This window comes from Sarcophilus harrisii, chromosome 5 (assembly GCF_902635505.1).
Source record: "Sarcophilus harrisii chromosome 5, mSarHar1.11, whole genome shotgun sequence".
NCBI classification, from domain to species: domain Eukaryota; kingdom Metazoa; phylum Chordata; class Mammalia; order Dasyuromorphia; family Dasyuridae; genus Sarcophilus; species Sarcophilus harrisii.
This window is the reverse complement of record NC_045430.1, coordinates 236,429,235-236,695,694: the sequence shown is the minus strand read 5'-3', so window position 1 is coordinate 236,695,694 and position 266,460 is coordinate 236,429,235. Positions and strand designations below refer to the sequence as shown.

At 34.3% G+C, this 266,460-nt stretch overlaps 3 protein-coding genes across 4 annotated transcripts; all 3 read left to right on the top strand.

The window, feature by feature from the left end:
• The first annotated feature begins 10,256 nt into the window (after positions 1-10,256).
• STAM (signal transducing adaptor molecule) lies at positions 10,257-62,517 on the top strand. Of its 2 annotated transcripts, none has more exons than XM_031939904.1 (14): positions 10,257-10,434; positions 21,574-21,658; positions 35,150-35,225; positions 35,309-35,404; positions 38,970-39,116; positions 42,156-42,246; positions 46,077-46,269; positions 47,312-47,406; positions 50,408-50,496; positions 56,565-56,652; positions 57,240-57,294; positions 58,099-58,252; positions 59,195-59,370; positions 61,239-62,517. In XM_031939904.1, the coding sequence occupies exons 1-14, from the start codon at positions 10,395-10,397 to the stop codon at positions 61,462-61,464; spliced, it is 1,611 nt and encodes a 536-aa protein (XP_031795764.1). In that variant the 5' UTR covers positions 10,257-10,394; the 3' UTR covers positions 61,465-62,517. The 2 variants fall into 2 exon arrangements, with proteins under 2 accessions (XP_031795764.1, XP_031795765.1); XM_031939905.1 differs by lacking the exon at positions 10,257-10,434 and adding an exon at positions 29,791-29,986.
• A 20,903-nt stretch (positions 62,518-83,420) lies between these two features.
• Positions 83,421-129,497, top strand: TMEM236 (transmembrane protein 236). Its single transcript, XM_031939903.1, has 4 exons — positions 83,421-83,930; positions 90,934-91,006; positions 100,192-100,324; positions 126,498-129,497. Exons 1-4 carry the CDS (start codon positions 83,674-83,676, stop codon positions 127,067-127,069), a joined length of 1,035 nt encoding a protein of 344 aa, XP_031795763.1. The 5' UTR covers positions 83,421-83,673; the 3' UTR covers positions 127,070-129,497.
• Positions 129,498-140,272: 10,775 nt separating this feature from the next.
• Positions 140,273-246,485, top strand: MRC1 (mannose receptor C-type 1). The gene is made up of 30 exons (XM_012551262.3): positions 140,273-140,523; positions 155,068-155,469; positions 158,951-159,124; positions 171,169-171,333; positions 181,976-182,089; positions 186,037-186,183; positions 192,845-193,027; positions 197,557-197,714; positions 202,627-202,734; positions 204,254-204,369; positions 206,386-206,534; positions 210,761-210,960; positions 211,903-212,027; positions 212,673-212,760; positions 214,209-214,353; positions 215,178-215,219; positions 215,715-215,878; positions 217,317-217,384; positions 221,053-221,153; positions 221,633-221,775; positions 222,725-222,839; positions 226,700-226,866; positions 226,997-227,099; positions 231,777-232,006; positions 236,907-237,072; positions 237,502-237,651; positions 240,485-240,598; positions 244,035-244,202; positions 245,096-245,134; positions 245,468-246,485. Exons 1-30 carry the CDS (start codon positions 140,463-140,465, stop codon positions 245,713-245,715), a joined length of 4,353 nt encoding a protein of 1,450 aa, XP_012406716.1. The 5' UTR covers positions 140,273-140,462; the 3' UTR covers positions 245,716-246,485.
• Positions 246,486-266,460: the final 19,975 nt, after the last annotated feature.

The window sequence follows — 266,460 nt, the reverse complement described above, 5'->3', positions numbered from 1 at the left end:
TTTGATGTTTATCATTACTTGGTTACCAAATCTGAGGCTCAGCAAAAATGGTGTGAAACTGCTGTGATGTGCATCGTCACTTTTTGCCTATTTTCTTTCCCTCGGTCCTCTGACAGAATTTTTAACCAGATTTATTAAAGTCTGAAGTTGTAGAAGAGAAGGTGGAAAAGAAAGATTGAGAAAAAAGAAACACTGAGAAATTGGTTTCAAAGAGAGAAGGTGACATACAGATCACCCAGTCAAGAGACAGAATGATTAGCATATGGACTGGCAAATCTACAAAATTGCTGTAAATGCTGGGAACAAAAAAGGCTCAAAGTACACTGGAGATTTTGAAGGAGAGATTATTGTTAATAGGATTTCAACTAGATGATCTTTGAGACACAGCCAACGTTGAGATTTTGTGAAGTATTTGAGTAGCAAAGGGCAAATAGCTGTTTTGAGTTAGGATTTAGGAGTGTCTACTGCTGGACATTTCTCCTGCAGTAAGGCTCATTTTGCTTGGACTTCTGCTTTGCAAAATTTCATTTTGTGAAATCATCTGAGAGAGCGGTCACTTAAATTAGTCTCTAATTTAGGCCAGTCCAGTAAGTATTCCTCCATGGGCTGACTCAGCTCTCTCAGTACCACTCACAAATCAGGCAGACAGTGACATTGCAGGGAAACCTGGAGGGAGAGTAAGGTTTCTTCCTACATTTATTTGTTCTTTACAATTAGGAGTGTAAATTGTTGCAAGAGGTCTCCTATGTGCTGGTTTACAATGACATCCCACTGTTCACCAGATACAACCTTTTGATTTCTCTTATAATTCCTATTCCATTTCTGTGCTAGTTTATATCACTTTCATTTCCCTGCACTCTCCTCTCTCCTCACCCTTCCTTCAGTGTTTTCCTATGGCAGTGGCAATTTTATGCATTCTTTGTATCCACTATTGGCACTCAGGGCTAAAGTAGCTTATGCCTGGGTTAGCAAAAGGCCAGTCTAGTCTTCTTTGAGACAATGTTTTACAACATAAGGTCTTTAAAAAGAGTAATGAGTGCAGAAATGATTTTTCCACAGTAGTACAATAATGTAAAACTTTCAGAGCAAACTTTCGAAGACACATAGCATTTTCTAAGTTATTATCTGGCTATTTAGAAAACTATCTTCATCAACTCTTGCCCTACTACAATAACTTTTCTAACTGATCTTAAGTTTTTCCTTACTAAAATCCATCATTCATTCAGTTGCCAATTTGATTTTTCTCATTCATAGGTTTGTCCAAGTCACCTCCCTACTCATTGAGCGTAAAGGCTCCATCTTTAAGATCAAATTTAAACTCTTTGGGATAAACTCTTGATAACTTGACCCTTTCTTAACCTTTCTATCTTTCTTATACTTTATTATCCTCTGTGCATTCATTCTATAATCCAGCTAACAGGGAATATTTAATGTTCCTTGCAACAGGACATCATCTCCTCTATGTTTCTGCACTAGATGCCCCCATGCCTAAAATGTTCTGCCCTTTTGCCTTGGTCTCTTAGTCATCCTGGCTTCCTTCAAGAAAAGCTCACATCTTACCTTCTGTATCTTTCTATTCTTCTCTGCTAGTGACTTCCCCTCTGACTATATGTCTCTTTTTTTCTGTAAAGACATAATTTCTTTTTCATTCATGTCTGACTCTTTGTGACCTTATTGGAGATTTTCTTGGTAAAGATACTAGTGTGGTTTACCACTTCCTTCTCCAGCTCCTTTTACCAATGAGGCAAATGGGATTGTAACTTATTTAGGGTCCCATAGCTTATAAGTGTCTGAGGCCAGATTTTAACTCAGGAAGATGAGTCTTTCTGACTCCAGGCCTGGAAACTCTAACCCAACTGCCACCTAGGCTGCCCCTTATACCTAACTGTTAACATTAGAATGTAAACTTATTGAGAGCAGGACCTTTGTTTTTCCCTTTCCTTATATCCCTAGTGCTTAGCACACACAAGTGTAAGCCTGATTATTACTGCTCCTTTTGCTCCATCAATTATCTTCCACTTCCTTTGTCTTTCCCTAATATCCATACTTTGTATCATATTTTTCTCTTTTGCTTTGCCTATGTCTTTTTTTCCCCAAACACCTTCCTATCCTATTGATTAATTTTCATCAAGTAAGCAAGGTAACTTTTTAGACCAATATTTCAAAAGCTCATTATTTCAATGGCAAGCCCTCCATTAATGCAACTGGTGAGATTTGTATTGTGTTGCAACCCTCGATTCCTGGTGATGATGAGGTTAGCGGCAACAAGAGAGTTGTTAAAATCCCCTTTTGGTCGACCACAGGTTTAAAGTGAAAGAATTCACTTATCCTGAATTATTAATTGCAAAAATGAAAGTTTATTGTTAGATAGAAATCAGTTTGCTAAGAGACTGACTTCTACAGTGTCAAAGTCCTATCAGGGAAATGGATTCTGGCATTGAGAAGAGAATGCCTTCTCAGTGGGCAGAGGGTCTTAGCAACTGAGCAAGCTACTTTAGTCCTTCTGCAAGGAGTGAGTTCAGAAACTGCCCTTTAAAAGGAGTCTTGAGACATCAGAACTCAGGTTCCCAGGTTTAGATGCTTAGCAGTATCTAGCCCAGATCTCCTACTGGAATTAACACTTCAAAGGGGTGCTTTTTGACCAGGATTTCTAATTGAATCAAAGGGTCTGCCATTCCCGAAAGATAACTTATCTGGGGGGGATATGCCTTTGGCAGGAGGGGCTGAGACTCCAAAAGGAATCACAGATCAAAAGGAAATAGTTTCAGAGTGATAATCTTAAAGGAAACAGTTTCAATAAAGGGAACACAGTTTCAGAGTGATAGTCTTAAAGGGAACACAGGTTCAGTAAAGGGAATAATTTCCTCCCACTTCATAACCATGGTCTATTTTAAGTACATACTCAAAACTTTATGGGATATGTTAGAGTTTAGGTTGTATCTAAGTTTATCTTCTTCAAACCCACTCTTCTTCCTAACCCCTTTGTTTTTTAGAGTTCTATCATCTGGTCAATCATCCAGGTTTGAAACCTTAGGCTTTTTTTACTCTTCATTTCTTAACTCAAATTGGCTGCGAAATATCATCCCCTCTAGGGCCTATTCCTTTACACTCATAAGTCGACCACATCACTTAAGACGATCACTTATATTTGCTTGAAATTAGTAGAATAGAATTTAAGCTTTTTGAGGGCAGGGATGGTCTTTTGCATTTGAATTTCCATTATCATAGTAACTACAGAATAGATCCTTAATTCTTATTGGCACTTTAAGTTTTTCACAATCTGATTCCAATTCACCTTTCTTGGATTATTACATATTTTCCTCTTTGAATACTCATAGTTTCAGCAAAAATGACCTGTTTTTCCTATTAACATTACTTCTACTAAACTTTTTAACAGGATCCTGGAATACAATTCTTCTGCTTCTTATCCCTTTCAAGCTCAATTCAAGTATCTCCTCCTTGAAGCATTTTCTAATCCCCTTAGCTACCCATTTACTATTAAAAATACATATACACATATATGTATAAATATATTTTATATTCACATTTGATACATAAGTATAAACATATTTTGTTATCTATGTATACGTACTGCATCATCTGAGAGAATAGACTTCCTTCAAAATGTGAGTTTTATTTTTGCCTTCACAGTCTAGAGTTTAGTACGATGAATGATACAAAATATATATGCACAAAGTACTTATTTGTAGCCAAACTCTTTGAAAACCCACTATAAAATGTGATAAAACAATGGAGTATAATGTTAGTGGAGGAAAAAATGCTATTATTGTAAATCAACACATAAAACAGCCTGAGTTCACTCTGAAGTTTTAGCATTTATTTTTATGATTTTTGTTCATATTGAAATGAGCCATAAGGTACCTTTTAGAAACATATAAAGGTGTAGACATTTATTCAAATGCAACATGATCCATGTTTCATACATTTAATTATTTATTGAGAACTTACTGTATACATAATACTGCATTAAGCACAAAGGGAGTGATATAAATGAGTATAAGTCAAGGCACTTTTTCATTATGAATTTGTATCTAGTGAAGAGTTAAATATTGAAACAAAACAAACATATAATTAAGTGCTGAAATGAAAGGTATGGAGTTAATCAGTGTGATAGTTCAAAAAAGACAGACATCTAGTGTAGTAGGTAAAATACTTTTGAAGGAAATAGAACTTTCATGAGATATTAATAATTAGTAAGCTTTAGATGCTTAGAAGACAGGGCAAGGTATTCTAAGTCAAAAGGAAAAAAAATGAACAAAAGCTTGGAATCAAGATTGAGTATGTGGTATTCAGGGTCAGTAAGGAGTCTTTGCCTGGTTGGGACAGAAGGTGGTATTAAGGAAAAGTGAGATAAAATTGGATGGGTAAATTAGGGTCAGAGCATGGAGAATATTTCATACCAGACTCAGAAAATGAAGCTTTATTTTATCCTATTTTTTGAGCAAGAAAATGATGTGACAAAATCCATATTTTCAGGGAAAAATTAATTGTAGCAGTGTAAAGGATATATATTTGTTCCCTTTTTTAAAAAAATAGGATACATCATAGTATTTTAAATAGTACATTCTCTCAATGCATTTAAAAGTTTCACTCATTTAAAAATGAATTTTTACAAATTTCTAAGAGTACTTCATATAAAATGAGGACTACTTATATTTTGTAACATAAAGAAAACTTGTCACTGTAGTAATTTGCATTTTAAATCCATTTTATATTCATTATGCATTTCACACTTGTAAATTTTCATGCTTCTAATTTACATTTTATATAGCACCTTAATACTTCCAAAGCAATTTCCTCCCAACAATCCTATGAAATAGGAAGAGCAAGAGAATTTCCAGTTCGATCATTCATTGTGTCTTACTCTCTCCTGATCCCATTTGGGTTTTTCTCAGCAACGATGGTAAAGTGGTTGGCCATTTCCTTCTGCAGCTCCTTTTATAGATGAAGAACTGAGGTAAACAGGATGAAGCTGTGTGGGAGAAGGTGAAGAACTTACAAATTCTAAAGTAGATCAAGCCTTATAGGCCTCAGTTTTGGCTTCTCCGGAGTCACATGATTTTAGATAAGGCCTGGACTATGTGGCGGAAGAAGCTGTATATCTCCTTGTCTACTACAATCCACTGACCAACTAGGGGAACAGTAGATTTATGTGGCCAATCACAACATATAGAGGGTGGGATTTTGGAGGTTCTTTGTCTGAAATGTATAAAAGCTGTAAGCATTTTCAAGGCTCTGGCCCTATCCTGCTGTGAAATTTTGCTCTCAGGCCAAGATGGGATCCGCTTCTCAAGATTCTAATAAATAATTCTGCTTTCTATGAGTGATCTCTGAGTAGTCAATTTGGGTAGGTCTTTTTGTCCCAAACAAAACGACTTGACCAGGGTCACTCAATATGTGAGACCACCAGCTTTGAACTCAGGAAGATGAGTCTTTGACTCCAAGCCTGATACTCTATCCATTAAATCACTTAGCTTCACAAATAAACATTTTCCAGATGTGGAAACTAAGAAGTTCAGTGATTTGGATCATTAGCATAATAAGCACCTTTGCTTCATTTCTCCCTTGGAATGTATGGAGTGTTCAGCACCCTTGGTTGGAGGCCTTGTCATCCCTTTTCAGGGTTGCTCATGTACCTTTTGTCCACTTATTACTCAGCTGAGCAGATGGGCTAATCTGTGGACCAGGAATCTACTAGTGAATTAAGAAGGGTGTCTACTCTAAGTTTGAGATGACTTCCCCCAGGAGAATGGGCAGATAAGAACAAGCCTATGAAGGGGTTTGGTGAAGCAGGTGCTGTGGAGCACTCATTGAGAATGTCAGAGTCATAGACCGCATCCTGAGCCACTGCCACTTGCCTTGCCATTGGATTTCAATGATTCTGGAAGAAAGGGTGAAGCTGACTAAGGACTCTGTCAAACTCTGACTCACTTAAATTCAATTCAGGAGCAAGTGATGTTATTGGTCCTCTTCCTAACGATAGCATTTCTCTTCTGAAAGGGCAATTAACATTCTTATCTAAAAGAAATAATGATAAACTAATAAGCTTAAGGTTTTTCTATGTTGATGTTTCTAAATCTTAAAATAACAAAGTATTCTGATACAAATGTATTTATTTGCCTGATTCTGATTTTCTTAAGAGAAGATAACTTTTTTTTTTATTCAGGTACAATATAGTGGTATCACATTTTAAATATACTGTGCTTATAAGCATTTAATATGTATGTATAAGCAAGCATTGAATGAAATAATTTGTATAGTATATCTATTTATAGACATTCTGTGAAGCTATGGATTGGATTCCATAGTTGGAAGGCTCATCCAATCCAATCCTTCATTTTATAGATGAGGAAAATGAACCCAAAGAGGGGATCTGCCCAAAGTTATACTACTGGTTAAGGGACAGTTGAAATATCCAATATTAGAAAGTGGTTTAAACAGTAGGATGAACATTTATGACAGGTTTTATGCATTTTCAGTTTTTGATACCATTACTATTTTAACCAAGAACACCTAGTGCAGTTACTGCTTCCCCCCCACCCTCCACCCCCGTGGTAGGGATTATTTTATTTTGTACTATGTATAAGCAAAATCTCTTAGCTAGTATTTTGAGAATCTGGATTTTCTGGTTCCTACAATCAAGTATATGCCTACTCACATAAATTTGAAATTGATACAATATTCTTATTCCTATATTCACATACTCAGATATTCCATGTAACATTAAAAGTCAACATATTTTGACTATTGAGAGAGTAGTTAATATGTGAATTCAGCTATAAATGCCACATAGATTTTTGTCAAATTACTTTTTAGAAATTTTGGATGACAAGAATGTTATAATTTTTCTGAATTCTCTAGACTTTCATTTAAATAATTCTGAACTTTCTTATGTGTAGTCCAAAATTCTTAATAATACATGGTATATTAACTTTTATAAATAAATGAACTTTCTTGGAAATAGATAATGGTTAACAAAATGAATATTCTTTACTGTTTGATTTACAAAGCTCCCATGTCATACTTAATATATACCCATAATAATCAAGGCTTAAACAATCCCTGTTGGCAACTGAAGAGTTCTATCTCATTATTTTGGTATGAAACAAGACCAGATACTTTTTCCTAAGTGCTTGACTCTTTCATAAGGCCATTTTGATAGTATGCCTCAGGGACTGTCCAGGTGCTAGGCTGGATATATAACTTGAGCAATTAAAAGTAGGTTCCTTAGAAAAGAACTCTAATCAGTTTCAAACCCATCAACTGTAACACTTAAGTAGAATTTTGTGGTTTAGATAACATGTATATAACCATGGGAGGTAGGACAGTCGTGGTAGTAGGAGCCAACCATTTGTGCTGAATAACGTACATTTTTTCAAGCACTGATAATAGCTGGCTGTTTCTTTTGCTAAGTTTTGCAATGTTTGTGAGCAAAATGTAAAACATTAATCTATGTTAAATACTTATGAAGTTGGATAAACAGAATCTGAAATACTTGGGGGAGGATGGAAAGAGGGTTTAATTAAGACAGCTCCAGAATATAAATTTCTTGAGCAGGAATTGTTTCATGTTTAAGACCCCTATTATCCAGCACAATACCTAAGGAGTAGTAAGTACTTAATAAATGTTGGTTGATTAATATTGGTTTCATTTTGGAGAATTTACAGTAAAGGGATTTATTCTTTTACATATCCCTTGTATGCCTTCAAAAGAATGTAAGTTTCATAAGGGCAGACAATTTCACTGTTCATTTTCTATCCCCAAAGCCAGTGCCTTGATTAAGCATTTTTTAATTGAAATAAATTAAATAACCAGATCAATATTACATGTAGTCAAGAATCCTGAATTCGAAATTTCAGTCTCTGACACTAATAAAGCACCGTGATCAATTAATCAATTAGAATGATTTCCTGTATTTTAAATGAGCAAATTTTAAAATAAATTATGGTATATCAATGTCATGATATACCACTGGACTGGAAGGAGCAAAGAGATAGTTTTAAGGAGATTGAGGAAGACTGATATAAACTGATGCAGTAAAATAAGCAGAACCAGAAAAGTTTTCCTATAACATCAACATTTAAAAAACAAAACAAAAAAACCCTCTTTCTGATCAATGCAACAATCAACCATTATTCCAGAGCAATGATGGATATTGATCACTTCACAACAGTGAAATGAATTAACAGGCAAAATGACAAACATTTTAAAACCTGGCCAAGATAGTCACTTGTTTAACTTATCTGATTTCCTCTCCAGGGTGTGAGGGTGAGAACAAAAACATAACTGATTTTATAACTTATTTTAAAAATGATATAAGGTTGGAGTAGATTATTTGAGTTAACTTCCAATTCTAAATCTATGATCTTGTAAATCAATGTTATAAAACGGGTATATGAACTAAGGGGGGGAGGAGATGTTTTTCTTATTGACTGATTTCTAGTATTCTTTTAAAAAGCAAAACCCCTCTAATTTACTTAAGTAAGGAATGGAGCTCTTTCTAGAAATACGGGAAACTGCATTTTTACACTGCTTTTTTCTTTGCTCAAGAACTTCAATGGCTCAATACTAGTTTAATTATATGCTGGTACATTCTTTTGAGGATGACTTTGTTAACTGCCATGGGGTGAAAGCCCATTATCCTAAGAACATTTCAGTGACTTTACTAGCCCTCCAGGTAGGAGCAGTTACTTCTAAAAATAAAGTGGAGGACATATCAAGAAATAAATGACACTGTCATATTAATTTTTCCCTCCTCTGAAAGTCATATCCCTGAGAAGGGTCTTCTCTGTGATGTGGAGGTGAGGTTTTTCAAAAGCATAGCAACAATGAGGTAACATCTCTAATTCATATTTTATTCCAACAGTAATGCCTCCTGGCCGCTTTGATGCGTAGTTCTAATAAAATACTTTTTTTTTTTTTTTTTTTTTGGCTGAGGCAATTGGGATTAAGTGACTTGTCCAGGGTCACCCAGTCAGTGTTAAGTATATGAGGCCAAATTCGAACTTAGGTCCTCCTAACTTCAGGACTGGTGCTCTACCCACTACACCAACCAGCTTCCCATGAGTTTTTATTTTTAAAGTTTCCCCAGAACTCCGTTTCCTTGACTCAGCTATTTTTTTCCTCCTCATTGACTCAACTATTAATTCTCTGTGTGGTGCTTTAGTCTCCTAAATTCTTTTAAGTTTTTAAAAGAATTTAAAAGTTTATTATATTATATGTAAATTTATATATTATATTTAAAGTTTAAAAGTTTATTTTTAAAGTTTCTAAAGTAGAATTCTTACTCTTTTTGTATTCGTAATTGTGTGTGTGTGTGTGTTGGCAGTTCGGTGGAGTCAATGGAACCTTTTCCAGAACGTTTTGAAAGGAATAAAATGCAATGCTCAAGACTGAAAATTCGGCAGATGAAAGTCGGGAAGACTACAAACGGCCCGATTTTTGCCTCAGGGACGCTTTTGAGTCGGTCTGGCTAAATCACTCCATCTCAGCCTCACTTTGCTACAATGGGAATACAAGCGTATAGACCACAGAGTTTGGAGAGGATACACTAAATGTAGTTTTGTAGGCATTAAAGATGCATATAAAGATAATACCTGGATGATAATATGTTAGAGATACTATCACTCATTTAGTTTGCAAACATAAGGGCATTTGACCCTCAAAGCGACGCAGGCGCAGGGAGGAATCCCATTTTTCAGAGAAGGAAACTGAGGCAGAGGGCGGCCGCGTGACTCGCGAGACAGTCACGACCCCGCGTCCAAAGCCGGGTTTGGGTTGTTCTCAGTCGGATACGACTGCTTCTTACATCCGAGCGAGGCGGCGGCCTCCGCGCCGGTCCCAAGGCACCTCAGAGCGCCGTCCGGGCCCGCCCATTGGGCTCGGGATCTCCGGGGGGACAGCGGTCAGGGATTCGACCTCCCGCCTCAGAGGAGGTGAGGGTACGGGACCCGAAGCCCGGACCAGCCCGGTAGCCGCTCCTCCCACACTTCCTCCGCTGGGCCAGCTGCCCGCGACGCGCCTGGAGGACCTCGCTCTCCCGGGAGCCGGCTCGCACGCCAAAGGAGAAAATACAGGTTACGGCCACGGTCAAGGACGGTTGTTTAAAAACAAGCTGAGAGAGTCGCTCACTGGAAATTTTTTTCCGGGCTGAGGTTGGGATCCGGCAGCGCGTGGGCAGCCCCACCTCCCGACATGCCTCGCAGCCGAGGCCCCCCGCCTCCCTCCTCCCCTCGTCGCTCCTCCCCCTCCGCGCCTCCCCTCCGGGCCCTTGCTGCCTCCACCGCGGTCGCCTTCGCCGGGGGAGAGCCCAGGAAGCCGAGGAGGCGCTCACCGTGTCCGGGCGTCTCCGGGGAGGCGCCGGCGCCGCGGAGATGCCTCTCTTTGCCACCAACCCCTTCGACCAGGATGTGGGTAAGAGTCTCCAAGGCCGCCCTCGGACCCGGCGCCGGGCCCTGAGCCCCGAGGCCCCCGCAGCTGTCAGCGGGCCCCGGGCGGGGCGGGGGGGCGGCGGCCTATCCCCAGCGCCCGGGCCTGGCGCGCGCCGGAGCTGCTCCCGGCCTGACGGCCCCGGGGGCTCGAAAGTTCCCGAGGCTTCTAGTCTCCGGGAAGGGCTTTCTTTTATCGATTACCTCTTATTTACCTTCGTGTCCTTCATCTCCTTCTCTCCGGGAGCTCCTGGAGATCCCCCGTCTTTGCTTTCCCCGGACTCCGCCGCCGTGGACAATGACTGGCATGTCCTAGGCGCCTAATCAGTGCTCACCGACCAAACGGGCTGGGCTCCCGGCGTTTTAGGCTGGGAAATCGCGCTGGGGAGGGGGCTTACGGACCCCGACGCTGCCCGTGGAACCGGCAGTCACTCACGTCTTTGTGATTTATTAAGCGCTTACTGTGTGCTGAGTATTGTGCTTAGCGCCGGGTACAGATAGAGGCAAGACAGCCTCGGACTCAGTGCAACGGGAGAGATGGCGTGCAAACAAATACACACGAAACCAGATAAATCTGTCAGTGAGCATTTCTGTAACAGGTGTTCGCTGCTCTTTGTCAGGCTCCTCGTGAATCGACGGGGTGCAAAAAGAGGCAAAAATGGGCCCATGAACATATGCAAAGTTAACTATATGCAGGACAAATGGGAAATAACTAAAAGAGGGAAGGCACTAGAATTTAAGGGAGCTGGGGAAGGCTTCCTGTGAAGGTGAGGTTTTGGGTGGGATTTAATAAAAAGCCTGGGAAGTGAGTGGTCAGCAGAGAAAGGACAGCATTCCAGACCTGAGGGACAGCCCCAGGAAATAAAAAGCGTGAGGAAAAGTCAGTGTAGAGCTAGCAAGGTAGCACTTGCGAGTTAGGAATTAGATTGAAAGCTTCTGGGAGGTAGAGCTAGCAAGGTAGGATTGAGAGTTAGAATTAGATTGAAAGCTTCTGGGAGGTAGGAACTTCTGCCTCTTTGTATACCCAGTGCTTTTAGCACCATGCCTGGCACATAGTTGTTGGTATGTAGATTGCATTCTGTCTCAATCACTTTGTGTTTGACCATGGTTAATTACTTACCTTAGCCTATTTCCTTATCTGTCAAATACGGATACTCTTATTGGGAAAGAATTAACATTAAGGAAAAGCTTCTTGCAGAAAGTGGAATTTTAATTGGAGCTTCAGGGAAGGCAGAAGCCAAAAAAGAGGACTAGAGCATTCATTCCTTGGCATGGGGAGCCAGCCTGTGAAAATGCAGGGTTTCTGGAGATAATATCATGTAGCCTTTATAGGACCTTCTAAAGTGTACAAAACTTATTAAGGACCTTATTTCATTTTGTCTTTGTGACAACCTTAAGCAAGGTAGGGGCTATTACTACCCCCATTCCACAGATGACAAAACTGAGGCGCAGAGACAGGCTTGTCAGTGGTCACATAGCTAAGGAGTGTCTAAAGAAAGATTCAAACTCAGCATTGTTTTAGGAACAGCCAGGAAGCCTGAGTCACTGGATTGTAGAAGATTGAGGTGTAAGAAGATTGGGAAGGTAGGAGGAGCTTGGTTTATGAAGAGCTGTAAAAGCCAATGGGAAGATTTTTATATGCTATCTCTTCTTGGAGGCCGCTGGAATTTTATTGAACATCAGTGACATTGTGAGACCAAGTAAGCTTGAATAAATGCCTTCTAAATGTCAGTTAATTTATTGCTTTTTTTTAACCACTTAGCCCAAATATGATAGAGGGACTTTGGAACAGATGATAGCAGAAATAAGGGCAGATGGGTAGTAGTTTGGGGGTAGAAGCCAGACCTTGGAAGTTTTGTACCTTTGATAGATCAGTGGAGAAGATCTTTATGTTGGGGAGTCTGAAACATGCTCATTTTTGTGTTATTGTGTGCATGATGTTTCATTGTTGCTAACAGTTCTGCTAGTTCTCTGGAAGAGAGTTTATAGTCTGATTTGGGAATGCCTTTGATAACTACACTTTGCACATAATTTCTCTGTGAGGGAACAGAAATGATGCTAATACAATGACAGCAACCCTATAAGATAGAGTTGGATATTGTAATACAAAAAGTTAGATGTAAGGAAGAGGATTGTGATTCTTTGATGAAACTATAAAATACAGTTATTTTATAAAGGACTTTGATGTTATACCTCTGTACCTCTGTAGATTCTAGGTGTTGAATTTTATTAAATTCCTTATAACTTCAAATAAGGAGGGTTCAGTTTTAAATTTTGAACTAATTTTCTACTCATCCTGATTTTAAGCAGCTACTTGATGATGTTTAATATTATCTAGGGGACTCTGAGAACTATAGGTATGAAAAAGTTACATGACTGAAGACCTACATTGTTAGCTACGGGCTTAAATTTTCAGTTATCAGTAGTGACCTTTGGTGAAAAGTGTCTTGCCTTTGAAGAGGTTATCCAGTTTGTCAAATGACATTTATTTTGGTCTTGGCACTGTGCTAAAACTCTGGGGAAATAAAGGAATAAAAACACCAGTCCCTTCTCTCTAACGAGTGAAGACAACACCTAAAAAGAAACTGAAAAGCAAAGAAGTGGGGGGATGGGGTGGGAAATGTCTGTCTCTCCTTATCTCCAAGATTTGGGTGAAGCTCTCCATTGTCCACATCAGAAGGAGAGAAGGGATGTGTGCCAAAAATTCATTGAGTAGTGGAATTGTCACGATCAGGTCTGTTCTTAGGAAAAACCATTATAACAGGTGAATGGAGGATTGCCTTGGAGAGAGACTTTTGGCTGGGAGATCATCTAGTAGGCTGTTGCAGTAGTCAGGTGGGAAGTGATGAAGGCCTACTCCAGAGTAGTAGCAGTATTGGAGGAAAGAAGGAGACCTGTTGGAAAGATCTTTAGAAGGTAAAACAGACAGGCTTTGGCCATGGATTGGATTGGGGGGAGGGGAGGAGGTGTAGATAAGATCTGAAAGACAGTTAAAGAGTCAGGAATGATACCAAGGTCTCTTGTAGACCTAGGAGAATGAAAGGATGTTCCTTTCAGTAATAACAGGGAAGTTAGAAAGAGGGGCTGGTGAGGTTGAAGGAAAAGATAATAGGTTCCGTTTTGGACGTGTTGAATTTAAGATGTCCACTGAACAACCCAGTTGGAAATGTCTAACAGACAGTTGGAAATGTGAGACTGGAGATCAGCAGGGAGATTAGGGCTAGATAAGTAGATTTAAAATCATCAGCATGGAGATAATAATTGAATCCATGGGAGCTGATAAGATCATCAAGTGAAATAGAATAGAGGAAGAAGAGAAGAGGGCCTGTTGAAAATCTGGACTTAGCAGGCAGGATATGAATGAATGAAGATCCAGGAGAGAATGAAGAGGAGTTTTCAGATAGCAGAGGAAAACCAGGAGGGAGTAGTATTACGAAAAACCTAGAGAGAAGAGAGGATCAAAAGGAGAGATTGATCAACAAAAGTTAAGTAATCCAAAAAAGATCCTAGAGGCAGAAAGCCTGTCTAAGTAGAGAATCAGGTTATTTGACTCAGAATTAGTAAATAATTCTATTATACCACAAACTGTGGTCAGTTAGGGAGTATTATTTTAATATTTCTCCTTTGTATAGTACTATTCTAGGCAATATAAGTGTGAGATACAGTTCTGTCTTATATTTTATAATAAAAGTTTGTCAGGTAAGTGCTAGGTCATTACTACAATATAGCCTAGTAGATAATAAAACCTCCTGTTCTTAACTGTCAAGAGTCCACCATCTCTTTATTTCATCTGTGTAGGGATTTAGTGAAATTAAACTCTCTCCAGTGGGACAACGCCTCATGGAGAACTGAGACATTTGGTGACTTGATCTTGGTCACACACATAGCACATATGTGTTAGAGGCATTTGACAGTCTCCCTGACTCCAAGGATTTATATGTTAGAATTGATATCCATAGATTTAAATGCTGGAAGAAATCCTGACATCAGAGATCATGCAGATGGAACCATGGCACTCTGTCAGCACTTAAGATTGGTTTTTTACATGTTTAAATGGGTTTAAAAAAATTAATTTGGCTGTCCTCAGGTTGTTTGCTGACCCCTGCATCCAATCTCTTTGTTCTACCAATATGTACCTGAGATCTAGGGAAGTTAAGAGTCTTTCCAAAATCATACAAATAGAAAGTGGCAAAGTGGGTTTCTGAGCCTTGGTCTTCTTACTCCATATCCAACACTTTTTACTATGATATGCTGTGTATGCTTTGAGATTTTTTCATAAATTGAAAATACTTAAAAAAAAAATTTGGAATGTATTTTGTGAAATTCACTTTCAAGAAGCAATCGTTTTAGCTTTAGCTTTTGAGGAAAAGTAACATTTTCTGAGAAATGCTTTGAAATATATATTGAAATAGGACTTATTTCAAAGAAGAGGCTTATTGTTAATTGAACACTAAATTAAAGCTTTATAGAATATACTTAAAGTTCTTGCTCCCCAAGTTGCTGTTTGCCTCTTCCTTTTGGAAAAAGGACCATAATATCAAGAAGGTGATGTCATGACTTGCAAATACAAAGTCACCAGCCTCATTTTTTTCTCCAGAGTCTTCTGAGTCCAATGACAAGAAAAAGATCAAGATGACTAGAGATGACCTTAGATGCAGTGAGAGACCTGGACCTTTTTCAGCTAAGTCTCAGTTTGACTAAAGCATTATTGCCCAATCAATGATTAAGGCTAGGTAAGAACTGAATCAGAGAATGAATGAAGGTTTATATTCTAAAGCTGCATTGGCATTTTATTATACTTTCCCTAGTATTTATTCACAAAGTATAAGAATAGAAAATAGGGAAGATGATGAGATCATCCCATTATAAAGATGGACTCAAGTGTTATCATATTACAAAATACTCTGGTTTGTAATAAGAGTATTTTAGGGGATTTACCAAGAAATCAGTATTTTGTTTTCTGTTGGTAAAGAAATTAAACCAGCAATAGTATATATTCCAAAGAGTCAGTTTAGAATAATATTTAGAGGACCAATCTATAGGACAGAGAATTGGGTTCAGATACTGCCTCTTGGCATATACTAGCTGAGTGATCAGTAAGTAGCAAGTCACTTGATCATTCTTGTAACCAGGCAACTCATTTAAAACTCTAGATTGTGAAACATTGTCTTTGTTTTTTTAGATAATCTTAGTGGGGATTTTCTGAGAGTTCCCTGTACTGATGAAATCAAGAAAGAATTTTGTTTTTGGTCACAGGACTGTCTGCTTACCCCTTTCTCTTTCAAAAAAGAAAATTGTATTCAATTTAACAAATGTTTATTGAATGCCTACCATGTCAGAGGCACTGGGGATTAAAAAAAAAAATAAACAATCCTTCCCTTTTGGGAGCTTATTGGGGAGAAACAATAGGCATTTGGAAAACTGAAAACATGTGTTTACAACTTTTTTGGGGAGAGGACAATAACAATTGTAGAAATGGTTTTGAACTTATGTAGCGTTTGAACTGAGCTTTGAAGAAGATACAAATTCTCTGAGATTTGAGGAGAAAGCAGAGATGATATGTCATGTGAATGAATAGCAAGCAAACTAGTGTGGCTGTATTTCGGAGTGCATGTAAAACAGAAATGTGGAACCAGGTTAGTTACTATCACGATAGTTAAATACAGTATATGATAGTTTGGGAGTTTGGGGATCAGGCAAGACTTCATGTTGAAGAGGGTGCTTGACCTGTTTCTTAGGAACGAGAGGGACTCACAGGCAGAACTGAGAAGGGAATATATAGGTTTGTGGACAGCCAGATCAAAGATATGGAGAGAGAGTATAGAGTTTGGGGTGTGAGTCCAGTTTGGCTGGATTGCAATTTTAGAGAGGAAATATGGAGGCTAGGAAGATAGTTGGGAAAAGCAAAACAGAGGAGTTTATATTTTATTATATAGAGAATTGAAAAGCTGTTGTTGGTGATTGAATAGGGTAATCACTTAAAGAATCTTTGGCAGCAATACATAGGATGGGTTGAAGTGAAGAGATTTGAGGTCTTTATTCAGTAGGCCTAAATTAAGGTGGTGGCTTTAGGACTAGAGAGGATTTGCATTGGAGAGATGTTATAAAAGTAGAAAAGGAAAGATTTGGCAATTGATTGAATATGTAGAGTGAGGAATAGTTACAAGTTGAAGATAATGCTGAGTTTGCAAACATGGGATATGATGATGCCTTTGAAAGAAATATACACTAGGCAGGGTTTGGGGGAAAGATGAGTTCACCTTTTTATATGATCAGTTTAAGATGTCTTCAGGAAATACAGTTTGAAATGTCTATCCAATTGATGATCTGGAATTGAAGCTTAGAAGAGAGACTGGGACTAAAAAAAAGTGCATTGTTATGTTACTGATAACTATACATCTTTTTTAAAAATCCATATTGAAAATGAGACAGGAGGAGGAAGAGGTGGGAAGGAAGACAGGGAGAGGGAAAAGGGAGGAAAGGAAATAAGTTAGGGAGCAAATTCCTTGCTCAGTGGGGTTGAAAAATAAGAATTTGTAATGTAACTAGTAAATATGATTGTGAGTTGGAGCTGAGGAAGGCACAGGATGGGAATAAACCAGTTCTCTGGGGTTCAGCAAAAGAAGAGGATTATTAGGACTAGAAGGTGAGAGATTTGAGAGCACAGGATAGTAGAGAGTTACATGGCTAATGTTGAGATTGAAGGAGGAACTAAAATGAAGTCAGGTCTTGTGTTCTGGAAAAATGATGGTGATGGAAGGATAGAATGAAGGTATAAGCCATGAGATTTAATACATTTTATTTGGTGTATTATTTATATGTATTTATACACATACACACATTTATATGGAAGTACTTAGGAGTGCTTCTTATAAGCTTTATGATGTACAGGCTAATGTGTTCAAGTGAAAGAAGTTTGCTATAATCTAGTTGAGGAGATAATGCTAACAAGAAAAATTGTTTTATTTATAAGTTGTAAAGTGTTAGTAAAGAAAGACTTAAAGTGCTCATTTGGAACTGTGCTCAAAAAGTTATCAAATTGTGCATATATACCCTTTGATCCAGCAGTGTTACTACTAACATATGTAACATATTTAACTACTAGGGGAGGGAGGAGGAGAAGGAAGGAAAAATTTGTTACAGAAGGATCAATGTTGAAAAATTACCCATGCATGTGTTTTGTAAATAAAAAGCTTTTAATTAAAAAAAAATAATAAAAGACTTAAAGTGCTCTAAGAATTTTGAGAAGGGAGAAGTCATAGGTTGAAATAATGAGAATGCTTTTGACTTATTCTTAAATGATAGGCAGGTTCTATTTAGGGGGAATGGAGTATGAAGAAGGAAGTTCCTACCTAACAATAGGATGTGATTACTCTGAATGTAAATTTATAATATATCATCTTCTAGGAAAAGCTAGGTTAAAGCCTTTCCTGATCCTGCCAACTATTAGTACTTTCTATTTCCTCAGATGATCTGAATTCTCATTTCTTTGGTTCACTGCACATCTTGTATTGTCTCTATCCCTGTATTATTCCTCTAGTAGAATATGAGTTTCATGAAATCAGTGACTATTTCATTTTTGTCTTTGTATCCCCAAGGCCAAGCATGGTGCAGTTACATAGATAATGCTTAATATTTATTAAATTGACTTAAAATGAGGAAGCCAGAAGTGTCAAATACAAGAGAAATCTAAGGAGGATAGGAACTGAAGGCGTTGATTTGACAGTCAAGAAATCATTACTCTTATTCTAGGCATCTTAATAAATTTAAACTTTATTTTTCATTTTCATTGAGCTATTTTGGTATCTCTTTCATATGTGTGTTACCTATCTAGAGAGCTAGCCACCTCAAAAATTTTAATAGCCTTTTCTCAGTCCTCATTAGTGCTTCTATTTTAGACAGTAAAACTAGATTAGAAATGGTTTTGAATTGTACACGTCAGTTTGCTTGGGTAAATTATTTAGTTTCAAAAGAATCTTGACTGTAAAATGAATAATTGTAAAACATTTTAAATTATTTTGAAAAAGTATTTAATATTATTCCAGCCTCATTTTTTTCTTTTGTCTTTTCTATATAAGGCTTGTTTATTAGAACGTTATCTAGCAGTTCATGTTCTAATTTAAAAAAATTGTTAAAATTATTTTTGATGTCTGAAAAAAATCTGTTTTATTGCCACCACCTATTTTATTTTCTTTGATTGATATTGATTTCCTTGATATTATTGACAATAAGGACCTAGTCCTTATTGTACTACAGGTCCTTTTCTCTGGTTTGGAATTCAAGTCTCCTGTATTCCTGTGTGTGTTTTCTGCCTGTATTAGAGAGATAAGACTACCTTGCATCTGTAATGCTTAGCACAAAGAAAGCACTTATAAATACTTCCTTCCCTTTCCCCAATATATTCCTATGTGATTAGACTCAGACAAAAGACATCAAATCATCATCAGGTCTTTTTTTGCTTCTAGCAATCATAGCTTGCATTTCACTGGAAAAGCCTTTGCAAATCTAGATTCATGTCTAATCAGGCATCTGAGTAAGACTTTAGAAGAATAGGATCTTTAGCAGATCCTTTCCTTCCCCCAAAGGTAAAGAATAGAAATTACTCTTTTAAAAAATGAACTAATTACTTCGATAAGCTCAGAAAAGAAGTCTGTTTACAGGTGAATGTATAATGACTTCAGGATGCCAGGACTGATTGTATAGATTTGAGTCATTTGCAAAGAAGTGAAAATTGAGCCAATGGGAGCTGCTGAAGTCCCTAGGAAAGAATAAAGGAAAAGAAGATGAACCAAGAGAAAGTGGGTAGACAGTGTTGTTGGGCATGACTTGGATTATGAGCTAGTAAATGACACTGAGAGAAACGACCAAATGAGTAGGAAAAGAAACAATAAAGCAAGGTCCCAAAAATCTGACGGGAGAAAGTGTTCAGGAAAAAAGGGAAGGTAAGTAACATCAAATACTTCTGAGAGGTCAAGGAGGAGGAGGAGGAGTGAGAAAAAGACCATTAGATTTGGTCGTTTGAAGAGCAGGAATAACTTTAGAGAGAGCAATGCTAGTTTAGTGATGAGATTTGGAAGAGGTTGAGAATTAAGAGGAAAGGAAGTAGAAGCCAATGACTATAGAAATTTGTGAAAGGCATAATCTATCATAATCTATCACAATAATATATCATATATCATAGATATATCATATATATCAATATATATCATTCTATATTTATATATATAATATATATATATATATATATAAATATATATATCCATCCATATATGTTAGAGAGAATATGGTTTTTTAAAATTTTCTAAAATATTTTCTTTTTTTTATTATATAGCTTTTAATTTACAAGGTATATGCATGGGTAATTTTTCAGCATTGACAGTTGCAAAACCTTTTGTTCCAACTTTTCCCCTCCTTCCCCCCAGCCCCTACTCCAGATGGCAGGTTGACAAATACATGTTAAATATGTTAAAGTATAAGTCAAATACAATATATGTATACATGTCCATACAGTTATTTTACTGTATAAAAAGAATCGGACTTTGAAATAGTAGACAATTAGCCTGTGAAGGAAGTCAAAAATGCAGGCAGACAAAAATAGAGGGATTGGGAATTCTATGTAGTGGTTCATAGTCATCTCCCAGAGTTCTTTCTCTGGGTCTAGCTTGTTCAATTCATTACTGCTCTATTGGAACTGATTTGGTTCATCTCATTGTTGAAGAGGGCCACATCCATCAGAATTCATCATCATATAGTATTGTTGAAGTATATAATGATCTCCTGGTCCTGCTCATTTCACTCAGCATCAGTTCGTGTAAGTCTCTCCAGGCCTTTCTGAAATCATCCTCTTGGTCATTTCTTACAGAGCAATAATATTCCATAATATTCATATACCACAATTTATTCAGCCATTCTCCAATTGATGGGCATCCATTCAGTTTCCAGTTTCTGGCCACTACAAACAGGGCTGCCACAAACATTCTTTTTTTTTTTTTTTTTGGCAAAGTACTTTATTTTATTTTAATAGCTTTTTATTTACAAGTTATATGGATGGGTAATTTTACAGCTTTGATAATTGCCAAACCTTTTGTTCCAATTTTACCCCTCCTCTCCCCTTCCCCAGATGGCAGGATGATCAATACATGCTAAATATGTTAAAATATAAATTAAATACAAAATAAGCATACATGTCCAAACTGTTGTTTTGCTGTACAAAAAGAATTGGACTCTGAAATAGCGTACAATTAGCCTGTGAAAGAAATAATTATTGTTTTTGTTATGTCCATCTTGGCATAAGATACTGGGATACTTGCCCATTTTTTTCTCCATTGGTTGATCATGATAACCTGCCCTCAATAAAATCTAGTGACTGTCACTAATTGGATCAAATTTAAAACCTTCAATTTGGTATTCAGTCACCTTCATAACTCCCTCTGCCTTAACTTTCTTATTTCTTATAAGTAATTATGTAATTCTGCAGCTCATGATGCTGGTGTCCCTTCTGTTCCTCCAACAAAACACTTGATCTTCTGATTCTTGGCTTTTATATTACCTGTACTTTTTACTTGGAATGTTCTCATATCCAATTCCTAGCTTCCTTGAAGTCGCAGCGAAAATTCCACTTTTTATAAGAGTCTTTTTTTAGTACATAATACTGCTAAACCCTTCCCTCTGTTGATTTTCTCTAGTTTATTGTCTATGTAGTTTATATAGTTGAATTTATGTTATCTCCTCATAAAATTGTGAGCTCCTTGAGAGGGTAAACTATCTTTAGCCTTTCTGTGTATCCTCACCTCAATCATTTCGCACATAGTAAGAAGTTAATAAATATTTATTGATTTAACTTTTTATTTATTGCTGTTATTAACCATATTTGAAACTTGAAAGGAGTCAAAGAACTATTATTGACCATAAATTGTGAGCTTTACTATTTCAGTAGGTAAGGATTTCTAGTTAGTTCTTAATAATGAAATGTAAGTAAACTAGTGTTGATTATTCCATTTTGGTAGTAATAGATGCTTTATGCATCTAATAAAATATATTGTAACAACTTGATTACAAAACATTAACTAGTAATAGATTTATTCTCTAGTAATAGATTTATTCTATTCTGTTTTTAAACCAACAGAGAAAGCAACCAGTGAGATGAATACTGCTGAAGACTGGGGTCTTATCTTGGATATTTGTGATAAAGTAGGACAGTCTCGTACTGGGTAAGTATAGACTTCTAGGGGATTTCCATTCATTTTCTCTCATATTTAAGGTACTACAGTAACAACAGTGATTAAATACTGTAACGTAGATAGATTACACACTGTAATGTAATTTGATTTCTAAGAAATTAGAACACTGAAGGACTTTGATTTTAGTCTAAATAAAGATAAGAATTATTTTTCACCTTTCTTTACATGGCACTATGGTTTTAGTGAATAATAGTTGTTTAAGATAGTAACACTGGACTGAATGTACAAAGAAACAAGCATTGCGTTCTGGGTTTGCAAAGTAATGTAATCATTAATTCTCCTTTCCCTTCCCCTCTCCAATAATACTGTCATCGTTTACTAACTGAATTTATCTATCACATTTGTCTCAACTAAATTATTTGTTTTGTCTTGATTTTATAGAACCATGAGACAAGAGAAAAAAAATTGTTATATATTGGATTCATAGGGTGACTTTATCTTTTTTGAATTAAAGGACTGTCTTTAGTAGTAATAGAATTTACTATTCTAATCTGTGGTGTGGTTTTTTTTTTTTCTTTCAAATCCCAGATCTGTTCATCATAATCAACAAATAATTTTTATATACCTTTTTAATGTATTGTTCATCATTTTACTCTGGTAGGCCTGAAGACTGCACAAAGATAAAATTTAATAGTGTTAATAGTTTGAAGAAGCTTTTATTCTGACTGTTAGGACAGATCATAGGTCACAGAAATTAGTGAAATTGTGTTTTTATTTTGGATGTATATGTGATTGTATCTTTCAACAACACATTGCAGTTTAGTTCAATTTGAAAAATACTTTTTCAATACTTGTGAAGTGTCAGGTACTATCACTGGGGATACTTTTAAAAGTGAATCAGTCCCTGTGATCCAGGACCTTTTTATAGTGGAAAACCACAGAAGCTCATATAAGAAACATGAGCACTAATAACTTGGAGGAATTGAGATGAGTTTCTTGGTGGTAGTGTTTGAGCTTAGACTTAAAGGTAAAAGCAGAAGTGAATGAGGAAAAGCCCTTTCAGGAGAGATGAGTGATCATAAAGTAGGCCAGTTTGACCTAGAGTGTGCTTGAGGGAAGTAAGATAAAAATCAGCCTTAAAAGATAGATTTGAGTCAGATAGTAGGGATTTTAATTGTCAAACAGGGAGATTTATATATTTTTTCAAAGCCAATGTCACAGAATCACTGTGGTGGAGTAGTTACTAAATATTCTTTGCTGGAAAGGTGAGAGTATCAGATTTTTCTTTAAGAATATTTATTTTGCCATCTTTGTGAAGGATAGATTGGAGAGGGAAGAAAATTGAGTCAGGTTATATCAAGTAGGAGGCCAGAATATTAATATAAATGAGAAGTGATGAGGACCTAAACTAGTCTGGATAAGTGAATGGAGAGAAGAGGATGGATGAAAGAGAATTTATGGAAGTAGAATTGACAACGCTTGCCCTGTTAGGTGGAAATGTGAAGGTCTTATCCTCAAGGACATTTGGTCTATGTCTTTTCCTAAGTAAGTTTTCTATAGAAAGTCCAACTAGTATTGTGAGAGACTTTCTCTAGAATCAAAATTTTAGCTTTTTTTTTTTTTTCCTATCATAGACTTCTTTAGCAGTCTAGATAAAGGCTATGAATTCCTTCCCAGAAGAGTGTTTTTAATCTTGAAGGAAATGCCAGATTTCACTTAGAGATTAGTGAAAATAAAGGTATAATTTTTTTTCCCATCAAACTTCATATATATACTGAAATCTATCCATGGCATCTTAAGGATCCTATTCCATGTTAGTAACCTTGGCGGTATCTTTTTATGCCTTATAAGAATATCAATGGAGAAAACAGGGATGTCTGTTAATTATCTTCCCTCATACTATCTGACCAGTCCACATCTATTTCCATTCATACAGCTCTCTGATAAATCTCACTTGTACCTCTCCATTGCCCTTTTGGTGACCTTTGAGTTTTAGTTCTTGGGAGACTGTTACTAGTAGAATATTAGCAAGATAATATTAACATTTTAAAAAACATGGGCTTTTGTCTGAAAGTAAATCTTGGGATCCTTAAAAGTACCATACAGGTCTTCAAATGAAAATAAGTCCCCCTTGCCTTTTTCTGTCCTCCCTACTTTATTCATTATCCATACAAAGTGGATATCTAGTTCCCTGGACTGGACAAGTGTATTTGTCCAGATTTCAGGTTTCTAGATTGTCCTTTCCACTGTATGTTATAATCAGGAAAACAGGCATTCTTCATTTCTTTGGTGTGACTTGTATGAACTTATTTGTCAGATTCTGGCTCTTATTTAGAAGATCTGCAAGGTTTTGCAACTTGATGCAATTAACACAGTGTTATCCACAAATAGCACAAATATGTCACCTTGTATATGGAGTCCCTCTTTCTTTTGGACTCTATACTTGGGCATACTCCACTCCAGCAGTGAACACTTTGTGATAAGCATATGTCTTTCTGCTTAATTTGATGTAAATAATCTGAGTATTGTGGAACAGCATGCTCTCTGATGGAATATCATTTGAAAAATGATGGAAATGAAGATACCTTTTTGTTTGTTTTTCAACTTTTTAGTAGTATTTTATTTTTTCCACTTACATGTAAATGTAGTTTTCAGCATTCATTTTTATATCGTCCTTTGGGGCTTCCTCTGGAGATGATCTACTTTTAGTGACCTCAAGGTTTGAAATCTCTTCTCTTTCACCATAAAAGCTATCTATGGTCGCTGTTCTTTTTGCTTTTTTGCTCTTTTCTTTCTTTCTTTTTTAAGTTTGAGGTCTGCTTTTAGGGAAAGGGATTGTCTAAGTTTCCTCTACAAGCTGCAGTGGCTGTGCGAGGTTAGTACTGACTGACTTCCCATGTTGGGTAGGCATGGTCAGATCCTGTGAAATTCTGGCATTTAGAGGCTCACAATTTGCCTTTTGTGTTCATATACCAACTGATGGGCATTCTTTTAATTTCCAGTTCCCTGCCACCACACAAAAGCTGCTACAAATATTTTTGTGCATATGGGTCCTTTTCCTTTTATGATCTCTTTAGAATATAGTGTTATTGCTAGATTAAAGGAATTTGCACATGTGTAATTTATCTTAATTTAACTTTTAAAACTTTTAATAATTTAACTTTTAAAACTTTTAATATTTGAAGCAACTAGGTTTTAGATGATTGTTGTTGGGTTTTTCCCCCTGGGAGGGGAGGCTTAAAATACTTGTGTGATTTTTTTTCATGTGTAATTACAACATATGATAAAAGTTCTCAAAACTGCAGGCAGCTAAGTCACATGATAGTTTAAAAATTATAATTTGTTAAATTGAATTGTAGAACTCAAGAATACTTTAAAGTGACAATAACTAACTTAATGTGTGCTAATATGCTTTAATGATTGAATGAAGCTATGATTTCATTGATACAGATATCATCCTACCAGGACAGGTAAGCTAGTTTAGTTAGTGTCATGGTACTCTGAGGGAGCCAGTCACCTCTCAGTAGAGACCATACAGTGAAGAACCTTGGGAATAGCAATGCCCTCTGAATTACCAAAATAGCTTCTGGACTGGGCTCTCTCATTATGGGGGGCTGGGGGGAATAGTTACTTTGGAGAAGAGGTGCGTCATCTTCTTTCTTACCACAAATCTCAATTACTGACCATTTGCATAGGCAGGTAAACCTGAGTCCTAGAAGCAACAGCATCTCCAGATTACTATTTCCAATACAGGCCTTGTAATCATCTAAGGTACCAAATCTGTGGAAATGTTTTCTGGAAACTGTTTTTGCAGATGCTACAACTAATGGCTATTGACTATTCAAAAAAGAAAGTTCTTGACATAAAAGCCCGTGGTGTTTTCAAATATTTTTGTATCAGAAGGTGCTATGATTTTATCATTGAAAATGACATTAAACAAGATGCATTTCTTACTTTTGTTTTGCCTCTGTGCCATAAGGAACAAGGAACTTTTCATTTGACTTACAATCCAACTCTCCTATGTATATATATATATATTTTTTTTTTTTTTTGGTATATTTTTTGTTTTACAAACTCTATATCTTGTGTAGTCCTTCCCTTCCCTGTGCTGCAGCTACTTTATCTCCTTACAGATTAGGAAACTGCCACTTAAAGAAGTTAAATGATTTGCACGAAATAGCAAATGGTCTAAGATGGAATACCAAATGGTTCTTTCTTATTTTAAGTCCAGAAACTTGCCACTATACCAAATTGCTTTTAAAAAAAACCTAGAATTCCTAAGTGTTCTTTTCTATATATACCAATCTACCTTCTAAAACTAGTTTGTTTGAACAATGATTGAAAATTTGACATAAAGCTGAGATTTCTGTCTCCCATTGTCAGGGTTTATGGTGCTTTCTCTAAAATATACGTTCATACTTCTGTGGTCCAGGAACTTAAATTTAAGGATCCAGGGGCCATTATTAGATATCTTGTCTATTAAATACTCAAATTTTTTTTCTTTTTTTTTTTAGCTAAGAAATTTTGTTAATCCCTTCTTCCAATGAATTCTCTCAGGATCATGAACTTGTTCTCTATATTTTGCTCTGTGTTTGCCTAAATTTATTCATAGTTTATAGATTTCTTGAGTATAAAAGTTCAACATTAAATAGTACAATAGCATTGAACTTCATTGAAAGCAACTTAAAATATTTCATGTCTTTTTATTTCAGACATTGAATATAGCATATGGCATATGTTCAGTTACATTTGCATTTAGAACATTGGTGTAAATCAAGATTTCATTACAGAATTTCTTTCCTGTATTTCATTGTTGCTGCTTGAAGCTCCAGTCAATGAATGGACCTGAATTTGAGAGTCATTTATAATTTACTTAAAATACTTCAAATACTTTGTTCTCAGTATTCTTGAAGCATTTATATCAACAATCAGTTTTTAAAAGTTCTGTTATTCTCTCCTGCCCCCCTCCATTTTAAAGCCCATGTTAATTATTAATTTGAAACATACATCTTTAAAATATATATTTTTAGAATAGTATTTGAATATAATTTCGAGAATACATAAGTCCTTTTTGTTTTTAGCACCTTGCAGCACAGTTTGGCAAGTTATTGTTTGTGAAATACTACATTGCATGCCTTTTAGACTGTTTCATTTCAACTTCATATCTAAAGTTGACTTATTCAGGAATACTTTATTTCCTGTTATATATATTCATTTTTCCCAAAATACAATGATTTATTTATGTTTTTATGAACTGAGATTAATTGCTAACTGTTATAATTTTCAACCTATTACTAAGAGGAAAGAAAGAAATAGTTGTCCTCATTTTGGAGAGGTTTTTTTGCTGAAGTAATAGATACAAATAGTAGTAGAGTTGGAATTGGATTGGAATGCTTTAACATGGAATTTACAGTTTATATTCCAAAAGAAGTACTCCTGTGAAATTTAAGAATAAAATTAAAAGCAGTCCTTTTTGTAAGATGATGTCTGAGTCAAGAAGAGACTTTTAATAGCTTCATAAAATTTATGATGTTGTTATTACAGCTGGGCCCTGATTAATATTGTTAGGTTTTCTAAAGTGGTCACATGAATTCAATTTTGCTTTACTTGAAGTTACACTTATATGAAATATTGGTAGGTAATTGATTCTAGCCCAGTGGAAGTATGCCATGCAAATGTGAATAATTTTAGGGGATCCATTATTCCTAATAATTTGAACCTTGCTCTATATCTGGCCTTTTAATACAAAGTTTTCTTCTTTGATACTTTCAGTAATAATATCCTTCTTATTGGCTCATAGATCTTGAATCCTAAACAGAAAAGTGTTGCACATGGTAATGTGAAGTTTCCTCTGTTTTGTAGATAAGTATTTCTTCATTAACAAGAAGATAAACTGGCCATTTTGTAGAATCAAGTTTAGTACCAGTGAAATAAGTTTAAAGTTTTTAGAAGTTTGAGTCAATCAAGAACTATTAATTAAGTTCCTCCTATGTGCCAGCACTATGCTAAGTGATGAGGATATACAGATACAAATGAAATTCCCTTCTCCAAAGAAGCATACATTCTTTTCAGAAGGGAATAAGCACTTATCAGAACTTGATAAAAAATCACAAGAATCAGAACAGTAAAACCTTTGGAAAGTCCTCATGAGGTATGTAGTATTTGGGAACTTCTTTTTGAAAATGTTGATAAAATGAGATCTTTGTGAAGTTTTGTAAAGATTAAAGCACTATATGATACTAGCTCTTATTTTGTTCCTTAAGGAATTCTTTGACAAACTGACAGCTCATGACACATTGGGCAGCACGCTGGGTCTGCAGTCATGGGCCGTTTGAGTTCTTATCTGGGCTCAGATACTCCTGGGCAAGTCATTACAGCTCTGCTGTCTTAGTTTCTTCAGCTATAAAATGGTGATAATAATGGTATTCAGAGGATAGTTCAATAAGATAGTAATTGTAAAATATTTTGAAACTTTAAAAATTGCTGTGTGTGGGCCACAGAATTCCAGTCTGTAACAAGTAGCTTAGATCTCTGAATATATTCAGTTTATTAGGGATACCCTACTTAATTGCATCTAAGAACTTCCTCATTTTGAGGGACCCCTGCACTTGAATGCTAGCAACTTTTGTACATTTGGGAGAACCTTTTATTTTTAGTATAAAAGGAGGCATTATATAGTTCACTGATTGGTTGATTAGAAGTGGGGATATCTTATGGTCTTCTAAGGGAAATGTCCATCAGTTATAACCACTTTGTCAACAGGTCTTTCACAAGTCATGACACCTTGCACCCATCATCAATTCCAAGTCATCTCAGCAAAGAATTTTCAAAGGTCAAAGGATCCTTTCAACAAAATCTTAAGGCCTTTCACAAGTCCTAAGATCTTGGTGTTTGATAAATAATGTCCAAAAATCCAAGGAAGTTGTGGGTTTAAAGCATAAGGAGTAGTAGACGGTAGTGATTCATCAGGGCGAGGGCTATTGTACCAACAAATGAACCTTATTATAGCATATTACTGGGAGTTGACTAATATAAATCTAGCTGATAAATCACACATGGTGGATTAATCATTCATACCTTTTAGAACATTAGCTAACATATAATTAACCAAAGATTAATTTTCTTCTGCTTAATTCATTTATACAATTACTGATACACCCATCAAATGATAATCAATATTTATGATTAATATACATAGATAGGGATATCAATTATCATCTATATAAATGATATAACTGTTATCATATGCAAAATGCTGAGAAAGCTAACATTAATATCTAAATGCAATTTGACTGAGATTTGTGCTATTTTGTTTTTAGTAAATGCTTACCACAAATAACTGTAATTACTCATGAGTATAAGTAAAATTCTTAAGTTTCTTGGAGTTGCTGCTAGGTAAAATGAAAGCTCAATATTTTCTAAATAATAATAGAAACAATTCAACTTTTATTCAGCTAAGGTTTGCAGAGTATTTTTCATTTTTATCTTCAAAATTTTTGAGGAAGATGCTGTTATTTATCACCCTTCTTGGGAGGCAACTGCTATTTCCAACTCCTCACCAAGATCAGAGCCTGCAGGAGCTAAGTCAGAATTAGAACCCAGGGTTCTCTGATTTCAAATTCCAGTACTTTACTTGAATATACATATAGAGCAAATCTAATTACAGATGCAAAAGTATTAATTTGAAAATTTTAACATATTGGTATTACTGTATTTTTAAAAAATATCAATACATGATATAAACCGTCATGATTGTTTTAAAAATTGCTGTTAATTTTTTTTTTTAGCAGCACTATAATTTGTAGAAAATATTAAGTGCCCTACATTGCTTAGACTTCGAGTTGTGCTATTGTTATACATGTTTATTTATACTAGCAATATGGAGTTTATACTGGCAGAAATTTTGACTGGTTGATTTTCATATCTAACACTCCATTTATGTACTTCTTTCTGGATGCTATTGAGAAGCAACTTAGTGAACAATTGATTTTCTCAATAAACTGTGATCTTTCAAGGGAAAGCTGCCGTTAATCCTACCAAATGTTGTTTCCCCTCTACTGTAGAATTGCTCTGCTGCTTTCCTTTTTTTTTTTTTTAAATGGTGTCAACTTGTTAGGGCTAGAAAATTAGTGATATGTTTCTATTTTTGCTTTTTATCCCAGGATCAAAGGTGACTAAAGGCAAATTTTCACTACCTTTCAAGTAAGAATTAGAAGAGAGATTTAACTCATCACCACCATGGTTTGAAAGATAGGATTGAGGGAAGAGGGTTGGACCAGGATAGAGGACTAGGAAGAGAAGAGGCCTTCTTTAAAGCTGTGCATCTTTGAAGCTGATGGCACACACTATAGGAGTAAGGTAAGGTAAAGAGATTAGTTAGTAGCTGAGGAAATTGAGCTGAAGTTAATTCTAATTCAGGATACAGTCATAGTTGATTTATGAAATCAGTACTAAAAATTTTTGAAAATTGTGTCCACTGATTATTCTTTTTAAGACTATCAAAGTTAAAAGTAGTCTCTGAACAACTTAATGTTCATTAAATAGAATTTGATAAATTGAAAACATAGATTAAATGTAGGAGGTATGAGAAATGGATAATGCTTCCCTTAATTTATTCCTTTATGTATGAATATTGACTTAAATAATTCTTTAAGATTTACAAAATACTTTCCTCACAAATAATAATCCTGTGAGATTAGTAAAGCATCTCAGATTTAGAATTGATAGGGAATTTAAAGAGGCCATCTTGTTTATGCATTCATTTTGCAGATGAAGATTCTCAGGGCCATGGAGGTAAATTATTGCTCAATGTCTCAAGGTAGTAAGACATTTTAAGTGAAGTTCTCTGATTCCAGAGCCAGTATTCTTTCCTGTGCATCAAACTGATAAATAGTAAAGTTTTATTCTCATTTTTTACAAATGAGGTGACTCAACAATAGAGAGGTTAAGTGGTTTTCCCTGGAAGCTAGTGAGTGCTAGGGTGAAGAGGTTAATTAGATTTTCTTAATCTTGGAGCCAACATTCTCTCCATTATGACATGATCATCGGTGCAGCAGTTTTGAATATAACAAGTTCTTAGATATTCTTGAATCATTACAGATAATATTACTAAGTCCAATTCATTAAGTACCTACAAATTTAATTTTAATCAAGTCAGACTTATGAGATCCAATGGGGTGTTGTGGAAAAATAACTGATTTGGCATCAAAAGACCTGGGAACTGGGTTCAAATACCAAATGTATTGCTTACTATTAGAGTGATTCAGAGCAAATTGCTTAACCTGTGAATTTTTCAGTTTCTTCATCTGTTAAATGAAAGGTTTGGACTTTCTGTTGGAGAGGGAGCCCCTATCAATGAGATATCTATTGAAGTATAATCAAACTAATTTTTTTCTCATTTGTAATATTGACCCCCCCCCCCCCCCCCCCCATATAACTAGATGTTTTCCCCAAATCAACTTATGAGGTTAGATTGACTTTACCCAACTTCAGGTTCAATTATTCTTCTAAACTGTTCACTTTCTTGTAAAGAATAAATAAAAAAAAACCATGGAACAGCAAAAATACATGTCTGAGAGAAGAAATAGGATAAGTTTCTGGGATAAATCAGATAATCCATTTCTGCATAATTGAGAATTGGTGTTTTGGCAAATAAAAATACCGGTAGTTTTTATACAACTATTTAAAAAGAATATTTAAACTGTGTGAGTCTATGTATATACACACATATATGTACACATACATACATAAACCTTAAAAATTAAATTTAGATTTTTCAGTATTCCATGATGAGAAATAGAATGTTTCCATTCTTACATTTTTGGAGCATTCTAATTTGATAGGTACCTGTGACTATTAGGAAGAAAATGGTTCCAATCCAATGTCAAAGGCAAATTTATTTTTGTGCAATCACTTTGATAAACCAAAGTTAAATCATTGACTAATAAATTGACTAAGACATAAATTAACAAGTAGTAACCACAAGGTACAAGTTTTTAAGAAATTTTTCTGTTGAGTTTGGTCAATTCAAATTTATTCTTTTTTCTTGATTCATATTTTAATATCTTAATTCTGTATAAATCTTATCTTTGAAATGAACATTTTAAAATTTTATAATTTGTAAGTATACAATTAATTTTGTTAATAACTTTTTACTTAATTCATTTCCTAATATTTCCCCTAAAGAAAATAATAAATTTTACTGAGAGCTGTAATCTGAAAGGGTATGCAACATTTCAAATGCAGAGGCTTTTTTTATTTCTTTATAGAGAGGAAGGAGAGTTTTATTTTCTTTTCTCCTGAAGCAAGATAATAAAAAGGATCTTAACAGTTATGGAAATTTGGATGGGACCACAAATTCTGCATCTTAAAAACATTTTTTTCTGTGTGTGGAAAACAGATAACTTATATGAAAAATAAAAAAAATCACAGTGGTTGTTACCAAGTTACTTATTCAAGTTTTTAATAATTATAGACTTCAGTCACATCTCTATTGCAACATAAGTGTGATGTACACAGTAAAATACTTTTTACATACTAATTTTAAACCAGGTTAGTCTTGCAGATAGTTTCAAAATTGACTTTCTAAATTTTCAGTAAGGTCATTGACTTTTTTAAGGAGATGGAAACAATATTTGTTTTTTTGTTTCCTCTTCTACCTCCTTCAATCAGATTTGCTTATGCAGTGTTATGATATTTTACCAGGCTCTCTGGATTGAAAGTAGTTATATAATAATTGTAAGGGACTTGCCCAAAGTCGCACAGCTAGATAATGTCTGAGACCAGATTTGAACTCAGGTCCTCCTAACTCCAGAGTCAAAGTTCTATCCCCTATGCCTCCTACTTGTCCCATTCTTTTAATTCTTAACACTTATTCCTTCTTCCCCCTCCTTTTTTTTTTTCCCATATTTTTCCAAGTTTTTCTTTTCTAGGACCAATGCAACCAATACATTTTTCTGTTGATTATCTCATTTGATTCACACAGTAGCCATTTGAGAGTTTTATTCAAGTCATTAAGGTTTTAAAATTTTGTTTTAGGCTCATGGATTTAGAACTGAAAGAGACTTTGGAGATCATCCATTCCAATTTTTTTATTGGTATCTTTAAAACTATATATATATTGATATGATAGATACCTCCTAATAAATAACTAAACTGCACCCTCAACATAAAAAGTATATTCCCTAAAACATTATTGTGATTTATGATATGTGATTCTTAATGGAAGGGAGAGGAATGTATTCTATAGTTTTAATAATTGGGTACCAGTATTTTCTATTGTATTTGATAAATTGCTGAGTTTTACAAAATGTCAAACATTTTAATGAGACTGACTCTAATATAGGGATTCCTAAACTTTTTTTGTTTATTATGGGTCATGTTGACAGTTTTATGAAGATGATTTCCAGAATGATTATAAATGTAGTTATCAAAATGCTGTTTAAAAACAAATTCACAATTACCTCTTTAAGAATACCTGTCTCAGTGGAACCTCACATTATTTATCAATAGCTAGAGTGATATAAAGTGAAGTGTTGACAGAGAGACTAGTGATGCTGTTTCAATAATCTTGATGAAAAGTGATGAAGAAATGAAATAAAGGTAGTAGCTGTGTAAACAGAAAGAAGAGGTTGAATGCAAGAGAAATTTTCAAAGTAGAGATGGCAAGATTTAACAAACTGATTTACATATATACTGTGAGAGAAGAGTTGAAGATATTGCAGAGATTCTAAATTTGAAGCCCCCCAAAGAATTGTTGGTTGCTTTTAAGAGAAAGGGAAGTTTAGAAGAGAGGAGGGTTCAGGGGGAAAATACTTGAGGTCATTTTTAGATATGGTGAATTTGAGATATCTCCACGACTTGAAGTGTCCACTAGGCTGTTAGTGATTTTAAAATGAAATTCATAGCAACTGAAAATACAGATCTGGAAGTCATCTATTTTTAAATGCATAGAAACTGAGGAGAAAGCAAAGAAAGAGACAGAAGAAGAAACAGGGGTGGAAAGAAAAAGAAGAGAAAGGTTAATTAGATAGTTAGGGGGTTAGCAGAAGAAGTTAAGAGTCATAAAAACCCAGAGGGGAAAGGGTACCCTGGAGGAGAAAATATTGTCAGCAGTGTCAAATGGAGCAGTATGGGTCAAGAAGAATTAATGCTAAGAAAAGATCTTTTTTTTTTTTTTTTTTTTTGGCCATTTGCCATTTGCCATTAAAAGATTATTTCTAACTTTAGAAAACAGGAGTTACGGGTTGAAAAATAAATTTCTCCTCAGAAAGAGAGGAGATACTGAATGAAGGCTATTTTGAGGAGATAGTAGAGATGTAGTAAATTTTTTTTTTTTTTTTAAGGATGAGAGGTACTTGGATATGCTTGAAAGGCAGTTGGAAAGAACCAGTTTGTTCAGGAGAGGTTGAAGATTTGCGGGGAGAAGATTGAGGAAACAATCTGCTGAAGAAAACAGATTATTGCTCACCTTAAGATTCAGAGGAGAATTAAATTTGACTTTAGGATCTTATTTGGATTTAGGTTTTCTCCTAAGAAGACAAGGTGCTGGTAATGGCATACAAAGGATTACTAATGGGCAATTCATGTTTTACATCGATAGCCTCAAAATGGCAAAATAAATTTGAGAAAGGCTTCTAGAATATTGCATGGACTCCCTTCATTGAACTTCCTGGACAGATATGAGTGGTTGGTTTACAGTCAGCAGAATTAGAAGGGAGTGCTTACTTCAATGATGTCCATTGGCATTTTGGAGATTGTGATATATACTATGTTTTTAAGCCATGGGTTTTTTGTTTTGTTTGTTTCTGTTTTGTTTTGGCAAGGCAATTGGGGTAATATGATTTGCCCAGGATCACACACCTAGTAAATGTTGTGTCTGAGGCCAAATTTGAACTCAGGTTCTCTTGGCTTGTGTTCTATCCACTGTGCCATCTACCTGTCCCCATATAGTAATACTGAAAGAATAAATTAGTTTTTTAAAAAAAGGGGGAGGGGGGGAGGCAGTGAGGTTTGATCTAAGAATTGCATAATTTGTAAACATTTTATAAATGTGAAATCTTTGTCAAGTGAACAGTGTGTACTAATGCACTGCTGGAGAGAACATGAATCTTGTATATATTGGCATTCTTACTTTAAATGAAACCAGATGAAACCCAAGCAGTAACTAAATGGTAGAATAGTGCATAGTTTCTCTTCAAAATAATAGGGTATACTCTACAAAATTCAAAACTGAATTGATTGCTTGATTAATTATGTCACATCTTAAGGTGATATCTGTTAAGTAATAATTTACCATAAAGCCTGAAAATATTCAACTTATCTCTCTTGTTAGTTAAGTGATCCTGATGGTTTTGTTAAAATATTTTAAAGGGAATTTTTAGAAAAGAAGTTTAAAATTAAATATCTCAGTTATATCAAATACTAGCTTTTTGTATGACAAGTTATTGTGTCTTTCTGTACTTTAAGTAAGAAAGAAAAAGCAAAGGAGGGTGACTGACTGCCCCTTTTCTCAATTTTTAGGCCTAAAGACTGTCTTCGATCTATTATGAAGAGAGTGAATCATAAAGATCCTCATGTAGCAATGCAAGCACTGACTGTAAGTATTTTCTTTCAAAGCTATTACAGATTTGCTTACTAAAACTAAGCCTTTTTAAGCTTATTAATTTTTTTCTGAATTAGCTTCTAGGAGCATGTGTATCGAATTGTGGCAAAATTTTTCATTTAGAAGTATGTTCAAGAGATTTCGCTAGTGAAGTCAGCAACGTATTAAATAAGGTAAGTACTTTTTTCAGTAAAGAAAGTTCTTTTCTGTCCTTATTTTTCACGTGTGTATTTTATTTATGCTGAGTTAAAAAAAAAATTACAGCATTTTTAGAAATAACTACTTTTTTTGTTGATAAGTAATCTAAAAGTGCTGTAATTTTTTTTTAATCATCAAAAAAGTAGTTATTCCATTTTGTTGAAGAAGTAGAGTATTATAAATCTTAGCTCCGAACTTGTTGTTTTTCTAACTATGTTAGTATGGTCTTTCTAACTAACTCTTTTGTTTCCATTATTCTTCCAACTTACTGCGAAAGCATGAAGAATTCCTTTTTTTTTTTTTTTTTTTTTTTGTATAATCAAATAATATTAACTGTATACAATCCTCATATCTTAACAAAGAAATTTTTATCTTAAACAATATCTATCCATATTCCAAGTAGCTAGCAGATGTTTACCTTATTATATATATTATAGATTATGAATCTGGCAGTTGACCTTTTGGTCAACACAGTTTCTTTGTGAAAGAATTTATAAACCTGAAGAGTTTTAGATGGCAAAAATGGAAGTTTATTGTTGGATAGGAAGTCAGTTTTGCTAAGAGACTGACTTCTTTGGTGGCAAAGTTCTGTTAGGGAAATGGAGGCTGGCTCTGAGAAGAGAATGTCTTCTCAGTGGGCAGGGTCCTACTTTGGACATTCTGCAAAGAAATGAGTAAAAAGAAACCTAATTTATGAGCAGCTCTTGGCAGGGGGCTGGGGCAGCCTGAGCTGATCAGATCAGGATCTCTCAATTGAATGTGAAGTCTTTTCTGACACTGTGACATCTGGAAAGATCAATAGGAGTTTGATTTGCCCTTGAATGGTATTGCTTATCTCTTTCTTGAGAGGATATGAAACTATTTGGAGTCTGGGTTTTTGCAGATTAAAGGGGACATGGTTTTTGTGATTTCACAAGATTTTTACAGAGTTCACTCACGTCACATTCTCACAGTACAGAGCACATTATTTTTTCTAATGTAGTAACTGTAAGTAAAAAAGCTGAGTAATATTTATCATCTCACTACATGAAACTTTGGATGATAGGGGTTTTGTGCATTAGTTTTTAAAGGGATCCTTGAATTGACATTGTGGATAGGAGTAGTGAATGATAATATGGTGGTGATATGGGGAATACTGAAACTATCTCTCTCTCTCTCTCTCTCTGACTTTGGGGGGAACGCTTGAGAAAACTCCTTGAACCCTCAGAGAAGCTCTCCTCTGAGAGACCCATCTCAGGGAATCAAGATAAAGTGGTTTCATTCTGTTATCTGGGAGGGACTAGTTGAGTCCAGGACCACTCCTACTTAGCCTGAGCTGGAGATCTAGATTTTTATATACCTCTATTAGAGATTAGTCCAGGGATACTCATTCAAATGGAAAATTTCTATTCAATTCGAAGATTTAGGTCTGATTTCAACTCAAACAGCACTAGGCCTCTAGCTAAAGTTTCAAATTATAAAAAGGGGCAATTTACGGCTCATTCCTTGCAGAGAGCCAAAAGCAGGACTTGCCATGCCAAGGAACCTCTCTCTCTCTCCTTGGTATAGCTGTCTTCAGGACTCTCTGCCCACTGAGAGGATATTTTCTTTTCAGCTTTAATCCCTCTTTATCTCTCCCCTAGCAATATCTTTTTATCTCTTCCTAACATTAAATTTCTTTTGCCAGTCTAACTTTGCTGGTTTGCAAATTCTTTTACAAAGTAACCTGCAGGCTGACCAGAGAGGGTTCCCACAACTCTCTGCCCTGCGCCAAACCTCATCAATGGGACTATCAGTAGGTTCTGTAAGATGGAGTTTGTTAGAAATTATAAATGTAATATTTTACCTTTATTGACAAGAACAACATAAATAAAGAGTTGAGATACATATAATAAAAGTTAAGGATACTAGGCTGCTGCTGATGGTGTGTGGGGAGGGGGAGTGAAAAAAAGAGAGATAGATAGACTGACTAACATACACAGCCAGAGGCAGACAGAGGGAAAGGGAGAGAGAATTGGGAGACTCTTGTTGGAGAATCATGAGGGAAAATTGGAACTAATTTATAGATAGTCTTAAAGAAAAGAGTGAAGAATTTGGGTATAATGTAATAAACAATAGGAAGTAGGTGAGTGCAGTTCTGGCCCTGGAGTCAGGAAAAAACATCTTCCCACTTTCTAATCTGGCTTCAGACACTTCCTAGGTATGTGATCCTGGGCAAGTCAATTCACCCTATTTGCCTCAGTTTTCTCATCTGCAAAATGAAATGGCAAAGCACATCTTTGCCAAGAAAATGGGGTCTCAAAGAGGAGAACATAACTGAAATTCCCGAACAACAATGACAACAATACAGTATAATCTTAGAAGTTCTTAAATAGTGTAGAGTTTTGAAAATTGCATTTTAAGAAGAATGATGAAGCAGGATATCTTAAATTGCAGAGCTTATAAAGGCAGAGACACTACCCAATGGGCTGTTAAAGTAATTTAGTTCAGAGATAGTGAAAGATTGTCTATGGAAACTATGGAAACAAGATAAAAGTTGTTTAAAAAATTGCTGGGGAGAATCTACAGGAAAAAAAAAAAGATGTAGAAAGAAAGGAAAGTATCAGCACCAAAATTTATACCTATTTGCCTCAGTTGATAGCCAAGAGACGATTCAAAAGGATACTATTTTTGGGGGATGGGGTAAGGAAGGAAACTTCAAAAATTTTATTTAAATTGAGTTTTAAGTGATGGGATATCTTTGTGTACCTATTCTTTAAGTTACTAGAGGTGCAAATTTGGTAATTATCATCATAGAAGACTTTATTGAGAAGTAGTTTCTTTTATACATAATACCCCACACTCTTGCTCTGAAGATCTAGAAAAAAACTTTTTCTTTTTCTTTCTTTTTTTTTTTCTTTCTTTTTTTTTTTTAAATTTTGGTACTTATTAAGAAGAATGACAAAGGAAGACTAGCCTAGAGCCCCAGAGAGAAGAATCATCAAAGGAGACCCCTAGAGGTCCCGGAGGTAAAGTGGTAGAATAAAGTCTGAGGGGCTGAGAGGTAGTTTAGAGGGAAGGTGGAGGAATGTTAGTAATGGCTGTTTCGATAGGAAGACTGGAGATTAAATCTGAGTTGAAGAGTTTTCTTCAATTATAGTTTTAAAGTTTAAATCCATTTCATTATAGAAACTACTAAAAATGTTTGGTTGCAATTCCAGTTTTTTTTTCTTCATATATGTCATCTCTTGTTTCCTTAATAGACATAATAAATAATAATAATAGCAGCTAACATTTATATTTTTTTTTTTTAGCTTTTACAAAGAGCTTTACAGATATTATTTCATTTTCATAATCCTGGGAGTTAGATACTCTTTTCTCTCTGTTTTACTGATGAGGAAACTTGGGTAAACAAGTGTTAAATGACTTGCCTAGGGTCACACTGCTATTAACTAAGACTAGATTTGAATTTTGGTTTTGATGCCCAGTCTGCTTTGTTGGTCAAAAGATGCTATAGCTTTCTTTATTGCCTTTATGATGAAAAGCATTTGTTTTTTCATTAAAATGTCTTCTCTTTCTTAGGGTCATCCAAAAGTTTGTGAAAAGTTAAAAGCTCTTATGGTAGAATGGACAGATGAATTCAAGAATGATCCACAACTTAGTCTAATATCTGCAATGATAAAAAACCTTAAGGAGCAAGGAGTTACATTTCCAGCTATTGGCTCACAGGTATATGAAAAAGCATTAGTTCATGTACTATTCTTTGAATATAATTAATAACCTTTATTTGGAAGCTTCTTTTTAATTATGTAGTTAAAACAAAAGCACAATTTACAGTAATGTTAACAACTTAATATGTGAAAGCAAGTTGAAAGGTAATTTACCTGAGAATATCAACCTACAGCAATCCCTATTTCCCATCATTTGCCTCCTTCAAAAAATAAGTGTCACTCGACATCTATTCAGAGCTAAATAAATTTCAAAATCCTGAAAAGTTTTAGTTTTGTTATTGTAATTTCTATATATTAATCCATATAGCATTTAAAAACATACTATAGTTTTAATTGAAATAATATACCAGGTATGGGCTTATTACTATACAGCACTGGTTTTCATGATTCATAAATTCCTTGGAGTTCTCAGTAATGCTTTGAGCTAAAAATTCTCTAATGGTGCTTTTGGTAGTAAATAGTGAAGTCTCAATATTCTCATGTTTCATTTCACAACTTCAGTCATTCACATGGTTTTATCAGTAACCTTATTTTCACTTTGACTTTGGCAACCATGTACATTTGCAACTATATGTAGCAGAGAAAGAAATGGTAAAGTGGGATGTGTGCAGGTTTGTGCAGTGGCTGTCCTACCCCTGCATGCTTCCCTGGTCTTGTTTACTATTGTAATGTCAGAGGCGGCATTACCAGTCTTAATGTCTTCCAACAACAGTAACTAAAATCTTAACAAACCTTGGTTTTCTTTGGTGGCCACAGTAGAGAAATTTCCTACCAGTATAATATTGTCTGAAATATTTATTTTTAATTGAGATATTAGCACAAAAGGACCCAGAATTCTAGAGAATTACTAATAAGTATTGCCTTTTGCCAATTTTATTTTGTGTACTGTATTTTTTTCAGTTATTTCATGGTAACTGTATTAGGGAAAATGTATATTATTAGAATTCAATATTCTAAAGAGTTGTCTGCAGAAAAGGGTATTTTCAGCAATCTCTAGCAAATGCTTAAGCTTTTGGTAGTTGTGGGAACCTAACTCCCTATTTCCCAAAGGTGCAAAATATCAACATTTGTATTTTTAACTTTTACTCTGTATTTTAGAAACTTTACTCTTATGAAAGTTGAATATTGACAGCAACTACAAAATTTTATGAGTAATATGATAATTTATCACTAGTGTTTCACAACACAATTTTTTGTTGTTGTTGTAAGGTATTTGTGGAATAAAAACTTTGGAAACCATCATTTATAAAGTAAAAGGGGGGGTTGGGAATCTTTTTGAGCTCTTCATTTTATCTCATAATGGCTTTCTAGGTTTTCTAGAACCTTTATTAGATGCCTATGCCTCCCATTTACTGAGCTTGCAGCTTTCTGATGTGAACTTATTTGTTCTTTGATCTTTATAAAACTCTCCTTATTGATACTCTTTATCTTTAATTAGAAAAATTTTTTTGTACAGACTTGATCATTTCTGTATATATAGCAGAATACAAAGAGAAGATTGCATATGAGTTTTCATTTCATTTCTCACATTTCATTTTGCATATTTTCCTGTATCACTATTGCTAAGTCTTCCTTTCCTCCTTCAAAACATTAAAAACAAGGGGGGAGGGGAATCCTTGTGATAGAAAAAATAAAGAAAAAACTGGTTAAGTAAAATGTGTGCATGGTACCATGTCCAAAAAGGTATGTCTTTCAATTCTGAGATACCACTACATACCTCTCAGATTGGCTAAGATGACAGGAAAAGATAATGATGAATGTTGGAGAGGAGGTGGGAAAGAAAACTGGGACACTAATACATTGTTGGTGGAGTTATGAACAAATCCAACCATTCTGGAGAGCAATTTGGAACTGTGCTCAAAAAATTATCAAACTGCATACCCTTTGATCCAGCAGTGTTTCTACTGGACTTATATCCCAAAGAGATCTTAAAGGAGGGAAAGGGACCCACATGTGCAAAAATATTTGTGGCAGCCCTTTTTGTAATGGCAAGGATCTGGAAATTGAATGGATGCCCATCAGTTGGAGAATGACTGAATAAGTTATGGTGTATGAATGTTATGGAATACTACTCTTCTGTAAGAAATGACCAGCAGGATGATTTCAGAGAGGCCTGGAGAGACTTACATGAACTAAGGCTGAGTGAAGTGAGCAGGACCAGGAGATCATTGTACATGGCAACAAGATTATATAATGAGCAATTCTGATGGTTGTAGCCATCTTCAACAATGAATTGATTCAGACCAGTTTCAATGATCTGAGGAAGAGAGCCATCCACACCCAAAGAAAGGACTGTGGGAACTTAGTGTGGACCACAACATAGCATTTTCACTCTTTTTGTTGTTGCTTGCTTGCATTTTATTTTCTTTCTCTTTTTTTCCTGTTTGATTTGATTTTTCTTGTGCAGCAAGATAATTATATAAATAAGTATGCATATATTGGATTTAAAAAATAAGAAAATAAAAATTGTACAATAATATTATATTCCCATGCCATAGTTTGTTCGACCATTCTGTAGTTGATGGTGGCTCACTTTGTTTATAGTTCTTTGTTATGACAAAAAGTACGAATTTATTTATTTGTGTGCTTATGGGGCTTTTCCTTCTTTGATCTCTTTAGGGGCTAGGTCTATGATTTTTATGTATTGAGTGTATCAGAATGACTTTAGATTTGTAAGGCCCCCCAAAATTCTTTTAGATCTAAAATTTCTTTCAGTTTTGTAATATGTGAAAAGTAAGCTACAAAGCTGTTTTCCATCTGAAATGTTCAAAAGCCAATTTTAGTTGGCTCTTTAGTTCAAAGTTTTCTCATTTGTGAAGTGTTAAAGAGGTTTCTTCCAATTTGGAGAGTTGTTTCTAGTTTGTTGCCTCCAACTTTGATCTCCATTTTCTTGCAATGTGGATATCAATTATCCTTGGTTTGCTTTATTTTGGGTTGCATTTTGTTAGCTAAATAGGAAAATCCTGTCAGAGCAGTTGGTATATAAAATAATGTTTTAGGACAATTATGAAACATTTTGTTTGTTTCTTTGGATTAGGCTGCAGAACAAGCAAAAGCAAGCCCAGCTCTTGTTGCCAAGGATCCTGGTACTGTGGCTACCAAAAAGGAAGAAGAAGATCTAGCAAAAGGTGAGTGCACTAAGTGACTGCTAATGGAGAGAATGTCATTTTTCAAATGAGATCTAGAATGTCTTTGTTTATAATTAATTCATGTGAAACTTCAGAATCAGTGGTTACAGCTTAATTTTAAAATCAAAAAGGTGGTTGTGTGTGTGTGTGTGTGTGTGTGTGTGTGTGTGTAAAAAATGAATACATTTTTCTTTTTTCTTTTTTTTTTTTTTTTATTTTATTTTATTTTATTTTTTTGGCTGAGGCAATTGGGATTAAGTGACTTGCCCAGGGTCACAAAACTAGGCTGTGGTAAGTGTCTGAGGCCAGATTGGGACTCAGGTCCTCCTGACTACAGGGCTGGTGCTCTATCCACTGCACCACCTAATGGCCCAAAATGCATTTTTCTTAAAAATAAACACCAGTGCCTCAAATATTATTAGTCATAGAAATACAGTGTAATTGCATTACAAGTACATTTATATTTTATGACTTCTATCATATGTGCTATTTAGAGAGCAGAAAGAGAAAAAACAGATAAAGTAAACATCAACTCAAGAAACATAGACTGTTCTCAACCTTTCCACTTGATGTTGGAGTGAACTCAAAATGTGATAGGTAAATCTACTTTTCTGTCAATTTGCCTTAATCACATGCTTCTTGATGTTTGAAGATCTCACTTAAATGAGTGGGATTCTTGAATCTCTCATTTATCCAGAGTCTGTTTATTGACTCTAAGCTGGGTAGAGCTAATGACAGCTTTAGTTGACCTTTCTAGCATTCTTGGTCATCTAGAAGACCCCTTACATGTTCCCTCTAATTTCTTTTGTCTGTCTTATGGCAAAGCTAGAGGAAGAAACAATTATGTGTGATCTACTATGATCAGGGTAAAATGTGACGCACTTTTAAGACCATATTTTTACCTGATCTTCAGTTTACTTTTTTTTTTTCCTTTCTGCCTGAGTAGAAATCTTCTTATAATCAATAGCTTAACTGGGTATTGCCCAAAATAAAAAAGATTTGCAAGCATTCCTTTCCATGGCAACAGTCCCAGATCATCTTCTTTTGACTAATAGCTGCTTTTTTAAAAAAGAAACCCTTTGAGTATACCTCTGTTTAGAAATAATTTTATCATAGTTGTTTTAAAGAATTTTAAAGTATGATTAAAGCAATACTAATTTTACTTTTATTAGGTTCGCTTTAGAACCTAACCCCTGTTAGCTTCAATCCAGCATGATTTGGGAGATGGAGTTGGGGACAGAGAGAGAGAGAGAGAGAGAGAGAGAGAGAGAGAGTGTGAGTGTGTGTGTGTGTGTACACACCATACATACATGCATATATATGTAATTCTTCGATCTTTATGTTATAATGTTATATAGTTAAGCTCAGTGCTGTGATGCTGATTATATGCAGTGGCCTCAGTGCATGAATATGATGTTAGAATTCTAAGTTGTTCCCAACTGTTCTTTGTTTCTTGATTTGGCATGCATAGGAAATTACTGAATAATATTTCCTCTTATGAAATTGTAGAGATTTAGAAACTTATCTTTTTGATTACTGCTTGACCATCTACTTTCTACAAGGTCAGGGGAGGAGGAAATGTATTCTTGACTTACTGAATTAGAAATCATAATATATTTTCCCTATAAAAATAGCATTTCAGTTAGTTGTTAAAAGTAGCTAAACAACATTGTTAACTGTGCTTTAGGTACATTATGGATTAAATAGGAGGCAGTGGCTGACCTGAGAAGTTACCACTGAAATGTGTTTCCAGGGTCTGCAAGAACTTACTTAGGATCACTTATGTCATGGTGACTTACCTGTATAGTCTAAAATTTGGGAGTGTGTATCTATAGTTTTATTTCTCTGAAGACTATTGCAGAGGACTATTAGGGAAATGACTTTCCATCTTTCTTCATTTTAATTTCCAATTGTAAGATACCATTTATTTTAATATAATGTACAAGTAAGAACTTTGATTAACTAACTAATAAGAGAAGAGCTTACTACCCCATCCATCAGGAAATGGGCCAAATCATTCCTCTGGTACTTCATGAAGGTTACTTAACCTTTTCACCTTTCCTTATCTTTGAAATGAGTATTATAATACTTTTGAAAGTTGTTAAAAATTCTATTGTATAAATTTAAAAAACATATTGTAGAAATCAAATTGTAGAAAATTTGTTTCTACAATTTGATTGCCTTTCTGCCTTGAGGTTTAAGGCACTGGATTAATTTCAGAAATGAGGATACTGTTTATCATATTAGCAAAAACCCCAAATTTCTTTTCTTTTTCTATTTAAACTTTTGTCTACGATAAATGTGTAAGTCACCAGTGAGCTTCAAAGACATGATGTACAGGTTTCAGTGAAGGAGCAACTCCTGCCCCAGACGTGTGGAGAGCAGCTCAGATTCTTGCCAGATGCTCCTTTTTTTTTTTTCCTGCTTGGCTGCTCTTCATCTTAGAGGCCAGAAATGCTTCTGAGAAGGTCTCCCTGGATTACTGATGGTGACTGTCTTTGTTTTTGAGAATCTTATGAGAATTATCATAAAATCAGGATCAGCCCCAAGCCAAAAGTGGCAAAGGAAAGGATTTCTTGTCCTCTCTCTGGACAGACAGACAGAAAAAGTTCATTCTCTTTCCATCTTTACTTCTATACTTCATACTCTTCACAGGCTTCCTCCATTTAGTGCCACTATGCACAGTTGAGGAATATATAGTTCACATAGGAACTATGATTGATCACATTTTATGGAAAAATTCAATAATTGCTAATAGTTTAAAGAATTAAAGAAAACCATGTAAGGAATTAACTGCATTTACAGGTATAAGAAAGAGGAAAGGTTCAGCCTTTTTTGACTCGTAAAGCTGAGTTCATCATAGGTAATTTTTAATATTTCTCTCTGCTAACTATCTTGCTAATACAACCCCAAAACAAGGCAGCATGGTATAGATAATAGAATGCTAGACTTCATCTCATTAAATGAATTGATTTCACATCCCATCTTGGATACTTGCTAGGTGAATATGGGCAGACACATAATTTCTTACATTCTTTCAGTTTAGTCATTTCTAAGTTGGAGGATCATAATTTTACTGTCATAAGGAAAGTGTTTTCTAATCTTTTGTGTAGTCAGAATTACTCTTCAGGATGCCTTAAATTGACGGCTTTGAATTCCTTTTCAGCTGAAGGCTGTTCCTTTTCATTGAAAGGTTATATTTGATTGCAAAAGCTAAGCAGTTTTTCTTGCAAAGGTTATAGTTCATGTCTTCCTGCCAAATTGTGGCAAAACAATTCAACTCTACTGTAAATGTGAATGTTATAGCAAGGGTTGATTAATTCTTCATTATCTGTCTAGAAAAAATATAAGAAAGAGAATGTTTTAAAATTAAACACTGAGATCAAAAAGGTTTGATATGGGAGCCTTATTTTTGATTTTTATTAATTTATACTTTTTGTAAACATATGCCTTTGTGGATGGTGGTGTTTTTTTTTTTTTTTAATTACAGTAAAATGATGTAATATTGCAAGGACTAATCATGAGATAATTTAAGCATTGTAATTGGCTAAGCTATTTGCTTTTCTGAAAGGGTATAATCACATATTGCAAAATTTCTTATTTTGCATTGAATTGTCCTTTTTCTCTTGCTTGTCATCTGTGTGACCTTGAGCAAGTCAGTTAACTCTTCTGTATCTTAATTTACTCTTTGAATGGAGAAGATTGGAATATAGTGATTTACAAGAGTCCTTCAAACTCAGAATCCCATGTTGCTATCAAATTCAAATGACCTCCTGATATGTTTAGGAGTATATAAGCCAAATATTTAAAAAAATTTAATTGTTTTTCAGCCATTGAGTTGTCATTGAAAGAACAAAGGCAACAGCCAACCACACTTTCCAATTTGTATCCAAGTACATCAAGTCTCTTAACTAACCACCAACATGAGGGTAGGAAAGTTCGTGCTATCTATGATTTTGAAGCTGCTGAAGATAATGAACTAACATTTAAAGCTGGAGAAATCATTACAGTTCTCGATGACAGGTAACTCAGTTAAGTTTTTATATATAAATTAGAGTGTTTGAGACTTAAATGTTATGTCTTTATATTGAGAGGCATAGTGGCGTGTTAAAGAACAGGCAAAAGAGTCAAGAAGATGTGGCTCCAAGTCCTGCCTCTGACACATATTGGCTGTGTCTTAGGACATTTTAATTCCCTTAATCTCTTAATGTCCCCTGGCAACTCTCCAAGTCTATAAATTCTTCTCTCTTGTTTTCTTAGTTTACTCCTTTTTCCATGTTGGAGCTATTCAGAATCCATCCATTGATGTAGCCTACTTGAATGCTCACATGGCTCAGATGGAAATCACCAATTTACGCATGAAATGGAGGATTCTCAAGCACATCTACCATGTTTCTTTCATTCAAGCTTCTTCAGATCTTAACATTTGTCCTATCTCTCTATGATCTGCATTATTCCTCTTTCCCTGTACTGTCATTTAAATACTATTAAAACCTAAGGACTTGCTTCTTGCACCCTTGAAATTTAACTAGATTTCCTAAACACCCTGCAACTGAATTTCCTTCTAATTATTGTCTATCCCAATTAGAATGTGAACTTCTTGAGAATAGGGACTGCATAGTATTTTCTATTTCATCACTAATGCTTGGCACTTAATAAGTATTTTTTTATTTGTGTTCATTCATTGATTTATAATTTTTAGAGTGAAATCATAGGTCTTGACAGATATACCTCTGTGTACATTTTGTGTGTGTGTGTGTGTGTGTGTGTGTTTCATTCTGCATAATCTGATTGAATGTAATTGTCAAATATTACATTTAACAATTTTCATTATTAACTAAATCATTTGACTACAAGTTTTGTCTTAACAGAATCTCACACATCTTTGTTTCTGCTTCTGCTAATGGCACATGTTAACCTTTATAGAAAATCTTTATTTTCTGTTTCTTTATATTTGTAATTTCTTTATTTCAAGCACATTTATTTCACACAAAACTGCCAATTATTTTGTCACAATGTTTAATGTTTTTATAAGTGCTTAAAAGGATCTTTTTTTAAATTTTAGTGATCCTAACTGGTGGAAAGGTGAAACTCATCAAGGTATTGGATTGTTTCCCTCTAATTTTGTGACAGCAGACCTTAGTGCTGAACCAGAAATGAGTGAGTATTACATAAAATACATATTAAGGATACTGTTGTGCATAGAATAATCTTGTATATAATAAGGAACTTGTCAGTTATTTCTTTAAATATTAGAACTTTTCTCTTTAAAGAAAATTCTAAGTATCTAGTAACCAATCAGAAGTAGATATATACTGTTTGAATTTACAGGGGTAGAAACTTGTGCTAGGTCAGCTATTGCCAGTTATTTTTTCCCCTGCCACAGTCACATAACTTTTTTGTTTAGTTTTTCTTATTTGTAAAACAAGGAAAACAAAACGTGCAGTTCTGGACATACAGTAGGTGATTCTTTCTTTTAGGCAAACATCCAGTGCATTGCTTTCCAATTATATGCTTATTAATATCCCATAAATACTTTCTAATACTTTTTTCAGGAAATATTTCCTTTAAAATTTCTTTGTATTTTAAAATTTTCATTAGCCAGGTGTTTTAGTGATACTGGGATCACATAGTCATTACAAACAAATCTAGGCTAGAACAACTACATATTTTTCCAATATCCAGGTTAATTAATATATTTTTTCTTAGGGGGTGGTGGGGTGGATTCATCATTGTTTTTTCTAGAAATTTTTGATAAGTTTTATTTTAATCTCACTATCTTATATGAATGTATTCTTCCTCCCCAAATCATAGTTATATTGCTTGCAACAAAACATAACAAAATAAGGAGTTCACCAAAACTAACAACATATCAATTGAGTTTGACAGTATATGTAGATTTTGAATTCTCATAATCTTCCACCTTTGCCAGGAAGAGAGCTTCATTCTCTTGCTTTCTTTTTTGGGTTAAGTTTGGTTATTATAATTATAAAACATACTGTGAATTTTTCTTTCCAGTTACATTGTTTATACACAGAGATTGTACTGGATATTACATCCCTGAGCTGATAAATAGGTTATTCTGTGGTCAAGAACTCCAGGAAGTGTTTCTCACTTTCCATTTGCTTAATAATATAAGCAGAGAGCCACATATTCTTGACATGTCTGTTTTTCATTTTAGTGGAAGAACGTCCCTGTGGCTGCCTAAAATTCAGCTTATGTTTTAAAAAGAGCCAACTGGGATATATAATAGAGGATATAGAATTTTACTTTGTAATCAACATAGCTTGAGAGGGGGGATAGGAGTGGGGTAGGGAAGAAGAAACAAGCATTTATTAAACACACACTGTATGCCCAGAACTGCATGTTTTGTTTTCCTTGTTTTACAAATAAGAAAAACTAAACAAAAAAGTTATGTGACTGTGGCAGGGGAAAAAATAACTGGCAAAAGTTCTCGTGATAATTTTCTTGTAGAAATTATCTACTTTATAGCACTTTAGTAAAGTGAATAAAAATTCTGTTGGTCAAGACTTTGTTGATTCCTTAGTCTGTGTAAAATAGTGGGAGAAGGGGAGGTGGGCAGCAGGGAATGTCTAAGCCTCCTGGCAGTTGTCAATTATCGAGGAGACCACAAGAGGTAGTGAGCTGAAAGCTAGGTGCAGCAACCTGCCACTGCTTGGCTTCTATGTGTTGGTAATTTTGTATGGCCCAAAAATGATGCTATAGATCCAAAGAGCCCTTGGAAGAATAAAGTTTTCCCATCTCGGTGTAAGGCATTGGGGTCCTAGGGAATAACTCCAGGAATTATCCCTTCTAGGGGATAGCTGTGGCACATGCGCATACACACACACAGATGTGATTACAAATGTATGTGTGGTTGGGTACTTATGTATGCATATGTATGTGTGTGTGTGTGTGTGTGTGTATAATACACACGGGAAGAGAGAGACAGAGACAGAGAGAACAAACAGAAAAGAATAGCTTCACTGAGGAGAAAGCAAGTGATGGGATTCTTGAGACCAGTTTAGGGAGCTTTTACACTAATCCTAGTAAGGACATATGTTCTGATAACTGCATTTTCAGTACTATATGTACCATATAAGGGAAGTAACCTAATATGTGTCATTTACCAGTGAATGTAATAGTTGTTTTAGACAGAAGATTAGAGTGGTAGGAAAGAGCAAGATGAACTTTTTGCTTCCAGCAAGTACCAAATGGCTTTTAGGTAATTTAACTGAGTTGCTAAAATGTGGTTTGACAAATATCAGCAGATAGATTAGCACACTGTTACCATATCCTACCAAAAGAATTCATTCTTTACATGGAATTTTCATGTACTCTTCATCCATTTTGGTGGCTACATAGGGGTTTTACTTGGTTATTTTTCTTCCTGGCAGGGCTCATGCATTTACTTAGTACCCTATGTTGTAAGAGTATATTAAAAAAAAATTTCAGTTCCTTAAATAACATTTTTTCATTTAACTGTTAATGGTATATTTCCATTAACTAATGAGCATATAAAAGATCATTATGATTTGAAATTGCTTTTCCTTAATATCTTATAAATTGTTTAGTTTCAAGATTAAAAAAACAAAACAAAACATGGGAAAACAGACATTTACAAAATAAAATGAAAAAAGTTAGACAAAGTCATCATTTAGTATGAATTTATCATTTTACCTGGCTACTTGATACAAATTAGAAATTTATGATGCCTCTTCAAGGACTATAAGGAAAATTGTAGCTATTTTTTAAGTTAAATGCTTCTGAAAATGGAATTTTAAGATTAGTAAGAAATAGTGAATTGTCATAATTGCTCTTATTATACTCTAAAAAGCAGGAGTCCTCAAACTAAGGCCTGTGGGCCAGATGCGGCAGCTGAAGACAATTATCCCCTCACCCAGGGTTATGAAGTTTCTTTATTTAAAGGCCCACAAAACAAAGTTTTTATTTTTACTATAATCCGGCCCTCCAACAGTCTGAGGGACAGTGAACTGGCCCCCTATTTAAAAAGTTTGAGGACCCTTGCTCTAAAGAATTAGAGGCTCTCCTCAGCCTCGTTGCCTTTTGTGGTAGATTTCCAATTTGAACAGCTAATACTTTTGTTATAACTGAAAATATTTTCTAATTCATATGTTTAAAAAATGTTTATATATTACAGTTAAAACAGAGAAGAAAACGGTACAATTCAGTGATGATGTTCAGGTGGAAACAATAGAGCCTGAACCTGAACCAGTGTATATTGATGAAGTAAGTCATGTCTCTTCATAACTTTGTTCCTTTTAAAATGAAATTAATCAATAAGGTGATTATATATAACTAAAACTTGTTTTTAAAAAATAACATCTATTTGCTGAATATCATTGAAGAGAATCTATTTTTGCCTTAGGAGCTTAACAACATCTACCAATAGATTATTATAAAAATAAAAAAAAATTAATAAAAATTAATACATTTAAAAAAAGACAACTTTAAAAAATTAATAAAAGTGGAGAATTTATGGAGAAAATATTTTGTTATCTCACACACACACACACACACAGACACACACACACACACACAATTTTATTCTCCAAATGATAAAATATGTTTTTCTTGAAAATACTGTAATTTGTGACATCCCCCAACATTTATATAAACATACACGCATGCACCCGTGCATGTGCGCGCACCCACGCACATCCCCCTCCCCCACCCCTTGTGTGTGTTTTGTACACAAAAAGCAATGCATACTTTGAAATGCCATTTGAAAGCATGTCTGTTATAATGGGAATTCAAAATTTAATTAGCTAGAATTAGAAGCTTAGTTTTTCTATACTTCAGGCATTCTTGAAATGCATTTTAATAATTTCTTGTTATAATTTTAAAAATTAGCATTGTAATAGTTTTATCATATAATATTTTCCCAGTGATTTGTCCTTCGTAACTACAAGGAAAATAAATTTTTTTTTTTTTATTTTCAAAATAAGTGCAGTATGCATCTACCTTGGATTTAGGGAATTCAGAGACATAGGGATTTTGTGGACTAAACCAAAGTCAATATGGGAATAGTAATAGATGACATTATTTATTTACAAAATAATTTACGTATGTTATCTCATTTGATTGTCATAACCTTCTGAATAAGTGTCATTTTGATAATCCCTTATCTTATAAATAATAAAATTAGTGTTTAGAGAAATTAAACAATTTGTCCCTCATCATGTAACTGGTGTCATAGGAAGGAGTCATACTTAAGTTTCTGCTCACTCTTAATTCCAACACACTTTCTTTCAATGCACTTTCCACTATGTCATATTGTCCCCAGAAGATCAATCTGGGCTGATGTGGGGACATGTATGTGTGTATACATACATGTATAAACACAGACAAAAACATATACATACATATACATTTATGATCATACACTTATTTACCTATATGCTTTCATCTGAATCTTTGTAATACCATGCCATGCTTGTTTGTCCTCTGTTTCTCTGAGATGGAATCATGTCATCCTTCGGTCCAGGTCTTTCATTGTTTTTCTGATTCCACAATTCATCATTTGCTAAATACTATCTAGATATTTTAAATAGTCTAAAACAATAATATGGTTAATATACAGCATAGTTTTCCTATTTTTCTCTTGATTGAATTTATTTTAGCTTTTAACTTTGCCTGAGAGTATTAGCCCTGCTTTTTTAACTTAATAAGTTCTTATTATATTATATTAATAACTATATATTTTATTTTCTTTCCCTCCTGATTCCTCTGCTTTATTATGTTACCCTCCTATTACTTAACTTATCTGTTCTGTCTTCCCAATCCCTTCCTTATCTTCTCCTCTCATTCTTTCACTTTGCCCTCTTGGTTTTATCTCAATTTAGAACACTTTTATAGCCTTTCAAATATATATGTTGCTTCCTCTTTATCCTATTCCCATTAATCTACATACCCTTCTGTACCACTGTACCACCCCCATTCTATATCCTTAACCCTGTTTATTTCTTTATAAATTTAGAAGATTTTTATTCCTTTCTGAATGTATATGTTTTCTCTTTAATCCAGATCTGATGTGAGGAGGGTTCCCACCCTTATCCTCTCCCCTGTTCCCATTCTCTTCATCTTTTATTTCTTTCAGAATTTAGAAAACTTTTATTCCTTTCTAGATGAATATGTATTCTTTTCTCTTTAACCCATTCCCAAAGGCAATAGGGTTCCAGAACTACTTGCTTCCTTCTTTTCCCATATAATTCTTTGTCAAGATAATTACTTTTTTTTACCTTTTCTACATGGATTTTGTTTTTTAGAATAACATCATACTCAGCTCTATTCCATTCTTTCTTTTGAACCTCCCAATTACTTATGACAATCTTACATACATGGTTACATTTCCATGTATTAAAAGTGAAGTTTGTCCCTATTGGGTCCCCTGTAATTAGTCTTTGATATTTACTTTATATTCTCTTGGATCTTGTATGTCAAATTTTCTATTACGTTCAGGTTTTTTTTTTTTTTTTTAAATAAAAAAATCTTGGAAATCTGGCAATTTATTGAATGCTTCCATTAACCCCCCCCCCCCCCTTTTTTCATTCTGGATTTTGCTTAACTTTGCTGGATATGATATTTTCCGCCACAATCCCAATTCTCTTGCTCTTTTGTACAGTATTCCAAGACCTATGGTTTTTAATGTAGCCACTGCCAAGTCTTGTTTGGTTTTAATTGTGGTTCCACCATATTTGAATTGCTTTCTTCTTGTTGATCATAGTATTTTGTCCTTGATCTAGGGATTCTTGTATATTTTCTTCATACGTTTTCTTTCAGGTGGTGATTGGTGTTTTTGTGTTTTTGTTATTGTTTGTTTTCCTTCTCACTTTCCTCTCTTCTAACACTCTGGGACAATTTTTAAAAAATGATTTCTTGTATTATTGCATTAAGATTCTCTTTTATCATAGTTTTCAGGTAGTTCTATTATTCTTACGTTTTTTTCTTTTTGATCTGTTCTCCAGATCAGGTGTTTTTCTTAAGAGATATTTTACATTCTCTTTTATTTTTTCCCTCTTTATATATTTTATTATTTCTTGGTCCCATAACTTCTCTGGCTTTCCCTTGTCCAATTCTAGTTTTCAAGGAGTCATTTTCTTCCTTAAAATTTTAGATCTCTTTATCCAGTTGATTGACTTTAATCTTCTTGTTTTCTATGCATTGTTTTTAATTTTTAAAAAATAAATTTTCTCCTCAATCTCATTTGAATGTCTTTGTTGAGTTCTGTGAATTCTTTTTGGACAGGTGATCATTTGACATTACTCCTTGAGGTAGGAAAGGCTTTTTTTGGGGGGGGAGAGGGGGGTTTCAGTATCCTCCTTAAGGTGAATCCTGATCTTTATTCCCATAGTAACTTTCTGTGGTTGAATTCTTCCTCTTTTGCCTGCTCATTTAAAAAAATTACAGCACCTTGTTATTGTAATCACCTTTAGTTCCAAGGTATAGGGGATGGTGCCTCTGATCTCAGATTTTTCATTTTCCCCTCTGACCTAGAACCCAAATCTAACAACTCCTCTTAAGTATCTACCACTAGCAGAGTCCCTGCCCCAGTGCTTCTGCATTCACCAGGTATGTGCTGGTTCTTTTTTGGCCAGAGTATAGTTGGGCCTGGCTTCTTTTATTAGCATAGGTCCCTTAAATCTTCCCCACCTAAGAGGCCTGATTCCCCATACTTTCTGGCTGAAGCCTGGGCTACTTCCCAACCCAGCTATCCCCAGGGCTTGCTATTTCAGCAAAACTAGCCTGGAAGGTGTTTACATTTTAACCATCTCCTCTCTTCCCGGCCCTTCCTCCCCCGCAAAAAACCTGTCAACCCCTCCAATCTGGTATCTTTTTTTGGGATCTTATTTGATTGTTTCAGGAGGACTACTATTCTTCCCCAGCTCCTGTTTATTTTAAATTCTCTACATTCATCCTGAGGCACTATTTTGTCTTGTTTGTGGCAGAAATCTGGAGAGTTTGGATTATTCTGACCTACTGCCCCATCTTCCCAGAATCCTCTTAATTCTTTTGACTTTCTAAGAATGTAGGTAGACATAATGAGAGGTCACTAAAATTTGAGGATGCGTGTGCACTGTCCCTAAGAACTAGCTGGATATTCTTAAACTTCTTTGTTACTTAATTTCTTTGGATTGATTTTGTCTTTCACAGAAGAAATGGGTTGGATTAGATGATCTCTTAAGATTTCTTTTGCTATAACATTCTGTGGTCTTTTTATAAGAAATTTTTATTTTCATTTTATTGGAGGCAATTGTGGTTAAGTGACTTGCTCAGGGTCAAACAACTGGTACCTATATCTGCCCAGATTTGAACTCAGGTACTCCTGACTCTATCCATCAACCCATCTAACTGCCCTTTTAAATAATTTTTTGCTTAGATTTTGATGACTTATTTAAGGCTTTTTATGGTGCAAAAAGATTCAGGAATCCTTTCAAAACTGCACAGGGGAAAAACAGTATTCTATTTATAAAATAAAGTATTTTTCATAGGAAGGCAGTCTTTCTAGCAACTTTTAAAATATAGGATAGTGTGTCAGAGGTAGTTTTGATGATAGACAGTGATTCTATGATCACCCATTTGAACCTGCTGAGTTTAAAACCTTTAAAACTAGGCTGAGACACATAGGGAAGATATTCAAAATCATCAAAGACATTTAAAATAAGAAAATGGCTGAAAATATATGGGCCTGTACTTGCTGAAGCAGTTGCCAAAACTCCCTTACTCCTAGGCACAGTGGAAAATGAACTGATGATCAAGACATTGGTCAACAGAATTGCTGTCTTTAGTTAGAAATGTGCTTATTTGTGTTAGCAGGTCAGCTGTTCTCACACTAAGAAGCTGCACAAAATCTCACTATTTTTATAGGGAATATAGACATTATACATCTGCATTTATTTATACTTACAAGAAATTGCATTTTTAGTGTTAAAAATAAGTGAAAATTTTAAATGACTTGGTAATCACATGATAATACATTGGGTGATTCTTGGGCATTATAAAGTTAGAGTGAAAATATTACTTACACTGGCAAGAAACTGGAAACTGAGTGGATGCCCATCAGCTGAATAAGTTATGAACACAAGGTTTTACAAGAGTTAATGTTGAAAAATTGTCCATGCATATGTTTTTAAAATAAAAAGCTTTAATAAAAAAATAAAAATTTAAGTATATGAATGTTATGGAATATTATTGTTTTGTAAGAAATGATCAGCAGGATGATTTCAGAGAGGCCTGGAGAGACTTACGTGAACTGATGCTAAGTGAAATGAGCAGAACTAGGAGATAATGGTATATGGCAACAGCAAGATTATGTAATGAATCAATTCTTATGGACATGGCTCTATTCAACAATAAGATGATTAAGACTAGTTCCAATGATCTTGTGATGAAGAGAGCTATCTACACCCAGACAGAGGACTATGGGAATTGAGTGTGGACCACAACATAGCATTTTCACTTTTTGTTGTTGATTTTTTGCATTTTATTTTCTCTCTTTTGATTTGATTTTTCTTGTGCAGCAAGATAATTGTATAAGTATGTATGTGTATATTGGATTTAATATGTATTTTTACCATGTTTAACATATATTGGATTACTTGCTTACCATCTAGGGAAAAGGGTGGGGGAAGAGAAAGGGAATTGAACACAAGGTTTTGCAAGGATTAATGTTGAAAAACTATCCTTGGATATGTTTTTGTTATTTATTTGTTTGTTTGTTTGTTTTTATTGTAGCTTTTTATTTACAAGATATATGCATGAGTATTTTTCAGCATTGACAGTTGCAAAAGCTTTTGTTCCAACTTTTTCTCTCCTTCCCCCTACCCCCTCCCCCAGATGGCAGGTTGACCAATACATGTTAAATATGTTAAAATATAAGTTAAATACAATATATGTATACATGTCCAAACAGTTATTTTGCTGTACAAAAAGAATTGGACTTTGAAATAGTGTACAATTAGTCTGTGAAGGAAATCAAAAATGCAGGTGGACAAAATAGAGGGATTGGGAATTCTACGTAGTGGTTCATAGTCATTTCCTAGCTGGCTCAATTCATTGCTGCTCTATTGGAATTGATATGGTTCATCTCATTGTTGAAGAGGGCCATATCTATCAGAATTGATCAGTGGATATATTTTGAATATAAAAAGCTTGGGTTTAATGTTAAAAAATTATCCATGCATATATTTTGAAAATAAAAAGCTTTAATAAAAAAAAAAGAAAGAAAAAGAAAATATTACTTACCTCAGATAAAGAGAACTCATTGTTACTATGTTCTAATTAATTTGTTACTAAAGGATAAAATGGACCAGCTTCTGCAGATGTTACAAAGTGCAGATCCAAATGATGACCAGCCAGATTTACCTGAATTGCTTCATTTGGAAGGTAAATATTATTTTTTCATTAGAGCAATTGTTTCTCATGAATGGAATTTGGGGGATCATTATGATTGGTCAGTATTGTCCTGCTACACTATATCACATATTAAAATAAAATGGAAGGTAATGAATAAAAAAAAAAAAGATCAAAGTGTTTGGTTAGAGACATTTTGTCTTTATCTGAGAGTATCTTGTCAGTCTTTTTATGGTGTAATTTGGCTCATTATATTTTTTGTTCCTTTTTTTTTTTTATTTAAGGAAAGTGTATTATTCTAGGTCTTAAGCTATTTCATACACAAATCAAAGAATCATGATTGTTTTTTGTTTCTCCACTTTCTAGGTCTCACTTGACTTCTATGATTAAGATCTCATCCAAACTACTTTTAGTCTATCAGACAATTTTAGTTAAAATTTTGGGGATTAATTATTCAACAAGCATTTATTAAGCACATTCTATGTGCCGCCCAATGTGTGAGACACTGGGAATAGGTGAAAGGATGAAAAATAAGTTGGTCTTTGGGAGGGGAAAAGGAATGTGATAAAATGTGGCTATGTGATGTGTGATCATATCTTTAATGAATCTCTTATTCTCAGCAATCTGTCACCAAATGGGACCACTCATTGATGAAAAACTGGAAGATATTGACAGGTAAAGAACAAATACTTTTGTGTTGGTACTATGTTTTTTCCTTTTTATGCTCTACCAAAATTGGGTAGTATCATATCTGTTTACGTTGCAAAATATGAAATAATCATATTCTTTACCAGTATCTACCAAATCTTTACAAAAGGTAGTGAAGTAGGCTCAAAAAAATAATAGTTGATGTCATATAGGATTTTTAAGATTTGGAAGGAATGTTCCTCACAGTTAAATTCTGTAGGAATTATCCCTATCTTTCAGATGAGAAAATTGTGACTCAGAAATATTAAATGACTTAACCTATTTTCATATTCCTGTTATGTTATATAATAAGAATTTGAATCTGTTCCTCTGCTGATTCCAAGTCTCACACTGCCATATTGCTTAATCCACTTGGGACTTAAGAAAGAAAATTCTCCAACCCCTTTTTCTTATTGCAGTGAGAATTTAGTTGATTTTCTTCTTAGCTCTTCAGAAATCACTTAAGAATACTGTTCTTGTTAATAAAAGACTATTTCACTCTGGTCATTTGTTTCGGTAGTAATTAGGGAAGCCCTCAGTTGTGGTTGCATAAGCCCATAAACAACAAGAAACTCCCAATTAGGCTTCTGTAGCTTTGAATTTAACTTGTCATAGTGTCGGACTATGACTAGAAATGAGAACAGAGATTCTCTGCTACTTTATAAGAGCCACAGGCTAACTTTTACAATACAGTTCCCTATTGTATTTTATTGTTTATTTATAAAGGTTATCATTTAAACAGTTTAGTTTCTAAGTAACACCTTGGTTTATAATTTATGTGTGATATTGCAGGAAACATTCAGAACTTTCAGAACTTAATGTTAAAGTGATGGAGGCTCTTTCATTATATAACAAATTGATGAATGAAGACCCAATGTATTCCATGTATGCAAAATTACAGAACCAGCAGTATTATATGCAGTCACCTGGTGTTTCTGGTTCTCAGGTATGGTTCGATTTTTTAAATAGCTTGCTGGTTTTTGCATGATTTAAAAATTGATTAATGAAATTACTAAAGAGTTGTTTTCATCTCTTTTGTTACTTTTTTTATTAGATTCTCACCTTTTAATGCCTGTAACGTAAAAAAATTAGATATAGGTTAACATTGTTAGGATAAATTTTGAGTATTATAGTAGAAAATGTCATATTAAAAAACAGGCATTTTGATTGCCTGGAATAATCTTGGTCTGTGGTCTTGGTCTACATTCTGTGGCCTTGTAATTCTTGGTTTGAGATGAGTCAGTAGGTAACTAACTGCATTATTTTGAATTTACTTAGTTCCTGTGAATTTAAAATAAAAATATTGCTGTTGAATTTGCAATATAAGTAAAATTTTTGTAAAATTAAACACTTCCTGTGCTATTATAGATTTGACTACAACTGTCCTTACTAGTGCAAATAATAAAACAGACTGGGAATCATAGCTGTAGAACTAGAAATGGTGTCCCCTCAGATATTCCCTGGGCCTACTGCTTTTATAGATGATCAAACTCAGTTGCAGAAAGGCTAGGCTACGTGCCTGAGCTCATGCTGGTTACTCTAACTATACCGGCCTTGGGCTTCACTCAAAATCTAGTGTCCTTCTCCCTGGTTCCCTGCAGTCAGAGTAGGAGTAGAAGAGAGAGAGGTCTGTGTCTCCTTGTCACATAGTTAATTGTGAATGTAAGAGACCTCGGGCTTTGGCAGTTAGAAGTCCATCTCACTGCCATGTGTTAGCTCTTTGCCAGGTGGAACTCGGATTCATTCATGTCATAGACATTTTTGAAACACTTTATCTTTTGAAAATATTTTTAGTTGTTCCTAATATTTTAAAGATAGTGATGATTAAGTTATGGTTAAAATGGACCTTTTGCATGTCTAATATTTTTATTATGTATATTTTCTCTAGGTATATCCAGGGCAGCCTCAAAGTGGTGCTTATTTGGTGGCAGGGGGTGCTCCAATGGGCCATCTTCAGAGCTACAGTCTTCCCCCAGAGCAAATATCTTCTCTCAGCCAGGGAGCAGTTCCTCCTTCAGCAAACCCAGCACTTCCTAGTCAACAAGCTCAGACTTCTTACCCTAAGTAATTAGAATTTTTTGTTTTGAATGAATTCTAGGAAGAATTTTACTTAAATTTTCTGTTTGCCATCCAGATAGGTACATTTAAATTGTTAGATTAGATTTAGCTTTTTGGATCAAAATTTCTCTGTTGAAAAGTAATTAGTTGCTCCCTTTGAAAACATACCTGAAAAATGTCGTTCTGAAATTTAAATCTACTAGTATTTATGGTTTAAATTACATCGTTCACTTAAAACTTCAAGTTGACTAGAATTTTTTTTTTTTAAAAACATAAGAGTTAAGGTACATGAACTGTACATCAAGAAGCATGGTCAGAAATCAAAGTGGATGAATTATTTTCTTTTTCTTGGAAATCATGTCATTATAACAGGGAGATTAAGTAAGTACCTCTGGGTGAAAGTGGGAAATGAGTTCCATTCAACAAATTCTATTGACATAGATGATGAAACTGGTGTAGCTTTTTACCTAGATGATAGTGCTAATACCTTGATAGCATCCTGGACACCAGACAGGTTAAGTAAACGTTTTTACCTAGCTACTTTTCAAGATCTTATGAGAATTAAAAAAGCCATTCAATTCAGTATGCATTAATCATACACTTTCTATGTATGGGACACTGCGTCTTGTACAAAGACATAGCAAGCCTCTTTATTTCTGGAGCTTACACTTTACTAAAGTTTACACCATGTGAATAAGTAAATAAAAGATAAAAAATAAATGGAGGGAGAAGATACTGATCACCTGGGGCTGATCAGGAGAGAATTCCCTTAGAAGTAAGCTTGAACTGAGCTTTGAAGGAGAATAAGGATTCTGAGGAGCTTGAGTAAAGAGGGAATTTATCTCAGGCCTTTCTGTACAGTCAATTAGGAGGGCATTGGAGGGCTACCAGAAGTCCTTTCATTGGTGGTGTATATTACATCTGGACACACATACCATGTGAAAACATTCTTGTTGCATTTGCTCTGGGATAGCCACACATGCTCTCTTCTACTAAGGTCATAGAGAACTTAGTCATTGAGATATTGAGTAATGGCCAGCTGGTTTCTCTACAAATTATTTTGAAATGACTTTTTTGTGTTCCCAATATTTAAAACTTCAGAGGGTTACTGTAACAGCTGGGATATAAAGCACTGTATCAGACAGGTGGGAAGGCATTTCATTGTAAGCTAACTTAAGCTAACTTTAGCACACATTAAAGTGAACTATAAAACTGGTCCTACAATCCACAACACACAAACATGCTTTCAAACTTACTTTAATCTAAATTTTTATCACCTTAGGTCAACGGGTCTCAGTCCTTGATAAGAGTACTGAGAAAATGAGCATGGATTGAGATTTTATTTTATTTTCTGACCTTTGACCTTAGAGAATGAATTTGTTCTTCCATTATCAAATAGAAATCAAACATTGAGACCCAAATGATGAGGTGCCCCTTAAAATATGCTTAATTGCCATAATAATTTAAAACTCTGTAATTTAGGTAAATGCCTGAAAATATACTTTGTGGGTTTTTTTGCTTTTTTCCCCCTCTCTTTTACATGATTTTTACTTACATATTTTCTTTGAAAAAAGGTTTTATTTAAAGCCAGTTGATATATACTATAATGGTTTCCCAGCCCTACAATTAACATACATTAACAACTTTGTATTTTTTCTGAAATGGATCTAATACAGAATACTAATGGAAAATTTAATCAAATTTGTTGATCAAGTTGATATCAAGGTAAAAACTTGGCCCTATTTTTAATAATAATTATCTTGGAAAAGGTCCTGTAATTTTGTTTATGTATAGCATTTTAGCATTTAGCATTTATCACCTCTATCTAAATGATATATAAATTAATATTTGTCTTAATTTTTTTTCTTTTTCAGCACAATGGTCAGTTCTGTACAAGCAAATACATATCCCAACCAGGCTTCAGTATATAGTCCTCCTCCTGCTGCTGCTACTGCTGATGTCACAGTATACCAGAATGCTGGAACTAGTCTGTCCCAGGTGCCAAACTATAACTTAGCATCCTCTACACTGCCTCAGCCACCCGGTAATCAACAACCACCTCAACCACAACAAACATATACCCAGAAGGCTCTTCTATAGGACCCGAAGTTGAGATTCCTAATTGTGGCTAACCTCTGCTAAGTCCAGCTGACAACATTAAGAGTTTCTTCTTTTAAAATCTTAAGATTTGTTTATCCTCCACTAATAGGAATCTATCTTGAGAAACAAATGCAGTGCTTGAAGAAGGTAGAACTATGTTCAAATTGCACTGACTTTTTAGGGAATTTTCATTTTTTGCAGAGGAATGAAACTATTTAGAACATTTAATTACTTTCAAAATGCCTCAAAATTGGTACAAGATTATTTATATCTGGTAAAATTGGCTGGTCTGTGAGAAACTCAATCTTGCAAAACTTGTGGCATATAGGTTATGTACATAGTATTGTGTGTGACTTCATTAGTGACCATTTTGAATTGTAATGGTGATCATGTGAATATATTTAACACTTAAATTAATTTTACTTCACTATTTTATTTTAGTCATAAGCAAACTACCATGTTTCATAGAGTTTTATGTGGACTTACTGAGATTGCAATATCTTTTTAAAAGGCAAGAGAATGAAATGTTGTAACAATAATTTGAGAGCTTTATGTTGTCTGTATTTTGTTTCACACTAATTGAACCTATGTTTTGCTAATTGTAAACAGAACATAAATGTATCATGGCTTCCTACAGCCTTTGATTACTGTTAACTGTCATATCAAGATGAATTAGCCAAATTTTCAATGAGGTTGTAGAAAATGATAACCCTCTTTTTAACAAGTTATTAAATTTAATTTTGATATTTTGAAAATACTCACCATATCATGGGACCATGAGATAAGTTAAGTAGAATCTCATACCTTACATCTTATTGTTTAAAATATATGTTGTGGGATTTTTTTCTTAGTGAAAATATGTAATTAGATTTCTGAATTGTTTTCTGTGTTTATTGGTGGCAATGACACCAAAGACGAAGGGGAATGAATGGAAATTTTTAAACTGGAAAGAAAACATAAAATACACTACATTTTCCATGTGTCGCGTAATTATTTAGAGATTCTTTAAACTCTTGGAAGTTGAGAAATTATAAACGCTTTTGGAAATTAAGATTTGATGCTTCTCTATTATCCTTTTTGACTATTTAAAAATCTATTTCTTTGACAGTGTGTGTTCTTTAATTCATTGAAGAGAGAAGAAAATATAATTCAATTCATAATTTCCTTAGTATCTTATGTATTTACAACTATAACCTTTGGACTTAATTTTTTTTTTAGTTCTTTGTCTGGATTCTTTTTGATTCTGTTTTGCTTCTTCATTGAAAATAATGCCGTTTTATTTATTTCATAATTTTGTGATTTTGAATATTAGATTGAAAAACTTTGGCATTAATAACATCCCAGCTCTTCTTATATATTTGTGGTTACTCTGGTTGTATTACATTATATTGCTAGGCACTAATACATCACTGGTAATATTCAAACTCATAGATTTTTCACATCTATGTGAATATTATTATATTTGATTTCTATTCTTCATAGCATATTTCCACTCCTTGACATGGCTTACTAAAATTTCAACAGATTTACTTTATCATTCTTGGAATGCTGGAAATCTTGATGGTCTTAAATTTCAATATTTTGTTGCAGCGATATGCTTTTGCTACAAATGATATTTTCTTGGTCTCATGACAAATCTATTTTTAAATTTATTCACTGTTTATTCTTGACATATGTTATCATTGTCTTTCTTGATAAACCTTGATACCTAAGAGATGGTTTTTTCTTTCCCACTTGAATAGTTTAACTCTATTGACAAACCATGCCCTAAGTTAGAAATTCTTATTTTACCTAGTATGTATCTGGTAAATTCCAGTTAGCTCTCTGTGAATATTGACTTCCTTACTGAGTTTGTCTTTCACGTTTTTGGTAGCCAGCCTTTATATCTTGTAATCCTCAATCTCTTTGTGGTAATATTCATATTTGTTATAGACTCATGCAGATCACATGCCTCATGAGAGTATTAGGTTCATAAATTCAGCAATGATTGTATATCATAGGACAGAAACATTTTAAATGGGAAGTACTTAAAGCTAAAAATATTAATCTTTCTCTTGTTTATTACATTTATTAAGAATCTAAGTATGAAATCTATTTAATAAGCAAAATTTAGCTTTTCCTTCTTAAGTTTAGTGTTTCATGACTTCTCTTCGATTTTCCTCTTGCTATCAAGATTTCAAATATCAATTTCCAAAAAATTTGAATAGATTGTTCATGTAACTTAGTTTTTCAATTATCTTCATACTTATTGCTGCTGTTGCTTTTCCTTCAGAAACGTGTGTGTATCGAACTTGGCTATAAAACTATTTAGAAATCCTTAATTTAGGATATCCCCTATATGATAGATTAGTTTCTTTAAAAAAGTGTGAATTGAATTGTCAAGCAAATTTCTTTAAAACAAATTCCATATTTCTAAATTTATAAGATTTGAGAGAGATTCCTGAGAAAATATCCTCTTCTTCTATTAAAATCTTTGGAGGAAGATTACTAGACATAGCTTGCTATGCTAATTCAATAGTACTATTTTCTTATAGGAGCATCTATGTAGTAGCCAGTAGACATCTTTGCATGAGTTTCTAGTCCCTTTCACTGTTCTAATCCTGTTTATCCTGGCAAAAATATTTTTATCATGTCTATATAAGAACTATAGACTTTTCCACATAGCAACTTGCAAATTTTTATTTTCTTCATTAGTGTTTAAAATACTGATAGTGCTTGGTTATGATAACTTGACATAAGTAGCAGGTGCCATGTTTTATATCTGGCCTCTTTCAGCCTGAAAATAATTCTTTAAGTTTTAGGTTTTGTCTTCCATAATATTTAGGTAAATCCAAAACTTTAAAAATCAAGTTTACTTAAAAAACTGGGTCATTTATGGAAATTTTAATCTTTGGTTTGTATCAGTGGTAATCAAATAGGTGGAATCGTCTGTTTTTTTTTTTTTTTTTCTTATTAATTTACTTAAAAATCCCACCTAACATATAAATACACATACACACACACACACACACACGTATATATGTATACATATATATAAATTTCTGATTATATTACTCTTTATTTTCGATAAAAAGTAACCATTTTTGCAAAATTTTCATTATTGAGGCCTCTTTTTTTTGTAATCCTTTTCTTCATTGAACTAATGTCTTATAATCTTTAGTTTGAAGATTCTTTTACTTTAGAACAAAACTTCGTTTAAGTATCCCCTGAAAGTAAGTAAAGTCACTAAGATATTCCATTTTAGTATTGTAATCCACTTGATTATAAGTTGTTTTTTAATTGGCATTTTTCTTCCATATATTATATAAGTGAAATATTATGTCTCAGATTTAGATGCCTTATTTTTTCTTGAACATATTCATCTTGTAAAATAATGACAGGCTTCAGCAATGTTCCACTTAACTCTTAATCTCATTTTCCAGACTTCCTTTTCTCCCCCTGGATAGCTACCTTGCCACCCTGGGGAATGCTGTTCACTTGATTGCAGACTGCTTTCTTAGTTCCTAGTTCATTGCCTGGCACATATTAAATGTTGTATCTATTTTCTCTACATATTCCCATGATACATAAATAGTAAATAGAGATAGCCTCTTGTTCATTCTAAACATAATACTTTATTAGTAATAGATATATTAATATCTTACCTTAGATGAGGTATTGAAATCACTTGAACTGCATCATTAAATTCTGTAATTTGTGAATTTGTAAATAATTGAAATGTGTTCTGTTTTTGCTTTAGCCAATTTTGATAAGTTTTCTAAGTTATATTTTATTCTTCCTTAGAGGGTTCTGTTCATAATTTAATCTAATTTTTTCTTGATGATTTCTAGTGATCAATATAAACAGTCATTCTTTTTACCTTTGCATAAAAGTAGCATAATTGATCTATTTTTGAAATTTTGTCTTTTTTCTTTTTATTCAGTGTTGTAGCTTTCTGTTGATTTTGTTGCTTTTGTTATGCAATCTGTTGAGAAACTAGATAATTGAGCTTGTGAATTTTCAGGTGAAAGCCTTTTCCTGAGTGAGAACTTGAGAATGGTAATGGCTACTTAGGGGCTTAGAAAACCTTTTTTTTCCACTGCTAAGAGTTATATCTGGAAGGATTCTGGCTTTGAGTCTGACCCAGTTATTGTTTATTAGACATTTTTTTACATATTAGGTTTTGTGACAAAAATCTAAAATAGTTTTTAAATAAATTCTTCAGATTTAATTAGCTATCATTCTACATAAGCAGCATGCAATGAATAGAGTCAAGGCCTGGAAATCAGAAAGGATCAAGTTCTGTCTCTGATTAGACACCTAATCCCTCAGGGCCATTGGCACCCCTGCAGATCAAGTTCCAGGGGAAGTATTGATCTGCTTTCCCCTATCTTGATAAAAATGTCAAACTTCCATAAATATTTGGATAACTTCTCTTTACCATCATCTTTAAGTCCATAGTATTCTTCTTTAAGATAAATAGGATCTTGGATTTGGAGCTGAAAGAAAACTTAGAAACCATCAAGTCCAACACTTTCATTTAATATGTGAGGAAACTGAGGCACAGTGAAGTGAATTGCCCTGAGTCCAGTTCCACATATTCCATGCCAGGGTTTATTAAACTTTGTCCACTCATGACTGTCTCGAACCTGAACCAAGTTGTTTCTGGCAGCATTCGGATGTGTGCAGTACGGAATGAATCTATGTGTTCAGAACCAGGGCTGTAGTGAAGTCATGTGATATAGGCAAGTACTGCCAGAAATAGTTAGAATTCATTATGCATTTATTCTAATTTTTGGCATTTTGTTCAGAAACCTTTTATGATCCCACATTCATCTGGGGTTAAGACCTACAGGACAAGAAGCTTTGCTGGGACCATACTGCCCCACTGCATTTAAATGCTTCTTTTGGTTTGTTAATACTTATGTTGTAAAGGTAAAGATCCTGGATATGTTTAGTTTAGATGAGTTTACTCCCATGGATAGTAGCAACATTTCTAGCATTTTTAAAATTTATTTTTTATTTTGAATAGATATATGCATATTTTTAAGTTATAATTTGTTTTGCTACTTTTCATTTATCAAGCTTATTTCCTAATCTCTCGGTGACTGTATCTTAATTGCCCCAGGCCTTTACAGTTATTCCTTTGAGATCCTTGGGCTGCTATATTCTATAAGGCCTTGTAATAGCTTTAACAGTTTTGTGTTCTTTGTCCTGTGTAATACAATGACCTTTATTAATAGGCTTTGCTGACCTTTTTCCCCATGTTTATTCCCTAATACAAGCTTATTGTAATTTATTGTCCTAGAAGTGATTTGACTTCCTCTTCAAGATACTGTTGTAAATATCCTCATTTGTCCTGAATGGATTGAGAATCAGCAATTTATATAAGTTATGACTAAAGTAATGTGACTGAATTTTAAATTTTCCCTTATATGCCACAGAATTTAGGAGTTAGAAGGGTCCTCAGAAACTATACAGAGCAGACCTTACATAATATGTAAATGTATCTTGTATCCTTTAAAATAACCAGCCTATGGAGTCTAATACACCTCTCAGTTATGTCTGACTTTTGACAATTTCAAGAAACCCACTGGCCATTTCCATTGTGAAGGATGTTAGCAGAATATTCCTGAAGGCATTGTCAAAAGCAGTTTTTTAAAAATGTTTTGAACAGTGACAGTTTAGTTTGGGGTAAGTATACAAACTGTTTACTTTGAAGGGAGAAAACACATTTGTATATATGTTCTGTGTTTAAAATAATTTTTGTTTCTTTATAACTACACGTTATATTCCTATCATCTTGAAATAAGTCTGAGAAAGGGAAAAGAATGAAAATACTGTCCTTTACTTGTTAGTAACTTTGAATGTGTATGAATTAAAACATAGAATCATCATACTTGATAAGTATCATTAGCACAGACATTGCCAAGTCATTGGTTATCGGTGAAGTTTATTTAGTTACTACATTATTTTTTTTTTTGACATCTTGAAAAGTTTATAATTCTGTGCTGTTACAGCAGAAAATTAATAGATTTTCCATATGAGTGTCTAATAGCTAGTTTGTTAGTTAAAATAAAATGTATTTGAAGTGTTGAGTCTATAGCTCTTAAATATTAAACCAGACCTATTTAAAATATTTCTAGACAAACTAATGCTTTTTCTCTTTCTAGAGAGGAGATTACATAGGTAAACTTTATCCAAATAATCTAAAATATGTTGTATTATTCTGATTCATCTCTAATACCAAGTATAGTGATGAAGGAAAACTGCATTTATTAGGAATTTTTCATATTTTTTGTCAATTTATGTCAGTTATGTAAGTTATAATCTCTTACATAAAAGAATATCTCACTTCTTGGCCTCTACCAGACATTAACAATATTATGGAGGTCTGCTTATTTTGATATATTTTGACATTAGTGTCAAACTTGAATGAAAATAGTCATTTATTAATAGTCTATTATCTTTTTACAATTCTGCAAGGATAGGATAAGACAAACCAATTTCTATTTTACTCTTTTAAAACAATAAAAATTGTATTACATTATTTTTTAACATCAACTAATGATCTTCTGTATGCCTGCTCATTACCTCTCAGAGAGCTATCCTTTGTAGCAAAAATTTTTTGTTTTGTTTTATTTAATTTTGGATGTCTTTGTTATTCTGGAAAACTTGTACTACTTCAAACAAAAGAATGAACTTTGTAATGAACTGTCTCTGAAAAACCTAGAAAGTTCTTCAGTTTTGGCTTCCTTTACTTTCTTCATAAGACCCTTTCATAATTTTCTTTTTATCCTGAAAAGAGCATACTGACTCATAAAAAATTGAAAATCTAGATGCATTTATTTTGCTACTTTCATTACTGGGAGAAAGAAATTTGCCTTTTTTCACTTAAAAGATCCTCAGTCCTGCTGGTTGAATATTAAAGTGAAAGAGTACAAAAAAGCCTCAGTATCTAATGCTACTGGAAGAAGGCATTCTGTATAACAATTGTTTTCATGTAGTAATCACTTTATTAATTTGTTACATATAATATGCATGCATGTATTTTTTAGATCTTTTTTCCATCTATAATAAGATAATCTAATTATCTTGTTTGTGTTTTAAAGGAATGGGAAGGGGTTGTGATGATAGTGGAAAGAGCTAACAACGAATTTTTACCAGATAATATTGTACCTTAAGGACCTGATCTGTTATCATAGCTTAGTCAGTGTTAAGCACAGTGCTTGAAAAAAATCAAAAGTCTGATTGATATGTAGCAATCATTTTTAACTGGAATATGGAAGAAAAGAATAAAGATCATAATCAGGATGTGAGGGAGCCAGCTCTCAGAGACATTGTTAAATTTTATTGTAAAAGTCTGGGAATGTGATTCTTGGCAAAATTGTACTTTTGGAGACACTTTTTCTTCAATAAGCTCTCGTCTCAGTCCTTTAGTTTTTGTTTCAATAACCTTGGTATCCTGGTAACCTAAAGTATCCTGGGAAAGGATACTTTAACATCTGTAAGGCTTAATATCTCACACTATTGGTGCTGATTTTTTAAACTATATTTTTACATGGGTGCTTTTGTTCATTGTTGTGCATGTGGCTTTAAAGAAAAGGTTATAAGTTTTCACCAAATGTGATTAACTTCACCAGAGTTAAGATATATTCTGGGCAACATAACACCTTAATCTTCCTATTTATTCTGAGCTTTTTACATTTCTGAGGCAATAACTTCCTATTAATCATTAAGTGACCAAAATGCCTCTGACACTAGAGTACTTTGGATTCTAATTATTATTTTTTTCCTTAGTTACTAGTTGGTAGAATGAACTTAACATTTTTATATCAATGAAATCCTAAAACTTAACCAAAAAAATTAAATGAGTACTAATTAAGTGTGAAAACACTAGGAAAATATATTTTACTCACAGTATGTGCTCCCAGAATTGCATCTAGATTATATTTTTAATCCCTTTTTTCCCCCAGTAAAACTTGTGAATTCAGTTTGGAGACTTCTAGGAGCTAGATGGAGGGTAATTTTAGGATACTAGTCAGGTAATAATTTTCTCATTTCTCTGTCGAAGGAATTGAAGAAAAATAAGTTGCAATCGGATTTTTCTTGAGATTTACAGCATAAATTGTAGTGAAGTTTTTAAATTTCATATTTTATACATACTTCATTACAGTATTTTAAAAAAAGAAGTCACTTTTATTTGATCAAAGATTTATTTGTAAAAACAAATCTTAGCTTTCTCTTTGAATGCAACAATATTAAAAATGAATAAGCATTTGGTCTGTGCTATTTATGATACATTTCTTAAACCAAATGTTCATGTGAGCAATTTGAATAGTGTTTCTAAATTTATATCAAGGATGGTCAATGATATTTAGAGCTAAAGGAATGTAGTAATCTCTGCTTTTGCATGGAATATAAGTACACAAAAAATCATCATCAGGCATGAACTTTGAAAATAATATGCTCTACTTTTATGTAATTGTTGTCCATGTTAAAATTAAGATTGAATGTCAAGTATTCTGTGTTGGTACAGTAAAAATCTCTTGTGAATTATGTTTACTTCTTGTAAGAAATGCTAATTGCTCCCTAAGGGATGAAAGTAAAATGAACATGAAATATTTCTGTACATTCTGTTCATTCATAAAAAAAAAAAATGGATAATTGTATATCACATGTAATTTGGGGATTTATACTTAGTTCAACAAAATCTATTTTTATGAACAATATTTAAATTTTACTTATGAGTTTTCAGGGGGTGGCATGCCTATGTTTCACAGAGTAGATGAAAATCTGCTTTTACATATGTATATATATTTGTCATTTGAATGAATGCAATTCAGAGCGGTAAACCTAAGGTCTTTTATTAGAAATGAATTAGCCTTTAATTTATAACTTGATAAAGAGTTATATTACAGAAATAATGTATGCATCTGTTACTTATAGGATTAATGACAGCAGTTAATAATGTTGAATTTTACACATGTTCCCTTTCTCATGCCAATCCATCACAATTTGATATTAAGGAATCTAGATTTCTCAGATAATCCAATTTTTGCTTCATACTCTTTGCTTAAGACACTGCCTAAAAAAAAAAAAAGAAATCAATTATATTTTATTTTATTAGTTCTTATAATTTATTTCCCTAGAACGTTGAGATTCACTCCATTCATTCAAAGATGAGACCCAGAGAAGTGATTTTGGCCCAGCTGTCTACCATCTGCATAGATATTTAGTTATCTATCAGAATAGATAGATAGATAGATAGATAGAATCTGATAGAAGCTATCAGATCGGGCTAGCCCAGAACACCTTAATGTTATCTGCATAGGCTATCCCCCACTCCATTAACAGACAGACAAGTGAATGTGTGACCAGGGAGTGATCGTTTTTTAGACTGGGGGTTTCTTTTTTCCTTGTTCTTACTACACAACTGAAATAAAAGACTTTTTCATTTTTTTTTCTAAAGGATCTTGGCATACATACATGCTAGGAAAAACATAAATGCTGTCATAAGTAAGTTAATGTACATTGAAGTATAACATTCCTTTCAGATTTAGAAGATAAAAGTTGTTGAAGGTGAACAATAAGTGGACATAGTGAGTGGTACATTATAGTGACTAAATTGTAATTATATGCCTATAATTTAAAATTAATGACAGACTTTTACAAATCATCAGCCAGATATGTAGTAAGCATTTACTATGTGTCAGGTACTAGGTATATTAAGTCTAGAAGGGACTTAACAGGTAATTTGATTTAACTTTATTTGCTATATAAGGAAACAGGTTCAAAGATTTAATGCCAACATTTGAACCTAATTCTTTTTACTCCAAATCCTGTATTATATTCCTTGCATTATATTAAATGCAAATTTCTGCGGTCTTGTTCATTTGATTTGCAGATGAAATAGTCCCAGCTCAATAAAACCTGCACATACCAACTCAGCAGAAACTTGCTCAATTCTGAAATTAAGACAAGTACTTCAGATGATGGAAATGTAGCAAGATGTAATAGAATCTCCAAGATTCAAAGTAAAAATATTAGTAAGAAATACTATCTCTGGTCTCAGACACTTAATACTTCCTAGCTGTGTGACCCTGGGCAAATCACTTAACCCCAATTGCCTCAGCAAAAAAAAAAAAAAAAGGTATATCTCCTTGACTATCATTCTTTTCTCCTTTGGCACTGCTGGGGAAAATTCTACCATATACTAATACTGGAGCAAGGTAAGAATCAGGATGCAACTTGGAATGTGTCTTCCTTCAATATAAACTAAGATGAAAAATCCAAATTCCAGCAGCTGAGAAATCTTGAAGAAGGTTGCCTATAGCTGAGGCAGTTTTGTAACATGATGGTTATTCAGTGACTACCTATATTAATGATTATGCGTCTTTCTCAAACTTCATTTTCTTCTCAGATTCTCTATTTATGTGCTCCTATCATCTACCTCTTGTGGAATATCAGTCATTAGTGCATGTCTAGAAAAGTTCATGTTAAACTTGATTATAATGATTTGTTTCTCTTAAATGTTGTCATTGCCAACTCTGACTTGCATATGAAAAGTGATGTTAGAAATCAAGGATGAACAGCATTTGACAACAGATGGACAACCTAAATGTTGCACCAGGCCTCCAAAATATTAAATGAGCAAAAAAAAAAATATATATATATATACCAACTCACTGAGTGGATCTGCTATGAAGAATTAACTGGAAAAATACTAACGGGAGTTACCTAGAATTGAAGAAAAGTAAACAAGGTTACTTGTCTGCACAAATGGTGGAAAAACAGGAGATCTGATTTGTAGAAATATATATTTAGGGGAAATAAAACAGAGAAAGTCTGATTTGAAAACTGAATATACCTTTGAGGTTTTAAAGTTTTATATAGTTAACATTTCACAATTAATGCTGTTACTCTTATAGAATTATTAATTATAAAAGGTATCCCAAAAGTCACTTCCTTACTATTGAAATGTCCTGTATTTGAGCTTCAGTAGCCAGAGCAGAGCAATGAAAATATCTTGAGTTCTTTCATTTGCAGAAATGGGAACCTTTTATTCTTATTCTTTGACCAATCACTTGATAAGTTTGGAAGCTGAAATTAAGTATAAAATGTAATTATTGGAAGCATGAGAATTTTGGTAATTGTCTTTTAAACTGCAAGATTTTGAAAGAATTAATTTCTAGTTTGTTTGGTGACCTTCATTCCTCATTACTTTGCCTGTGGCATTTTTGCTTCAGAAGATAGGTGCTGGTTTTGAAAGCATACTCATTTTCTTCATTCTATTATATTAGCATCTACTCTATTAGGTGGGTCCTTGTGGGCATATTTATATGCACACACACTTGATGTAAAAGCTTGTCTGCTGAGAAATCAGATCTATGGATGAAAGGAACTTTGGAGACTTTCAATTCCAAACTCATGCCAGTGAGTAAAAATTGGGACATGGGAAAAGTGGAAATCCAACTGCATAAGGGAGGAATTTGTTGTGCCTCAGTTCCTTTGACTCCTGGGCATCTGCTCTCTCTGCCTGTTTCCCTTTCTCCACTGCTCTTCCTGGACAGGTGAGACTTAAAGAGAGGAGGAGACTGGCTCAAAACAACTTAATGGTCCTATGTGAAGGGAGTTAGGGGAGGGATCTTTTGGAAGCAAGACAAAAGGTAGAAGGGAGTGTTGTAGGGATGATGCCATGACTGTAAAATCAGACAAACCTGCCATTGATGGTATTGGGGTGGGGAGGATCAAAGTATAGACAAATATGGGAAGATCTACAGGTTGCTCAATGGAAAAATCAGAATTAGTTCTAGATAAAGGCTACAAAAGTAGGATTGAATTGTCATGGGAAATCTGGAGATTATTATATTACCTGCTCCACTCTAAGCAAGTGATATCATAATATTAGAGAGGTCTGGCTTCCTAGCTAGGAAAAATAAAAATTCTACATATCACAATAGCTGTGTGGTCATAAACAAATCCTTTAATTCATAACATGTTGCAACTTTCCCCTTCTGTGTGGTTTTCCATTGATCTTTTGAGTGACCTGTAACATAAATTCTTTGGAGACTCTAATATGTCATGATTGCAACCATGTAACATCACTGGAAAAATATTGATGTTAAAAAGAGGGACTTTTATTTCAGGAAGAAATCTAGGATCACTAAAGTATTAGACCTGAGGGAAAACAATGATATTCGTAATTAAATATTTCCTTTGTTTCTGTGGTAAGTACTACAATTTTTTTTTCAGGGCTCTATTGAAACGTGGTACATCTTCCATCTAGAGTGGTATCCATGATTGGTAAAGTATTGAAGCTTTAGGAAGTTTAAATTGTATCCATTTTCATAAATCAATAATAAATGGTTTCAGTTGTGTCCCATGTGGGAACGATGTATGTATGTGTATGTATGAAAGGGAAGGAGGGAGATTTAAGTAAAGCTGTCAGATTAATGAACTAAGAAATGAGTTCCATTCTCATTAAAGTTTTCTATGAACAATATTGTTGGCCAATGCTGCCTGAATAATTTATCCCTTAGAGAGGTTTAAAATGTTTTAGGATTGCATAGTAATAGTTTTCAAAAGTAATTTTAAACACCCTATCTCATTTGATTTAACAAATCTTGGGAAATAAAATCAGCTTTTTAGAATTGGAAATGATAAAGGAGATTAACCTGTCCTGGGATTGGTATTATACTCATTTTATAGTCAAAGAAATTTTAGGTGTGGAAAGGAGAGAGTGGAATCAAACAGATAGTTTAAGCCATGAATGGAGCCTGAGTCCTATTGGCTTCTTATCTACTGTTTTTCCTTATCGTATTGTTTATCTTGGAGGGAGGGGGCATAAATTATATCCTTCCAGAGATGTATGATTAGAAAGGGAGTTAAGCTGGTTGTATTGTGAGAGTACTGTTGTAGTCAACAGGCTGAATTTCTTACCCAGTATTTTGGTGGACTCTCCTAAGAATTATTTAGAAAAAGAAAAAATCATACAGGATTAGGATTTGTAACTAGGATGTGGTCTGCACTGTTGCCTTGGAGGGGAGGATATACTTATCAATGAGTATAACCCTATTGAACTATCACAGTCTATATTTTTTTATGCATAAAAAACAGGCTCCTGACCTGACCTTTGAATTGTGTTGCTAGTAATGGCAATAACTTTGCCTTAACAACTCTACATACTCACCTTGTGATCAGTGATACTCATTTATACCAATGATGTCATGTGACCTACCCCATCCTCATGCCTCCTGAAATATTCTGGTGACAGTTTCCTTATCTAAAATGCTGTCCATCTCTAATCCCTCCATGATTCTGAATAGTCACTTCTAAGTTTTATAGCATTTCCAAAATAACCTCCGATAACGAAATCCTACATGTTTTTCATAGAAAATACATCATGATACAAGTGGATGATAGAGTTGCTTAATGACTGTCAGATCGGTCTCACCCATTGAGCAGACAATCAAATAGAAGAGGCACTGTAGGGGGTAGTGTCAACACTTTTAATCCCTAACGAAAATACCCCCTCCTACCACTGACCCTTATCTTTATTGGCTGAGGATCTTACATTCTAAATTCGGGAACTACCCAAGAAATTGAACTTGACCAATAAGTACATAGTTGCCCATATCTGACCCAAACAGAAAGACACTGATGTCATAGCAGGATAACAAGGGGACTTAAGTATGCCCTTCACTCAATGCTTAAAGTCCTTCAGGCCTACTCAAACTTTCACAACTGTCTTGAAAGATCTCACCTCATCTCGTTCAATGGGATCTTGAAAAGACTAAACTGGAAATATAATTGAACGCCATTTATTAATCAGTCTGCTTGAGAGATGGCTTGTTTTCAAAATAGTTCCAAATCAGTGCCTTCCTAGGCAACCTACATATTATAAGCTTTTTAGGATTTTGATTTAAGATTTTAAATATGCAGAATATCAGCCTGGAATATTGGGGGGGGGGGGAGGAGAAAGCCCTGGATTAGCTATCATAAGACATGCATTCTGATCTAATCTCTGTTACTCTATTATCTGGAACAAGTCATTTTAGCCTATTTGTGCCTCAGTTTTCCCATTTGAAAATTGAGAGTATTAGACTCACTGGCATCTAAGATCCCTTCTAGATTTAAATCAGTGATCACTCTGTTTAGGACGTAAAATCTTGTTTAGATTCATGCTGACAGACTGTTTTGAAAGCTGATCTCTAAATGGTTATGTGGCAAACTGCTGCTAAAGAAGGAATATCAATATCACCAAAGCCATATGGATGGTACATTCTCAACCTTCTGAGGAAGGAAAGCACAAAGAACTGCACATCAACCTTTGTCACCTTCCAGGTAGCCTTCAGCACTTAAGGGACTGTAGATCATCCTCATTGGAATGGGCAATTATAATAAAGGAGAAAATGGACTATATCTAATATTTTTAAAAAGAGAACATACATAAAAACTATGGATTAATTACCCAATATCCAGATTTCCCTATTTAATTCCCAGCTTACTTATATATTTATAAATATGTTAATATATAATGTATTTTAATGTTAATATACAATAGTAAATATTAATATATAATAAAATTAAATCTTTTTTTAACAATAAACATTTGGCACCTATTATATAATTCGAAGAAAGATGGGGAGGAGATGAGATCAGAGAAATAAAATCATACTTCAGTTTAGGAAAAGCATTTTGGCAGCTAAGTGGAGGATGTCTTAAGGTAGAGTCCAAGCAGATGGCATTTGCAGAAGTCCAGGTGAGAACTAATGAAATTCTGTAAAAAAGAGGTAGTGACTATAAGTGGAGAGAGAGATTATTTATGAGATGAAGCAAAAGAAGAAAGGACAAGAATTGACAATAGATTGCATATATGTGTGTGTAAAGAATTGAGCTTGACTTTGAGTTCATGAGCCTGGTCTATTAGACTGTGAGGTCCTTGAGGATTCATTATCTTTTGCCTTTCTTTGGCAAAGAAAGCGCTTAAAATTGCTCTAAGACATTTGGGGTAGGGACAGCTAGGTGACACAGTGAATAGAGCACCATCCCTGAAGTCAGGAGGACCCGAGTTCAAATGTGACCTCAGATACTTAGCACTCTCTAGCTGTGTGACCCTGGGCAAGTCACTTAACCACAATTGCCTCAGTAAAAAAACAAAACTTTTGGGATACACTATAAATGTGAGTTGTTTCTATTGTACCTAATGCTTGGGGGCGGGGGGGGAATGATATGGAGTATTTAATTAGAAATTTTTTTCATTGTTCCCAATTATCCTAGAATCAGCCTCACATTCTCAATTTTGGGAGTTCAAATTTGGATTCCAAATTCAAATTCAAAGCTTGGAATTCAAGGCTTTTTGGAGTCTGATACCATTTTACCCATTCAACTTTGTCTAATGTTACTGTCTAATGTTAATGCTTCAAGATGAATCTTCCCTTCCCCCTTTAAAAATCATTGGGTCCCCTGTACATAGTTTCAAATCTCTCAATATTCAGAGATTGGATTTGAGTCAGATGAGTTTGAGATTGAATGCTAGCTCTGTCATCTATTTATTTTTTCCTTGGTGCAGATCACTTCATTTTCCTGGACTTCAGTTTTCTAATCAGGAAAATATAAGACGATTGGACGAGATCATTACTGAGACTCCTTTCCCCTTGAGTGCCTTATGTCCTTCCTGCCTTTGGTCCAAGTTCTGACACTTAGTTAACTTGGAGCAAGGCTCAGCTGCTTAGAACATCAGTTTTCTCCACCACAAAATGGCAATAGTTGTACTTTACAGATAAGGGAAATATTGCTTTCTCTGAAGGAGGGAACACCTACTAGTCATTCTACTGGATGAAGATTTAGTCATGTTTTGTGAATTTAACATTTCATATTAGCTATTTAACAAGTATGTACACACTAAATTGCTAATGTGCTAATTAGCTTATTATATATGTGTGTATATATGCATATATATGTATATTTAAAGCTATTGTTACTAATAGCATAGCAGTTGAAAGTTCAAAATAAAGATGGAAAAATAATCTCTGGATTTCAGAGTATAGAGGACAGAGAAACTCCAAATATTCCAAAATATAATATGCTACAATAATCTCTTCAATAAGAGATAGGAAGATAGATAGATCTATCTATATGAGAATTTCCCCTCCCCCAAACAATATTGTAAGCATCTACATGTAGTACAAGGATGCTGTCATATTTTTATGATATTTTTGTATCCCGAAAGTGCCAGATTTAGCGTTGATTTGGTGCTGTTTAATAGATGTTAATTTAATTGATTTTTAAAAATATGCCTTTGGAACTTGTGCTGTTTCACGGTTCAAACTGAGTTTGCGGGCTTTGGATGACCCGCATGGTCTGTATGAGCAGACTGTAATACCTCTCATATAAGAGATTATGAAGAAGAAACTAAAGCATCTCATTGATGAAACTCAGAACCCAAAGAAAATAGTTTGATCATGTAATGGGAATGAGGGTAAGTGATCATCAGCTCATGACCTCTGTTGACAGCCATATGATGTCAGGGGAACTCAACAACAGCTCCAGACTATTGAGTGGATTTCCTGTGATGAACTTAAAAGACTTTGGAAAGGCAATATAGAAAACAGGGCAGACATGGAGAGATTGTCATCTGTAACACTAGAGAATGTCCACGGAGCCCAGGTGAATTTTGCCTTTATTTTGTTGTTTTTGAAAAGATCAAGGGGTCCATGGAGGATTCATCTGAGATTCAGAAACCCTTGTAGCAACAATCATGTTGCAGTGAGCAGAATGAGGCTAAAGAGGACACTCTGCTTTGCAGTCTCTTTTCTATTAGAGTTAAGGAGTACTGAGCTTTGAAATACAGAGGTAAGAAACTTGGGGGATTCAGATGTCATCTTTACCCTAAGTCCACTGAGTTACTCCAAGGTGCAATAATCACACTGGAAAATCTAAGGGCTTGTGTCTGTCTATCTATCTGTCTTTGTACTTTTCTTCTCCCTTTCTTTTTCCCTCTCTATACTGTGTATCTAAATTTATAGGTGCCAAGCAAAGAGAATCAAAAAATTGAACTTTTTCAAAGAAGACGGCCAGGAAGCAACATTTCATTTCCTAGAATAGGATGCAGGAACAAGGGGAAGAATGGTACTTAGTGAGAGCCATGGTGGTAACTGGGAAAATAGCCCAGTTTTTCTTGGGCCGTGAAGATAATCTAGGCTTCCAGTTCCCTCTAGGAGCCACAGGGGATATTGCAGCCTGTTAACAAGTGAGAACCCACAAGTGAGGAATAGCTGGAGTGCATCACCTCCTGGTGGCTTACTCAGAATTGCACTGAGTTAATCCAAGCATGACTGAATTTTTGTCTAAGTGACCACTGAAATGAGGCTTCTGCACCCCAGTTGAATTCCACAGGGAGATGAGTTAGGTAGGTATGGTTAGAATGTGAGACCTGGAATCAAGAAGACCTGAAATACTAACTACAGGATTCTGGCAAGTCAATGTCTTTCGGCCTTTCTTCCCTGTTTGTAACACAAATATAATAATGACATATACTTCCAAAGAGTTGTTGAGAGAATCTGTTGAAACATAAAAGTTCTTTGGAAACCTGAAAGCATTTTATAGCTGCTGGTTATTATCATAGTTCTATTTGAAAATGAGTCCTTCAATTGCTACTAACAAAGCGCTTTAATTCTGCATAATGTAGAAAATAATATATGTTTCAAACTAATCTTTAAATTGTGGCCACATCTCTGAGGATATGATAGGTCTTATTCTTTTAAAGCTGTTGTGACTCATAACATACCAGTTGAAAGTTCAAAATAAGAAGGGAAAAATAACCTCAGGGACTCTTTCAGAATATAAAGTACAGAGAATCTCCAAATATTCCAAAATGTGATATGCCACAGTCATCTCCAATAAAAGACGTAGGAAGACAGATTAGTAGCCATCGAAGATTGTCACTACCTTCTGTCCTCTTCAATTGGTTACTCGAGCCACGATAGATATGATATTTAAAATGTTAGACATAAAGCATACACAGACAGTGGTGAGAAGTGAATTGAAAACCAGCTTTGAAGCTAGAAGAGGCAGATTCAAATCATATTACTGATAGATAAAAGTTTTTTAGCCACAAGCATGTTAATATTTCAATGCTTATGACTAAAAGTCATACATAAATGGGTTGATTGTCTATACCTTCCGAGGGAAGTTTATGATAAGATCATAATTTTAGAGCTGGGAAAGATTTTAAAGACCATCAATCCAACTCCTTTATTTTAAAGTTGATGCCCCCTGGGGTTCTTCAGCTTGGTAAATGCATGTGACAGAATTTGAATTCAGGTCTTCTTGATTCCAACTCCAGCTCTATTTCCACTGTGCTACCCAATTACCTCTAATTCTTACAGTGGAATCAAGGTTCCTTTCTCTTCCCCACCCCCTAAATAAACCATAGAAAAAGCCTTCTTAGTATGTCTGTTAGTATATCAACAGTAAGCTTGGATTATATTAGCTACTACATTTGTAATTCCCCCAATGTTTCTCTGAATCCAGAAGTTTCAATATGGCGGTTCAATATTCAACATTCATCCATTAATTGATAGCACCAAATGATCTCATTTTTAGTCACTGAAGAGTGAAACAAGATAGAAACAGGTTGTATTATAGAGATGTACTTAGCAGAAACCTAGCATTCACACACTGCCTTTGTCTACACATTAAAATCATGTCAAATAATTATAGACTGTCAGTTATTAAGCACTTTGAGTACACTAAGATCTGTTAGAATTAACTAGTAAATTAGCAATTAAAGTGGCAGTATCGATATGGTATCGATAGAATCATATATGATCGATAGGTCATAGAATCTTCATTGCAGAAAAACATATAAAGTATCTAAGGTGAGTCAATGATCAAGAGTTAAAAATAGAAACAGTATCTTCCTGTTATCCCTTCACGTGATACTCTAACCAGCAGACTTTGTTCTGTTCAGGTTTATTGGTGTGATTGCCCTGTGTGCTTCTGATTAGTCTGCTTAGGTTTGTGTGACTTAGAAGAACTATGGTACATTTTAACTAAGATCTCAAAGTTAGCAGAAAGCATATTAATATCAGATTTCTTTAATATAAACAATATGATGTTGCATGGGCGTGACACTTTCCAAGAATTAGTTCCTATTTCTTTTCACTTTGTCAATTTGGCTTTACTGCAATTAGAAAATGCTCTCCCTCTTAAAAATGGCATTTTTTTCTTGTTTTAGTGGTTTCTGTTCTGAAACTTTCTTTACTCCCCAAGTGTGTGTGTGTGTGTGTGTGTGTGTGTGTGTGTGTGTGTATGTAGTGGAGCTGGTCAGATGTGATCAAAGTCTGTGGTAAATGTTTAACAATCAGCTTTCCAAAAACTTCAAACCATATACAGGAAACACTTTTAAGTTCAATCCACATTATTATTTTCTTCACATTAAGTCCAAACAATCAACAAAACAGATGAAGCCTGATTTTATAGTGTTTATAGATTTCTAAGTTATGAATGCTTACAATGACAATCAGTTCTAGGTGAACTTGAAGGGTGCTGGTGATAGCATATAGTGGACTAGGATTCTGGGTTGTTTTTTGTTTTTTTTTTAAACTCACTAGAATCTTATTTTTCCAACTACAGGTGAAAATAGTTTTCAACATTCAGTTTTGTAAGATTTTGAGCTCTAGATTTTCTTTCTCCCTCCTTTAACCTTCCCCTCACTAAGATAGCAAGCAATACAATTCTATTTTTAAAGCAAAATAGAAGCAATAATAGAAGAATTTGTTTTAAAGGAGATGAAATGTTTACTAAAGTGCCTGTTATATAGAAAGCACTATAGAATTAATACATAATTGATACTGAAGGAGAATACAAAAATGAGCAAGGCTTCTCTCTTGGGGAAATAATTAAATTATATGTAAGAAATGATAATTCAGACTGAGCCTTCATTATTCTTGTTCTTCAGTTACATTTCACAAAGGAATCATACAATGAACAGGAAACAAAGATATTTTCCATATGGATATTGAATTGGATTCGGTGGGGTTATTTGGCATTATGTAGCCACAAATGTGAGAAAACTGGCACTGGAAGATGATAAAATAGGCCTTTGCATAAATCTACCCTCCTAAATTCTCCATTCAGTTTTGCAGAGATTTTAGCTGTGATTCTTTGGCCCATCAACAATTATCACAGGAAATAAAGTACAGATGTACCAGGACATTCCTGGCTGTTTATACATTTTGTTTCAAAGGACTTGCTGAAAACAATGAACAAATTTAGGAACATAGATGATTTGACTAATCATATAAGAGACTTTCAATTTCCTAGCTCCTACATGCAGGAAGGAAATAAAAGTTGGAAATGTGAAAAAACAGGCATCTCCCTTGCATTATACAAAAATTGGGGGAAATGATGATTGCATGAACAGATTCTGATCAGATCTGTCAGATTTTTTTCACCACAAATTAAATCTCCAAGAATAGAACCCTATGATTAAACTTGGAGTTTGTGGAGTCTCATAGAACCCATTTTCCCACTTTTTTTCTGGAAATATGTTGCAAAAATTTGAAAGGGATTCTTTTATCTCTTCAGAGACAGTATGGCAGTGTGCTGGAGTTGACATCAGGAAGAACTCAGTTAAATCCTGCCTCAATGCCATTATCAAGCGTCATTTAGCATCATGAATAGTCATTACATGGATCATAGTCCTTAGAGCTTTTAAAAGTGTTTGTTTTAACAGTGTTACTGTATAAATTGTTTTCTCCTCTTCATTTCATTCTCTATCATTTTATAAAAGTCCCCAAAATTGCTTGTTTTTATAATATTGATAACAACTGATAAATTGTTCTTCTGGTTCGGCTTATTTCATTCTGCATCAATTCCTATGAGTTGTTTTATATTTTTTTGGTAATAATCTATTTGCTTATTTCTTATGCCACAACATCACCTTCAGATACCACAACTTATTCAGCCCTTCCTCAGTTCATGGACATTCCCTTTCCAGTAAGAGATTATTGGAGAATGTATAAACTATTTAGGTGCTTACTCTCCAAGATGCACCAAAGAAATGTATAAATGATATTACAAACAATTGTTTGTGGAAATGAAGACAAAGTAATATAAAAAAAAGATTACTTAAATTAAAAAACTCATTTAATGTCATACCAATCAAAGTACAATATGATTATTTTATAAAACTAGAAAAGTGGCTACAAAGTGGTACAGTAGATAGAGCAGCAGCCATAGAGTCAGGAAGACCTGAGTTCTTCCTCACACTCCCCAACTGTGTAGCCCTAGACAAGTCACTTATTCCTAATTGCCTCACAAAAGAAAAAAAAAAAGGATATTGAAAAAGAACTAGAAAATGAATTTATATGGAGGAGAGAAAAGGTCAAAAATCTAAAGGGAAATAATGAGAAGAAATGAAAATGAAGAGGGCCTAGCAGTGCCACAGCTTAAATGGTACTACAAATGCAATAATTATTAAAAACAATTTGATACTCATTAAAAAGTATTGAGATCAATCAATGCAAGAGATAGGTCCAGAAAATTCAGAAGAAATTGTATCTAATAGCAGTATAACCCCCCCAGATATTACAAAAAGGACTCACTATTTGACAGGAACTACTGGGAAAATTAGATAGCAGTAAGGGAGAAGTTAGGTTTAGACCAACATCTCACAACTTAGAGATTTTGGGCCACTTTAAAATACTGAGATTTGTTTATTTTTTTGTCCTAGACAAGGTGTGGTTATTCCATTAAAGTTGACTGTTGAACCATTGTTAAAATATGTCTATATCCCAGTTTCTTGTTAGGTAAAATGGGAATAACAGAATTTATTTGTGTCAAGAGGAATTTGTGTGTGAGATAGCTGTATTGCCCTAAAAACTTGTAAGTATAAGGTGGTATGTAAATATTAATTGATATCACAGAGTTTAATAATAATAATAAATATTTTTGACCAGTACAAAGAAATGAGGTGTAAGACTCATGACTCATGATCCATATGCAGCTAATCTAGGAAATCACTTTCCCAGATATGTTGTGGTTATTAGGTAGTGAGGTTTGAACCCTATAAGAGTCCATAAAAGAATAAAAAAATCAGTGGTTAATGTGTGCATGTGTGTGTGCTCCTACAAAGAGCTTGAACATAGTTCAGAACGATATCTTTATATTACTGATTATTGAGAGGGAAAGCTTTTTCTCCTAAGAGGTGGTTGTTTCAAAATGATCTCCAGAAAATTAATCAAATTCCTGGTTTATGAGATCCTAGAATTTGCTGCTTTTTTTATCCCAACGCTTGTGGTGGCAGAACAGTTTGCCTCAGCATACAGAGAGACGAAGAACAGCTCTGAGAAGACATCTTATTGGCTTATTGTGTCCGTTTCCATTGCTTATGTGGCCTTGGTGGCGTTGATAGTTTGGGTTCCTGTAAAAGTTCTCTTATACAAAAAGCATCATCTCTGCTCCAAAATAAAACAATGGTAAGTGAATCCTGCAGGGTAAGACATCTATCTAGCTAGAGAACTGGAGGTTGGGTAAAAAAACTTCTATGATGCTTCTCTAAGTTGTGAACTGAGACTCGTTATGTATAGTGTTTCTCTGGTTCTTTTTCCTTTCATCCTTTGGGCTTACCTCAATGCTTGGTATGTAGTAAGTGCTGAAAATAAATACATTCTACTGAAATTTTAGAAAAGGTTTTCTATGTTGGAAAAATAGCAAGTCGTTTCTATTACTTTTTAATATTAAACATCAACAAATATGGACATTTTGATGTAAAAAGAACATGCAAAAAAAGATTGTATGTGAAACTGAACTTTTCTTAGGTATATTTTTAAGGTATGTATTAAAGTTAAAATAATAGCAGTAACACTTTCTATCAGTCTCTTATAAACTTCCTTTTGTTCTTTCTGTGAGTTTTTAAATGTTTCAGTGATGCTCTTTTCTTTTTAAATTTTGCATCATTCACATTACTCAGATATATTGATAACTAAGAAATGGTATGCAGTATGAGAGTATAATTTTCCTGAGAAAGTACACATTACAAATTGTTGTTTTTGCAATTGTGTCTGACTCTCCATGACCTCATTTAGGGTTGTCTTGGTAAAGATACTACAGTGATTTGCTGTTTCCTTCTCCAGTTAATTTTACACATGAGGAAACTGAGGCAAACAGTGTTAAGTGATTTGCTGAGATCACATAACTAGTATGTGTCTGAGGCCAGATTTGATCTCATGATGAGTCTTCTTGATATGAATAAAATTAACATGAATTCACAATTGTTCTTGGACTTGAGAACTGAGTAGATTACACTAACCAATAGTATTTAAATGATGAGAGGCAGTCCAGTACAATGGATAGAAGGGAGATTTTGGATTCAGGAAGATCCCTCTTCAAGTACTTCCTCTCACATATTTTGGCCCTAAAACATAGACAAACTGCTTTACTTCAGTAGCCCAATTAACTCTCTGACCCTAGAGGTACCAATATAAATTGGGTAAGGAGCTTATTCACCAGGTTTTCTCTAAACCAAAGACACTACAGGTCTTAGATGATAACAAAATTTAATTGCTTTAATAAGAGAGTTAAACATTAGACCTACTTCTTTTGCCTACAAAATCTTAGATACAAGAAACTAGAAGTTGAATTTTATTCTTATACAACAGTAAAGCTAACTTTGTTATGTGACTTTGTGTTTTCAAATTCTATCTTGAATTTTGACAGTCTATCTGTATGTGATTTTTAATTGCCCAGTTCTCATAAATTCTTTGATATATTGATAAAGTCTGTATCACTTGAAATTGATTGCTTTATTATAGGTACACCCTGGATAATACTTTAACTCCTTTGTTAAATTTTATAATTTTCAATAAATAAACTTTTTTTCTTTCCATCCCATCCCCTTCCCCCTTCCCCAGTCTTTATACCAGAAAAAAAAGCAAACCAGCATAATCAAGCAAAACATTCCTATCCTGATAGACTGACCATGTCCAAAAATGTGCTTCATTTTGAATCTTTAGTTGGATAACATTTTAAAATAAAATGGCAAGATTTGATGTAATTAAAGACAAGTTACAGTTAGTTATACTTGTAGAGAGGTCACATTTAAATATCTATAAGCACATCTGAGGGAGGGGAGAAAGCATATAGGAACAAGTTTCCTTATTTTAAATATAGTTACATACTTAAATGAATGATCTGATCTTTTCTAATGCATTATTTATTTCCTCTGGGAAAAATGAATATTTTCCATTGTGATTGTCATTTTAATTTTGAAATTGAACTATATTGAATGTTTAAGAGATTATATATATATTCAGAAATTTAATATATACATGGATTTGAATATAAAATAAAAATGATTAAAAATAGGGAAGGAAAAGCTCTTCCTACTGGAGGGAGGGAGGAAAAGAGAGAGGGAGGAAGAGAGGGAGAGAGGGAGGGAAGGAGGGAGGGAGGAAGAGAGAGAGAGAGAGAGGAGAGAAAGAGAGAGAGAGATGCAAGGATTAAAGTAAAAGATGAAGTGCTCTCCAAATATCAGTAGATAATGAATGTAATTTCACTACTCATACTTAGCTCCCAATATATTGTTATTGCTCAGTATTTTTCAGAAGCAAACCCCACAAATCTTGGAGTTATCATGTCACTAGACATTTAGACTTTTGGGAAGTTTGACTTATACCCATAAATTCCCAAGAATATCTATTGATTATTTGGGGACTCACATTTTCATTATCCTAAGAATTTTCTGAGCAGAAGAGGACACAGATAAACAAGGTCAGTTTGTTACTGCCATATTACATTTATTGTAAATTTTAAAAAGTATATGTGATAAGAGTTCAAAGTTTCACATGCAATCCTCTCTTTGTTAAAGTCATGAAAAAAAAAAAGAAAATTTTTTTCTTTGAACTATGTAGGTAGTCCGCCCAAATCCAGAGAGGTTGTATTTAAATAAGGAAGTTTTGAGGTCCCAGATACAGAAATATTACATTTAATGTAATTTTAAAAAGTATATGTGATAAGAGTTCACAGTTTTACATGCAATCCTCTCTTTGTTAAATTCATGAAAAAAAAAAGAAAAATTTTTCTCTGAATTATGTAGGTAGTCCCCCCAAATCCAGAGAAGCTATATTTAAATAAGGAAGTTTTGAGGTCCCAGTATACAGAAATGGTTACCAATTTAAAAGTTCTCTTGGCTTAGGAACTATCTGGTAGGGAAACTCCTAGGATTTAACCTTAGCTTGACTCAAATTCTTGGAAAAAACTCAGAATCACAGTAGTTTTTTAGGCCATCATTCCCTTTTAGCAGAGAATCAGGAAGCAACAAGTTAGATGCTAGGTTCCTGTATCTTACGCTTTTTTTTTTTTTTTTTCATTTCTGATCAAAGGGCCTCTTTTGGATGTTATATGAGCCAACATTATAAATAAAGCCTTTATTTCCCCAAGCCATTCCAGGAAGTGCACTTGTAACTTTCAAGTTTCAAATTGCTCTTGCTAGGTATGAGTGTTTGGACACTTTCTACCTGGAAAGAAAGTTTCATATTTATAAGCTCAGTAAAGCACCAAAGCTAGTTTCTTTTGACTTTTGACCATCACTGCCATTCTATAACCTCCTGGACTCTCACCTTCTATGACCAGAAAAGCCAGATATATATCAAGAAAAGGATTGCTCTTGCACAATGGTTAAAATTGCCTTGAATCGTTTGAGTACTTTTATATATTATCATGAACTTGGAGCAATAAACAGGAAGCCAGATGTCTGAAAATTGACGCCCTGTAGTATAAATGAGAGTGATATAGAAATAACAGCTGCCAAGGGAGATGAGCCATGTTGAAAGTAAAAATTACTTTCATAATGTTTTAACTATCCTCATCCCATTGAGGATTTTGACTCCCATTTGTAGACTGAAAGTGCTAATTCACAGGTAGGTAATGCCTATATTTGAGCCCTACATTGAGCCCTACATTTGTGAGTCAGGAAAACTCATTCAGTCTTACCTCAGACACTTATTATTTGTGTGACTTTAGGCAAGTCGCTTATTTCTCTTGGTCAGAGTTTCCTTGATTGTAAAATGGGGTTAATAATAGCTTCTATCTTCCATAGTGGTTGCGAAGATCAAATGAGAAACTAAATGTAAAGAACTTTGCAAGAAAAAAAAAAGTACTATGAAATATTATTATATTTAATTTAAGAAGTATTTATACAACATCCACTATAAGCAAGGTTTATATCCTGTAGACAAGTGAAATAAAGCATTTATACAGATAAGTAAGAATGAAATAATTTGATGAAACACTAACAATTAAGGATATGGAGAAAGAAGGTGATTCCTGTATTGAATTTTGTAGGAAGTGAGGAATTCTTGATGTAGGAATGAAGAGGGAATGCATTCCAGATATATAGAATAGCTTGTGCAAACTTGAAGAGGTCAGAGATAAGACTGCCAAATTTTGGGAACTGAAAATCATGATCAAATCAAACACTTTGGTTTCCATTGTAAAGGGGAAGACTGACAAAACTAGAGAACCCAATACTTCAATAGTTAATAAATTAATAATTGTTTTTATGCCCTATTTAAGCAAATGTTCTTGTCTAAAATTTAAACAAGGCTTTGTTGCAAAAACAAGCAAGAACATTAATGAGAACTCATATTTGCAGTGTTTTATAGGTTGAAGATTTGAGAGCAAGCCTAGTTGGAAATATAAAGGGCTATTGATTTAGAATCAGAGGAAGAAGTTTCCAATTCTACACTGCTTTGGACCTTTAGTCTTTACTGTCTATAGGCTGCTTCCATACTGACCACATTTCCTCCCATCCTGAAAACACTCACATGATCGTCTGTGCCCTCTAGTTGTCCTCCACACCACTTTTTCCTTTTGTGGCTAAACTTCTTGGGAAAGCACATGCAATAAGTGCCTCTATTTCTTCTTCTTCAGTAATAGTGAAATTCAGAAAGGGTAAAGGTTGGGGAAGGAAGTTTGGAGGGGTGAAAATAGTGATCTCCTTTGCTTTGTAATCTCATAAGCTCTCATAGGTTCAATTATCTTTTCTATGTAGCCCCTAACCTCTCTGGACCTCCATTCTCACATTTTCAACTGTCTGTTGGACATTTCAAATTGGATTTCTTGTAGAGATATTAAACTTGACATGTCTAAAACTGAACTCATTATTTTTTCCACCCCTAGTCCCAGCCTTTGTCCTTTCTGAATTTTCCTATTATTGTAGGGGCTATGAACATCCTCCCAGTCATTAGGCTGGAAAGATAGATGTCATCCTTGCCTCCTTACTTTCTTTCACCTCCACATATCTATTGCCAAATCTATCAACTTTACCTTCATAACATCTCTTACATGTGCCCTTCTCTCCTGTGACAATCTTTCATCCAAAGCCCTGGTACAGGGCTTCATCTCTATGCTTTGCAATAGAGTGCTGATTGATCTCCCTAACACAAATCTCTCCCCATTCCAGTCTATCCTCCATCCATTTATCAAAGCGATCTTCAGAAAGTGACCTATGTCATCCTCTTCCCCCTACTCAGTAAGTTCCAGTGGCTCTCTATCCCTTCCAGGATCAAACTTAAATACTTTGTCATTCAAATTCATTCATAATTTGTTCCCCATTTCCCCCTACACTATCAGATTTCTTACATCTTACACTCCTCCACAAAGTATTTTGTGATTGAGTAACACTGGTCTTCTTGTTCCTTGAATAAGGTAGTCCATCTTTAGGTAAGGCATTTTTTTTTTCTGGTTGTCTCCCATATTTGGAATTCTGTTTTCTCCTTTCAGCCTCTTGGATTCCTTCAAGTCTCACCTAAAACTCCACTTTCTACAAGAAGCTTTTTCCTATTTCCCCTTAATTCTGTTGTTTTCCCTCTATTGATTATCTTCAGTTTATCCCATATATAGCTTATTTTATCTATTTTAAAACTTATTTTATTTATATTATTTGTTTTATCTTTTACTTATGCTGTATATAACTTGTTTACACAAAGTTTATTGCATAATGTCTTCCCTATAAGATTGTGAGCTCCTTGAGAATAGGAACTTTTTTTTAACCTTTATTTGTATTCTTACAGTGCCTGGCACATAGTAGGTGCTTAATAAATGATAATAGTTGACCTGACTTGTTGACTGTATAGTACTAGAATGATCTTGGTAAAACCATTTCCTTTCTCTGGGTTTCTTTAATGTTTGATTTATAAAACACAGAGTGTTGGACTAGATGATCTTTCTAACTGTAAATCTAATAGTATATATTCATCTTCATAAATTCAGGATCTAGCACAGTGCCTGATACAAGGCAGGTTCTTTAATAGATATTTGTTCATTGATTGATTAACAGAGGTTTGTTGAGTTATACATTCCAAACTTTTTCCCCTCACGACAACCCTATGAAATAAGCAGTGTAATTATCATTAAGTTCATTTTCCAGATGAAGGATCTAGGATTAGAGGAATAGATGATTTTTTTCAAGGTAATCTACTAAAGGAAACAAATCCAGGTTTGGTACTGGAACCCACATCTGCTGATCGCAAATCTAATGTGTTTTTTTTTTCTCCACATCATTTAAAAAAATAGTTCCTAAACTGCCAGGGGTTAGGTTAGCCAATTATCAGGTGGCCCAATGAAGACAAGGGTCAGACCTCATCTTCTTCACTTCAGATCTGGCCTTAGACACTAACCAGCTGTGTCACTCTGGGCAAGTTACTTAACCTTGATTGCCTAAGTTTCCTCATCTTTAAGATGGGCTGGAGGTGGAAATGGCAAACCACTCTAGTATCTTTGTTAAGAAAATCCCAAATGGGGGCAGGCAGGTGGCGCAGTACATAAAGCACTAGTGCTGAAGTCAGGAGGACCTGAGTTCAGATATGACCTCAGACACTTAACACTTCCTAGCTGTGTGACTCTGGGCAAGCCACTTAACCCCAACTGCCTCAGGGGAAAAAAAAATCCCAAATGGAGTCCCAAAGACTTAGACATAATTGAAAAAAAAAAAACAAAAACAACAACTGAACAATGGCAGAAGTCTACTGTTTTATTATTGACACACATTTTCTCCAAAGATTAGTTTTTGAGCCAGATGTAAATCTTGTGAGCTTACCAGAGTCATTTTTATTTGCACTGGTCTCAGATCCTGAAGTCTTGCCCAAGATTCTTGTCAATTAAACATGACAGCAGCAAAATGTCACTCTACATTCTACTGTAAGTTAAAAGTTCCAATGGTTAATATGCATATATTTTCTTTTGTACATTATTTCAAAATCTCTTGCTCTTTTAGGTGAATAATTTGAGGTGTGTGTATGTTTATACACATGCATGCATGTGTGTTCCCACTTTGTTCCCACTTTGAATCATTTCGGAAACAGAAATAGGGAAGGAGGAACTTCTTAGAAAAAACTGTCCTTGAATTTGCAAAATATAACAGGAAGTGGTAATCCTGTACATTATTGCTTTTGTTTACTTGCTTATTTTTTTCTTTGCTAGGAGACCTTCTTTGATGATATGTATGATATTCACAACACTTCCATCCTTTGGGTTTTCTATAGCAGTCGCAGAGGTAAGTAAGAATGATTTTCTAGACTAGATTAACTATGAGAATCCTGGGGGATGCTCCAAGGCTCTGACTGCCCCCTAACATCTTTGTCACTTATTATCTTTTCTTATCTGACCTCAAATCCATTGAATTATATTTAAAACTAGATCTTAGAGGTCATTTAATCCAATGGTGTCAAACTCAGAAACAAAAGGATCAGATATTGATCTAGAAATTCTCATTATCTTCTTGTAGTTTTATTTATTTTGTTAAAATTTCCCAAATACATTTTAATCGTATTTGCCCTGCATTGGGGAGTTTTGTAGAGCTGTTTCCTGCATCCAACCCAACTGGTTCTTTACAGAAGAAAAAACTCAGGATGGAGATTGGGTGATTTGCCAGGATTTGCCAACCCATGAAGTTGAACCCAGATTCTTCAACTCCAAATTCAATGATCTTTCTCACTGTGCCACGTTACTTCTTTTTTTCCTGATTTTATTGATTGTGCTAGTAGATAATTAGTATAAGGGGTCAGTGGCACTCTTGAATGGCAACCCACTCAGTACTTATTTGTCCTTAGAAGAGTGGGTGTTCCTGAGCTTGGCAATCAACTCTGATTGGTTAACGATGATAAGGATAACTATTATAATGTAAGTTGGATCCTTTTTTTTTTTATAGTTTTCAACATTCATTTTTGCAAAACTTTGTGTTCTCAAATTTTTCTCCCTTTTCTCCTTAGCTTCTCCCTCCTTCAGATAGCAAGTAGTCTGGTGTAGGTTAAATATGTGTCTCTTTACTTCGAAATTCCTTTCAAAATTCCTACCAATAGAGTAAAATAGATGGTTTGGTGGGTAGAGCACTAATCCTGGAGTCAGGATGACTTGAGTTCAAATGTGGATTCAGACACTCACTAACTGTGTGACCCTGGGCAAGTCACTTAACTTCTATTGCCTCCAAAGTAATAATAATAATAATCCTACCTATAGGATTATTCTTATGGGACAAGATGACAGGATCATAGAATCTGGATTTGGAAATGACATCAGACATCATCTTGTCCAGGAGCTCTTAACTTTTTTTTTTTTAATTTTAATAGCTTTTTATTTACAAGTTATATGCATGGGTAATTTTAAAGCATTGACAATTGCCAAACCTTTTGTTCCAATTTTTCCCCTCCTTCCCCGCACCCCCACCCCTAGATGGCAGGATGACCAATACATCTTAAATATATTAAAGTATAAATTAAATACAAAATAAGTATACATGACCAAACCCTTATTTTACTGTACAAAGAGAATCAGACTCTGAAATATTGTACAATTAATTAGCCTGTGAAGGAAATCAAAAATGCCAGCGGGCAAAAATATAAGGATTGGGAATTCTATGTAATGGTTCTTAGTCATCTCCCAGAGTTCTTTCGCTGGGCGTAGCTAGTTCAGTTCATTACTGCTCCATTGGAACTGATTTGGTTGATCTCATTGCTGAAGATGACCAAGTCCATCAGATTTGATCATCATATAGTATTGTTTTATATGGTAAAATGAATGAAAAACAAGAGTTACATTCTTTCTCTCTGCCTCTCTCTCTGTCTCTCTCTCTCTCTCTCTTTCTCTCTCTCACACACACAACACACACACACACACACATATATGTATATAATTTTAAAGTTGATGAATCCCAGATTATGAATCTTCATTTTTTTTGATGAATGTTAGGGGGATCAATTGTTATACTTAAAGCTGCACAGTAGAAAATAGAGCCAATGCTCAAGAGCAGATCCTGATTTTGAATCCAGATTTCTTCATGCTGCAAGATTACCAGCACAGAGTCAGAGTTATGTTACTGAGGAAAGGAAGGAAGAGCTTCGGGGACTGTCTAATCTGCATACTGTCCTTGTTGACAGTAAATGTCAGACGCTGAGATGACAAAATAAAGACTACTCTTTCTCCTTTTACACTAAAGTTGGAGATAGGGGATGAGAACATGAAAATACTAAGTTCTGATTAGCATAGGAGTTGAGGGGGAGGTTGGGTACATTGATGGGAAAGGGGAGGGCTTCTATGTGGGACTCAGAGAAACAGGTAATTAAAGAAGATACTGTGAAGTACTGCTTGAAGAGTAACACCAAAAAGAAGGAAGAGAGAAACCAGAAAGGAAAAAGATTCTTCATCAAATTTTGTCTTCTTGAATAATTTTCTAAAGACCAAACTTCCCAATTGGAGTTGCAATAATTCACTGCATAACTATTAATTCTGTGTTGGAAGTATATGCTATATGAAGGTATATAAAATGTTTACTCATTAGCATTTATTTCTAAAAACCTTTAATATTTAAGGTAATTCAGGATGAAAAAGAAACATTCTAAAGCAGAGACCACAACATTTCTTTGTCATGAAACCCTTTGAAAGTCTTTTGAGGATCCTTTTTAAAATAATGTTTTGAAATACTTGAAATACAATACATAAAATTACAAAGAAAATCAAGTATCAAAATTCTTTCCAAGTTTATGTACCCCTTTCCCGAGAGTTTTGTTGATACATTTTGGGGAGTCTGTGAACTTGTTTGGAAAAAAAGACATCTTTATTTGCATTGATGTGTAACTGTCTACTAAGTCTGCTAAGTCATATGCTAAGTCATATGAGTTGCTATCTGCACTGATGGGAGTTTTTTGCATTGATGAAGTAACAGAATCCTAGTATTCTTGTCTATTTGGACACTTTTGAACAAAGATATAAGTAAGTTAGCAGCAAATGATAGGAAAGATTGTTTCCCTTTCCAAAAGAGTAGACCAGGCAAATTCACAAGATTACTGGATAGATGTTCTCTGGAAAACTTAAAGAGTACTTTCTCTGAACCATGCATAAAAATCAATTTTAATTTATTGAATGTTTACTATGGGGAGGTCTTATGGTTATCAGAAATAATCAACACTGAAACTGAAAAACGTATGTGGACAATCATTAAGTAGTGTGAGAATTGTCAGAATTGTCAAAAAATGTCATTCAACATATGCTTATTAAGCACCTGCTGAGCATTGAAGATATAAAGATGAATAAAACTGCTGCGATCCTTTGAAGAACTTAAAATCTAATAGTGATGAAAAGCTGTGGAGTTGACATAGGATAGAACTAATGAAGTATCACCACAGTAGGAAAGGGGAGACAAAGGGATTGCTTTTGGTTATGAAAGGAGGTAAACCACTGAAAGCTTCTTGGGAAAGTTGGCATCTGATTTAGGCCTGGAAGGAAGAAAAGTATTTCAATGGGTAGTCATATGGGAGGAGCATGTTAAAGACATGGGTAATGGACTCATGTCCATACTTTCTTTATATTTTCATTGCTACCATATAGAAACAGAGGATTGGAGAGGGAGTTTATAGCAAGGCTGATGGAAATTGTTCCCTGTAATTAGGGAGCCACTGGTCTAAAGCTGGAAGGGAATTATTATAGGAAATTCTCTAGTTGAATTCTTAATTTTTTTTTAGTTGAGGAAATTGAAGTCACAGGAAGTTAAGGGATGTGCTAAAAACCATACAGGAAGTTAAGTGTTAGGAATGAAATTTGAAATTGATTTTTTTTTCAGCCTTTTAAGTTTATTTACTTTTAGAGTAATAGCCTTTTATATTACAAGTCTATTGGAATTGGCTTGAATCACCTTACTGCTGAAAAGAGCCAAGACCATCAGAGTTGATCATCATATAATCTTGTTGTTGCTGAGTGTAATGTTCTACTTACTTCATTTAACTTCATACATTTGCATTTTCTGACTCAGAATTACTCTTAGTTCCATTGTACCACACAACCATCACCTCCATCACCATCATCATGGCTAGCATTTATAAAGCATCTATTTTATGTGTTAGACTTTGTACTAACCAGTTTACAAATATTTATCTCATTTGGTCCTTACAGTAATCCTGGAAGGAAGGTGTTATTATCCCTGTTTTACAGAGGAGGAGATTGAAGCAGGAAATAGAGGCTAACTGATTTGCCCAATGTCAAACAACTAGATAATATCTGAGGCCAATTTTGAACTTGGCTCTCCCTGACTCACACCTAGTGTTTTATCCACTGTACCATGTAGCTGCCCTTAAAAACATTTCTTTATATTGAACTTGTTCTAGATATTAAATACTTTGACAGAATTTAGAACTTTTAGATATGCTTTAGGATGTTTGTCATTTGCCTTAAATAGAAATACTTTTTTTTTTTTTTTTGATGACATTAAGTGGAGAGGGAGTCTTTAGTTTCTCCTTATATTTATTTTTTCATTGTTTCCTTTTGCCTTAACACTTTTTTTTGAAAAAGCTCTTGATGCCTTTTGTCTTTAAACCTACAGTTAATTCTAACCTTCCTATTGAAGCATCCTTTGTAACAAAGAGATAAACAACCTCTTATTAAGTATCTTTTATGTGACGACAGTTTGATGGCACCATAATATACAGACCACTATTCTTTACCAAGGAAAAGGATCTTTGGACTAGGAAGATTTCCTGAGTTCAAATCTGTCCCCAAACACTTATGAACTGTGTGATCCTGGTCAAGTCACTTAATCTTATTTGCCTCAGTTTCCCCATCTTAAAATGATCTGTAAAGAAAAAGGCAAGTCATTCCAATATCTCTGCCAAGAAAACCCCAAACTCATGAGGAGTTAGACATGACTGAGAATTGACTGAATAACAGCAAAATTGTATGAAACACTTTGATATATACTTTACTGATATATTATTTGATCCTCCCTACGGTCCCATGAAGAAGGTGCTATTACTATCCTCATTTTGTAGTTGAGGAAACTGAGGCAGAAATCAAGTGACTTGCCAAGGATCATAGTCAGTAGGTCTAAGGCCAGATTACTCTTTTTCCAGGTATTACTATTTCTCCTGTCATGACTTCTCTTTTTTCTATTCTTCCTTTTTCCTTTCTTCTCCTTCTTTTCCTCTTCCTTGTCCTGTTCTTCATCCTAGAATTGCTACTTCTTCTCATCTTATTCATAACCGCTGAGCCTCCCCTCTTGTCTTGTACATTAATAGTCGATTAGTAGATGAAATCTTCCCTTAGCAGAGCTCATTTACTAAAAGGACATTATAAGAATAACAGTAGGTACAAAACACTTCCTCTTAGAAAACTGTGGTATACCTAGAACTTGTGAGAAGAGCTGATAAAAAACTTAGTGTATTCTGTATGAGTCATAGCATAGGAACCCTGTATAGCCAAAGTAACTTGTATATCTGATCTTCTCTTTCTCTGTTTTGTGCAAGTAAGCATCTAGAGATATAAAACTTCCCCTAAGCTTTGGCTGCATCCCATAAATTTTGGTATGTTGTCTTTTTATTGTCATTATCTTGGATGAAATGATTGATTGTATCTATGATTTGTTGTTTCATGGATTCATTCTTTAGGATTAAATTATTTCATTTCTAATTACTTTGTGTATATTTACCCCTAATCTTTTAATACGTGTAATGTTTTTGTATCATAATCTGAAAAAGATGCATTTACTATTTCTGCCTTTCTGCGTTTGATTTTTAGGTTTTTAGGTCCTAATATATGGTCAATTTTTGTGTAGGTTCCATGTACTGCTGAAAAAAAAGTATATTCCTTTCTGTCTCCATTTAATTTTCTCCAAAAGTCTATCATACCTAACTTTTCTAAAATTTTATTTACCTCCTTAATTTCTTTCTTATTTATTTTGTGGTTTCATTTATCTAGTTCTAATAGAACAAGGTTGAGAACCCTCACTAGTTTATTTTGGTGTCAATTGTTCTTGTAGTAGGGATACTATACCACTTGGTACATATATGTGTAGTATTGATATTATTTCATTATCTATGGTACCCTTTAGTAAAATGTAGTTTCTTTCCTTATTTCTTTTAATTATATCTGTTTTTGCTTTTGCATGATCTGAGATCAGGACTCCTCTTTTTTTATTTCAATTGAAACATAATAGATTCTGCTCCAGTCTTTTATCTTTACTTTTTATGTATCATTCTGCTTTAAATGTATTTCTTGTAAACATCCTATTGTAGGATTCTGGCTTTTAATTCAGTCTGTTATTCTCTTCTATTTTATGGTAGAATTTATCCCATTCACGTTTACAGTTAAAATTACTAACTCTGTATTTCCCACTGTCTTATTTTCTCTAAGTTATACTTTTCTCTTTCCTTTCCCCCTTTCCCTCCTCTCCAGTGTTTTGCTTCTGACCACCATTTCCCTCAAACAGCCCTCTCCTTTTACATCCCCTTCCCTTTTCCTATTCCTTTCCCTTTCTACTTCTCTTCTCTTTTCTATTAGCCTCCCCCTTTTCTTTCCTCTTTCCTCTCCTACTTCCCCATAGGGTGAGACAAGTTTCTCTTTGAAGTTAAATATGTCTGATATTCTCTCTTTGAGCCAAATCCAATGAGATTAAGGTTCACACAATGCTCATTCCTCTCCCTTATTTCCCTCAACTATAATAGGTCTTTTTTTTGCCTCTTCATGTGATGTGATTTATATTCCCTTTCCTCTTCTTCCAGTAACAATCCCTTTTTCATCGCTATTCTTTATATCATCATGATAAAGTCAAATTATACCCATATCCTCTAACTATATCTTTAACAGAGATACAGTTCTCAAGAGTTAAACATATCATTTTCCCATATAGAAACAAAAACTTTTTAATTTTTAAAAGAAACAAAGTTTTTACCCCATTTTTACCTTTTTTTGCTTCTTAAGTTTTGTTTTTGAAAATAAAGTTTTCTATTCAGCTCTAGTCTTTTCATAGAAAATAAGTGAAAATTCCTATTTTATTGAATACTCATCTTTTCCTTCAAAGATAAAGCTTAATTTTTCTGGATAGCTGATTCTTGGCTGCAATCCAAGCTTCTTTGTCCTTCAGAATGTCATCTTCCAGTCCCTTGGATCCTTTTAAGTAGAAGCTGCTAAGTCTTGGGTAATCCTGATTGTGGCTCCTCTATATTTGAATTATTTCTTTCTGGATTCTTGCAATATTTTCTCCTTAATCTGATAATTCTGAAATTTAGCTACATATTCCTTGGGGTTTTTATTTGGGGGTCTTTTTCAGGAGGTAATCAGTAAATTCTTTCAATGGCTATTTTAGGATATTAGGGCAGTTTTCCTTAATGTTGTCTTAAAGATGTTTTCTAGACTTTTTTTTTAAATCATAGTTTCAGGTAGTCCAATAATTCTTAGATTATATCTCCTGGATCTATTTTCCAGGTCAGTTATTTTTCTAATGAGGTATTTTACATTTTCTTCAATTTTTTCTTTTCTTTCTTTCTTTTTCTTTTTTGGTTTTGTTTGACTGATGCTTGATGTCTCATTGCCATTCATTTCCATTTGTTCAATTCTAATTTTCATTAAATTATTTTCTTAAGTTCGTTGTTTTATCTTCTTTTATATTGGTCAATTGAACTTTTAAAGGCAATATTTTGTTCATCGGATTTTTTTTTTCCATTTCACAAATTCTGTTTTTCAAGAATTGTTTTCTTTTCCCATGTTGTCAAATCTATTTTGTAAGGAGTTATATGCTTTTTTCCATTTCTCTACATTTACTTTTAAAATAATTTTCTTCAGATGATTTCTGTATTTCCTTTTTCAAACTCTCCTGCAAAGTTCTCATTTCCTTTCCCCATTTTTCTTCAAACTCTCTTTTAAGATCCATTTTGAATTCTTCCAAGAGAACCTTTGGGACTTCATCTGGAGACGTTTGGATTTTAGTGTCCTTAGGGTTTGAGGTCTATTCTTCCCTGCCTCCATAAAAACTATCTATGGTTAGAGCTTTCTGCTTTTTTGCTCATTTTTAAAGATTGAGGTTTGCTTTTAGGACAAAGGGTAGATTGTCTGAAGCTATCTTTACAGGCAACACTGGCTTCACACTGCTCTGGGACTGGTGCTGCTGCTTTCCTTCCTATACTGGGTGAGTGTGGCCAAGTCCTATGTTATTCTGGGGTTCAGGCACTCACTATTTGTCTTCTGTAGCTGAGTTGGAGATATGATAGCTAGTCTGCTGATCCAGCGCCTTCTGAACTAGGACAGAGTCACCAATGCTGCTTTATTTTGGCGAAGAACCTCCCAAAAGATTCTCACAATGTGGAAGTCACTTTGCCCTAGATTGTCAGCACTCAGCCACCACCCCCTGCCCAATTAAAATAAACCTTTTTAAAGTTCTTCCAAAATATCTTCTGCTGCAAATTTGTTATAATCCATATATTTGTGGGTTCTGTTACTCCAAAACTCATTCAGAGGCTTAATCTGGCATTGATTCTGAGGGAACCTAGGGAGAGCTCAAAGACCTTTCTCTCTGCCATCTTGGCTCTACCAATTTGTATATCTGAAACTGTAATGCTTCAAGGACTTTCTACTTCTCATGATGTCCTCATGCTGCTGCCATGGCCATGATAGTTCTTAGCTTTCCTGTTAGAATTGCCTTTTAATGGAATAAAATAAGCCATTAAGGATTATGTGTGTGACCATCTTCCATCAGCTAATAGGATTACCTGTGATGTTCTCTTCTTTTGTGTAATATGATTGTTCTCTGGGAGCAGGTTTCTTGGGAAGGTTTCTGGAGGCAGCCTTCATTTCAGTTCAGATCAATAATCACCTCAAATGCAGCCAGCTGACAAAAGTTCAAATCTTTTATTGTCTCTTCCAAAATAGCCTAGTTAGCTTTCTTTGGTTCTGAGAGCTCTCGTTGCCAGTCCTTTGTCTTTAGATCAACTCCAACTCCTGGCTTCTCAATCTCCCAATTGACCCCGCTGAGACTGAGAGCTTCTTATATATGATCTCTTAAAGGTGTGAACCCAAAGGTTGACTCCTCCTCTGGAGAGTGGGATTGTGGGAGGTGTAAACTTGGATATCTTCTCACTTGTGAACTCCAATGTGTGAGCCAATGTGTGAACTCTCAAAGGTGTAAACAAGCATTGTTTCTAGATTCCATTGAGTTAACACCTTGTTTCAAGTTCTGGCTCATAACAATTACCCACTTCCACTTCACTTAGAAAAAGGTCTTTAGACTTTATAAAAGGATCACAGGATATAAGACTCTTGTTAATCAATTGGTAATTCATCTGGGATTAATTGAGCTGGGGGGAAGGGGAATGAAATTCCTTTTTATGTCAGGAAAGTTATTTAGATACACAGTTCCACAGTGGCAAAAGGTATTTCAATGAAAGACAATTATATAAATGTTTCTCATTGGTTTTCTTAAAACAGGTCAAAATGAATGTCTCCAGCACTGCATGTGAAACCTTACCTGACTTTTCAGTATCATTGGTTCTGGGTTCCTTAATTATTGTTGATATAATTGAAAAATTGCGAAAATATCCTCTCAGAGGAAGACTAATAAGTAAGTAATACTTAAAAACATAAATTATTTTTTAATCTGTAATACATGATACCATCATCCCATTTCAACTTTTCAAAGGTTTGATGATGTATTTTTTTTTAAATAGCAGGCTTTACAATTATATTTCTGAGAGAAATTAACTAAGTACTTTTTAATTATAGTTATGAGAAAGAATGGGATAAGTGGTGCATTAGTAGTTCCTTCTAGGTTGCTATAGACAGATCATTTAAATTTACTTTATGTCATGGGATTTCTCACATAGTCAAGATTTCGTAGAAATTTCTTCATTTTCTGCCCTGGGGTTCTTATTACCAGTCACAGTGATTCTCTTTTATCTGTAATAGGAGGGGTTTTGGTTAAGTGAATATTATATATTATTCAATTGTTTCCTAGATTTCCCACTAGCCCCAAAATAAAACATATCCAGGAATGAGCTTATAATCTTTCCTCTAAAACATATTCCTCCTGATTTCACAATTACACTGTTTCTCTGTAAAACTTTGATTCATACAGCATCTTGTGTTTGCAGCATTGTGCTATACAGTGTCTGGCACATAGTAGATGCTTAAGAAATATTAGTGACTGATTATCTTTAACATATCTTGCATCCTGTCATTTTAACTTTGCCAGATCTCTCATGTTCGTTTCCTGTGTCTATTTCCATCGCCATAATCTTAATAAAACTTTCATTACCACCCCCCTTTTGCAACACACTCCCTTTTTCTTACTTAAAAAAAAAAGAGCTCTGAATTCTCTTCCTTGCACTTCCTCCTCATCACCTAATTGAAAAAGCAAGAAAAACAAAAACAAAACCAATAAAAATAGGTATAGTCAAGCAAAACAAATTACCCACATTAACCATGTACCTCCTCAAATAAACTCTTCAGTCTACACTAGGAGCCCATCATCTCTCTATTAGGAAATGAGTAACATGTTTTATCCTGAGTTCTCTGGAATTATGACTAGTCATTTCTTGATTAGAGTTCCTGTCTTTCAAAGTTATTCATCTTTATAATACTGCTACAGATCCATAACAGATCATTCTATTCCCATACTCCTCCCTACTTGACTCTGTCCTTCACATTCTAATAGACTTATTTTCTTTTTGGAATGCTCTAACCCATTTAATAACTCTCCATTTTCTATTAAATAAAATTCATATTACTTAACAAGGCATTAAAGGCGCCTTACCAAGTGTCTTATTAATATTACTCCTCATTGTAAATTAGAAAAAACTATTTACAAATTTGAAAGTTCATTGAGAATACCCCATGATATAGCCTAAATTGTGACTAAAATGAGTTACTTGCTAATTCCCTGTAGGTATACTTTTCTATCTTCATTTCTTTGATGACACTGTTCACTATGTCTAGAATGCCTTCCCCTTGCTACCCAAGCTTTGTGTTTTTTTGCATTTTTATCATATTTTTGTATTATATTTATCTATTTATGTGTCGTCTTCATATTAAATTAATGGGTTTTTGAATGAAGAAACCATCAAATCTAAAATTTATAAATCTCCCAGTGTCTAGTACAGTGTTCTGAACATATAATAGATACTTAAATGTTTGCTAAATGGAAGTGAACAGAGTTCTATACAATATCATGCACCTATTTTCGTTATTTTTATTGACTTTTTTTTATTTTAAAGCCACATTCCTTTCCTTCCTGCTATCCAGAAAGCCATTCCTCATAATAGATTTAAAAAGAAACAGAAAAAAGAAGTTTTTACAAAAATAACCAAATTATTGCTGTATCTACTAGTATATGCTTTATATTATACCCACATTCCCCCATCTTTCACCCAACGAAAGGAGAGATACATTTTCTTAATTCTTTTATTCAGAGCCAAACTTGATCATTGTGGTTATAACACACTTTGTTTTGTCTCATTATCTTTCTGTTTTTCTGTTCGCATTTTAAAAATCATTGTTTATACTGTTTTCCTGATTTAATTGTGTATTCGTTCTTATGAGTCCACACTTTTTTGAATCTTCCATATTTTTCATTTCTTATGGTTCAGTAGTACTCCATTAATTCTTATACTAATTTGTTGGCTATTACTGAATTGAAGTCATACATAGCCTTCCACACCTATTCTTTAAGGGTTTCACTTTAGGAAAGAGAGAGGTTTGATATGGGAAGATCTTTTCAGAGGGAGAATCAATAAAACTTGGCAACTGATTGAGTATGTGGGATATGACAGAGTATGAATGATCCTCTAACTTCTCAGCTGTAAGCCATTTAATAGCTCCCCATTTTCTACTGTGTAAAATTTCATATTGTTTAGCTAGGTATTGAAGGCTGTTTACCATTATTTCATATTACTCTCTGTGATATAGCCTAAAATGTGACTAAAAGGAGTTACTTGCTAATCTTTGCAGATCCTAGGGTAGAGTGGAGTAACTTCAAGGTTTTGATCTTTGATGATGAGGCATTTTTAATTTTGTATATTGCCTAGAGCCTTCTACAGTGTACCTACTTAATGGAGGATGATCCCTTCCTGGATAACTATCTGCTCTGCCTTCCAGTGCTTGGCCACTCAGATCTATGGTACAATTTGTCTGTAGACACATTAGGGTCCTCTGGTCCCAGGCTCCAGGAATTGCTATACTTTGGTGTTTATTTTAATATCACTTTGACAGAATTAGACATTATTTTAGGTGACCCAGCAAAAAGATAGTCTAGAATTTTTTCTGACTTTCATAATCTTTCAAAATTTCCAAGTAAGAGTTAGACACAAAAGGTCAAGTAATTGTAGCTGTCTTCACAGATACCAAGGAGTTTTAGGAGGTAACAACCTTATAGTATAGAAAGCTGTCAGCTAATTCTTATTGTCATCACTCCCTCCTTCAATGATAAAGATGATCTGGCAGGGCACATAGGCTTGGGAATCCACTCAACAGTTTTCTTTTTGCTGTTGTAATCTCCGTGACTATTTTCTGACCCTGCCTTCACCCCACCATCCTGTGACAGTAAGCAGCAGAATTCACATCTGCTTGTCCCTTCTCTCACAACTCCCCCCAACTCTATGAAGGAGAAGATATTAGAAAGCAGAAGTGTGTTCTATCTATGGCATCAATATCTTGCTGTAGCAGAAGCAGACAGAAAACTAGGACAAACTTGGTATGTGTATGGGGCTGCTCCAGGCTTGAGGGAAAGGGGATTAGTCTTCTACCTTTCTAGAAGTCACTTAGATCAGGGACTGTATGAAAGGAAGCTGACATCTTTGAATTATAATCTCCAAGAGACTTGCTATCAAAGAAGAAAGAGAAAATTAGTGATAAGGGATTATAAGGACGTGTAAGGTCCTTATAACATCATGGAAGCTCTTTCAAAAGCAAAGACTATTTATTTATATCCCCAGTACCTGAAACATATTAGGAACTTAATAAATATTTATTAATTGATTGCTTGATTACTTTTTTATATCTTTTAAATTTTAATAAATATGGCTTTATGCGATGTTGCTGCACTTATAATTAACAAAGAAAATTTGTTGTGACCAGTCATTTGATTTTTGAATGATTTATGTTTTGATATTTATACTAAAACATCATTTCTGAATTATCTAACAATTTCATTTTTGATTATCCACATATATTCTATTGTTAGTAATCACCTACTAATGCATAGCATATGTCACAAAGATTGTTCAAAATATCTTGAATTTTAAAGGTGACCCATAGGGCCATTTTTCATCAGGCAAAACAGTTTTATTGAAATTATCATCTCCAACCCTAACTAAGTAAATATAAGGAATGTTAGAGGATATAAAGAATTTTGAAAATAGATTTTACATTTCTCTAAGTTTACACAGTATTGTGGTAGGTTCTAAGGTATATATACAAATTGAATTATAATTAATTTATAATTTCTCTTTCCTTTCTCTTTAAGAAAAAATTTGTTGAACAAATGAAGTGAGTATGCATTATGTGGGTATGAATTGTAGTTGATATAGAGTTCCTCTTTCCTTTATCTTTAAGAAAGAGCTTGTTGAACAATTGAAATGAGCATGCAATCTGTCATTTTTGACTTAGATCTTATGCAACATGTCCAAAAGTTCAGAGTTGCTTGGAGAACACCATGTTCAGTAAGTAACACATTAAGGAGGATGCTTCCTTTCATATCCTCCCCTTTTGAGAAGAAGGAAGTTTGGAGGGGAAAGCTCATCACTTCTAGGATTATTGTCCCAGCCTCTGCCCATTCCCACTCTGCATCCCCAGAAATATGCAGTGATTTGTAGTAAGTTTAGATTGCCTTCCTCATAGAGGTTTTAGTCATTGCTTCTTATGAATTACTCCGTGTCAGGATGTGAACAGCTAACTTTGACTAGATTATTTTTGACCAAATTAGATGTTTAATGAATAAGTTACTTTTCAAATAGATCCCAAAGTCAAAAATTTGCCAAATCTCAGAGTAAGAAGGAAACATCGAGGCATCTAGTCTAAAACACGTCTGGAAAATAATCTGTACAAATAATCTAGCAAATGATGATGAAGTCTGTTTGAAGATGTCCAGTGATGAGCCAGGAATTGCCCATTCCATTTCTGGATATCTCTCACTGTTGGAAAGTTTTCCTAACATCAACATTTACTTTTTTCATTTATAATTTCTAATTGCTGCTTTTGGGAATGATTCTGCCTTTGAAATATAGAAAACAAACCTAATTCTTGTAATATACAACAGCCTTTCACATATTCACTATGATGTTCATTTCTCTCCCTATTCTTCCTCAGTCTTTCTTTCTCCAAGATTAATTTACATTTCACTTTCCTCTACTTTCTCTAGGATCTTAGATATCTTGTTCCTTCAATGTGATATTCCACCTCTGGACTCTGTAACTGTTCCCTAACCACTCCCCCCCCCCCCATTCCTGGAATATTCTTCCTCATCTCTGCCTTCTGGCTCTCTTAGCTTCTTTTAGGACTCAATTCAAATCCCACCTATAATAACAGGGCTTTCTTGTCAGCCTTCAATGCTAATCCCTTCTCTCTAAGATTATTTCCCATTTTCACTATATGTATTTTGCACATACTTATTGTTTGCATGTTACCTCCTCCATTAGGCACATAGCACAGTGACTAGAACAAAGACCACTGATGAATGCCTGTGGATGGTGCTAATAATGGTGGCGATGGAATTGGTGGGCTTTGATGTCATGAACAATGAATTATGTCATCTACTCCAACTAGTTCATATTTTAAAACAACTCAAGTTTAGAAAAGCTAAGTGCCATGCCCAAAGTCAAGGAGGTAACACATAACAGAAAGGATATTTGAACTAACTTTCTCAAATCTAACACTTTTTTGCATTGTACCAGCATGCTTTTCTGTCTCATGATCTTTGATTTTTCATTTCTCAAATCCTTCTAAATTTCCTTCTGATTCCAGTCTTATTTCTTTGTCTTTTTTTTTCCTTTTCTTTTTTGAGGCAATTGGGATTAAGTGACTACTTCAGGATCACAGAGCTAATATAAATGTCTGAGGTCAGAATTGAACTCAGGTGTTCTTGACTCCAGAAGCAGTGCTCTATTCACTGTATCATATAGCTGCCCCCTTCCTTTTCTTTTCACTGGAAAAATTGGATATGTTGTTATAATCTCGTGTTATTAGATTTTTTCAAATCGCTTTTGTCTTCTGTGTGTATGATGTTCTTTAAAATGAGCTATATTTTATTAGAAGCTTATTTATAGTACTGATTCTGTTCATTAACAATCTCTCAGCTGAATTTCTGAGACCTTATCCCACTTTTAAAGGATCAAGAGCCCTCCTGAAGGCAAGAGTATTTGGAGCAACTACACACTTAGTGATGTTTAAAATCTCATTCCCTTGCCATTTGAAAATTATTCCTTTTCTGTCATCCTTAAACTTTTACTTTTCTGAAGGTGACATAACCTATTTTATTCTTTTTCCTTATTTTTGTTAATAGCATATATCCCAGATCACTTACTCAACTTTTCAAATAATAGCAAAAATTTAACTTCTTGATTCTTAAAGAGATAAAGTTATAGGTAAGGGTCAAGTCCTTGGTTCTATATAACATTGGCTTTACTCTTCCATTATCAACTTTTAACATTAAGGCAAAATTAATATTGGTTGTTATTTTCTCCTAGAATCTGCATATGTTTAATTTAGATCTGATTGTTTTCCAAATTTGTTCTCTAAAAGCCCATCTGTAGAGTGAATAACAATGGATAGGAATGCAAATGAATTGCAAGCATAAATATTTTATCATTTATTTTAAACTAAATTAATCCTATAACTTTATCTTTCCAAGAATCAAGAAATCAAAGCCCCTCCATCATATTTTCTTGTTTAAAAAGGTCTTCAAAGGCAAAAGTTCTTGGCCTGGCCATTAGGAAAACCTGAATTCCAATACTATATTCTTTTGGACAAAATTCTTCTCCTTTGTTATTGTTAAATTGAGGGTATTGGACTGGATGGTATCAGTGGTACAGTGGAAAGAGTGAGTTTAAAGTTGGTTGAACTTGGTTCAAATACTGCCTTCAAGATCTCAAGTAAATCATTGAATATTCTGGTCCTTTATTTTTTCATCTGTAAAATAGGTGGTTTGATTTAATGCCACATGATTCTTTCATTTCTAAGATTTTATAATCTAGTAATTATTCTGATATGTATTGTGAGAGAAGGACATGAAATTGAATTTAGAGCCTGTAGAATGAATGTTAACACCAACTCTGTAATCTACTTTTAGAGTGCACATACTTGCATTTTTTCCAGTAATAGTGACAGGTTTTGTTGAATCATCTACCCTCTATTCCTTTTTTGTGAAAAATAGTATTTTTTTTAACATAAGATGTTAGATTGAGAATTGAGGTCTATATTGAATGGGATTTTTATTTGCATGACATGAGTTGGAAAGTATAGGAATTAGACCCATATTTTTTTAAAAAAACAATACTGTAATCTAACCTAGAGATTCTTAACCTTTTTGATGTTCTGGACCACGTTGGCAGTCCTGTAAAATCTATGCCTCTTTTCTCACGATTTTTAAATGCATAAAAAAATATGTTGCATTATGAAAGAAGTTAAATATATTTAAATAAAGATGTAGTTTTTCCCTCACCCAAGTTCATGTATCTCCTGAAATCTATCCATGGATCCCAGGTTAGGAACTTCTGATCTAACCTGTAGCATCACAAATATGCTCTTACTATAGGCATTGACAGGATTTCCATTTTTACTTGGAAATGGATTTTGATTTGTTATTTTTATTTTTTGAATCTTGTGAATATAGGCATTCTTCTCTGGATTGTAAATTTCATTTGAATGGGATTAATAAGGTACTAATGGTAACTTCTGTCAATTATTCTAGACTTCCTCTCCCTTATTAAAAAAAATCTCACCAATATCACTATTTTTCAAAATATCTTTAAACTCTATTTACTTACACATAAGTAAAATGTTCTACAAACCTTGTAATATCTAATAAATTGAATAAATGCTCACCAGTTGTTGCAAACTTGAATCTTATCTAGGTACTATGAAAATTAAAATTTTAAAATTATGTGTTTGAATTTTATAATCCAGTGATTCTGCACCAGAGATATACATACCAATGGGACCATAAATCTATTGGCAACAGATACCAGATGTGAGAAACCACCCAAAATGACTATTTTTGTATTTTACTCACCAGTGTAAATTCTTAAGAAATTAAATTATTGGCCTTTTTGCTTATTTCCTTTTTAGGCCTTCTACAAATAATTATATATTACAGATTTAAATAATTCCAGTTCTGAGAGATCTCAGAAGTTAAAGTGAAGTTCTTTCCAAAACAAATCTTCTCTCCACTTCCTAAAAAGATTTAGATAGTTGAAATTATAGGTAGAGAAAAAAATAAAAATTTCCAGAGCAGGAAGCAAAACTAAGAATATGGAAGCTTACTCTTCTCAGAAAAGGAATTAGAATTCTTTTTTTGTTCTATCTTTAAATTTATGGCACTTCTATTTGGGCTAAAGGCACTGTGGCTTACCTCTGCTACACCATAGTCCTTCAGAAGAAGTCAAAAGTCATAGAATTATGGATTCTTAGAGATGGAAAATTTTTGTTTCTCCAACACATAATTGTTATTTGATTGATCAGAACATGGTACCCTCTTCAATAGCATCCACAGATCTTCTGATTCACTGATGTGTTGTGATCTAGTTTCTATAGTTCCAGAGAATTTGTTGTATCATGAAGCAGAAAGTCCTAAGTGCTAAGTTCTTCCTTACACTATATTCAGTGGTTGCCACCCATTGATCCTGGCTCAGCCTCCCAGAAGCACAGAGAATAAAACAAATCATTCTCTGTCATGCAAACCCTTCAGCCATCTGAAAGTAGCTAGTCCTTCTCTACTAAGAATTCTATTCTCCAGAATATTTATTCCAAAAACTTTTCTCAATAAGCCATGATTTTGAATCCTCTCTTTATTTTGATGAGTGCTTCTATATATTTAATTTATTATTTAGCCATTCATTGCCATTTATGAAGTCTTACTTTTTTGCAATGCACTATATGATATAAAGAGAGGTAGATTTAAAAATATTCAACTAAATTCGATAGGTGAATTTGAAATTTGAAAAATTTTACAGTTTGCAGAAAATTTGCTAAGAATTAAGAGAGACCTCATATAGAGAGAAGATAGTCTTTACTGTCAAGGATCTTGTTAGGAGTTGTAAAAGTACCTTGTATAGATATCATGTATTACTATGTGTATTATATTTAAGAACGTTAGATATAAAACAAAGTGCTAAGTCTAAGTAGCAGTCTTTTATTTGATCTTCCAACCAGTTACTATCCACCTAATCATACTACTGTAGATCCTGGTCTTGTTTTTGGGGACAGAAGCTTATCAAATACTGTGTTTAAGTATATACATGACATGTTTTTAGTGTTCCTCTAAACTTCTAGGCTAGTCATGTCATTAAGAAAGAAATTAACGTATTAATAAACCTAATAGTAAATGAAGAATTGTTGAAGATTTTGAGGGCTGGGAGAGGAGGGAAAGGCGATAAGATCCAAGATGTGCATTAAGATTATTTTGAAAAAACTATATTAATGGCACAAGATGGTGTTATTTAATTTTAAGTTAAAATATTAATATATTAAAACTGCAAATAATTAATCTTTCAAATATTTCCTTGTAAGTTTATAGCCTTTATACTTCTGAAATTACATAAACTTAAAACTACACTAAGTCTTTTGGGACTGTATATAGGTAGGTATGTATATAGAAAGATAAAAATCTTTGTCACAATATCCATCTAGATCAAGCTCTCTAGATATAGATAAAAAATTATATGTGTGTGTGTGTATATATATATATATATATATATATAGAGAGAGAGAGAGAGAGAGAGAGAGAGAGATTTGATGGATATGATATATGATGACAGACTGATGTCCATATCAGTAGGGAGGGATGGTATATGCAAGAAAAATGAGGAAATGTAATCAGCAAGATCTAGTAAATGAGTGTGAAGTATTTGATCTTGGTAGATTGGGAAATGGTGGTATCATTAACAGAAATAAGGAAGTTGGGAGGAGGGGCCAGTTTAGTAGAAGAAAATCATGGATTTTGCTCTGGATAGGTTGAGTTTGAGGTGCTAGTGGACCAGTGCCAATGTCTAGCAGGCAATTAGAAGGTGGAACTGGAGTTTAAGGGAGAGAACAAGGATTTAACGTTACATTGACATGGCAATCATCTGAGTAAAGTTGATTTTTTTTAAACCAAAGGAGCTATGAGATCACTAAAGGAGAGAATATAAGGAAAAGAGGGTGTCTGGGACCCTCAGTTAGGAACCAAGAAGAGAAAGATGGACTTCTTGGTGAGGTTGAGTGATAGAGCAGAAAGACCATTGGTTCTAAAGTCATTCTGTGATACTTTTTATGTATATAGTCACTTAACCTCCATGGTCTTCTGTTTCCTCTGCAACTGAGTAAGTTGCAATCTGTAAAACAAATAAATAAAACAAAGGACTTGACCTAAATCCCTCCTGAGGCTCTAAATTAATAATTTTGTGATGATTCAGTGGGAGAGTCTGAGAAGAAACACTCAGAGAAGTAGGAGGGAAGCTAGAACATAAGCTCCAAAAGGATTAAAGCAGGGACTCCACAGCTTTTGGGAGGGGAGAAGGAGAATGGTGGATGTGACAGTAAAGAGAAAATGGATTCAATAAACTTTTATTTTGCTTCTGTATTCTTTGCCAAGGAAACTGATCTTTGGACTAGGAAGGCTAGAATGAATATGGCTAACGGGAAATTGAAACTTAAGATAAGTAAGTGATAACAAGACCATAATTATCTTCCCTTTTATGAGTCCAAACCATCAAGATTTTATGAATTATGTGAGAAGGTACTGAAAGACCTGACAGGTATGACCATAAAGCTACTGCTGATCTTTGGAATTATAGAGAATAGGTTTAGTGCTACTGCAGGACTGAAGAATGACAAATATTGTCCCTGTTTCCCAAAACAGAAAAAGGGAGACAGCAATCAATCACTAAGCAAATATTGATTAAGCATGTAGTAACTGCATGCCAGGCACCGGGCTAGACACAAAGGCCACAAACACAAAGAATGAAATATTTCCTATTTGTAATGATCTAGCATTCTAATGGAAGAGATGAGTATATATATATACTCATGAAGTGTGTGAACATGAAGTGAATGAAAACAAATGGCAAATAGTTAAATGTAAGGAAGAATTGGAAAGCGTGTACTAGCAATTGTAGTAGACATAGGAGAGAAGATTAGAAAGGGCTCCATACAAAAGATGAGTCAAGAGGAAGAATAAAGAAAAGCACATCCTAAACATGGAGATGAGAGAGGGAATATTGTATGTGAGAAACAGAGAAAAAGTTGTCGAGAGAGATCACAGACAAAAGGCAAATATATAAATTATATCGCAAGTGAGTTTGACTTTATTTTCTGGCAAAATATGTCAGATTGTTTAAAAAGAAAAGATGGTGAAATTAACCTGGAAGGACATGGTTACATCAAGAACATGCTAGATTTACATTTTTAAATGAGATAATATTTGTAAAATGCTTAGCACAGAACCTGGTATTAGTAGGCACTTAATAAATGCTTGTTCTCTTTCCCTTCCCCATTCCCTTCTGTCAGGAGTGGTAGGCTGGTACCACCCCTAGGCTTCAGCAAAAAAATGGACAATATCACAGGTTCTTCTGTGAGAAAGATGGAGAAATATGGACTAGATGTTAGTGCACTTAGGTGAATCTGGCGATGAATGATTTGGGTTTACCAAAGGAAAAACAGGCTATACCAAATTCATGTCAACTTGGAGAAGACCTAGTACTGGGCTACGCCTGTCTCCATATGTTATTTTATTTTTGTTCAATGACTTATATGATAGCAGAGATCACATGTTTATCAAATTTGTAGATGGCTCCAAGCTGGGAGGGATCACTTAATGGATACCAAAGACAGGATTCGAAAAGATTTTCAGAATCTTAGAAGATGAAGTTAAATAGAAAGAAATGTAAAAAATCAGTTTCATAAATATGAGATGCAAAAACAGCAGATCACATGAAAAAGACCTGAAGGTTTCATTGTGCAAGTTCAATGTGATTCAGCACTGTGACTCAGCTTTCTGAAAGTCGTTGTAGCTGTAGACTTCATTAAGGGACATAGTGTCCAGAGTGATGGAGTTCTCTTCCTACTCATATAGAGTCTGATGTATGGGAGGAACAGCATAGTTGAAGGAAATCATAAACTGCACTGCTGGCTTGTTCCAAATTCATGCTATTGAACTTCTACCAGACACTACTTTTTCTGTTCTATGTTTTCATTTCTCAATAATTCTACCTTATACTTTCCATAGTGAAGGTTGCTAATTTTGACTCTCTAAGCCCGCAACTCCACTCTCAATACCAATGTACAGCAACACACTCACTTAAAAAAATTACATTCTTTTCTTTTTTAATATCTCCTGTCCATTTCCCTCATCCCTCTCCTTCCCCTCATTTTTACTTCTTTCTTCTTTTTTTTTTTCTTAAACAAGTGTAGTCAAGCAAAACAAATCACTCCTTTGGCCATTTCTGTGGTTTCATTTTAAACTTTTTATTCCTATTATGTAACACAATTTCTGGCACACTGCAGGTACTTAAATGCTTGTTAACTGATTCATATCTCTAGTCCATTACCTATATGTTTAGGGGTAGGAGACAGTTTCACTATCAGTTTTCTGAAATTATGCATTTATCAGAGTTTCAAAGTTTTTCAAGCTTCAGATCTTCTTGTGTCAAGAGGTTGAACTGGACTTCTCTTCCCAGCCAAGGCTAAGCCCTCTCTAATATTACACTATCCTCTGTCTTCTAAAACCTTGCTCTATCAATCCTTTCCTCCTCCTTCTCATTTTCAATCTCTCTATTAACTCCCTCCTCTCTGCCTACAAATTTGCTTAGATCTTATTAAAAATATCCATTTTGCATCCTGTTATCCCTTTAAACTATTTATTTGTGTTATACATTATCTCTTTTTCCTTTCATTATTAAATTTTAAGAAATTCTAGTCTATACTTCTACACAATAATTCTTTACCATCCACTTAATTCTCTATCTTCCTGTACTGTGGCTTTTAGCTGCTAATTTACAGAAACAATATTTCTCCAGGTTAAAAGGCATTTTAGATTTCCAAATTGAGCAAAGTTTTCTAAATTTTCTAAATTCTTCTTCCTTCAGCTTCTGGTATGATTAACTAGTTTTTTTTTTTTCCCCCTTCAAACTCTTTCCTATCTTGGTTTATATTTTCAGCCATGTGAGTTGGATGGCTCCCATGCCTGGAATGTACTTTTTCCCTGATGATCTCTTGAATTCTCATCTTCCTTTAAGACCTACCCAACTAAAAGTGGCTTCTATGTGAAAACTTTCTTGGTTCCCTCAAGTTATCTTGGTACTACTAGACCCTGGGGATAAGAAGAAAATGAAATAGTAAGAAGTAGCCAATGGAGTGATTTATTTTTCTTGACTCTACTTATTAAAAGGGAAGGATTTATGGGGAGGAGGGAAAGGAGACTATAGAAATATATATATGAAAACATCAAGAATTTGTTTTTAAAGAGGATGTATTGAAGAAGATACGTTGGAATTGAGAATGGAGTGAGTGGTTCAGAGAGACTACAAATTGTCAACATCTGTTATAGAGAGTATGATACAAAATCACTGAGAAATGAATTCAAGGATTTGTATGTATTTTGTGTACATTTGTATATGTATGTGTATATGTGTGTGTGTGTGTGTATATATATATATACATATATATGTACATATTTATATAAAGACAAGAGTCTTTTCTCATTAAATTGCAAACTCTTTTAGGGTAGAGACTGAATTTTGTCTTTGTGTTCCAGCACTTAATACATCCTCATTGATTGATTGATTGATTTATGTGGCACTGCATTACAGAATCTCAACATTGGAAGGAAACCCAGAGGCAATCTAGTTCTTCCCAAACCAGAACACTTCCTGAGGCCCCATATTCAACTTTCAAAAAAAGCTCCAAATAGGACCAAGTTTTTACTTATGTGAATTATAAATATGCTTCTCTGAAATTTAGTCTCATTTCTTTTACTTTTGAAACTAGGGTCCAGGAGATAAAAAAATCTAACCTTTCTTCCACAGGAAAACCCTCCAAATGCTTAATGATAGCTATCATGTGCTCCTTAAAGACTTCCCTTTTCCAGTGCCTATCCCTGCTTCAGTAAGTCAACAAGCATTTATTTATGTGTGCCAGGCCCTTTGCTAAAGGCTAGGGATATGAAGAAAGGCAAATTTTCATGAAATTCTCATGTCTTTGAGGCATTTCTTTTGGGGCAGAGGCCTTTTGATTAAAAGGTAGAGAAGGAGAGCTGAAAGAACAGCAGCAGCTTCAGGAGTTCTCAGCTCAGTGACAATAAGGGAGTCACAGACAACTGGTCAGAAAGAGATTACAGGGGATCCGTTGCTGACACTCAGTGCAGCTCGTGCTGATTGCCAGATCCATTGCTCATAAGTAATTCTGGCTTATAGTTCTGGATGTCAGTTTCAGGAAGGAGAAGAGTGCTTGTGGTTGGTCACAAGAAAATTAATGGTTTGGTCAAAGAGGCAAAAAATTTTTTAAAAAATTGCAACTTAAAAACAAACACTCTTAAAATTGGCTCAAAATTTTGGATTATCAGCCAAAAAATTTATTTACTGTGAGGAATGTAGTCTGTGGAGAAGCTCCTCTAGAAGGAAAAAAAAGGATATAATTAAATTTTTTCTTCCATAGGTTTGTTTAAATAGACATATAGGTTTGTATTTATTGAATCTATATCAAGTTAAATAAATACATATGTGTTTGTGTGTACATATATATATATATGTATGTACGTGTGTATAAAATATGCAATAATCCACTTTTGTCTTATTTCAGTTTTTATATTGAATTTTTGAAACATCAAAAAAGATAGTCTTCATTTCCAGAAGAAAATTACATGTGAAAATATAATTTTTAATTATAAACAACTTGCCTTTTAAAAGGTATATAATGAACTCAATAGGTTACTTTTTAAGATTGTCCTTCAAGGTGGCATTTCCTTCTGAACTTCTTTGTTCTCTTCTGTACAATGAGAAATTTTCATGATTTTCTTTTCTTTCTTTGTTATTACATAAAATTGAAAAGTTCTTTCATAAACAAAATCCCTGTAGTTAAAATCAGAAGGGAAACAACTTAACTGGGAGAACATATTTATAAAAAGCTTCCCTGATAAAGGTCTGCTAGCAAATACATATATTAGGAACTCATTCAATTATACAAGAATGGAAATCACTCTCCAAAATTGGAACATATGAATAAGCAGTTATCAAAGAAAGAAATCTAAGCCATCAATAACTATATTTAATGCTTCAAATCACTAATGATTATAGAAATGCAAATTAAAGCAGCTCTGAGGTTCTATCTTATATCTGTTATCTTGGCAAAAAAGACATCTAGGCCTATCCCCTAATTAGATCAAAGAAAGAGGAAATGGATCCATTTGTGCAAAATGTATATTTATAGCAACTCTTTTTACTTTTGTTGCAAAGAACAAGGAACAAAGAGGTTTGTCATTAGTTGTGGGGAGATAACCCTATTGCTAGTTCATCTCTTCCCACTAAATCCCATTCCACAAATAAAAAAGAAAAGAAAAAACACAATCCTTGTAACAAAATGTCAGTCATGTCAAAAAATTCAGCATCTTGAATTCATTATCTATCTGTTAAGGGCTAGTGTAGAGGGCCACAGACAGTGGAGGAACTCTTCATGAGGTATAAGACCCTTTAGTCCAGAGGGAACCTGCTGACTATGTCTGGTTCGGCTCCCATCTCCCCTTGGGGGTGTCTCAGCCTTTTTGAGAAGTCAGGGGGTGTGACAACCTGTATTCCATTTGAAGTAGAGATACTTGCAGTAAAGGGGAATTTACATAATAATAGCAAGATACTTATAGTTTGCACATGTTCAGTGTGCTGTTGTGATATAATTTGACTATCCACATGGGTCCCTGCCTCATCCCTCTTCTTTTAAGACCAAGGACTGGGACTGGTACAAAGATCCTCCAGAGAGCTAGTCCGGACAGTACAGGCTAGATAGTGCTTCTTTATTAGTCCTCTTGAATTGTATCTGCTCATTGAATTGATCAGAGTCAATAGCCATGAGTCTTTTAAACTTTTTTTTTACAGTCTTGTTCCATTAATTGTCCTTGGCACCTTAACCCCCAAATTAAATTGTTTCCTTTTTCATTTTAACTGTATTGCTTTTATTTGTGAAAGAATTTTTTGATTTTGTGTAATAAAAATTGCCCACTTTCTCTTCTATGATCTTCTCTGTCTATACACTCTTCCTTAATCTCCTCTTTTGCCAATACATTTGCCAATGTAAGTTATATTTATCAATATAACTTTTTTAAAAAATCAAATGTATAAAGAAAAAAATTAAGGGAATGTGTAATCTAGGGATTCTCAACCTAAATTCTTCTCTGTAGGTGGATTTCAGGGATTTATGCTAATTTCTAATTGGAATTTGGCATTTCCTTCAATTTTCATCAATGTGAATTAAAAAAAACAAAACAAAACAAACATTACTCCTGAGTCCAGAGCCTCCATTTAATTGCCAAAAGGGTTAGCCAGTTTATCTGTCTCTCTGTTTCTATATCTGTCCTCTGTCTAACTCCATTTCTGTGTCTCTCTCTCTGTCTCTGTCTGTCTGTCTCTCTCTCTCACACACACACACCAGAAAAGTTAAAAAAGAAAAAAAAATGGTTAAATGTATTTCTCAAACTAAATTTGTTAATCATTAATCATGGAAGCAGACCACTTACAAATAATAGTATTTGAAATTGTTGAGTAAGTCACTGCAGAATTGTGATGGCTAATGATGCAATCTCACTGTGTCTTATCACTTAAATACAGCAGTTTGGAATGTACCCTGATCAATTATTTCTTATCAACAGTATTGATGAAACTGAATGCTTACCTGGATATATATTTGAAAACTAAAGTATTTTTTTTATTTGCATAATCCTCTGCCTCCACCAGTTCTTTATGAGAGGATAAGTATTTAGAAATATTCTTCCCTTTTCCTTCCCCTAAACACATGTCATGGCACAATAGGCTACACTGAGACCAACTCTCCAAATATTCTCCCATGATCTCTTAGAGCATCTGTCTGTTCTGAAACAGAATTTTTCTCTGCTTGACCCTAATAAATACAGAAGGAACAAACTTGTATTTCTGACCTTCTTTAAAAACCATGCTCTAAAAATTGAACTAATTAACTCAAAGGAAAATTCCCTTCCAGCTATCTAGCAGGTTCTCAGGGCACACAAGGCGTAGCCAGCATAAGAATCTTGCCATCTGCACCTCTCCTCTTGCTCCTTCCTCTCCCCTTCCAACTCACTCAGAGAACAATTCTCAAATCACTAACCATTTTTACAGGGTGTGACTATCTACTGTCCCCCGGGGGGCCATCCACAGTCCCTCTGACTGCTTAGACAAACTTACTCCTCTGATTTATCTTAGTAAGATATAAGATTCTTAAGCACAGAAACTTTTTCACTTTTTTCTCCATATTTTCAGTATGAAGCCCAGCATTTGGCAAAGACAGGAACTGGGTCTTTGATTTCCCTGGTGTAGAAAACTCTCAGATAAGAAAATGTGAATGCTGTAAATGAGGATCTTCTCAGGGAGCGGGAGTCAGATAATGCTCTTTCTGGTCTCAAAGTCTTCTCTCACAGCAAGAAGTTTCTCTTGAATATGTTCTGGGGAAAAGGACACACAAAGGGTACCTGTGGATAAGAAAAGCATTGTAGTTATTTCTTGCTATGATAGGAAGAGAGCCCAGTTGGGTCCCAAAGAAAATCTTTATAAACCAAGTGGGACTCCCTACAAATTTCAGCCATTAGATGTTGAAGAAGGAAGTGAATATTGGTGGGCATTATGGCAATTTACAAACTGTTACTAAAGTGCAAGGTAACAAGGAGAGATAAACAGAGTATGCAATTATCAGATATAGTTTTGCAATAATTTATTGCCCACTCAAGTCACCATGAAAAAAAGGATGCTAGTGATAAGTCATGTTATCAAATTCTTAGTTCTGTGGTTTGGATTGTGGAGGTGGAGATTGGATCAGTATATATTTCATTCAAATTATTTTATTATGATGCTAACTTTGAGCCTTTGTCAGCAGAGTAGGTGATGAGGTGGTAAATCCTAATATGAGGAAGTGATGTGATCTACTTAATGTAAACTATGTTATATACTATACTATACTATACTATATTGAGGCTGGTTCTAAAATGGAGCTATTTCTGTTGAGAAGAAAAATACAGGGCCCCTTGCCCTTTGATCACATAATTAATAGAGAAAGAACAACTTTGGAGTCTTTTTCCTCAAGGTGTTCTTAGTACTAACACATGTATATGGTTGCCAAATTCATCTTAATTTCATATTCAAATATTTATAAATTATAGGATGTGGTAGAGAGCCCTGGTATGGGAGTCAGGCAAAGGGGATCTCTTAGAGACTAGATGATTCTGCTCTCTTAGTTTTAGTTTTCTTATCTATAAAATTAAAAAAAAAACTGGTCCAAATGATTCCTACATGAGAACTATTACCTCATTCTGTGGACCATATTACTGTTAAGGACTGGTCCTTACCTGGATATATGTTTGAAAATACATACTTAGATACCTAGAGTTCAAATCCATACTAGCAACAGTTTTCAAAAGACTTTATTTGGACTTCATTCCATTCAGTTCACTGAGAATTTATTAATTTGATATATGCAAGGTGCTGGAAGCACAAAGAAAAATGAAAATACTGTCTGGCTTGAAGCAGCTTACATTTTTTTCCTAATTTTTCACCTCTCTCACATCTCAGTTACCTCAGATGAAGGAATTTTCTCAACTTAAAATTCCAGCACCAAATCTATGATCTAGTCATGGGATCTGTGTACTTTCAGCCCTTCCTCCTGGATAGACTTTTCTTTCTTGATCTCAGTTAACAACTCTCACGAATGATTGATTGAATGAATGAATAAATGAAAGAAATATGTATAAAATGCTGATTTGGTGATCTTACTGACTCCTAAATGACATGGAATTTCTGATCCCTCTTTCTAGCACTAATTCCATTAGCATAAAAGTATGCACTCATACCCTTGACTCATCGGTAGTGGTGAGTAACGTAGGATACTCCTTGTTCCTCATTCCTATGTTCAAACTCTCCTTCCTTCTCCATCATTCAGGAACTTTTTTTTTGAGGGGGGATTCATTCAATCCATATTTATTACCGAATCAAAATTCTTGTAGCTACTATCTGTAGACTATCAGGACATTCTCCAAGGAAACTTGAATTTAGTATTTGGTTTATGGTTTTTCTCTACTTCCCAACTTGTGCTCTTATCACAAGGATCTTCAACATATAAATTGGAATATTCCTTCAAATGTCCTAACATCCCAGTTTTTCAATATTTTCCTATTATCTACTCCTTTTTCCCATTCCAGTTACATACATGTTATGGGCCAGAATTCTGAACTTGAAACAAAGGATTCTTACAAGGTACTAAGTCAGTGGAATTGATAGAGACAATAGTTATCTAATTTAGCATGGTTCAGTATGATTGATAATCCTACAAGGAGATGCCAGAACTTGAAACAAGGTATTAAGTGGAATTGAGGAGACAATGGTTAAATCTAGTTTAGCATTGATTTAATCCTACAACAAATAATGGTTTCCTAGTGATATAATGATTGGTTTGTACTCAGTGTACAGCATATAAGAAAGAAGTTCTCAGGGCCAGAAGGACAAACACACTAGAGTCTCTTGGAGCCTCAGTCAGGGAGATTCAGAAGCCAGAGAAGGCAGGTGGGAGCTTAAGCTCTTGGAACCAAGGAGAGAGATAAGCCTCTAAGAAAGCTAACTGGGCCCCAAGAAAGGAGACTTGGAAAGAGAAAATAAAGGAGTTGGACTTTAACTCCTGGCTGTACTCGTATGGTGATTACTGAATTGAAACTAAGGCTGCCTCCAGAGACCCCAAGAAAACCTCAACAGAGAATATTACATTTTAGAGAAGAATATTACATTGGGGCAGACACGATCCTGATTTCAGTGGAAAAGTCTCCTCCACCCAGAAATTAGGGTGAATACAAAAATAGACAAGGAAACTTTGTTAAGGGTTAAAGTAGTATTTCAGCTAAAATGGGACAGATGTTTAGAAAACAGCCTTCTTTTCCAATTCAAGGGAAGTGTGCAGAGAGCATTGTCAGACTTATGAAAAGCCTAGGTTTGATTATAATTTGGGAGCAGATCACTGAACTTTTAGAAACTGTACAGTACACATCTCTTTGGTTCTCTAAAGAAAAAGAATTGGATCTAGAGGAATGGAAATTATTAGTAAGAGAGCAACTATGTCAATTCTACAATAAAAATGGACCTGACTTAATTTCAAAGATATACTTTATACATACAATTTAATACAACTGGCTTTAGGAAAAAGAAGAAAGAGCAAGAGAGGGAGGATCCAAATAAACTAGGTGAAAAGGATGAAGAATCAAATAAGGAAGGAGTTAAGTACAATTTTAAGTGTGACGCTTCACACAGGAAGCATTAATGCATTCCCCATCTCATGACCTACTCCCCTCAATTAACCCTTCATGGATGGAGGAAGAAGGAGGACGGGGAGAGGCAGTGACACAATAAGCATCACCTATGAAGCAGCCTATGACAAGATTTCAAAAGGCATTGGTTAAAGCAAAAAATGAAGGAAAGGATGTATTTGATTTAATAAATGCATACCCTGTGATTGAAGAGCTTAACTCTTCAGGTCAACAAAGGAGAAGATCTGTTTGATCCTTTTGATCTGGAAAAAATTAAGGATTTGAAAAAGGGTTGCACTCTTTATGGGGCTACATCATCTTATGTTAAGATGTTACTGGAGAATTTGGCTTTTGAAATCTTAACCCCTTGTGATTGGAAATCCATAGTAAGGACATGTTTAGAACCTGGACAAAATTTGTTGTGGCTTTTGGAGTATTATGAATTATGTAGGATCCAAACCTAGTGCAATAAGCAAACAGGAGTTAATATACAAATCACCTTTGACCAACTAGCAGGTAAGGTTAGTATGCAGAAATTCATCACAGATTAATTATCCTATAATAGTGTATGAGCAAATTGCTACTGCTACTATAAAAGCTTGGGGCTCCCTCCCAGGGAAAAATCGAGGGGAAGCCTTCACAAAAATAGAGCAAGGTCCCAATGAACCCTTTGCAGATTTTGTGGGATGTTTGCAGACAGCTGTCATAAGAACCATTGGAGAAAATGTAGCTACAGAAATAATGGCCAGACATCTAGCTAAGGAAAATGCCAGTGAGGTGTGCAAAAGAATTATATGGGGACTATACAAAGATGCTCCTTTAGAGGAGATCATAAGGCGCTGTGCCACAGTGGGCACAAATGCCTTTTATGCCCAGGCTATGATGAACATGGGAAGACAGGGTTCCTCTTGGCAAGGGACTTTGAGAGAAACTCGTTGATATTTTCAGTGGAAAAATTGGACATTGAGAACCCAGTGTAGGCAAAGAGATAAAGTGAGAGGACAGGGTGAAAGAAGACCTAAAACCCCATGTCCAAAATGCATTCGAGGCTTTCACTGGCCTCTGAATGCAGATTGACCCAGGTAAATGAGAGGTAGAGCCCAGCTCCAAGATATCATACAAAAGACAGATGGGGTATGATGCCAGCTGAGTTTACACCGTTAGAAGTTCAGGGCTCTGATGTGATTAATCAGGAAAATACCAATCAGATGGCAGAAAGGGATTATATTTGGAGAGAATATAGGTTTTATTAATCCGACAGAAGGGCAGTGTCCAGTGCAAGCAGCTCCAATGTAATTGCCAGATGATGAGAGATTTAGAAAGTGGTAAATAGAAGGGAATTAGATAAGTTAACTTCCTGGGAGAGAGGGTTTGCTTGTACTCCTACAGATGGAGAAGGAAACAGATGGGTGGCAATGAGCACCTGGAGAGAGACAGAAAAAGAGAAAAACCTTGAAACAAAGGAGAGGATCCAAGAAACATCTGACACTGAAAGAGCATGGCTGATAAAGACTGTTGCAGCAGTTGAAAACCAGCAGGAATAATTGGATTCCCTAATACAAGATGAGACTATTGCAGAACTTCAAAACTTACAGGAATTATTGGATTCCTGGCACATGAAATAGTGGACAATAGATTCCTTTTGAACTATTTCTAGGACTTATGGACATGTATAAATTCTCATGTTGATTCATGTTGTTTCTTACCTCATTCCTAGCCTGTGTTATATTGCTATGTGCTTATATAATTTATGTAATTATGTGTAATACCTCCCATATTGATGGATTTCTGTATACCTGTTTCAAGTGAGCCCCTTCAGAAACTCGCTAATCTAATTTGATTTCCCATTTCCTTTGGTGTTCTCATCTCCCTTCCTTGAGACATCAGGGAAGGAGTGATCACCTCTTTATTGGGGTTTTCACCTCCTTGAGAAAAACAAAAAGAGATGTTATGGACCAGAACTCTGAACCTGAAACAAAGGATTCTTCAAGGTGCTAAGTCAGTGGAATTGATAGAGACAATGGTTGTTTAGCAGGGTGCTTAACAGTTCTCTATTTCAGTACATATACTTAGTATTTATTATAGTTCTACAAGATTCACACCTTTGATAAGAGACCATATAAGCTCACACAAACTCAGTCAGAATCAGAACTGGAAGACGGAGACCATGACGTATTCTCCTCCTTTGATAAACCAATTCAACTCCATGCTATCAAGTCTCTTATTTTTTTATCCTATTATCCTTTTTCTGCCTAGCCCCAATTCTGGTTTGCTATTATCATTTTATGTCTTTATTCCTATTCACATGCTGTTGAATGAAGTCAGAGAAAATCATGAAATTAAGTCAATTGGGTCTATCATAAATTTATGTACAAATCTTCCCTAAATTCCCACTGTGATAAGGGAATTCTTTTATGCTCCCTCAGTAGAGTCACTATTTCATTCACCTTAGTGGTTCTTCCAAATCTTTTTATCTCTCCTCAAACCTTCCAAGGTTGCCCTTCCTCATTATCCATTCAGCTGAAAATCTTGCTTCACATTTTACTGAAAAAATCAAGACCATTTACTAAGAACTTCCTCTTCTCTCTTCCTCCTTATTTCACATTAACTCAGATGCCTTCCCCCTATTTACTGTTCCTTTGCCCCATATATCACATGAAGAACTGGCCCATCTGCTTGCCCTTCACATACATAAATGATCCCATTCCATCTTGTCTTTCCTAGTTGTTTATCCCTTTCTGTCAACACTATTTCTCACTAATTTTCATTCTCTCTCTAAAGACCTGCCCACAAAAATATCTCTATCTTCTCTATCTTCAAAACCCCCTCAAGAGCCATCTTCCTATATCTCTCCTCCCTTTCACGGCTAATCTTGAAAAGGCTATCTTGAATGGGATGCTTCCATTTTTTTGCTCCTTCCTAGTCTTTAAACTCCATGTAGTCTGTCTTTCAACCTCATCATTCAACTGAAGCTATTTTCTCCAAAGTTACCAACCATTCTTAATTGCAGAATTTAATGACTTTTTTCTCTATTTTCATCTTTCTTGACCTCTCTGCAGTTTTTGATACTGCCAATAACCCTCTTCTCTTTTATTTTTCTTACTCTAGATTTTTAAGACATTGTTCTCTCCTGGTCCACCTTGGACATGCCTGAATACTCCTCAAATAAGTTATATAGCCTGTCTTCACGTTCTGAAATAAATCAATTATTTACTCCTTCTCAGTTTTCTTTGCTGAATCTTAATCCAGGTTATGGTCACTGACAAAAAGATGTTCCCTAGGACTCTGCATAAGCCTTCACTCAAATGTGAGTTCCTTAATCACAGGAACAATGCTTTTTGGTTCAGCTAGAGTCACTAGCTGAGGTATTATCTCTCCCCCATAAAAGGGATAATGTACTGTTCTATCCTTCTTTCAACTTAGGTCCCAAAGAGACTTAAACTTCAGTTCTTATAGGGGAAGGATGCCTTCAAAATATCACTATCTGGATAAGGAAAAGCTCTTAACTACTTTTTTCTCCTCCTGTTGAGAATTTGTCAGTTTTCAGAACTTTGACTATTATAAACTTTTCATCTTCAAAAGAAGAATATTGTCTCCAAGGAATTAGCTATTTTTAAACACAGAATAGGCAGCTAGCTAAGTAATACCTATAGATCTTAAGCCTGTCTTTTTTTTTTTTATTTAATAGCCTTTTATTTACAGGATATATGCATGGGTAACTTTACAGCATTAACAATTGCCAAATCTCTTGTTCCAATTTTTCACCTTTTACCCCCCCCACCCCCTCCCCTAGATGGCAGGATGACCAGTAGATGTTAAATATATTAAAATATAAATTAGATATACAATAAGTATACATGACCAAAACGTTATTTTGCTGTACAAAAAGAATCAGACTCTGAAATATTGTACAATTAGCTTGTGAAGGAAATCAAAAATGCAGGTGTGCATAAATATAGGGATTGGGAATTCAATGTAATGGTTTTTAGTCATCTCCCAGAGTTCTTTTTCTGGGCATAGCTGGTTCAGTTCATTACTGCTCCATTGGAAATGATTTGGTTGATCTCGTTGCTGAGGATGGCCTGGTCCATCAGAACTGGTCATCATATAGTATTGTTGTTGAAGTATATAATGATCTCCTGGTCCTGCTCATTTCACTCAGCATCAGTTCGTGTAAGTCTCTCCAGGCCTTTCTGAAATCATCCTGTTGGTCATTTCTTACAGAACAGTAATATTCCATAATATTCATATACCACAATTTATTCAGCCATTCTCCAACTGATGGACATCCATTCAGTTTCCAGTTTCTAGCCACTACAAAAAGGGCTGCCACAAACATTCGTGCACATACAGGTCCCTTTCCCTTCTTTATAATCTCTTTGGGATATAATCCCAGTAGTAACACTGCTGGATCAAAGGGTATGCACAGTTTGATAACTTTTTGAGCATAGTTCCAAACTACTCTCCAAAATGGTTGGATTCGTTCACAACTCCACCAACGATGCATCAATGTCCCAGTTTTCCCGCATCCCCTCCAACAATCATCATTATTTTTTCCTGTCATCTTAGCCAATCTGACAGGTGTGTAGTGGTATCTTAGAGTTGTCTTAATTTGCATTTCTCTGATTAATAATGACTTGGAGCATCTTTTCATATGACTAGAAATAGTTTCAATTTCTTCATCTGAGAATTGTCTGTTCATATCCTTTGACCATTTTTCAATTGGGGAATAAGCCTGTCTTTTTAATCTCTTCTTGATGATTTAGAACAAAATCTATGGCCTAAGCCTTTTTCTGAATCCAGGTTACAAATTCCTTCTAACTCTTGTGTAATTTCCAATTTCCAAACTATACCTCTTTGGAATTATTTTTAGGGCCTTCCTTTTCAGTTACTTGCCAAAGACTCTGAGTCTGAAGTACTCTTCCCCTTTTTTTTAATTAGTCCTAGATTCTTCTTGTTTTCCTGTGCAAATGAATAGAAAAGGAAAACTATTTGGAGGCCCTCATTCTATTTCAGTCCTCTGTCTTTCAATCCATTCCATAATTAAATAAATTCCAGATATGTTCTGGCAACAAACTTTGTCATTCCATACTTCTGTATAGATACAATAAATACTCTTTTTCTATTCAATAAATTTCAATAGTACCTTCTTGTTTCTTGAGTAAAACTCAAAACTTTTTTGCCTGCCCTCAAAGCTTTTTTCTAATCTATCTCTAGCTAGACTTATTGCTCCCTTTCATGCACAATGAACATTAAGCTAACTATGTTCTTTTTGTTAATTTATTTTTCCTACTTTTCTGTCTTTACTCATAGTACTTCCTGGAATATTTTTTCTCCAGCTCTTTGCCTTTGGGATTCCTATTCCTTCTTTGTATCTCAATTTAAATGCTCTCTCTTTCATAAGGCTTTTTTTTCATTCCTTCCCTTTACCCTTATAATAGCAACCCTTCTTCTTGGTCTCTCCCCTGCCCATGATATCTCAATAATGCATTTATTATATAATCTTGTCCATCAGTGGTACCAAACTGAAATAAAAATGGTGGCACTAACTTATACATAAGGATATTTGCAGGCTTCATTTTGATTTAGAAAACCATATATTAGCATTATCTATATTTTGTTGTATTTTTATTTATTTTGGGAAATATTTCCCAATTTCACTTTAAACTGATTTGGGTAGCTTTCAGGGGTATTATGGGCCTCTTTTTTCTCATGATCTTCATGTTTGCACCTTTGTGGTACATTATAGTTATTCTTAAACTATAAGTTTAAGTTTTGAGTTTTATCTGCTTGTTGAACTGTCTGCAGCATTCCTGTTTTAGTAACCTGAGATTCAAAGTCTATGTCTTATGTAACTTTTTCATTTCCCCAAGTGCTCTGTACAAACTAGATCCTTGAGAAATGTTTGATTATTTTGATACATTGAAATCATGCCATTGGTAAGTTAATAATCATTTCTAGCTCTATGTCTTTCTAGGTCTATAAAAATATGTTAAAATTCTCCTTAAAGTAGTATAACTTTTTAATTGACTCAATTAAATATTTATTTCAGAAAATGAAGTTTCACATACCCATACAACTAATTTGCAGCAAGTGAGAACGGTGACTGAGTCAAGTGAGGAAAACAGGCCAGCCCCCCAACCAGCAAATGATACTCCTGTGCCCAAGCCAAGGACATTCACCCAGAAACATCAACCTGTACCCACCGTAGCTGATGAGTCACCCTTCAGCTCCGGAATCTTGAGGACCATGTCCCGGCAAGACAAACGTGCAGAGATTTTTCTGAATAGCTTCATCATGTGGTCGGACACCATTGAGATGCTGAGAGTTTCTGGGCACCATTCAGTGTTTAAGTCAAGGTGGTTATATCCTGTTTATATATTCAGCTATATCTCTCTGCTTCGAATCATAGTCGTACCACACAAAAGTCTTGTGAGTTCCTTAGGAGTCTTTTTACAGGATTTCCCCTTTATGTTTGTTCGAATTAGTTTGATTGCTGCTTTGGGGACAATCACTCCTGTCCTAGGTCTTATAAAAAATGTTCTAGTGACCTTTTCTTATTTTTATTTCAACTACTTTACTATATGGAGGTTTTTCACCACCAATGAAACATCTTTCTTTTAAACAGAAAATGTTCCTTATCTTTTAATAATAGTGCAGTAAATCCTCATTCTAATTATTCCCATTCCTATTCCCTACTAAGCCTGGGTAAAAAAAAATGAAATAAGGATTTGCTAGCACCATTAATAGTAAACAAGGATTTAGATGAAATATTTAACCTTCTTAGGGAAACATTTTTTAAACATGTAAACCTTTCAGTTATTTGCTATCTAGTGGATACTGTTTATAAATGGAGCTTTATTTATTCTTTAAAACAATTACTCATAGGACCAATCAAAAAGTCTTATGACCAATTTAGGATTAGAAAAAGAGAGCTTTATTATTTTTAAGTATCTACTCATTATGTTACAGATGTACTATGAGATTATTCATTAATATGGACTTATCTTCCCAACAGCAAGTCCTATAATGAAGTTTTTATTATAAGTTGTTGTTTTATTGTATTTAACAAAATCATTGACAATCAATTAGAAATTATCTTTTGTAGAAAATTGCCTTGGTACCTTGAGTGTAAGTAACTTGTCCAGGGTCACATGATTCAGTATGTGTGAGAGGTAAGGCTTGAACTTTAGGTCTTCACGACTTCTAGTTCAAGCCCTTATCCATGAAACCAACTGTCTCTCTGCTTTGAACATAATAGACACTTAATAAATGTCTTTTGAATGTTGAATAAGTAATGATGTAGTGATATGAAGAATATGCCTTTTTATCATGAAGGCAAGGCAAGATTCAATAGTAAAATGTTGAATAAATTTTTATAACATAGAATTCTGAAAAGCCATGTGGTGTAAGTGGAAAGAATGTTAGATTTGGACTTGGAGTAGAGACTCAGTGGTCCAACTTTGCTACTTATATACATATATATGCAATATGTGTATTGTACATATAATATGTATGTGTCTATACAAACACACACACATATACATTTTTATTGTTATTGTTGTTTTTCCAAAATCTATTTTCTCAAATCATTTCTGACCATATTCCTGCACTCATTCTTATTTCATTTAATCCCACCTACATTAACTAAGTGCCTTCTGTGGACCAAAGCATTGTGGTAGAGCATAGTGATATAAAGACAAAAAGCAGAGTCCTTTACACTCTCAATACAAAGAGATACACAAATGCATAAGATAATATAGATTAAGATACTCTAATCATGGGCATAGTCAACTGGTTATAGATACAAAAGAACGTGAGTACTCAGACACACACAACTATATGTAATACTAAGCAGAAGAAAGCAGATAAAAACACAATGATAATGGGACTACCTTAAAACCTAGACATGTAGATGCAGATCCATACATGATAGAGTTTCTTTAGAATTTATTTTGTTTTATTGTTTCAGCAAAGATGGGTCCAACCTTGAAATGTCATCTTAAGTGATGATAGCCCATGGGGCCAGTATTCACATTCTTTCCGTCTTCTACTCTCATTCACCAAATTTATAAAGGAGTTAATGTTTTTTAACCATTTGTAATTCCAGTATCTTGAATATAGAAAAAATTTAATAAATTTACATTGATTTGGAATCAATTTCTAACTAAATTCTGTTCTATATGAAGTCAACTCTGCCCATCTGATTTAAAAAAGAGTGGTTGTTCAGATACACAAGTATTTTTTTTTCTACAGTATTGAATTAATGTAAGAAAATATATTAGTGAAATATTGGGATTTAAACTCGAGATTAGATGAAAAGCTATATTATTCAGTTTATATTGCACTTATAGCTTCTGTGTAAACTTTTGCTCCAGTTATCAAAGCAAAGCTAATTTGATAAGAGTGAATGTAATAATGAAAAAGCATGAACACAATTATTATATATTGACTAGTGGCTATGATGTACTTGGTATGTTTTGGTCCCATCTAAATGTCTTGATTAAAGGTCAAACAGCCAATGTTAACTGTAAGATAGATCAATTTGCAAATTCATCATCAATTAGGGTTCTGCTTATATTTCAAAGGTCAATTTTAACTAATTGGTTAATTGAAATAACCTTGATCATCTTCCTTAGACATAGTAGTGATTGTCAATTAAGAATATGAGCCTGAATTTCAATAACATTTTTTTGTCAGTAACAATCCAAACCATTCAGTCTTTTCGTGGAGTCAAAATTCCCAAGGTCGAAGTTAGTTGCTGTGTAAAAAAATAGAATTTTTTTTTTATAGCAGAACTAGAAATAGGATCCTACTTCATGAATGTGCCAACTGTTTTTTCTTGTTTGAAGACTTCTTTTCCCTATCATGTACTATATTTATGTATGACTATAAAATCTAGAAGTGCTACTTCAGTGAGAAATTATTAAGGAAAAATGCACATATTAAAGTTGTATCTTAAAATATTTTAATTATATTTGGATTTTTAAGCAAACATTTTGCACTGTGTCTGTTTCATGTTTCACTTATTTCATTTTGGATCAATACATTTATTATGTTTTCTCTATCGGATCATTTTTGTGTCAATCATGTAGGAGTTCTAAAGAGAATGGAAGGCCACAGAGTTAGCTGTAATAAGAAAATAGGAAAAGAACAGATACAAAGAGAGGGGTAAGGATCATACCTATACTCATATATACATATAGATATATACATATACATACACATACAGACACCTGAGCTGTGGGCCATTAGGTGATATAGAGAGTGCTGGGCTTGGGGTCAGGAGGACCTGAATTAAATCTAGCCTCAGACACATACTAGCCACTGGACTTTGAATACTTTGGAAGAGATGATTTTGTGCAAGTCTGCCTCCCTCATGTGCAAGTAATATCCTCGATCTTCTTCAAAAATGAACGATGAACAACAATGCCTAAATAAGAGCTCTGCAGCGAAAGGTACATTTTCTGATTCTTTTAACTTAAAAATGGTGTGATTTTTAGTATTCATGTTATCTATCCATTTTGAATTATTATGGTTTATACTGTAAAATGTTGATCAAAACTGGGTTTCTGCGAAACTACTTTCCTAGTTTTCCAGCAATTGTCAAGTAGAGAATTCTTTGACAAGTAGTTAAAGTCTCAAATCAATCAGTAAATGTTTATTAAGCGCCTATTATGTGCCAGACACTGTGATAAGTGCATTGAGTTTGCTTATCTCTGCCTGCTCCCCTTTTCTACTTTTTTCCTCGTAGTTTTCTTTTTGATAGGTTTTGTTTTGCTTTTTTGGATTGGTTTTGACCATTGGAGGGAGATTCTCAGGAGCAGTTTTTCCTATTAATCCAGACTGGTACCTGCTCCCCACTCTGCAATTTTAGGGAGTTGTCTGGGTCACTGAGAGGTTGGGTCACTTCCTCAGGATTTCACAGCCAAAATGTGTCAGAGGTGGGACATGCTAGTTTAAAAAATAATTTCCAAATGATTTTTATGATTACTTTTTTATCATATAATCTGAAGTTTCATTTCTAATTTTTTTTTAATTTGAATCCTTTCTCAGACACTAACTGGTTGTGTGCTCTTAGGCAAATCACTTAGCCACTCTCTGCTTCAGTTTCCTTATCTGTAAAATGAGGATAATAATAACACCTAATTTACAAGGATAAAAGAAAAAACATAAGTCAAATGATTTGGAAGTCTAAAAATGCTTTTTCTCTCTCTTTTTTTCTTTCTATCTATTTTTATTCCCAGTGTTATCACTTACTACCTGGCCCATAGTAGGTACTTAATAAATGTTTATTGATTATTATTATAAATGTCTGTTAAGAATAATTTGTTTTCACAAGCTACCCATTATATTTAAGAAGCTATCAACAAAATTGCCCTGTTTGTGTCTTCTTTGAACAGAGTATTTTATATTATTATTTTTGTTGCCAGTCAGTTAAGCATTTATTACATGACTACTGTGTGTCAGTAACTGTACAAAACACTGGGAATACAAAAAAAGGCAAAAAGGAAACAAAAGGAAAGAAAAATCCCACAGTCCCTCCTTGAGGAGCTGGGTACAATGGAAGAGATAACATGAAAACAATTATACATGAATAAGTTTTATATGCAGCAAAAGTTAGGGGAGATCTCAGAGGGAAGTGATTAAGATTAGAGAGAATTAGGAGAGGCTCCACACAGAAGGTTGGACTTCATCTGAGACTTGAGGGAAGTCAGGACATCCAAGAGGGAGCGACGAGGAGGGAGAGCATTTCAAAGGATGGGGAACAGCCATTAAAAAATGCCCAGAGTTGGACTTTTGGTGCAAAGATGGCAAAGGGAGAAAGGAATCCTCTGAAGCCCTCCCAAAATTCCCCTACAAACAACTAAAAACACTACCTCAGAATTGGTCTAGGAGCAGAGAAGCAGTTTATCAGTTAGATAGGACTGTCTCCCCGGGGCGGAGGGGAGCTAAGTACAGGAGCCAGTCTCACAGCATGGGGCCTGCAGCAAGGCTCCAAGCCTGGGACAGGCCACTACTGACCCTTCTGCCCTCCTGCAATCCAGCAGCCTTCTAAGTGAGTGAGCAATTTGTGTCCCGCCCTAGAGACCCTACCCCAGCACAAGCCATCGGGAGACCTTGCTCCCAGTGCTGGCTGGCCATGAAACCCTGACTCGGGCTGGCCACCAGGGCCTACCACCAGAGACATCCGGTTTCCACAGCAACCCATCAGCAAGACCCCAACCCTGGCCCAGGCCAACAACTAACCCTCACACTGGAAGAGACCAACAGGGGTGCCAGAAGGAATGTCTGCCCTCCAAAGAAAATAAGCAGCTAAGCCCTAAAGCCCAGTGAAACCCCAACACAAAAAGCTTGGGACAGTGAAGGACCATCAAGGCAGGAAAGAAGGCAGAAAAAATGAGCAGAAAACGAAAATGAGCTTGCTATCGAAAGTTACTATAGTGATGGGAAGCATCAAGGTATAAACTTAGAGGAAGACAATAGTGTCAAAATGTGAAGCCCCAAAGCAAATTGTAATTTGGTCTCAGACCTAAAAAGAATTCCAGAAAGATCTTAAAGAGGATTTTAAAAAGCAAATTAGGATAAATAGAGGAAAAAAGAAATCAGAATAATGCAGTCAAGAAGCAGTCAAGAGCATGGAAAAACATACAAAAATTTACTGAGAAAAATAACTTCCTAAAAATAGAATTGGTCAAGTGGAAAAGAAAGTACAAAACAAGGTGAAGAAAATAATTCCTTAAAAATTAGAATTAAGCAAATCAAAGTGTAATGACTCTATGAGGCATTAAGATATGATAAAACAAAACCAAAAAAAAAGCAAAAAAGAAGAAAATGTGAATTTTTCATTGAAAAAATAACTGTCCTAGAAAATAGGTCTAGGAAAGAGATAATAGAAGATTTACTGGACTGTTTTGTAGAGGGCAGAACTTTGGAGAAGTATACTTGAAAAGGTGTTAATTTAATGGAATTGATGAGCTAATGGTTGTCTAGTTTACATAAATAGTGAGCATAGGATTGTCAGCTGTAATAGCTACAATCCAAAATATTCCTGAATTCTGTTGTTGGGAGTCAAAACTTTCAGGAATCATTGGATTCCCTAACACATGAAGTAAGGGACAATAGATTAGGCCTGAAGAAAGAGTTTCTTCAGCCAAAATAATTTCCAATGATGATGGATTGTCACTCATCAAGGTCATCTTTCTCTGAGTTGAATTAATTTTTATCCACTTCTTGGTCAGTGAAGAGAAGCCATGATAAAAAAATCCCCCCAAACCAAAATTACAATAGTCTGGACAATCTCTTTCAAAAGTTTATCAAAAAAATTTGCCCTGATATAGTAGAACCAGAGGGCAAAATAGAAATGGAATGAATCCACCAATTACTACCTGAAAGAGATCCCCAAATGAAAACTTCTAGTAACATAATAGTCAAATTTCAGAGTTCACAGATTAAGGTGAAAATACTGCAAGCAGCCAGAAAGAAAACAATTTAAATATCATAGAGCCACAGCCAGGATCACACAGGACTTGGCAGCTTCTACATTAAAGAACTGGAAGACTTGGAATATAATATACCAGAAAGCAAAGAAGTTAGGACTACAATCAAGAATCACCTATCCAGCACAATTGAATATAATCTTTCAGGGGGAAAAATAGATATTTAATGAAATAAAAAAGTTTCAATTCCTAATTAAAAGGCCAGCGCTCAAAAGAAAAAAAATTGACCTCCACATACAAGACTTGAGGGAAACATAAAAACGTTAAAACAACAACAACAACAACAACAAAATAAAAAAGAAATCATAAGAAACTCAATAAGGTTAAACGGTTTGTATTTCTGTGTGACAAGATAATATTTGCAAATCTAAACAACTTTATTACTATAAGAGCAGTTAGAAAGAGTATATATAAACAGAAGGTGACTTTGATGGCATGATCATAAAAAAGCAAACTAGAGCAGTGAGAAAGAAAATTATGCCAGAAGAAAAAGGGGACAGAGATTGAAAGGGATAAATTATCTCACATAAAAGAGGCATGAAAGAGATACTATAGTGGAATAGATGATAGGTGGTGGTGATAGAGACAAATCTTAAACTTACTCTCAAAATTGATTCAAAGAGGGAATAAGATGCTTATTCTGATAAGGAAATCTATCTTCTATAAGAAAGTAAAAAGGGGAAGGAATAATAGAAGAAGAAGAGGGAATTGATAAAAGGGAGGGTAGAGTGATCAGAAATAAAACACTTGTGAGTAGAAAAGGTGGGGGGTAAGAGAGTGGGAGGCATAAATGAAGGGGAAAACAGCATGGAGGGAAATTCACAGTTATCACAACTATAAATGTGAATGGGATAAATTCACTTATAAAATGGAAATGTTCTCTACAGGAAACACTTTTGAAACAGAGAGATATACAAAGATAAAGAGCCGGAGCAGAATTGTTATGATTCAACTGAAGCAAAAAAGCAAGGTTAAGAATTATGATCTCAGACAAAGCTAAAGCAAAAATAGGTCTAACTAGAAGAGATAAGAAAAGAAACTATATCTTGCTGAAAGATACCATAGACAATGAAGTCATATCAATACTAAATGTACTTGAGGAATTGTATATCTCTAATTGTTTGCATCAATAAAATAGAGAAAAACAGTGAATTGGGAATGCAACCAAAAAAGCTAAAAAAAGAACAAATCCCTAATTAAAATACTAATTAAGAAATCCTGAAAATCAAAAGAGAGATTAGTAAATTTGAAAATAAGAAAACTATTGAACTAATAAAGAAACTGGTTTTATGAAAAACAAAAAACAAAACAAAACAAAACAAAAGATAAACCACTGGTTAATTTGATTTTAAAAAAGGAAGGAATAAAACCAAAATACTAGTATAAAAAATGAAAGGGATGATTTTGACACCAATGAAGAAGATATTAAGACAATTGTTAGGAATTATTTTGCCCAATTATATGTTAATGAATTTGACAATCTAAATGAAATGGATGAATATCTACTTAAGTAACCCAATCTTAGAAAAAAAGAATTGAACAAGGCATTAATGAACTTCCTAAGAAAAAATCTCCAGGACTGAATAGATTCATAAGCAAAATTTATAAAATTTTATAAAGACATTTAAAGAACAATACCAATATTATGTAAAATATTTGAAAAAAAATTTGGATTCCTACTAAATTTCTTTATATTGTGTTGATACCTATTCAAGAAAAGCCAAAACAGAGAAAGAAAATTACAGATGAATTTAATTAATATTGATACAAAATTTTAAATAAAATAAAATACTAGCAAAGAGATTATTACCCCAATATATCACAAGGATCATATCAGGTGCTATTTATACCAGGAATTCAGGGCTAGTTCAATATTAGGAAAACTATCAATATAATTGACCATAGCAATAACAAAACTAATGGAAATTATATAACTATCTCAAAAGAAGCAGAAAAAGCTTTGAATAAAAGACAGCATATATTCCTATATACCATATATATATATATATATACTATATATATATAACACTAGGGAGATAAGAATAAATGGAGCTTTTCTTAAAATGATAAGTAAATATTTATCTAAAACTATCCGCAAGAATTATTGGTAATGAGGATAAACTAAACCTTCCCAATACAATCAGGGGTGAAGCAAAAATGCACATTGTCACTCTGTTATTTAATATCGAACAAAAAATGTTAGCTATAACATTAAAAGAAGAAACAGAAATTAAAGGGATTAGAATAGGCAATGAGGAAACAAAACTATATGAACACAACTATTAAAAAACCTTTTCACATAAATAAAGTCAGATCTAAACAAATGGAAAAATATTAATTGCTTGTGGCTATGCTGAGCCAATTCTACTTTATTTATTCAATGCCATACCAAACTATCAAAAATTATTTTATTGAGCTAGAAAAAATAATAAAATTCATCTGTAAGAACAAAAGCTCAAGGATATTAAGGGAATCAATGAAAAAAACGGAAAGAAAGTGATCTAGCTAAACCAGATCTCAAACTGTATTATAATGAACAAATTAACAAAATAATCTTATTGGCTAAGAAATAGACCACAGCATCAGTGGAATGGATTAGGTACAAATCACGTTATAGTAAATGATCATAGAAATCTAATTACAAAGCTTCTTAAATTGTAGGTTGAGATTCTATATGGGTTGCATGACTGAATGGGGGTGGTCATGAAATTATGATTTACTATCAGTAAATGGTTGATTTGTATACCTATTTTATATACCTGTATACCCAAGGTCACATAAAAATTTCTCAGGTGAAAAAGTTAAGAAGCCCTGATCTATTATAAAATAAACCCTCAAATCCCAGATTTTGGAACAAAAATTCATTATTTGGTAAAAAGTGCTTGGAAAACTGGAAAACAATATAGCAGAAACTAAGTATAGACCAAAATTTCTCAGTGTATATGAAGATAAGGTCAACATGAGGATGCTATTAACACCTAAAGGGTGATACCATAAGCAAATTGAGAGAACATGGAATAGTTTATCCATCAGATTTTAGCACCAAAGAAGATATGGATAACATAACAAAAGGTAAAGTAGATAATTGTGATTACATAAAATTAAAAAGGTTTTGCACAAACAAAATTATAAAGAAAACCAAAAACTGGGGGAGGGGGAAGGAAATTGCAACAAGTCTCTCTTCATTTCTCATATCTGTAGTGAACCAAGTCATATTTATAAAAATATAAGTCATTCCCCAATATGTGGTCAAAGGATATGAGCAATAGCTTTTAGACAAAGAAATCAAAGCTAGCGATAGTCATATGAAAAAATACTCTAAATCACTGTTGTTTAGAGAAATGCAAATTAGAACAATTCTGAGGTAACACTTTATACCTATCAGATTGGCTAATAGGACAAAAAAGGAAAATGTTGGATGATGGAAAACTGGGACACTATTGAATTCTTGGTAAAGTTGTGAATGGATTGCAATCATTTTGGAGAACTATTTGGAACTGTGCCAAAGGTCAATCAAACTGTGCATGGTCTTTGATCCAGTAGTATCACTGCTAGATTTATATCCCAAAGACATCTAAAAAGGGAAGAGGAACCTATTTGTACAAAAACATTTATAGCAGTTCTTTTTGTGGTGGCTAAGAATTGGAAATAGGCATGTCTATCAATTGGAGAAAGGCTAAATAAGCTGTGGTATACGCTTGTAATGGATTATTATTTGGCTACAAGAAATGATAAGCAAGATGATTTCAGAAAAATCTAGATAATCTGATGCAAAATGAAATGAACAGAAGCAATAGAATTTTGTACCCATAATAGTATATTATACAATGAAAAAATGTGAATGATTAGCTATTCTCAGCAATATAAAGATCCAAGACAATCCCAAAGGACATTATGTACCTCTAGAGAAAGAAATGATATTTTTTGAATACAGACTGCTTCTTTCTTTCTTTCTTTCTTTTTCTTTCTTTCTTCCTTTCTTTCTTTCTTTCTTTCTTTCTTTCTTTCTTTCTTTCTTTCTTTCTTTCTTTCTTTCTTCCCTTTCCTTTCTTTTTTCTCTTTTATTTGAGTCTTCTTATACAAAATAACTAATATACAAAAGTTTTACATAATTGCACGTATATAACTTACATCTGATTGCTTAATTTCTCACTAAGGGAGAAGAGAAAAGGGAACTGGGAACTCAAAACTTTAAATAAAAATGTAAAAAATATTTAAATGGGAGAACACTTTTTAAATTTCCCAGAGTTGAGAGATGGAGGATTTTGCAAGTCATGGAGAGGAGTAAGATGTAAAAAAACTGACAACCAGGGGGCCAAATTATATGAAACTTTTTTTGGGGGGAAGATCCTTTGTTATGAGCATAGTCACGGCAGGATATAGCAGTGGATTCTGCCTGCCTTCAGTGTAGGATTCTTCCTCATCCTCAGAGCTAGTGATTGGTGGACAGTTGCTGCTACATTACCAACAGTTCAGGTTTGCATCTTCTAGGAAGGTGGTAGGAGAAAAGGGCCAACCCAGCATGAGAACTTTTTTGCTTAGTTTTGCCTTTCAATAACTTCCTGGAACAGAGCTAGATTCCCTCTGGTGAAAGACCTCATCCTAATTTATGGTGACTTGTCTTGTATATTTTCCAAATCTTTATCTCTTCAAATTAGGCTATAAATAGGCAATGACAATTTGTTTAATAATCACTAATTAGCTCTAAAGTTCAAGGTTGCTCACTATTTTAAAGTTTTTGTTGTAAATGCAAATGTAAATGGGGGAAACTTTACAGAGGCAAACATTAGAAGTAAATTCTTACTGCTTCTGCCATTTGCCTGTTCAGTTGCTTTCTTGGTCTTGACATATTCAAAGGAACTACTCAGATTAAGATAGAGATAAAATAGCTCATCATTCAAGGTCAACATATATTTTTTAAGAGAATAATTTTGCTAATATGCCTGAAAAACTTTACAATTAAAACTTGACAGGCAAGAATGGGGTCATTTTTGTTCTGCCCAAGTTCATCTCAGTCTTTTTTCTTCAGTCAAGCACTGGCTCTCAAAGAAAGAAACATATCCATTCTATCTTGTCTTTTAAACCATTTCTTTCTTGGCTGTCAGTAAAAACTTAATTTTGTAATATTCAAAAATCTGAAAGACCAACAAATTAATTTATTGAAGAAACTTTCATTTTTTGTGAAGCAGGAAAGTTTTATAATATTACTGCAAAGATAAGTGTGTACTTAATAACACATGCACAAAAGCTAAAATATTTTTCATTATTCTTCTTGGCTATATTTCTAACATTTGTAGTGTTAACCATTTTCATTATCTGCTTTGGGAAAAAAACAAAAAAAATTAGATAATCCATTTTTTACTTTTATTTTAAAAAATAGCACAACAAAGTTTCGGGATTCGCATTGTATTTTATGATAGAACTTTTTTAAACACAAAAATTTGCTGACCTTTCTTCAGTGGAAGCAGGATGAAATGAATACATGTCGTTATCTGAGAGATCCCCTGCCCCTCCCCAACACAAGGGAGAGCACCTACTTATTTTAAATGTGAAAGGCATTCTGAGGTCCTTCTTGAATCATCTTTGGTTTTTCACCTCAGCATGTTTTCTTGTACTTACTTATACTTCCTCTTCTTCCTTTTACCCCTAAAACCCAATTTTATTCAAATTTGCTTATTTTCTGCCAGAGAAAAGCATAAACTTTTATCAGAGTCCTTCCAATAGAAAAAGAAAGAGACAGCAAGAGAAGACAGGGAAGGAGGAGAGGAAAAAGAAGGCAGCATGGATACTTCGTTTCATAAACTTAGAAAATTGTGAGACAAACACGGAACCTGCAAAACATCTGGAATACTTTGGGGTTGACTCCTAATGTATTTCGTGGTCAGAGTTCCTCTTTGCCCACCTCTCCATCCCCTCTCTAGTGCATGTTACTCCTAACACTTCTAATACAGCGGAAGTACTTGACATTTTTTGGTTTGACCCTAGATTCGCTCTAGAACACACCTGAGTTTGACACCTCAAGGAACTGCCTCCTCCCCTGCTATACAAGAGTGGGGGTTTTGATACCCCAATACCTCTATCTGCCCATCTGTCTCCCTTGGTTGTTCCCCTTTTTCATTTTAGTTTCACCCCTGCCTTCTTGACTTCTTCCCAATTTTTTCATCTTTTATTCATGTTTCCCTTACATTCTTTCCTTTTCACTTTTCCAATCACTTTTCTCTCTTGAAATTGTTACATTAGCTTCTCCATGTGTCTGTGTGTGTGTCTGTGTCTTTGTCTGTTTATTTATTTTTCTCTCTGTGTCTCTCTTATTTCCCTCTCTGTCTGTCTCTGTCTCTGCTTTCTGTTTTTTTTGTCTCTCTGTCTCTGTGTCTCTCTTTCTCTCTCTCCCTCTCTCTCTCCCTCTGCCTTTCTGTCTCTTCTCCCATTCCCCGTTTTGGTCTCGGTCTCTTATCTGTCTGTCTGTCTCTGTAGCTCTCCCTCTCTGTGTCTTTCTCTGTGTATGTCTGTTTTTTTCTGTCTCTGTCTCTGCTTTTCTGTCTCCCTCTTTGTCTCTGTCTTTTTCCTCTCTCCCTCTCTCTGTCTTTTCTCTCCCCCTTCTCTCTGTCTCTCTCTCTCTCTGTCTGTCTCTGTTTCTCTCTCTGTTTGTCTGACTGTCTCTCTGTTTCTCTCTCTCTCTGTTTCTCTCTCTCTCTCTCTCTCTCTCTCTCTCTCTCTCTCTCTCCTTTCTTTCCCTCTTTCCCCTTCTCTTTCTGTCTGTCTTGGTCTTGGTCTTTCTCTGTCTTTCTGTCTCCGTCTCTCTCTCCCTCTTTCTGTATCTCTCTTTCTATATATCTATACATCTGTCTGTCTTTCTCTGTGTATATCTGTTTTCTCTATCTCTGTCTCTCTTTGCCTCTGCCTTTTGCTGGTCACATATTTCCCCTTCTCCTGTCCTCTCCTCTTTTTCTCTTTTCCCTCATATTTTGGTCTTTAATTCTTTCATTCTCCCCTCTTTTCCTTCTCTTTTCCTCTTTCACCTCTACCTCTCTTTTCTCTCTACATCTCTATTTCCTCACCTCTCTTCTCATCTTCTTTCCTTTCCCCTTATTCTCTTTTCTCCCTATAACTCTCCCAAACCTTCAGCCCTCCTCCCACCTCTCTCTTCATTTCTCCACCTTATCTTTCTCCTCCTGCATCTGTCTTTCTCTCAGTTTTCTCCTTCTATTCCTCTGTATCTATGCTTCTCAGAAGTTAGCTTACAAAGCAAAGTTGTAACTGAATTCCTGTTTTTCCAAACATCCTCATGTGACAGGATATCTCCTTATTGGAGGTTTCCCCTCAATTCACTAGCTCTTTAAAAGTCAGAGCAAACCCCGCAATTTTTTCTCTGACAGGCTGTTCTGAGAAGGGAAGGAGCTGGGAGGAAGTGGTTGTCACCATCTATCCCATTAAGGTGACTTTGGTTTCAGACTTTAGGCATCTTTTTTACTTTCTTTTACCCTGCTTCCTCAGAAGAAAAGAATGAACTATTGACCATGAAGGTCTCGTTGTTCTTGGTCTTCCTCTCTCTCACTTGTGGTGCTTCTCAGCTGCTAGGTAAGTCTTACATGGCTTGGGTAAGGGAAGGGGGTCACTGGAGTGAGCGTGTCCCAGGGATATCTGCTCTTTGAACATGTTGGAGGGATGAGTTCACAGACTTCCACATTGTTATAGCTGCAAAGAGTTCATTGCTGACTGGCAGCCAGATGTAGCGGGAAAACTCCCATTAGTAGAGAAGGACTGGATTTCGGTCTAGACTCTGACACTGGCTGGGGATCCCAAAGCAAATCATTCAACCTCAGTTTCCTCATCTATAAAATGTGATGGGTGAGCTAGCTGAATTTTAAGACCTGTTACATTTCAAAGCCCAGACATTCATACTGTTTTAAAACTTGTTGTAAGTATATTGTTTATAACCTTTGTGGGGCTATACGGAAGTTATTATTTAGTTGTTTATTATTATAATTATAAGACTTCAAAATAAGGAAAACTAGGATAAGTAATAAATAAGGAAATTGATACACAAAGAAGTGAATTAAGTCTCCAAAATCTGCTACTTTTGAGTAACAGAGCCTAGATTCCACATCCTCTGTTTTTCATGTTTTACATATAGGGAAACTGAAACCCAAAGAGATTGTGACTTACCCAAGGTTATAAAGCTCTCTCCCATCATCTGACTACCTCTTTTGATTAGAATAAAATAAATGTCCATGGAAATTTATTTGCTATTGTTCCTAGGAAAGGGCTTTAGTTTAGATAGGTAAAAGACTGGTCATAAGAAAGTGGGGAGGGGATGGGGAAACAGAACTTCAGAAGGTTCAATGAGCTTGCTTTTCTTGGTGGAGGTGAGAACTGAATGGGAGAGAAGAAGGATGGGTGATGGAAGGAGTAAACAGAGCCTGTGCTCTGTTCCACATGGATGTTGCATCTGGAGTAAAGCTTCCCAAATCAGCCTGGCAGATGAAGGGCATGAACTTACCAGTGATCCTTGGCTAAGAGGAAGCTCCAGGTGATAGGGTGGATTGGGCACTGAGTCAGGAAGTTGATGGGAAAAGAAGGGATTCTGGGCCAAAATTAAAAGAAATAAAGGGAGAATAGGAGTCATCTGAGCTCTAGCCCAATCCTCTTTTTTTTTTTAATTTTTATTTAATAGCCTTTTATTTACAGGTTATATGCATGGGTAACTTTACAGCATTAACAATTGCCAAACCTCTTGTTCCAATTTTTCACCTCTTACCCCCCGCCCCCTCCCCCAGATGGCAGGATAACCAGTAGATGTTAAATATATTAAAATATTATTAAATTATATATAAATTAAAATATAAATATAAATTGTGTATCTACACAATAAGTATACATGACCAAACCGTTTTTTTGCTGTACAAAAAGAATCAGACTCTGACATATTGTACAATTAGCTTGTGAAGGAAATAGAAAATGCAGGTGGGCATAAATATAGGGATTGGGAATTCAATGTAATGGTTTTTAGTCATCTCCCAGAGTTCTTTCTCTGTAGCCCCATCTTCTTAATATAAAGTAGTGACTCCAGTGATAATGGACAACAAGTAAACAGTTAGATACATGCAAGATATATACAGTTCAATACAGTACACAAGGGATATAAATTGAAAGGTTCTAGCAGGGGAGTATGGTGAAAGTCTCTAAGGAAATGGGTTTTGAGCTATCTTGAGAAGGTAGGGGTAAAGAGGAAGCACATAGCAGGTATGAGCTACAATCAGTGCAACGGAAAGGAAGATGAAGAGAGGAACAACAAAGATAGTGTTAGATTATAGAGTATGGAAAAGGCATGAAGCTGTAAGAGCACAGAAAAGAGCAGGTGGAGGACTTTAAAAACCAAAGAGGATTTTCCTATTTAATTCTGGAGGAAATAGGCAGTCAAGGGAGCTTATTAAAGAAAAAGGGTAGTGAGAGGGATGGTCAGACTTGTCTTGGAAAATGATCACTGAGTGAAGGATGGACTGGAATGGGGAGATTCCATATTCAGTGTTCTTTAGCCATATTGGGATCGGATACTTTTTTAAAAAAAAAAGTATAGTAAAGACCAACTGAATAACCTTCTAAAATCAAGTTAAATAGCTCTTACAAGAAGAATGCTGACCAACTGTTTTTCATTTCCCAGAAGGACATAGAGGAAATGAACTCAAATTTCATAAGAGAAGTTTGTGTTTCGTAGAAACAACTTCTGAATAAAAGGAGTAATTTGAAATACAAGGCTAGTAATTCAGTATTATTAATCACTAGAGAAGTAACAGCCATCTTGTTCTTTCCTGAAGACAATTGCAAGGAGTTGATTTTGGGAAGGGCAGGGAGAACTTAGAGTTGTGAGATTGAGTTGTTCTGGATCAGTTCCTTGTTCTCCAAAATTCGCAAAGATGTGGTCCTTCAAATAGCAGCTGTTTTCAAGAGAAGAATGAGGGAAGGCTGACTTTCTTTTCTGCCAAAATATGGGATGGTTGCATTTTGACCAAAATATGGTCCTCGTTAGCAATCACAACTTTGGCAAGCTATCTACAAACTCTCTGAGCATATTCTGGCCTTTAATTATCTGAGTTGTCTATTGCAATATTAAGTACCTAAAAAAGATAAATGTCTATGAGGCTTTATTTGCTATTGTTCCTGGGAGGGATTTTCTAGTAAAGAGCTTGAGTTTGGGTGGGTAAATGATTGGTTATAAGAGAAAATTTAATCTAGCATTTGTGTCTAAATGTAGTTTGTAGGCAATTCAATGCAGTATTATCATTCTATGATCCAAGTTTCCTTGTGTAAAGACTGCCTGTCAGATTGGGATTCAAGGGACTCATTTCCCACTTTGGCTGTTCATAGTATGGTACCATTGAAAGGAGTGCTGGGCTTGGAGTGAAAGGATCTAAGTTCAAATTCTGATTTTGCTCCTTAATAGCTACTTGAATAATTGGCAGTTTGCAACCTCTCTGGGTTTCAGTTCTTCATCTGCAAAGGGAAGAAGTTGCCCTTCATAGCTCATAAAATACCTTTAAGCCCCAAATCTCTGATCTTCTGATCATACTTCGTGATCTTGATAAGTCACTTAAGTGACATGGAGTCACTTAAAAAAAGTATTAATTTGTGATAAGGAAGGGCACAGTGAATAGTGTTTTGGACCAGGAGAAAGACGTGAAATCAAATCATATCTAAGATACTTGCTAGCTATGTGATTATAGCCAAGTTACTTAACATCTGCCTGCCTCAGTTTCAGCTGTAAAATGAGGATAATAATAGCACTTGTCTCCCAGGATTATTGTGAAGATCACATGAGATATTTATAAAATGCTTCACAAATCTTAAAGTGCTTTTATAAATGCTTTTACTACTCCTATCACCTCCATCACCACTATGACCACTACTATTCCTACTCCTACTACACTGCTACCCCTACCAATACTGCTTCTTCTTCTATTACTACTACTACTACTACTACTAATACTACTGCTACCACCACTACTACTACTGCTACCACCACTACCACTACTACTTCAACTATTACTACTACTACTACTACTACTACCACTACCACTACTACTACTATAACTACTACTACCACTACTACTACCACTACCACCACCACCATCACCACCATCACTCCTCCTCCTCCTCCTCCTCCTACTACTACTACTCCTACTCCTACTACTATAACTACTACTACTACTATGCTGCTATCACTACTATACTACTACTACTACTACTAGAACTAACAATACTATGTCTACTATTACTATACTAATACCACTACTACACTACAACTACCACCACCTTATCACTACCAATAGTACTTCTATTATTATTACTATTACTACTACTACTACTAACTACACTACTACTACTACTACAAATTAGGGGGAAAATCTGTCATTTACATATATATTGATTGACTTAATGGTGCTTAGTGTGAATGAACTTTAGGTAACATGTTAATTACTTCATCTAGGCTTCGGTATCTTCAGTCTTTTCTGTCTTCCCTGTCTAATTTGGTTTCTTCTACTGTTAATCATTTCCGTTGCTCTAAGACTTCCCAGATACCCTTTTCTCTCTTTTTTTTTGCTTTAAATTTATTTTAGCTAGTAGTTAATTATACTTATATTCTGTAGCCTTTACCTTTTGAATATTCTAAGACAGAATATCTCAACCATTTTTCCTCTGGACCCCTTTATATACTTAAAATCACTGAGAAACACCCTTCTCCAAATTTGTTTAGATGGGTTATGTATAGAAATATTTACAGTACTATATTAGTAATTAAAATATTTTAGCATTATGATAAAAATAGTTTTTCTGTCATGGACTTTTTGAAAGGAACTTGTGGACCTCTAGGAAGTTCTAGAAAACCTCTGTTTTAAAACATATTTCTTGTACCTACTACATTATTTCTGTCTCTGACAGGTAACTCAAAGTTTGAATTTGAATGGAGCATGTACAGGAATAGAAGTATTGAAGTTTATATATATCTATATCTATATCTATATCTATATCTATATAAAACTTAGAGAATGTATTGTAAATGACACAAGTCTCTACCTCATAAGCATTCCATGGCTCCCCATTACTTAGTAAAAACCAAATTACCTGGCTTAGCAGTGAAAACTTTTAAAAATCTGATCCTTATCTATGTTTCTAAGAACCTCTCACTATTCCTTTACATCCTAAAGGACTGATCCATCCCTCATCTTATCTCATAGATTTTATACTTTGGTATAATAGGGGCACTGTGTAATGTGTGGTATAATGAAAGGAACACTGGACTTGGAATTCGTTGGTTTGAATCCCACCTTCAATGCTCCCATTCTGCCGTTTCTTCAATGGCAAAATGAAATCAGCAATACTTTAACATAGTTTTCTCTTCATTCATCTTCATCCCTATAAAGCTTTCCTTACCACAAATTCCTCCCAAAATTCTGTTATAAAAACATTCCTTTCCACTGCACTCCCTTTCTTGAACAATTGACTCTTGCAAGGATCTCTGGCCCCTATTTAGCCTGTCACCCCATTCCAGCACTTTTGTGTCTTTCTAATTAGGTGCCACAAATGAGTCATCTTTTTTGGAAACTTCCTCTAATTTTGTTTTTTCTCTTAAGTGGCAGACCATTTTGCACATAGTAAATTGCAAGAAAGGACTCATGATTAAAAAGCAGAGAATGACTGGCTGTTGCATTTCATAATATTGTCATATTCTACAAAGAGTACTGAAATGCCCCAGCAGGATCTGAACACTTAGAGAAGTCCCACTAGATCCTGTGTGTAGAGTTTTATCCCATAGACGAGGTTTGAAAATTGCCCCTTTTCTTAGGTTACTAGACATAGGAAGTCTTGAACTCATAGTGATACAAATACATCTAGAATGTGGAGAGCAGAATTTTCTGGTATTCATAGAATTACTGTATGTTAAGATTAGATCATAGATTTAGATCTAGAAATGTCTTTAGAGGGAGTCTTGTCCAACTTGCTCATTTAACAGATGAGAAAACTAAGGCCTAAGAAGGGAAAATGCACACTTCTCCATCTATCTATCTATCTATACATCCATCTACTTATCTACCTATCTATTCATCCATCTATCTGTCCTATCTGTCCATAAGTCTATCTATCTGTCTGTCTGTCTCTATCTATCTATCTCTCTATCTATCTATGTAATAGCAATATAATCAGAGGGAACTTTGCTGGGATCTCCACATCTCCATCCTCTCAACTATTATATCTATCTAATCTATTTTTTTTTTTGTTCGTTTGTTTTTGCTGAGGCAATTGGGATTAAGCAACTTGCCCAGGGTCACACAGTAGTAAGTGTTAAGTGTCCGAGGTCACATTTGAACTCAGGTCTTCCCAACTTCAGGGCTGGTGCTCTATCCACTGCGTCACCTAGCTGCTCTTATCTTATCTTATCTTATCTTATCTTATCTTATCTTATCTACCCACCTATCTGTTTATCTTTCCATCCATCCATCTGCTCACCCACCCATCCATCCATCCATCCATCTACCTACCTACCTATCTTGGAATCTCCGATCCTTACACAAATGTGGACTATTATTTCAAAAAGCAATTAGATTAAGCCCCATGTTCATTAATAGTTATAATATTGTCTATTTTTATACCCAAGAATTTTAAATCCATTTTTCAGAAAAAAAGGAACATGCTAAATTGTCAGCATTACTTATTGAAATTTACAGAAGTAGAGCTGCTTTGATTGATGGTAGAAGTATGTGAATTTCTCACCATTTGTGATAACTGCACATTTCTTTGCACGTCCAGGAATTTAATGGGCTGACAAAAGATTACAAATCACGTCTTCCATAAATAGGAGATTTATCCTGTTAAGTTAGGTGAATGAATGATATAAATATAGAGGAGATAAGTGTAGAACCATATTTGCATTTAAAGTAATCATTTTCAGATCCTCCTTTTGTTAGGATACAGACTGCTCCTGTTATTACCTTGGTTTGGGGAAACTTCCAGGTTGGGCAATCTTTTCCACCAATGCAGGTTATCACCTCTCTGCAACCTATTGTTATTCTATATGTTTTAAATTTTAAAAGTTTGTAAAGTGCTATATCTGTTATGATTAAATTATACTAATATCTGTGTGATCTTAAGGTAGTTCTTTGGGTTTCAACTTGCTCATGAAAAAGGTAAGGGGATTATATAATTTTTAAGGTCCCTCCTGCCTGGCACATAATAGCACTTAATAAATATTTATTTAATTGAATTTATTACTATGCTTTAGATATTTGAATAAATAGTTACTTATTAAAGATCATTAACATCTAGTCAAATATTGACATGGTCAAAAGGAGTAACTGTGCAGATTAATCCTAGATCTGTGATTTCATTGATGTAACAACTCTGGAATAAGGAATTTTCCTCTGCCCATTCAGGTCTGCACCCTCTCTACCTGGATAAAACTGAGAAGTGAACTACTTTGAGGTCATTCAGTCAGTATGTGTCAGCAATGGAATTTGAACCCAGTTCTTCCTAATTTTGAAATCTCTCTGTCTCTCTCTATCCCTGTCCCTGTCTCTGTCTCCCTCTTTCTCTCTCTCTCTCCTACTCTATTTGCTGTTCTATAAGATATCCCCAGAATCTTGCTTCAATCTTAAGCCTAAAACAAACAAAAAAAGACTTTTGGTTCATCCTGGATTTAGAACTGAAGTTCAATAATAATGGTTTACATTTTAAAAACACTAACAGCTCCTTTCTATGCCTTTCCTTTTCCCTAGTCAAGAGGCAGCAAGATACATCACCTAATTCAAATCTGGCTTCAGAGATTGACTAACTGAGCAGTTCTGGACAAATCACTTTGTCTCTTTGAGCCTCAGTTTCCTTATGTGTAAAATGGGAATATGAATAGTTTCAATCCTTTCCTGGGTTATTGTGAGTTCAAATAAAGCAATATATGCAAAGTCCTTTGAAAACCTCATAACTAGAGGCACTGTGGCTAAGAGAGCTGGACTTGGAATTGGAAGACCTAAGTTCAAATTCTGCCTCCAATAATTACTAGCGGTATGATGCTAGGCAAGTCACTTAATCTCTGTTTGCCTCAGTTTCCTCAATTGCAAAATGGGGTTAATAATAGCATTTACCTTGTAGAATTCTTGTGATGAGATATTTGCAAAGCACTTTATAATCCTTAAAGTGCTATATGAATATTAGTTATTTTATTGTTGTTATTATTGTTATTGTTGTTATTATAGTATTTCAAAATGTCAGGTCTTATCGTTATTTGTACAATTGGTACAATTTGGGACTCAAGTCCCAAACTTTAATTCCTTGTGAATTTCTTTTTGTCTGTTCCTCCTCATGATTTCAGCTTACTAATATAGTTTGGGATCTTCTTGATTACATTATACTGTAATGTAGTTATCCTTCCAGGCTTAGTACTATCTACAAAAACAGCAAGGATACTCTCTTATGTTTTCTCCCCCTGAGGCAATTAGGGTTAAGTGACTTGCCCAGGGTCCCACAGTTAGGAAGTATTAAGTGTCTGAGACTAGATTTGAACTCAGGTCCTCCTGACTTCAGGGATGGTGCTCTATCCACTGCACCACCTAGTTGCCCCTACTCTCTTATGTTTTTAAACAAGGGACTGATTTTAATATAAACCAAGAACAGTATCTGGGAGTGACTTCTATTGCACAGGATTGGAAACATTCCTCTCCCTTTGTTCTTAACTCCTATCTACGCCATATTGGAAGTTTTATAGAATAAATTCTTGTCTTGAATTCACCTGAAAAACCATTCTTGTTATCTTTGGCCCTTCACATAAGGATCAATTGAATCTCCACTTTAGCCTTCCTGATTATTTTAATATAGGTCCACATCGCCATTTGGTTTTGTAGATAGTTTTATGACTGCCTCCATCACTCATATTTGACCTTCTCCAATTTAATTTCCTCGTTTGTCTCATTGGATTTTTAAGGTGTTTCCCCCTTTTTTCCTTATTGACACCATTCACATTTGTGTTGTATTTTATAAAGCCTCTCCTCTTTTGAGTTGTCTTTATTTTAGAGCTTTTTGGTCTTTTCTTTGAATAGGTAGAATTTTGTTTTTCTATATTTTCAGGCACTTGCCCAAGAGTGCCTGGTGTTAACAAACACTGTTTTGTTTTTGTATTTTTCTGTCTAGTCCAGGGAAAATGTGTCTTACTTTTATGTATTCTTGGTAGATTCCCTGGGACTACCCTTTTAGATTCCTTTTTATGAGCCTGACGAGATATAGGCGCAAGTCCTGAGCTGGTCAGCTTACTGGAGGAGTTAATAGCCACTCCTGAGAGTTAACTTTGGGTTCCCATGCCATGAGGCAGACAAGTGGCATAGAACCTTGGACTTGGAGTCGGATTCAAATCTGGTCTTGGACACTTATTAGCTGTGTGACTCTGTCTGCCCCACTTTCCATATCTGTAAAACAGGAATATTAGTAACACCTATCTCCCCAGGTTGTTGTAAGGATAAAATGAAATTATATTTTTGAGGTTCGTTACAAACCTTAAACAATATAAATAATAGATGTATTTTATTTTAGAGTGTGATTTTGAAGCCTTACAATTGCCTAGAAATAAAATTCAAATCTAGATTATAGTCAGCAAACTTATACACACTTTCAGATTAGCCATGTCTGTTCTGTTCTATCCCTCAGCTGGAAATCACTTATAATCACAATGATCATTTCATTCCAAGGGTCAAAAACATGTTCCCCTCTCTGATAGTGATGCTTATGAAATTGCTGTATTCTTCAATAAAAACCTACTTCCTCTTTATCATACCTTGATAAGTCAAGTATGACCCAAATTGCCTTTTATTTAATTTTTTGTATTTATTTTCTTTATATTGATTGTGTATACAAATATACATCCTTGTCTTCCTCATTAGGATATAAACATCTGGAGAGAGCATTATCATCAGCATTAGTACAATCCCTGTTGGATTCTTCTCTTGCTTTTACACCGTATGATGACAAAAAAAAAATTTCTATACATTATCTCATTTGAATTTCACAACAATGGGACATCAAATCTAGAAAAATGCTTGTTTGTCATTCTTGAAAGAAAGAACCTTATGTTATACTTGCTGAATAACTCAAATGGTTCTGCGTTCTTTCCTTGTTCCATCTCTCCTATCGAATAAATTCTTCTCTTTGCCAGCCTCTTAAGCCAGATTTTAATTCCCTTTTCTAAGACACTTTTATTTCCTTTCTTTTCTGAATTCATTTCTCCCTTCCTACATAAGTGCTTTCCATCTCCCCTAATGAACACAGAGACATGCCCCCGAAGACTACTCACCCAGCTTGTATTCAACCCAAACATGGTGGATAATTTCTTCAAGAAACAATAAAAATGGCATTCTCCCTTCTGGTCACTGTGGACAACTCCTTTTTCCTTAACAACAATACCACTTTAAGAGGTGAAAAGGAATTTACATACATTATCCTGTTTGAGCCTCCCAACAATTCTGAGAAGTAGGTAAAACTGGTATCCATGTTTGTGCAGTTAGCAAGTGTTAGATTTGAATTCATGTCTTCCCAGCTTAGGTCCAACTCTATCCATGCTCCCTTTGCTTTTACCCCTGGTAAAATTCCTAGAGCTATCACCTGATAATTCTTGCTGCTAGTTCTTTGGTTTTTACTGTTATTATAAAGGACCTCTGTCCATTCCCTTTACACATGATCTGGTTTTACTACATGATGAGTTCTTCAGGTGTAAACAAATAAGAATCCATGGCTCTTGGTCCAGGTTCCCACCAAATCTCATTTTCTTAAGTAAACTGCAGACAGGTGCAAGCACAAGTTGAGCAAGCTCATGCTATTCTCTGGGCTGGCTCTAATCAAAACTGTGAAGTAGACAGAGTATATCCCTAACTTCCTCTTTTTTCCTCTCTTTCTGCCCTTCCTGAGGAGCTCCCTCCTTCCATTTTAAGCACTAGCTAATCCTTCCTGTCTCTTTCCACCTGTTCGCCTGTTGAGCTGGCTTTAGGGGCTGAGTCAGGTAAGGTGTAAGAGAAGGCAAGGAAGTCCAGAAATCAATTCAGAAAAGCCAGGGAGGGGCAGGAAGTGACTGTGGGTCTAAGCTGGTAAAAAGTCCGGAATTCAGCAAGAGTGGTAAGTAGGAAAAGCAGTACAAGACTGAGGATCAGGGATCCTCACTAACAAGTTGGGCAAGAAGTTTGTGAAAGAGCACAGGGCACCAGTACAAGCAAGATGGAAGTTGAAATGGAAAAAAAAATGTCCTTCCATGACCAAAGCTCTTTATGTGTTTTCTGTCTACAGCCAGAGCTGCTTTCAGAATGTGTAAAGCAGATGTGTCTAGTTGGATAAAGGGAGTAAAGGATGAACAGCTGAGTCTCTCACAATTTTTCCTTTAAAATGTTTTGCCCTTCCTAGTGTGATTTTTATATATCAATGGATCAACACTTTTTTCTCCCATTAGATGGAATTTCCAGTTTTGGAAGAAAAAAGGTAGAAAATAGAATTTCATAGCAGAATTTATAGTGTGGCTAACTTAGCTACAAGTTTTCTATTCTGCTAAAATAAGGAATACCTATTTCTGTGTAATTATTTCTTCCATAAATGAGTTAGCTTACAAGTATTCACTTTTATCTTCTTTTATTTATCAAATTGTCCAAGGTCATTTGGAGTTAAATCCTACCTCAGTTTCCCCATTTGTAAAGTGGGACTAATAATATCACCTACCTTTTAGAGTAGTTGTGATGATAAAATGAGATGATATTTTTGAAGTGTTTTGTAAACCTCAAGGCAGTATTTGAAATAACTATTTATGTTTCTAAGCACTTATCCTGATTCCCACAGCTGCTAGTGCTCTCCATCCCAAATTACTTTGGATTTGTTTTGTATTGATTTTTAATGTTTGTCTACAGAAGCAGCAGGTAATGAATAGAACATTAGACTTAGTTAGGAAGATCAGAATTAAAATTTATTTGACAGATTCTCTCAGCCGTCATTTCCTCATCTGTAAAATGGATATAGCATCTACCATACAAGTTGGAGATAATAAGTAATATCTGAAAGGACCTCATCCTTTACAATGTACAAATTCAGTCCAAATAGGATACACTATTTTTTATATGTATATATATTATATCCATTGTTTCTGATACTTTTTCTTTACATCTGGAAAAGTTGACCAAGTATGAAAGGAGCATATCCTAAAGATGGAGAACACTTTGGTGTGTGAATTATTATTATTATTATTGCTAAAAAGTGGTACTATTACTACTACTACTACTATGACTACCATCACCACCACCACTACTTCTTCTACCACTATAGCTGTTACTACTACTATCATCATCACTTCCAGCAATAATAATAATTATTAAATAATTAATATTTAATATAATAAATACTTTATTACATATTATTGACATAATATAAATGACTATATTAATTATTAATCTAGTGAATAAATAATATTAAGATAATAATAGCAATTATACAATGATTATATCATAATATAATTGATTTCTCCTCTTTCTCTTTTCCCTTCTCCTTTTCCTTCTACTCCTTTTCCTCCTCTCCTTTTCCTTTTCCTTTTCCTTCTCCTTCTTCTCTTCCTTCTCCTCCTTCTCTTTTTCCTCCTCCTTTTCCTTCTCCTCCTCCTCTTCATCTTTCTTTCTTGGTAGGGGTAGTTCTGGGGGCAGTGGTGGTGGTACTTGTTGTATTCTTTTGTCTCCCTAATAGAATATAAGTTCTTAGAGAATGGAAACGTTTTTGTCTTTATATCTTTAGCATTTAGCACAGTATATGGCACATAGGAGATGCTTGAATAAATTCTTGTCCCAATAACTCCCAATTACTCTATTGTATATGTATATTATATATATATATACATAAATAGATGACATTATTTATTGATTTTTTACAAATATTAGTTCACTTTATCCTCACAAACCCTGGGTAGTAGGTGCTATTGTTACCCCCATTTTACAAATGAGGAAACAACCAGATAATGACTTTGTGAAGATCCCCCAGTTAGTGTCTTGAACTTAAATTTTCATGACTCCAGACCCAAGGCTCAGTACCCCATGGTATTACTTATCTGCTGTGAATTGATTGATTAATTGATTATCTCTACTGAAACCCTACTTTACTGCCCCATAGATAGGACTGTGGTCTAGACCAGTAGCTCTGGCTTTTTTCCTACTAAGCTGGGAAGTGTCTATCTTAATATGACTAGTTTTGCTAGGTTAGAGGGGATTCATGTCCAGGCAGACTTCTGAGTGATGAATTGTGGCGCCCTAACTCCATATTTTAAAGACCTTCTCCTAAGTCATAGAGAACTTCAATGGGGAGAGTTGTCATTCCAGTTAAATAGCATTTTATAGGAATGTGAGAGTAAGGGTTGAAATCATTACCTGACTGAGATTTGAGTCTGGGAGAGAGGAAAAGCAGAAAGGGGTTGAGAAGCTTAAAATTAAATTCTGCTAGTCCACAAGAATTTATTATATATCAGACACTATACTAAGCACTAGGGAATACAAAGAAAGACAAAATATAGTCCCTGTTAGGTGGCAAAATAATGTGTGAAGTCTTAAAAAATCAGGAGTCTTAAAAAAACCAAATTAAGATTTATGATCACATGAATCAAAATGAAAATATAGATATTTCAATCCACAGCTTTTCCAGGACTTCTGAACAGGGTTAGGCTTTTTTTCAAAGTTCTCTCAAGTCCTCTGAATGAAGGAAAGGCAACAGCTTAATAAATGATAAATATCTTCAATTACAGAGATACTTTAATTACATTCTTTTTGATAAAAGATGAAAAAAAAAGAGCTTCCTTATAGTTCTCTTGAACTTTGGTTTAAAAAAAGCTATAATTTGCTATTCTCCTAGCATTTAGGTGACTAATATTTGCAAGATCCTTTACTCAGTGGCAAAGCATTTTATTACATCTATTATTTCATTTGAGCTACCCAACAACACTGAGGGCTAAGTATTATAGGGAAAACTAGCTCAAATTTGCAGATGAGGAAATCAGGGCTCAGAGAAAATAACTGATGTTTTCAGAATCATACAGCTTGAAGAATCCCATCAAATCTAGTGTTTTACCCATTAATAGGAATAGTACTTAACATTTAAATGGCACATTAAAGTTTGCAAAGCACTTTTCCAAATATAACTCTGGGAAGTAGATTTTGTTATTATTATGTCCATATTACAGATGAGGAGATTCAGGCAGAAATAAAATGATTTACCTGGAGTTATGCAGCTGGTAAGAGACTGAGACAGGATTTGAATTCAGGTTTTTCTAACTGTAGATCCAACATTCTATCCACTGTGACATCTAACTTCATATACTATACTGTTTCTTATTGTGTCTTAATGACATTAAAAGGATACAACTACCCAATAGACCTGACTGACTCTTGCAGAATCCTTTATTTCCCAGTGATCTAGTTCAAACAATAGCAATTTGGTTCTTAAGGATTTCAGAAATACTCAGCTGTCCCAGCAGCAAATAGAAGAACTTTGGCCATCTAGGAGGGCTTGACTAATTCTGAAAGAGAATGTCTGATAATTATCTGTGATCACTCAGCTTTGAGAAGTATTTTCTTCTGAGAACTTGTCCAACTTTGGGAGAATTTTGTATTTTTCCTATAAGATTACACAGCTGGATGGTATGATGGATAGAGTGCTAGACCCAAGTTCAAATCTTGATGCAGATACTTTATATCTGTGTGACTTGGGGCAAATCACTGTTTGTTTCAATTGCTTCATCTGCAAAGTGGATATAATAAGAGCACTTTCTTTCTGGGGTTGTTGTGGGGATAAAATAACATAATATTTGGAAAGTGCTTTGCTATCATCATCATTATCATCTCCTGTCCAATTCTAAATTTGCTGAGGGGAGGTCAGCAGATAAACTGCTTTTCCTATTCCACTCAATAATTCATTCTCAACTCATCAGTACCTTCCTTCCTTTCTTCTTCCTTAGTGATGATAAGACTTCCAGAAAATCTAGAGATTACTTCTTCTAGAAAGCATTTAAAATCTCTGGCTTAACATATTTTCCTTGTCAACTTTATCAAACTAAGTGCATATGTTGATTGTTTTGCTTTACAGACACCAAGCAGTTTTTAATCTACAATGATGATCACAAACGCTGTGTTAATGTAATAAGTTCGAGTGCTGTTCAAACAGCCGTATGCAATCCAGAGAGTGAATCACAAAAATTCCGATGGGTGTCCAATACTCAGTTGATGAGCATCTCCCTTAAATTATGTTTGGGAGTGTCCTCCAAGACCGACTGGGTTCAGGTAACTCTTTTCCCCTGTGATTCAAAAAGTGATTTACAGAAATGGGAATGTAAAAATGACACCCTTTTTGGAATCCTTGGAGAAGATTTATATTTTAATTATGGAAACAAACAAGAAAAGAATATTATGCTTTACAAAGGATCAGGTCTATGGAGCAGATGGAAGATTCATGGAACCAGTGATGACTTGTGCTCTCGAGGCTATGAAGGTAATTTATTTTATTTTGTTTATTTTTACCTGTGTATTTACTTATGCAGGCAGTGTTGTAGAATGGAATAAAATGCTGTCCCTAGAGTCACAAATTTGGGGCTGCAGCTCATTGAAGACTTCCAAAACTTGTTAAGGTAAAACAATTTTATAAACAACTTATGTTCTCAAAAACAGAACAAGTTTTCTTTAAAAAAAAAACAGTAAGGCGAATTCCAAATTAAATAACTGAGACTTTCAATTCAGTTATCAAGGAGTCTCACTAATTCCATCATTGTTGGGATGAGGAAGTATAGATTATTCTATAAAAATCTATAGTTTAGATTATTAGGATCTAATAATCTAGTTCCTAGATTATTAGGAATCTAGGATTCCTAATCCTAGGAATTAGGATTAGATATTATCTAATATCTAATATTAGGATTAAGATATTAATAAGAATATTATTAATATTAGAATATTAGAATTCTAATTCTAGATTAGAATATTAGGAAGATCACTTAGCTGCATGGGCTGATGCCCTATCTATAAGATAAGGGGTTCTATTAGAAGGTCCATGACAGTTCTAGAGCTGTATGTATGAACCTTTGATTTTTAAAAATTTGCTCAAAAACTAGTTTCTCATTACTAACTGAAATAAAAAAAGCTTTGGCTAGCTTGGAGGATGTGATCTTTCTTTTTAAATACATTATAAGATCATCATGATCTACACTCAGGGTCAGGAAGACTTTGATTTGAGTCCTATCTCTCATAAATGTTGAGTGTGGGACCTGGGCAAATCTGTCAATGCTCTTCCTAGTAATTCTCAAAATGCATAAGTTGCAAAACAGTTGTCCATTGTCACTGGTAGAGTGAATTTACACATTAGGAATTCCCTATATAAATAAATCACTGATTTAAACTAAAAAAATATAGAAAAAATTATTAAGGTTTCTACAAGCTCATTACTACTATTGAAAGTAACACTAATGAGGGGATGGCTCATTCCTTCTACACTACAGGGAAGAGAAGAATACTTTGAATATTAGTCATATTTGAGATTTGAGAATCTATACTTCCTCCTCCCAACAATGATGGAATTAGTGAGACTCCTTGATAACTGAATTGAAAGTCTCATTTATTTAATTTGGAATTCCCCTTACTGTTTTTTTTTAAAAGAAAACTTGTTCTGTTTTTGAGAACATAAGTTGTTTATAAAATTGTTTTACCTTAACAAGTTTTGGAAGTCTTCAAGCTCACTTCTCTTTACATCATTGTCTTGGTATCTTTGTTAGATTTTATTTGATTGGCTTGAAGCAAAAATAAAATTTGGTTCTTGCATAAAAGGAGACTGTAATCTAGTGGAGGAGATGAGGGAACTTAACTAACACAAGGAAGGTTAAACTTAAGTGTTATAGGAATTCAGGAGAGAGGGGAAAGGAAGATGGGGAAAAGAGATATAAGTGGAGAGGGAGAGAGACAGGGAGATAATCTTTTTTTTGTTAAGGAAGATAAAGGAAGTTTTCACATGAAGTTTCTGAAGGAAATAGGGTTTTTGATAGTGGGAGATAGAGTAAATTAATTAGTGAGGTAATTTCATTGATTGAGATAACTCTCAAATAAGAAAATTCTCTGTATCAATGCAAATCAGCACCTTTAGACTTAGGAAATTGCCTAGATTCCTAAGAAGTTAAGTGACTTGCTTAGGGTCATATGTATAGTATATAGCACAGGTAACACCAGTTCTTCCTGGGTTCTTGAACAGTCTTGGCAGCTGCTGCTGCTACTACTACTACTACTACTGCTGCTGCTGCTGCTGCTGCTGCTGCTGCTGCTGCTGCTGCTGCTGCTGCTGCTGCTACTACTACTACCACTGCTACTATTACTACTACTATTACTACAACTACGACTACTACTACTACTGCTGCTACTACTACTACTACTTACTCTTCCTCCTCCTCCTCCTCTTCTTACTCTTCCTCCTCCTCTTCCTGTTGCTGCTACTTTTACCATTATTATTTTCTACTATTGCTGTTGCTGCTACTTCTACTACTTTCCACTACTATTGTTGCTACTACCAGTATGATAATGATAACTAACATTTAAATAAAAATTTAAGGTTTGCAAAGCACTGGACATGAGTTACCTCATTTGACCCTCATAATAAGCCTGCAAGATACATGAGGGAACTGAGACTGACAGAATGACTTATCCAGGACCACCAAGCTATTAAGAACTTAGTCCAAAAGTAAGCTTCAAATTCAGTTCTTCTTGATTCCAAGTTTACTGGGTTATTCTCCTTTATTCCCCTTTACCATGTAGGTGCTTCATTATAACCACAGGAAATTATGTAAACAAAGGAATTGAGATAGGAAAATGGTTCATTCAGGTATATTTAAAAATTATTGGACAGTCCAGTTTGACTAGCACATAGAGGGAATGAAGAAAAAGAGTGAGAAATAAGACAAGAAAGAATGAATGAGAGGAATGTGTTCTTATTCTATCAACCAAATAGATTAGCTTTGTGTTCACTTTTGCCAGAGTTACTTTGTTGAGGGACTGGATAAAAAAGGCAGGGACTGAAATTATAAATGTGGAAAAGTTAATGTTCTACCATTTGTGTTTTCTAGGCAGATGATATTAAATTCTTGCAGGAAAGTTAGGAGAGCAGGATCTTTGTTTCCTTATCCCATTATACATTTTAACATAGGATATTTATCCATTGTGGGAGAGAAAAATAATGAATTCTGATTTAGACATATTGAATTTAAGATGTCTCCACCATAATCCAGTTAGAGATTTCTAAAAGACAACTGGAAGCGTGAATCTGGTGATCTACAGAGAGGTTAGGACTGGATAAATACATTTGAGAATCATTTAGCATAAAAGTACTAATTGAATTCATGGGAGCTGAGGAGTTCACTAAGAAAAATTAGTATCAAGCCCTTGTTATGCAATGAGAAAAATGAGAATTTTCCTTGACCTTAAGGAGCTTATCTCCAGGGGAATACAACTTGTGTCTCTTTTTCTTTCATGGTAACCAAAATAGGGAAAGCTGAACAGAAAAAGAATACATTTAAAACTCTGCTTGATGAAGAAAAATTACACAACTCTATTCAGTTATAAGGGTTTTGCTTTATTGATATTACACACAAGTATATTATACATCTATATTTAAAATATGCTCACACACATGCATGTATATTTACATAAATATTATTTTTTGGAGGAGATAAAATGTTTGTAAAAAAGGATTGTCCCTTGGGATGGCTTTTAGTACTGTGTTATTAATCCTGGTCAAAAGTCATTAAGAGAAAGGACACACATTTTGGAGGGGTTGGAAGAGGAAAGGGAGATTCATCAGAATTGTGAACAAATTTTCTAAAAGCTTTCCTCAGTGAGAATTAGGAAGGTATATGTGTTTGTCACATGAATGTTTTAAAGTTCTCAATTCTCAGCATAAGGACTATATTTATATTTATATTCTTAATCTGTTTCCTCAGAAATATATACATTACTGGGGAATTCCAATGGAGCACCATGTGTGTTTCCTTTTAAGTTTGAGAACAAGTGGTATGCCGACTGTACTTCTGCTGGCAGATCTGATGGCTGGCTCTGGTGTGGGACTACAACGGATTATGAAGTGACCAGACTGTTTGGGTTCTGTCCACGGAAATGTGAGTAACTGGGCGTGATTGTTGGGTCATGAGATTTTGAGCTCATCCTATGTGTTGAAAACAATAATGCTTCATATCTGTCTGGTTCTTTCATCCTTTCTGAAGAGCACAAATAGTTGTTGTTTTCCCTTACTCCCATAACAATCTTGTGTAGTCATCATTGTTCCCTTTATACAGATGGGAAAACCAAGACAGCCAGAGGTTAAATGTTTTGCCCAAAGCTATACAATTTATATGGAGAAGGAAATGATAAATCTCTCCAGTGTCTTTGACAAGGAAATCCCAAATGGGGTCACAGTTGAACAACATGTGAGTTAGGGGCTGAGCTAATGGAAGCTAATTTTTCTGACTTCTAGTTTAGTCTTCCTTCTGGGAGATCATTATCGCTAATTCCCCCCCTAAGATTAGGACTTCCCATTTCCCCAGGTTAGAATTGTAAGGGCTCTTCAGGGTCCTCATCCCACTAAAAATCACCAGGAGAACTTTAACCTGCTTCATTTCTGATCTGAGCCAATCCATTTCTCCTTAGGTAGGCCTCTGATCATGGGGATTCATCATGTTGATGCTAAATATAATGTGGACATCCAATTAGCATAGCCTTCTGCAGCTCAGAACCAACAAATTCAAGACACCTGTCATCCTTAGCCTCCCTGGTAGTTAAGGTTACAAAGGTGTGGTACCAACCGGGCACTAAATTTTGGACTTTTTTTTAAAGGGCTTCCATACCCAATTCCTACTTTCACTCCCAAATGTTGTCAATTTTTTTTCTAAGGCATTGATACAAATGACATCATGGAAGTTACCCTGTATGACCAATTCCCTTACATTTAATTTTAGGAGGAGGAATTCAGTTTGTTTCTTTAGTGTCACATTGGAATACAAGTCAACTACTATTTAATTATGTTTTTAATATTATATATAGCCTGATAAATGGGAGAAATGGAGATGAGACTTTCCTAAATTATGCTTTTTGTACCTCATGGTATGAAATGAATCCAAGTGGGAAAATACAAAGAACATCAGAACTGTTCTGATAACAGTAAAAAAAAAGTAATGATGATAATGATGATGATGATGAGGAGGAGGAAGATGACGATGATGATGCAAAGTATTTTGAGCCAATCATGAACAAAATAGCATGTTAAACTGGATCAATTTTAAAAGTTGTTTCTACCTAGCCAAACAAGTCAAACATTGACCACTTCAGTTAAAGTTGAACATTGGCATTATACTTAGCCTTTAAAAAGGGGGCAAGTTTATTTTGGCCTTCATTGGTTTTAGCAGAGGAAATGAATTATTTTACTAATGTATAGAGTTTATTAACTGAAATTTACTTGATATTATTTAATATTTTTATATCAGTGAGCTGAGTGGTGAAATTAGAAGTCTATTCCAATATATCAGTGAACTGGGAGACTAGAATATCTCCATCACTCTGGCCCTTCTCTTCATCCACACCAAAAGGACACTGGTTTAGACCTATTTCATCCTTAGTTAAGATAATTAAAATTTCTTCCTTATTGGCCTTCTTGTATTCATCCTCTCCAACATCCTCCATCCAGGTGCCAAATTGATATGTCTAAAGGGCAAGACTGACTTACGTTAACTCCCCTTCTCAGGAAGTTTCAGTGGCTCTCTAACCTCTGTGAAAAGAATATAACTTGTCTGTTTGGGATTTAAAAACTGGAGTTCTGGCCCCAGCCTATCTTTTCAGGATGATTACATTACTATGTTTCAGCCAAACTGACCTAATTGCTATTCCTTATGTGCATTTCATTTCATATCTCTATGCTTTTGGCTATCTCAAATGTCTGGAATGTTTTCTCTCCCAATTTCCACTTCATTAAGGCGCTAGGGCAATCTGCAGCTTGCCACCTGAGCAGTACCCTTCAGGGGGCTTTCCAACCCCCCTTCAAAGCTTACCTCATGATGTATATGTATGTATGTGTATCTGTATATGTGTATATGTAAAAAAATATATATGTATGTACATACACACACACATATATATATATATATATACGTATATTTTTGAATCTCCCATTAATCAGAGCCCCTTCTTTAAATAACATTTTCTCCATATTTTGCATTTATTTATTTTTATGTAAGTTGTATCCTATTAATGGAAAATAAGTTTCTTGAGGGTGAGAACCCTCTCCCTCCCCCTTTTTTGTCTTTAGATTTTCAGAGGCTAGCATAGTATCTTGTACATAATAGGCACTTAATAAATTCTTATTAAGTGGTTGAGATTTTTCGATATGAGGAATGACTTGGTCAGATATTGTGCCTCAGTCTGTCTATGTGCAACATCTACATGTGGCTCCTACACATTTCTGCCTTCTGGGGCCAAGTAGAACAATTTTGATTCAATGATGGCTCTTCAAATATCTTAAGACTGTACAATGTTTCTCCTCTCCTTTCCTCTCCTCTTCTCTCCTCTCCTCTCAGGTAAACACCATGATTTTCTTCAACCGATTTCCTTACAGCACAATCTTTAGTTCTCTCACTTCTCCGTTACCTTCTGGGCATACTCCACTTTGTCTATTTCTTTTATAAAATATGTGCCTAGAACTAAATACCATATTTCAGATATAGCTTAAGTATCCCAGGATATGGTGATATTATAGGTTTTTAACAATTAGCAAAGAGGGCTCTAGCTCTTACATGAAACAAAACACCTCACTTTGGTGTATCTCTCAGCCTACAATTTAGCTCATTCTGATTTATTTTTATTCTCAAGAGCTTTGGAAGTGTCAAACACCTGTTATAACTGTGGAATTGAGCTAGAGCCAGAATAACACACAATTGGGAAATGCTTAACAAAATAAATAAAACACAATAAATGTTAATATGTGGTTTTAGAAGTCAATATGCAACCTGCAAAATTTAACACTATTGTTCTTGAAATATCCACCCTTATGTTTGGATAACTTAGATCTCATTAATAAACTTGCAATCATTTCTTTGTTAATTATCTTGAGCTATCATTCTAGTTCATCAAATATTAGTATTTTAATAAACTGGAGAAAGTTCCTTTCATTCAGTAATTATTCTTGTTCTTCTATAATTAAATCGATATTAAAATAGCTAAATATAGAATTTGTTCTCAAATGAAATCAATAATAAGAACGCATATATAATTATCTGCAAATTTTAATCATGCTCAAGTTTACAGCCAGACTTATCTCAAACTCTCAATATAAACAGTGGGGAAATTCTTTTTCATTTGACTACAAACAATCTTACACCATTCAATTCATTTCAGATACTGATTAAAGTGCCTCAAAGATCTTATTCATATTTCTCCTCTATATAAAAGTCAAATTCAATCTCTTTGGAAATTAGCCAGATTCATCTTTTCTCTTTGTTCATCTTTCATCTTTTTCTCTCTTCAGAAATCACAGGAAAGCTTCTTTCCAAACTACATTGTACTTGCTAATTGCCCACAAACTCTTCATATATTATTCAAATTCTCTTTATAAGTTTTCTTTATAATAATATATTATTTATGAGTGTTCTGATGAAGAAGACATTTCACATCACCTTCTTCCTGCCTTCCTCTCTTCCCACCCCTCCCCTCCCCTCTCTGGGGCCTCTCTTCCCACCTTCCTCTCTTAGTCTGGAGTCTGCATTAGCTTTTGTGACCACACTGACATGTTGCATCTTCATTCATATAAATGCATAACTCTTTTTCACAAGAATTGTCATACTATTTCTTCTCCAGCTTTTACTCGTGAAGGTGATATTTTGAACCCAAGAATATAACTTTATATCCATCCCTGTTGAATCTAATCTTCTTCAATTCAGTACACGTCCCTCTTTTAAAAAAATTAAACATCAATCTTTTAAAATTCTGACTCAGTTATTTATCATATTAATTATACTCCATAGTTTATGCCATCTGCAATAAGTCAAGCTTGGCTTCTATGGCTTTCCAAGTCATTGGGCTTGATAGCCTCAGAGTCCTTTCCAATTCTTCATCTATGATCCAGTATGATCCAGAATGGGACAAATCTTCAACACAACAAGGTCAAGGTCAAGATACCTTAGAAAATCTACAAGAGATTTTTCTCCAATTTGATATCATCAAGCATTACCATTAACTTTTCCAGATCATGAATAATATAAGTCTATTAATAAGTTGTAGAAAGGATTCAGGCAATAGTAAGACCTAAGTGGAGCAAAACAATGGTTCCCCTTTTGTTCTCTCCTTGTTCTCTATGTCATCCTTCTTTTTAAAAAATAATTTATAGTATTTTATTTTTCAAATATAAGATAGTTTTCAACATTCACATTTGCAAAACTTTGGGTTCCAAATTTTTCTCATTCCCTTCCTCACCACTCCTTCTCCCCAAGACAGCAATAGAGGTTAAATATGTGTACTTTTTTAAAACATATTTCCATATTCATCGTATTGCACACAAAAAATCAGAGCAAAAGAAAAAACCATGAGAAAGAAAAAAACCCCAAGCAAACAACAACAAAAAGGTGAAAATACTATGCCTTGATCAACAATCATTCTCCATAGTTCTCTCTCTAGATGTGAATCCATCTTTGCATCCCAAGTGTAGTAGAATTGCCTTGAATCACCTCCTTGTTGAAAAGAGTCAAGTCTATCACAGTTGATCATTACATAATCTTGTTTCTGTGTACAATATTTTCTTGGTCCTGCTCACTTCACTCAGCATCAGTTCATGCAAGTCTTTCCAGACTTTTCTGAAATCATCCTGCTCATCATTTCTTATAGAACAATAATATTCAATTACATTCATATACCATAACTTATTCAGCTATTCCCCAACTAATAGGCATCCACTGAATTTTCAGTTCCTTGCCACTATAAAAAGTAAGCCATTCTTCTTTTCTTCTTTTGCCATCAATTGTCCTCTTTCTCTTCTGGCATTTTAAGTTCTTCTCTCACTTCTTTCTATCCTGTTGCTTGTTTTTTTTTATGAATGGGACATGTGGTTTTTCACTTTTTGTCCACCTTGACCAGCTTAACCACTTAATTAATTTTCATTTCCCATTTTTTATATTTCAATTTCCAATTTGGTAAAACCATTCCTCCATGTTCCCCTCCATCTCAAACACTAAATCATTTGCTTGTATGACTAAACATTAATTTAAAAAAAAAGTTCTCCCATGCCTGAAATTCACATTTCTTATTTCTGACCATAAAGAACTTTGTTCTTCTAGGCTAAGCTTGGAAGTATATTTCCAGAAAAGTCTTTGCTGATCCCACTCTGTTCTCACCCTCAACTTGTCCCCAACCTTAATATTTCTAAAAAAAAAAAGACCTTTCTCTGAATTTCTGCTTTGCTTCCATCACATTGTAGCTCAAATTTTATTTTTTTTCCTCTTTTTTTCCTACCTATGCATTGCTTAGAGATCAATTGATCCAGTTCAGAAAGTGAGAATAAGGAGTCAAATCAAGAAATATTTATTAAGTGCCTAGGATATACCCAGTCATAGTAATGGGAACAGACGTTTCTAATGCAGAAATATTAGGGCCAAAGATTAAGCTTGCAACTGGATACATTTGTAGATACTTAATGTGGTGACTTTTACTTAGATAATTTGTATTACTGTATGTGTATAAAGAAGAGTAAATATGAGAAGTACTCTTATATCAGCTAGTTGTTAGACGTGTAGAATTGTTGTATAGGATGGTAGAAAAAAAGGAATTGATATGGAGTTAGAGAGCTTAGATTTGAATCCTGGTTTTGAACCTTGTTGTGTCATTGGAGAAATCCATTCTCTTAACCTTTCACTAGACTTCATTTTCAAAATCAAGGGATTGGATTTTATTTATGACTCTTTGTACCTGTTACTTGCTTCTGACTGACAAATTCCTAGAAAGCAGGAACTATGTAATTTTTCTCTTTGTCTCATGGGTGCCTTACCCATAGTAGGCACTTAATCACTGTTTGTTGATCCTATTGATTAAATCACATCAAAGGTCTGTTGCTCTTGGCCTTTTTTTTTCTGACTGCCTCCCAAATCTTCATCTCAATTTTCTCTTATTTATTTAAATTCCAATTAAAATCCCATACTTGATAGGGAGCCTTTTTCAACCTCTCAATTAATGTCTTCTCTTGCTTAATTATTTCTATTTATCCAACATCTAATTTGTTTGTATACATTTGCTTATTTATTGTCTTTCCGATTTGATTCTGAGCTCCTTGTAAGTAGGAACTATTATTTTATCTTTATTTGTTTCCAGCTCTGCAGCTTTGATGGTTTTTCGATGTGTAGAACTCTTTTTTTACTGTGCCTTTTGGTCAGACCAACTATCTGTGCATACATATGTCAGTGATCCCCAGAGATGACTTATAACGGTTCTGATGTCAGGAGTATATGGATAGTCATGTAATCTGTTCTTTCATTCATTCATTTAGCAGACAATTATATAGCTCCTTCTACAAGTTAGGAACTATGCTAGGTTCTGGAATTACAAATACAGAAGTGAGTCAGGTCTTATCCTTAAAAAGCTTGCATTCTAAAGAAGAATTTAGAAAATGCATTTTACCAACTGATACAAATTTTCATCATGTGCAGCTACACTATATTTGCAGATGCTTTCCCTCTATTATTTCCTATTATCCTGTATATGGGTTGCTTTGTATGTCTGTTGCATGTTGTCTCCCCCATTAAGATATTTAACTCTTTGAGGACAGTGTCTGTCTTTTACCTTTTTTAAACTCCAGCATTTGGCGCTGTGCTTAGGACACTTAAAAATGTTTATTGATTGACTAATTATGGATATATTTTTAATATTCAGCATAGCCACCATCTTGTGCTATATGTCACTTTGATGGATTTTTGAATTTTGTAAAAATTTAATCAGTTCAGTGACTGAAAGAATTGCATTTATTATTTTATCTTTAAAGTCATCCAATGAATGAGGTTTTGATGCATGGGAGACAATTTTTATGTGATCCAACAAGAAGTCTAATAGAGACAGATCAGGTGGCCAAGCAAGAGCTCTTCCACTGCTAGAAGAGATTGCCATCTAGAAAATTAAATTAAAATTAAAAATATGTTATCCAAAATTTACAAAATTGAGTTTAAAAGACATTTAAATAATTAATCTTTTAAGTGACTTTTTTAGGGTAAGTTTATATGGATTTTCTATTTCTGAAGTTATTAATGCTTAAAACTACACTGTGATTTTTGGATAAGCATGTATATAAACAAACATATGTAAATACATTCATACCCACACATCCTCCATTCCCTACACAATGTGTGTATCTTTCTCATTAATGCAAATCTCCAGAAAACCTTGCTCTGAAAGTTTATTTCAATCTAATTTCTAAATGCACACAAATCCTTTTATTCAAAGGAATCAGACTCTTTCCCTTTTCTACAGAATAAAAGAATCTTCATTTATATGTTAAATCCCAGCATGCAGAGAAGTCCTACATAAGCGATGTATTGGTTTTGACTAGTAAGATCTTGAGTATATTTGGCATAAGATTAATTTTGTTGCCTCTAAATCATGCATCTTCAACAAATCACATATTTCTCTCTCTCTATGACATTTAACTGTGACAGCTAACTGAAGGGAAAATAAAAATATTAATTACTTTTATCATGCACCAAGGTCTTGAAATGCATTTTACCAATGGATATCTGCTACTCTTATTTTTTTTTTTTTAAAGACCTTGCTGTTTTAAAATTCTATGAAATGGGAATCAAGAGACCGTATTATTTTACCTTAAACCAGAAACTATTAGCCAGGTCCAATACAGGAAAAAGAGGAACTGGTAATTGACCTGATGACATCTAATGTATATGTTTCTTTGTTTTCCGCATTGTTTACTGTAATCTTTTCCGCCTATTTAAACAATTATTTGTCTCCCTAACTATATCATGAGAACAGGAAAAGGAAAAGACCCCCTTTTCCTAAATTCTCTTTAGTTTGCAACTTCTGGGCATCTGGTTTAGAGAAGGCTGAATTGCACATCTGTGGGGCACTTTCCCTTTTGCTCTAGTCAGCAAATGCATGAGTTTGCTCTTTTCTTTATTTAATTCCTCTCTCTAGAATGCAAAGTCAGGATTCCCACTTTTTAAATTAAATCAGGAGAAGGGACATACTCTCAATTGTTATTTTAGACACCTCAGATGACTATAGTGGGGTTTTTGGATTGCTGAGCTTTCCTTGTCTAACTTCAGAAGGAACAAGGAGCAATTATAGGCGAAATTATGTACAGTACCATATAGTGACTTCCTTTTTAGTCTCTCAAACCCTTTTTGTGGTCTTTTTCTTTATAATCAAGTCAAAGATGTTATACTCTCTCCCACTTGAATGACACCACTTTAATGGCCAATGGAATCCTTTTAGATTATTCACTAAGTCTGGCACATCCCATAGTTTATCATATTTCAGAATATGCTCTGTATATATATCCTACGTATAGTTAACAAGGAATAAATTCCTGAGAATCCTTAATCACTTGAACTCTTTCCTTCCTGTAAGTATCTTGTGTTTATTTGTATGTTTACATTTTGGTAGAAGCAGCTAGATATCTGTGCTGTGATAGAACATTGGACCTGGAAGCAGGAGAATTGAGTTCAAAGCCAGCCTCAGATACTTACAAGCTGTGTGAACCTAGACAAGTCACTTACCCATGTTTACCTTATTTCCTCATTTATTAAATGAGCTGGAGAAAGAAATGTCAAACCACTTCATCATATTGCCAAAAAAGCCAAAAATGGGGTCACAAAGAGTCTGAAACAGTTTAGCAACAATCCTTTTACCAATTCTACCATTCTCCCCATCATTCCCTTTACCTTAATCCCCAACAAAGTACTTTGAAAGAAGAAATGATTTTTATTTTCTATTTTTATATTCTCCAACACCTAGCAAAGTACTTAGGACATAATGGATACTTAAGAAATGCTTGCTGGATCTAACTAAACAACTTTTTTTAAGAGTAATGCTTTGTTATTTCAAGTATCTTGCAGACATATTATCTTCTGTCTAGCACTATTCTTAGCGTCATATTTTCTACTAATTCTATCAATAAAAGCCTTTTGAATTAACTTTTAAATATAGTCCTTGTTTGGCATTCACACTGCATTTATTTTCCTCTTTGTTGTGTCATGGGACTTTCCTCTAATTTTCATGTCACTGAATGTGGTCTGTGCATTTGACAGAGAGATCCATGGTTACTTCCTTTTTAGAAGTACACAATTACATTTAAGGGCAGAATGTAGGTCAGGTCAGGAAGACTTGTGTGATCAAGAGAGATTGGCTAATTTCTAATTTAATGTGAATCAGTATCTGGAAAGACATGCAAAATGAAATGTTTTCAGAGTGAATATTATATATACTGACAAAGAGTTAATACTTTTTTTAAAATAAAGAACTAAAAATGGATGACAACAATAATTTGAGAATTCAAAATAAAAACTGAATGAGAAGGCTTAGCTTTAAGTACATAAAATATATTTCATAAGTGGATTTATCATCATTAAGAAATGATTAAAATAACTTTTTACATCCAAAGAACAAAGACCTTTAGATATACTTAATATGTTCACAGAGTTTAAAATCATTTAAGGAGCTATGTGGAAATGTACGTGGTGAATCATACAATAAGAAGTGGAATTTTATTTAAATTGTGGGAAAAAAATGACCCTAATTATACTGTGACAATTGTGGGAAATGCTTCCTGGTTGAGGAAAGAATAGTTTATATTATCATTTTTATCATCATATATTACATATATATTAGTAATATATGTTATACTTTCCTTCTTTATATACGGCTCTCTGGAACATATAGACATGTACATATTTTTTAAGTCTATACTACAGTAATTTATTTTGGCTAATCAATTGGAATTAAGTGACTGACCCAGAGACACACAAGTCAGGGTTAAGTGTCTGAGGCCAGGTTTGATCTCAGATCCTCTTGATTCCAAGACTGCTGCTCTATCCACTGCAGCATCTAACTGTCATTATACTACAATAATTTGATAAATATTTATATATCCATTTTTTGAGAAAAGAAATAGAGTAACAAACAATTATATGTAATTCATATTCAGATGATATTTCCATAAGGTGCTATTTGATATTTGAAGGGCAATGCTGGTAGGATATGACTGAACAACAATATCTTAAACACTGTGCCCTCAAGGAGTTTACAATCAAATGGAAGCTGAAAAACTGAATGAAGTTGTTCTTCACATACAACTACTCTTACCATGTATACTACCAAGAGTCACTATTGAGTGACCATACATATATCCTGCCACTTAGTAAGTGGCTATTCCCCTATCTTAAATAATTATTTATTCCTTGTTCACCTCAAAAGAATTCTTTCACTTTCAGAAATACCTCATAAACAATTGGTAAATCATTTCTGCATTGACTTGAGCTTAAATAGGTAAAATTTATATTTGACTTATTCCCCATCAAGTTTACAAATTGAAATCTAGAAAATAGATATTTATTTAAGTGATGCACAAGAGCACTAAATAGAATTGTTAATCAAGCTTCTGGTGCAGGTAGGTGGCTCAGTGAATAGAATACCATGCCACGAAGTCAAGAAGATTCATATACATGAAATCAAATCTCTCTTTCAACACTTAGTGATCAACACATATGATTCTTGGCAAGTAGCTGTGTTTGCCTCAGTTTCCTCATCTGTAAAATGAGCTGGGGAAAGAAATGGCAAAACGATTAGTATCTCTGCCAAGAAAACTCCAAATAGGATCATGAAGAGTTGGACATGACCAAAAAGCACAAAAACCAACATCAAGATTCTAGGATGAATGTAGTTTTGGCATCTGCTTAAAATCTTGGGGATTTTTACTCCAAGTATATAACTATTCATTTGAATTCACTTGAGCCACTTTTCCAAAACTAATGCTTTTATATTTAAATATTAAGCACTGAAACCAACTCCAGAGATTCCCTTAGAGTTGGTTTTAGTTTTGTGATTGCTCATTAATAGCACTTTTTTGTTGTTGTAGGTATACAAATGTGTAAGTTTTGGTGTTGGGGATGGAGTGGTGGATAATTAAATGTAAGAGATTGTATGGGATTAGTAAAGACCGACTTTTTTCCATTCCCCTGCTGCTGTTTGATCTGTTTATACTCTCTTTCCTTTCTAACCCACATGATCACAGGTGTTCAGTAGATAAAGGAGAGAACATGGATTACTTTCTTGTTCATTCCTGATGGGTCTCAGGGACAGTTGAGTGGTGAATGATCCTCTTTGTATTTTTGATATTAAATTCAATTTAATTAATTGATCATTTGTTAGCACCTACTATGTGCCCAGGAACTGTGAAATTGGTCCCTCCCATCAAGAAGCTCACATTGTATAGAAAAAAAAAATCCAAGACTGTCCATTTTTATTGATTATCTCATGCCTGGAGCTTCCTGCTTTCTCTGGGTGTTTTCAAGTCTCAGCTTTTCTATATCCTACTTAATCTTAGCGTCTTCTGTCTGAGATTATCTCAAATATATCTTGTATGTTTCTTATTTGTATATATTTTTTATGTTTTCTCGCTCATTAAATCTTAAACCCCTTCAGAGCACAGTCTGTTAATTTTGCATTTCTCTCCACCTCCCCACCCCCCCACTGATTAGCACAGTTACTGGTACCTAATAAGTATTTAATAAGAGTTTGTTGACTTGACTCTTAGAGTTTGCATATCGCCTTCTTCACAAAAAACCTATGAGATTGGTATTACAAGTTTTATTATCACTATCATTTTACTCATGAGGACACTGAGACTATGTAATTTGCCCATGATGACCTGGGTAATAAGTATATGAGGTAAATTCAAACCTAGGTTTCCTTACCACAAGTCCAGAACTGTCTTAAAGGAGAAATTGTGTTAAATACTTTAAAAATAACAAGAAAAACCTGCTAATCTTCCTCAGGCAACATTTTTTGGTAAATGATTATGTCTTTCTGTGTTAAATTTAAATTTTAAAATCTAAATGTTATTTTTAAAGTTTCTTTACAAGTTGGTACATTCTTATTATAATTCACAATTTTATATGTTTTCTTTTTGTAGTTGCTGGCAGTGAAAGTTTATGGACCAAAGATCCATTGACTGGGATCTCCTACCAGATAAATTCTAAATCAGCTTTGACTTGGCATCAAGCAAGAAAGAGCTGTCAACAGCAGCAATCAGAGCTATTGAGCATCACAGAGGTATCTGAGCAAACATACCTGACAGGTAAAGTAATAAAAAGTCAGTGATGAATAGAATCAGCTTATTTGATTTTATTTTTTTAAGCGTATAGAGTAAACCATAAGAGAGATTATTACAAAGTCAGCCTCAAGCCATGGACTAGAGAAGATCATGCAATCATGTCCAATGTGTCCTGGGAAGATTTTTTATGAAAGTACTAATTTTGATTAACAATATAGAGCTGAGAGCTATCAAAATGAAAAGGTAGAAGTAGTTCCCAGAAACACTAATATACAAAAGAAAATCAACTTAGGGAGTTAGCATACTCTTTAAGCAACTATGATAGACAGTATGGCTCTGGATTGAATTAATCTTTGGGCTAACTTAAAAATCATTTCAAGGTTTTTTTTTAAGTTTATGAGACATGTCACTGGTGTTGATTTGCGGAATATCTTTATCAGCATTATCAATTAACCTTGTTTGATATTAATTGATAAGGCAAAGTGATCAAAAATGAATTCGTAGCATAGAGCTTCTGAATCAACAGTGAATTGGTGCTCCCCACAAATGGACCTGATAAATCACAATCATCATCAATAAACAATAATTCATGTTTTTGAGAATCTGCAGAAAACATTGCTCTTAAATAGTTGAGATAGTTATAGGGACTGGACCTGGGATTTCAGTGGGGATTTCCAGATTCAAAAATTCTATCAATAGAGGTTTTTACCTTCTATGCAACTTATAGTCTTAGAGAATTATTACTCTAAGTGTGTACTTAGAGATTAAATGAATTGTAGTAGGCCACATAACCAGTATTTGGAAAAGATGGGACTCAAATACAAATCTTCCTAGTTTTGAGGAAACTGACTAACTACTATGCTTCTCTAGCTAAATAATGGATATTATATCTAAATAATGTATAATATCTAATATATATCTTATATATAATAATTTAAATAATTATCTAAATAAATAAAAGCTCATGACAAACTTCATGCTCCTGGGGGTTTCACAGACTAGTTGTAGACATAAGACATAATTTTGAGATGATATAGAGCAATGCAAGGGAATTGTACTCCAAAGGGGTGATGTGGTCAGTAAATGGAACAAGCTTTTGGTTGGAGCAGCATCCAGATCAGCCAGGGAATGCTTCCTAAATAAATTGGACCTTATGCTATTCTTGAGAGGAGCTGGGAGGGTAGTTGAGTCAGAGGAGATGCAATGAGTAAATAAATGTATTTCAGTAGAAATGCCCAACGTACAGCTAGGTAGCAGAGTGGATAGAGTGCTGGGCTTAGAGTCAAGAGGACCTAAGTTCAAAGTCAGGCTCAGACTCTTACTAGCTGGGTAACCCTGGCAAGTCACTTAACCCTGTTGCCTTGGTTTCCTCATCTATAAAATGAACTAGAGAAAGAAATGGCAAACCACTCCAGTATCTGTGCCAAGAAAACCCCAAAATAGAGTCATGAAGAAAAAGAAATGATTGGATAACAACAAGAAATACTCACTCAAGCAATAGCAAATAGATATCTATGATTATATGATTATTTATCATAGTAAATTTGAAAAGAAAGTTAATAATGATAATTAATATTTATATAGTACTTTATGATTTGCAAAGTGCTTATGATCTCCTTTTTAGTACACATGAAAATATTTTTAAAAACACTTTCTTCTAAAGCGCTTTCCAGACTTCTGGGAGTCTCACCTTTTGGAAAGGTGAGTGAGAGTTCAAAGACAAAATTGTCTTTCTTGGGTAAACAAATTAATGCTGGTTAATTACTTTTTAAGAAAGAGTAATTTTTGTCTTGTTTACACATCTCTGCTTTCCCCACTCTGAAGAGATTGACTCATCGATAGCAGTTGACTATGATTCAGCCTTCTTCATTAAGAAAGGAAGAAAAGAGCTCTCTTCTCTTAACTGTAACTGAGATGAAGTAGTCTTCTGGGGAATGTGACTTGATTACTCAAGTATTTTGAAATATTTATCCCAAACTATATTTTAAAATATCTTTTTCTTGTTCAAGATTCTAATAAATATTATCTCAAACTTCCTTGGATAGAGTAGAGAGTCAAATCCAAGAGGCTGAAATTGCTTAGATATTAAATTAATATTAGTATAGATAAGAAAAATTTCTGGTAGATTTGTGCCTGAAACACAGAGTAAAGTATTAACATTTTTTTTCTTGAACAAGTGTATTTCCTCATTTGATACTCATCACAGATACACACACACACACAACACATAAGTTATGTGTTAGCTCCATTTCATAGATGAGAAAATTGAGACTGAGATGTTAAGTGATTTGCTCAAACAGCTAGGAAATGTCTGACAAAAGATTCAAATTTAGGTCTCTCTGATTCCAAGTGTTTCCATTGTGTCACTTAGCTGCCTAGTCAGGGATCTGATTCTGAAGGGATCAGGATATGGTTTGATGGCAATGGTGGGGTAAAAATATATTTTGGAAAGCCCTGAAGTAAAGCAACCTACTATCAAACATATTGAAGCAATATCAGTGGCTAGAGCCAGTGTTGAAAAATCAGAAATAGAGCATAGCTTAGAATAAAGGTTTCAAGGAAAGGAAGCAAAAATATGGGTATCAACTGTATACTTGGAATACTTCCATAGAAGGTCTATGAATGACTGAATGAAAGTAGTGTTTTTAAGCACTTAGTATATACTAAAAATTGGGCTAGGCACTAGGAATGCAAAAACTAAAAGTAGGCTATTCTTGCCCTTAAGGAGTTTATATTCTACCAAAGGAAAGACATTCTTTTGAGGAACTGATGCAGATTGCAGCATTGCCATGTCATAGTAGGAAGTTTCCAACCTGTTGGTTTGGCTAAAAATATTCACCAATGATGGCCAACCTTTTGTTGACAAAAACTTGATCCTATCCTCTGACAATAGACCCCAACTTGAATTATTTCCAAACTATGAGAGGCCACTTTAGTAACTCAAGGTCATCTCTACCCAGCAAGGTCAAAAAGCAGAATTGTAGTGGAGGGCAAATAGTTGCTGTCTCTGAAAATGAAAGTTATTCTTGTAAATCAAAGTTTGTTTTTCATATTTGTACTTTGGAAAAAAACATAGTTCCCTTTAGACTTATTCATTTATATAAATAACACCATCTGTAGCATGTTTTTCAAATAAGAAATGATTTTGATGGAACATTATTAAAGAAAGTTAGTGTTATATAGGGGATGGAGGGATGATTTCCCTCCATCAGATCAGAGTTTCAATTCTGCCTCTGATTTATACCAGGAAAATCTGAACTTCTCAAGGCCTGCTAGGTAACTTTTATACTAGATGTCTCAGAGCACATCCCTGTCTGTATTACTCAAAGGAATTTATTTTCTGAGAATTCCCTTCAGTATAAAATTCCATTTGTTGGCCAAAGCCAGCTCATATCAATAGTTTGTCTTAAGATTTGCAAGACATTTTTCTCATAACCATTATTGAGGTAGCCATTAGTTGGAGGCTAATTATCATTTAAGTCTTTAAGAGCAGGTTAGAAGTTTAGAAATTCAGGGGAAAAGTAGATTCAGAATTTTTATTTTGTTAATAATAAATTTTACTTGCAAGAGAGAAAATAATAAATCTAGAAAATTGCTTTCCCAGTGAATATGAAATGCAAAAAGTTACAACCTCAGATTCAAAGTGAATCATCAATGTCTTTTATATGACTCTATTAGTTGAAAAGTGAGGGGTAAGGAGACTGTGTCCTACTTTAGAATGCATGACCCATCATTATAATTGGGTTGAAATGGAGGTTTTTTCTTTTGCCTTCAGACAGAAACGTGAGCAAATGCTGGATATTTATGCCTTCTCTCCAAAAAGTTAAAAGTGGAGACAGTATTTGAACATCTACACTTGAGAATGGTTTTTGTCAGTGTGCCAATTTTGAATAATTTGGGGTCATAGAATCAGAGATGTAGAAAGGGAAATGAGTTCTGACATTGTCTAGTGCATCCCTTTATTTTACAGATGAGGAAACTGAATTTCAGAGAAGTTAAGTGACTTCTCTCAGATTACATTCATAGAGAATAAATTGCCCAACCACAATTCAACTGTAGCCCTCTTTGCTTTGGGTCTGGTACTCTGTCCACTCTACAGCACCACTCTGCCTTTTCTACATAAACTATCTTTTTGCTTTTATTTGAATTCCCAGCACTTAGCACACTGCATGGTGTATATAGTAAGTTCTTCATAAATGCTTGTAGATGTCCTATCAACCTCAAATAATAACCCACTTCACAGTGCAATTTGTTGCCTATTTTCTGGTGGTATCAAGTCCCTATATTAATGGAACACTGACAACACATTCAAGAGGAACTGGGATGGAGCCCAATGTTGCAGGTTTCCTTTAAAGTGAAATGAACCTTGAGTAATTTTTATATACCACAATAAAACTTAGATAATGTTTATTTTGTACAGTAATTTTTTTCTGTCATTTGCAGGTACTTGACATTGCTCTTACATGTATCAAGGATAAGGCTCTTTCAGAACAAATAAAAGGAAGAGGAAAACTGGAAAGTACAGAGAATAGCCATAAATCACACACAGAGAGACAGGAGAATAGGGAAACTGGTTTGACACTCCCAGTGCTAGGGTTATTTAGAGGTAGGTTAAGTAAGACATAGATAGATTTGTGTGGATGTGTGAATATACATATATTTTTTGTTGTTTTCAGTTATTTCAGTCATGTTCAACTTTTTGTAACTCCATTCAGGATTTTCTTGGCAAAGATACTGGAGTGGTTTGCCATTTTCTTCTTCATCTTATTTGACAGATGAGGAAACTGAGGCAAAGTGGGATAAGTGACTTGCCCAGGGTCTAATAGCTAGTAAGTGTCAGAGGCCAGATTTGAATTCAGACCTTCCTGATTCTGGGGCTGAGCTCTGTGCAGAGTCATCTGGCTGCCCATATACCTAATACACACACACATGATACCCATCCATTACCTATGTATATATAATGCTACATTCTTTCTCTCTCCAGAGAATGTGTGTCTGATTGAAATATATACAAAGTTGGAATTGATTTCTTGGCATTTGTGCAACAGGCTGTTTACTGAACTGACTTATCTTTCCTATTCTTTTTTTCCTTTTCTTCGTGCTTTTTGGAAGAAAAAGAGCAATGGACTAGAGATTACTTTTCCTCTTTTCCTAGGGTATATGGGAGAAGAAACAAAAACTTCAAGGAGCGTGAATTGTTCCCACACTAAGAACATTTCCTCCATCATTTGCTAGGCTACCTTGGATATCAGTTGAACTAGCAGGAAATGCTTCCTCAATCAGGCAAAAAAAAAAAAAGGGAATTTTGCCAGCAGCAAGAAGCTAACAAGGCATAATAGTTTGCAATTGAGTTCACCTCAGATGCTTCTTTGAATCTTATCCAAGTCTTCCAGAATTTGAGTCTGCAAAATTTAACTGGAATTTAAACAAGCAGAGATTCTTTTGCAGAACTTAATGGTACTTCCTGCTGCAGGTCAGGCCAAATATAGCATGTCAGTTATCTTTCTTTCACGTATTTTCAAAAACTTTTGGTATTAACAGGAATATGAAAGTTATATGGGAGAAGTTGGAGTAGAGAGAAATCTTGCAGGATCTTAGAGTCATTATCTTTTAAAAAATATTTTTATGGTCATTTCTGGAAATATCCTCTTCTCTGATTCTTACTCCTTCTACCTTAAAACTCAGTCTTTTCTTGATTCTTTTAGTGAATGTAAAAAATAAACAGTGTTCAGGAGAACACTCAGTTGTTAAGTTTGGAATAAAAATCCATATTTTTTGCTTATTGTCTCCTCAGAGAGTCCTCTTTTAATGCTTCATTGTGAGTTTTGGGGGGCCAGGCCAATGGAACATAAGCCTAGGCAAGTTTTACCAGGTTAATATTTAACTTTAGCCTGTCTCAATTGGAAGAGACCCATCTCCAGAAGATTGATCACCAAAGGCAAAAACAAATAAATGCTTTTGCCAACAAACACCTCATGAAATCATTTGCTGCGGCAAGGAGAGGTTGTAAGTCTCTATTAGTTAAAGGAGTGCTCTTATTATGCTTTTGAGATAGGTACCATCAAAATAGATATTCAGAACTTAGGACAAGGATACCATTAAAGTAGTTTACATTTTGTTTGGATTTGAGAAGGGGGGAAATATCAGGGAAGTTGATTTGATGGTTCTTGACTACAAATTAGAAATTTTCCTCTAACTTCACAAGCTCTCTTATGTTATTAGGATCCACAAAACAGAATGGCAAGGTAGGACTGGACTTTAGTAGTAGGAGGGACCTTAGACAATATTGAATCCAACTTCTCATTTTTACAAATGAAAAATCTATAGATGACAGATGACAGAGGTTCTATAATTTGCCTAATAGCAGAGCTGTGTGGTTTGTATTCTGGCCTTTGAGCTCCAAATGATAGACTCCTAATCTAGGAGAAAGTGTACCAACCTACTGGAAATGCTTAGCTGATCCAGGGGATGAAGTGTCAAATTTGGAGTCAGGAAGAATTTGAGATTAAAAACTTGTCTCCAACTCTTTTTAGCTTAGTGACTCTTCTGGGCAAGTCATTTAACTTCTGTCATCTATAGATTCTTCATTTGTGAATTCTAATAACATATGAGAGCTTGTGAAGTTCATTAAGGTCTGTTCTGTCAACCTATTACGAATCATCTCTGATTTTAGGGAGGAGGTGGGGGTTGACTTTAAAATGAATCTTCAGTTCCTGAGTCAGATTCATCATTAGAGAGTCCTGTGGCATAAAATGATGCAAGATTGGAATTGCAGAACTGAAATTCAATATGGGAAGTGAAATTTGGTGTATCCCCTGACTGGTTTTTGCTAGTTCCTTTAGAATTTTTTTTGATAAAGGAAAAAACCAAAGAGAACTCAATACAGAAAAAATGCCAATGTAATATTACCCCTAAATTATTATATATAAACAGAACTATTGTTCATATTTCACATTCATAATATAATATTTTAAAAGATAATTATTTTTTATTTAAAGGGAAGGGTATTTCATTTTTGAAAAACAAATAAAAGCAATTCTTAAACTTTCTATACCCAAACTAAATAGAATAATTTACTTGTGTAAAACCTAGCCACAGCAAATATGTTGTGGAAGGATTTAGTTGAAATTCTTCATCTGTTTCAGCTGGTCCAATAGGAGGAGTGGGTCTGATCACTGATGGTGTCCACTGACAGCCATCATAGATGTAGGGATCACTATCAATCACACTTGAAAAAGAGTTAACAGCTGTCGCAGCATATGAAGAATACTAAGACTCCCTCACCCTTTTCATGAACTGTCCTTCCCTACAGTGTTGAACTAACTGCATCTTGTTTGGGACAGATTGAATCTAAGGAAGTATTTTAGGACAGTCATTTGAACCTTCCATATCCATTTTTTTTTCAGCTTTCTCTAAGTAGCATAATGGACTGTATTGAATCTAAATCGGGACAGATCTCATTTTTTTTTTTTTTTTTTTTGGTGGGAGGAGGAAGGTGAGGTAGGCAATTGGTATTAAGTGACTTGTGGAGGGTTACTTCTGTCAGATCTAAATTCAAATCCAGTGGAGCTAGGTGTGCAGTGGGTATAGCACTGGGCTTGGAATCAGGAACACTTATCTTCTCTAGTTCAAATCTGGCCTCAGACAATAACTAACTATGTGGCCCTGCGTAATCAGTTTATCCTGTTTGCCTCTGTTTCCTCATCTTTAAAATGAGCTGGAGAAGGAAAAGGCAAACCATCTTTCTGCCAAGAAAACCCCAAATGGAGTTAGGAAGGATTGGACATGATTGAACAACAACAATGTAGTTTATACTGTGCCAATTACTGTGATGAAACTGCTTTATCAAAAGGTGAACAGTGAACAACTATGGACAAATACAATGACCTTTTTGGTCTCATTTTCTTTGATTTCAAGTAACATATAATAGTGTCAGTCAACTATTGCCCTAAATCTCTATTGATTGCTGTCATGTTTTATTTTTTCTTCTTTCTCACCAATTATTTTTTAGTCTTTTTTATTCATCCAGTCTTGATTTCTCATTTTCTTATCGCTTGGTCATCTTTTGTTTCTTCTTCTTCTTCTTCTATTCTTCTTCTTCTTCTTCTATTCTTCTTCTTCTTCTTCCATTCTTCTTCTTCTTCCTCTTCTTCTTCTTCTTCCTTCTTCTTCCTCTTCTTCTTCTTCCTCTCTTCTTCTCTTCTTCTTCTTCCTTCTTCTTCTCTTCTTCTTCTTCTTCTCTTCTTCTTCTTTCTTCTTCTTCTTTCTTCTTCTTTTTTCTTCTTTCTTCTTCTTTCTTCTTCTTTCTTCTTCTCCTTCTCCTCTGTAGAAAACTTTTGAAGCTTTAACTCACATTTCTCTTGATTGTGTTTTCCTCAACTTTAGGAAAATTTTTCCAATTGTCAGTGCCCAGTTTCCAACTTCTTGTTAAATTAGTAATATCACTGGCACCACAAAATAAAAACAGATGAGGGAAACTGAGCCTTATGATTCACACAGTTCTAGAAAATCTTTGATTTCTAGAATAGCAAGAGATATTCTGGACTGTGACAATCAGTCAGTTAGAAAACTAAGTGCCAGGCACTGTGCTAAACACTGAGGATATAAAAAAGGTAAAATAGTCTCTGTTCTTAAAAGGAACTCATATTCTAATGGTTAAGTCAGGTAAATGGTTTAATCAAAGTATAATAGAAACATATAGACTCTATATAGGCATCAAAATAGGAAAATGTCCTTTATAGGTATAAATATTGATAAATATCAGCAGTGAATAATTAATGATTCACATACATGGGAAGGTAAAGGAAGAAAAGGGAAAATGCATTTATATAGCATCTACTACATACTGAGCATTGTACTACATTTTAAAAAATAAATGTTTCATTTGATTCTCATAATCCTATGAGATAGGTAACTATTTTACAGTTAATCCTCATTTTACAGATGAGGAAACTGAGGCAAATAAGGTTAAGTGACTTTACCATGTCATACAACTTGTAAGTGCCTGAGGCTGGATCTGAAGTTCTTTCTTCCTGATTCCAGACTCAGGATTCTATATACTAAGCCACCAGCTGCCTCATGAAGTTTGAGCTGTTTCCCCAGTTATCACCTTTTGCCTATTTTAAAACAATTCACAAAAAACAATGTTTACTTGAAAGCAATGGAATAGTCCTCTAGAGTTTTATAAACAAGGGGAAAATTTTACATAACTTTAGTCTTCTGAAGGGATCAATTTTGATTAATTTATTAGACTATATAAAATCAAAACTGGAAGTCACACTTGATGATGTTTATTCTAAACACATAAAACTAAGAAAAAGCATAGCTAGAGAATGTAAAGATTTCCCTTTTCTAATGTTATTTCCTTGCCATAACTGTAAAATAAGCATTTTTATTTTAGTCATTTCTGAGCTTGGTAGAAACCAGATGCTGAGCCTTCCGAACTCAGGGGGAAAAATTCTAGGCCTATGGAGGATTTGGGAAAGCACTTTTTTAAAACTTGAAGTTCATTTTTCTTCACTCTAGAAAATCTGTCCCATCTGCTCACATTGTTGCTTTATAATGTTATAGCAGGAATCTACAGGGCAAAATGAATTCAAGAAAAAATCAAATACATCTTGGTTGAGGCATCTAGGTGATAGGTATATATAGGTGCCGCTAGCTAACTAAAACAAAACAAAAAAATTAAAAAAAAAATTAGATTGTGCTCCCTCCCAGGTGTGTCTGTAGTTATCCTATCTCCTTGCTTTCTTTAAAAATATATACTAGTTGGTATAAAAACATGTCCAGATGAATTTTGGGTCTTGGGTTAAGTTTCTGCTGTTTGAAGAAGTGTTTCTCAACCTCTTTGAAACTGAGACTTTGTTACTGTGTTTTTGGTTTTATGGTATCATTTGACTACTCCCCAAAAAGTTTTGTTGTAGAGAAGGGCTAGATTTGTGGTTTCAGTGGTGTAGGAAATTCTCAGGGAAAGAAGTTCTCTAACTATGTATTCTTAGAGTCTCTTAGGACTCTGAGAATTTAATTTAAAAAATTAAGTATAATTAATGACAGCTAACATTTTATAGAGTGCTTACTATGTGCCAACCAATGTGCTAATTACTTTATAATTTTTATCTCATTTAATCCTCCAAATAACTTTTGAAAGTAGGTACTACTATTATTTCCATTTTACAAGTGAGAAAACAGATGGCAAACAGAAGTCGTGACTTGTTTAAATGCAAATGAGGAAACTAAATCTCAGAGATGAAATGGCTTCCTCAAGGTTCCCCATGTGAACAAGACAAGATTTGAACTCGGGTTCTTTAATTCTAGATTTTTTTGTTTTGTGAGGAAACCGGGTTAAGTGACTTTCCCAGAATCACAGCCAGTCTCAAGTGTCTGAAGTTGGATTTGAACTCAAACCTTCCTGATTCCTGGGCTGGTGCTCTATCCAATGCACTACATAATTGTCCCTAAAGCCAGTACTTTGTCTACTGTATCATAACAGACGCTAAGATGATGTAAAAAGAAATAACATTTTAATAAATCAAAATAAAATATTTCTAGTCTCATATAAAAAAATACCAAGAAAATAATCCCCATTAGGTATGTAATTCAAGAGATTAACTTTGATTGTGGGTACGTTGGTTTCCTCTTCTGAATGTCAATTATTTTCGTTTTCTAGGTTTGACTAATTCACTTACTACAGGACTCTGGATTGGACTTAATAGTTTGAGTTTCAACAGTGGATGGCAATGGGCTGGCTACAGTCCTTTCAGATACCTGAACTGGCTTCCAGGTAGGAGACATTCCTTTTGTGATTGATAGTGTTAAAAATTTTCAATTCTAAAACCCAAATGATTAAGGTCTTTTAGATACATTTAACTGACCTATATCTTAGGGAAAATGAACAAAAATGAAAAAAAAACCATCTTTCTCAAGGAGTAAGAATGCTGGTCTAAGTTTATAATATAGTAGGAACTTTAACTTGGTTCAGTTCCATGGGAGCCAATAAATAAAGACTATTGTAACGGACCTGATTGAATAGATTTTCAGGCAAATTGCTCCATAGGTGAATATTTCCTTTCCTATTTAGTATGCAAACTTTTAGAGGACATAGATTTTTGCTTTTTTAACATCTGTGTGATGTGATTTGTCCAGTAATGTCTCATGTAAAAAGCACCTTTAAATAATAGTTCTTGTTACCATTAGCATTGTACTCTATACACACCACTTGCCAACAACTGCACCAGTCATACTCAAAGCATTTTATCCAATGATAACAATCCAATGTCTTGTATGAAGTAGATTTAGTAGATAGGATTAAGGGATCTTAGAGTTAGAAGGGATTTTAGAGATGTTGTCTAGCCCAACCCTCTCATTTTACCAACAAGAAAACTGAGTCTCAGTGACATTAAATATCTTTTCTCTATTTTGTTGTCCTAAGTAACATTATTAATGCATGCTAGCACTGGGGTCAGTGTTCTGTACTTCCAAATTGAGGTTCCTATACCTTTCTGTCTCGTATGGAATCTCAAGACTAAAATGTTTTGTAGTTTCAACTGTTTGTCATTGTTGGAGTTTGTGATAATTTGCCATAGGAAAATGCTTTATGACATAGATATATACAGATAATCTATGAGAAGAGCTAAACATCAATCAACAAACATTTACGAAGCTATTTTTCAGGCACTTGACTAGGTAGTGAGACCCCAAATAAACTAAATGAAAAAAAAACCCAGTGGCAAAGAATTTAGTTGTCTAATAATTTATTTTAGTAAATTTGGGAGTGGGATAATTGTTTCATATGTACATATTTTTTAATGTTTTATTTCCTCCCCCAATTATGTTAAAGCAATTTTTAAACTTTTTAAAAATTTTAAGTTCCAAATTCTGCCCCTTCTTCTTTTCCCTCCTCTTTCTCTGAGATAGCAAGCATTTGGATATAGATTATATATGTACAATCATGTAAAACATTTCCATATTAATCATTTTGTATAAGAAGACAAATAAAGGATAGACGGAAGGAAAGAAGAAAGGAAAGAAAGAATGAGAGGAAGAAAGAAAAAATAAGAGAGGGAGGGAGAGAGGAAGACAGAGAGAGAGAGAGAGAGAAAGAGAGAGAGAGAGAAGGAGAAAGAAATAAACACACAAAAAACCCCCCAAAGCTCATGTGTTTCAAGTCTGTATTTAGAAAAGATCAGTTCTTTCTCTGGAGACAGATAACATGTTTCATCTTGAGTCTTTTGGGATTATTGTATTGGATCATTGCTGAGAATAGTTAGTCATTCACAGTTCTTTATCGGACAATATTTCTATAACTGTCTGTAACTTTCTCCTGGTTCTGCTTATTTCAGAGATTGCTTTTTGAAGTCAGAGGATCCTCTGGACTATCTGTCTTTATAAGTTCAAAAACTGCTCACCTTCCTGATTTCTTTTTACTCTTGCATGGCTTTAAAAAAAAAGAAAAAAAGATAAACACCATAAAGAAATCCTATACTTCCTTTCTTTAGGAAGAAGTACTTAGAGAGTGGGAGAAGAGATGTGATAGAATATTCTTTCCAAATGTATTTTGCTAAATGTTATTACATTTTATTAAGAAATTCCATTTTCTGTTTTTCAATCTTATATTTCAATTGGTTTTCTTTTGTATGATATGTCATTTTTTCTTGTTTTCACAAGGTACAAATGTAGTGCCTCTGTTACTAATTTCCTTATGATTGTTTCTCTAATCTGTAATCCATTTTAAATTTATATACAGAGAAATTAGTAGCTACATATCTGTGAAGATAGATAGGTAATTAATATGCTACAGGCAAATATTAATATTGACTATGGGAAGGAAACAACCTTAATTCAAAAGGACATCAGTTTTCATTTTAACCAATGTTATTTATTTAAGATTTTCAGTACCGTTTTTGATGCCTATAAATTTACTTCATAATATGCTGGGCCTCCTTGCAAAAGCAGAAGACTATCTGGAATAAAATTAGCTCTCTGGCACTATTATTTTTAGTTATTGAAATTTGAAAATTAATATCAGTTTAGTAACAATAGTCAGGAGTAGAAACAAACAGAAGAAAACAAAAGGTTTGGAGAGTACATAAGATATCTTTATAGATGGAAGGGCTGTTCTATCCTCATCATATTTAAGTGATGCTTATCTTCATCAAATTACATTTGATTACATTTTAAAAAATTAGCTATCAGAGTTTTGCATCTAAGGACAATTTTTTTGTTTGTTGTTAAATCACAGTTTCTAGAATCTAATCTGTTACGTTTGGTGCTAATCTCACATAAAGTAACTAATTACTTTGTCTGTATCTCAATTTTATTGTAAATGATAGAATAAATCTGCTTGCTTCTTCAAGAGTTTATTGAAAAAAAGTGAGTTTTAAACATCTTCAGTGAAACAATGACAAGAAATTCTTAATATTTTAAAAAGAAATTATGACCTCTATTGGACCAAGTTCTTTAGGGATATGGAAAACTAATTTAATTTATATTTGGGAAGTAATCATTGTTGCAAGTTATAATTGGGTAACCTCATTTTGAGAGTTTTCCTTCACAGAATTCTTTATTATATATATTGTTAAATTGGGGTTTCCATAATTTCATTTGCCTGCAGCATAATTCAATCCAGCAAGCATTTACTAAGTGTCTGTTACGTGCAAGGTATTGTGTCAGGCACTGTGGATGCAAAAAATGTTCTGCCTTCAAGATGCTTTCATTCTATTAGGTTTACCTTATACAAATTACAACTCTAAGTATTCAAATACTATTATGACAATGGTAAGCATTTAAAAAGAGCACTAAATACTAATTCCCCAGAGGTTGTAAATAATGTATTGATAATTAAGTTTATAGAATGATTTATTACTTTTCTAGTGTATAATTAATAAACAACGACAATAGGATATTATATTATGTCAGTAATTCTTGAAAATTTTTTACCATTTCTTTCAAATTATCTTTTAGTCCAGATATCCTGTTATTGTTTAACCACACAACTCAAGGGTCACAAAATTTTAAATATCCTTATACTTATCTTTAAGTAGTTCTGTGAACTTTATATGTATTAATCAAATAGTCTTCACAAATATCTGGAAATTTTTTAGATACCAAGCATTTTTGTAATACTAGAAGGGAAAGAGAGCTCTAGCCACAACATCATTGTTTTTAAGTATTAGTGACACAAAAATATAAGAATTTATTGCTTTATAGAATGGATGCATTCCAACAGAGTTGATTGTAAAGTCAATCCTGTTTTCCCACTAAAATTTATGATGAAATAGAAGACATGTTCTAATAGGGAACAGGGGGATCTACAGCTAATGAGTGTGTTGGGAAATTTGGGGTCAGGAAATGACAATATTCAAAAAAGACTTTGTAGCACTTTAAAAAAAATCACATTCCTGACTGCTATGTAGCTTCAATCATCATTTCTATCTTGTGTCTCCTTTTCCCTTTCTTTCTTCCACAGACTTTGAGACAAAGAAACTTTTTCTCCTACTTGAAGACATCATCTAATTTCATTCATCCTCACAACTGCTCTTGATGTTAGGATAACTAAAATGCAGCTCAATAGTTTTTCCCTTCCATGTACTTTTCCTCACTGTTTCCTCTGGATATCAATATTTTCTCTTGGACTTCTTATACATTTCATTATGGAACTCTGGTTGGTTTGAAATTGTCACCAATATTTCTCATATCTAAATTTCTCTTTTTTATCTCCTTTTCTCAAAGGAAGTCCAGCACTTGAACCTGGAAAAAGTTGTGTGCTCTTGAATCCTGCAAAAAATGCCAAATGGGAAAATGTAGAATGCTCTCAGAAACTTGGATATATATGTAAAAAGGGAAACAGTTCACTAAATCAATTCATTATTCCCTCAGGTATGTAAATTATTTAACTCAAAAGTGACTGGAAAGTCTAGATTTCATTTGTGAGTAAAATTAAGACTTAATGTAAATTTAGTGTAATAACTTTGAAAGATAGACCTAAAAAGTTTGTAACTTACCTAACAGTATTTTGCTATCACCCATATGTTTTCTACTTTTATGTTCATGAACTCCAGAATTCCTTCATCTGAGCAATTTTTCATGTCATTTTTCACTATGTCTCAGTCCCTAACCTTAGTTTTCATTTTTACTAGGCTCTCCTTCCCTACACCCTTTAGTTCTTTCTCAGGTTATTATCTGTGTGCTATTTATACTCTCCTAAAGTTACTATTTCCACCCAATGGCGAACCAAATTCAGCTCTATACTATGTCATATTCTTTAATCCCTGAACCCTTGCGAAATCTCATTTTGCTAACCACATCTTGCTAAATCTCAACCTTTTTTATTATTGTTGTTCAATTGTGTCCTACTCTTCATGACCCCATAGATTTTCAATCCTTTACTATCAAATTATGTTCAAGTTCATGTTCCTTCTTTCCATGTTTGCCACCTCCCCCCTTTTAAAATAGTATTTTATTTTTCCAAATACATGCAAAGATAGTTTTCAACATTCATCTTTTCAAAATCTTTTATTCCAAATTTTTTCTCTACTTCTCTTTTCCCCTTTCTCTAGACAGCAAGCAATCTGACATAGGTTAAACATATGCATTTCTTCTAAACATATTTCCATATTTGTAATGCTGCACAAGAAAAATCATTATCAAAAAGGGAAAAGATGAGAAAAACAAACAGACAAGTAAAACAACAATAACAACAACAAAAAAGTGAAAATACTCTGCTTTGGTCTATATTTAGTCTCTATAGTTCTCTCTCTGGATGCAAATATCTCTTTCCATCACAAATGTATTGAAATTGCCTTGAATTGCTTCATTGTTGAGAAGAGTCAAGTCCATCAGAGTTGATCATTTCATAATCACATTGTTATTGTGTACAATGTTCTCTTGGGTCTTCTCTAGGCTTTTCTGAAATCAGCCTGTTCATCATTTCCCATAGAACAATAATATTCCATTGCATTCATATGCCATAACTTATTCAGCCATTCTCCAACTAATGCATTCTCTTTTTCTTCTGCTTTCAATTTTTTCCTACTTCAGTGTCTTTTCTAATGAGTCTGACATTTTTATTATGTTGCTAAAGTATTTGAGCTTTAGCTTTAATTTGACCTTCCTGTAAATAGTCTGACTTAATTTTTAAAAATATTTATGATTTGATCTCTTTATTTTCAAAGAGACTCTTGAAAATCTTCTCCAGGACCATGATTTGAAAGTACTGATTCTCACTCTTGGATTACTTCTATTCCTTGCTTCCAAAATGCCAATTCACATGCTGCTTGAATAGAGCTGGAGGAAATTATAAAACTGTGCTAAATGAGTTCATTACAAATGTGTATTATTTAAACTCAGTTGGGACTTTGATGTAGTAAGGCAATGATTCTATTCCTCTGCAATCAATTTGCTCCCCATGTCTTCACAGTAACTTTTTCAAATTTCTCATTTCCTTTGATATTTTCTTCTTCATATTTCAACTGATGACTTCATTGCATAATTCACTGAAAAAAAAAACCTGAAGCCATTCAATGAGAGATCCATCATCTCTTTCTTTTCATCTTGTATCACTTAGACATATCCACCTACCACCTCCATCATTACAGTCTCAGATGAAGAGGTTGTCCTGCACTTCTGATCTAATCCCCCTTTTTCTCATGCATATTGATCATTATCATTCCTAATCTCTCACTAATTTGAAATCTTTAGCTCTCTATTGGTTGTTTCCCTGATATTTACAAACCTTCCCCTCTTCCCATCCCAAAAAAGCTCTCACTTGATCTAGCCTTCTCAAACATCTCGACCTCTCTCTCTCTTTTCTTTCTTGGCTAAATTCCTTGAGAAGTTCTTTTTAATTGCTGCTTCTAGTTTTTCTCTTCTTCTAAGCATTCTGCAGTTTGGCTTCTTATCTCATTCAACTGAAACTTTTCTCTTTAAAATTACTTCTGATCTCTTAATTGCCAGTCAGAAGGCCTTTTCTCAGGATCATCTCTTTCAACCTCTAATATAGTTAGTGTTATTGGTAGCCCTCTTCTTAGGACTCTCTCTTCTGTAGGTTTTCATGATACTGATCTTCATGTGTTCACATCTGTTCACTTCTGCAGCAGTGTGACTGCTTCTCACTCTCCTTTGCTGGATCTTCATTCAGGTTTCTTACCTGTAAGACTTCTCAAGGTTTTCTTCTGGACCCTCTTTTCCTGATCATTACTATCTAGTGTGATTAAATTATCAGCTCTACTGGATTTAACTATCATTTCCATGCAGATAAATTTCAAATCTGTTTATCTAGTACTACTTTCTTTTCTTCTCTCTGCTCTCACATCTCTGTCTATTGGACATCTCAAAGTGGATATTCTTTCCAAACTTTTATATTACTATCGAAGGGACCACCATTGTCCATTACCTAGGCTCACAACCTAGATGTCTTCCTCAACTTTCACATAGCCCACACATCTATTCTATTTCCAAATTCTGTTGATTTTACTCTCATAGTCTCTCTCATGGGGTTCCCTTCTTTTTCTGACAAGGATACTATCCTATTTTAGTTCTTAACCTCATCATGCATGGGTTATTGCAAAAGCCATCCATTTGGCTTTTCTGCCTCCAGTTTCTCCCCACTTCATTCTAACTTTCACTCATTTTCTAAAGTGATTTTCCTAAAGCACAGGTATGACCATGTTACCTCCATACACAGTAACCCCCACTTGCTCTTTGCTTAGGGTTGTGTATAAAAGTCTCCAACTGGGTTTGAAGTACTAATTTGAAATATCTAAGAAGCAGTTGATGTTGACCATACTGTGCCCAGGAGAAATATTAGAATTAGATCCGGGAATCATCTGCATAATGATGATAATTATTGATTTTTATGATAATTGTTGATTATTGATAAGATAGAACCTAGGATTGAGCTTTTAGGGATACCCATCGTCAATAGTCATGACATAGATGAAGATCCAGAAAAGGAGACTGAGACTGAAAACAGATCTTCTTTATCCATAAGTTTTCTTTTCTCTAAGACAGACAATTCCAGCTTCTTTAATAGTTCACATGTGATATTACCTGAGAACTTTTAGCCTCCTGATCTCTCACCTTTGGGTTTCTAACTCAGAATGTGCCAAATATATGGCTCATGCATAAATGCATTCCACAGTATTCTCATGTGCAGACTGAACCAAATTAGAATTTAATAGGGGAAATACTTAACAAAATAAATTAAAAGATATATTAAAACATAAATAGTAAAAAACAAAAAAATCACTTAAAATAGAATTTTAGTTAAAAACACAATTAGATATCATTGCTTGTCAGATAATATCACTTAAAAATATGGCTGAAAAACTAAAGTCAATAAGTAGCCCACAGAGACCCTGGAATAGGGTTTAATGGTGCCCCATTTCTATTAGAATTTGACACCACATCTTTAACTTATCAATTGTTTTTCCTAAAACATGCCAACCAGAACTGAATATAACACTTCAGACTGGATCTGATCAGGGCAGAATACAATAGGATCTACCTATCCTTAATACAGGACTCTATGTTTTTATTAATTTGACCTAAGTTTGCAAAAACTTTTTGGTCATCTCTTGGTGCCTCATGGTAAACTATCCTTCCACAATGTTTTTGTTTTTCCATAAAAAATGCTGTCTAGGCATGTCTCCCTTGTCATATGCTTATGATTTTTATTCCAAGTATGTTTTTACTTTATCATCATTAAATAGACTTCTTAGAGTCAATCAAATAAAATACTCCATCACCCAACGTCTTCATTAGCTCTCCTCCCTTTATAGCATCTTTAAATTTTTTTATTTTTATAGCATCTTTTTGATTTACATGCCATTTATAATTTTAGTCAAGTCATTGATATAAATGTTAAATAGCATGGGATCAATTCAAATCCTCAACTCAATTCATGCATTTCTTCTTCCTTAAAATAACAAAATTTAAATTATTTCTAACTATAAGGAAAAATATACACACACATATATGTATCTCTCTCTCTCTCTCTCTCTCTGTATACATATATATATGTATATATATATATATATATATATATATATATACAAATATGTATATATGCAATTACCCCTTCTACATCAAGGGTAGGAATACTGCATCCCTGCAATCTGGAAAATTTGGGTGAAATTTTTGTCATTCCCTTAGTATCAGAGAAGAAGTCTGAATTTCCCTTTTCTTTTATGGGCTGTTTACAGTACTTTATTGTAAAATTTGGGTTAACATTTGATCATAGACTCTATGTTGTCTGCTGACCTTTGTATGTTGTCTGCATTCCAATTTAATTTCTTATGCCAACTGATTTTATATTGAAACCAGGATGGGGGGAAAGTTGCTATTTGGAAGGGATTACTGGATATATATCCTCCTCAGTATTTGTGATCCTGTATTCTTTACATAAACTTTGGAATGACCATCCTCTACCTCTATCATATCTGTTATATACCTCTGGAAATGTAAAGTTTTACTTATTTTTTTTGCTCTGTCATTTTCTGTCATTTGCTAATATCTTGACACTAGCTTTGATGACTCATCTGTTCCTGAGGATATTTTTCTTTGGGAATTTCTTCCTCTTTCTTTTCTTTCATCTTGCTTAGGTGGCAAATTAGTGAGGCACTGAACTTAAGACAGGAAGGTCTGAGTTTAACTCTTGAGTCAGACACATACTAGGTTTCTGACCAAGACATCTCAGTTTACTCATCTATAAAATGAGTTATTTATTCTTAGCCTCCAAGATGCCTTTGAAATTTATATCTATGATCCAGGAATGATTCTATAGTGTGCTCTGTGGCAAAATGAGTGAACAGCTTGCTTGGACTTGGAATCAGGAAGATCTGAATTTGGATCCTGCTTTAAGCCATTGTTAATTGTATGAATGAGCAAGCCTCTTAAACTTTATGATTTTTCCCATTTGCAAAAGAGATATCATAATTTTAGAATTGTGGTGAGGATGAAATAAAGTGATATGTAATGTATAATAATCTGGACATAGAGAGGTAGGTATTCCAATACAAGGATTCCCAAAGAGACTCTGGGCTGCATTTGCAGGATACAGAATTTGTGACCAGTTAAGTCAGGAAGAGAAATACAGCATATAATCATACCGTAACTGCAAACATCCCATGATGATAAAATGAACTTAGTAAACTTTGACCCCCTCTAAAAAGTCTTGATGGTATAAAATTAGGGGTTTCTTTTTGTCTTTTTTTCATCCTGAATGTGTGAATTTCTTTTCCTTCTCAATGAACACTTTTAAGAATTTCTGACAAATAGACATGTTCTTTACATTTGAGTTTTTTAAAACTTTTGAGCAACAAAATTAACTTTTTCCACAAGAGGGCTCCAAAGTTTCATTAAATTCCTTTTGAATATACATCATTTTGAGAGTGTTTGATATGTAGTGACTGATATGTTACATATTGCATCATAATCAATATCAAACATTTAATCAAGACACTGTAAGTAGAATACTTTGCTAGGTATTGGGAATGTAGAGAATCAAAAGGCAAGCTCTCTGGGCTGGATATTCTGGTAAGGAGAGACAGAGTATATAAATTAAAAGATGAACAACAAAATGGAGTAGGATTTTCATTCATCCATTTCTTAGCTTAATTAGTAAAGTGTCACTCATCAATTCTACCAACATTTGTCTACTAGAGACTGATCTACTAGAGACTGATGGAGATACAACATTTAGTAAAATTTGGTCTTTTCTTAGCTGCCCTCCCCTATCTCTTTCTCCTGCTTTTCTTCCTCCTTCCCACATTTCTCCCTTTCTCTCTTTTCTCTAACTTTTATCCATGTCTTAGCTCAAATTCCATTTAAAGTTAGCTTAATCCCTCTGTTAAACCGAATTCCTCTAACATTTATTTGTGTTCTTCAAGTATTTAATACTAAGTATAAGATACATTGTACTGTTATTTATTCTTTTTTATATTCTGGATTTTCTTCTAAATGATAATCTCCTTGAGAACAAATGAAATGTCTCCTGTTTCTAGTGGGTTGCTCTGAAAATGTTTGTTTTTGACTATTTAGCAAAAGGACAACTAGATGGCACAGTAGGTAGAGTGCTGGGTCTGGAGTTAAAAAGGCTCCTCTTTCTGAATTGAAATCCAGCCTCAGATATTAGCTCTCTGACTTCAGGCAAGTCATTTTACTCTGCTCTTTCAGTTTCCTCATCTGTAAAATGAGTTAAAGAAGAAAATGGTAAACCACTCCACTATCTTTGTCAAGAAAATCCCAAATTGATCATCCAGAGTCAGATTCAACAGCAACAACATAGTTTAGTAAACATGATTTCTATGGAATTCAAATGAAACTTTGTTGACTATAAAGGATAGACTTAGTTTTTTTTTTTAAACTCCAAAAAACCTGTTCATGTGAGCCACAAAATCAAGAGATTTGGATTTCTGGTGCTCAGCTTTATTTGCTTTCACAAAGTTCTGTACAAATGTACAATGTCTGAAAATATTGTGATTGTTCACTTAAATCTTTCTTTTGTTTAATCTGAAATCTATTTTTAAAAATTTTCTAGAAAGTGATGTTCCCATTTCCTGCCCAAGCCAGTGGTGGCCATATGCAGGTCACTGTTACAAAATTAGTAGAGAACCCAAAATACAAAAAGATGCCAAAACAACCTGCAGAAAGGAAGGAGGAGATCTGGCAAGTATCCATAGTATAGAGGAGTTTGACTTCATCTTTTCTCAGTTGGGATATGGTAAGAATTCATACAAGTACAATTTATTCTCTTCTATTTCCTATTCCCTGAATTTTCTATTATAGATATTGCTCTATAATTTATGAAATACTAAGATTTTTAGTATAACTAAAGGCAGTGTGCATAATAGAATGTTGAGGTTAGAATCAGGAAGAAAAGGATGTTCAAGAAAATTTTGGAGGATCATAATGAAGTGGGAATTCCTTATAAAGTGTGAATTGGAATAAATAATCTCCAACTCCAGAGTCCTATGATCCTGAATATAAATGAGTCCAAAAATTTACCAAGTATCTATGATAACGAGTTGTAGCTCTCAAGCTGGGAACAAAGAGTCTTCTGAGTCAGTAGTTGTGTATGTAGATCATCTGTTTCCATCAAGCAAAAAAAGAAGAAATGGGTCATGATTATGGTAGAAGTCAGTCCCTTTCTGATGTATAACTATGGAACAAGTTAGGAGATAAGAAAAAAATCATAGGAATTAAGAAGAAAGCAGTTATAATGGAGACAGAGAAAACCGTAAGAGGAGGAAAATGAGAAACTGGAGGTATAATTCTCAATTATTTTAAAATCCAATTTAAGAAATAGCTAATCTTCTCTAGAAGATATCACAACTTTTAACTTATTAATGGGCATTTATTTAAAATGATGAATTAGGATTTGAAGAGATAAATGAAGGAAATAGTTATAGCAGATAAAAACATATGTCTTTTACATTTCAAATACTTAGAATTTTTTAGATTGTTGATATAAATGTTTCTGTATTAACCATAGAATATAATATGCATTTAAAGTATATCATTGGAGAGGGAAAATGGTAATGGTAATGATGCTGTAATTATATATATATATTCAATGTCTATTTTTGATAAAATTAGAAAAGGTCAATAAATATCAGTGGTAGAGGGAAAGGACATTATTATGACAACATTTTACAGGAAAGTTGGTAATTCTCCAGTTTTTTCTGAGCCACTAAGCTCAAGATATTTTAAAAACTTTGTATGCTATTTCTTTTTCACCTGTAAGATAAGTATTGCTACTCATCCCCACTTAACAATGAAGAAGTTCAGGCTAAGAAAAGTAATTTGCCAGTATCACCCAGTTAGTAAGTAACTGAAGCAGGATTTGAACTTAGATATTTCTGACCCCCAATCCAGGATTCTATACAATACACAAACCTGGTTGTCAATGGCAACATCTACTGGAAAAAGAACCTGCACCCAAAGTGCTTAGTAGTGGGTTCGAAGCCTGCTAGTTTACAATTTTTTCCAGATGGGTTAAGGAAAGAACTGTATACCCCTCTTGCAAATGCATTCTGTCATTTATGATTCAGAGTGCTGGAAACACCTGCTGTTATTGGACTTAAGCCAACAATGGACTTCTCCAAAAATGAAATTCAGTGACATTTAACGGAAGGACTAAAACCACTGAAGGAAATCCTGAAATAGAGAAGTCTTTCAACATTTTCAGGATCTAACCATTTTTCTTCACTCTCCATAACAATATCTTTGCAATCTACTGTCAAGAAGTTTTATTGCCAAGATTAAAATAATCAAATTAAACTTAAACATGGGTAGTTTGACATAAGCATAGCTCATGATAGACTCTCTAGAAAATTAAATATACTTTTCAGGGTCTATCATTATTTTCTTTTTAGGAAATGCCTGAATTGAATGTATGTTAGATGATATTGTCTTAGAACCTAGAGGGACCTAGATCCCTACAAACACATCAGAAAAACTTTAAAAATATATCTGAAGAAAAATTGATAAAGAAATCTAGAGAAAACTGGCCATGACCGCTTTCATCTCATCCAAGACTATTTAAATTATTTAAACTTTGAATAATTCATTCTTAAGGGTTTTAAAAATTGACATCTTTTGTTTTTACATTACCTTTGTTTCCAAGTAATATGGAAATTTCCCTTCCATAAATATAAATATATATGTGTATATATATGTGTGTGTATGTATATACATATATACATACACATGCATTCTAGTTTTGTTTCTACTCTTTTCATTACTTCATATATGTCTTCCCAAGCTTCACTCTATTCTTTGAATTTATAATTTTTCAAGATGTAGTAATATTTCATTATATCCATATATTATAATATGTTTAGCTACTCCTCCATCAGTGAGATGCTTTTTATGTTTTTAGTTCCTTATACAAAAAGTACAAGAAGGAAGTACTGCTGTAAATCTTTTGGACCTTTCTATCTTGGACCTCCTCAGGGTATATGTTTAGTGGTAGGAGTACTGAGTCAAAGGGATGGTTATTTTAGTTATGTCCTTAGCATAATTCCACATTGTTTTCCAAAGTTTTTGGACAAATTCATAGCTTCATCTTGTTAATTTAAAGGAAATTATTTTATTTTCCTAAAATAATGTATTATTTTTATGATCTAAAATAAAATTCTACCAAATTCCCTGCAGATCTATAGATAAGAAATCAGTAATCAAACTTAGTATTGATTTTGTTGAGTAATAATTCAATATATTGTCTCACATATCAATCAATTTTATAACAAAGATTAAAGTCCCTTGAATATAGCACTATCAATGAAATAATAGAATTTTTAGATAATTTAAACTCCTAGCACCACTGACATATGTCATAAAGACTTCTATTCTCGAGGAAAAGGTGAAGAGATATGGGCAAAGTAATATTATAGTTAGATGGGTATAAAACAGGTTGACTGTCTAGACCAAAAGGATTATCATTAATGGCTCAATGTCATGTTGGCAGGAAGTGTCCATGGTGTGCCTCAGGGAATCTGCTTGGTCCTGAGCTGTTAAACATTTTGATCAAGGACTTGGAATAGCATGTGATTGACATGCTTATCAAATATGCATGAGTCAAAGTTGGGAGGGATATTTAATGAATTGGATGATAGATTTTGAATTCTGAACGATTTTGATAAGCAGAATATTGGGTCAAATGTAATTTGATACTCCATGGAGATGAGCATAAAGTCTTTCATCTGTGAAATCCATCTCACAAATAGATGATGAGGAAGAGATCTGGGTGATTTTAGTGAAATGCCGGCAGAAAATGAGTAACATAGGGATTGTGATTGTTCAGTCATTTAGCTGTGTCTGATTCTTTGCGACCTGATGGACCAGAAGGTGCCAGATTCTTCTATCCTCCAATATCTCCCAAAGGAGAATTTGGGTAGAGTTAGGGATGTGGCAACCAAAAAAATCTAATGGATTCATACTGGATTGGGGATCCATGACCGAGGAGATGATGGTGCTTCTGTACTCTACAATGACACAAACACATCCAGCATGTCTTTTATATTTAAAAAGTGTTTTATATAAAGTTTATTATTTGAATCATGAATCCATTTTAGGAAACATATTGGTAAACCATAAGGAAAGAATATTGATTGACAAGTTGCCTAGAAGAAGGCAACCAAGGTGGCAAAAGATCTCAAGTTTCTGCCATATTAGGATCAGTTGAAGGAAATGGAAATGTGTAGCCCAAAGAAAGAGACATGGAGGGGGGAAGGGGTTGGACATAGGATTTCGTGAACTCAAGTTTTTGCATGGTTATTTTATGGAAGAGGAACTGATCTTCTGCCTGTCCCCAGAGGGTGATAACTAGGAGCAAAGGGACAAATGATTATAGATATCCGAAAATGGAATGAACTTTCTCATGAAGTAATAAGAATATTATAAACATTATTCCATATCACATATAACATATATATGTTTATACATAAATACATGTGTCTATACACATATGCATATGAGTGTATGTATTTATACATACATATAGACATGCATATATACGTGTGTCTGTATGTGTGTGTGTAAACCAGAAACTGGAAAAAAATATGAGACCTTGATTTGAGATCTCCAAACAAAGGTTGGATGACCATTTTGGGGTACTTTCTTCAGGAAATCTTTTAGGTATTGGATGGACTAGATAGTCTCTGAGGATCCTTTGAAGTCTGAGATTTGGGGAAGTTGTAATTTTATGTTTTTTTTAATACATTAGAAGATTTATAAATGGCTGATCATATTATTGTCTATACAAATAAGGTGTAACTACTTAGTGTGTGTGTGTGTGTGTGTGTGTGTGTGTGTGTGTGTGTGTGTAACTAAACCTGATGTTTTATGAATAGAAAAGTTTCTATCAATTATGTGTGTGAGTACATATAAATGAGTTAATTTAACTCATTTATTTCGTTATTGCTATCCATATAAAATAGGATTTGTAATTGCTTAACTTAACCTGACTCCTAATTCTCACCTTCATAATTCACTGTAGACTGATAGTCTGGAATGTAGAGGAAGTTCAAGCCCTTCCTGTAGTATCTATGCTAGATTAACTCTGACACTGAAGTCAGCGAGCCTCTATGACAGCAGTAGGGTCCATAGAAAGAATAGCCTTGATGCTGACATAGGAGAAAATCACAATTGCCCAACTTGCTTCTTTCCTTCTAGGAAGCAATTTTTTTCCCCTCTTGCTTATACTTGTCTAAAAATGTGTCTGTGTTATTTTTCTCTCTCTCTGTTTAGAGGACACAGATACACTGTGGATTGGGTTAAATGATCTTAAGCATCAAATGTTTTTTGAATGGAGTGATGACACCCCTGTGACCTTCACCAAATGGTTACCTGGAGAGCCAAGCCATGCAAATAACAGGCAGGAAGATTGTGTCGTGATGAAGGGAAAAGTAAGAAGATACGTACTAACCACTGTCTTGTACTAGCCAGAGCTTGCTTCAAACCAAGCCACGGCAAATGTTCCCTCTTCTTTCTTATCAGCCCCTTATGAATGGTAATGTAGGTTGGGTGGGCAAACTTACCTTATAACTCAAAAGTTGATCTTCCATTGGGTCGGCCTCCTCGAGCTACCTCTTAAAGAGGAATTCCCAGCAGGTTCTAAAAGAGAAATGAGTTGTTTATATAAAAAAGTGAATTAAAACTGACCAGTCACGTTGGCTTCCTCTGCCTGGATCCTATCTATGAGGACTTTGCACACAAGAAGAACTTGAACTTCATTCTAGCTAGTCTTCCATGTAGCAGACACACAGCCTTTCATGCTCTGATCAGTCCCCTAAGAATATCCACATTATATTTTTTGAGACTTCTTGGAGTGTCTGCCCCTTAGCAAATTAAATATATGATTTAAAAATCTAATAGTAGATAGTAAAGAAACAATTTCAATATTTTAAGGTGCTCATATTCATGTTAGATGCATTCAGCTTGTAAGAATTCTGGGTCCCTCTGGGGCTATAAATTATCACTTGGTCATGAGGCAGTGTGATAAGGTGAAAAAAGTGATGGATTCAGTGTTACCAGAATTCACATCAGTGGTGGGCTGGCAAAGGTTTAGCAGCTGACTCTCCAGAAAAAGAAATATCAACAATACAGTTTTAATTCTAATCTGTATTAACTCTTTCTCCAACATTTTCTTAAGGCTTGATAATCAACAAAACAAATAAAAACCCAAGCCCTGATTGGTAGTATTGGCTGATTTTTGAAGTGCAAATGCTCACCCTGAAATTTTAACAATGGACTTTGGGAGTTGGTATGAGTTGACTCCAGCATACTCTTGGTTCACATCCTATTTCTGCTATTTAATCATCTTGGACAAGTCACCTAACCTGTCTGTGACCCTAGAATACTTGTAAAGTAGAGCAATTGTGATAGATTACTTCTGAGATCTCTTCCAGAAATAAATTGATAAACCTATGAATCTATGACTTGATTTTAAGTCCTTACATTTTGGTGTATAATTTGGAGGGAATCTCTTCAGCTCCCAGAATCTCTGTTTCCTCACCTGTAAAGGAGGATAAATATTTGTGCTGCCTTCTTCATGGGATAATGATACTCTTGCTATAAATTTAGAGTGTCCCCAAAGTCTCTGATTGATTTTAAAGCAGCTTAATACCAGACAAAGGTCTTGGTATGTAATATGTAGGAGCACTATTTATTCCTAAACTTGCATAAGTCTTACTAAAAGTTAGCCTCCTAATTGTTTTCTAGACTTCATAATAACTAACAATAATATCAGACATTTAATATAGCACTTTAATTTTATATTTAAAAAGTATTTTACACAAATTTTAATTTTCAAATCATGAATCAGCCCTGACAGAGAAGTATTATAAGCATTATTTATTTTGTTTTATTGATGAAGAAATTGACGCTCAAGTGATTTGTCAGGGGTCACATAGCTAGCTAAGTCAAAAAGATTTATTAAGTACTTACTATGTTCTAGGAACTGTGCTAAGTGTTGGGCAGAAAGTCTCTATCCTCAATGATCTTTTATTCTTTTGGGAGAAGAGAACCCATAAAATGGATTTGATAAACAGGTGGGGTATGTTTGTAGGGGAAAACTATTAATGTTCATTGTGAGGATGTATGGAGGAAAAAAGACCTGGGAATCAAAAGAGCAGCCTAGGGAGCAATGAGGACATGATCGGCCTGGATGCCAGCTTTAAAATATAGGAATCAGTCAATCAGAGGGAAAGGCCAAAAGGATAAAGGGACTTCTAGTGTGTGAAGTCCAGCAATAGAAGGAACTTCAAGCGCAAAGAGATTTCTGTGGCATGGTGAAAAAAGTCCACAGCCAGAAACCGCTTAGAGATAGGATCTGAATCCAGCTTTTTTTATTACCTGAATACATAGCTAGTTCATTTTCACAATTAAAAGGTTTTTTTCCCTTTATTTTAGATTTTTTCCAATTATTTGATTGATTTTATCATGTCTAAAAATTTTAGTTGCTTTTTAAAAAATGTTGAACACAGGGTGTGAATTCAGTATTCCCTTTAAATAAATCTTCTGAATATTAAAAACACATAAAAAGGTCCCTTTGAGTTTCCTCAATCTGTATGTGGTGATTGCCACAAGGTGTGATTCTTGTAACTTTCAGGTACAGGATCTGGGAAGATGATAACAGATAATAGAACCCCTTAAAGTTAAAAGTGCTTCAGTTGTGGTTGCTGGTGAGCTTAGAATGGTCAAACTGACACTGGGAAATGGGCAGGGTCTTTGACTCCAACGTTGACCTGCCAGGCAATGTTTAAATATATTCTTTCCTTTGTAAAAGTTTGCCATCCTTGGTGCAACTTGCAGAAAATACCGAGAAGATTTAAGAGATCACATTGAGGATTATAGATTTAGATACAGAAGATGCCCTTGGAAGATCTAAAGATACCTCATCTAGTCTAACCTTTGCATCTTATAGCTGACGAAACATAACCATGTGTGCCCCAAGGCACTCTGCACTCTGGGGGTTTGAACTATTATCACACCATGTTGGGTATCACACCATGAGTAATTTAATATAAAGACATAAAGGAGTTTCTTTAAGAAATTATCTTCCATCTTTCTAGAAATTTCTCCTTTTCTACTCCCAGATTCCTTTCTCTTCAGTTTTTTTTTATTATTTTAATATTCCTTCATTCCATTAGAGCAGCGGCATTCTTGCAATTATGTTTGATTTGAGCCTGTATAGAACACAGTTATTCATCCTTTCTTTTTCTCCCTCCCTCTTCCTCCCTCCTCCTCCTCCTCTTTCCCTCTCCCTCTTTCCCTCTCTTCTTCACCCCTCCCCGTCTCTTTCTGTCATCTTTTTCTCTGTGTGTGTCTGTCTCTGTTTTGCTCTGTCTCTGTCTCTGTCACTCTGTCTCTCTCAGTCTCTGTCTCTGTGTCTGTCTCTCTATGTCTCAGCCTCTGTCGCTGTCTCTCTTTGTCTCTCTCTCTCTCTTCCCTCCCTCCCCATGTCTTTCTGTGTCTCTGTTTTGCTTTCCGTTTCTGTCTCTGTCTTGGTCTCTGTCACAGTCTCTCTTTGTCTCCCTCTTCCCTCTCTCCCCAAGTCTTTCTGTGTTTCTGTTTTGTTCTCTGTGTCTGTGTCTCTTTTTCTCTCTATCTCTCTTTTTTCTCTTTTTCTTTAGGCAGGCATCTTGCCAACCTCTAGGCTTTTTACATTCACAGGCTTACTGTGCTCCATCACTCCGGATCTCACTTTCTCTGGTCTAGCCAAACTGAACCACTTGCATTTCCTCCTAAATAACACTGTATCTCCTTGCTTCTGTACAGACTGATCCCCAAAACTGGCATACTCCCTCTTTCCATCTCTGTCTCTTAGTCTCTAAGAGCACATGAAATGCTGCTTCTTACTCAAAGCCCATCCCAGTCTTCATACTGGGAAGTGTTCTTCCAAATTACTTTGTATGTGTTTTACATTTTTTTTGCATCCGTTTGTGTGATCCCAGATCACACAGCTAGAAATACAACCTTTTGGCCTCTGTCTACCTTGGTTTCCTGAACTGTAAAATGGGGATAATAACAGGTTGATGTGTGAGGGTTAAATGAGATATTGGTAAAGCAGTTAGCACAGTGCCTGAAGGGCACTGTCAGCACTATGTAAATATGGATTCCTTCCTTTTCCCATCACATGTTTCTATGGAGGAGAATGGTATGCCAGGGTTTAGTTAAGGGAGGTTAGGGTGATGCAGTGAGATGCTTGGGGCAGCCAAGGGCAGTATTAAAGCACCTCCTTGAGTGGGGACACTACCCAGCATGGAAGAAATCATTTTGTTGAATACTCTATTCCTTCTTTCCCCAATGGGATTGTAAGAAGAATGGTCCCAGAGAGACCTCCAGTGGCCTTGTCAAGTATATACCCAAAATCAGTCAACACACAAAAGCAGAGCAAAACGGCAAGCATTTGTTAATGCCAAGGCCTTTACAAACAAATACTGGTCCATTCGATCCTCAGAATAACCTTGCAAGGTAGAGGTTATCATCACCCTTATTTTAAAGTGGAGGAAACGGAGGCAGACAGTAGTTAGTGTTACTTCCTGGGCCCACAGGTCACACAGTTAGTGTCTGAGACCACATTTAAACTCATGTCCTCCGGATTCCAGATCTGGTGCTCTATGCACTATGACCATCTAGCTTCCTCAAGAAAATTCCTTATTTTTTATTTTTATTTTATTTTATTTTATTTTATTTTTAAAGCATATGCATAGATAGTTTTCAATCTTCACCCTTGCAAAACCTTGTGTTCCAAATTTTTCCTCTCCCTTCCCCTCAGCTCATCCTCTAAACAGCAAATAATCCAAAATATGTTAAACATGTGCAGTTCTTCTACACATATTTCCACAATTATGATGCATAAGAAAAATCAGATCAAAAAGGAAAAAAATGAGAAAGAAAATAAAAAAGCAAGCAAATAACAACAACAAAAGTGAGAAGACCATATTGTGATCCACACTCAGTTCCCACACTCCTCTCTCTGGGTACAGATGACTCTCTCCATCACAAAATCATTGGAACCGGTTCAGGCAAATTCTGAAGGAATTAATATTCTACTTAGGGAAGACTACTTAGTAAAAGGGGTTGAAATGTAGGATATGTGTGTAAAATTAGACTCAGAAGATGATGGATGTTTGGCCAACTTCGTCCCACCTCCAAAATGGAAGAATTACCAATCAGTTGCCTACTTTTTGCTAACCCATTGTGTTAGGTCTTTATTCTCAAGGAATCTACCTTGGATTTTGCTTTTCCCTCTCAAAGGCACACTTGCAAAAAGATGGAGGAGTCTGATCAGCTTTTCTTTTTTTTCCCCCACAGAATGGGTACTGGGCCGATCACCCTTGTGAGGGTCATCATGGTTATGTCTGCAAGTCAAAACCACTTTCCACACCACCTGTAGTGGAAGTAGATACAGGCTGTAAGAAGGTGAGTGCCAAGTGTTGCAGCATGAGCCAAGTTCTATGACTCATTGGTTTTCACGATCCATCCAAGTGGTCCATGTTACACAGCAAACTCTGAAATGCTCAGATATGGCTGTCTCTCTCAGGACATTCCATGCTTGCTACAGGGTCAGTAGCTGTGTTAGGAAGGGAACAGTGCCAATGAAAATGAGTAGGGGGGCTAGGGACAGTCAGATCATTAAAGGTGGGAAGCATGTTCAATCAGGTCTAATGTGCTTAAAGAAGAGAACAAATATTTATCAAACATATGATTGTGACAGACGCTGTGCTAAGTGCTTTCTAAATATTATATTACTTAAGGAGCAAGGGCTAATGATTATTTCTTGGGGGCATCTTGGATGATGGTATCTTGAAAGTATTCTGCTCTCAGGATTCAAAGGAGAAGAGAGGTGAGTAGTTGGGATATAGATTGCAAAGGGGAGATTAAGTGCTCAAATGTGCCATTAGGAAGGTATGAATGAGTTCACATTCTAGCTCAGTCACTTTCTAGCTGACTACAGTCAAATTATTTAATATTATTCACCACAGTTTCTTCATTTGTAAGATGAGAAGTCCCACTCCTCAAAAAGTATACAGTTTAATTGAGGTGGGGAGAAAATGGTTCTTTTGAGACTCTTGTGTTCCATGTCTTTCCCATGATACATCACTGTAAAATGTTATTAAAAAGTTGTGCTTTTGTTTCCATGGGAAACTAGGGATCATTGACAGAATTTTGTAATTTCTCAAAGGTCATCGAATCTGCTCTCCTTCCCCTGTTTAACTTAGGGTTCAACTCATTGTCCATTTGTTATGGTCTGATCCACACACACACAAATATATATACATATATACACACATACATACAGACACATATATAAACATATTCTAAGCCATCTAAATATTATTTAGGTTTTGATGGCTTAGTTCTTTGCTAAAATTTATTGAAGATATACTTCTAAGTTTCATCTGCATTGTTAATATTTTCTCTATCACTTTAAGTTTTGACTGGGGGTAGGGAATCTTTTTTTCTTCCAAGGGCTATTTAGATAGTTATAAAATCATTCATGGGTCATACAAAATTATCAAATTATGGAACTCAAGCAGGGGGAGGTTGTACCTGACTTTCAGTTCATCATTGGCTGCAGTTGCCTTAGAAAATGCTTTTGCAGGACTGATATGACCCACAGACTGGACATTCCCCACCTCTGGTTTAGACAGTCAATTGAATATTAAATCAAATCCTGATTTATAGCATTTGTCAGTATATAAATGACCACACTGACAGTTTTACAATCAGCTCTTGCAACTGGGTTCAAATTGGTTCTAAAGCTTCCCTTTATATATTTTCAGTTCTATTTCACATTGTTCATGTTCTTTAAACAGTTTTAGAAAATCCCTCCCCCCATTTCAAAATTTTGGGGTTCAAAGCTTTTTTTTTAAAAAATACATAGCAAATGAATTTGAAAGTCTGATAATATTATACCATTGTATGATTATATTAACAGGGATGGAAAAGACATGGTCCTTACTGTTATATGATTGGGCAGACACTTTCAACATTTGAAGTAGCAAACCATACCTGCATAAACCAGAATGCTTACCTAGTTACTGTGGAAGACAGGTACAAAATGGTTTTTATTTTGTTTTATTTTATTTTATTTTTTTGGCTAAATTTGTGAAGGAACGAAAGGGTGATAGAAAGCTTTCAACTGTAAAGTGTTCTATATATTTCCCCATTAAAAACAAACAAGCATCCTAGAGAGTAAGTTACAAATGATCTAAATTTGGTTCATACATCCAATTCTATTCTTTAATTTGTTAACATAGAGCAATATTCAAAAGTTACCAGATATTTTTTGTTTTGTTTTGTTTTGAACAGACCTTTGATCTCATTCGTCCTTAAACAGCAAAGAATGCTAGAATTAGAATAGGAAAGGATACATCCAAATTGAGCCACAGACTCATTAGGTGTGTGATCCTGTTCAAATCACTTAACCTCTGTATCTCAGTTTCTCATCTATTAAATGAGGATAATAATAGCACTTACCTGCTACAGTAGTTATGACACTAAAATAATAATTTACAAATCTTAAAGATACACACAATAATAATTATTAGTAACAAAAGGAAAAACTCTCAGTGAGATGACTCTTGCTACCAATGCTGATCAGTACCTGCTCTCTAATTAATAATTTTAGGGATCTGCATAGGGCATAAAAATGTTAAGGGACACATAACTAACATGTGTCAGAAGCAAGAGAGTTTTCAATCCCTGATGCTATCCTGCCACTCTTTCTAATAAAATTTTGCATATATTTACTCTGGAACATAACTTCATAAATAGATCAACTCCTCTACTAATTTACATTGTGATTTTGTACCTATCAGTATAGCAATGCAAAAAATAAAAAAAGGAATAATAAGGGAAGCTTTGTCAATTCAAAACCTAAGGAATGGCTGGATTGGGTGATCATGGTCGCACTTTATATAGTACTTTCAGAGTTAAGAAGTGCATTCCTCAAAACAAGTTTGTTAGCTAAGGATCACATGCATGGAAGGAAACTGAAGGTCAGAGAGGTTATCTCCATTGCACTTCCCCATTCATTTTCCAAAAGATTATATTGTTGTTCACTCATTTCTGACTCTTTGTGACCATATTTGGGATTTTCTTGGCAAAAATACTGGAATGGTTTGCCACCTTCTTTTCCAACCCATTTTTATGAAAGAGGAAGCCGAGGAAAACATGATTAAAGTAACTTGCCCAGAGTCACATAGCTAGTAAGTGTCTGAGAACAGATTTGAATTCAGGAAGATAAATCTTCTTGATTGGAACACAATCTACATGGTGCTGGAAATCATTAAGTTTTCATAGTTCTATCTCTGATTTTTCCTGGAGATTACCTTTCAAAGTATCTGCATCACTTACTATTTGGTATCTTTGTCTTACAGATTTAAATGCGGCTAAGGTTGTATGGTTCCAAGTGATTTTTTTTTTTTTTTTTTTTTTTTTTTTTTTTTTTTTTTTTTTTTTTTTAGCATTTTGCTATTGTTCATCCTAGGTTTATAAAATTCTGCTTAGATGGAAAAGCCTTCTGTGTTCTTTATAATTTTTTGAGTTCTCATATTTTGAACTCAGCATATTGGATCAATGAATGTTATTCAATGAAATACATTCTATAGTCTTTTCCCCCAAGATTCATAGACTTTCTTAAAGGATACATTGTATATATAAAAAAATGCACATATAGGATACTATCTACTAGCTGAGTGGTACAGAGATACAGCACTGAAGTCAGGAAGATCTGAGTTCAAATCTGCCTCAGATAGTTATTAGCTCTGTGACCAAGAGCAAGTCACTTAGCCACTGTCTACCTGAGTTTCCTGTCTGTAAAATAAGCATAATAATAGCACTTATTTCCAAGGGGTTTTATGAGGATAAAATGAAATGATATTCTCAAAAAGCTTTGTCAAGCTTACAAGTGCTATATATATATATATATATATGTTATTATTATTATTATTAGCCATTAACCACATAACAAAAATAGTTGATGCATCTTTTCCAATTTGTTTCTTAACATCAATTTGTGAGAAATTCCCATAATAGGATTGTGTGTTTCCTATTTTCTTTTTTTAGATATGAACAAGCCTTTTTGACCAGTCTTGTTGGATTGAGGCCTGAAAAATATTTTTGGATTGGACTTTCAGACGTACAAAACAAAGGGACATTTAAGTGGACCATTGATGAAAATGTCCAGTTTAGTCACTGGAATTCACTTATGCCTGGTAATTGTATTGCTTTGAATTCATGCCTTAATTAAATTCTGTTATCTATGATTTCTCACATAAAATAGCCCAGGAAAAATAAACTCATTCTATTTTCCAATAATGATATTTATCATTTTATTATATAGATTTTTGGGTAGTTAAACAATAAAAAAAGCTTTTATTTGCCAGGAGATACTTCTACATTTGCAAAATGCTTTTTGCATTTTGTGGCAAATGTATGTCTTCAGGAGTTTTCAAAGATAATTGTTTTCTTTTTTACAAAATATTTATTTATTTAAAACTAAATACAAAATAAGAAAAAAATAGAAAAGGAAAGACAGAAAAGGAAAATTAAAAAAAAAAACCTAGCAATGTACCATGTGCCCCGCAGAGCATCAGGGAGGATTCAAAATATGTAACCATAAATTTACATTTCAAGAAAGTGTATATAATAATAGATGAGATTATATTTATTTTTTGTCTATTTTTTCTTTCTCTGGTGTGTACGTTTTATTTTATTCTTTTTTCTCTTTCTCACCCCTCTCACCTACACATTCATACACATTCACACACACACCATATACATACATATATATATATATGCACATACATATATCTATATTCATGCATGTATATATACATATGTACACATTTGCACATATGTAGACATGCATCTTAAACAATATCAATGTGGCTGATATATAAAGTAGATTTCTTGCTTAATTGAATCTTTAAGTTTGACCTTGAGATCAATGATTACTAACCCCATTTTTTCCCTAATAAATTCAAAGATATGTTTTTAAGCTTGAAAACTTTAAAAGTCATATAAGAACTTCTAGGAATTTCAATGTTATATTTTTGGGGAGGGGTTGAGAAAGAAAAATGCACAGTATTAGAAAGAGGAGTCGGGAATAATACCTAGATGAAGATTAATATTTGTATTCTTTATATTTGATTTGAATTATAGATTTAAAATTGTAATGAACCTTTAAGGCCATCAATTTCAAATCTCTTAATTTATAAATGAGTTAACCGGGGGGCATAGAGTTTATATGTCTTACCTGAGGTCATATAGGTAGCAAGTTCAGCATCCTTTCTGCCATACAATTCTTGGCGGTTTCTGAATGAAACGTTCTCAAGAATATGTTGCTTCCTTTCTATACCAATGTTGCAATATGGCTTGAGAGGCATATTAACAAAAATGGGATTTTCTGGAAGATGGATAGATTGTGGAAACATATTCCAGGCTTGGGAGACTACCATTGTAAAGTGAAGGAGAGGAGATGTAGAATAGTGTGTGAAGAAGTCAGTAGACTATGGTGTAATTACATGTAAATAGACTGGAAAAAGAGGAAGGGACCATGTTATGAAGAATTTTAAACAGCAACAAATTTATATTTTATCCCAGTGATTATTGCCAGATTGCTATGTAATATTCCACCAGCAATGGATGACCATTCCTCCTATTCCTTCACAACCTGGCCAGCATTGAGTTTTGCTGATTTTATTATTTTTGACCACTTGATGTGCTATATGGCACTTTGATTTTCACCTCTTTGATTATTAGTGAGCTGAGAACTTTCAAGAGATTATTAACAATTTCTTTATCTCTTTTGAAAACTTTCTTTAGATCCTTTTACTGAGAATAACCACTATGACTTTTAAATGATTTTATATTTGTTCCAGATGCCAAAGTTTTTAAGGGTCATATTTGCTTCAGTGTTTTTCTTTCAGTTTAGTTGGTTTTTATTACATAGAATTTTAAAAAATATGTAATCAAAAATTAGAGATAGATTAACATATTAAGAAGAATACCAACCTTAGAATCAGCACGAATGATCTATTGTGTGACCATGGGCATATTACATAAACTCTTAGCATTCCAGCCAATTTTCTGTCAAACTTACAGTTAAAATAAGATCAGAATCGATGGAGTTTTCACAATGAGAATTCTCACATTGATGAAAAAATAATGTATAGACACATATATTCCATTACACTAACAAAGTAATCAATTACTATCAACATAGTCTATTTAAATATATTCCAGAATACCAACATATTAATCTTTCAATTGTTTGAAATATCATTTTCTAATTCTTTTCCATTACAAATAAAGTAGCTATGATTTTTCGGGGGTCAAAATGATTCTTTTTTCTTCAATTTACTGGAGCAAAAGGTTTAGATCAGAATAATTTTTTTTCCCTGAGGCAATTGGGATTAAGTGACTTGCCTGGGATCACATAGCTAAGAAGTGTTAAGTGTCTGAGATCAGATTTGAACTCAGGTCCTCTTGACTTTAGGGCTGATGCTTTATCCGGTGAGCCATCTAGCTGCCTCCATAAGAATTTTTTAATGAAAAAAATGTAATTTTTTAAAACACTGAGGCAAAATAATGTCTTTGGAGCCTAGCATGATAAATAAAACAGAGACATGATTGCTCGTTAACGTACTAAAATGAAATCTTAATCTCTATTACATTAGAAAATTGATGTTTTATTACTTACTGTGTGTTTTATTTGAGACTTTAAGATGGACTTTGAAATATATTTTACTACTTTGAGCCTTTTGTCTTTCCATGTAAACTTCATTTTGATTTTTCTTGTTATATAAAGAACTATATCAGTGTATTGGTTAAATGGATGTGTTAATATGGATGTCTAAGCTTTCTCCCCATCATTCCCCAACATATATCTTTTTAAAGTGTTCTCATGATTTTCCAAACATGCTGCTTTTTTTTTTTTTAATAGCCTTTTATTTACAGGATATATACATGGGTAACTTTACAGAATTAACAATTGCCAAACCTCTTGTTCCAATTTTTCACCTCTTACCCCCCCCACCCCCTCCCCTAAATGGCAGGATGACCAGTAGATGTTAAATATATTAAAATATAACTTAGATACATAATAAGTATACATGATCAAAACATTATTTTGCTGTACAAAAAGAATCAGACTCTGAATTATTGTACAATTAGCTTGTGAAGGAAATCAAAGATGCAGGTGTGCATAAATATAGGGATTGGGAATTCAATGTAATGGTTTTTAGTCATCTCCCAGAGTTCTTTTTCTGGGTATAGCTAGTTCAGTTCATTACTGCTCCATTAGAAATGATTTGGTTGATCTCGTTGCTGAGGATGGCCTGATCCATCAGAACTGGTCATCATCTAGTATTGTTGTTGAAGTATATAATGATCTCCTGGTCCTGCTCATTTCACTCAGCATCAGTTCGTGTAAGTCTCTCCAGGCCTTTCTGAAATTCCTGTTGGTCATTTCTTACAGAACAGTAATATTCCATAATTTTCATATACCACAATTTATTCAGCCATTCTCCAACTGATGGACATCCATTCAGTTTCCAGTTTCTAGCCACTACAAAAAGGGCTGCCACAAACATCCGTGCACATACAGGTCCCTTTCCCTTCTTTATAATCTCTTTGGGATATAATCCCAGTAGTAACACTGCTGGATCAAAGGGTATGCACAGTTTGATAACTTTTTGAGCATAGTTCCAAACTACTCTCCAAAATGGTTGGATTCGTTCACAACTCCATCAACAATGAATCAATGTCCCAGTTTTCCCACATCCCCTCCAACAATCATCATTATTTTTTCCTGTCATCTTAGCCAATCTGACAGGTGTGTAGTGGTATCTTAGAGTTGTCCATGCTGCTTTTTTTCAAGCTCTGTGCCTCTTTCATATGGTTTCCCTTGCTTGGAATGACTTTCCATTGTTTTTTAAATCCTGTTCTTTTCTCAAGGACTAACTTTACTTCCACCTTCTCCTTGGTTCCTTAAGCCTACAGAATATTCTCTATTGTCTGTAATACTTAGAGTTTGTACTTTACAGTTTAACATTCAATTATGTCCTTTTTCATAGTATAGATAATTAAATGTTCATTTGTTTTGTTTCTTCAACTAAACGATTAGCTCTGCTAGTACAGGGACTATGATGTATACTTCTGTATCCCTCTTCAAGAATTATGTATAATCAGTCAACCAAAGTACAAGTGTTTGCAGGATTCCTGGTACAGATAGCTGAAATAGGAACTGCACAAATTCATGTACCTTGACTTACCGTTTATGCACAATGGAATTTTACGACCAAATAATGAATATATTTAGAAATGTTAAGAAAATCTGATCAATTGTATACTTTTTAGCCCATGTATATGAAAATAATTTTCATCATGATAGAAATCATCGAATAGTTGTAATCACCTTACTCTGTTTTGTGTCTAGGAAGAAAGACAGGGTGTGTTGCCATGAAAACTGGGATTGCAGGTGGATTATGGGATGTTCTGAAATGTGAAGAGAAAGCAAAATTTGTCTGCAAACACTGGGCAGAGGGAGTAACTCCTCCACCAATACCTACAACCACCCCTGCTCCAAAATGTCCAGATGGGTGGATTTCCAGCAGCAAGACAAACTTGTGTTTTAAGGTAAATATCAATCATCAAGCTGAAAAAGTATTTAGAATACTTAAGAATGAAAAATGTTCTAGGAGTTCCTTTCATAGTTCTGTTCATCACCTCTTTCTCCTTTCTCTCTTTTCCTAAATCTTCTTGCCATACCCCTTTACTTGCCCCTTCATTTCTTGTTGGAGAATTTCCCATTCCTTGTTGTGCTCATGTGTTTTCTTCTACCCTATCTGCCTTGTTCAAAGAATCTAACATGTCAAACAGTTAAATGATAAACTAATCTATATTAATGGAATTTTAAGTAAAATCTCCAGAAATAACCTCCCAATTTTTATTGTCTGACTCACTGTTAACTATGATAATAACAAGTTAGTAGGGGAGATAGTTTTGGAAATGGCCCATTAATTCCCTTTAAATTATAACCCATAATAACTAATTATTCTCTCTATATAGAGGAATGAATTTGAATTTGTACCCTGTAGCATCAGAATTGTATTAAACAGATTTTATGGTTGGGATTTAAGCATTCCTTGTGCAAGACAAATTTATACTTTCTGATGAAATAAGCATTTTGGTGGCTACTTATATATTCATGCTATTTATACATTGTGAATATATGTATATGCATATACCTGCCTATTATACACATGTATGTGTATGTGATTATTACACCAACCTACATAGATTACAGAAATGGTGGAAATCTTAAAAAAAATTCTCCTACTCTGCACATAGCACTACAGGTGTGTGCTATGGGCATTTTGGGGGGGGGGGTAGAATCTATTTGTGGTCAAATAGTCATGGATGATCAAGCTAAAAACCCACAATATGGCAATTGCTTATTTAATTATACTTCTTTGCTGTCCTATGTCAAATGAAATCTCATCAAATGAAAGAAATTCGTTTTTTTTAATTCAATGAGGTGTATTGTAAAAATAATATATTGAAAAATTTTACTTCTAGGTTTTTGGCAAAAGCAAATACTCTAAGAAAACTTGGTTTGATGCTCGGGACTTTTGTAGAGCAATAGGTGGGGATCTTGCCAGAATCACAAATAAAGAAGACCAGTCTACAATATGGCAGAACATGTAGGTGTCATTTCTCCACTCAAGTCCTTTTCTTTTAATTGGTTTTTGGCAGTTGCATCAATAATGCTCTTGGGTTATTTATGAAGTTATTGGATAATGCTGATCCTGAAGAATTCCCTATAATCATCCCTAACTGGTATCAACTAGTTATATCTCCTTTTCCCCATATATACACACCCAAGAACAGATTTAAGTGATAGTTTCTTTTTAAATATGCTAAGTAAATAGCAACTGATAAATTCTGAGTATCTTTAAATTTGTTGGAATAATTTCTTATAAACTTTCTGCTATTTGAATATGTCTCTGTATGCTAACACAACTATAATTTATGAAGGCCTGTGCTCAGACCTCATTGTTATGTCAATTTATTTTGTATACTTATTTTTATTTTTTTTGCTGAGGTAATTAGAGTTAAGTGACTTGCCCAGGGTCACACAGGTAGGAAGTGTGAAGTGTTAAGTGTATGAGGTCAGATTTGAATTCAGGTCCTTCTGACTCCAAGGCTGGTGCTCTATCCACTAAGCCACCTAGCTGCCCCTGTATACTTATTTTTAGACACAACTTTTTACTTTTGGTTCCTGTAGATTACCAGACTTATTTCTTATAACATTATGTGTTGTTTTTATCTTTAATATATATTTTTAGAGGTACTTCAAATTACCATGATGTGTTTTGGCTGGGGCTGACAATCGCAAATACCGATGAGGGATTCACCTGGTCTGATGGTTCCCCAGTGAGTAATTCCCTCAGTCATTCTGATGTATGAGGGACTTCTATGATTTTATTATTTATTGTTATGCTAATTATTTGATTTGTACCAGCTTCGAGATGCATCATTTTCATGACTGCTTAAACCAAATTTTCTTCACTACTCTGGGATTTGAGTTATTAGATGCCCAGTTAGTTCTTTTTTTCTCAGATAACTGTAGTAAGCTTTCTGAGTATGGTTGGATAAAAAAGTTAAGGGAGCTTTGGCATTGTCATGAAATTGATCTTGAGAGATAATGATTTTATGCAATTTTTTCTACTTTTTTGTCTTATCCTTGCCATTATGTTTTTCTTTTACATTTTAAAAAATAATTTTATTGGCACCTTTTATTTTTTAAAATACCTTCATTTAACTCTATCTCTCCTCATCTTTAGTAAGCTATTACTTATAATAAAAATGCAAGTAAAAATGAAAAAGCAATTCAGCAAACTGACAAATATATCAAGTGCATTAGCATACCCATAATTTTCACACTCTACAAGGAAGCCATCCATGACTTCTTAGCAATAATTAATAATAATAACTAATATGTATATAGTTTTTAAGGTTTACACTGATCCTCAAAATATAACTCTTTAAGGTAGCTACTTATACTATTCTCATTTTATAGATGAGGAGACTGAGGTTGTGCCTCAGAATTCAAAAGCAAATTTCCTGACTCTGCTACTATTCCATTTAGCTGTCTTTAAGAGAGTTAGAGAAAAAGGTTTTTTTGGAACTCAAGGTTATGAAAATAGGGAGTATTTTGGTACTGTAAGTTTGGCTATATATATTTTTAATCCTCTTATATAGGATTAAAATTCACCTGATTTTACTAAAGGAAGGAAGGACAAATCCTAGAATCAATATTAGCATACTTGATTAAACCGAAAAGTAAATAATATGCTTTGATTTGTACTCAGACTCCATCAATTCTTTCTCTGGAGACAGTAGCATTTTTAATCATAAGTCCTTTAGAATTGTCTTATATTATTGTATTGATGAGAATAGCTAAGTCACTCATAGTTGATCTTTGTACAATATTATTATTACCATACACAATGGTCTTCTGTGAACCAAGGCTATTCTGAGAAAGAATGGATAAGCAAATAATTGAAACTTGCATCCTCTCTTTCTTAGGTGGACAAAGCATATAGGAATGGAACCTTGTAGTGTAGGAAATTCCTGGGTGAGGAAAGTTCCTCTGCTAATACAGACCAGCCCCTTCTCTGAAACATGGTTTTAACAAGTTGATTAGTGACCTGTGACATTATTGACTTTTTCAGTATCATTTGGTCAATATTTGTCAAAGGCAGGATTTGAATCTGAGTCTTTGACTCTCTGAGGCCAGCTTTCTATCAATCATGCCATCCTACCAGAAACTATAGTACAGTTAGTAGTGTAACTAACTAGAGTTGGTGAATTCACTATAGGTGACATATGAAAACTGGTCCTATGGAGAACCGAATAATTATGGCAACATTGAATTTTGTGGTGAGTTGAAGGCTGATCCTAGCATGCGCTGGAATGACATTAACTGTGAGCTTCTCCGCAAGTGGATTTGCCATATCAAAAAAGGTAGGATTATATTCCCTCCTCATAGGAGGTGGGCTTTAGGGCTTTATTCCCCTCCATAGTTTGGAATAGGGCTTCTTAAACTTTTTCCACTTGTGATTCCTTTTTGCCCAAGAAATTTTTATCATACCCTGGGTATAGAAGTATATAAAATAGGTATACCCATCAAACATTTACTAATAATAAATAACAATTTTATCATTCTCCTCATTCAGTCACATAACCCCATATGGAGTTGCAACTCACAGTTTAAGAAGCTTATTCAATTTAAAATTGAATAAGAATAACAAAAAGGATTTGGAATGACAAGGATTCTTTCATTAGATAAGAATGAAGTATCTGAATGAAGATAAGATGAGGCAGATACTATTACTATTTATATTTAAAGATGAGGGAATTGCGGTTCATCAAGGTTAGTGACTTGTCCAGGTTAATACAATTAGAAAATATTTGAGGCAAGACAAGATTTAAAGGCTTGTCACTTTTTAAAATTTTAGTTTATTATGAATGGTTGAGAAAATAACATCCTGCAAAGAATTGTAGCTAATGTTTCATAAAGAAATTAACCATTCCTGTTTTTCAGATTCCTGACTAGGTGTCAGGAAGTAATTATAGATAATTTCACAAGTAATTCTTAATTATCAGAGCTCAATTTATTTATGGCACATGTTGTCTTTACCTCTTTATGGACTCCTGGATGTTTTGTTTAACTCATAAAAATGTAAGGTGTACAAAAAGAAAAAGAAAGATGTTTAATTATTCCTCAATGTTTCTCTAGTTCTTGAAGCTTAAGCTGATTTTCTATTTAAATTTTCTTTGTCTTCCAGGAGATGAGCTGAAACCGGAGCCAACACCTTCCCCTGAAAGCAGTATGTGTTCACTCATTGTTCAAATATTCAGTTCAGTTGTGCTTTTTTTTTTTTCCTTTTAAATTTCTCTTTGCTCTTTAATTTAAAAAAGCACGGAGGTACAGGTATGCTTCCAGCCCCCCTTCCTTTGGTCTTGACTCAGCATGAGTGTCAGCATTGGTCATGCTTTGCAGGGTATGGGCCAGGTTCATTTCAATAGGAAACCACTCAACAGTCCCCTAATATGCTAGTATTAGATTCTTGGCATTGTGGAGAGTAGGGAGAAAGCAAAATTTCTAGAGACATTGAAAAAGTGGATTCTTGCTACTGAATGATCCTGTAACCAAATCTCTCCTTCATCCTTCCCTACAATGTTTTTGCTTTGGGGTCTTGGTATAGAAATGTTGTTATTCCCAGTTGAGTTACGCTGCTCTTTGTGACTTTTTGAGCCACCCAGTGACTGCTCCCTGAGGTCCTCTGAATCACATCCCTGAAATTTGCTGCTTTATCTTTTAGACCCACCAGTCACTGAAGATGGATGGGTGATCTATAAAGATTACCAGTACTATTTCAGCAAAGAGAAAAGTACAATGGAAAATGCACGGGCATTCTGCAAGAAGAATTTTGGAGACATAGTTACCATATCGGGTGAAAGTGAAAAAAAGTTTCTATGGAAATATGTAAGAAAGACATTTATTAATTAGGGGAATTAGGGGATGAGGGGAATGAGGGGAAAAAATAGGCTGAGCAAAGATATGACCTAAATTTCATTCAGAATGCATAGCAACTAGTGACAATTCTTCAAGTACTATGCCAACCTCTAAACATGGTTATATACCTGCCACATCACAAGACACCAGGAGGAGGAAGGCATGGGGCAAGAGTGATGGTGTTTAAAGGAACTTACCGGGTAGTGTTGGCATAGGCTTTACTGGGTACAGGCCCCAGAAGCAAGTACCATATCTGTCTATATAAAGGCATGCTTACTCCGAGCCCATCAGTATGTTTTGTGTTATCTCTGTACTGATCCTTCAGAGCCTTCTTGTCACTACCTACGTGAGCCCCCACTGCCATCTTAGCTCCATGACCATTTTCAGGTTGTAGAATAACAATTAACAGTCCCTCAGTACAGAGCTATATGTAGGACTGAGTCACTGGGCCCTGGAATCTGGGTCAGAGGCAACCATTCTTGGTGTGGTATGCTTTCTCCTTATTGTCTGCTTATTCCAGATCCTCTCTGGCCTCTGCAGATCTTTGCCATATAGTAAAGTCTCTTTTCCTTAGCTAGCACTAGTCCCAGCTTTTTGTCCCCATGATGCCCCTCTTCACATTGTGTCTCTGCAAACTGACTCCAGCTCCTTTCCTTACACTCCATATACATGCCATCTTCTTTGTCCCACTCCCTTCCAGAATGGGAGTCTTCAGTTATGACTCTAGGTACAAGTAGAGTTCTTCTTCATTAAAAACACTCGATCATTTTATTTCCTCTCCAAACATCATCATGGGATGTTTAATATATATATATGCACCTTCTCTGCAAAGAGCCTCCCAAAGTATGACAGATAAAACTGATGTTCTTGTAAAAGATAAGTAACAACAGAACTAATGGAAGGAAACGATTTACTCTCCTAGAAAAAGACTGAATAGTGACATCTAACATCTTATATTTTAATGCCTTTAGCTAGTTTGACTTTTTATTTTCTCCATTTCTATGGAGAATAGACATCAAGAGCAAATTTCTGGGTCCTGTATTTGAGTCCTGATGTTTAATGATAGGAAAATGTTTTTGTTAAAATAATAGCAAAGATGTTTTGTTGACATGGGCACCAGAAAATAGATCATATAGTACATTTAAAAATGGGCTTATTCAATGCTTTGATTGAAAATGAATTAGAAGGGTTACATAGTGCTTCTCCTTCTTCTTAGAATCTTATAAATAAAGCACTAAGATGATTTATCCTTGTTTCTGATTAGATCTTGAAATAGACTATCCTATTGATCACTACTTTATAGTGGTCAATATGATATCTGATTAATTAAAGAGAAGAGAAATGTTTGTTGAATTCACTTGATTCTTATGTAATTAAATGAATCTAAATATTCATTTCTATGCTTTAGATTTCTGCACTTGATTTGGAGGCCACATATTTCATTGGCTTACTCATCAGCCTGGATAAGAAGTTTTCGTAAGTGAAATTAGTGTTAAAGATACTTGCAGTTACATGGTGGCTTATGGTCACAAAGCTCTTTTGTATAATTGTCTTGCTTAGTGTTTGCATTGACTTTGTGAGTCAAGCAAGAAAAATATTATCATTCCTTTTTCTAGATGAGGAACTAGAAGCTTAAGGGTGAAGTAATTTGCAGTGACAAGAGTCAGGATTCCAATTCAGATCTTTCTGATTTTGAGTTCAATGTTCTCTCTATTCTACCACAATGATTTCTTTGATTATTTGAAGATCATTTGCTCTCAGCACAATTAAACTAAATAAGCTTTTTAAAATAAATAATAATTTGTTAAAATTCAGTATGTAATATATCTTAATGACAAATGAATAAAATTAGCATTTTAAAATTTTTTCCCTCTAGCTTGATAAATCTTTCCTAAGTAGGGAAGATTGTTTCTTTCTGTAGCATTACATTTTTTTTCATTTTTGAGTCGTGTCTAACTCTTTATGACCCCATTTGGGATTTTCTTGGCAAATATACTACAGGAATTTGTTATTTGCTTCTCCAGCTCATTTACAGATGAGTAAACTGAGGCAAAAAGATTAAGATTTGAATTCAGGAAGGTGAGTCTTCCAGACTCCAGACCCATTGTTCTATGCACTATGCCCCTTAGATTCTTTGCAACAATAAACAACAAAATTATTTGTTTTCTTCTCCCAACTTGATAAATTATCCATAAACAGGGAAGAATGTTGTTTATCTCTGCAGGTTTACATTTCTTTCTTTGTTCTAAGATGCTAGTGCTTATCTCTGAAGGATGCACTGTAGTAGAAACAATAAATTTATTAGAAATCTCCTATCATTTTTGTTTATATTGTCCTGGGCAAATGAAACAAAACCTCTTTTGTGTTTTCCCCACTAGCTACTGGAGCAGCATAATTTTGAAATTAAATCTCCACAAATGAAATTGCCATCTTTGAGAGACTTATCTGAGATGTTTTCCATTAGGTATCATAGAAGGAATAAATAAATAAATAAATATTTATTTAGTGCCTATTACGTGCCAGGCACTGTGCTAAGCAATTTACAGATATTTTTTCATTTGATTTTTACAACATCTCCAAGAGGTGAAGTTACAGTTGAGGAAAGTGAGGATAACAAAGGTAAAATGAATTGTCCAGCATCATACAGCTAATAATTGTCTGAGGCTGAATTTGAAATCAGGTTCAGCTATATATTACTGTTTTTTCTTTGGTGTGCTGTTTTTATATCTTCTTTGATAATCTGTCGTATATCTCTTATTTCTTAAAGTCTGAGCATCCTTGAGTGCTCTGTTCTGGACCCTTCTTTCTTTATCTTCCTTGATAATTTAATCTACTCCCATAGATCCAATTGTCACTTCTAGACAGAAGATCACAAATCTATTTTTCTAGCCCTAATTTTTCACCTTATGTTCCCATCTCAACAGTTGCTTGCCAGATATCCTCACCTAGCGATCCCATTATGATCTCTTATACTACATGTCTAGAATTTCACTCATCTTTCCTTCCAAACCTGTTTTTTCTCCATTCTTCTCTAGACTTACTAATGACATCACCATCCTTCTATTCACCATGCTTTGATACCCTGGAGTCACCTTGGATTCTTCCTTCCCTTACAGCTTTAGTCAGTTGTCATGTCCCATTGATTCTATTTTCACAATATCTCTTGAATACCACTGCTCTTCACTCATGCTATTACTTTTCCAGGTCAAATCTCCATCACTTTTCCCCTGTGTCATTTTAGGAGTCTTCTATATGATCTTCTATTTCTAGTTTTTCATTTCTCTAATCCATCCTTCATTTAAACGTCAAGATAACTTTCCTACAGCACAGCGAAGACCATGTTACTTATCCTGCCTTCTCAAAAATCTTTAGAGACCCTTAAAATTCAAATTCATTAATTTATCATTTAAGCTCTTCTGAAGCTGACTCCTTTATCTTTTTTTGATAAATTCTATATTTCAGTTACATCTGCTTACTCAACACTCTATCTCCTGTCTCTTTGTCTGCCTTGGAACTCCTCCTTCCTCATCGCTGCCTTCTCAAAATCCTTATAATCTTTCAAGATTCAGGTCAAATACTACCCTTGTTTAAAGCCTTTTCTGATCCCCTTAGTCACTATTGCTTTCTCTGTACTAAAATTACCTTCCATTAATCCTGTCTGTATATGTTATTACCCCTAATCGATTGTAAACTTTCAACAGGAAAAATTATTTTATTTTTATTGTTATATTTTAAGTATCAAGCACAAATTAAGTGATTTAGTACAGATGCTCAATAAATGTTTATTGACTTGTACAAAAGCTACATTTAACAAATGTTTGATGAATTATTGTATATACATAGCTTTAATATAGTGATTTTTAAAACCACTAATGGAAAGTTAATCTTCCTTGATACTTATTACTTTTCTTTTTTTTTAAATGTGTAACCTATATGTGATTAATTACCTGTTTTAACATATATTTGAGGAGAATAAAAGATATTAAAAATACATTTTATTGATGCCTTGCCTTTTAACATCTCAATGATTTTAAACCACTCTTGTAGTTTGAATTCTGTTGGAGCAAAGAAAAACAATGAAGCAAAAAATCTTACACAATGACTATATGACAATATAGTACTATATTCTGCTCTAATATTCCTCTAACTCTTTGCTATAATTCTTATTGTTTTTCAAATGATAAGTGATTGATGTTCCTTTTTTTTTTTTTTTTTTAACCAGCTAAGAATATTGTTAATATTAGTCAGGCTGAGAAGAGATTAGAATTAACTTATGTAGATCATCCCATGATATATTTTGACTTGATTAGTTTTGATTTTGTAAGAAAATATATCGGTGAAAAGTATTTTATTATATTTTTGCAATTTTCTTAATAATCTGTGTCTGTAGAAAGCTGGAGTCCCCACCCCCCTTCTATCTCTCCTCAACCCCTTGCTTCAGTAGAATGTAAGTATCTTAATGAGGGAAGGTGGGTGGTGTAGTGAATGGAGCACTGAACTTGGAACAGGAAGATCCAGCTTCTTGAATTCAATTTTGGCATCAGATACTTACTAGCTTACTTTAACCCTGCTTGCCACAATTTCCTTATCTGTAAAATAAGCTAGAGAAGGAAAAGGTATTCCGATATCTTTTCCAGGAAAACCCCCAATAGGATCACAAAGAGTCAGACACGACTGAAACTAAAAAAAAGAAGTAGCAGCTTTAATGATGGGAACCATTTCTTTTTTTCATCTTTGGATCCCCAGTATCTAAGATAGTGCCCTACACATAACAGTTACTTTATAAAAGCTTATAAAATTGAACTGAAGTAAATTGAATGGATTTGATTGTTATCTCACTGAATGACATTGGTCCTCAAAAAATGTCAAAATTTCCATGCCTTTTAGCAAGACAATATGGTTGGGTAAGGCAGAAGATGCTGAAAAACAGTAAATATGGATAAGATCAAAGCCTGTTTTATAGAATAAATGAAATTATATCGACTCAATTATTTTTATGAAAATTTTCATAGATAACAGAATTTTAAAAATTATCTTTCAATCTTTCTACTATAGTTTTTATAATATTTTTAAAGAGTCCCTTGTACGTATATTTACCATGGAAGCAGGTTTCTAATTATCTCATGGTGTATTTACTTTTGCAGGTGGATGGATGGTTCTAAAGTGGACTATGTGGCTTGGGCTCCAGGTGAACCCAATTTTGCCAATGATGATGAAAACTGTGTAGTCTTATATACCTCTTCTGGTGAGCTAACTCTGAACATTATGAAATTTGTTACTATAATGTGTTCTGGGGTTACTAGTAGGTTCCATAACTTCTCTTTCTTTTATCTTAATTTGCCTCCGGCTGGAGGCAATTTCTATTTCTTATCTGTTTTTATGTCATCTCTCACTTTTTTTTACCTGTCAATAGATTATATTCCTCTTGAGGACCAGGACTACTTTGTTTTTGTCTTTATTCCTCTAGCACCTAATATAAGGCTGGGGACCTAATAAAAGCTATTAATACTACAAGTGTTTTAAAGATGGGAGAACAAAGTGTCTTGAAAACATATTCCCTAGGAACTTACGTAAAATTGAATTTTATTAATAGTCTACTTTTAAATATCCTTTTTTGGATATGAATATCTCCCCCAAACACTCAAAATTATAAAATTTGATGTTTTTCTTTTTTATAAATGTCCATTTAGTAAAACAAATTTACCTTTAAAATATTTTTGACAGGTCTTTGGAATGACATTAACTGTGGTTTTCCGAATGCCTTTATCTGCCAACGACATAACAGTAGCATCAATACCACTGCTTCTCCCACACCACTTCCACCTCTAGGAGGATGTCGGTGGGGTTGGAAGTTATTCCAGAACAAGGTATTATAGCCATTGCCGGTAGTCTTTGTAGCAATCAATGTGGACAGGCTCAATGAAACTTTTTAGTAATAAGAGAATATTTGCAGAACAAATGAATATGGAAAACTCCTTATGGGGTTTGTGTAAAACTGCCTACAAAAAGTGGAAAGTGAGAGATTAACAGGTATGGCAGACAGGCTCCTTATTTTATTAACCTTGGAGACTAAGGCTATTGGATCTATTAGGTCTGTGGGACAATGGGTTATATTACTTGGGTGTCTGTAGTAAGTTTGACATTAATATGGTAGGCCCCCAGAGCAAAAGGCCACAGGGTTGCCCAAGGCGGGGAAATCGATTTAGCTCAAACAGAGAATATGGTCAGCAGTGGAAATGGGGCTGTGGGTAATCCTTGTTTTCATAGTCTGGTGAGATGAGGAGATTTAATGAGTGTTTAAAAACAGAAGAAAGAAAAGGGAAGGAGAAGAAAAAGGAAAAAGGAAAAAAAAGAAAAGAAAGGAAGGAAGGAAGAAAAGGAGGGGAGGAAGGAAAGAAGGAGGGAAGAAGGAAGGAAATATTTAAAGACTATGTGCATTATTTGTCCTAAGAAATAATATAGCCTTGAAGCTTTATGAGAAGTTTATAGCTTTAGCTTTAGGGGTGAAAAGAACCTCAAAAAGCATCTTATCCAGACCTCTTCTTTTAAAAATTATGGAAACTAAGATCTAGTGAAGTTAAATGACCCACAATAAGTCACATGTACTACATAATAGTGGTAGGATTCAAATACAGCACTGTTACTTCCAAACCAGGATTATTTCAAGTGTACTTCTCCCTCTGGAATAGAGTTAACTCTAATTTCTATAATTCAATTCAGTTACAAAGAAACATAACTTTTGTAACATTCATAAAAGTAGAATTTTTTAAATATTAGCTTACCTGAATAAATTTTTTTTCTTCTCTCCCATTTCAGTGCTACAAAATCTTTGGAGCTAAAGAAGAAGAGAGAAAAAATTGGCAAGCTGCACGTAAAGACTGTCAAGGTTATGGAGGAAATCTGGTTTCCATACATAGTAGAAAAGAACAAGGTACAGTCCAAAGGTTGATGACACTTGATAATTAATGATAATAATTCCTTCTAAACAATTGTGGTGCATGTTACAGATGATAAATACTAGATAATAATAATCCATTTCCTATTGATTAATGAGTTCCATCTTGAGGAAATTGATTTTTAGGCTACTAGAGTTTCAAGTAAAGTAATAAATTATATTGCAATAAGCTTATCTGGCAGAATCTAGTCTAATATTTACAAAATCTCTTAGCACAAAGAGTACTTTGTCAGCATATAATTCATAGAAACATTAGAACTATCATAAACTGATACTTATTGATCACATCTGAGTTCAGGAGATTTTCCAAGATTCCATGATAAATATAATCTATCTTGCCTTAGGAGCAGGTAACAGAGTTCCCACTTTAAAATTGCAAGTATTGGGGACTAGAAAGAGTAAACAAATTAGTCAAAATGTCCTAGTTTATCTAAAATATATTTGTAGGTATTTGGGAAATCTTTGAGCTTCCACCAATCAGTAAATTAATATATTTTTTATTAAGCATCAATTACACACCAGACATTGTATTAGATGCTAGGGGTACAAAGACAAAACCAAGCAATTTCTTTCCTCAGGGAGCTTATTTTCTGTCTGGGGTAACAACATGCACACATATATGTATATATTTGAACATATAGTGCATATAGAAAATAAATAAAAATTTTAGGAGGGAGGGCCCTAAGAACTGAGAGAATCACCAAAGTCTTCATGTAGAAGGTGATACTTAAACTTTTTGGAAGGGAAGAAAGAAGGGATTATAAGAACAAGTACATTTCAGGCATGGGGTACAGTTAATGCAAAGGCATGAAGATGGGAAATGGAATGTCATGTATATAGAATAACAAAAAAGATCAATTCGGAGAGGGAACTAATATGTGAGAATTTTAATATAAAGGCCAGTGACCCAGGACCAAAGGATTTTAAAGGCCAAATAGAACAATTTATATTTGGTACATCAAAGAGATAGAGATACTGAGGTATGGATTGTGTGGTTATTAAGTATGGGAATTTCATTAAGAAAAGCCGTTTGGTTACCATGTGGAGGATAAATTGGAGAAAGAAGATGAAAAGGACAAATAGGAGGCTACAGTGGTAGTAATGATGGATAAGGGCCAGAAGTAGAATGGTGCCTGTGTGAATAGAGAGATGTACAGATAGAAATAAAAACATCTTAACAACAGAATGACTATAGAGAGGGAATAGGAGTGAGGAGACCAAGGTAATAATGAGATTATAAAAGTAGCAGACTAGAAGGATGATGGGGCTCATAATAAAAACAAGGAAATTCAGGGTTTTTTTGTGGGGGGGGGAAAGATAATGAATTCTTTTGAGGAGATGCTGCTTTGAGATACCTATGAAATAGTCACTTTGAAATATCCAATGTATCTTTAACAATCATGGTAGACTAGGCTTTAATTATGACAGTGTATCTTCTAAGTAAAACCAACAATATTTTAGAGATTTTTGTTTCTTTGTCTATTTTGTTGCAAGTAATGTAGCTGCTAATGTGAGAAAAACAAGACAAAAAAAATGATCCTGAAACAAATTCATGTAGGGTGGGACTTATCATAGAGGACTGTTCAATTATCAGGGCAGTAAACCTGGAGTAGAGAGGACAACTATCCCTCAGAAAGTTTAATAACTGACTCCATGACATTTAGGAGTATGGTACACTCCAAATCTTTGATCCAATGAGGTTAATTCCTTGGATAAATAAGAACAGGTATCAACCAGCAGCCCTTTCCATAGTTAATACAGTTCCCTGCAGACCTTAAATCAAGAGTTCAAATAACCACAGTATTGTTCAAAAGTCAAGATTCCTAGTTCCAGAGAACATGGCAGGCTTCCTCAAAATGTAGGAAATGTTCAAGGTAGTCAGGACAACAGTATCGTGAACTGAATGACTCAACCCTTTTTTCCTCACACAATTCATACAAAATTTAAATAAAAATCAGGGACTAGTAATGACTCAGTTGAGTTTGTCCATTGAGGCTAGTTCCCATATGGTGAAAGGGTACGCCAAAGTAAACCTTCCCAGGTTGATCTTGCACTGGGGAATCTATACAAGCTGCAAGGGAAGAAAACTCTGGGAAGTTGATTTTTTAGGAAACATAAGCAGAAAATTAATTTTTCAGATGTTATTATATCATTTGGAGGAGGTAAAGAGGAGAGAATTTGATGAAATAGGAGCATATGAATCTGCCACAATGATGGTATTTTGTACAGGTAGGCCTCTCCAACCCATTCATCTTCCAGTAATGCAACTATTGGTTGTCATAACTGTGAAATAGACTAGTAGAATAATTGATTTCTTATCTTGGCTAGAAATAGCAGAACAAAATTTCAATCAAGACAATCGAGATTTTCACAAAAAACTCTTTCAAGATTAAATAATATTTCCTAGCTAGGTAGGCAAAAGGTTTTTAAACACTTATTTGGGCATTCATTGGTAGAAGAAATTTAATGTTGAAATGTTAACAGGTAATTTCAGGTTTCATTTCTATTGCTGGAATAAATTATGTATTTACTTAAAGGAAAAATTCAACACTAACAATTAAAAGACCAAATTGATAAACTTATTCATGAGCAGTGTTTCCTGGAGGAGGAAATAATTTTAAAATTACCATATCCTTTCTGAATTTCTCAATGATAGGAGAGAAGATGAATTTTTTTTGACTGGAAAAAATAACTAAATATAAGCCAATATCTGCTAGCATGAGTAGTTATTTCTGCCAGTAACTCAAAAACACATTTTCCTTTTTCACAGGGAAAAGGAGTCAGAAACTCCTCTAAGATTCAATAGTCACAATCCATGAAAATCTGATCTCAGTTCAGCCCTATTGGTCTAACCATATCTGTACAACATGTGCTGCTTTTGTCCTCTCTCAACTTGGTGACCTTCCCATGAAACAAAGATGTGATAATAATCATGATTCATTTTTATAGATTGTTTTAAGGTTTATGAAGGGATTTCTCTACAACATCTCTAATAGATTGTTTTAAAGTTTACAAAGGAATTTCTCTACAACATCTCTAATGTACATAGTAAAAAATATTGTTGATCTCACTTTAAAAATGAGGAAACTGAATTTAATCTCACTTTCCCACTATCAGCTACAGCTAGGTCATGTACCATGGGGTCCAAGTTTCCTTCCATAATTGCCCCTCACAATGCATTTTATTGCTTGTCCTTGCAACAGAATCCACAGAAGCTTTACTAGCACCTTCCTTTTGAAATTACTTTGTATGATTATTTGCTTAATTGTGTAAATGCCCATATCCCCTCAGTGGAATATAAATTTTTTGAATACAGGGTTTGTTTAATATTTATCATTGCAGTCCCCAGTGCCTAAGCAGATAGTAGGCACTTGATAAATGTTTGTGCTTTGAATTCATGGGAATTGAATTTTGCTCTTTCTGAATTTCTTTCATTCTTAAATTCTCAAGTCCCCTTGTGGTATCTTCCATCTGATTCTAGTGGTTTCTAATGTCTGATTCAGTGATTTCTTCATGATATAACAACTTCTAGAGGCTCGACTTAGTACTGTATTATCATCAAATCCTCCTGTTAAAAATTTATCTATTGTAACTCACTCTGAGAATTTCACCAACAATACCCCAAAAGTGCATTTTGAAAAAGTTTTCTTAAAAGGTTTGAGTTGGTTTATATTATTTTTGTGATAGCATAAATATTTCTAGATGATCCTTGTAGATAACAAATTCTACAAGATAACAAAAACTAAACGTTTTGACCTTTTTTGGAATTATTTTTCATAATGTGGCAATGTCTCTGTCCCTCATGACTAAAATCATCCCATGCAACTTTCTTCCAGCATTCCTTACCACTGAGCTACTGGAGTCTACCTATGATAGCTGGATTGGAATGAATGACATCAATTCAGAAAACAAGTTCCTTTGGACAGATGGTCGAGGAGTCCAGTATACAAATTGGGCAAAAGGTTTTCCTGCTGGACGAAGAAGTTTCCTTTCTTATGAAGATGTAAGTACTCTTTACAGGTTCTCTTGCCTTGTCCTTCCTTGAGTCCTGTCTTTACTCCTTCTCTTCCCATAAATCATTTATGATTTGTATTTATCTTTTTTTTCTCCATCTCCCACCTGCCCACATTTAGGTTGATTGTGTGGTTATTGTTGGAGGTCCATCCTTGGAGGCAGGAAAATGGATTGATGAAATATGTGAAAATGAAAAGGGTTACATATGCCAGACTGATTCTGGTGAGTTAAACCATCACTTCCTTTGCATTTCTGATTTTTCTGTTGATTCCATATACTTTTCTCTGCATAATTCATCATCTCCAACCTAGAGGGAAATGTATACGAATGATAAATGTTTAAGCAAACAAATTTTTAAAGTCTCACCAGCAGAACTAGTTTTCTATAAACAGAAATTGGCAATGAGTTATAACTCCTCATGGAGCAAATTTAATGTTTTCCAGTCTTTGTCACCAAGAAGCTTTATGCTGACTCAACTTGAACTTAAGGACCTTTTCCATTTTAATTGTTTCTATTTAATGCTTTCTTTTTAGAAGATTTTTTATAATGTTAGAGAATTAATTTGTCAGTTTCCAATTTCTATTCCTTTCATTGCTGTTAAATTATTTTCAGTCTTGTCCAACTCTTCATGACCTCATTTGGGAATTTCTTGGCAAAGATACTGCAGTAGTATTTCCTTTTTTCAGCTCAATTTACAGATGAGGGAATTGAGCCAAATAAGATTAAGTGACTTGCTTAGGGTCACACTGCTAATAAGTTTCTGAGGCTAGATTTGAATTCAGAAAATGAATCTTCCTTATTACAAGCCTGCTGTTCTGTCTGCTAGAGCAGTCATCTTCACATATTTTTCTCAAGTTGCAGAGACAGAACACCATAGTGAATAAGGTGCTGGACTTAGAATCAGGAAAAGCTGAGTTCAAGTCCCACAGCTCACTCATATTATATCAACTTGGGCAATTTTTTTAACCTCTCAGTGCCCCAGGTTCCTCTCTAAGAATACAATTTTTTAATAGCCTTTTATTTACAAGTTATATGTATGGGTAATTTTATAGCATTGACAATTCCCAAACCTTTTGTTCCAATTTTTCCCCTCTTCCCCCCATCCCCTCCCCTAGATGGCAGGATGACCAGTAGATGTTAAATATATTAAAGTATAAATTAGATACACAATAAATATACATGATCAAACCATTATTTTGCTGTACAAAAAGAATCAGACTCTGAAATATTGTACAATTAGTCTGTGAAGGAAATCCAAAATGCTGGCAGGCAAAAGTATATAAGAATACAAATTGTAAAGCAAATCGTCAAAGGATGGAATAGTCCCTTAATCCTTCCATATTCTAATGAAATCAGAGATCTGATAAAAAAAAAAGGCAAAACAATGTTCTTAATATTTTTGGATCCCAGTGGATTTCTGACATAATGGACATGACATTACTCTTTACAATAGTTCCTTGCTGTCACAGGAACTATAATGAAGGTCTAAGTAGTTCCCAATCATAGGCATGCCCCATTGTGGGCTAAGCGTGCCCAGGATGTGTCCTCATACCCAACCCACATTTTGGGCATGTCTGTGTTGACAATCCTTAGTTCTCTGTCCTTTAAATGCTTAACACTGTAGCATAAGTATCTATCTGTTCTGGCTAAAGAAAATACTTTCATAACATAAATAGTATTTATGAGAATATAACTAGAGGGTGTAAGTGAAAGACTGGCTATAGCCATGGAGCATGAAATGGGAAATACATGGAAAAAAGCTCTTCCATCTCTCATCTATCTCCAGAACACTTTCTGGGAAACCAGGAAATGTTGAAATTGATATCAAGTGCCAACATTAAGCTCATCAAGGGTCTGGGTGCATCATATCATAAATATATGTGTTTTTTATTTCTTTTATCCTGGGAGGATTCAAACTAGAAACCATTCTGAAGCTATCTCTACATTAGGTCCAAGATTCTTGAAAGCATAAAAAGGCGTACGCTTCTGCAGTTTACCCTTAAATGGATCTCTCTTAATAACCTGCAATGTCTTTTCAGATTTTCTAATTACAAAATTCAAAATAGAGCAGATTAACTGTTTCATTTTATAATAAGAGCCATCTGTGGCACTTTTCTTCTGTTGTTTCTCCACTTATTCACACTGGTAATTTTTGTCTACCCACATTTTGGGGGACGATTTTCCAATTGTATTTGTTATTCAGTCATTCAATCATGCCTGATTATTCATGACCCCATGATTGTATTTTCTCGGTAAAGGGGTTTGCCATTTACTTTGCCAAAGATTACCCTAGAGCTCCCCCAAATGAGAAATCCTTGGAAAACTCTATGCCATATTGACTGCAGTCAACATTATAAACAACAGCAAAAACATTAAAAAAGGAGATAGTGCCTTACTTCTCTCCATGATATTCTATTGACACCAGGTGGCAGTAATAACAGAGAAAAGGGAAGCATGAATTTCAGTTCACTCAAGGACTTTATTTAGTCCCTATCAGTTAACCCTGAATTGTCATCCTTTTATCTTTCATATTCTGTTTTGTAACTTAAAGCTAACAAAACAGGTCTTGATTAGTTTTAAGGTCAGGAAGTACATTTCAGCTAGGCAAAAGGGGAATAAGCAGCTGGTAGCTGTAAAGGAGCACATTTCAGTTAATTAAAGGGAAAATTTCCAACAATTAGAGCAGTCCAGAAATACTGTAAGTTGCCTTGGAATATAGTGGGCTTCTTCTCATTGGAAAGCTTCAAATAAAAGCGCTGTGATTAATTTCTAGGTATATTATAAGAGAGATTTCTGTTCAAAGAGGGAAAGAATTTAATCTTTAAAGTTCATTTCAATGAGAACGAGAATCTGTGATTCTAAACTGGCAATCTGACAGGCTAGAGGCTTTCTGAGATAGAGCCCATGAAAACTGGGAAGTAAGCAGATATATTTGATTTAGAAATAGAGGAGGTCCAGAATTCAGGGGAATTAGGCAAATAAAAATCTCCTTAAACCTAAACCAGGAGAATAGAAAATGGTATTTAGCTTAGAGGCTGGGAAAACCACTCAGCTGTGTCCAAGCTAGTGACCTGCACCATTCCTTTGTCTTTATCAAACCATTGTGTTTTGTCTGCGTTCACTTTTAGGGGAAGCCTGACTTCTCAGTGGTTAGATTCTCACATTCTTGGCTCATCATCCCAAATCCAGAATTCTGGGGAAATTACAATAATAAAATTCAGAACCTAAGGAGTTTCTCAAAAGTGGGAAAAGTTTAAAAGAATTACAATGCACAAATACAAATATGAGTCAGGTATGGGGTAAGTCATTTGATCATCATTACTGGTCTTCAAAAGCAGTCATTTTCAAATGTATTAAACAGCAGCTATGTATTAAGACCACATTTATCTGATAAAGAAAAAGTGATGTTAAGCAAAAAAGAATCATAGTATGTATTACAGAATGATTAGGAATAATTTAGAAACTTATAATTACTGTTGCAATCTGCTAAGGGACTGTTAATTAAGTCTAAACAAGGCATAATACAGTTTTGTGACTCTGCTAAGTAGTTCACATTTCACTTTTATCCTGGACACAGTTCAGTTGAAAAGTCCAACTTGATCTCTTGATAGTGGTCAAAGTACCTGATGAAGTGCTTCCCCCTTCTGTCAATCACTACTGCTCCAAAGGACATTACTACTGCCACATTGTCATTTTGGGACCCCACCAATGTGATCATGGACCAATAGAACTTTGGAGTTATTACAATAATAGCAATAATAATGATAATAATATTTAACATTTACAATAATTATATAATATATATTAAATAAACAAATTTATATTTATATCTAATATGATATATTTATATGTACAATATATATGGTACACTATGTATCAGGTTCACAAGACCCAGTAACAAGGAAAAGAGGATACCAGAGGAAGGGCATCGCATGGCTTATGACAGAATAGGAAATAGGTAGTGTAGATACTGTATAGATATAGATGAAGACATAGCACAGATCTCCATTGGATCCACAGATCCAATTCCAAAGGATGCATTCCATGTATACTGAAGAGGCGTACATGGCCAGGAACCAGTTTTCTAAACTCCTTTGTGGTGAATTATAATGTCAGATGGACATACTCTGGGAGAGTGGAAGCAAGGGAAGGCTCCTGAAACAATAAGATTAGAGAACTAGGTAATAGTTACTGATATGGGCCAAGACAATGGACAACAAGAGGGTAGCCAATGGCATAAGTAACAGATATTGGGAACCAGCAATAAGAATGGACTCTGTTATTGAGCCAAGGTTTCCCTATATGCTTCCTTCCCAGAACCAGAACTTATTCTCTATACATATACTACCTATAGGATGGTTTGAAGGAGTAATGAATCAAGGATCATGCTAATTCGTAACATGGAAACTCAACTAAGATGAGGAAAGAAATTTTAAAGGAAGATGGTTCAAAATTATGATTAGATAGTAATCTCTTTATGAGACAGTAAGATTTCTACTGAGAATAATTTATCCTCTGCCAGTGAATATTTCCTTCTTGATTCTCTAGCTGCTCTTACATTTGCAAGGTCTTTATATTTGTCATTAGGGGAAAATATAATTCTTTATCAGATAAACTTGGACTTAATACATAGTTGTTGTTTAACCAATTTGAAAATGATTGCTTTTGAAGACTAGTAATGAAGACTAAATACCTATTTGTTATAATGGTCATAGAACACATTTAAACATTTCAATGATGCGCAAATATAAGATATGTACTCTTATGTTTCTGTTAGGATGAATCTTTAACTCTAGTAATTCCATTCCATTACAGGATCATGCACTGGATAAGGCTTCAACTCAACAAATTTTATTCAATGAGATAATTAAAACAATGTCTTTTTAAAAAAAATTTCAGACCCTGCTCAGCCTCATCCCTCGACACCAACATCTGGGAACTTCATCAGGTTTGGTGACAGTAGCTATTCAGTTGTGACATCGAAAATGAAATGGAAAGATGCAAAGGAATACTGCGAGGGTAGCTCCTCCCAAATTGCCAGCATCCTAGATCCTTATGTCAATTCATTTGTATGGCTGGAGATGCAGAAGCACAATGAACCTATGTGGATTGGTCTGAACAGCAACTTGGTAAGATATTAGAAAAATATCAGGCTTCTCTTAAATGTGTCTTAAAAACTTGCAAATTTTCTCCAAAGCTTTACTTGACAATTTCTTATATTATCTGCCTATTTGAGAACTTTTCAGATCATATCTTGATTCTAATTAGATTTAATTATTTACCTTTTTTTTCAGGGAGCACCATTACATTTTTCTTCTCTTTATTGTCATATATATTTTATTATTTATTGTTTATTGCTCATTTTCATTTTTAAATAGCCTTAGGAAGATTTTGCTTAAGGTTGGGTTGCTGAGTTTTCTCTAAACTGGTTTTATTGTCCACCCCTCCCTTTTATGAGATAATATAGCCCATAATCTTCTATTATTTTTCACTCAGTTTTATAAACAAATGTTGTCTAAACCATTATTTTTTTGGCTGCCAAATGTCTCTGTTTGGTCAATAATTTCAGTCAAGCACTGAAGTTGGTTTTTAGGGTTTTGTTTGCATGGATATCTCTTTATTAAGGTCAATTGATTCACATCATTGAAATTTATCCATGTAAAATTGATGAAATCTACTTCTTTTTCTTTCCACATACCATTGCTCATCCTCAATAGCTGTTTTTCATAGATCAGATGGAATTATTTTAAATGAATAGCATACCATTTTCTCCTTTTTATTTTTCTAACTTTGTGTGGATTTTGGTCTTTGTTCTTGAGAGTCAGTGGTCTGGCTCTACATAGATGATCTGAATCAATGGTGTCTCCTATATTAAAGATGGGTCTCTTCTCTGTCTACTAAAATAGAAGCAATTATTTTATTTTTGTGATGTTATTTGATACTCTATGTCCAATACTCAGTGATTTCTTTCATCAAGAAAGTATTCATTGGGTATAAGACTTCTGTATGTTCCACAAGTCTTTGACCTTTTATACCCTTTATTTTTTCCCCCTCTTTTTCTTTCTTTCTTTCTTTCTTTTTTTTTCTTTTTCTTTTTCTTTTCTTTTTTTCTTTTCTTTTCTTTTTTTTTTCTTTTTTTTTTTTTTTGCAGAGGCAATTGGGGGTAAGTGACTTGCCCAGGGTCACATAAATAGGAACTATTAAGTGTCCGAGGTCAGATTTGAACTCAGGTCCTCCTGACTACAGGGTTGGTGCTCTATCCACTGCGCCACCTACCTACCCCATACCCTTTATTTCTGATGATGATTTTTCTAATATCTTTTTTTTTCTTCATCCATTTCATCTTTGCATTAAAGTAAATGACTGTCAGAGTTGTTTTGTTTTTAGTACAGAGTGATAATTTTAGGAGGATACAGAACTCTTCATGACATAACTCTGATGCAACCAGCATTTGCTGTGCAACTTATTTTTGTAGAGTTTCCTAGAATGTGAAGAGATTCAATTATTTGCTGTAGATCACATATGCAATATGTTAGGGACAGGACTTGGATGTAGGTCTTTCTCATTTTAAGGCTGGTTCTTCATACTATTCCATGCTGATCCTCAGACTATACATTAATTTAATTTGGGGAGTCACATCAAGTTTTGTTTCTTTTATACAGATTTTCCTTACCTATAGCAGAGAGTGTTATTATGCTGCATTTTTTTCTTAGTAATTCTTTGACAAATGCTTATCAGTAACACTGAAATATATAGAATGACCAAATGTCATATAAAATGATGTTTTTTATTGTTTTTAGTTGCATGATAAAACTAAGTATCAAATCTTTTGTCTTCCTTTTCAAAGAGAAATCGTGAGCCAGTCTTCCATTTAGCTGAAAGTTTCTTCTGGTTTTATTTATCACAAGGTCAAGATTTTCGTGATTCATTTTTTCTAGTGATTGATTCTTACTTTAGTCACTAAACAAGTATTAAAATTTTCAATTTTCTTGTAATATCTCTTTATATCTGGGTCACATATCCATTTTGATCTTATCTTAATAAATGGTGTAAGAGATTGGTCTATGCCCAATTTCTGTAAGACTAGTTTTCCCAATATCTTTTTTTAAAAACCAAATGATGAGTTCTTATCTCCAAAATTTAAGTCTTTACACTTGTCAAATACAAGGCTACTATATTTATTTGCTGCTATATATATATTCTGTTCCTCTGATCTACTCTTTTATTTTTTTTAATCAGTACCAGGTAATTTTGATCTGGTACTACTAACTCTCCTTCCTTTACATTTTTTCATTAATTCCTTTTATATTCTTGACTTTTTGTTCTTCTAAATGAATTTTGTTGCTTTTTTCTAATTCAATAGAATCATTTTTGGTAATTTAATGGGGATGACATAAAATTATTAGTATATTTCTCCAATAATTTCAATATGATTTTATTTGTATAAAAAATTTAAAATATTTTTTCATATACTTCTTGAGTTTATTTATACTTCCAGGTATTTTATGCTGTCTAACGTTATTATAAATCTCTTATCATATCTTCTAGCAGGATTTTGTTTGAATTTATAGTATAGTTGTTGATTTATGAGGATTTACTTTATAAACTACTACTTTGCTAAAAACATTGTTTCAATTAACTTTTTAGTTGAGCCTTTGGGATTTTCCAAATTTATTGTCATAACATCTGTAAAAAGAGATATTTTTCTCACCTCATTCCCTATTCTGATTCCTTCTAATTCTTTTTCTCCTCTTATTGCTATTGGTAGGATTTCCAATACAATATTGAATAATAATGATGACAATGAGCATCCTTGTTTCATATTTGATCTTACTGGGAAAGCTTCTAGCTTGTCCTCATTACAAATAATGTTTGTCAGTGTTTTAGTTAAATACTGATAAAAGTTTAAGGAAAAAAATCCACTTATACCTATACTTTAAAGTGTTTTTTTTAATAGAAATGATTGTTATACTTTATCAAAAGCTTTTTTTCTGAATTTATTAAGATAATTATATGATTTAAAAAAAACTTTTAGTATTGATATACCAATTAATTATTTTCATAGTTTTTCTTATGTTGAACCATCCCAGCATTCCTGATATAAATCTTGGTTAGTTATAATATATATTTCCTGTAATATATTGTAACCTTTTAGCTAGTATTTTATTTGGAATTTTTGGATTCATATTAAATAATGAAATTGGTCTATAATTTTCTTTCTGTTTTTACTCTTCTTGGTTTGTTTATGTTTGGTATGTTTCATAAAAGGTTTTTTACGGATGTTATGACAATAGATTTGGAAAATCCCAAAGGCGCAATTAAAAAGTTAATCGAAACAATGTTTTTAGCAAAGTAATAGTTTATAAAGTAAATCCTCATAAATCAACAACTATACTATAAATCCAAACAAAATCCTGCTAGAAGATATGATAAGAAATTTATAATAACGTTAGACAGCATAAAATACCGTGGTTTGGTTTGGTATGTTTCATAAAAGGAGTTTGGTAGGATCCCTTCTTTACAAATTATGTAATATTGGAATTAGCTAATCTTTAAATGTTTGATAAAATTCTCTTGTAAATAGTAGATGTTTAATAAATATTTCTTGACTAGAAAAGGATCATGTATTTAAAGTACTGATAGTTGGATAAAAGAAAAATGGAATAGATCTGCAAAGATTTTAGCAACAAACTTTTTTCACTATCCAGGACAATATGGACATTATATTTGGATGCTCAGGTACCACATTTAGACCACATAGTCATGAATATGATTATTGAAAAAATAGAAATAGCATTAAAGAGAAAAATGATGGTATTAGACTAAATGTACATAGAGAACTGCTCTAGAGACAACACAGTTGTGTATTGAGGCATTGAGATGTGAGATATATGGAGGAAGTCAGGATTCCAAATGTATGACAAAAATCTTGAAATTTATTGGTCTACCTTTCAAATGCCCCTGGAAGAAGAGCAGGGGTGTTGTTATCTGTTTAGGGAGTCAGTAGAGATTAGTGACCCTGTGAGAAGACAAAAGAACCTTGAGCAAGTGGTTTCTCTGGTAACTAAGGTCATTATTAAGTCTTTCCACTATTATTGCTTAAAAGAAAGTTTGATATTGGGGATGAACCAACTTGTTTTTAAAATTTTTTGTTTTTTTTTAAATGTCAATTTTAAACTAATTGTTGCTATTTAAGCATGAATATTTTGCTTAATAAAAAGTAAAATATCTTATCCTTATTTATCCATAATAAATATAGTATACATTTATTGTATAAGAATATTAATTTGCTTTATCCTACAGCATTATTTTCAACCAAATTAGAATGATCGATAATTATATAATTATATGGAATCAATGAGAAATAAATCATTGACTGACTTAAAGAATAGAATAGCTGTGCCTTTGTTAGCCTATTATTAATGAACATTGCCTGCTACAAATGTACTTTTAACATAAAAAAATAATGAAAAACATGTTATCATTTTTAGGGCATAACTTAGGCTGTCATTATAAATTATATTAATATATAAAATTTATATTATTATATGAATTATACATTTATATTATAAATATAATTTTTATTATTGTAATTTATACTATTATAAAATAATAGTATTTTATTTTATAAGTTATATAATATGTATAGCAATGTTCTGCTTATATATATAATCTGTGAGCCAGCTCTCAATAGAACTCATATTTACCCATTCGGCTAAGTAAATTATAAAATAATAAACTGAATAAAACAATTAAAAAAATTCATGTGTCAGTGCTAGATTAGGAACCAGGAACCTTGATTAGGATTCTTGATCCTATTCTACTTACTAATTGTGTGAATTTGAAATGGTCATTATCTTTGGCTGCCCTTTCTATAAAATTAGAGAGTGTCATATAATATGTCCTCAAAATCAAACTATCTATGGATCTGGGAGGGTGAAATATTTTGACTTGATTAAAATAATTTTTTTTCAGCTGGTTAATTTGAAGGTATATGGAGTAACCTAAAGTCCATGTTTTTCCTTATAGACTCAAGGTGAATATGCATGGATCGATAGATGGAGGATGAGATACACAAACTGGGGCCCTGGAGAGCCTCAAGTGAAATCAGGTTGTGTCTATATGGACCTGGAAGGATTCTGGAAGACAGCACCTTGCAATGAAAGCTACCAATTTCTCTGCAAAAAATCAGATGGTAATTAGATGCTACAATATTATTAGGGGATTTCAATTTTCAAAGCAAGCATTATTCCTGCTCTGGTCATTGTACTGCTAAGAACATTATTGTGTTGCTAGGAGCATTAAATATTGTCTCAGGAACTTGTGAGCAGACCAAAATCTTTCCTTTATCTAACAGAAAGATTTTAAATTAATCATTTTAATACATTTACACATTCTTTTCTCCATCTCCTCTTGATGTCACTGCTATATTTTTGTGGTTATGTAAAATCCGTAGATGTGATAAAATAATAAAAAGACAAATAGTGATAATAATGAATTCAAATGATAAACGATTAAATGATGAACATTCTTACATGTGACCAGTGGTGGATTTTCTTTCCTCTGGAATGGCTTTTGTTTCATAAACTTGAGACTTTTTTTCTTTAATTGTCTTCACTTTCAGTATCACCTGCCACAGAGCCTCCACAATTGCCTGGCAGATGTCCAGATTCAGAACAATCATCTTGGATCCCTTTCAGTGGTCATTGCTACTATATTGAATCTTCCTCTACAAGAAGCTGGGGCCAAGCTTTGCTGGAATGTAGCCGAATGGGTAAGTATGAATTCTATTGAGAGCTGGCTCACAGATTTTATATATATAAATATATGTGTATATATATATATGTATACATATATATAATGCATATATATCATATATATAAACAAAACATTACAAATTCTCTTAAATTCAAAGAATAAACATCAAGTATCTGATTTTCTATTTTTTTCTCTATTTGCTTACTTGTAATGAGTTTCTTTTAGCATAGAAAGTCATATTACCTTCCCCAAAGTATGTCTAGCAAGTTTTTTTTTTTGTTTGTTTGTTTTTTTTGGTTCGAATCCCAGAATTATGAGAAAGTAGTGGGCTTCTCATTGCCACAGAGCCATTTTAAAAATATGATCCCTGCAGTTACAGAGATGAACTCAACAGGTAGACCAGAATCCTTGATCCCTTTTCTCACCTTGTCTGTCTCAAAGTTCCCAACCAGAGCTACTCACAAGATTACTATACTTCAGCCAAATCAATAGATACTTTCTCTTCTCACTGGTCACATATATATATATATATATATATATATATATATATATATATAGCTTTTATAACCTGAGATTATCCTTATTGGTGATTCCTGTTCTTAAGAATTGTTTCACTAATATCAGAAGATTATTTGCATCATATCCTCTTAGTGGGGATAGATTTTGCAGAAGAGAGAGGGCTAAAATCCAAAGAAGCAAAATAGAACTAAATTTCTTCTTAGATACTTTAAAATAAAAGATTGTTTTTATCCTGTCTTCAACTGAGCAGGGAAATCCCACCCTTGTCATTCATTGTAGGCCCTTTTCTTTTAAAAAACAACTCCTCCCTTCTTTTACTCTTCCTTTTCCAGAGAACCTGCCTGGAGAATTATATTAAAATATGAACCACCCTATAGGATTTAATCTCTGAAATATTTTTCATGCAACTATTCACTTAAATCTCATCTCTTTTAAATCACAGTTTTTCTGAGAGGCCTCATTTGTAAAAATGAAACAGTTGGATTAGAAGACTTCTGAAGTCCATTTATATTGTAAATCCATAATCTTATTAATGTAGATTCATCATTTAACACATTGGTTTAATCATGACTTGTCTCAACAACTACTGACCTTTTATTCAGATTTCTGTCCAGATCTGTCATTGGAAAGAAACTTGGAGATAATCAAATCCAAATATTTCATTTCATTTTTAAGATGAGGAAATTGTAGTCCGGAGAGGAAAAAATGATTTGCTAAAAGCCAAGAAATAGATAGCAAATGTCAGAGACAGGATTTAAAAGTTGGCCCCTTTTCTTTAAAATTCTAATTCAGGTAAATTTAACCATATGATTTAGATTTTAGAAAGTAAAATTTTTACTTTTTGCGGCTAAGGCACTCGATCCATTTATTAGTGTTATTCTGTGTGTTGAATTTCAATTAATTTTCTTTGTTTTATTTTGTTTCTGTTTTTAAAAGTGGAATACCTTGTTAATTGAGAGGAAAAACTTTTTCTTTTCAATAATAGTGGCTGTTCATCAGAACAGTAATACATTTTTAGAGTTAGGTCTAATTTTAGGACTAGCAGGCAAAAAGGAGTTAACAGAACATTACCAAAAACTTGTCACTGGGAGAAATGGGAAAAAAAATCTATTTTTATCTAAATAAGTAAAACCAATAAAATCTGACCCATGACCATTTTTATTGTTGAACTGAAGTATTAATAACAAGACATTTTTTCTATTGTAGGTAATATAGGTAATGATTTATTCATTCTTTAATTGTTTAAAGTCTAAATTCAACTTAAGTGACCGACTTATTGTAACTTAAAGTCTTAGAGAGTTGCTTGGGCAACCAGATATTATGTAATTTGCTGGTGATAATTCAGATGGTATGTATTGGAAGTGGAACTTAGATCTTCCTACACCCAAGATCTATCCTTTAGACACTATTACCAGAGGTCTCATTCATCTATTTATGCATTTATTTATCACTTATAAATAAAAATTTAGTACAGGTTAGTTGACAGATTGCTGCACACTGTGTTAGAGAAATTCAGAGGAGGAAGTGCTTGCTGAGGGTTGTTCAAGGTAATGAGGGAAGAAAAGAAGAAAATCTGAGATAGATGTTGGAGGAAGGGTAAAATTTAGCTAAGTGCTAGAGAGGGAGGATGGCTTTTTATGGAAGCCAACAAATTATTTTACCTTTCTACATCTCTATTGTCTTCACTATTAATAGAAAGCATTAACTTATGTATAATTTGGTTCTTAAGAGGAGAAACTGCTTTGTATTTTTATCACAGGACCTAGCATAATGCTTCCCACAATAGACAGTTTATTTTTCTTGTAGCCTTATGATTTATATTTTATGCACATTGAGAAGAGGCTCAGGATGACCAATTTTCATTCCCTTCCTGATTTTGCTTCTGACTTTCTAGATGTTGATATATGCTCCTTAGCTTCTTTTTGTGTATTGCCTTCTATTATTACACTGTTAATTCTTTGAAGAGATTGCCTTTCTTTTTGATTATATCTCCAGAGTTTAGGACATTGTAAATGTTTAAGATAAGCTTGTAGTTTTGCCAAAATAATATATTGAGAAGGGTTCCCTGGGCTTCATTGGCCTGCTAAGAAGGTCTAGGATACAAAAAAGATTAAAAAAAAAAAAAAAAACCCTGATTTAGAGGGTAGTACCCAGTCATTAGGTGTGGTGTCCTTCCTGGAAATAATCAGTCCATTAGTGAAGGCAAGGTCGAGATCCAGGACCACTTTTTAGTCACTTGACCATTAGACCCATGTGCTCAGTTTAAATAGTAAGCCATTCCCATAGTTCCATGAATCTGAATTATATTTGTTTTTTTGTCCATTCTGCAGGTGCCAGTTTGGTTTCCATTGAGTCAGCTGTGGAGTCAACCTTTCTGACATACAAGGTCGAGCCACTTAAAAGCAAAACCAATTTTTGGATAGGAATGTTTAAAAATGTAGAGGGTAAGTGTCATTATGCCTTTTATGGAACATAGTATTTTTGCTACCCTCCCTCCTCATTTCTACTTGTTAAAATCCATCTCTTCTTTCAAGGTCAGTCTCTATTGCTACTTCCTCCATGTAAGTGTCCTGTCATTTTTCCAACTTTCCTTAATATTTTGAATTTCCTCTTTGTCTTTTTCACATCTGACTTTTTTATATGCTCTTATACATATTTGTATATATACTTGTCCCCTTTCACATTCTACTCCTTTATATTCTATCCTATTTATTGGTGTATCTACTATTCTCTCTGTTGCTCCCAGGAGATAATGGAATCCTTCAAGGTAAGAGTTTCCTTACCTTTCTACCTCTAATTCCACATAGTGACTTGATGTCAAAAGCACTTAATGTTATTTGAACTGAAATTGAATTGACTTGAACATCTGGAATCTTCTGTTCCAAGGGAAAACAAAAATTTCAGTGGTATTATGATTATTTCATGGTTTTCTCATCATATTTTTCTTGTAAAAGATGAGAAATGGATAAATTTAGTGTACATCATATTGTGGTTTTTAAAAATTATTATTTTTTTATTCTTTACTTAAATATCAAAGTGAATATTCATATATATACACACATATATATTTATATATGTGTGTATATATATATATATATACCCTCTGCTATTAAGTATCATGCCATATATGTATGAATATCTATTTATGTATGTATATCATATCTGACATTAGGTTTCTTCTTTATCTAATGAGTAGAAAAAGGATTGTGACATGGAACTATTGATTTCCATTATATGCAGATTTACTCTTCATTTTAAATAAATAACAAATTCAAACCTTGGCTTTCAATTCTGTCCTGCTGACAAATGATTTTTTTTTGCTGGCCCTTCTGTTCTCTTTTGTGAATTTCAAAAACATATTTCAATGATCTTTTCTTTTTTCTTTTCTTTCCTTTTTTCTTTTTGGACAACTTTATTTTTTGCCCGCATTTCACTCTGCTCCCTCCCTACCTGATTGGGAAAACAAAAGAAGGAAAAACAAAACTTTTGCAACAAACAGCATATTGTGGTCAATAGGAAGCTTCTAGTTAGATATATATTTTGCTCCATACTTTTTTTTAATATTCTTGAAGGAATATCTTTTTACAATAAAATATTAAAATTGAAAAGGAAAAGAATACAGGGAGGAGCTTTCTCTCCTTTCACTTTTTTGGATGAATAAGATAAGTGCAATGTATGAGTTGTGATTAGTTAAATCACTAATATTTCCACATGCCTTGGAAGCTTTGAATCCCTTTTTATAGTTACTTAGTCAGTCAAATAGCATTTATTAAACTCCTACTATGTGCCAAGCACTACACTAATCACTGGGGTAACAAACAAAGGCAAAAAGACCCCATCCCTCCCCTCAAGGAGCTTACCATATAATTGGAAAGACAAAAGGCAAATAACTATGCACAAATAAATTAAAGACAAGATAATTTGGGGGCAGTATCAGTGGAAAGGCACTGAGTTCAAAAAGAACTGGAAAGGGCATCTTGCTGAAGGTGGGTCTTTAATTAATACTGGAAGAAAGTCAGAGAATCCAGGTGGTAGAGATATGAAGCATTCTCAAGTCCATTAAGATCTCATGGAAGAGCCCAAAAATGAACTAAAAATCATATTAGAAAGGTAGAAGAAAAAGTGGGAAAAGAAATGAGAATGGTGCAAAAGAATTATGAAAAAAAAAAAGAGTTAGCAGCTTGGGGAAAAAAAACAACTCCTTAAAAAATAAAATGAGCCAAATGAAAAAGGAGATTAAAAAATTCACTGAAGAAAACAACTCCTTAAAAAGTACAAATGGCGAAATAGAAAGGAAAGTACAAAAAACTAATTGAGGAAAACAACTCCTTAAAGGTTAGAATTGGGCAAGTGGAAAATAATGACTCTTTTGAAACATTTAGAATCAATCAAACAAAATCAAAAGAATTAAAAAAATAAAAGAAAGTGTAAAATGTCTCATTAAAAAAACAACTGACCTGGAAAATATATCCAGGAGAAAATATCAGAATAATTGGATACCCTGAAAACCATAATCAAAAAGAATACTTGGACAGCATTTTTCAAGAAATTATCAAGCACAACTGCACTGATATCTTGGAATGAGAGGGCAAAATAGGTATTGTAAGAACCCACTGATCATCATAGGAAAGAGATCCCAAAATAAAAACTCCAAGACATATTATAGCCAAATTACAGAACTACCAGGTCAAGGAAAAAAAATACTGCAATTCAAATATTGGAGAACCATAATCAGAATTACATAAGATTTAGCACTTGCTACATTAAAGGTTTGGAAGTCATGAACATTATATTCTGAAGAGCAAAGGGACTAGGACTATAATCCAGAATCACCTACCTGGCAAAATTAAGCATTATACTGCAAGGGAAAAAATGGTCATTCAATGAAACAGAAGAATTTCAAACATCCATAAGAACAATTGTTCCAGAATTGAACCAAAATATTGATTTCCAAACCCAGAAGAAGTCTAAAAAGGTAAAAGAAAACATAAGGGATTCAATGGTATTAAACTGTTTATATGGATAATAACATTTTCCTTCATGAGTCCTTTGTGCTTGTTTTAAATCATTGTGTTACTGAAAAGAACTGAATCATTCATAATTGATTATCTCACAGCGTTGGTGATATGTTTTCCTGGTCTTGCTCATTTCACTTTGCATTAATTAGGCTCCTTAAAAATAGGAACTATCTCACTTTTGGTACTAATCATTTTTTTCCTTTCATTCTACAGTCTGGTTCTGACCTACTCTGCTTACCAAACTTACTCTACTCGAGCTTACCAAACACCCCTCTCCTTCCTTCATTCTATTTCCCAGCCAAATTTTGCTCCTTATGAATTTCTAAGCTTAATTTTTTCCCCCCTATGCTTTTGCTGACATTAGTTTTTATGCATGGAATAATCTCCATGTCTATTCTTCTGTTTTTTCAAAAACTACAACTTCTATGAAGCCTTCCTGGAAGCTGGAAGTAAACTTTCCCTCTTCTGAACTTAAATACTTCCATTATGTAATTATCAAATTTCTTTTATATTATAGCTATCTGTATGGATTTCTTGGTTCCCCTACTTGATTCTAAAATCTGTGATGGATTTCACATCCATTTGTATTTCCCTCAGCACCAATTATGGTGTCTTGTGAGTGGAAGATATTTTTAGAAACTCTTTAAAATTTCTTGTTGGATTAGTTTCTCCTCATGTTTCATAATTAGAAACTGTAGTCCTATTGGTGAAAAATCTTGTATAAAATCTATAGAATCTATTTGAATTTGTTCAAAATTACATGTATATCAGATTAATATACCTGCCTCCTTAGAAGGAAGGGTTGAGGTTCTTCAGAGTGATTATTGCTAAGTGACTTTTGGCTGTCTCATTTAACAATCAGGGAACTGGCTTTGGATAGACAATACTGCCGTATCTTTTGTCAATTGGAAAACGGGAGAGCCCTCAAATGATCGGAATGAAGACTGTGTGGAGCTCTATTCTTCAAGTGGATTTTGGAACAACCTTTATTGCTCTTCCTACAAAGGGTATATTTGTAAAAGAGAAAAAAGTAAGTTTTTTTCCTGTAATATTGAAATCCTCATCATACCATTTCCACTACTCACATAGTTAGACACAAATGAGGTGCTAGGGGAAAAAAGCAAAGAGCAATTGCTCGATATCCAATAGAGTTCTAGCCACATTGGATCTGCATTGGAACATTATAAATGGAGAATGACCTTGAGAGTTTAGGGATAATTTGAACCATACTTAAAGAGTTCTCCCTGTTGCTCTTCTGGAACAAACAAAACCCTTCATTTTAATTTTCATATTATAATTTAGTCTTATTTTATTTTAATGATATATTCTCATATTTAATGATATATATTCTCAAAGTCATAAATGGTTGGGAAAATCCATTCCAAGGATTTTTATAGCTCACCAATACCCCATATACTTAGAATCTGATGCTGATAATATCTTGGAGCATGATTCAGTGGACCAGGAATTGGAAAGCTTTTGTGTCTGATCTTTGTCACTTATTAGCAATGGAATGATTATGGACAAACTTTTAACTTCTCCAAGCCCAAATTTTCTCTTTACAAAATAAGGATAATAATACTTCCAATATCTATCACATGGGGTTCCTTTTAGGAAAATAATTTGGGAATTGTAAAGTACTAGATAAATATGAACAATTATTATCATCATTATAGAAAAGTTCCATTAATAAGAGAATGTTGCATTCAGTGAGTACAATTATAGGATGGGCATAGGGATAAAATAAAGCCATGGAAATAAATAGGTTGGGTAAGTACAGGCAGAACAAATTATAATAAAGCACCATTGAAATATGAAATCATTAGTGCCTATTTAAGAATTAAACAAAATAAATAATACAAGTGCCATTTAATTTTGAGCTCATGTAAATTTTAAATAAATGTGTTTTGTTTTTTTTTAAAGTTATTGATGCTAAAGCTACTGAGGCGATAAAACCAAACGGTAAGGACATCATAGAAATTTCAATACTAAAATGATTAAAAACTGTATAATTTTAAAATTTTATATTTTAAAGTTTTAATCTAATATTCATTTAAAAATGATAATGAAATATCTGTAGGTTGCCTATGGAGCTAAAAAAACCCTACAACTGGATGACATTCTTATGTCATGTAGATTGTTACTTGACTTTCATTTGTTTGACAAATGTGGTGTGAGATAATACCCACAAGTTCCCTTGCTATGTAAAATAACATTGCCCTCCCTTTCCCAAGTAAAATTCTTTGTCATTTTGCTTGTGTCCTTTTTCTTATGGTGGCTCCTGCTTCTTTATAGATGGACCGGAGACTAGGAAAGCCCCCAAATCTCACAATTCGGCTGGGATCATCGTCGTGGTGGTGCTCCTAATTCTGACAGGAGTTGGTGCTGCTGCATATTTCTTTTACAAGAAAAGACAGGTTCAAATACCACAAGAAGGGAACTTTGACAACACTCTCTATTTTAACACAGGATCCATTTCAGGAGTCAGTGACACAAAAGATCTCATGGGCAACATTGAACAGAATGAACACGCTCTCATTTAGTGAAATAACATAAGGACATTTATATATTATTGTGTTTGATAAATTACCCTTTTGGATAAAACTTCCCCAAACCTTGAGCCAAAGTGGTTGTTTCTGTGTGAAATTGTATTATTCAGATGTGTCTGTTTCCCAAACCTTTGTACACTGGAGGAATAGTTGTTCCTTTTTTAAGTCTGGCAAAATCTTTTCTCAAAAGAGTAAGTATCAAATATTTAGCAATTAGGCTTGCTACATTTCCCGTTTAATTGTTATTGCTCTCTACCCAGAATATGATTTTTAAGAAAAACTGTCAGATTCATGTAAATCACATAATTGAATAGGACTAAACAAACAAGCAGTATAGCAGAAACAAAGCTCTTAGCAAAAGTACGCATCTAATTCTGCTGAAATTCTGCAAACAGTTTTCCAGGAGAAAAAGATGATTGGGGTCATATTTCATATCAACATTCCATAATCATAAGTCTGGGAGAATTGCAATTCAGACAATTTCAGGTGATGTAAAAAATTTAGGAATGTTCCTTGTGGGGCAGTTTTCATTATAAAGGCATTTCATTAGTATTGCATAATTGCAAATTATATTTTCATCTAAAAAAATGGTTTTACAATACGAATGTTGCAAATTTTATAACTTTTGTCCCAAGTTATTTAAAAAATATATTTTCCTCAGGTGTCTGTGGGATTGAAGCAAAAACACTTAAAAGTTTGCTTCATCCAATCTCTTTAAGTGATGTGAAATAAAGAGCCCAAATAAGGTCTATTTTTAAAACGTTTGTATTGGTTTAAGGTCTGTGATTGAGATTTTGGGTGTTTCTATGTGTGTGTGTGTATGTATGTGTGTTTTAAACAGTTTTGTTTATCCAAAGTAACACTACTGATAACAGTAGTTCTATTGCCATTAAAAGGTATGTATTGATCTAGAAACTTGTTAAATGAAAATAGATGTGTTCCTTATTTTAAGCGATACATGTATCCCTGAAAAATTGCACACAAGGCAAAAATTTATGCTTTATTTATTTGCTTTTGTCTTCTGTTTTCCCTTAATCAGAGCTGCAGAATTATATAAAAAAAGAGATAAAGTTCACTGGACAATGGATTATCAAAAGATCATAGGATCAAAGATTTAAGAGTTAGGAAAGATATTATAGGTCATCTAGTCTTCATTTGACAGATGAAGAAATTAAAGACTGGAGTGGAACACTGACTTAGCCAAGTTCAGTTAGATTCCAAGGAACATACCTGTGATTTTAGGCTCAAGATCTTCAGACTTAGTATCCAGTGCTACATCTACCTCATCTTAATGCCTTAGAGTTAAAAGGAGTCTTAAAGGTCATTTACTAAAGCCTCCTCATTTTCCACATAAGGAAAACTGAGATGTTAAGTGATGAGGAGGTACTATTAACTGGTGGCGAAGATATGACTGCTTGAATCCGATATTAAGATTTCACCCCTCATATTTTATCATCACAACAAAATGGAGCTAAATGCCTGTACTCTTGTCGACCTGTTTTAAAAAAGAATTGACCAAACTATTTCATAATAGAGTCTATTGTGTATTGCAAATTGACCAACTTTAGAGTTCCAGCCAGGAATTGAGCAAATAGACACTGTTGATTATTTTAGTTTAAATCTAAAAAGGACTTTTATTTAATGCAACCAAATAAGTTACAGTAGAAGAAGTCCACTTGGGTCCAATACACTTCCAACTATCCCATGACAGGGATCCCAAGGGGAAAAAAGTGACCATATTATTGGGTTGGGCCTATTTCAGATGCTAAGGGAAGGGATGTTCAACCTGAAAATAGCAAATACTGCTTCAACTTACTGAACTTTTCTATGAAATTCTTGGATCAGTTTTAGATCTGCTACTAATACTCCTTGTAACAATAAGGAAAATTCTTGACTCCTTTGAGTCTAGTAATCTGCATTTCATCTTAAAAAATTATCAATGTCATAAATTCAAAATATATTAAATCAATTTGGGGGGAGGTAAGGGAAACTATTCTATATTGTGAAATGAAGCCTAAAGATGGTGATGATATTTAATATTTAGGTTGTGGAGTCATTCAAATAAAGCCACTGGGGAGAAATTATTAGGGTCAGCTATTTGGGGGTGAGATTTGGGGGCTCCAAATTTATAATTTCATCAGTGTTGGGAACTTTTTGTGTAAAAATTTCTTTCACTAATGAGAATTAGAAACTCTTTTATAACTTGTAGATTTAAAAGGCTGATGGGAGAATTGAGAAGTTAATTGAATTGAGTAGGGTCAAACAAACAATATGGCAGAGATAGGCTCTGCAACCCCATCTTCCTAAATCGGCCAGCTCTTAATTTGCTTTTGGTGGTCTGCTATTACTTGTCAATATTCTTATTGAGTTTAAAGTGGACTCTGTATTATATTTCATAAGAATAAAAGATTACAAATCCCTACAAAGTAAAATATTTCATTACTACCTATATAATGTACTGATTATCCCATTCCGTTATTTCATTTTTACTTAAAAAAATGATGCCATTTAGTTAAAGCTATAGATCAGGCTCTACCAGTAACATAATCATATCTATTTCTTTCATTGAAATAAATTATATTCTATGTTCTAAAAGAAGACATGGATGTCAGCTATATAACAATAACAATAATGCACTTTTTTATGTTTGAAGATTTTCAAGGCACTTCCTAAAATGGCTTACTTTTATGAGTACTTTAGTAAAGGAGAAGAATTCTAAGAAGAAACAGTTTTAGTGAGCATATTTCTCCTTATTTTATGGGCCCAGCACACTTCTGCTGCACAACTATGCTGCTTATTTCTCCCAAATTTCATTTGATATTAAAATCAGAGGATCATCGAAGACAGTTATTTCTTTTGTAATTGCTTCTATTCTGGATTCTCACATAATATTTTAACAATTTAATTATATTTAACATTTTTATATTTATTATGCCTTTTTATGGCACATTTATTTCCATATATATATACACATATATATATATATACCCCATTTGTTGGGACAAATAGTAAAAAGAAAGGGGAAAAAAGTTTAGCAAAATAAAATAATGAATCTACTTTTTATGTATATTGTATATTATATATATTGCATATAATATGCTAGTATATGTAACGGATACACACACGATTGCCTATCTCTTTGATGAAGAGAGGGAGATCAATTTTCTCAACTCTTTCCCAAGCCTGATCTGAATAATCATACAGTTTTAAGTTTTACTGCATTGTTCTTTCAAGCTATTCATAGCCCTATAAATCTTTTTCTTTCTTCTACTTACTTCATTCTGAATCTTTATATATTTCTCTGAATTCTTCATTTTTTTGTTTTCAGATGGCTCAGTAATATTCCATATATTCATGTTCTACAATTTGTTTAATCACTCACCAATTAATGGGCATCTACTTTGCTTCCAATTCTTTGTTACCACAAAAAAGTGCTGCTATAAATGTCTCGTTATGTATGAGATATTTCTGTTTTTGATCTATTTGAGGTATATTCCTAGTAATGAGATCTGGGTCACTGATCAATGAGCTAAAGTTATAAAAATCTGGGTTACTTTTTTTTTAGCATTCATGTGATTTTAACAAATCATTGTTGAAGGGGGCATTCAAGATTGCATTTTGCTCAAAATGTATTTTATAGACACACAAAAAAGTGAGAACTCGTATTCTTTTTACCTTTCAGTTAATTAGATGGTTAAGGAAATCCCTAGCAGAATGTCATTTGTTAAAAACTTGGCTATTCCTTTCTCTTAGTTTCATCAAATATGAACTCAAGTCAATACAGAAATTATGCTTATGTAATCCTTGTCCCTAAGCTCTTTGGTATAGAACTCTTTTTACTGGTAGAAATAAAGGTCCTCCCCTGCATGAAGAATAGGATAGAATGGTGAGAGGCAAGAAGTCAGGATTTCTCCAGACCTCTGTGAATCTGTTGGGTACTCTTCAAGAAAGAGTCTTTTTTGAGCACAGCATTGCCAGAAAACATGAAAGAGGGCAACTACTTAAGGGTGCTGAAGGAAAAGCTCCTAGGAAGACTCTTTAAGAAGAGGGGTAATCTCCATTATGTCCCTATTCTGAGATTATTACTCTAGAGACTTGAGGAGTTTCCCCGTAAGTGAAAAAAGTAAGAACTTCTCTCTCTTGGTTGAACTGAATTACCTTCCTCCCAATGGGAGAGTTCCTTCAATCTCTGTTGCAAATATATATAGATAGATACACACACACATATACATATACATATATATGTGTGTGTATCTATCTATATCTATATCTATATCTATATCTATATCTATATCTATATCTATATCTATATCTATATATATGTATATATTACCTCTGATGGAAGTGACTCTTTTCAATGAGATGATTCAGGCCAATTCTAATAAACTTATAATAGAGCCATCTATACCCAAAGAGAGGACTGTGGGGACCGAGTGTGGATCACAACAGAGTAATTTCACTTTTTTTCATTGTTTGCTTGAATTTTGTTTTTTCTCATTTTTTTCCTTTTGATCTGATTTTTCTTGTGCAGCATGATAAATGCAGCAATATGAATTGAAGAACTGTACATGTTTAACATATATTGGATTATTTACTATTTAGGGGAGGGCGTGGGAGAAAGGCAGGGAGGAAACATTTAGAACACAAGGTTTTACGAGGATGAATGTTGAAAACTATCTTTGCATATATTTTGAAAATAAAAAAGCTATTATTTAAGAAAAAAGAAATGATGCTTTTATCAGAAACACTGGCTATATATTCTTCTTCCCTTTGAGCCATACAAGGACAGCTCCCTTGCTATAGGTGGAGCCTTACTACACATGAAGAGATCAACTACATTCTCTTTCCTACACATAAATATTTTGTGAAAATAAGGAAATAAGTATATTGGTCAAAAGTTATTTATTTACTCCATTGTATTTTTATATTAGTGATAACCTGATTTGTTCCAGTTTATTTAATATCTTCCCTTCTTTCAGATATCTTGAGAGAACTGATTTCACATGGACCCTTCTTTATGTGGTTGGTGTGTGTTTGTTCCTTTTTCTATCTTTTTCTTTTTTTTACAGTCATTTCAACTTGCTTACAGTTTTAGGGGATATGATGTAACTATAAATGGGGCAGATCTAGTGACATTAATGGAAAAAATAGCTTCAATAGAAGCCTTAACAATTCATTCCCAAGTTTTGTGTCTTAAAATGTTGTCAGGATATATGACTTAGTTGGATCGCATTCAAACTTTCTGCAAAAATAGATATTTTCCTTTTTTTATTTATTGCTATTTTATGATTCAGTTGTTCTAGCCTTGTAGTTTTATAAATGTAGGGAATTCATGATGAGAAAAGTATCTCCATCAGTGTAGACAAGCAGCCTGTTGAGGGACTCATAAAGAATGCTTATTAGCATATATTGCTCATCCTTTTTCATGCTCCTATTCCTCTGGATTTTACAATGGAGATTTTATTCTAAATCAAAGTTGCTCTTGACTGTCATAACTCTTCATTTTGTAAAGAAATCAAACATTTGCTGACAGATGAAGTTTCTGGGCTCTTTTATCTTTTTTATTATGGTTGCTTTACATTGATTAAAGTTTCATGAGATGTCTGTTCCTTTATCCAAAACCAATTTTCTATGACTAGAGATTTCTTAAATAGGTCAAATTAGAGTCCTTTTGATTAAGTACCATGTCTTCTGAAGTTCTTATTATTTCTTCTGAGTTTGGTGTTAATTTTGATCTTTTCTTTAACAAGTTGATTGTTCATTTGGTCCTATTGCATAGGTAGCTGATTCCGAAATGTCTCTCACTAATCAGTCCTTTCCTGTCTAAAAGGCAAAATCAAGTGTCTTTTATTTTTGTTTTTTGTTGTTGGTGGTGTTTGGTGATGTCATTTGTTGACCACATTCATCATAACTCTTTAAACAAACAATGACAATTTTTTAAAAGTTTATTTATTTATTTTTTATTATAGTAACTTTTTATTGACAGAACCCATGCCAGGGTAATTTTTTTTACAACATTATCCCTTGCACTCACTTCTGTTCCGATTTTTCCCTCCTACTCTCCACCCCATCCCCTAGATGGCGAGCAGTCCTATATACGTTGAATATGTCATAGTATATCCTAGATACAATGTATGTGTGCAGACCCAAATAGTTTTCTTGTTGCACAGGGAGAATTGGATTCAGAAGGTAAAAATAACCCGGGAAGAAAAACAAAAATGCAAATATTTACATTCATTTCCCAATGTTCTTTCTTTGGGTGTAGCTGCTTCTGTCCATCATTGATCATTTGAAACTGAATTAGTTCTCTTTGTCTAATAAATCCACTTCCATCAGATTACATCTTCATACAGTATCGTTGTTGACGTATATAATGATCTCTTGGTTCTGCTCATTTCACTCAGCATCAGTTCATGTAATTCTCTCCAATCCTCTCTGTATTCATCCTGCTGGTCATTTCTTACAGAACAATAATATTCCATAACATTCATATACCACAATTTACCCAACCATTCTCCAATTGATGGGCATCCATTCATTTTCCAGTTTCTAGCCACTACAAACAGGGCTGCCACAAACATTTTGGCACATACTGGTCCCTTTCCCTTCTTTAGTATCTCATTGGGGTATAAGCCCAGTAGAAACATTGCTGGATCAAAGGGTATGCACAGTTTGATAATTTTTTGAGCACAGTTCCAAATTGCTCTCCAGAATGGTTGGATTCGTTCACAACTCCACCAACAATGCATCAGTGTCCCAGTTTTCCCACATCCCCTCCAACAATCATCATTATTTTTTCCTGTCATCTTAGCCAATCTGACAGGTGTGTAGTGGTATCTCAGAGTTGTCTTAATTTGCATTTCTCTGATTAATAATGATTTGGAACACTCTTTCATATGAGTGGTAATAATTTCAATTTCATCATCTGAAAATTGTCTGTTCATATTCTTTGACCAACAATGGCAATTTTGATAAAAAAAAAAAAACAACAGCCTTTCTAAACAGACTATAAGCAGAGCTGGAGAGTTCCATCATGTTTTCTGGCTTTGTATGCCTTATTTCCCAGGGTACTAGTCAGCTATAAATAGTGAGTTAGAAAATTTACCAAAATTCACCATTTCTTAGAATCCCTAAACTTATCATTTTGATTTCATTGGTTTTTTAGTTCCAAAATATTTTATTTTTAAGAAGACTTAAAATCAGTTTCATTGCCTGAAGATTAAAAAAAATAACTGCAAATACTGCCTCTGCAGAGGCACATATAGAAGGAAATATGAGACTTTGGGGATCCATGGTACTTTCCTTGGAGATATGGAAAAGAATATTTTTTTTCTTATGGCGCAATCAAATTCTATTTTTGAACTGTGAGTAAAACTGGATTATTGATTTCTAGTAAAGGGAAAATGGTTAGAAATTCAGAAACATTTATTTTTTTCCTAATTTAGGGTATTTAATTTTTTTACATCTTAACGTATGTATTTTTATGCAGATATCTTATTCAAAAATTGAAGAAATGATGAAGTCTGTGGCTTGGAACTATCTCTACCACCCAGTTGGAAAACTAGCTCCCATAACTTGCTAGAGAGAAGTAGATTGATTCATTCCTGCCTAATTGCTAGAGTTTTCTTTAAAAGATGTGATCATTCTCTACAGTGCCCTGAGGGAAGCTCTTAAAACAAAGGGTGACAGTGACATTGGTAATAATCTCTGATTGGGCTAATGTTTCAAGATGTCCCTGAGAGGTTTTCAAGCATCAATTTCATTTTTAACAACTTCCCAGGACTAGATTTTTGTCAAAAGTTCCAATTTTATTCAACTACAACTTACCCTGTGTGATGAGTGAAAACTTTTCTTATTACAGCATTCTCCTTATGGGTTTAATTATAGTATTTGGCCTCATAGTTCCCTAGTAGCATTGAGAAATCTCACATGGCCACAAGGTCCTCTTTTTCCCCTTCTTTATTTTACTTTAGTGCCAAGAGAGGTCCAGAGTTCCCTCCACAATCACAAGCCATGTTTTATAGTCACACTGCACTGAAATGGCATTTTTCCCAACAAAACTCAAGGTCTAACTTGTTTTATATACTGGAAGAAACAATAGCCAAGAACTGACCAAGAAAACAAATATCAGGGCCTCTTTGGTCTTGTGCCCTGCCCCTCCATTCCCTCCTCTCTCCAACAGCAGCCAAAAGCAGATCTGACTATGTCACTCCCACCTCAAGAAGTTTTGGGGGCTCCATATTTTCTCTCAGATAAAATATGAACTCTTCTGTTTGGCTTTAAAAATCCTTCACAAGCTTGCTTCAGATTGCCTTTCCAAATGTATTTTATACTGCTCCCTTTCATTCACTCTAAACTCCAGCCAAGCTGGCTCACTTGCTATGTCCACTGTACAACATTCCATTTCTCATCTCCATGTCTTTGCAGTTCATCCCCCGTGCTGGAATGTTCCCCTTTCACACTTCTGCCTCTTGGAATCCCTTTGTTATTGTTCATTCATGTATGATCCCATTTGGAATTTTCTTGGGAAAAATCCTGGAACGATTTTGCCATTTCCTTCTGCAGTTTATGAACAGATCAGGAAACTGAGGCAAACAGGTTAAATTTCCAAGGATCACGTAGATAGTAAGCATGTGAGGCCATATTTGAGCTAAATCCTTGAAGGGGAAGGATTCTGGAGAGTCATAATGGAAGATGGATAGCCAGACAGCTTCTTCACTAAACTCAAGGTGTCAGGAGAAAGTGAGATTGGCTTCTGACACATTGGGTGGACTCTTTGTAATGAATTGTAGGAAGTCATGTACAAAGATTTCATGGTATTAGTAGCCATGGTTAGCCTATGATCCACTTCATTAGAGAAAAACTTCAAAATCTTTGATGTCATAGATCCATCTCCAGCTTTTTTCCTATTTTTGCACCCCAAGCAGAGCAAGGATCATCTTTCTTTCACATGTTAGTCCTTAAAGACAATTCTTCCCTGCTTTCTGATCTCTATTCCAAAGTAGAGTCTTCCCTTTATTAGTCAAATCTCCTCATTTTCTTCATCAGTTTCCACATGGGTATGAATTCCAGGCTGCTTCTCAACTTGTTGTTCTCCTCTGGAAGTAAAGGAACTTATCAATATTTGTTCTAACATATGGCACTCGCAACTAAGCCCGATATTCTGTATGTGGTCTGACCTACCATTGAGGCGAATGGCTCTGCTCACAGATTCTAAGCCTCTGTTCTCTACTTGGTATTCAAGGTTTATTAAAGCAGGCAGTTATGCTAAATAAGGATTTTGATGGGTTTTTATAAATTTTTTAGAGGATGGCCAAGTATTTCTTATTGCAGTTAAAAAAAGAAAGGAATTTTGTTTTGAAATTCAGAATTAAAAGCTTGATTGTTGTGGACTTTATGTAATCCTCATCAGCCCCAAATTATGATGTCATAAAAGATTAGTTCTTAACTTCAGGATCAAGCAAAATCAGAAGCTAAATTGAGTAGGAAAAAATTCTCAGAATTTCCTAAACTAATAAATTGTCTTTAAGGCAGCACCCCTGTCCCTTAAACATTTGATTAAATAATTTTTATGATGTATGTAGTTACATGTTAAGGGCTAGTTCTAAAATCTTACTATTTCAATTTGATTCAACTCAGCAGGAATCTATTACTATGTTAGGAAGTAGAGTAAAAACTCAATAAAATAGTCTCTATCCTCAAGTATCTTACATTTTATGAAAATATTTCAGGGGCTGGGGAATATGACACATCTCTAATATGAAGGGCATTTTGTTAACAACAGACAAGAGGTTTCAAAGGACACAATAGGTGGGTAGAAAAGAATAGGTTAGGGTGATGAGAGAGACAGTATTGACAAGGTGGATATGTTGGTCAGGAAGGGAAGCTTTTGCCTACTTAGACAATGGCTTAAAAGCAAAGGGAAATCTGACACTTTAGGGAGTTTTTTAGCCCTTTAAAGTAGCAAAGATTAAAATCCAATAATCAATCTCCAGGGCAAAAGTTATTCCACACACAGACTTGTTATAGAGAGTTGAGGCAAATTGGAAGTAATTATTTTCAAATACACAACAGGAATTACTTCCACTTAGAGTAGATACTATTCCCAATTGTGGAAGTAGATATAGGAGTGTCTTTGTTCTTAGGCTTGTGGCCAATCCATGTTGGAAGGGATGATGGAATAAATGGTCAATCTCTAGTCTTTCTTTATGGAGAAGGCAGGTGGTCATGGAGTCTTTGGGTCAGATTGAGAAGTCTTGTCAACAAGCATTTATTAAGCACCTATTTTTGCTAGACACTGCTAAGAATGAGGCACTTACCCTCATCCAAGACAGTGTTTGGCTATATAGCAGAGAGTTGGATTTTAAATTAGTAATTTGAGAGTGAAGTCAGAGCTCAAGATACTGGTTTCCATCAAACATTGATTAAGCACCTTCTTTGTGCCAGACAGTGATTTGGAGTCATGTGTAAAGACTTATGGGACTAGCTGAGTTCCCAAAGAAAACAATAGAGAGATGATAGGATTGAGGATGGAGCTTTAAGGAATAATTATATTTAAGAGTAAGGAACCCTGCAATGCATACTGAATAAATGCTAGGGTCATAAAGACAAGTTCAAATCCTGACTCTGTCATTTGCTAGTTATAATTTTTTCCCTGAGCAAGTCACTTAACCTCGCAGCCTTAGTTTCCACATTTATAAAATGAAAGTCTTGCATTCAATGCCTCCAAAATCTGTTTCAGCTTTAAATCTATGATCTATGATTTCACAAAGAAGAATCAGTAAGCAAAACAAAGGAGTGGTAAAAGAAAGTTAAATACGAAATGAGGACAGAAACTGTTTTGTTTTTATCTTTTTATTCCTCGCAGCTGGCTCAGTGCCTGGAACAGTGGTGGGCACTTCATAAATGCTCCTGAGTTGAATTGAGTTGAATTGAAAAGAAGTGGGAAGAAAACCAGGAAACTACAGTCATACAAGCCAAAGGAAAAGAGAGTTTCAAGTTATATCAAAAGTATCCAAAGCAACAAAGAAATGAAAGAAGCTGAAGACTGCTTAGGAAAGCCAGTCAGTCATCTAGCATTCATTAAATGCCTACTATGTGCTAGGAATTTTGCTAAGTGATAGGAATACAAAGAAATACAAAACCAAACAAACATACAGTTTCTCCTCTCAAAGAGCTACAGACTAATGGGAGAGACCACAAGCAAATTTTATAAAAACAAGTTAAATGCAAGATAAATTGGGAAGTAATCACAGAAGGAAGACATTAAAAATAAAGAAGACTAGAAAAGACTTCTCATAGATAGTGAGACTTCAGATGAAAGTCAAGGCATTCAGGTGGTAGAAATGAGGAGGGGGAGCATTCCAGGTGTGAGGTTGTTTGTGAAAACAGTTGGAGTCAGCAGATGGAATGGTTGTACAAGGAACAGCAAGGAACCTCACGTTACTAGATCTCAGCGTGAGAAGGGGAGGCAGGTGTAACAAGATTGGAAAGATAGGAAAGAGTGAGGTTTTGAAGGATTCTGAACACCAAAGAGAGGATTTTACATTTCATTCTAGAGGAAATAGGGAGCTAATGGAGTTTATTGAATAGGCAACTGATATTATTGCCTATTTTAAAATAATTTCTTAAAATAAAAAAAATTTAAAATAAAAAGGCACTACAATAATAAAGTATTTATAAACCAGTTACCATGTCCTAGGTTTGGGAAAACTAAGTAAAATCTCTCATGTCCAGGACTTTACATTTTACTAAGGGTAAGTAGGATTACTAATCATGAAAACAGATGAGCAAATGCAAAATATTTTAGGAAGGAAAAAGCCCTGACAATGAGCAGATAAAGAAAGGCTTCCCAGTAGAAGAGGTAGCATCTGCACTCAGATTTGAAGGATGTGTTACAATGTGGTAGTCTGGTATATATGTAATCAGTCACCAGTGCCCCATATGCATATATATACATGGCACTTGGATGTCTCTCAGTCTCTGGTCAAGTCTTTAAGATGATGAGTTATGATTTGCATCTATCTGCTAAGTTCCACACACTGATGAAATCATTGGTCTGAAACAGTAATTTGACTAGTAATGGTAAACTGGGTTTGTAAAATACTTATCTTACTCCCTGAAGAGACTTAAATTTCTATATTATACATACAAATAACAGGAGACCAGAGAGTTGGAGATTCTTTTTTTACACTGTAAATAACAAAGATCCATAATTCATTAAGTCTGAGTTGGTTAAACCTAAAGATAAAAATAACCTCTAGAAGGATTTGTTTCAAAAAACAGGTAGTTAACTAATTGAAACCAAACAGGGAAAGTCATCCTTAACTCTCTTAGCCATATGTCCCACTTTTCACCATTTCTTGTCCCAATCTATAAGCCCCAAATGGGTGATTCACTCATCCTTCCTAACTGACTTATTTGTGATACTGTACAGAAAGTGTGCCACTGGCCGCCTTGGTCCTTGCCTAGCTTTCATCTTGTCTTGTTCCCTCCAGATTCAGATCTCTGCTTTCTAATTATAGGCTGCTCACCGGACCATACTGCCTGATGGTCCTCTTTCCTTGTATTTAGTGATTCTTAGCCCAGGATTATGTCCAGTATTTGAGTCTCCTGTCGTGGTTTAGTGGAACCCATTTCCCTAAAGATTCAGCTCATATGCTACTTCTGAAACATGAGGTCTTGATTCCAAGAGCCTAGGATAGCTTAGAATAGGCTCCTAGTGCCTTCCTCATAACATTACTTTATTTTTCTCTAGTGTATGCAGCTAGGTCTCAATTAGTGTAAATAATGAATCCCTTGAAGTGGTCAAATATATTCAGATAGCACTATTTGAAGTTATAAACATATAAAATGCAGTAAATGGTTATAACCCATTGGAAATATGCAACACAAAATTGAATAATGCAATTATTTCAGGGGAATTCATTATTCATATTAATTAAAATCTAGACATTCACATATATGCATATATTCATAATTATGTAATTATATTTAGTATAAACATTAATATATACAGCTATAAATATGAACATATTTCTATAATTTGAAACATGAATATAAATGTATACATTTGTATATAATTATGTGTGATTATATTTATGAATGCATATAAATATATGTATTTATATATATATAATTATAAACACAGATGCACATTTACACCTACAAATGCATATATGTTTTCTTCAATAAAACTAACTCTTTGAGGGAAGGAATTATTTCACTTTTATTGTCTTTATTTTTTAAGTATGTTTTTTATATAATTAGACTTCATCTCCATGTTCTTCCTTCCTTCCCTTCCCTGATCCAGAGGGCTATCTCTATGACAAATGATTTTTTTAATACAAAAATATTTTAAAGACGGAAGAAGAAAAGCCTTCCTTTTTGGATCCTTTGGATCTAATGCAATAACTGACACATAGGAGGCACTTGATAAATATTTAATTGATGAATTAGAAACATTTAGATATGATTTCATGATCCAATTATCTTCTAGCTTTTAAAATGTTTCTTGTTTTGTTTTTGGTAATTATTTTTATTTTATTTTGTAAAATTTTGAGTTCTCAATTTTCTCCCTTCCTCTAGCTACTCTTCCATCCATTGAAAAGGTAAACAAAATTATACATATGAAGTCATTGAAGTCATGTAATCCATATTTCCATATTAACCCTATTGCAAAAGAAAAAAGAAAAACAAAATTTAAAAGCTTCAATCTATACTCAGAATTCATCAGTTCTCTTTCTGAAGGTAGATAGCACTTTTTATCATGATTCATTTGGAATTGTCTTTGACCATTGTGTTCATCCAAATAGTTAAGGCTTTCATAGTTGATCATCTTTATTTTATTGCTTTAATTGTGCATAATGTTCTCTTGCTTCTACTCATTTTACTTTGCATCAGTTTACACAGATCTTCCTAGGCTTTTTCTGAAAGCATCCTGTTCATCATTTCTCATAACACAGTAGTATTTTATCAGAATCATGCAACCATTCCCCAAATGATGAACCTCTCCTCAATTTCCAATTCTTTGATACCACAAAAACTGCTATAAATAATTTTTGTATAAGTAGATCCTTTTCCATTTAAAAATATCTTTGGTATGCATACCCAGTAATGTTATTATAGTTGATTTATTTAATATTTTCCCCCAGTTGTATTCAAAACAATTTTTACATTTTGAAATTTTTGAGTTCTAGGTTGTCTTCCTTATCCCCATCCACAATTAAGAAACCAAATGTGAAGTTATACAAAACATTTCCATAAAAATCAAGTTGGAAAAGAAAACATAGAACTCCCACCCTAATGAAAATAAAAACCCTCAAGAAAAATTAAGTTAAAAAATAGAGATCTAGAAAGAGAAAATGCTTCAGTCTCTATTTAGACACAATCAGTTTTTTTTTCTCTAAATATGGGGAGTTTTCATCATAAGTCCTTCAGAGTAGTTGTGGATAATTGTACTATTGAAAATAGCTGTCATTCACAGCTGATCATTCCAGAACATTGCTATTTTTCTATATAGTAGATTCACTTTGCTTGATTTCACAGAGGACTTTCCAGCTATTTTTTCTTTTTTTTTTTTTTTTTTAATTTAATAGCCTTTAATTTACAGGATATATACATGGGTAACTTTACAGCATTAACAATTGCCAAACCTCTTGTTCCAATTTTTCACCTCTTACCCCCCCCACCCCCTCCCCTAAATGGCAGGATGACCAGTAGATGTTAAATATATTAAAATATAACTTAGATACACAATAAGTATACATGACCAAAACATTATTTTGCTGTACAAAAAGAATCAGACTCTGAATTATTGTACAATTAGCTTGTGAAGGAAATCAAAGATGCAGGTGTGCATAAATATAGGGACTGGGAATTCAATGTAATGGTTTTTAGTCATCTCCCAGAGTTCTTTTTCTGGGTATAGCTAGTTCAGTTCATTACTGCTCCATTAGAAATGATTTGGTTGATCTCGTTGCTGAGGATGGCCTGATCCATCAGGACTGGTCATCATCTAGTATTGTTGTTGAAGTATATAATCCAGCTATTTTTTCTGAGAATATTCTGCTCATCAATTTCCAGAGACCACTGATATTCCATCACAAAGATATAACACAATTTATTGAGTTATTCCCCAATTGGGCATCTCCTCAATTTTCATTTTATTTTTTTTTGCTGTGTAGGTGATAATTAGTTTTAATCCTATGTCCATTGCTCTCCAGAATATCATATTCCAAGCCCTTCAGTCCTTTAATGCAGAAACTGGTAAATCTTGTGTTATTCTGTCTGTGGTTCCCCTATACTTGAGTTGTTTCTTTCTGGGTACTTGCAATATTTTCTTCTTAACTTGGGAGTTCTGGAATTTGACTATAATATTCCTGGGAGTTTTCATTTTGGGATTACTTTCAGGAGATGATTGGTGGATTCTTTCAATATTTATTTTACCTTCTGCTTCTAGAATGTCAGGAGAGTTTTCCTTGATATTTTTTAAAAGATGATGTCCAAGTTCTTTTTTTTTTTTTGATCATGAATTTCAGTTAGACTGATAATTTAAAATCATTTGTCCTGGATCTATTTTCTAGGTCAATTGTTTTCTAATGAGATATTCCACATTTTTCTACTTTTTCATTTTTTTTTTGTTTTGCTTTATTGTATCTTGGTTTCTCATGAAGTCATTAGCTTCTATTTGCTCAGTTCTAATTTTTAAGGAATTCTTTTCCTCAGTAAACTTTAGCCCTTCCTTTCCCAATTGGCCAATTTTGCTTTTTAAGACATTCTTCTCCTCATTAGCTTTTTTCTATTTTCTTTTGTACCATTCTTAATTCTTTTCCTATTTTTTCTCTATCTTAGTTGATTTTCAAAATCCCTTTTGAGCTCTTCCATGGCCTAAGTCAAATTCTTATTTTTCTTGGAGGCTTTGAATGTAGGAGGTTTGACTTTGTTATCATCTTTATCATCTTCTCTTTCCCTCCCTCCTTCTCCCTTCCTTCTTTCCTCCCTCCCTCCCTCTGTCTCTTTCTGTCCCTCTCTGTCTCTGTCTCTTTGTCTCTCTCTGTCTCTATCTCTCTCTCTCTGTCTCTCTCTCTCTCTGTCTCTCTCTCTCTCTCTCTCTCTCTCTCTCTCTCTCTCTGTGTGTGTGTGTGTGTGTGTGTTTGATCTTCCTTATCACCATATTAACTTTCAATGATCAGAAACTTTTTCTGTTGTCTGTTCATTTTCCTAGCCTATTACTCAGCTTTTAAATTTTTATTAAACTTGGGTTTTGTTTCCAGGATGGAGGGTGCACTGTCCCATTTTTCAGGGGTTTTGTGTTTTCAGAATCTTTTAGGGAACTGACCACAGCACTATTTTCTGCTCTGTAGCAATTAGGAGTGTTCTTCTCTCCACCTGATTTCCCTTCTACCCTACACATAGATGTAAGATGCAATATGCTAAAGCTGATGCTGGGGCTGAGTCTGTGCTGATGTGGCCTGAATGGGGACTGCACACTGAACTCCCAGCCTGGTATCCCAGAGATTTTCTGCTGATCTTTAAGTTCCCTTCAGCTAGAAGATGTTCTACTTTGCCTTTTAGGATGTTCTGATGCTCTAAAACTTGTTGAGAGACATTATTTAAAGGAGTTTGGAGTTAGGGGAGAGGTTGGGCAAGTTCCTGCCTTTACTCTACCACCTTGGCTCCACCTCCATCTGCACAGTTTGATAGACCCTTGGGCAAATTTCCAGAGTAGTTGCATCAGTTCGCAACTCTCCTAACAATGCATTAGTGTCCCACTTTTTCCACATCACCTCCAATATTTGTCATTTTCCTTTTCTGTCATATTAGCAGATCTGATAGGCATGAATTTTTTTTAACATTTCAGAATGTTTTAATTTGCAATTCTCTAATAATAGTGATTTAGAGCATTTTTCATATTGATTTCCTTTTCTGAAAAACTACCTAATTGTTTAACCATTTATTAATTGAGGAATGGCTCTTATTTAAAAAAAAAAACTTGGCCCAGTTCTGTTTTCTTTCTAATTTTATCTTAATTGGTTTTGTTTGTGCAAAACATTTTTAATTTGACATAACCAAAATTATCCATTATATTTCCCAAGATCCTCTCTATGTTATTTGATTATAAATTCTTCCCTTTTCCATAGACTTTGTAAGTATAATTTTCCATGCTTCCCCAATTTGTGACAGGACCCTTTATATGTAAATCTTGTGCCTATTTTGACCTTATGTTAGTATAGGCTATGAGATACTTGCCAAACTGCTTTCCAGTTTTCTCAGAAATTTTTGTCAAATTGTGAATTCTTGTCCCCCCAAACTTGGATCTTTGGGTTTATCAAACACTGAATCGCTATGATCATTTGCTATAGTATGTTGTGTACCTAATCTATTTTTCTTACCCTCCGTTCTATTTCTTAGTCAATACCTGATTATTTTGTAATATAGTTTATCCATTCACAGCCACATCCTCCATCCATGTGATACCTCGCTTTAACTGTTCCAATAACATATACAATTCTCAAGAATTCCAGATATCATTCTCCCATCTAGGGATGTAAATAGTTTAACTTTTAAATAATGTATATTTTTCCCATTTACCTTTCTATGCTCCTCTTGACTCCTGTGTTTGAAAATTAAAATTTCTGTTTAATTCTATTTTTTCAATAGAAATGATTGAAAATCTCTTATATCATTGAAGATTCATTGCTTCTCTTGAAAGATGATGCTCAGCATTGCTGGGTAATTAATTCTTGGTTATAATCCTAGATCCTTTACTTTCCAGAATATAGTATTCCAGGCTCTCCGATCCCTAATTGTAGATGTTGCCAAATCCTGGATAATCCCAACTGTTGCTTTTGATACTTGAACTGCTTTTATTTGACACTTTGAAGTAATTTGTCTTTGAGATTATAGTTCTGGGGTTTTATAACAATGTTTCTTGGGGTTTTCCTTGTGGAATCTCTTTCTGAAGATGATTGATAAATTCTTCCAGTGACTATTCCCCCCTCTGTTTTAAGAATATAAAGACAGTTTTTCTTGATGATCTCTTGAAGAATGCTATTCAGACTCTTTTTTTGGTCATGGTCTTCAGGTAGATCAATAATTTTTAAATCGTCTCTTCTGGATCTATTTTCCAAGTCAGCTGCTTTTCCAATGAAATATTTTACATTTTTTCTATTTTTTCCATTCTTTTTTAGTTAGTTTGATTGATTCTTGAAGTCTCATAGAGACTTCATTAGCTTCTATGTGCCCTATTCTAATTTTTAATGTGTGGTTTTCTTCAGTTAGTTTTTGTATCTCTTTTTCCATTTGATTAATTCTACTTTTCAAAGTATTCTTTTCTTCAGTGGATTTTTTTTGCATTAGGCCTATTGTATTTTTTAAGGGATTACCTTCCTTTTCCAAGTTGTTGACTCTCTCTTGCATATATCTTATTTTTTTTCTCATTTTTTTTCTACCCTTCTTTTTTGCTCTTTAAAATCTTTTATGAGCACTTTCTTTTTCACTTTTATTTTTATTTTTTAAAGCTTTTTATTTTCAAAACATATGCACAGATAATTTTTCAACATTGACCCTTTCATAGCCTTGTGTTTCAGATTTTCCCCTCCTTTCCACCACTCTCTCCCCTAGATAACAAGCAATCCAATACATGTTATACATGTTAAAATATATGTTAAATCCAATATGTGTAAACATATTTATACAATTCTATAAGCACTTTCAAGAAGCCTCTTTGAGCTTGAGACCAATTTATCTTACTCTTTGAGATTTATTCTATGGACATTTTGTCCTCATCTGAGTTGGTGTTTTGGTTTTGCCTGTCACCATAGTAGTTTTCGGTGGTCCAGGTTCTTTTCTGTTTTTTGCTCATTTGCTTTTCTTTTGGTATTTCCTCATTTATTTTTATTTTTATTTTATGGTTTATCTCTGCTCCTGGGGTACAAGGGACATTGTCCCAAGCTTCCTTTGCAGCCCTGAGCCTTGGCTTTGAACACAGGTGCCCCTTGTCGTTCAGGGGATAGATTTATCCTGTTTTTCCAGGAAACAGCCTGATTTCCTAGAAAATCCCTTCTGAGTTGGGGCTGGAGGCTTCCCCACTAGTCTGTTTCTCTACTGAGCCAGGACCAAGGCTCTCAGTTGATGAGTTGCTGCGAATGAACCCTCTCAATGGCTTTCCCAGACTCCATCTGAGTTGGGCTGAATATCCCTTTAACCTCAGTGAGACTGACCCTTCTTGAAGTTCTTGAGCTGGAAAGTGGTGTTATTCTGTCATACTCTGTTCAGAATCTTGGTTTCATGTGGTTTCTGAGGGAAACTGGGAGAGCTTGAGCAGCTTCCTGGCTTCACTCTGTAATATAGTTTGAAATATGGTATTGCTAAGTTGCCTTCTTGCACATTTATTTTTCATTAATTCCCTTGATATTCTCAATGTTTTGTCCTTCCTAATATAAATTCCACCTGATCACAATTTATGATTCCTTGATACAGTGCTATCATTTTCTTGCTAGTATTTCATTTAAAATGTTTACAACAATACTAGGGAGATTGGTCTACAATTTTATAATACATGTTTGTTACTTGTTAAATGAATGACTCAAACTTAAAAAAAAACTATCAAGTGTAAAAAGTTCATGTACTTTCTCCTTCCTGAAGCCTGGTTTGTATAAAATCTTAGTATAATCCATAATCAGTGTTTTTTCAATATACTGTAATATAAGTTTGTATAAAATGCTTGAAGATTTTCAAAGCACTTTATATGCATTACCTCATTTGGCCCTTACAAAAGCACTGTGAGGTAAGTAATTTAAGAATTATGCCTATTGGAACACAGGGCAAGACTGGATACAAAGCTGAATCTCCTAAAATCAAATCCAGTGCTCTTTCTTTTACATTACACACTGTAAGCATATTTATGTATTATATTATGTGTATAAAACATTTGTTTCAGTATTTCAAGAGATGATAATGATGACATTAAAAACAACAGCTAGCATTTATATAATACTTTAAGATTTGAAAAGCACTTTATAAAAATTATCTCATATTTTTTCTGGTGGCATTATCTCTATTTTACACATGGGGAAACTGAGGCTGGAAGATGTGAAGTGATTTGCCCAGGCTCATCCAGATATTGTGTCTGAGGCCAGATTTGAACTCAGATCTTTCTGCCTCCAGTCCCAGTACTCTATTCACTACATCACTTAGTTGTGTGGATCAATTAGTTTTAGGATGTCATTGATATGAGTACTTCCGGTACTGACGCAGATCATCACCCTCTCCTGCCTTATTACTTAGTAAGATTTCCCTCCATGGTTCCTTCACTGCAAAGCTACCTAGATTTCAAGTAAGGAAGGAAATCAGCAGTTGTTAAGTACTTGCTATGTATGTGCCAAGTACTAGAGATACAAATATAAACATAAAGAAACCCACTCCCTTCCCTCCAGGAGCTGAAATTCTCACAGTTGGGAGGTGGAATACAACACACAAAATAAGGCTGAGAGGGCAGAGATGAGACTGAGGTCCTCTCTATAGGGCCATATTAGGGTCCATAAAATCAGGAACCAAGCCGAGGAGGGATTGAAAATGGGCTGATACCTCATCTTCAAAAAAAAAAAAATGGAGGTTTGAAGAGAAATTAATTCATTAAAGAAAAGATGAGGACCCTTGTTCAGGGATATTCTGGGGTGAATAGGGCTACTTCCCAAGTGTTAAGGAACATTTCTGAATGAGCCAGCAATAAAGGGG

What these genes read in the sequence shown, in the direction of transcription:
- STAM (XM_031939904.1), top strand. Translation starts at nt 10,395, where the DNA reads ATGCCTCTCTTTGCCACCAACCCCTTCGACCAGGATGTGG. An exon ending in GTAGGACAGTCTCGTACTGG is followed by an intron (nt 21,659 to 35,149) that starts GTAAGTATAGAC and finishes CTCAATTTTTAG; the next exon opens with GCCTAAAGACTGTCTTCGAT. An exon ending in TCAGCAACGTATTAAATAAG is followed by an intron (nt 35,405 to 38,969) that starts GTAAGTACTTTT and finishes TCTCTTTCTTAG; the next exon opens with GGTCATCCAAAAGTTTGTGA.
- MRC1 (XM_012551262.3), top strand. Translation starts at nt 140,463, where the DNA reads ATGAAGGTCTCGTTGTTCTTGGTCTTCCTCTCTCTCACTTGTGGTGCT. An exon ending in TCTCTGCAAAAAATCAGATG is followed by an intron (nt 237,073 to 237,501) that starts GTAATTAGATGC and finishes CTTCACTTTCAG; the next exon opens with TATCACCTGCCACAGAGCCT. An exon ending in TATTTGTAAAAGAGAAAAAA is followed by an intron (nt 244,203 to 245,095) that starts GTAAGTTTTTTT and finishes TTTTTTTTAAAG; the next exon opens with TTATTGATGCTAAAGCTACT.
- TMEM236 (XM_031939903.1), top strand. Translation starts at nt 83,674, where the DNA reads ATGATCTCCAGAAAATTAATCAAATTCCTGGTTTATGAGATCCTAGAA. An exon ending in TGCTCCAAAATAAAACAATG is followed by an intron (nt 83,931 to 90,933) that starts GTAAGTGAATCC and finishes TTTCTTTGCTAG; the next exon opens with GAGACCTTCTTTGATGATAT. An exon ending in TTTCTATAGCAGTCGCAGAG is followed by an intron (nt 91,007 to 100,191) that starts GTAAGTAAGAAT and finishes TTCTTAAAACAG; the next exon opens with GTCAAAATGAATGTCTCCAG.